This window comes from Camelina sativa, chromosome 4 (assembly GCF_030686135.1).
Source record: "Camelina sativa cultivar CO46 ecotype springtype chromosome 4, ASM3068613v1".
Lineage (NCBI taxonomy): Eukaryota > Viridiplantae > Streptophyta > Magnoliopsida > Brassicales > Brassicaceae > Camelina > Camelina sativa.
This window is the reverse complement of record NC_141883.1, coordinates 31,137,452-31,390,916: the sequence shown is the minus strand read 5'-3', so window position 1 is coordinate 31,390,916 and position 253,465 is coordinate 31,137,452. Positions and strand designations below refer to the sequence as shown.

Below are 253,465 nucleotides of genomic sequence, written 5' to 3'. Positions count from 1 at the left end.
TAAAAAAAATACTATAAATCAAAACACCATTAGTACAAAACGAAATTTAGTTAGTAGAAAAAACATATTTTGATCAGATTCATTATTGTTTTAGTTGATCACAAATCAGTACTGATTTTAACTGATTGACTATATAACTCATAGTTGATTTATCGTTAACTTTAAATAAATTTGTTAATTTTGGAATTGCTGTCAGATGGTTGAGAAAACTATTGCTTCAATAATAACTTGAAGACATGATTTCTGATCTTCAGTATCCTATGCATTTGATAAGCTCTCGAATATTTTACACCATTGATAAACTCATCTAAAAATTTAGAAAATATTCAATTTCAACCATAAACTTTGAAATTTTATATTTTAAGAAATCAACTATACATTTTTAAACAACCTATTTTCTCCAAGAATTCCCAACATATGGATTCTTTGAACTTTATTGGTTTTACATCATGTGACTGAGGTCATCAAATTGTGAGATATATTAATGATTAGATGTGTTATGTTAAATCCATTGAAATTTGGAAACTTACGTTTCTTATTTTTAATTTAATTTATTTATTTTTACTTTTTTGCCAAACCAAGTGGCATTTGGTTTATGCGGATAAACGAATTGCATCTATTTGATAAATCATAAAAGAATTTTATAAAGTCTATTTGTATAATTCTCATATTTTTGTCAACTTCGAACTTCAGACAGTTAATTAAATACAAAATCAGTTGGTAAAAATAAAATAAGTCAAATTAAAACTAAAATTCTAATTACATAAGAAAAAAAGTTGAGATGTTGCTAACAGAGAAGACATCATTATCATCGATTAAATATCTTTGATTAGTGGAAAACCAACCCACTTAAAATACTTTTGGCTACATATTCATAACAAATAGATGATTCATTCTAAACTTAATTTTTTTTAAAGCATGGCTGATTTAGTTTGATTGACATTCTACTTAATTTTACATTCTCTTCTTTTCTCAATTCCCAAAGTCGGCATCGACCTTAACCATATAAGATACAATGCAATTCAGAAGAAGCAATGGTTATTTTTTACTCCCTAACTAAAAAGGTTTGAAGATAAATAGTTGGTGTAGCTTTCCAACTAACTTACGTGGAACACGAAAAAGAACACTATTAGAGCACAAAGGACTCACTCGACAGAAGGCTCCTAGCTAACATAAACTTCATTTTCTCTATAACGAAAAGTCAGGTAGTCAGGCTACCAGATCCGAAATCTTAAAATTCGAAAAAAAAAACTTAAACTCAAATCAAACCTAAACCCAAACCCAAATTCAACTACAAGGAAATGTGAATGATCACAAGAACAGGATTTTTAATTTAGATGAACGCTTAGGCAGGCCAAGAATTAGGTAATTCATGAGCAGCAGTTTCTTGTAGTCATCAGCATGAGTTTCGACTTTCAACACTTGTAGACACTGCATTTCCCGCAAAAAGCACTTCACTTGTCTCACTTCTCTACCACTTCCTCTAAACCCATATAACTCCAACACCTTCACTGCTTCATTTCGATCAATGCAGACTCCCTCACTACTTACACAGCGCAGGCCCTGGAGCAATCATCACAAACATATATATACAGAATTAGAGGATTGTACGTACGTAGTACTTGACACACAAGGATCTATGTGGATTAATTATCTGCTTTTATAATAAGTTTAAATTTAGACACCTTGAGGATCAAAGTCTCTAGCTTTGGGGATTTATTGAGCATCCGCCGAAGCACTTCCCAACCTTGTTGTGTATTACTCTCAAAATGAAGCTTAACAAGGTTTGAGAAGAAAGGTAATGCCACACATCTTGAATACATATCCTGAAACGACCAAGACAACAAATAACAAACTAGTGGTCATGATCAGACCAGAAAATGATATTAATAAGACAAGGAAGAAGAGAGTTTATCAAACAAAGATAAGTTTACAGACCTTAACAGAAGCAGAAGCCAGGGAAAGGGTCTTAACGTTGCGCATCCAACTCATGATCGTACATAGATTCATGTAAGCTTCATATTGCCGTTTCAGTTCGACCTCTTGTTCAGTTAATATGGGATTGGAATCCAAGAAAACATCTAGTTTGGCTTCAACAAGGGAATCCACGAATTTGGCAGTAGAACAGGGAGTAGGAGCGGAACCAGAGAAGTCGAGGTAAATAAGACTCGGTGTGTTGAATCGCATGATGCGACAGTGCTCAATATTGTTGTTGTAGTTCAATGTGAGTCTCTTGAGGGTTTTGTGGGATATAGAGTATATTGTTCTATCATAAACTGGGGTACTGCAGTAATTTACGAATAACTCCTCTAGTATTGGACAACCAGGAAGCATACTATAACACAAGGTGTCGCAGGCATACCAAACTGCATGGAGAAATAGACTCTTTAGCACTGGAAGAAACACTTTTGGAAATCCTGTTCGATGTGGACCACGCTCTATTTCTATATATTGTTAGTTTAACCAGCGTCTTGATTGTAAAAACACTAGTAGGCCAGATTACTTGCGAACGAGTAAAACCTACTGGAAAACGCAGATCAAGATCCATGACATCTCCTCGTTCCAGGACACGGCGTAGCCATTGGTCGGTTTCGGTAGTAGCAGAACTACGTGGACATTTCAGTGAGAGTTTCTTTACGGAGTTGCAACGCGAAAGGGTTTTATACACAAAATCCCGAAAGCTCTCCTGAACATCTTCCCTCTCACTTTTACCCTCCTCGGGATAAACTAAATCTGAGTAGTCGAAATGTAAATGATGTTGAGATGCAAAGAGTTGAAACATCAATGGAAACAGATACCTCCACCTTCTGGAGATAAGAGATGTAGAAGCAGCTCGTTTTGTCGGAAGAAAGGACAAGATCTTAGCAAGTATCTCATCTGAAAACGAGTTGATGATTGCATCTCTAGAGCCAGATTTCACTTTTTTGGCGTCCATGAGATACAAGCCCTAGTAGTCAAAAATGATATGAGCTCAAATCAAACAGAAGAATATCAAAGTAATTAATTAGAAGATAACACAGTTAAGGTTTATAAAACTCTCCTAATTAACCCAATAGCCAGCTAAGAAGCTTCCATTAATTAACCTCAACAGCAAAACGATGTGGGTAATTTCAAAACGTTGTATCTCCTATCTTCTAGCGCAAGTAAACACTGTGTCCCCCCCCCCCCCAAGTAAGCCCTAAACCCCAACTAAGTTTGTGATTCGAAGATGATGAGTCGTACCTTTTTTTTTTTTTTTTTTACCTAAATCGTGTATTTCCCAAGTGTTTTTGGGTTTTGCAACGACGAATCTTAATTAATTAACGAGTTTGGCAAAGATTTAAAGTAGTAAATTGGGGGTTTTAAAGTGGACCAAGTGGGGTCGTGTTCTTTGCGGCTCTAGTGCTCATCTACTAATATATTGGTGATACAATACAAACCCATTAAACCAGACTGGGTCAACCGGTCAACTGTGACATTGATTGAACCAAAAAAAAAAAGATAATTAGAACGAGAGAAGAAATTAATTAATTTTGTGAGGAGTTAAAAAAAAAAAGAGAGAATGGGGCATTAACTGGCGAAATCGTCGTGTTTGATTTAGAACCAAAATTGAACCAAAACTTTTACTTTGTTAATCGGAACCATTCAGTTTCCAAAACAAAACGAAAAAAAAAGTCCCTACAGTAAAATCAATCTCCCGGGTGTCTAGGGTTTTTCGTTACTGTGTAGTTGGGGGGACTGGGGAAGGATCCGCCGAGGAGGAGGAGAGTGTGAGATTGTTTTTTATATTTCGATATGGATTCTGCGGAGGATGTTGCTATGGTGGTTGAAGAACCGAACGGTCGCGGCCGTAGGATTCGGAGAGCTTCTACGAAGATGGCGAATTACGTTGACCCTGTCACTGACGACGACGAAGACCAAGGACCCAAGAAGCGAAAGAGGGCTCCGAGAAAGACACAGCAGAAGGTAGACGACGACGACGACGACGACGAAGGTGGTGTGAAGGACTCGGAAAAAGACTTAATTGCTGAGGATTCTGGAAACCAGATTACTATTGGGGCGAGGAGGGCTCGGAAAAGGAGGACTAATAATAACAAGGACGACGGTGAGGCTTCAGCTAAGCCGAACAAGAAGAGATCGAAGAACAGAGCTAACAAAGACAACACGGTTAGTGATTGATTTCTCTTGTAAAAATATTAAAAAAGGTCTTTTTTTTTTTTTTTTTTCTTTCTCATCATCAATCGTTGGTTTAAAATTAGTACGCTTACCTAATCCCACTACTTTTTGGGTTGTATATATTTTAGGATAATGCTGAAAGTGCAGAGTCCAGTATGTGTCATCAATGTCAAAGGAATGATAAAGGGTACGTTGTGCGCTGTCAGAACTGCAAGACGAAACGTTTTTGTCTCCCGTGCTTGAAAACTTGGTATGTCACATATGTTGCTCTTCTTTTCATCATTACATTTTTTAGCAATTTATTTTTGGATTCCTGTTGAATCAGTGGTTATAAATTTCATCTACTTACAAACAGAATGCCCATTTCCTTTACTGTGGTCTTGTGTTGGATTATTCAGGTACCCCAACATACCACAAGATGATGTTGCCAGTAAATGCCCATTCTGCTGTGGTATTTGCTGTTGCAGACGATGTTTGCGTCTTGATAATAAGATACACGTAATTTTTTTTCTCCTATCTTGCTTGCTTGATGATTATTTTCTATGTTTTTGTTTAATTTATCTGAGCTCCTTTAGCATGAATGATTTACTTGAGAATGCCATGTAGGGCATAAATCCGAATCTCGAGGTCGGCAAAGACGCCAAAATTCAATGCTCTAAATATATTTTGCGATGGCTTCTCCCACATATGAAGGAATTAGTTGATGAACAACTTGCTGAGATGGAAATTGAGGCCAAGATATCAGGTACTTTCCATGCTTGTTGTGATTCTACTTGTTGAAAGTAATGATTACCTTCAAGGATTAAGAATATATCTTTATATTGTTTACTTTCAACACAGGACTGGAGTTTGAAGAGGTGAGGCCCCTAGACGCTGAATCTTTCCCTGATGAAAGACTATACTGGTATAGTTACCCTGATATTTTTGTTTCGATAAATTTGACAAAGTTCTTAAAGTCATGATGCTGTTGGGTAACTTGATTCTTTGTTGTTTTAACTCTTTTGGGCATATTATAGTGATATCTGCAAGACTTCGATCTTTGATCTCCATAGGAGTTGCTCGGCCTGTCCTTGTGATATCTGCCTTACATGTTGCCTTGAGATCCGCAATGGAAAGGCTGAGGCATGTCAGGAGGATGTGTCCTGGAATTATGTTAACCGAGGTTTAGAGTATGAACATGGAGACGAAGGCAAAGTTATTGATCAGCCGGATGATGATAAGCCAGATGATGATAAGCCGGTTTGCGAAGACCATATGAATAACCCATCTTTGTGGAAAGCAAATGAAGCTGGAATCATTACTTGTCATTGTGGTGCTGAGGGTTTAAAGTTGAAACGCCTACTTCCTGATGGTTGGGTATCTGATTTGTTAAAGAAAGTAGAAAAACTTGCTGATGCCAGCGGCGAGCTTTTGGATTTACCTGAAACTGTTTTGGAGCAATGCCCTTGTTTTAAGTCTAATGGTCATATTGACATGGACAATGGTGGTAAACTGTTAAAGGCTGCTTGTCGACAAGGTTCGGAAGACTATTATCTGTATTGTCCAAGTGTAAGAGATGTTCAACAAGATGACTTGAAGCATTTTCAACATCATTGGGTAAAAGGTGAGCCCGTAATTGTGAGGAATGTGCTTGAGGCTACATCTGGTTTTAGCTGGGAACCAATGGTAACGTATCGTGCCTGCCGTCAAATACGCAGCACCAATCATGAAACACTTCTAGATGTTCTTTCTACTGATTGTCTGGACTTCTGTGAGGTCAGTTTTTCCTCAATCAATGTGTTTGGCCCATATCTTTTCGTATATTAGTAATATGGCTCATTTGTTTCTCTTCAGATTAGTAACTTGTTCTTATAATGCTCATCTTTATCTAATGACTTTTTAACGGATGCAGGTAAAGACTAATCTTCGCGACTTCTTTACCGGATACATTAAAGGCCGATATGATCGAATGGGTTGGCCACAAGTTTGGAAACTGAAAGATTGGCCTCCATCTAAGGCCTTCGAAGAAAACTTGCCACGTCATGCGATGGAGTTCTTATGCAGTTTGCCTTTGAAGCAGTACACTCACCCAGATAATGGACCATTGAATCTGGCAGTCAAACTGCCTAAAAATTGCTTGAAGCCAGACATGGGGCCAAAGACATATATTGCTTATGGATTTGAGCAAGAGTTTGGCCGTGGAGATTCTGTTACTAAGCTCCATTGCGACATGTCTGATGCGGTTAGTAACCCTTACGTTTTTTTATTTTCTCGTGTTCATTTCCATTTCATTGTTATATATACTTGTGTCAATTCTTTTGGTAGTTTCCCTTTCATAATGATTTCAGAACCTAATAAAAAAACAGAATCAGATAACAGTAAAATCTTAAGTATATCAGTTCACTTAGTTTTTCTTAAAATTAAAATATAGGATTAGTTGTCTCTTTCTTCATTTAATCTTTTGAATTTTCTAGACCTCAAATTGAGCTGTCCTTATGGGCCCACAACCATTTTTTTTCTTCTAAAAAAAGTATTTTGGACTTTTTTTAATCAACCGGAATTTACTAGCGTAAATCCAAAATTCTGCTATACCGAAGATAAGAACGGCCTTTGCTAGAAGGTTGAAAAGACAGATTTATGTCAATAAACCAGAAGAAAATTTGCTTGTTGCATATTCTTCCTACTAAACGCTGTCGTTGTCGCTAATCCTTTCCTTTGAAGTAGAAAGACCAACATCAATCTTGTTGGGGTATGTGAGTAATTCAATCACTCGAATTCTAATTCCACTACCTTTTTTCCAAAGCAAAGAAATTCTCAATTTGATAGGGGATGCAATAAAAATGTTAAGAACCTTGAAGAGTACAATGCCACATTGTAACAATTTTGTCTTCCTACTGGTAAGCATGCAATCATCTGATATAAAAGGGATTGTTAAAGGTTATACTCATCAAAAGAGTATGGCCATGTTCTTTTATTAAACGCTGCGACAACGACAGCGACATAATGAAACGACTTGTCAAGAGAAGTAGCAGCTATGTTAAACAACACTCATTCTTAGGATTTTCAAAAGAAGAAGTTAATTTGTGGAATTTGAGCTAGCTTTCTTTGAAGATTGAAGTCTTGTTGTTATTGTTCTTAAACTTTGGGTGCAATTTTCTTTGATCTGCTCTGTAAGTTAATGGTTCTCGTTATCAGTTTAGTTTCCGAAGGCTTTTCTTTCATCCGTTGGCTTAGCCTCCCTCATTTGGGATTTAAGACTCCGGAGATATTCAGGTTTTGCCGCTAAAGTTTGTACTCCATGTATCCTTTCATGTTTATTATCAATAATATCAGATGACAAAAAAAATGTTAAACGACAATGTGGAGATGAAAATTACAGATTCAGATGAGTCGCCGACGACAACCGTTAAGTCGTAACAGCATCACATTAATCGCTGAAAATAGCGACTTTCAATCTTTATTAGCGTTCATTATCTGTCACACTTCTCCTCTATGATCAAACTGTTTTTCTTCTTTGTTGTCACTGTCTATATATGGATGATCCCATATATGGATGTTCCCAATACTTTTATTAAATGGCCAAATTCTTTTGTTGAACTCTATTTATGAAGAACATCAAATATTCATTTTCTCCAAAATGGATTTGGTAAAAGATCCTTTGTCACATTGGAGTTCAGTTGAAGTTGAGTACCGGTCTTGTTACTTGTGAAATGCTTGGTTGTCGAAATTATATTTTCAGATTCAATTTTGATATCCACAAAGATACATTGTAATATACAAAAACACATTGAAAATTGATTGTTGGACTAGAAAATTATAACTGATATAGATACCACTTGAATGAACTCTTAACTTGTTGATTCCTACCCCCCAATACTTCATATCCAATTCGGTCAAAAATTGATTTCAATAATAATTTCTCTCTCTCTTATCGATATACTTCATATCATATACTCTCTCTATCAAAATACATTTTGATAAATTACTATTAGTTAATAATTATGAAAATATGTTATTATAAATAATAATACATTTATTGCTAAATATTAAATATTTTTTTTAATCTATGTGAAAGTTTCAAAAAATCATTTATTCTAATACAAAAAGAGTACTGATTTATTTTAGTACTAGTATAAAAAGAAGCACGTTGTCATATATAAAGGTCAACTAACATTAGTTTAATAATAATAATTTTTCTCTCTCTCTCCTAGTCCTCTTAATCCTATTTGATATTCGGTGTGGGTTATTTTCAGGTGAATGTATTGACGCACATATCTGAAGTGGCCATTAAAGAGGATAACAAATCTGGAATTGAAGAACTGAAAAAGAAGCATGCTAAACAAGATGTCAAAGAGCTGTATAGCTCTGTAGCTAACAAGGAGGAAATGATAAAGATTCTTGTCAAGTCTAAACAAGAAGCCGTAAATGTTGAATCTGATGATGGAGCTCTCTGGGACATTTTCCGTAGAGAAGACATTCCTAAATTAGAAAGTTACCTTCTGAAACATTACCAGGAGTTTAGACATTTCTATTGCTGCCCTTTGTCCCAGGTACACTTCTATATTTTGCATACTTTCACCTCCTCCTTTCTTCAATAACATATAGTAGTATGTACTGTCTCTTTGTGTCCAGTCTCTTCACAGATGGTTTTTGTGTATATTTGTATGCTCATCCACCTTATTCTTTTCAGGTTTCTCATCCGATACACGACCAGACCATCTATCTAACACGATATCATATCAAGAAGCTGAAAGAAGAATATGGTATGCTGAATTTTTACTAATAACCAATCACATTTTCCATCTTACTTTCCACATTATCTTGACAGTTCTATAGTGATATATCTTTGGGGCTGTATTCTGTAGGTATTGAACCATGGACCTTTAATCAGAAGCTTGGCGATGCTGTCTTAATACCTGTCGGGTGCCCGCATCAAGTCAGAAATTTGAAGGTGAATTTTTTTATATATATTACTAGCTTAATTAGGATACAGTGGATTAATTTAAGCAACTGTGCTTTTTTGTTTTGTTTCGGAGCATAAGTAAGTAAGGTTCATCAATTGATCATTGTACTATTTCTCTTGTCTCTTGCAGTCCTGCACAAAGGTAGCGCTTGACTTTGTCTCACCTGAAAATATCAGCGAGTGTTTACGCTTGACAAAACAGTTTCGTCTACTTCCACCAAATCATTTTGCAAAAGAAGACAAGTTGGAGGTGTTTATTTTGTCTTAATTCCTGGTTGTTTTTGGAGCAAAGTTTCCAACTCCTCTGTAAATTTCATTGTTTTCGGTTTCCCGTGTTTTGCTTGAACAGGTTAAGAAGATGATAATCCATGCAGTCGATAAGTCTCTTAGGGACTTAAGTGGACAGGAGTGAGTTTTTTTTTACTTCTCTTCTCACTACCTCTCTCAATCATATCAGTCAAATTGGTTTCTTTTTGTTTAAGCTTGAGTCTTTTTTTTTGTTGTGTTGGTTCAGGTATCCAGAACCCGAAGAGAAGAAAACATGTAAGGGAGGGAAAAGTAAGGCAAAAGGGGGAGCCAAGGGAGGTGTTAAGGCTGCCAAAAAGTTACCTCGAAGTGAAAGGTGGGCGTATTTAGCTCTCGTCTCACTACTTTTAAGAAAACATTAGTAAACAGAGTTTCTCTGCTTTTGCGTTGGTTCAGGTCTTTGGAAGCTGAAGTGGAGAAAAAAGCTGAAGAGGAGAAAACAAAGGGGATAGTCGATAAGACTCTCGAAGACTTACCTCCAAGTGAAAAGTGAGTATTTTACTTCTCTTCTTACTCTTAAAAAAAAACCATCAGTAAACTGGGTTTCTTTTCTTGTCTAAGCTGAGTTTTTTGTGTGTGCGTTGGTTCAGGTCTTGGGAGGAAAAATCAAAGGGTATAGTGAATCCAATCGATAAGGCTCTAGAAGACTTGCCTCCAACTGAAAAGAAGTAAGCGTGTTTACTTGTCTTCTCACTACCTAAAAAGCATTAGTGAAACTGAGTGTTTACTTGTCGTCTAAAGCTGAAGTTTCTTTTCTTTTGTATCTGGTTCAGGTTTCAAGAAGCCGAAGGGGTGAAAAGAGCCAAGATAGTAAAGACATACGTGCGGAAGAGAAAGCGAAGAAGTGAAGAAATCAACGCAAAGACATTATTAGCAAATTTACAAGCGGAGAAGATGTAGGAGTAGTGGTAGTAGTCTTTTGTTGTAGCTTTAGCAGACTCACTAAGTTAAACAGAGCACCAATGGAGTGAGAAGATACTTGTCGTTAGTTACTTATATCTAACTTTTGGCATATTTTGTATTTTCTCCTTAATCTGCTCTGATTCTATGACGTAACCTTATTTTCTCAAGATAATTGCTGGAGTAATCATACTAAGAGGTCCCGTTGGAGTGCTCTAATACTCTTAATTGGGCTTTATTACACGCTGAAACAGAGTAGTGAAGTACAGTGATAACAATCGATGGACCGTAGATATGGTTTGATATTAATTTAGCGTCCGGTTCGTTTCAAACCAAACTGCCTGACATTAACTGGATCGAACGAAAGTTAATTTAATTGTGTTTTTAATATTTCAATTCATAAACCAAAAACTACTTGAAGACAAGTTTGTATTAACCACGAGAAAGAGTGTCAACTTCCACAAGATTCAAGCAAAAAGGGGTTTCTCAAAGAAACTGAAACTGTAAAAAAGAGTCAATTAACAACAATGCTCTCCAAACAGAAGTGAATTTATTTGCAAATCCCATTCTCAAGAGAGAAGAACCTCGTACAAATTAATAAAAGGGGGGAAGAAACAGAATGATAAACCATGAGGAGAGAGAGCACCACGGGATTTAGCTAGACATTGGGTGATTGTAAACGTATTCAATGGCGAGAGTGCAAGAATCGATCTTGTCAGCTTCTTTGTCCGGGATTTCCAGCTTGAATTCCTCTTCAATAGCCATCACTATCTCCACTGTGTCCAAACTATCTAACCCCAGATCGTTTTGGAAATGTACCTCAGGAGTCACCTGTAGTTTGATTGTTATCACCAAGTCATCAACGAAATGAACAACTCTTAAAGAGAACTGAAAGATTTGTATGTTTTCAAACAAAAAGGATTCATCAAATGCCAAATCCATTAGATCATGGCAACAACAACAACAAAAATCTGAAGCTGTAGCTTCTCACAATAAGCTAAACTTACTAGACCATTCAGAATCAGTTAACCTTAGATTAACAAACAAGACTCAAAGCAACATATTTTCAGATACCATTTGGTGTATATTCCCACTAGATCAATACCAATTCAACCAAAAGCTACAACATTGAAAAAGATTCAATCTTTCAGCAATGAGGAAAAAAAAGATAGGAACCACGATTCGATCCCATACATTGCAGGTCTAAGCCGAATCTTAACATTTAGCTGAAATTTGTGAAAGATCGAGCTGACCTTAGAGGGATCGACTTTGGGGAAGCTCTTGACAACATCAAGAACTCTATCAACGACAGCTTCTCTGCTGAGATGATCATCGTGCGAAGAAAAAGATCGGATCGAACCAAGGAACCCAATTTGAGACTGATTCAGTCCTAGGGTTTGAACCGGAACCCTCAGATGACGAAGAATTGCATTTCTCAGTGCCATTTTCGTCTCTTCTTCGAACCTCCAGATTTAGGGATTTGATGAGACACACAAAGGTGAAGAAAGGTTCAAGGTTGTTCAGGTCATAGAGAGAAGACACGTGTTTGTCACGTGCCCGCTTGCTACTATAAGGCCAGGCCAAAACCCTTACGTGGGCTTACATAAGAAGCCCATAATGTATTAAAATTCTATAATTTGCAATCCTCTAAGTTTCTTATATGTTGTAATTTATCTCAAATAGTTTTCTAATTTCACAGAAAGGACCCAATCTCGAATAAACCAGCAACTTGGTAATATCAAACTCACTAATACAGTTTATTTGCAATTCCATAGCGACGGGATCTCTCCGGTAAATATCGGGAACTAGTATTCTCAAGCGAGCGAGATCTCGACGTTTCTCAGATCCGTTCCGGCGAGTTAGATCTTTGCGGAATCATGGCTCCGGTCTCGGCGCTCGCCAAGTATAAGCTGGTGTTTTTGGGAGATCAATCCGTCGGCAAAACCAGTATCATCACTCGATTCATGTATGACAAATTCGACAATACTTACCAGGTAATATAATCTCCATTGCTCAAATCTAGTTGTGATCTCCACGATGCACGACGTTGGCTTGTGTTTTTGGGGGGATTTAAGTCGGGGACGTCCCAGGGTTTGATCGATTTTGAGATCCGTTCTTCGTGGACGGGAATCGTGTTTTCTTCAGTTCCTAGTTCTAAATCATTCTCTTGATCTGGCGTTTTGATTCTACTTAGTTGTGTGTGTGTGATCTGATTTGTAGACCGTGTTTAATCAATGAATATAACGTAACAATCACCTTGAATGATCATCGTTTTTTGTAATCGCTCGCTTTGTTCAGTGCCATAGTTCTAAATCGTTCTCTTGATCTCGCGTTAGATTCTATGTTGTTGTGTGTGATCTGATTTGTAGACCGTGTTTAATTAATGTATAGAACGTAACCATCAGCTTTAGTGATCATCGTTTGTGAATTTTGGCTTTTGTAATCGCTCACTTTGTTCAGTGTCATAGAAGATCCAAGTAACATATGATGATGCTTCCTTGATCTTTGTTATCATTATTTATTTAATCGAATTTGTTCTCAGTTACTGATTTGTATATATGATAATGACGTTTGAGCTCCTACTTGTAAGTGAACTGTGCTAGCTTATCATCGTTATACTCAATTTTCTTTTCCTCAGGCCACAATTGGTATTGATTTTCTATCGAAGACAATGTACCTTGAAGATCGAACGGTCAGACTTCAGCTTTGGTAAGATCTTGAGCCTCTTTTTGTTTTCGAACGCTGATGAATATAAATTGCAGATTGACCATGATTTGGTTATTAACATTGAGAGCCGTAAACATATGACAGGGATACAGCAGGGCAAGAGCGATTCAGGAGTCTTATTCCGAGCTATATCAGGGATTCGTCTGTTGCTGTTATTGTGTATGATGTTGCAAGTATGCGTCTCTTCACCCTTTCTCTGCTTTCTCTCAAACAACATGAATATTTTTCCCATATCTCACATGTTGTGGCTGTGATATTCAGTAACCTTATGAGTTCATGCATTTTGATTTCTTCTCTATCTTGATCCATCGTGCGTTGTGTAACTCGAGATTTATTTGGTTTTCCACTGACATATAGGCAGGCAATCCTTTCTAAACACTACTAAGTGGATCGATGAGGTTAGGACAGAGCGTGGTAGTGATGTGATAGTTGTACTTGTGGGAAACAAAACTGACCTTGTGGAAAAAAGGTAATAGTGATCCACTATCTCTTCTTTTACATGTTTATTTTCAAACTTTGCTATGCAAAATCACTATTCAATAGCAATTGGACTAAAAAAATGGTAGCCCTCTTTCCCGGTCTGTTTTTGTAAGTATGTTTCCGGTACAAATGAGTTTCTTTTTGGATTTAACCGCTTCTTATTTTCTAGTGGTATTGAGTATGTTCCAAACGACCCTACAAGATAATAAATGGAAAATCATTTGGTGCTCAACTGCATAGGGTTTCTTTATAGTCAACACGCTTTGACACTTGATGGTGCCTACTATTTGTCACTGCCAATGGGCCTTTTGTAATAAATTGTTTGTTTCTCAGGCAAGTGTCAATAGAGGAAGCAGAAGCCAAGGCTCGTGAACTTAATGTAATGTTTATCGAAACCAGTGCCAAAGCAGGCTTCAACATCAAGGTAATAATGATTTTCGCTTCACCTATTTCTGAGGGCTTCTTGAACAACAAAAGATTGTTGATTAACCGAGACTTTTATACCCACCTGCTGGTTGTAACATCCTTCTCATTCGTATGGTTCTCTTGTTAATACTCTTCTCTTAACAGTTACTGCAAATCCATAACGCTATCAGTCCGTACAAATTCTGTTTTAGTTCTAATGTTTTCAACCCTATTTCCATTGATAGGCGCTCTTCCGCAAGATAGCAGCAGCTTTGCCCGGAATGGAAACATTGTCTTCGACAAAGCAGGAAGATATGGTTGATGTCAATCTCAAGTCTTCCAATGCAAATGCATCTATGTCTCAGCAGCAATCAGGAGGATGCTCTTGTTAAAATTGGCAACAGCAACAACAAACCGATAGAGAACAATAAGACAAACAAAAAAAAAGTCCCTCCAGCCTTCGCATTATCCAATCCGTTATTGTAAAATTTTTGCCTGCTTATTTGACTTTTTTTTTGTAACTTTCATCAGGTTTTAAGAAAGACTTTGTTTTAGCTATGGTTTGTCCCTAACTCTGATCTTTTGTGGTCTTTTGGAGCTTCAAATGCTCTCTGCTTCAGTACTTTTGTTTAATATTGTCTCAGAACTATGATTTGTCAGTCTATGAATTTAATTACATAAAAACACTCTTCTCGTTTCTTCCTTCCATGTGAAGACAGTTGAAGAGAGAAGATGGATGCATACTAGAGTTGTTTTTATGTTTGACCCATATCATAAAGAAACAGGGAATTAATTTCGTACACATGTCGTTAGGTCAGATCACTTAAATGAGCTAATTAAATTCAAAGTCTCACTGTTCCCAGGTATTTTTCTCCAGTTCCACCATGATAACCTTGTTTAAAGAAAACCTAAAAGAATATAAACTTATTTTATCTTGGTGAAAAGCTCTGATGGGGATTAATGCAGTTGAAATATGTATATACTCAGCGAGTATCACATTCTCACGGTAGAATAGTGCTGCGGTTAAGATCAAACAGGAGTAGATATTAGCGTTAAATAACTATAAATTCGGCTAGTTATTGCAAAAACAACAACTAACATTCACAAGTTGACGGGATGTACTTCTCTAGTGATTAGGAAAAGCTTTAATTCTTTATAATGTCAATACTTAATTATGACGCATACATTTTGAAAGATAGATAGAAACTTGTAGTAGGAGTGGCTTTCTTTTCAACGCACCTGAAAAGTATTTTCATATGTTTGAACCGTCCAACTAAATAAGTTATTCGAAACTTTTGTTCGAGTTGTTTCTTTAATGACATTCATAATCAAGTAATCATCCATAAAATTCCTCATACATAGTACCAAAGGCAACTGATAGCTTAATATTAGTCCATTGTACCAACTAATAACTAGAAATGAATTATAAAGGCACTTTGTGTGCTTTATTTGAATTTTCCCACTCTCAGCAAACAACACATAATTCGCAATAATGACAATAATTAAAGAAGAGACCACTTAAAAAAAAAAAAAAAAAAAAAGAGAGAAAACAGAATGAGTAAGTTGAAATCAATGAAGATGGTATGTAGGTGAGAGGAGATGGTAGAGCCACGAAAGAAAGAAGACTACAAGTCTACAACTATTTCTCAACAAAGCCAAGCCAAGCCACCACACGTTCATTAAATGCCAACTTCCCTTTTATGACCGTTAATGCTCTCTGTCCTGTAAGATTAGACGACGAAATATGAAATTACAATTCAGCCCATCCATAGAATGATCGTATTTGCATTGCTCCTCAGTCCTCCTCACTCACGGCTAAGGACCCATCGAATTTAAAATTTGGACCCACTTCGTATATTGTGTATTAAAAACTCCATTTAGTCTTTACCCTTTTAAACCTTTGAAACTCCTCTTCTTTACTTACGAGTTACGACGGTACTACTTGGAAGATCTTACCAAAAGTCGTCGAAACTGATCGAAACTGAGACCTATGTTATTATTGGACCTATATGGCCGTTTTTTTTCCTAGCTTTCTCTATTAGGTTTTGATGTGTGTAGTGAGACTAGTAAATTGGGAATTTGTGAGATTGTTTGGTTTAATTTTTGACTTTGCCTTCCATGCCTAAAGAGAAGTGTTGTCAGAATTTTGTTTTTCTAGATTAAGGGAAACACAAGGGTATGTCACATTTATTACCCACAACAAAACATTGAAAATTTGCTTCTTCTTTTTTTTTTTGTTAGATTTGAAAACTTCAAAAGAATTGAAAATATATTACAATTCTGACATGAAACTAGTCATAGGTTTCTTCTTCTTTTATTATATGTCATTTTGATGTGTACACCCAAAAAAAATCATATTTAAAAAAAAAAAAACAGAGGCACATTAGACACTAACCAAGACGACATTGTTCTTCTAATCTCTCCTAATTAAAAATTTAAAAAGAAAAACGAATATATCTTCCTTTTAATAATATACACAATCAGAAAACATTATTATATATAACCAAAAATGGTAAATTTCACTCTTTTTATCTGCTGTTGTTGGTATAGTATAAAGTGCACCATATATAAGGATGAATCTTGTGAGGGTATTTAAGGTAATTTCACAAAAGAACGGTCAGATTTTAATCCCAACCAAACGAAAAAAAAGAAGAGAGAATCAACGGCGGTGATCAAGTCTTCCTAAATCAACAAGCTTCTTAGACCGGTTACCACAAAAAGACGCCGCCGTCGAAAGGTGAGGCTTCGCCGGTGAATTCATATCGCCGGAATAACCAAAATCCGGCAGAAATCTCCCTCTCCAGTTAGAAGAACAGTTAGATGGTTTAGCTCTCACTAAAGGACTCAAACAAAAAGCCATCCCTGAAACGCTTCTACCAAACCCAACCTTAGGTTTCCTCCCCGGAGTTCCCATCGCCGGCGTTCTTCTTAACCTCCCTGGTGATTCCTCAACTGAGTCTTCGTTCGTCGTTGATTCTCCCGCCGGCGACATTCCTCTGCAATATCTCTGTCTTGGTCGATTTTGATGATTATGATGATCGGATTCTGAAGCGATCAAATCCTCGATGTAGCAGGTCGTTGTGTTTGACTGTTGCTTCTTTGATCGAACTGAGAGAACTTTAGAGAGCCATGACCTTGACGACGATGTTGACGACTGAGAAAAAACGGTTGAGGCGTCGTCGCATGAATCGCGACGGGAATCGTAAACGTCAGATCTCGTCGTCGGTCTGAAGAAGCTTGAGAAACGAGATAAACCGCTTTTTTTGTTCTTCTTAAATGATGATGATGGTACGAAGACTTTTTCCGATGAGGTTGTTGAACCTCTTCCTCCTCCCAAAACTTGAGGCGTTGAGAAGAATCTGTTATTAGAAGAAGATACTACAGAGTCTACTCCGGTTCCAGCTCCGGCGTCTGATTTTCTCGGAGCAACGTAAGGAGAAACAGAACGAGGGAAAAGCAGAGGAGGAGGTGGAGGAGAGATACGAGAATGATGATGATGATCGTCGGTTTGAGAGGCGGCGGTTGAAACGGCGAGAGAGAAGAGACGTTCACGGAGACAAGAAGCACAAACGCCGATACTGCTACTGAAATCTACTGTATGTCTCTTACACCTCATCGGAGACCCAACCAAAAACAAAAAAAGCTTCGATTTTTATGAGAAGTACGTAGAAGAAGAAGAAGATCTGATGAAATAAAAAAAGATTAATTTGTCTTCTTCTGAGAGAGAGAGAAGAGAGAGAGAGTCTCTGAGATTTTCTCTCTTTTGGAGAGAGAGAGAAGAGAGAGAGAATATAATCGCCGGAGTAAATGAAAATTTTTCTGATTTCTTTCTTTTTTTAAGAAGAAGAAAATTTTCAGGTAATAAAGTCTCTTGACACGTTAACCATTGTTTTTTTGCTTAATGAAGATGATGATGATGATGATTATACATTTTTATACTTATGGTTAAAGATAAATTATACCACCCTCTTTTTTAATATAATTAACGTCACTATAGAGTAGTATTCTTTATGGGTGTGCTTTGTAAGTGGGAGGATGAACATTTCAATTGTTTTCATCATTTAGTTCCATATTGTCGTTGACATTGCTTTGTCAAAACAAACATCACTTCATCACCAAAACGGGTGTTATATTACTTTCATATCAATTGGGTTATGTGTAATCATTACTTTAAAATATACTATGTACAACTACCTTGTTAAACAAAACTAAACGTCCTCTTAATTTGACTCACTAAAAAAACTTAAACGTACTTACTTAAGACATCGTATGTCAACGTTATGTATATTACCAACAACAATTTCCATTCGGAAAACTACCAAATTAAAGGTCTTTGGTTGTTTCCTTTTTGTTTTTTTGATTTGCATAAACAACAACAACACGTTTTAATATTGGATATATATATATTCTTATAATCTTATTGTTAAGTGTATGTGTAATTATGTTATCAGTCTATATATATGTGCGTTAATACATATCTTGAAATAGTTAATGATAGTATCATTTTGTATATGAACATGATCCGGGAATTCAAAGATACGGTATGAATCCAATTCAAGATATATATGGAAAAGTAATCCCACTTTCTCTTACTACTAAATCATTTAAAATGACAATCATGAAAAATAATTTGTTAGTGGGAGAGATATTGGGAGGACGAACAAGTAAAAACAAAAGATATCAACTTCATCCCCCGATCAAATGTAAAAGGGAAACGAGGCATGTGACGGCAATGGGAGCTCGTGGATGGTGGAAGCCGACAAGTGTTTGGTGATTTACTAGAACGTCGTCGGTTTCCCTCTAATCCCCCACACACACACACGCTTGTTCGTCTGTTTCTTCTTGGGTTAGTAGCACGTGGCCTCCCCTACCCTATTATTGGGCTTTTATAACGGGCTCAACATCATGTTCACTATAAACTGTTTTAGTAACGAGTTACTCTGCAATGAATTCAACCTTTAAAACTTTATCAATGTTACTACGTGTAAGATGCAATGAGATCGTGAATAAGAAGCAAAATTGAAGAATAAGTAATGGTGAACCACCTAAAAATATATTTTAGCTAACCGTTCTTGACATTCAGGTTTATGGTTCTGCTGAATCAGACATTGACGCTCTCTGCATTGGTCCTTTCTTCTTGAGGGATATTGATGAGACAAGTTGGAAAAGCTTGTCTGGAGTTCGCGCAAATAAATGCATACAGCTTGGATTAGTGCCTTCCTTAGAGGTAACAGAGAGATTCTTGATTCCTCCAGCATTACTGCTATAGACCATGTCAACTTCTGTTTCATTTGACAAAGGTTAAAAGTCTTACTTTCTCAGTGTTCCATCTGACCAAGTAGTGGTTTTCTGTAGGGTTATATATATCCTGTTTGGCTATGCTTTTTAAGTCTTTGGATCTTCCCTGAGGTTTATGTGCATTGGCTTTTACCCGAGGAATGAGGTATTCCGAGTCCCTTTATAATGTTCTTGGTCTTATCTCACACACTTACTATGACAAATTTCAGGTTGGAAGAATTTGTGTTTGAGCCCTATCCATGTGCAAACACATACACGTGGTTCACCAAGATAAACCTTCAGCTGCTAACCAGTAAGATCTCAGTAATTGGGTTAAGTCACGTTTCCGTTGTCTTATGCTCAAGGTACGGCACTTCCATCTTTGGTTCAACTCTTCCAGTACGATATATCTTACAAACACTCTCTGCCTTGTTCTGTGGTCTGTCTCATAGTATTATGGCCTTTGCTTTATTCCACATGTTATTTGAAAATCTCTCATCTCATATAATCTTTAATGCAGATAGAGGAAGGCTATGGCATTTGCGATCCAAACCCAACAGAGTATGTCGAAACCTATGCAAAGCAGCCAAACATTGTGCTTTACTGGGGATGTTTCAGACATTGAATATGTGCAGACAAACTTTCTTAACAGTGGAAGCTTCCAGGGACCAGTTGGTAGAATCCATTTATCGGTTGTGAAAGCATCCCAGCTGCCTTTGGAATGGTGATTGTGCTAGCAACAACAGAAGCAAGAAGGTTACAAGGACTTGTTGGAGAATCAGAATCCCGGAAGATAAGCAGCATTGCAAGAATGTATCGGTTTACTCAAAGCATATGCCCGGTTATGTGGTTGGATATAAGAAGTACATGGATAACAAAGAGGCTGAGGGTAAAATGTTAGGTTGTGTTAGTAATGATGGTTTTGCCTTTCTGTTGGCCGATAAGTGTGTGCCTGTGAGATTGAGATGTTTGTTTGCAGGGAGAAACTACTGTAGTTTGATATTTTCACTTTCTAATTTGTAAATGTCTCCTGACCAAATCTAGTTGTTATATTTTCTCAGTTAGTTTCCTTTTGACATGAAAAGATTAGAAGTGAAACAAGAGACAAAAAGTCATTCTTCTTCACAGTTGCATACACCAAAAGAACACAGACAACCCCCAAAAAAACAAACAACTTTACCAGAAAAAAAAAAAAGAAGACACAGGATCAAAGAGTAGCAGCAAGAGCCTTGACTAGATTAGAATCTTTAGGGACAGTAAGCACATGATCAAGCGACTCAACGATCCCCCAAATTTCACAACTAGTGCGTTTATTGTCATCGAAATCATCATCATCATCACAAGGAAAATTCTGAGCCCAGAAAGCAGCTATCTTTCCACGGAAATTAGCCAATCTAATCTGCTGACAACTATGTCTGAAAAATCGTTGCGGCAAACCCATGAAGTTTCTCCAAGTGGCTGCCTGAGTGTCATACCATCTAAGAAATCCCAAGAAAGCAGAGTACAAAACATTATCAATCTCGCAATAAGCATTACGACACATAAAAGCACCCATCACCCGATCAGCCTGTTCCCATCTAGCTTCCTTGGAATTGTAAGCCATACATCTACTAGTCCAAGGCATCACGTGCAACTTCCCGTCAACAAATTCGGAACTGCTGGGCGAAAAAACGCCTTTATCCTCACTGTAATAATTGGCTGGTAGAGTATGCCAAGTTTGTGTGTTTTGTGTCCAACACCTTGAAGAAGGCTTTAAACAAGGCTTGTCCGGTGGATATAAAATATTCTTCTTCTTCGTACCTTCCTACTACATATATCATTCCATCACGGGCGCTAGCGGAAACTGAGCTTAGCTCCACGCCCAAGTTCGGAGCTTTGCTCCACGTGTGAGTCCTGCAATCCAGAATCGAGACGCTAGAGAGGGCTGGTGGAGCTTCGTATCTGCTACCGGCTATGTTGTAGATCTCAGAACCGACCGTGACGAGATTCCAAAATTGCCCAGGAGGAGAATCTGAAATTGGGACTCTAGACAAAAGGTAGCCACTTGACTTCTTCTCCTCCTCCTCATCATCATCATCGCTGGTTAGGGTTTGATCAGGTTTTCGGCTGAGGGTGAACCAGTGATAATCAGGATCGTCCTCTATGCACACATAGAGACAACACTCGGTGTGGCCGGAGAGAGATCAGGCCTTGTAAAGCTCCGGTGAAACTATGAGAGATCGAAATCTCTTGGATACGAGTGAGAGAGTCGGGTAGTATACTCTTGGCACGCGTGCGATGATGCTCACTATTAAGTCCTCCGTAAGCGACTCAAACGTAGTAATCGATCGTGATCTCTTTTATCCCGGCGGCGGCGACATCGTAGATCCTCTCTGTTTCTATTATGGTACACCGCGAGAGTTGCAGTATATATCACTCCCAAGTCACGTGATTATATATATTGGGTTCATTATTCATTTTATTAATGTCGTCAACTCGTACTATATTTATCCTACTAATATTGGTAAGTACAATTGGAAAAATGTCATTTAAACCATAAATTTTCAAATTTTGGCCATTTAAACCATGAACTTTGTTATACGCAATATAAAACAATTAACTTTTATTAACTAGTTTTTTTAAACATAAAGTTTCGTTGATCAAACCAAAAAAGACATGACGTGAAATCCGATAGTTGACCTACTAACAGACGTTACTATGTCGTTAATCACTCCGTTACTGACAAAACGACGTCGTTTTAATAGAAGTTTTCATTCGAAAGAATGTCATTTAAACCATGAAGTTTTAAATATAGGCCATTTAAACTATGAACTTGTAAATGTATGTCATTTAAACCATGAACTTTCAGATTTATGTCATTTAAACCATAATATATGAAAAATGTGATCAATACTTCAAACTCTAATCAATCCTTCAAACTCTAGTGTAGTGTCCTAATAAATAAAAAAGACTCAATACAAATACAAAAAGACACAAAATACATGACAAAGATCGAAAAAGAAGGATGAATTGATGTTCTTCTTTTTCTTTTTCAGAATCGCATCATGAGGCAGAGTCGAAGAAAGAAGAGAGAAACTAAACTAGGGTTAAATGGTTTAACCGATTAGGCTTATATACTTCTGCGGTTTCTAATAAACCAATCGGCCCGATTACCGAACTGAACCAAAATCCGATTATCCAAATCAATTGCGCCGAACGCTTATGCTTTCTTTTTTTGGTTTACTTCGATAACCAAAATTTTCAGGTTGTCTAGTTTTCACTGAACGCCCAGGGCAAATTCATGGTTTATATGACAGAAATTTGAAAGTTCATGGTTTAAATGACATATATTTACAAGTTCATGGTTTAAATGACTTTTATTTAAAAGTTCATGGTTTAAATGACATTTTTTCAAACTAAAACTTCCATCAAAACGACGTCATTTTGTTAGTAACGAAGTGATTAACGGCATAGTAACGTCTGTTAGTAGGTCAACTATCGGATTTCACGTCATGTCTTTTCTGACTTGGTCAACGAAACTTTATGTTTAAAAAAATTGATGTTTTAAATGGCCTACAACAAAATTCATGGTTTAAATGGTCAAAATTTGAAAGTTCATGGTTTAAATGACGTTTTTCCCGAAGTACAAATATAAAACTAACCTAAAAATGTGTAAAAAATTACATTCAATTGTCATTAAAAAAACTTAATTAAAATTAAATAATTAATTAAATAAATATTTCTAATTAAAAAAACGAAAAAAATGTGTTGGTTATATCTAACAGATAAGAATTTTTTAACAGATAAGAATTTTTAAACAATAATTCCAATAAACCAATAAGTAAATATTTCTAACAGATAAGAATTTTTTTACATGTTAGTTATATTTTTTACTTAATTCATTAAAGATTTCACAAAGTTTTAAATAATTTTATTCATTACATGCAAATGTTTTATTGACAGGTTTTCAATTAACATTTTTAAAATACAAAAATTATAATATAAGCAACAAATTTTTAATCACAAACCATTATAAATTACATAATAACAAAATAAATTATTATAAATTTTCACTAAAAAAAATTCAGCCCGCGGTTTTCCGCGGGATAATACCTAGTTTTTATTGATTTCAGACGAACATATTATTTAAAAATATATTACGTATACGAAGTGAAGTTGGGAAGTGGTACAATTGCAAACAATGCAGATTGAATAAAATACATAAGAGAGGGAGAGATATGTGTTTAGAGGTTGAAGATGGCAGCACCACTTGAAAGGCTTTGCTCCATATCTTCTTCCTTCCCAACTCCTTTCTCTACTCTCTTCGTGTAGTATTTCTCCTGTAAATGGAGTACCACAATTCCATTCTTTTTACTCCCAAAAACATGGCTCGATAACATTAGTATCCTAAAACCGTAAGGAAGCTTTTTATTTATTACTCGTATAGGACACTGCAGCTGTGATGGCTTTCATTCATGAGATCACCGAGTTTCTTTAACTTGTCTTCGTCACTGCACAGCAGTTTATGTTTCAAAGTATTAAGGTTCCGGTGAAGATTTAATCAGAAGTTTCATGGGGAAAAAAACGGTCTCGCCTTAAGCTTGAATAGACTGTGTCCTTAAAACCATGAACCCTCCGGGCTTTTGAATAAACGTGTGCAGCTCTCTGTTGATGATCGTAAGCATGCCATTATTGTTAAGACTCAGGGGAAAAAAAAAAAAACAATATTCCAGAGGTTTGTACATTTATACTTACCTGATACAATTTGAAATGTGTGGCAGCATTGAGTACAACTAAAGATGTTGGATCATTGTTATACTTGGTATGAAGGCTGTTTTCAAAGTGTTGGTAAGCTCAAAGAGCCTATAAGAGATCTGAAACATACCAACAAAACGCCAGCTCTACACTCTACAGTTGAGAACTTCCACAAGAAAAAGTGTAACATACCTGAGCCATATATGAAACTGGGAGATATATGTCTCCAATGTTATCTTCCCATGCCACCTGAAAGTTCATGAACAGTTTTTTTTTTTTTGGAAAAATCGTAACAAGAGGACGAATATCACTATTGACTGAGAGACTGTTCATGAGACAGATATAAACACTGTTGCCGCGGAAAGACTGAGTGATGTCTCGGAGACAGATATAAACACTGAAAGAAAAGCAAAACAAAGAATACATGTTAGGATTGGTTCTTGGATGAATCTGATGTATAGAGATTTGCAAGTAAAGTGGAATACGTTATAGGAATCCAAGAGGTGTAAGGATGATATCTGTTGCAAGTTAGCTTGTCCAGCTTGTATATGTACTCGTACCAAAAATATCCCACCTAAAAGTTTCATAATAAAAATGACAGATTAGCTGGAAGAAAACAGTACGTAAGGCTCCTTCACCTAGAAGAAAGTGAAATGATGACTTGTTAATTTGTTATACCGTTATTGCTATACGTGCCACAGTTGTTTTGATAGCCATCCTGAACTTCATCTCAGCTTCCTCCAGTATCCAACTTTCAACCTATAAGATACATAATCAAGGAAATGAAGGACGAAAAATGGCAAGTCTTTATCACTAAACTACCCATTTGTGAACAGACTTGATGTGAAATTCTAGTATTGGGAACTTACAGTTGGGTGGTAGTATGCATATAGCATCCCTATTATCCATATGTACCGATCAAGGCCGGGAGGACATAGCTACCTGTGCAAACCTTGGAAGGCTAAAGTCATAATAAGAAAAATTCCCAAATCCAGTCATCGATACGTAGCAAGCAATGAAGACACGGATTGCATTATAGTACTCTGCAGCAGCAAAAGTAGTGGTACATCAAAAAGAGGACCTAACCTACAACACCCAAAAAAAAAAGAAAACAATGATGAGGTAACAGCAAATGAAAAGGCAGATTAAAAAATGAACACTAGATACTTCTCTACAAATTTTCCCCGCAGATGCATTAACAGGCATGAGCCAAACTGAAGGGCAAGTCACTAACATAAAAGTTAAATGACAAACCTGCATCCAGCCTTTCCACTCCTCGGTTTGATGCCTTTTTTGAAGTACATGATGGCTTTTCCGGTGAATGCTGATTTATCATTCTGAATCGTGAAGGAAGTTAACGCTGAAACGAGGATGAGAGGGAAGTATAGGAACAGAAAGAGATCCCGGTTGTAACTCTGTGTCAAAAGATTAAAAAAAATGAAAGCTAGTCAGATTCGTAGAAGCACGGACAAGAATGAACCGACACAAGCAGAATAATCATCATGACATATCAAATTTATTATCTTTCTTTTTTTAGTCGCATCAAATTTGACAATCCTATGAGGGTCTATTCTTTCCAATGTAACATTTAAGACCAACCTTAATTATATAAGAAACAAGTGTATATAAGATGTTGCTGGACAATGTAAAGGCTCTGTAGTAACTAGCTAGATAAACCTTTTTTCAGAATCTACTAAGCAAAAAAAAAAAAAAAATCATCATCACCTTCTTTGCTGAATTCAAGATAATGGACCTTTCAAACAAACAAAGCTTTACTGTAGCAAATGGAACCCAGTACTCACATTGCTCTTAACGTCAGTCTGATCTCAACCAAGAAGGACAAACCTGCATAGAACCCGGCATAGACCCAAGTGACAAAATCAAAATACAAAAAAATCAAAAGCAAAAGTTCATTATCACTTCATAAAAACGTTGTATCGAGACCGTGTTTAGCAGCATAGTGGAGATACTCGGGAGTATAGCCAAAGGCACAAATCCAAAGCACCACCGGCATCTGCAATATTCCAAAACAAATCACTCTCTCAGTATAAAAAATTCACTACCAAACAAGTAGAATGAAACGTTTATAGATGGTGGAATATCTTTATATTGACATTTACTACCAAACAAGTAGAATGAAACGTTTATAAATGTCTTTATATTGACATTTTAATTATACTATTTTGGTTTGAATAACCATTTAAAATTAAAAAGTAGAATGAAACGTTTATAGATGGTGGAATATCTAATTATATTAAATGGTTTTCAGTCAATTTTCAAAGATTACTAATAAATAATAATAAATAAATGGATAATGACAAATAATAATAATAATTTGGTTTTGGTTAATCATATTGAAAACGCCCGCTCTCTGTTTTCTCGTGTCTCTCCCCATCTGCGTTCATCTCAAAGTCGTTGCATTCTCTTCTTCTTCTCCTCCGTCTGTGGATATCTGAATCTCTCTATCTAACCGAAGCATACGGCGGCGACAATGGAGAGTTTGATCGTGTTGGTTAATGAGATACAGAGAGCATGCACTGCACTCGGCGATTATGGCGGCGGTAATAACGCTCTCACTTCTCTCTGGGAAGCTCTTCCTACCGTCGCCGTCGTCGGTGGTCAGGTTTATTTCTCTCATCAGAGTACTCTCTCACTTAGGGTTCTTCTCTTAATTAAAGCTTCTTGCTTTTTAAGGTTTCTCTCTTCTTCTCATGCATGGGTGTAGAGTTCTGGGAAATCTTCAGTTCTAGAGAGCATTGTTGGGAGAGACTTTCTTCCTAGAGGATCCGGTTTGTGGATCCAAAACCAAAACTTTTCGATCCCTTTTTTTTAATCATCTGTGATTGTTAAATTTTGGATTTGTTGTAGGTATTGTTACGAGACGGCCTTTGGTCTTACAACTTCATAAGACTGATAATGGAACAGAGGAATATGCAGAATTTCTCCACCTTACTAATAAGAAATTCACCAATTTCGGTATGTACTTTGTTGTATAATATGAATGTGTGTGTCTTATAGTGAATCCATCATCATCATATTCGTGTCACAGCTTTGGTTAGAAAGGAGATTGAGGATGAGACTGATAGAATCACTGGAAAGAGCAAACAGATTTCTCCAGTTCCTATTCACCTTAGTATCTTTTCTCCCAATGGTCAGTTTCTTTATCGTTTTCTGCGTGATGCTCTTGTTTATTTCACTAACATCAGTTTTTTTTGGAACCAGTTGTGAATCTTACTCTCATTGATTTACCTGGTTTGACTAAAGTTGCGGTTGGTATGTGTTTGCTTTGGTTCTAGTTCCTTTACATCTCTCCTTTTGTTTATACTACTTGTTAACATTGTCAATTTTGTTTTCAGATGGACAGCCAGAAAGTATTGTTGAAGATATTGAATCAATGGTTCGCTCATATGTCGCAAAGGCGAGTAGTTGCTACTAGTTCTTACACTTTTCTTGGCTTGGTGCATGATGCTAACTAATAACATGTTCTTGTCCCTATTAATTTGATGGTTTAGATATGTTTTGTTCACAGCCCACCTGTCTTATACTAGCAATATCTCCTGCAAATCAAGACATAGCCACATCAGATGCGATGAAGCTAGCGAAAGAAGTGGATCCAACAGGTTTGTTTTTAATGAATTCTGGATTGGAGAAAAGAATCATTCTCTCTTTCGAACAATGATACTGTTTTCTGACTTTTTTGCACTCTCTTAGGTGAAAGAACGTTTGGAGTTCTGACAAAGTTAGACTTAATGGATAAGGGAACTAATGCATTGAATGTAAGTGTCTCCCATTGTTTCTGTTGTTTGAAAGTAGTAATTTAAGAATTGATCTGCCTGATGAAAATCTTGAGTTTTACATATATAGTGACTATTCTTTGCCTGGATAAGGTTATCGAAGGAAGATCATACAGGCTGCAATATCCTTGGGTTGGGATAGTGAACCGTTCACAAGAAGATATTAATAAGAATGTTGGTATGATGGTTGCGAGAAGGAAAGAGCGACAATACTTTGAAACCAGCCCTGACTATGGTCACTTGGCCACCAGAATGGGTTCAGAGTTTCTTGCAAAGCTCCTCTCTAAGGTTTTTACTCAGACCAAAGCCTTAATGAGTTTTGTTTTTTTGTCGTTCTGTTTAGTAATACGTACGTGGTCTTTTATTTTCCAGCTCTTAGAATCTGTTATAAGGTCCCGTATCCCAAGTATCCTGTCCTCAATAAACAAAAACATCGAGGAACTCGAAAGAGAGTTAGACCAATTGGGCAGGCCTGTCGCTATTGATGTTGGAGTGAGTACATACACTTTCATATGAAACTATATAAATTGTATATTTTTGTGGTAGGCTAAAAATGTGTTGGTCACAGGCTCAACTATACACTATCTTGGGAATGTGTCGAGCATTCGAAAAGATTTTCAAAGAGCATTTGGATGGCGGGTAAGAAAACACAAAATTATTTTCTGAACTTTCTCATAATGGTGGATATATATTGGATAAAACTCTTGCTTAACTGTGATTGATGGAAAAATCTTAGGCGTCCTGGAGGTGCACGGATCTATGGAATCTTTGACTACAACCTCCCGGGAGCCATAAAACAGCTTCCTCTTGATCGTCATCTTTCATTGCAAAGTGTTAAGAGAATTGTCTCAGAATCTGATGGCTATCAACCTCACTTGATTGCACCAGAATTGGGTTATCGTCGTCTCATTGAAGGATCCCTAGATCATTTTAGAGGTCCAGCTGAAGCTTCGGTGAATTCCGTAGGTTCTTTTTTCGCTTCACTTTTTATTTATTAATCAGCTTATATATAAGAAAACCGTAACGAATGTGATTGTAACAGGTTCACTTTATCTTAAAAGAACTTGTAAGGAAAGCGATCGCAGAAACTGAGGTGAGAGATTGGTTATTCTTGAAAGAAATATATAGTAAATGGAGAGAAATGGTTATTGATTCTTGTTGTGCAAGTAATGCAGGAGCTAAAAAGGTTCCCTTCACTACAAATTGAGCTAGTTGCTGCTGCAAACTCATCTTTAGAAAAGTTTCGTGAAGAAAGCATGAAGTCAGTTCTCAGATTAGTCGACATGGAGTCTTCATATCTAACTGTGGACTTCTTTCGTAAGCTTCATGTAGAAAACCAAGTTGCGTCTATTTCTTCACCAACCACAACAATAAACCAATACGGTGAAGGACATTTCAGAAAGATAGCTTCGAATGTCGCTGCTTACATCAAGATGGTTGCAAAGACTCTTGTAAAGACTATTCCTAAGGCTGTTGTTCATTGCCAAGTCAGACAGGCGAAACTCTCGTTGCTTAATTACTTCTACGCACAGATCAGTCAGAGCCCGGTTTGTCTCTTATTACTTCGGTTATGTTGCTAAGTTTGGTTTTTCCGGTTTGGTTTAAGGATTTGGGTCTGTTTTTTTTTTTGGCAGGGGAAACGATTGGGGCAGTTGCTAGACGAGAACCCGGCATTGATGGAAAGGAGAATGCAGTGTGCAAAGAGGCTCGAGCTATTCAAGAAGGCTAAAGATGAGATTGATGCAGCGGTTTGGGTTCGATGACGAAGATATTATATATATAAACCAAGTCTCTGCCCTGTGACAGTTTCGTGTGATTAATGGTTTTATTGGTTTAGATAAGATATATAAACCATCTAGTTCAAAAACAGACAATTACTAATTTAATCTGTGAGCTGTGGTTGGTTGAATAAAATTATAATCGTTGTTTCATATCTCCGGTTTTATTTTAGGTATATAGATATGTAATAACTCTCGTGGTTTCTGTTTGTTTAGTACTTTAAGACACACAAGCACAATCTCTTCACCGAAATATAAAAATCAAACAAAATATAAAAATAAGAAACTTTGAAATTAATCTGTCACTATAGATTTGTGATTTGATAGTCGAACGTTGGACGCCGAAAGTACAAAAAAATGGACGTTTAGAAACAATTAAGTTTATGTGTTCACTTAAACCAGCCCTGACTATAGTCACTTAAACCAGCCCTGACTATAGTCACTTAAACCAGCCCTGACTGTAGATATGTATTTCTGTAAAACCAAATCTCTGCCCTGTGACAGTTTCATGTGATTAATGGTTTTATTGGTTTAGATAATATATATAAACCATCTAAGTTCATAAACATGCAATTTAGTATATACCTGTGGTTGGTTAAATAAAATAACAATCGTTGTTTAATATATCCGGTTTTATTTTTAAAATTGGATTGTGGATATAATAACTCTGTGACCGTGGATATAAAATCTCGTTGTTTCTGTTTGATTAATACTTTAAGACACAAACACAATCTCTTCATAGATTTGTGATTTGACAGTCGAACGTTGGACGCCGAAAGTAACAAAATCTGAACGTTTAGAAACAATTAAGTTTTTTTACCGTTATGAATATGATTTTTTAATTAAAAAGGCGTAGATGAATTGCTCCTATAAATATACGTAACCTCCTTCTTTCATCTTTCAGACTTTCACCTTAGTTCAAAGTTCAAAATTATTTTCATTTCTGTTCTCCTTTATTTTCTTTCAAATGTCTAAAACTCTGTCTTTTTCGTTACTTAATCTATATAGAAGCATCATCGTCGTCGTGAAAGAAGGCTCAGAGACAAACATAGAAGCGTCATCATCGTAAAAGAAGGCTCAGAAGTCAGAAGCAAACATAGAAGTTGGCAAGTTGCCATCATCATCGATTCATCATTTGTAAAAGAGGGTTAGACTCTGTCTCTGTCCGATCATTTATATTATCTGTTAGACTATATAATAGTGTATTCGACTTATTTCATTTACCCTGTTTTAAAATCCAGCTCATAGTCGTATGGTGTTCAAAAAAAATTGTTGTTGTTGTCTTCACAAATGTTTGTCTGCATGTGTTGGAAAATAGTAAAAGAAGTAGTTTCGATATTATATAATGTCCTTTTTTTTCTTATGATAAATATATATAATGTCCTATGGTTTTTAGATAAAAATATTATATTTTACGTTTCTACCTAATAAAAACGCAGATGCTATGATAGTAGAACGATTGTGTTGGTTTTTAATTGAAAAAAAAAGAATATAGCCCATTTAGATTCTCTGTTTTGATAGAGTAATAGCATAGATCCTCTGTTTCTGCCTAATTAAAACATGGATGATGATGATGATGATATATATACTATTGTTACTTTGTTACTTTTGATTGAAAAAGAATAACCAAACTGTTGGGTTTGTTTTTGGATTATTTGCAAGGTTGGAGAAAAAGGAAGAAAATGGGATTATAATGGATGTTGATATATGATCCATTTTGCGAAAGACCTTGAAACGACAAAAGCTTGATTTGTTTTTTTGTAAGGTCTTTTCATCTTCCGGATGGGTATGGATTAGAATGAATTATGTATAGATGCATGTATAGGGCTGTTGTGTATGTATATAGGGTGTGCGTGTGTGACACATAGATGAGTTTATAGGGTTGTTGTGTTAGACGAATTTATTTTATAGGGTTGTGTGTTAGACGTATTTATTTATAGGGTTGTGTGTTAGATGTATCTGTAGGCTGTGCGTGTGTATGTCTTAGACACTTAGATGAATATATAGGGTTGTGTGTTAGATGTATGTGTAGGTTCTGCGTGTGTATGTCTTAGACACTTTGATGAATTTATAGGGTTGTTGTGTTTTAGATGTATGTTGTGTTTGTGTAGAGAGACTCTCTATAATAGAGTCGTTGTGTTAGATGTATGTATAGGGTGCAAATTAATATAGCAGTCCACTGCAAACGCAAAAAGTGAACGAAAACACAACACAAAAAAAACAAAACACGACCTCTTTCAAATAAAATAAAAAATACATTCAAAAACACACGCTTAGTCGAAACACAAAAAAGAATATAAAGAAAGCACGAAAAATCCAACTACAAAAATAAACTTTAGTCGAAGCCGAATGTAAAATGTCAAAACAAAAATATGCAAAGTTTTTTTCATAGATGATATCGAAAGCATGTAAATTTCTAAAAGATCATATAAGTCGAAGCACCAAATAAAAAAATAAAAAAAACATATGCAAGTAATGCAAAAATAAAAATAAAAAGGACACCTAACTAATTTTAACGCAAAACAAATGAGATGATAAAAAATACAACTTCTATTGCAAAAATACAAAAGGCTGCAAATGATATTTAATAAAAAAACAAAAAAAGGCTGAAAGTGGAACCGCAAACACACCGAAAACCAAAAGAAACGACAGCGCAAAAAAACGCTAATTCGATTCGTCCAAAAGAAAAAAATAACTATACCTATTGACTTTTTGGGCCTTAAGAGTTCTGACAAGCATAAGAGAAGAATCATAAGGCAAAAAATTCTTCCCTAGGAAAAAAAAGCTCCATCTTGTTGTATTTGATATTCGGAAAAAATTTCGTGATCTCTGCTCCGTGACATTTTGATATTTTACTAGTAATGGAAGAATTGGAGGAGCTGAGGCAGTGATAGTGAATTGACTTGTGGCAATGTGGTAGAATAAAAAAGACTTTGTGCAATGTGGTAGTTTAGTCATTAGTCATAAATTTATTTCAATATTTGAAGAAGTGAATTGACTGACCTTTGACTGACCTTCCCAATTTGGGTACGAACTAACTTGTTAATGAGCCTTAATTAATGGCCCAATATTAATTTACAAACAAATATGTATTTATTGTGCCTCAATTTATTGGCCAACTTAAAAGAACCACATATATATATACAAATCTTAAATTGTATATGAACAAATAAAACTAATTCAATAGATAAATGTATATGTGACAATACCAATTGATCATTTTAGTCTGATACAAGCTGCAAATAATACTGGAGGACGAAAAGAGTGTCACTACTAGGAAGTTCATTTCGCACATATGTCTGACATTGCTGGACAATCAAATTACGGAGCTCAATTTGTGTCAATATCATGAGGTTTTAAAAATGATGAGGACCATAAAGAATAGTTTATATTTATTATAGATTAATTAATATTGTAAATCTTTGTTTACATTATTTTATAAACATACAAAACGATGTATCTATATGATTTCACAAAATAATACATGTTAAAAACTTAAAGTACATGAAAATACACACAAATCGAGACAAATGTTGCATTAAAATAAAATAAAAGTAATAATATGACGTTGTACAAAGTGTAAACACCAGATCACAAATTCTCATGAATCTTAATAAATAAAGTTAATTCTCAAAAAGATAACTAACAATAAAAAATTATCTTTCAAGATAATTCTCCCGTTTTCATTAAAACTTAGAAACCAAATAACTGTTTTTATATCAAACCACTTAGGAAAATTACTTTGAAATAAATGGAAAAATTAAACATAATAAAAAATGTACTATCACTAAAGTCACTCAGCCATTGAAGCACCATGAAATTTAGTAAAACATTCTTATTTGTTAAAAACCATATTTGCTCATTTTTCAGATTTTTTTTAAAAATAATTATTGTGTATTTTTTGTTGATCCATTCCTAAAATAATAATTATTGACGTGGACCGTGGTGGGGTTCTATCATATTTTTCTATTTTATTCTCTTCGATAGACAGACAGTGCTTTAAAATCCTAGGGGTTTCTTGATTACTCTCACTCTCTTATCTCTGATTCATCGTCGCATAACCATCTTACCCCCGTCACATTTTTGATATCTGTAATGGCAGAAAGAATTGGAGGAGCTGATGCAGTGATAGATCTCAAACCTGGATCTTCAATTCCAATTTCGTATCACCCTTCTTTTGGGCCTCACGATGATCTACTCCTTCTCGAAGCTGATGACAATCTCGTCTCTGACATCTTCAATCAAAGGTACCATTTTTATTTATTGATTTCTTCGTTTTGATTCTTCGATTTATGTTATTATTAGGATTATAAAAAGGGTTTCTCGATTTAGGGTAACATTGAGGGGACTTCCTGATGAAGATGCTGTTCTTTGCACCAAATCCAAGACTTTTGCTATCAAATTTGTTGGTAATTCCAATTCCATGTTCCTTATTCCTCCTTCATCATCTGAGGATGATACTAACATCAACAACCGTCAGCTTGTATCGGTTCTCAAAATTGCTCCTGGTAATATGGAACTTGTTGAGGTTTCTCCTAGGCTTGACAAACTCAAGCAGCTTTTATTGGCTAATCCATTCGGTGCTGCTGAAGTAGACGCCATGATGGATGATGATAATAATGAGAAGAGGGGTGTAAAGTTATATACTTGGACCGATTTGGTTAACACGGTTCAAGCGAGTGATGAGGAGTTGAGTGTTGGGTTGCAGAGTCTTTCTGCTGTTGAGATTGATGGTTACTGGAGGGTTATTGATGAGAATTACCTAGACGTGATTCTGAGAATGCTGCTTCATAACTGTGTTCTGAATTACTGGTCTTTTGATGATCTCGATGAAGATGAAGTTGTGAGTGCGTTAGTAGCTGATGAGTTTCCTAGTAAGCTCGCGAGTCACTGCTTGCGCGTGTTTGGCTCTAGAGTTAATAGTAATGGAACTGGTAAGTGGAAGTTGGAACCGAGGCTTGTGTGTTTGCATTTTGCTAGGCTGGTACTGAGAGATGAAAAGATGAGACTAGAGAGTTTCATGGAAGAGTGGAAGAAGAAGATTCCGGATGGGATGGAAGGAAGGTTCGAGATGCTTGAAGGAGAGGTTTTAACAGAGACAATAGGGATCGAGACACGGGTTTACACATTCAGCGTACGCTCTCTGCCTTCAACTCCAGCTGAGAGATTCTCTATACTCTTTAAACATAGGTCAAAATGGGAATGGAAAGACTTGGAGCCTTACTTAAGGTAACTGAACAAATTTTCTGATGTAAAAGATTTCACTAGAAGTTTTTGTTGTTTTGTGAATTGATTTGGGTTGGTTATGTGTTATTTGCAGGGATCTTCATGTTCCTAGGCTTTCTATGGAAGGATTGCTTCTGAAATACACACGCAGAGCTCAGCCAAAAGCTGATGCACCACCTGTCTTTAGTGCAAGATGAAAATATAGTTTCTAAACCTTTTTGGCTTCTTTGCTATAGTTTGTGTTAGTTGATGTTAGAAGACAAGAAGTGTGGTAGAGTTTGTTAAGAGTTTTGTGAAATTAAAGGTCACGGAAGAGTTTTGTTCACACCGATCATCCAATTTATGTGGTTTAGTTTTTTTTTGGTCGGCACTAACCTATTTTGCATAAACGTTAAAAAACTATATTTATTGGCTGGGCCAAAATTGAAGAGATCGACTTGGGTCCTGGTTTATCTTTATTAGGCCTTCGTCCTATACTCATAATTATACGGTTCAACATCAATTAAATGAAAAACATGTTTTATTTGTTTTGTGCAGAGCAAGATACTTTGTTTGAATGTACAAGTAGAAAAGTAGAATACGTTCCATGTATTTTTAACTAATTTAGTTTTGACTAAACCCAAAAACTTTAAGGAAACACTATAGCCAAGCTCAAATTCGTTTTTTCTCTTTATATTAGCATTGTTTAATACTCCACTAATTTTAGTTAGCCTCCAGAATTCGAATGGACTGACCAAATACTTAAATGGACTTTTATGACGAAGTCAAATTCAGGTAATAAAAAGTGAGTTGCTTCGAAACTACAACAAAGTAGGAAGTATATATAGTAATACAAGTATAAAAGCATTAAGCATTACCTTTCTTTTATTTTAATAAACCCCAACGTGCTTAAACAAAGACCGTTGATCTCATCCCACGATACACCTTACCGTATATATACACACAAATAGAGAGCGTCGTTACTTGTGCCAAACTTATCTCCAAACAATTTCTTTTCTCGAGAAGAATTTAGAATGTTTACTGACTCTCTCGTAAGATTCTCAGAGTTCGTAGCCGACTCCATCATCATCGCGTTCCTCGTCGTCTTCTCTCTCCGTCTCTTCTTTAGATTCGCTAGTTTCCTCGCGAGCCGTTCTTGGCGACGTTACCGTACGTTCACGGTCCATCGTCGGAGATGGATAAGAAGAGCCGCGGCGGATGAAAAACATTCGTCGACGACGTATTGTACGATTTGTTTGGAAGACGCGGCGGAGGGAGAGAGGATGAGGAGGATAACGGCGTGCAGCCATTGTTTCCACGCTGATTGCATCGATCCGTGGCTGGAGAAGAAGTCCACGTGTCCTCTGTGTAGAGCTCAGATTCCTCCGGCGCCTCCCGGAAACCCTCTGCTCGCGCTTATTGTTCCTCCCGGCGTGTTTGAGATGTTTACCAAAGGAACCTTCCCGGACGCGACGTCATCGTCAATAATATTTGATTAGTTTATCAATGTTTTTTTAGAAATTAATTAATCTACTCATTCATTTATATTGTCCTTGTATTTTTTTTTAACTGTATAGTTCTTTTCACACCAAAATGATAACAGAGTATGTAACACCCTGAAATTTGGAATATTGAACCATATGAACAAGACAATACAAACCTCTAACATGTTATCTTGTGGAGAAAGTGACAGTATTATTAGTTAGTGTTTTTATAATACACTTCCTAAAGATGTTTGTTTTTCTTCACCACTTTAGAAATTTTCTTACCAACTATTATCTAATCCACCACCCAATACAGTTGCTTTTTTGTCTCCAACAAAGTGCTTCTAGTCTATCAAATAGTGGGTTTTGTCCGTCTTATCAGATAATTGTTTTTTTTTTACTTAGCCAACAAATAAAACAAAACACAAAGGAGTTATAGTTGTGTTTTTCTTGGTCAACTACTAAATTTTATTCCAACCCCTGAAGAGGCAAATATCGACATAAGAATTTAGAAGTAAGTTAAAACTGCCAACGAATCCGGCACTACGTGTGGTAGAAGAAGGGAATAACTAAAAAAAAAAAGAGAAAATAAATTTCTGATATCAGAGAAATATCCTGATCTGAACTCAATAGAGCAGATATAGTGATTATTGCACTTGTAATGAAGTCAGACTATTTAACTATATATATGTGAATGGGATCGATGCTTTTTGGTAGAGTATATTGTTAGCGCAAAAGCAAAGACATATTATTGGTCCGAGATTCTTGTTAGAAATATCATATTAAACGTTATGAAATCTCCAAAGTTTTCTCATCAAGCTGCGTCGTCCACTATGCAATGTGTGTCACCACAAGCTCAGATAATATACCGGTTAGATTACTTTGTTGGATTCCATATTCGGTTCGTGTTAACAATTATACGAAATATTGGTGGACGGACAAACCATGATGAGCTCATTTGATCCATCTGAGAAGGTTCACTCTTGGAACGTGAATCAAGTAACATTTCCATATATATTTTTGACTTTTCAGCCTATCTTTCTCGTGTTAAAGTATTTAGAACACATTTGGGATATTTTTTTTTTTTAGTATTTAAAATATTGGAAATGTACCTTCGCGCACTTAAACTTCTTATTCATCCAAGCCAATAATTAATTAAAGACCCAAGAGTATAAAGTTTTAATAACATGCATTATACGAGTTTAAATTCAGACGGTGACACAATGAAAACAACGATATTTAAGTAGTACCCCTGTGCAATTTTGGTTATTCATTATATTGAAACTTTTATATATGTTGCCTATTCCATGAAGATTTAGTACATCGATCGAGATCGCCAGAAGTGATACGTACCATTCCATTATTTAGAATCCAAAATTCCGCTCATGGCTCATGACATTTCCTGGTACCGTCATTGAATATTTAGATTATTGAGAAAAAAAACATTTGCCCTCATCAAATTTTTTTTTAAGTTCCTACCAATTTTTTTTTTGTTAAGTTGTGTTTGACCTGGTTTAAAATTCATACTCTATATAGTCAATGAATGGTATACAAAAAAAACAAAAATTAAACCAGGTCAAACACAACTTAACAAAAAAAAAAAAAATTAAACCAGGTCAAACACAACTTAACAAAAAATAAAAAAATTGGTAGGAACTTAAAAAAAAAATTGATGAGGGCAAATGTGATATATTTTGCATATATATACATATATTTAGTATAAATATGATATATTTGGATACGATCGAATATATGCAACAAAACGTTTGCAACCATGTCTAGTGTATCATCAGAATGTTTCATCAAAATCAAAGGCATTAGCATTGTGTTGTTATTATTATTATCGGTTACTCGTGGAGAAGTTTCAGCAAATTCAAATTATGCAGACGCTCTCACAAAGAGTCTTTTGTATTTCGAAGCTCAACGCTCTGGAAAATTGCCATCGAACCAAAGAGTTACTTGGAGAGGAGATTCTGCACTCAGAGACGGTGCTGATGCTCATGTAATTTTAAAACCCAATCTTTTTTTTCTTTTCTTTTCTCATTATCTTTTGTGTGATGAATAATATTTCTAGAAGTATTATTAAATATTTTCTAACTGTAAAAATAGATTAATCTCGCTGGAGGGTATTACGATGCCGGAGACAATGTGAAGTTTGGATTTCCTTTGGCGTTCACGACGACCATGCTAGCTTGGAGCAGTGTAGAGATGGAATCGCAGCTTAAAGCCCGCATGGAGCACCAAAACGCCCTCGCGGCTCTCAAGTGGGCCACCGACTATCTCATTAAAGCCCATCCTCAGCCTAATGTCCTGTACGGACAAGTGGGCGATGGTGCCTCGGACCACGCGTGTTGGATGAGACCCGAGGATATGACCACTCCACGTACTTCATACCGCATTGATGCTCAACATCCAGGTGCTGATCTGGCGGGCGAGACAGCAGCAGCGATGGCCGCAGCCTCATTGGCTTTTGCCTCGTCTAATTCAGTTTATGCCAAAACACTCATTTATCACGCAAAAGATCTGTTCAAATTCGCTAAAGCTTACCCCGGGGTCTACCATAGCTCTATTCCTAAGGCGGCTGGCTTTTACACAAGCAGCGGCTATCAAGACGAGTTGTTGTGGGCTGCGGCTTGGCTTCACCGGGCCACTGGAGAACAGACATACCTCGATTATTTATTACATGCTTCTAGTAGCGGCGGTGTGAGCTCCATATTTTCGTGGGACAATAAGTTCTTGGGAGCACAAGTCTTGGCAGCCAAGGTAGGTTACGAGAATCCCCTAAAATAGAACATGCCCTCATTACTTGCACGACAATTGATTAACTTTTTTTTTGTGTGCAAATGTTAGCTTGTTTTGGAAGGGAAAGTGAAGAACGTAGGGAAGATGGCTGAGTACAAGAGTATGGCGGAGCAATTTATCTGCAATTGCGCTCAAAAGGGTTCCAACAACGTTAAGAAGACTCGAGGAGGTTTGCTCTGGTTCTTGCCATGGGATAACCTCCAATACACAACCACCGCTTCTTTCGTCTTAGCCACTTATGCAAAATACCTTGACGCCGCACATACATCGGTCCGATGCCCCCGTGGCTTCCTTCAAGCTTCTGATCTTCGTAACCTCGCTCGGGCCCAGGTTAGGCAGGCATTCTTTTACTTCTTTTTCAAATTAAATCAAGTTTTCAGAATCCTCAAAACTTAATTTTAACAAAATATACAAAAAAAAAAAGGAGACAGTATGCACTTGTAGATGTTTGTAACGGCCACAGCCAACAAGAGAGAACAATGTCTTCGTAGATATTAGAATTTTTACGTGAGGATTAATTACAAGTTTCATACGTCAACATAAAAATAATATTTTACATGGTCCATGTAACAGGTTGACTACATACTTGGGTCAAACCCCAAGAAGATGAGCTACATGGTTGGATACGGCACCAATTATCCTAAAAGACCACACCATAGAGGAGCCTCCATAGTGTCAATCAAGATGGATCATAGACCGGTGACATGCAAAGGAGGGTATGGAACTTGGTTCAACAATCCCAAACCGAATCCTAATGTTTTGGTTGGAGCAATTGTAGGTGGACCGGACGAGAACGATGCTTATGGAGATAACCGGTCTGATCCTCAGCACGGTGAGCCTGATACAGTCACGGTTGCTCCTTTGGTTGGTGTTTTGGCTGCAATCGCATGACCTTAGTTATATCTCTATTTGTTTCTACCTAAAAATGTATGACTGTCTTTGAACTTCATTTTCCTAAGACGCTCTAGCAACTAACGTTTTAGGTCTAAGGGTAGAAAAACAAATTTTGATATGTTATAATAACTTGATGTATTGTCAAAAAAAAATAATAACTTGATGTAATGAAACTTTCGAAACTAGTGATTTCGGTTCAGTTAAGGTCTGGTTATAAGTGTTTAGTTTGGTTCTCATGGAAGTTGTTAAACTCTCTGTTGATCGCCTTCTAACAAAAATTGAAAAAGGAAAAAATTCAAAGATATTAAACTTTTATAATATTATAACAACTATATAGCTACCATCATTCAATTAATCAACAAATGTTTAAAACTGATGAAAAACCAATACATATGATGTACATCTTATACAAAATATATTGTACCTCTTATACCGAAAAGTACATTTTATGCATGGATAAGAATTTTTCATTTTAAACTTCAAATTCTTATCTTATTATATAAAGTTGAGTTTTGAAAGATAATCATTAACAAAATTTTGACATGTGTCAAGTTATTAATCTCAAATTTTGACGTATGTAAAAGTTAATATTTAATAGGAGAAATATAATTACAACAAAAATAAAATATTTTGTTTTAAAAAATATTAATAATGTGAAAATATAATTATAAAAAATTACAGGATTTTTAAGAAAATACAAAGTTTTTTAAAATAATTATAAGGAGATTATATATATATTTCATAAAATTTAAAATTATAATATAATTTACTTATTTTTAATTTTAAATTATTAATTCTACAAAAAAAATAAAAAAGGATTAAAGATAATATACAATTAATTATTAATTCTAAAGTTTGAGAATACTTACTTTTATATAAACATAGATCGTTTCATAATTAAATAATTTTAGTATCTTATGGTCTTATCTATATTTTTAGGTAGGATATTTGAGAAGATGTCTAATATGAAAAGTTTTAGGCTACAAATGTTTAGCTAACTATATTGTTCAATTTTGTAAAGATACGAATGTGAATGATCCTTAATTAGCCATGGATTCCATCTTACAGAGATTCTCTATAAATAGTTGAACACATATATACTGCATAGATATGACAAACAGAGAAACAAAGTAAAATCAATTGTTCTTTCAAATTGGTCTTCAGATCGTCTAATTTTTTTTTTCAAACGATGTCTCAATTGAAAAATGGATCTTCAAAATGCTTATGGACAAGTATTTGCATTGTGTTCTTTTTAATGTCGATGGCTCGTGGAGCTGTCTCTACAGATTATGGAGAAGCTCTCACAAAGAGCCTTTTGTATTTCGAAGCTCAACGCTCTGGAAAATTACCACCGAACCAAAGAGTTACTTGGAGAGGAAATTCTGCACTTAGAGACGGTTTTGATGTTCATGTAATTTAGAACCCAAATCCTAAGCTTTGTCCCAAATATTTTCATTTTTTTTTTGTAATGTATATTTGTTAGATTTAAGTGTGATATTTGTTAATTGTGAAAAACATAGGTTGATCTCACCGGAGGGTATTATGATGCCGGAGACAACATGAAGTTTGGATTTCCGTTGGCGTTCACGACAACAATGCTAGCTTGGAGCAGTATAGAGATGGCATCGCAGCTTAAGGTTCATCAGGAGTACGAAAACGTCCTTGCGGCTCTCAAATGGGCTACTGACTATCTCATCAAAGCCCATCCCGAGCCTAATGTTCTTTACGGACAAGTGGGTGATGGATACTCTGACCACGGGTGCTGGATGAGACCCGAGGATATGACCACTCCGCGTCCTTCATTTCGCATTGATGCTCAACATCCAGGCGCTGACCTAGCAGGTGAGACAGCTGCAGCAATGGCTGCCGCTTCTGTAGCCTTTGCACCATCTGATAAAGCCTATGCCAATATACTCATTGGTCATGCAAAAGATTTATTTGAATTCGCTAAGGCTCACCCTGGCGTTTACCAAAACTCCATTTCTAACGCGGGTGGCTTCTACGCGAGCAGTGGATACGAAGATGAGTTGTTGTGGGCTGCAGCTTGGCTCCACCGTGCTACCAACGACCAGACTTATCTCGATTATCTAACACAAGCATCTGGTAGCGGAGGTCCAAGGACTGTTTTCGCGTGGGACGATAAGTTTGTGGGTGCACAAGTCTTGGTCGCCAAGGTAAGTTATCACTATTATACTAAAGAAAACACATCAGTAACTTATGTAACAAGAAACAATCATAACACAAAGTTGTGCAAATGCAGCTTGCATTTGAAGGTAAAGTAGAGAGCAATGGAAAGATCGCAGAGTTCAAGAGTATGGCGGAGCAGTTTATCTGCAACTGTGCTCAAAAAGGTTCCAATAACGTTAAGAAAACCCCGGGTGGTTTGCTCTGGTTCTTGCCGTGGAACAACCTCCAATACACGGCTGCCGCTTCCTTCGTCCTCTCTGCCTATTCTAAATATCTTGAAGACGCAAAAGCCTCCATCCAATGTCCCAATGGCGCTCTTGAAGCTTCTGATCTTCTCAACCTCGCTCGTTCTCAGGTAGTTCAACCTAATATAGTACCAACCATAAGACATTTTCTTGAAATGATATCAAGACTTTTTCATATAATATTTACATATTTAATTGTCAATGAATGGAATGATGATGATTTATTCTTATATTATTTACTAATATTTTATGTCAATGAAAATATCATATAGGTAGATTACATACTTGGGTCGAACCCTAAGAATATGAGCTACATGGTTGGATTTGGGACCAATTATCCCCAAAGACCTCATCATAGAGCAGCCTCAATTATATCGATCACCAAGGACCAAACACCTGTGGCGTGCATTCAAGGGTTCGATGCATGGTTTCACAATCCTGCACCAAACCCTAACGTTTTAGTCGGAGCAGTCGTAGGAGGACCCAACGATAATGATGTTTACGGAGATGGTAGGACTGATTATCTGCAAGCTGAACCTGCACCGGTCACCGCTGGTCCACTTGTTGGTGTCTTGGCCGCCGTTGCTTGATCTTACCTCTCTCTGTATATCGCTTTTAGACCTCGTTTTTAGGCTTGCAAATAAAACATATTTGATATTTTAAGAAAATTATTAATCTTGAAATGTTAGCTATTTTCTAAATGATTGGATACAAAAAGACACAAAAAACTGTACTCTTAAAAGTTCGAAAAGCTGGTTCCATTACTCTCTTCTCTACAAAAGTGTTCTGTTCTTAACAATCACACTCACGTCTAACGTTTACAACACAAAAGAATTTGTACATAATCAGAAAATTCATACTACTGTGAGAGTCTATATAAGTCGATTCTTTACCGTTGCTGCATCATTCAATCAATCCCCAATGTCGAAAATGGCTCAATGGCTCCCTGAGAAATCCAAAATAAAGTTCGTTAGATCCAATTTTTTCTCTTAAAACAAAAACTGCTTTCGAAGAATTGTATTTGTTTACTTACGGAGCAATCATCGTGAACACGCCATATGGTCTCCCCCAAAAGGTTTGCTACTGAGAGAACTGTAAGCTGAGGAAAATAGTTTTGCTCTGACAATGGAATCGTGTTGGTTATGATCACCTCTTGAAACAGTCCGCTCGATAGTCTGCTGATTGCAGGAGGGCTGTTTCCGAATATAGAAAACAAATGAATATATAAGATTCTTTCTCTGTAAATACTTCCAGCACTTAGAAGATCTTTCATGGACTTACCTAAAAACAGCATGAGTGGTACAGGCGTATACTTCTCTTGCTCCTTCTTGGTGTAACAGAGCCGCACCTTTGCTTATGGTTCCTAATATGTTACAACATAAGTATCTAAAAATAACAGAGAGTGTTTACAGATTTATATGCAGTTAGATAAGGACTTGTAACTCACCTGCTGTGTCAATCATGTCGTCCACCATTATAGCTACTTTTCCTTTAACATCCCCAATTAAGTTCATCACCTACATAATGAAATGGATTGTTAAAAGTCAATCCCAGTCTTGGTTGAAATGTATTTGCAAATGGGTTGTTACCTCTGCAACATTGTGCCCATGACGTCTTTTATCAACTATTGCTAAAGGTGCATCAGATAACTTCTTGGCAAAAGCACGAGCCCTTGCGACACCACCAACATCAGGTGAAACTACCACCAAATCATCAGAGGATATGCCCTTACTTGCTAGGTAATCAAGTATCACAGGCTGTTCATGAATATTAAGTACAAAAAGAAGTTGCCATAAGAAAATCCATTGTCACATAAGGAACTCCATGCTTTGAGGAATCCATTAAGATAGAAACCTTACCTGGCCATAAACATGATCGACTGGAATGTCAAAGTAGCCCATAGACTGTCCTGAGTGAAGATCACAAGCAAGGACACGGTCTGCACCAGACTGTGTTATCAAATTTGCCACAAGCTTAGCTGCAATGGATTCACGTCCTTGAGTCTGCAAAAATTTGTAGAATGAAAGTCTGTTAGCCATCAACGAGAAACTAAATGGAGCCACAGGAATGAGATAATTGACGAACTCAAATCAGCTACATAAAGAGAACTAAGCTGACAACTGATTACTTCTGGAAACGAACCGGTAATGCGTGTAAACCAAGATGCAACATTATAAAAGAACATTATCATTCCAAGACAGAATTATAAAAAAGGGCATGCCTTTCTATCAGCTCGAGCATAACCAAAGTAAGGAATCACAGCGGTGATAGTTTTGGCAGATGCTCTCCGACAAGCATCAATCATAACAAGCAATTCCATAAGGTTTTCATTAGCAGGTGGGCATGTAGGCTGTACAAGGAACACATCGCATCCCCTTACACTCTCTTGTAGCTGAACATAGATCTCACCATCAGCAAAACGTTTAATCTTGATTTTCCCAAGATCAAGACCCAAATAGCAAGAAATCTCCTGTAAAATCAAATAAAAATCCAATGAACAAATACGATAATATCACACAAATCAGTTTCTTCGTAGCAATTGAACAAATCTCCAGTCAAAAGCTACTAGTCAGTTTCTTCCTAATCGTTCCAAACTTGCAATTTAAATCCGAAGAAGTATGAATTAAGAAAGAAACCTGAGCTAAGGCAGGATTAGCAGTGCCGGAAAAGATACGGAGGCGAGTGGTGTTCTTGTAAATCGAATCTTCCAAACGAGTCCTCGAAAAACTTGCGGGAACGGTGTCGCCTGTAAGCAGATGGAATCCGGAGGAGTTTCCGCCGTCGAACTTGTACGGATCCGCCGCGTTACACTTCTGTTATTCAACAACCAACATTAAACAATCGAAGAAGAAGAAGAAGAAGAAGAAGATTCATCAGATACAAGCGAAGACTGTAAAAAAGCTACTGATATTACCAGATAGAGTCGGAAGAGTGAGAGAAATCGAGAAGACTTACGAGAGGAAATCGAACGGAAGAAGAAGAAGGGGCACGAATCAGAGAAGAACGGCGGAGATGTAGCGCCGGAAAAGTAGGCGATGGTTGAACAAGAGACGCCATGTTCTCGAATTGGATCCGGAGAGTGAGAGAGATTTTAGGGCTTTAATAAGAAAAGCTCGTTGTCGTAACACAGTAAAAGAGTCTTTTCATCTTCTACTTACTTTACTTAGCCCGCGCGAGATACGAAAATTGACGACTAATTTACAAGAAGTTTACTCTTCTTCTTCTTTTACACGAACCTTTTTAACTAACCGTAACAATTTCTGTTAAAATTAAAAACAAAGACTATAACCGTCACGATTTCTATGTAACCAAACAAACATTCAGAATCTTGAAATCTCTCATTCATTGCTATAACCTTAGGAGAAATTTTTTGATCTCTCTTTAGAAAGATGTAAATACGAGAAAAAGTCTGGCCGATGATGTTACAACGTTTGTCTATAAAGCTCAAACGCAAGAAAAAACTCTGATGAAGTTCGGTTTATTTTCGGAAGAGATTCCGAGGAAAGTCTGAACACAATCATTTACAGTTTAGAGAGCTTCAGAGTCGTTAGTTTTTGTTTAGGATGTAACTCCGTATGGAAGCAATGCCGCAGCAACAACTCTTCCTTCTTCATTCAGAATGTTGTAAGTTGATGCAGCATTTCTCTGATTCGAAGTAAAATCGATATCAGTGCATAAGAAACTATGAGCTAAGCTTGGGACTAGAGAAAAGAAACTTACAGAATCAACTGTTTCTAGCTTCATGCCAATGGACTTTACGAACTGACGGACCTCGGGAGTTACCGGGTGAATGTCTCTTCCACAACCAATAATTAAGAGCTCTGGAGGGTTAAACACACAGACAGAAAACCATTGATGATTTAGTATAGACAGTGTATATCAAGACCTGAGATTGACGCTAATATGCAATAGTTGGTTCACCCAATGTTCATATCCAAGAGTCGTTAGTTCAACAACTAGATTTCACAAGTAATGAAACAAATTTGTTTTTCAAGACAGAGAGAAAGGCTGTAGTTGAATTTATGAATACCTGGAATGGGTCGAACTGTCTGGAAGATAGACAAGCTGCATCCATGTAAAATAGAAATGTACAAACGTTAAGCCACTCTGCTTAACGACAGCATCTATTCATAAACTTCATAGAGCACAAGACCAATGACAGCAAAGAACGCTAATCGAACATAATAAACCTAAAATTTGATCAAACACATAAAAAGACCATAAAGCTTTAAAATTACTCTGATGACAATGAACATTATATATAACCTTGAACCAATCTTTTGTTAAAAGCACAAAACTTTCACTCCAACACAGTCAAAATTAGTCGGCTATCGATAAGAGGTTGTGACATTAACATTGGTATGACTGATAATAACACTCAAGTTAAGTATCTACATAGCTCAAGAAGACCACTTCCCTTATTAGAGAGAAGAGGGGAAAGTTATACCTATCAGTAGTGATCTCAGAGAATTTACGAGGGCTCCATGACATTAACAAATTCCCAACACAGAGTAAGCTTCCTTCGTATTTGACCCCATTCACCGTGAAACTCGTTTCATTAAATCTGCAAATTACTTTAAGTTACTGAAGAGAATCCAATGAACCCTAACTATAACCATTCAATCCCAAAACCCAGAAACGGTGGGTAAAATCCAAAATCAACGATGAACAACAAGGAGTTCATTATTTTAATATTGGAAATATAAAACATGCGAATTTGAAATGATTACTCTTGGAAGCGAAGCTGGTCTTCGGGAACATTGTCAATCAGATTGATCTGATCGTAGAGAGAGAAAGCTCGTCGTAGAGATGGCAAAACAGGACTCGAATGCTTGGGAACTTCTTTTCTCATACTTTGAATCAGTTTCGGCAAAGTCGCCATTGTTTTCAACCTCATCGCCATCTTCGCCGCAGCTCAATGTTCAGACTTCTGAGAATCCCGATGGCTGATTTTTGCAGCCGTCGAGACCTTTAACCAACCCGGTTTACTCGTTTAACTCTACCAGCATCGGTTATCTGATATAATTGCAAATACCAAAACCTAACCAAATTCATTAATACTCGTTTATATTATCCTCCTAACACAAGTGACGACGATAAGAGAGACTCGTTTAACCAGGCAGAGAGTGTGTATATTGTTTCATATGAAACATAACTTTGGAAAAATACAATTATGTGGAGCACAAAAAAAAAAACATAAATTTGTATGCGCTCTCCACTTCCTTATTAACCACAAAGATTTTAACTCAAAAGCAAAAATCAGAATGTTCTTCACTTCTGTCTCCAAAATATTTCAAGAGCTTGCTCAATGGTTTTATCATGGAGAATAGAAGGAAGGAGCTGGGAGGAAAGGGAAAGGTGCAGCAGAAGCATAAGCCACTGGAGGTTGAGCCACACGTTTCTTTCGTTTGGGAGTTTTTACTTCATTTGCTAAACCGGCTTCTTCTTCTACGAGTTGTTGCTGATTATCATTAGAGACTCTGTGTAGAAGAAGACCAGACATGAAAACAGGAAGGAAGAGAAGACTCGCATGGAACATCTTCCTTGCTTTATGCATTGTCCTGTCTCGGTAGAATGAAAATGCTGTTGCAGCTATTGCTATAGTGAGAAGTGTTGATTCGAGGCAAAACCAACTTGAGGTTAATCCCCCTGTAACAAAAATTGAAGGAACACCAATAAATCAGAGACACAGTAACAGTGCAGCCTTTGAACTAAAGAAAGATGAATCCACACGACTCACAGTCATAGGCAATGAAACCGAGAGGGACCATGTAAAAGCAGTTCCTAAGAGCCACTGCTGCTATTCTCTTCCCTGACGGATCAAAGAGTGACAGCATCTTGTAACTGAAAACAAGGTAAATAAGACACAAAATCAAAACTTGGGTCTTGGTTGCAATATTTGCGAATGTTAATTTCTAAGCAGAAGAAACTCATTATCAAGCCACCAGAAAATAGACTTGCTGTGACACTTTACACTTTCTATTATCTAGCACTATCTAGGACACTGAGATCATTACACAGACTTGAACTCTTTCAAAGATCAACAGTACATGGGAGGAGACATCTAATCTTATATGAAACCATATGGCCTTACCCTCCAGCTGCATAATCATTGCGGCAGAGATGCGCAAGGGCCATAAAATGAGGGATCTGCCAAAAGTAAAGAGCAGCTGGAAGAATCATCGAATTGTATGAAATCTGACCAGAAGCTGCGGCCCACCTGAAAAATCAAAGATAACTAAACATAAATATGGCGAACTATGATTCCATTTTGAAGAAAAGCTATGAAAGCCTTACAAAACAGAAACTGCTTAAAGAAATTTGCTAAAACTCTGTCATAGAATCTTAAACTCAGGAAAAAGCAAACATGAACTAAGTGAAATAAAGAGGAAAAGGGAAAACAATTTACCCAAGCAATGGTGGTATGGCACCAACAACAGCCCCAACCCATGTATTGATAGGGTGAAGTTGCTTCAGCGGAGTATAAACAAATGCATAAAGGACAAGATTGGCAGATGCAAGTCCAGCAGCCAACATATTAGTCTGCAATAACCTTGTCGTGGAAGCAAAAGATTAGATTCATACTCTCTCTAACTTGGAGTTATTAAAACATAGAAACAAACATTCACCTTGCTAGCCAACAAACAAGCACCAGAAGCACCAGCAATAGTTGCCCATGCAACTGCGTGTGGAACACTAATACGTCCTGAAGGCAATGGCCGTAACATTGTTCTCTTCATCTTAGCATCATTGCTTATCTCAAAAATCTAAAAAAAAGGATAACAAGGAAGCAAGATCAACTACATGAACACAACAAGGATTCGAAATTTTCAAACTTTTTCAACGGCTTGAGTGCTGTAATTAACAGCTTTGTTCCAAGATTATAACCTGATTCAAGGAATTGGCAGATGCAGCAATCATCATGGTACCAGCACATGTGTAACAAAGCCCCGGGAAGCTAATTGCAGCATTTCCCGTACCAAGAATATAACCAGTGCCAGAAGTCGCAACCACGAGCATACTACGAACATCAATCAAACAAAATGAGGATTTTGAATCCAAAAAAATGGAAATTTCCAATTTTTACAAAATTCCCATGAGAAACGAGAAAGTAGAACACATACCTAAGTCGAGCTTTAGAAAGCTCCCAATAACAACGAGCGTAGTGATGCCCTAATCCAGCCACAGCCGCAACTCTAGACGAAATCTCACCGGTGGTAGCTGCGGCGGCGACAGTACCTGAGGCAAAAACTCGATTGGCATCGGATCTAACCCCAGTGATCCCTAACTTAGCAGTTGAATCTGACGGAAGCGTAGGCTCGGTGAAGCTATTAACGACACACAATTCGCGAGACCAAGGAATCAGTCTAGGGTTTGTTGGTAACGAAGAAGAAACAGAGATCCTCGACGAGATACGAAACACAACAGATCTTCGCCACATCTTACGAAACTAACACGTTAAGTCGTCTGAACCTTGCTTCTACGCGTTGAAGGAGATGGAGAGACACTTCTTCATCATATGAACAGATTTTGATTTTGGCTTCAGATAATCGAGTCACGGTGGCTCTTTCACTTTTACAGGAAAATGAAAATTAAATTTATTAGATATTTTGTTTTATGGTCAATTCGAATATTATTAGAGAGTTCAGGGGTACGTGTATAAATAAATCAACATTATGGGCCATAACAATTACTCGTTTTGCTGGGCTCAGGCCCATTTATAAGAATTCCATTAATGTTTGGCTTGTCATACACAAAGGGACAAAACACACATTACACTTTTTTTAGTCATCGAAACAAAAAATGAGGCCGCGCCGTCGAACATACACGGCAGCAACTCCGCCGTCTTTGGTCACAGTGAAGCCCATAGTTGAAACAGTTGCAGTTCCAGTGTCCGGTACAAAAAGAAGAAGAAGAAAGCTCCAATCGTGAGTGTTTTTCTTCTCTTTTTTTGTTCCAATCAATATTAGGGTTTATGTTTGTGTTCATATGCTAGCTGCAGCTTACGTGAACACACCTAGAGTTGGTAGCTTTCACTATACCAACACACTCTTAACATCAGTGACAATAGTCCACTCTAGTTTCTCTTTAGAACTTACCACAGATTCTTCTTTCTTCTAATCCTCAGATGCACTGCAAAAAAAGCTAAGGATGGATCGAAAAAGAAGAACAAGTGTGATATAGGAGGAGGATTGTGGGGGGATCTAATACCCTTAGATATCCTGCGGAAGATACTGTCCGGCCTTGGATTAAAAGCCAACATACAAGCTTCCGTTGTCTGCAAGGCATGGTGCGAAGCAGCTGTCTCTGTTCGCAAGTTTCAGCTTCTTCCTCCTCCTCTGCTTTTTAATTCACGATACTCAATGCATATTAAGGGGGTCGCTATCCCTGATCACCCATTACGGTTTCCAACATGTAAGCTCCAATTCCCAGGGACGTTGCATTGTTCTCATAACCCCGCTTTTTCAAAGGATGGTTGGGTGCTTTCGTTTCAAGGCCTGACACCACTTCTTCATAACCCGTTTACCCGTGAGACCTCCTTCTACTTACCCCGCACACGCCGCTTCCGTTGGTTAGCTTTCTCAGCCGCTCCTACATCAGCTAGCTGTATGGTGATCTCGTACACCCATATTAACGCAACTGTTGTGGTCGATACTTGGCGGCCTGGTGAAACCGTATGGACTACGCACTCGTTTGAGAACCAGTTACCCTTTCGCATTTGGGGGAAATGTGTCTTCCCCAATGGCATGTTCTACTGTCTCAGTGCCTGCGGCTATCTTGGGGTTTTCCACCCGTCGTCTCAAGAAGCCACATGGAATGTTCTTCCACTGAAGAAACCATGTCCCGCCTACTTTAACCCTTTTTTTCTGACGGAGCATCAAGGAGACATCTTTGTTATTCATACACACAACGACAACAGCAACCCAACCGTGTTTAAACTAAATTCTAAACGCAAGGAATGGCAAGAGAAGAGAGATCTTGGTGGCTTGACAATATTTACAAGTTTGCTTGCCTCTTTTGTAAGAGCTGGTAATTTGAGCGATATGGCACGTACTACTCCCTCGGTGATCCCAAAAGCTCTGATCCCCCCCCCCCTCCAACACACCGAGCGTCTCACCACCACCTTTGGGGGGAGCCACCTCCCAACAACAACGTTCATTTGTGATGCATTTCTTTATGTTTTCTAATTTATGCGTTACGGATAATATTTGCTACTTTCACAATGGTGCTACGTGTAATTGTTTGATTTGGAGGTTTTAAAAATGAATTATCAGAAATAATGTTTTTGACAGTGTTTTACAAAGACATTGTTTCCCCACAAGACAGAGCCTCACAATTTTTGCAGGAGATACCCACAGTACAATGTTAACCAAATCAAAACTGGCGGGAATCGATACAACTGAATCTTTAACGAAGAAGAAGAAGATGTTCATCATTGTTAATCAATGAGAGAGTTCAACAGCTGTCTGAATTTAGGAATCTTGTTTGCTTCCACGGCCATCACTAAACCCATCAGCTGGTAATTCTTCATCTGTAAGAATCGCCGGTAAAACCAAAAAAAATCACAAGACAGAAACAATTAAAATCAAAACTATGTGTATAAATAAGCCGGAGAGAAAACTTACTTCTTGAGAAGTAACGAGCTGTGAGCACATGGGGAAAGTGAAGGACCAAGAGCTAAGCTGCAAATGCAATTTTTTCAACACAATGTTTAGAGAATAACTAATTTTCCTTTACTACACACAACAAATCGAGTAAATTATATGTCACGAATAAGTAACCTCGAGGAAAAGTTCATCTTCAGGCTTAAGAAATATTGTTTCCTCAATGTCTTCTTCACCACGACGAGGTTTTCTCTGCTGAGGATTCTTCAGCTATATAACCAAGAATACATATCACATCACTAATACAAACAAGATAGCCTGATAAACCAAAGTCTTAAAAGAAACAAAAAATTACCTTGTAAATCTTGGTGACTAGAAGATATGACTTGAAGCGGAATGATCTACGAAGCTCTCCTGTAGGCTATATAAACAGGAACAACTTTAAAACTGTTAAAATTTGTATTGCTCATAAGGAGGAGTTACACCAAGAGTTAATATGAAAAAGATGGAAACCTCATCTTCAGTGGCCCAAGAGACTTCATCGAACAACCCATCATAAAGAGGAGGAAGAAGTTGTGGGGGAAGATTCATTACTCTTTGAGAAACCAATAAACCAACATCTTGTGCTTTTTTCTCCAAGAGCATTTCTAGATCCTTCGTTATATTCTTTTCAGAACAAACTTTACGGAGGAATTCTTTTACCTCTCTAAAGCACTTATTGTCCTGAACAAAATGCAAACAAAAACATTTCAGGACTAGAGAATTACTCCAACAAAGCCTAAAAACCAAATTAAACAAGCTTTATGTATAATACAGAGCACACGTTTGAAGTGAGTTTTTATTTGTGACTTGCCTTATATCTTGCCAAGTTAAGAGCAGTGACAACAGCAAATACTGACTCGTCCTCATCATCTGCAACTTTCACAACAGTTCCAACAGTTGTCTGTTCCAATATCAAATCAACAAAACTGCTCAAATCCCACTCCTTGTCATCGAGATAGTTCTGTAATAGGGTCTTCACCCCATGAAAGTCTGTAAGTTTAGGATCAAAGAACTCAAAGTCTGCTTGCACATCTCCCTTCAAAGATCAACAAACATTAATAAATTAAATAGCTTTTTTCATCTACAAAACCAACAGAAGAACAAATTAACCCCTCTTACCTGAGAGTCTTCTTCATCAGACGAGTCCGAACTTTGTTCATCTTTCTCTTTTCTAGTTAACTTAGGGACTTTTTCCTTTTCATCTACAAAGTTAGAATGATAGATAACATCACTACAAGTTTACAACGGTTGTGAATAGAAAAGTCTCAATTACATTAGTTTTACTCACCAAAAGAGATCTCTTCAGAACATTGACAGTCTTTAGGATGAGGCAAATCACGCCTAGCCATTGAAGCAAAAGCAAGTAACCGCATAAACGGCGAAAATGCTAAAGGCTGATGCTTTGCCAATCGTCTTCCTATTGGTCTTCGAGGCATCTATTTCAATTCAAAGCTAACAACAATTCAGACTAATTCAACCAGAACAACGATTAAAGGTTCTTAATTTGAGTTCCTCTAATCAAAAAAAAAAAAAAAAAAAAACAGAAAACGAAACCGGACCTCGAAAAGCTGATTCTCAACAGTGCGCAAAAGCCAAAGCCAGCCCTTCTGAGGTGCGAAGATTGTGATCAAACACGAACGACACAGAAACCAGAAGCTTAAACCTCTCTGTCTCTCAAAACCCGAACAAGACTGTTTGACTTCAATCTATGAGTTTAGAGAAGACAACCAAAACGACGTCGCTCTGTAACAAAAAGAAACCCTAATTAAAACGACATCGGTTTAATCATCATGCTAAACACAAAATAAAAAGCCCGTTAAGCGCTATTGTGCTATATCTTTCGACCCATTTAATATGTTACCAGTTTGTAGCTCTACTTGCAGTTTTGTGAAGATGTAAAGTGTAAACAAACCTATGGTTAGCTGAATTGATAAGCAGATATGATAAACTGTTGCTTTATTTATATAGTACAAGCAAGAACCGTATACAACTCTGTAATATATAATTACAGCGAAAATAAATCGAATCAAAGAATCATATCTTATATAACCTCTCACTATTCTACTTCCCACGTATACCGTAAAAAAACATGTAACAGTTATTTACTCCCAAAGATTTGAAAAAAAATGACCGAACTAAAAGAATATCACACGAACCACCACTATGAATCGTCTTCCTCACTAAAGTTCCGGTGATCGGGAAAAAATCGGCTGTCATCTGAATCTTCCGAGCCACCAACAATGTGACAATGACCAACCCCCCTGTAAGGCTTAAGCATTGGATTACCGTTGTTGTTGTTGTCTATCTGAGCACATACACTCTGGAACAGGATGTTTTGTAACATCTTTACCAGCTTTGCTCATTCTCAACTCCGGCTGTCCTAATGATTCTCGATGAAGATCTTTCACAATCCTGTTAAAATCCGATTCAGGAAGCGACGAGTTCATGAAATAAGGAAGCATCTGTCTCTTATTTGGAGTGATGTATTTCTTGTGGCCAGCGTAAGCTCGTTGCCCTTGTAACGCGTGTCCCATGTTTCCTCCATGAGACGGTATGAAAACATCACTGTTCTCGCAGACAATGTAGTCGATCGCAGCCATAACCGAAGCTTTCTTGGCGAATGGTTCAAGCTCCCCGGGTAACGCAAGATCATGCTTGTTGTAAAACTGAGGGAACTCTTTAGTTAATGGCTCCAACACCTCTTTCCCTCCTAGAGGCTCTCCTCCTGCCCAATAGATTCTCGCATCCTTTGGAGCTTCTAATGCTTTAAGCAGCCTGTGGAATCGCAATAACACTGTTAAATACAGAATTGTCCAAACCATAAGCAAAAAGATTTTGTGGATTTTGGTTAGTACTATACCTTGTGACTTCTAGAGCAGTTAAAGGGCATAGACCAGCGAGTTTTCTCTGGTGATAAGTCATGTTTGATCTACCGGTAAGAAGCTCAGGATGACGTTCTCTTTCGCTGTTGACTATTTCGTCGTACTCGGGAGTTAAACCAGGGAGACAACCAGTTCTAACCCAAACATCTTTCTCCATTCTTAAATGAAGTGAGAGATACTGTCCTTGGTTACGCATCCTTGAAGCTAGCTTGTTACCGAGTTCAAGAATCCTCGGGGAAAATCTCAGCGCTTGGAAAGCTACCTTGCAGCGTAGTTTCTGAAGATCAGAAGGAAGGTCCTTGGAGAGTCTTGAGTCGAGACCACGGAGAAGTAGAACTCGTTCTCTGTTAATCTGTAGAAACAGAGGAAAGAAACACTATTATTAGCTCAATCTATAGTCAAACAAACACATCCAATTAGAGATAGTTTTTGTAAGAAATTCTTACTCGCTTGAGGTAATGAGCACGGATCCATTGAGGAGAAGCATGAAGTGGAGTTCTCTTCTCTTCCACAGGTCTCGTCATTACATGAGTAGAAGGTAAAGACGAAACTATATGGACATCATCAGCTAACACATTCTTGAAATGCTCCAAGTCGAATATATCCGCAAATTCACTAAAATTGCAACAAACAAACAAGACAAACAATTCGATCAACAACTTCACATTATCATAACCTCTTGTTTCAGAAATAATGAGTTTTATACCTTTCGTCTCCCCAGATGACATTGACCTGCAAAACAGGAACAACAAGAGAAGCTCCAAGGATCCTAGCGATGACAACAGCATCAACAATCTGATTCCTTTGCTGATTCATCCCACCAGAGACAACAACAAGAAGATACTTCCACCTGTTCTTCAAAATCGAATTGCTATCTTTTCTATACTGACTTGTAAATCCCAAACAGGGCTTAAACCCTAACCCATCAGGTTGTTTCCAGAAATCACCTTCCTCCGTTAACAAAGTCCCGTTCTTTCCACCGTCTGATTGACTAATCTCACTCGAATTCGAATACCCAGAAGACGAATTCGATTTTGAAGCCAAACCCATATGAGATTCAGCTCGTTGCTCACCGTCGAAGCTTAATGGTTGATTAGTCGAACAAGGGTAACGTGAGAAAGGGAGAGAGATTGGGTCAACGTTGAATCCGAGTTTCAACATACCAAAGAGTGAGAAGAGAAAGAGAGTAAAGAACCAGATCCTAGGGTTTCTGTAAGAGAAGCTGAATCTGTTGGTGTTGCTGCTTCTTGATGATGATTTCTTGGGAGAAACAAGAAGGGATTGTAAAGAGGAAGAAGATAATGAGTTTATGATCTGAGAAGGGACTGAGATGTACGAAACATTCTTCTTATTGTTGTTGCTGTTACTATTTTTCGATAACGCCATTGAAGAGAAAAAAAAACAGAGTGTTTGAAGAAATCTTGTGATTTTGGGTTTTGAAAGAAAGAGAGGTTTAAAGTTGAGAAATTTGCAATGTTGATCGGATCACACAGCTACGCCGATGAATTAGGGAGAGACAAAAAAAAAGAAACGTGTGAGAGAGAAAGAGATGGGCGGCGGGAACGCGAAGTCTGATCAAAGTCTGCAACGCGTTCTTAAAGGAAGAGAGAGAGAGAAAGAAAGAAACAGAGAAGAAGATACCACATGGCAGTTTTTATTTTTAATTTTGTTTAACTGTTTACTTTATTAAAAAATTAATTAAATTGTTTTGACTGTGATTAGCAATATAGCAAATGTGTATGACGAAGATTAAAAAAAAAACCGTGATTAAAAGGATTTTAAATGCGTTTTTTTTTCTTTTTTTCTTTATGTGTTATATAATAAAGGGAAATAATAGAGTTATTGGAAGTTTTTGGTAGGTCCATCAAGTTTTTTAAATTCCTATGAATAATGAGCTATTCTGGACAAATTTAATAGTATGGTTTTAATGAGAATAATAAAATAAAGTGTATACAAAATGTGTTCTATATCTACGACTACGAGTTTTCAGGATAGTGACCAAATGGGAATGATAATAATACAATCATTTTTTTTGTTAACCAATTATAATCGTAGGACGAATAAGGTGACAAATCACATCATTGTTCTATATATGATATTTTTTTAGATGTTTGGTTAGTGGTTTTTAAAAAAAGTAATTTGTAAATATGTATGCATATAGTCGGTTTTTTAGATAATTATTTTTTTAAGTCATTTGTATACATGTTCGCAAAAAAGTAATATCAAATAAAAATGTAAAAATGTATATATAATCGAATTGAACAAAAAAAATATGGATTTCAAACTTGGCATTTTCTTTTTAATTTTATAAATGCTTATAACTGAATTTTCTAATTTATATTAGATTACTTGTTGAGTCATTTTAATTATGAGTTATATGATAACATGGGATAAGAAGAAAAAGGAGAACTCCTATCACTTTTTTTTTTTTTTCGAATTTTTGAAAAAAGATGTCTGAAAGAGACCAATTTAAATTGATGTCAAAGTATAAAAATAACAAGGAACCATAATTACGAATAGAAGAAACACAAAAATGAGTATTATCCTTTGCGTACACCAACAACGATGACAGTGTCTTGTTGTGATACGGCCAGCTGTTTATTTTGCATCATTCGAAGAACAAAAGTTATATAAAGCTCAGACGACAGCCTGTGTATATATACACTTCTCCTAATACACGACCTATACCTAATCAATTCATTAAAAAAATTATACTGTAAAAAGCAAATAAAAATATACAATTCTTTTGGCTCCTCGAATATATACCCTTAATGCAAAATGATTAGCTAGTAGTAGTAAATTATCTAAGTTTGGTAAACAAATCTACAAGTGAGTTTATCGATATACACGTAAGAATGAGATAAGAGTTTTTTACATCACAAAAATGGATTTATTGCGACATCTTACAAACAAAGTAAGCTAAATAAATGCTAGGGGCACATGTTGTTATTAAGGTAATTTTAATTTATAAGTTGTTTTCAAAAAAAAGGAAAATTGTTGGATTACTTTACAAGTCATATCCAACTCTTTATCAAAGTAGATGCCAGCTGGAATCCACTTGACACATCGGTATTCTCGTCCACGTCGGATCAACTAAACGTCTTAGCATCTGACACGTGTTCATCTGCGCCACTCGCACATCTCAAGACGACTAGTCGATGGGGTATGCATATAGTATGGAAAAATTAAAGTATGACTTTTTCACTGTCCAATATTCTTATTAACCAAAAAACATACAGATTGATGCGAATTATTTATGTTTTCCTGACTATATTCGTTAAAAAAGAAAAAAAAAACAATAATATACTTTAACTTAATCCTCCATTGTTCAAGAGCATATGTATATATTATCTTACGCCGAGGGGGCAATTTAAAATTATATCAGAAGCACTTCAACTAGTTTTTTTCAGCATCTCAAGGAATCGATACAAAATCCCCAACTATTTTTTGTATGTGATCGATAATAATATAGTTTTTGAGATAAAAATATAGTATATAATTCGGTAAAAAAAAATAATATATTATAGTTCGCGTAATTAATTCCTTTAAGCGATAGCAAATTTTATTTTAATTTTTTTTTCTTTTCAAAATGCGACTAAATTGATTGTTTTACCTCAGGTGCACTATATGGTATAATCGACAAATTTGTACGCTACTATACTTTTGAAAGTGGAACAAAACAAATACTCTAGTTAAACAGATGATTAAAAAACGTGGCTGTTGCGTTTGTACCGAATTACATCCTCAATTATTCTTTACACATCCTAAAGACTTAAAAAGTGTAAAAGTCTTTTCTCTCTACAAAGAAAACAAACGAGTCCAGAGTTTTTTTTTATTTTTAATATTCTATATATTAGCAACTTGTGAACATCATATGATGTAGAAGTTTGAAGAGTTCAAGGATACAATAGTATTATTATGTATTACGTGTGGACTTGAATATTCTGGTTTTGGTTACTGAAAACGAAATTTAATTAACTAGTAGTATTACTTATTAGATGGCTAATGGCTTATCAATTTATCATCATCGTTTGGCCTTGCTAGATCTGTCTGTCCTCAGTGTCTGACTATCCCATTTTATTATATCTATAAGTACTGCTTTTAATTAACCAATTAAGAGTATACGTACGTCAATATAAAGCCAATTATAACAATATACAATACACACTTTCAGACGCTGACCAAGTTAATAATAACAATTCTCATGCTTCTTCTATACAAAATATACAATAATGTAAAATCTTAAATGTAACCAATTAGACAAGCTAGTAATGTAGTCATGGAGAAAGAGGATGTAATTAATCTTTTTTTTTTTCTTTGGTCACAAAGGATGTAAGTAATCTTAGTATCTCATATTTGGGTGTGGTAATGTAGTGTCAACTGTGAAGTAATATAACGATATACGAACTATTGTTGATATTATTCGATTTATAAATAGAAAAATTTCTTTAAAAAGTACAGAAAGTACTGATAATATATTTGAAAATATATTTTTATTATTGAAATTATATATTAACTAAAAGTAAACATATTATGATTAAAAACTTATAGATCAATTTTCAGAAAAGACAAAATTTGTATGGTTAATGAGTATACTAGATTCCGAAACGAATATATATTTTGTATCAGTTCACATAATAATTATATATTAGTTAGGTCTTATATGAAACTTGGGATGCTCAAACTTGGTATATATAAGAACAATATATAAACAAGGGAATGAAAACAAAACAACCAATAATATGATCAATAATACAATTTTTTTGTTTAGTATTTGGGTGGTGATGTGAGAGATGAAGACGAATTCTTACTTCATGCTTCTTTCGTCCTTATCCAAATGACATTATTCGAAGTTGATGGAAAAAAAGAGAAAAAAAGAATAGGCGTATTCACAAAATATTATGATTATAAATTATTCGTCGGAATTGTAGGGAACCATCAGAATAGTGGAGTTTTAGAATGCCATCACGTTGCACCATTTCCTCGGCTCTGACTTGCAACAAAATGCGAATCTTACCGTAAGATTATAAAGCATTATATTCAATCGTTATGTTGACTGTTTAATCTCAAGTTCATGTGCTGCTGTGTTATTAGATCTGCCCTCACGTTCCTCTTTTACCGTTTTTAAATCCAATAAAAACCAATGCATTAGTGCATATAAGTGTTATTTCGAGTCCCATATACTGAATAGAATTTATTGATCGCGAATAATAAAATATTCTCGAAGTATTTATGGATGGAATTATTCTCAGTTAACGTTATACGTACAAGAATAATAATATCAAGAACTTGCTCAATAATTTTGAGAATTTTATCATCCATTTTTGACGGCAATGGATTTGGACCTACGTGCATCGAAATACACGATAACCGATATGACATATTATATGTAACTCAGCAGAAATTTACAATATGGAATAATTAATGTAACGTTACATAAACATGAATGCTTATAGTGTGCATGTACCAAAATGTTTTTTTCGATTCGAACCAAATTTTAAATATTTTGAGTATCAAACTAATGGTCTATATCATTTTTTTTTTTGGTTTTAATCTATATCATTTTTGAGCATTAGTTTGATGAGTTCGATGAGAAAGAAAAAAACCTACACTCATATCCTCTATAACACGAATTGAACCGAATCAAACGAAACTTAAATTTTTGTTATTACTTTTGAATTATACTTTTAATAAACGACTATTACCAGAATGCCATAACCTTAGAGTTATTTTTTTAGTAAGTATTAAACTCATCAAACTAATGCTCTATATCATTTTTGAGCCCAATGATGACTAATTGACTAGCTAGGCTAGTACAATGTCGTTGTCTCTAAAACATAATTGGTATACTGGTTACGTACAGAAAATTCCAGAGGTTTTAATTAGTTAAATAGTACAGAATATCGAAACCCTAATCATTCAGCAATAAGGACGATGCATGCTGTCTTAATCGTACTAGCGCTAATTCTTTCATTTCTACATTCAGTCGTCACTTTTAACAACTTTAATTACCTTAACAACTACTAATACTATGACTATCCATTCCATAGTTAGTATAAAATTTGTTCTGGATTTGGTGACAATAGTTGGTGTATTTTTCTCTTACAATTTAATTTTCACAAACGATTAAGTCATCTAATCCGTCTCCATACTGGTTTATATATTATTATAAATAAACATAATAATTCAGAATAATCTACTAAGTTTTTGGGTAAAAATGAATAAAAAGAAAGATTAACAAAGATGCAAAGAGATGTCGCTATTGGTTGGTACATCAACTTGGTTAAGAATTATTAGTTTCGTAAATAATTAATTGGTTTTAGATTTAATACTAATTAAATACTTGGAGGATTATTAATCTCCCTTGGCTTGATGCGTTGAGGCATTTACGATGGAACATATCGATGACAACTAGGAGTTGAACCACCATAACGACCTTTTATTTTTTTATGGTTAAACCTCTAATTGAGACTTTCTTATTAGAACAACCTATCTCCTCAGTTTTATATCGCCAAGATTATAATTAAGAAAGAGACAGTAGTTTCACAAGTTGTTTAATATATAATGATATATGTATACTTTGTTCAATATGCAGACGGCTTACTACGATCGATAATTTCTACGGCTACTTACAAGCAGTATTGTTATAGCAATATTATATATGTATCTCAAAACTCAAAAATATTGATGTTTTTACGAAGTAATCTTTGGGAGGATCAGTGACCTCAGGGACATTTTCTATTGTTAGAAAAAACGAAAAAAAAAAATCTATATATAATAGAACAGAAAATTTGAGATTTAACTATTATTCGTATATACTCGGTAAATGATATGAGACTAATTAGCATTCTTATAAGAAAAATGTAGGCAACTAAAAGTTTTTAAGTAAATTTCAATACAACTTATTAAAAAAAGGGATGAAAAAGATAACTCGTTCGTGTTCGTGTTAAGCTGTTATTTTTTTCTTACGTTACAAACAAAAAACTATAATGATGCAATAATGACTTTGATTTTCAAGTCTTGGTAATACTATATACACATTGCTTCCATTGGGTAAAATAATAACACAGTGCATTATTAGCTTCACTTATTGCAATCATAGTTGAGAATGGAGGTGTTTTTTTTGCGTATGAAACACTAATGTACTTGCGTGTTTACTATGTTCTGTGGATGTGTGGGAAATTTGCCTCGTGACAAGTTTAGATTCGCAGCTTTTGGAGATGACACATGCTTAGTTTTCTGAAGTATTAAACAAGCTATAAAAAATAAAATAAAAGTGGAAAGGTACTTGGAACTTGAAAATCAAGCAAACACGATCTATATAGGTAAACTAGAAAAGGGGAAATTATTTGTTTTGTGCGCTCTTGGTATCATTACTCTAATGAACTAAAATAATTATGATAAGGCCTTCCACTAAACCCAAGATCCAAAGTTTCAATTCGTTCGTAGAAAAGGATTAATTAAAATTTTAATAATGATATCATAACGAATAGACGTTGATGGTCCAAGTTTCAATAAACTATGTGAAAACATGATGGGACCATCCTCATGTGAGAAAAACTGAGCATTCTGTTCTCTTATCCCTATCGCAAGGTAAGGTGATCACTTTCTCATGTTTTGAAATTAATATAAATAACATAAGACATCTTTGGGTTATCGATGAGAAGATGATGGATTCGACTAGCCAAACACTTACGTAGTGCGTACTAATGTTCTAATTAATCCAACATAATTAATTGAATCGTATTGCAGTCTTGCAGATGACTCTCGCTCTGTTATTTTATGCATGCTTAAATTTACAACTACATTTTTCAATTTTTATCGGGTTAGACAAGAATTAAACTATTTATTATCAAATGATTATATAGACTTGGATATTATTGGAAAAAAAATTAATCACATTTGTATGATCTACTAAGGGAATGGATTAAGTATAGTTTGTCCGATTGAAGGTCGATAAAAAAAAAAAAAAAAAAAAAAAAGAAGAAGGTCGATAAGAGACAAGGTGCCTTGTTAAGTAGGCAAAAGTAATTAATGCGATAGACCAGTTTTATATAAGATGGACCAAAACAGATATAAGGTTTGGTCTTTTGGTCTCATTCACAATACGCCAATCATATGGGAACCAAAGACATTAACAAACGCCGATTTGGCCAAACTTAGTGGCCAACAACATCATCATCATCATCCATCGTTTTCCAAATATTTTCTCCAGTTTTTATCCTTGTTTAGAAAAAGCCAATTAAGCCCCTTGACTTTAAAACACACAAAAAGGTCAACGCCGAAAAGTCTGAATTCATGGTAAACAGCATCAAAGGAGATAAAAGGTAAAAGAAAGAAAAAACAAAGGGTGCCCCCAAATTTGATGGCTCACATGAAGAAGTCTCTCACATATGGGTTCATGGCCCATTTAAAGCCGACGACAATGTCTTATCCATCATTAATTACCAGACTAGGAACCTGGACTCTGTCGATTAGTTTTGTTATCATTATCTTAATTTCTAAGGTTTTTGTTAGTCGTATATTACATAGATCTTATCATACTACAAAAATAACTCATCTTAATCAAACTAAGTTTTGTTTCAATTCAGTTTGAATCGAATATCAATCCGGATGATACGTATTGTATATCTTATTTTACTTGATTTACTAGAAAGTATTTAGTCAAAATATCCTAAAGAGGTGAATGTTAGTAGCTTTTTCTTTGTTTGTTAAAGGAAATGTTAGTAGCTTAAGACTTAACAGACACCAAGAACGATTTGTGCAACATATGGAAAGGACGTTCGATGCAAATTTCAAATGTATCATCAACCGTTAGTCCCGTATTTAAAATAACACTATGAAAAATGTCTAAAATTTTCTTTGCTATTAAAAACATAAAGAACAGGAAGAAGATAAGAGAAGAGAGTGAGAAATAAAGATGGGAACAAGAAGAATGGAGGAGTAGTAGAGAGGGAATAAACCCTAGAATTATGGCATGTGGCCTTTGTCTTCCCTTTACTTCCCATGTGCTTTCTTTATTGCTTTGTATTTGTAGCAGTACGTACCTCTTTTATTTTGCTACAGTAGAGTTTAGAATAATTCCCACTGTATTTTATAATTCTGATCTAAATCAGTTGGTTAAAAGCTCAACCGTTGTTACTATTAAAACCATGTACTGTCATCGATCAACTGACATAGAAATTAGGCTATTTTCGAATCTATTTGATGATTTTTCTTTTAGTAGAAAAACTCTTTACAAATTCGATAATTTATCAAAATTTTATTTTATTTCGATTATTGAAACTTGAAACTGTATACTATTAAACAGGAGAAACACTCTTTCGATTCCCCAACAAAAAATAACTCAGCTATAAGCCTTCTTAACAATATATTTGATTATGAGTGAGAGTTCGTCCTAGCCGATATCCTCTCTAGCACAAAGCTTCCCCCGGCGGCGTCGAGACCGATCGGTGTCGCTGGGCTCTGGTTCTGTAACCCTCGTCCTCTCCTCCTTCCGCACATTTCTTTTAAGGTCCTTGTTCTCTTCATCGGAGGCCCTTTGAGATCTCAGATCTCGACTCCGGCAATGCGTAAGCTTCAGCTCTTTCCCCTCTTCCCTCCACCTCCGTCCATCCCTCTTGCAACCACCTCCACAAACCCTTGACCACCCCGGTAACCTTGTTTTCTATCCCTCGATCTGGCACATCCCGCAATCAACTGCAACATCTCTCCGCTCCTCGGATCTACATCCACTCTCCAAGTGTTTTACTTGGCTGCAAATGGACGGGATCTCTGTTTTGATGCCGAAGCCATGGAAGATCTTGATGGAGATTTCAACAACCCCGACATTCTCTATTTCCCCGAAGCTACCTCCCTAGCCCAGGTCTTCTCTCCACTCACATATTAGTTACCTGGTAGATAGTTTACCTCGGTTAAACTATGTCACAACCCTGAACTGGTACCTAATCCGACCCGATTTAGATAATGTTATATCAAGTTCAAACCTGTTAGCACCGGTGTTGTCTGTTTGGTCAAGTCGAGTAATTCTCGGTAACAGATCACTAGATCCTTCTAGGTTGTTTGATAATCTCTTGTGTCGAGACCAGTATGTATCCGGTATTGATCTGAACTCTACTCCTTCCCACCCTAAGCAATATTTGTTTAGTTTAATGGTCTCTTTAGTCCGAAGACTGCTGTTGAACCTTAAATCAACATTGTTGCTAGAATGGCATAGGAACCTTTTGAAAACCTTGTTAGTTGGATACAATAGGGATGTTCCCATTTATGGAGGCAGCTTGGTGAAGCTTGGCATTATGATCCCACCTCTATGGAGTGGGGATTACCGATGCTTCACCGTTGTCCTACCTATACCTCACCAAATCTTAAAGATCTCTAAACCGCATATTTGCTACTTTTTGAAGTCCCTGCACATAACCTTAAAGATTAGTGGCATTATGACCTTCACTCCAAGGAGTAGTGGTTACCACAACCCTTTAAAGGCCTACTCTTTTAACCTTGGACCAACAACTGCCTTTGTAGTAATCGGTCATCAGAGCCACAACATCCATGCTCGACCTTTTGGCAACGTAGCTTTGTCATTCTCATCTCCGCCAAGTCTTCGAAGATTCAAGACAGTGGCTTTATACTCCTTTAACTTGCTCATGGAGTCTGCATCGGTTTGCCTTGACCTTACAAGTTTCATATTGCTACTTAGCAAGTGGCTCATAGCTCTCAAGCTCTTCACATCGATTGCTATTATCTATCATTGTACTTTTACTGTTTTATGTCTGTTGTATCCCAAACAATCATTGTCATGTATGTTATTCTCTATCTAATCCAATGATAACACCTCTTTGATAAAAAAAAAACAATATATTTGATTAGCTTCAAATTCTGGAATCTTAATCCTTTTTAATCTCGCTTTTTTCATCATGTCTTCTTCTTTTTTCTTCAAAAAATCTTTGAACCACATTATTGACATTTTAGGATATCGCTTAAGCCCATCTTCGTAGTCTACACAAAACAATCCATATCGTAATTCAAACCCGCAATTATCCAACAATGACCATCCAAAATATCCATCTACTTGGACCCATCCTGGCTACGAGAACATTTCATTTTCGACTAGATTTGCGTTATTTTATTTTTGTGAAAAAAAAAAATTATGACAAAAATAAGTAACTGAGCTTAATATATATGGCTAGATCGATGAAGGCTGTTACTACGTTTCTTGTGATAATTTGTGCTCTTCATATCCATTAACTCCCAGTTAAGGGCTTCTTTTCATAATATTAAAATTTGATACTTTAGTTTTAGTTATAAATCCGAAAAATATAAATTTAAGTGTTAAATTCACGTATTGTGAAAACATATTGAACTTATAACACCTCTAACGGACCGAAGAAGTCTAAGGATGGGATGTCAAGTCCGGTTTGTTTCCATGAAATTGAAATTTTATACTTTAGTTTTATTTTGAAATAAAAATATTTTGCATAGAATCTTAGTTAATCAAAACTGTTTACATATTAGTTATAAATGTGAAAATCAAAACTTAAGTGTTACATTCACATTATGTGAAATCAGATTGAACTTAGAACACCTCTAACGAACGAAAGGAGACCTAAGGACGGGATGCAAAGTCTGGTTTGTTTTCACAAGATTGAAATTTAATATTTTAGTTATTTATTTTATAATTAAAAACATTATCAAATAAAAACGATTTTTTTAAAACACTAATTTTAATTTTTTTTTTTAATCTGAAATTGAAAACCATTTTCTTACCATTAAAAAAAAAAGAAAATCTATTGGCTTATAATAAAATTTGTAAAAGAAAAGCAGAGCATAGAATTCGTTACCATGTCTTTCTTGTAGATTGTTCCACGAAACCAAACAGTCTTGCGCTGCTGCACCCACAGACTTGGCGTATCAACTATCAAGAATAGGAACCTAGATACAGTAACAAGAAAACTAAAGGTTAAAATTAAGATACATAGTTAAAAGGAAAATAAAAATAGATCATGTCAATTCCGTAAAACTACAAGAGAGCCCGAAGATACTTTTTTCGTCAGCAGGCAAAGCAAGTTAGACTTAAATTATAAATCCAAAGTTGCGAGATCAAATAGGAATAATGACGAATCGTTGTTTCAGAAGGAACTAACCTGGCTCTCGTAATTACAACGGCGCGTATGATGCATGCATCCATCATCCATGGGTTGCGTCATCACCTCGGAATAAGAACGGTGTCGAGATCATTGATCGTGTGTTCAAAGCCGAGTAACAGTTCCCACGGTGTTGGTACGGATGGTCATCGATTTTGATGGTCTCGAGATCGGGTGAGTACTCTCTGTAAAACATTAGCACTGCTTGCTCAAGATGAAACAGAGACTACAAAGAAAAAGAAGAACAAGGTGTTTTTTTTTTTTAACTTTTGAAGAATTATGATTTCTCAAATACAAAGCGAGCGAGGTGAGGGTTTTGTTTATATAGAAAGGTTGCGAGCAGCAGTATAAAAAAGGGAAAAGGTTAGGTTTATTCAACAAAAAGGAAAATTTCTTTTTATTTTTATTATTAAGAAAAAAAATTACTCAAACATAAGAAAAAAAGGAAAGTTGATAACAACGGTCATAAAAAGTTGCCGTTACAACGATCATATTTCTTCTTAACTGCCTAACAATTTATTATTTTATTTGATGTGACTTACGTTTGCTGTAATTTGGCCCTCTGTTAATTTAGAGATTCAAATATTGATTACTATAGCATCAATCTGATGACGTGGAGTGTCGAATGAGAGTCATCTTTGCCGTCGATTTTTTTTACTTTGTTTAATGTAAGTGGTTACGTGTCCCAGTCTCGGATAAACACCGTTCGAGTTACATGTTTTGTTTTATTTTTAGGAATACATATAACAAAGTTGAATAAATTTAACATATTAAATATTATTACTCGCTACAAGTCCATTAAAGAAGAGGACGAGTTGGATAGGAGAAACCGATGGTACCAAAGAGCAGAAGTCTTGAGATATCGTTGAAGTCCATCTTGAAAATCAACGTAGACCAGTCCGTATCTATATTTGTAACCAAACTGCCACTCGAAATCATCCATTAATGACCATATATGATATCCTCTCACATCTGCACCTTGACTGTTTTAATATTTCCGAAAAAAAAAAGACATCAAACCACTACATTATTAAATTTTGTAATATTATGACAGATCTTTTTGGATCCTATTTGAAATATAGTTTGTATATGACGAATTAGAATACTAACCTGACTGCATCTAGAAGAGCAGAGAGATGGAGTTGGTGATATTTGATCTTTTCCTCGTCATTTAGAGCTTCGTTTAAGGACAATGACTTGTCGCTAGGCATTCCTAGTCAAGTACGTAAGCAGCCAAAGAAACAGTAAGTCGAATAATATCTCAGAATGATTAGGACCACAATAATAAATTACATAACTCAATACTAAAAAATTGCAATCAAATTGTTTTTACCAGTTGATCCGATCTAACAAATTTATTGATTAATTAAAAAAAAACTAAAAATCGTGAAAACCAAAAGAAAATAGTTGTTTTCTATTTTCTAAATAACATAATGTAACTATTATTAGATGTATATATAGCTATTAAGCAGTATATATATGTGCCAAGTGGAAATTATTTTTTTTTGGGTCAACAAGTGGAAATTATTAAACGGCTATAATGTTGCCTCATTGCTAGACCTTATACACGTTACCTATATGGCTATATGCCTATATATAACCCATTTACGTACCCAAAAAAGAAAAAGAAAATTTACCAACCATTCTCGGTGACGAGGATTACTGGGTTTTGATACTTTGACTTAACGTATAATAGAAGGTCTTGAAACCCTTTTGGGCATATAAAGAGCCAATCTACACTCGTCTGAAAATTTAAAATTTAAAAATCTATGATTAATTAACGTAATTTACTCTAAATAACTTACATCAGTCAAAGGAAAAAAACCTTAATTCAGTCTACGAGGAAGAAAAAAATCTTACCGGTTCACCCACCGGAACTCCGTTTCTCTCAGCTGTAATTTACAACAATACGTTTTAAACAAAGATTTTAAATTATTGGTGAAGATAAATTGGTAAGTAATTTGTTTTTTTTCTTTTGTTTTTTTTTGTTACTTGTTTGATTGACGCGACTGTCCGTTGTGTAACTGAGATTGGTGTTAGAGTAGACGATAACATCTTCAACGTATCTTGAAGTGTAATAGTTGATTCCAAAAAAGTCAAAGGATCCTCTCACCATTTCTGACTGCTGTTTTGTAAATTTTGGGAGTCGATTTCCCACCAACTCTCTCATTATCTTTGGATAATCTCCGTAAGTGATCGGATCAGCAAACCTATCACACCCACACATACATACATAGGTGTAAACCGACCCACGTTACACGTTATATTAAGAAAATATAACTGTATTTGGACTCATTTATATATAGAGAAAATTAAAGATGATAAAATCTGCATAAAAAGGCAAATAAATTACCATCCGAAGAGGAAGTCAAGAGCCCTGTTGGCAGCTTCTCTACAAGCAGGAGTGTTATATTTCGGAATCATCCAATATGTTTGAATGCTCATTCCAATGGTTCCTCCATGAAATCTCTGCTTCAGAACACAAGTGACGATATAAAGAATTAAAAAAAAAAAGATCTTTTTTTGAGATAGTCATGAATATGATTTAAGCCAATATATATTTTACTTATTCTTGCAAAAACACTAATACTAATTTATAGAACAAATTTGAAAAAAAAAAACTTACAAATACAAAACAAAAAGTTTTAAAACAAAGGAACCTGATACTTCTCTCTGTAGAGTTGGACTGCAGCAGCATGAGAAATGATCAAGTAATGAGCCACGAGGTAAGGTTCAGTGGCTGAGTTTCCAACCGTGCAGTTTTGGACAAAGCTAGAACAACGACCAGGAGCACTGTTACCGACACTATAACCTAACATTGCGAACATGTTAGGCTCGTTGATTGTAATCCACTCCTTCACTCTATCTCCAAACGCTTTAAAACATATATCAACGAATTCTAGGAAATCTTGCCTGTTCAATCCCGATTTTTATCAGATCCATATTTCATTCTACTTCAATTAATGTTTACTAATCGTGTAGTTTGCAGATTCTTACACAATTTGTGGGTTTAAGAATCCGCCATATTCATCTTCAAGTGCCTGAGGTGTGTCCCAATGAAATAGAGTAACGAGAGGCCTTATACCTGTTTTTACAAAATAATATTGAGATAAAAAAAAAAAAGAGATAATATGGTGCTATAGTTATGAATAAAAAATAGTAATTTTTATTGAAATTTTTAAATAATAATATGATTAATTATATACTCCATAAAATTGCAGTTTAGATATAATAAATGCAAGATGTTAAAAGAAGATATAATAAATGCATGCACTAACCATTTAAAATGAGTTCATCGATGAGATGATTGTAGAAATTAATTCCAGCCTGATTTACGCCTCCAGCAATCCTACCTCCTAAATTGGACCAAATTGGTTTCGTTATTTGTCATTGCGTACGTAGCTTTAATTAACCAAACATAAGAAATTGTTGAAAATGGTCGCCACCTAACGACTACACACAAAGACATCAAATTACTGATTAAAAGAAGATCATACGTGGTAGTATTCTTGACCAAGAAATCGAAAACCTAAATGAGTCCAGCCCTATTTCTTTCATAAGTGCCACGTCCTCCTGGCCAATAAACATAGAATGTCACGTACAATCAATAAACACATAAATATTACAATATTTTACTATAAGAAAAAGAACACTGTGGATTTATCAAAAACAAAACCTTATAAAAGTAATAAAATTCGTCCGCGACGTCGCCAGTGCTGCCATCCAAAATTTTTTCTGCAGTCACAAATCGTTTTAACTGTCTTACTAACACTTGATCAGTTTATCCTCAACGTGTATATGTATAAGCGTTAAATTAATTAGGAGTTCATGAGTTGTATCAAACGCATCGTTTGGGTTTGAAAAATAAATACAAACATAAATCTAAAAGATAATAATAGTGTTTATATATATGTAACTTTAAGTACAAGGCTAGCTAGTAAAAAACTAAGAACCTGGATATTGTTCAGTAAACGTATCCCATATGCTTGGTTCTTTTCCATCAACGTTGGTTGCTCCTTCACTCTGTACAAAATCTATATTAAATTGACTCTAAATACCGGTTTAAGAAAACCGGTTATATGAAAAGAAAGAAGAGGAAGTTTACCTGATAAGCACTTGAAGCTGCGCCAAACTGAAAATCTTGAGGAAAGCTACTTCGATGGAGAGAGGTTGGCGAACGAAGAAACGAAGCATCCAAAGCATAAAGTTCAGATATTGATATGATGATACTGATGATAAATACGGATTTGACGTCCATGGCGTTTTTTAGTTTTAGAATTTAATGTTTTCGGATAAAGAGAGAGAGAGAAATAATATGCAGAAGATCTAGAGGAAAGTTTTTATAATTGGATCAAAGATCTCTGTTGGGTTTAGTTATATTTATATAATTGTTTTTTTTTCTATCCCTTGAGAAACCCATGTGTTTTGGTGATTTATTTGGTTAATGGTTTAACTAGTTACAGACGCTAATTCACGTGTCGACAATTTGTGAATAATACAGATGTTGTAAACAATAATTTGAGTAGCGTTTTCACCTAATAACCAAGATTACTTAATTATTAGCTGTTGACGTAATAATGGCATGCTGACGCGCTACTCGCGCATGTTATTTTCATTTTCCCTTCAATACAATGCTACGGGAAAGGTATTCCGTTTCGGGTGATCGAGTCTTGTGATTTCTTGATAAATCAAAGTGATAATTTTGAAAAGGTTCAATGAACTTAGCGCCGTTGACCATTTGACATTTGTCAAAGTTCAATTTCTTGTTTCTCTTATTTTCCCAAATAACTAAGATCATCTACAGTACAGGCCACACCATTTCTTTATAGTTTCAAACTGATCTGTTGATATCGGAGCCCAACAAATAAACTAAGGATAATTTATTGAATGAGTCAAGATTTCTGCAATATATATAACGAAGGATTTTACAAAGCTGATTGTGTATATAAACTACTGAGCTGAGTAGGTCGAGCTCGTCCGTCCGAGTAGGATGTTGAGTTGCCGAACAGGTAATACGGAGAAGTTGTTTTGTGTGAGCTGAGATGGTGACATGTATTGCGTGTGTCAGCATGAATACCGGATTCTAAATCTCTACAGTGTCCCTTCGTATTTAGAGTAGATTAGCTGTTGCAAACCGGCGTGGATTCCCAACCCTTCTGATCTATTGATACTTACTGAGCCGGAATGCAGGCCGGACTCATTTCTTTTTTCTAGTTCCGATTCGATTTGGGCTGCGCCTTTCAAAATGGATTCCAACAGTGTCGGATGTTCTGATCTCTCGAGGAAATGTTTGAACCACTTGGCAGAATCTTTAGCGTAACGTTTTAGATCGTCTGAATAGTCAACATAATGAAGACCGAATCTCACGTCGTATCCATGTTCCCATTCGAAATTATCCAACAACGACCATACAAGGTAGCCTCTGACGTCACACCCATTCTCACTGTATTTGTGTTAATATATTGACATTAATTAATATCAACTATCATAAAAATATTATTTAGTAAAAATCGAATGTTATTTTATTATATCTAGTGACATTTTCTTACGTGATAGCTTTATGGAGTTCTTGAAGATGTCTCTCGTGGTATTCTATTCTCTGCGTGTCCTTTAATATTTGTTCTCGGGGAAGTTTTTCAACATCGTAGTCATCAAATCCTACAAAGTATTCATGGTTTAGTCAAATGTATCTAGTTAGGTGAATATTAGCTAGCTAGGAGATTATTTATCTCAAGTTCTTACCATTTTCAGTTATGTAAATCGTTGGATTATTATATTTATTTTAATATAGTTTAAAATCTTTCGTATGCCTTCAGGATATGAATAGATATTTTTTTATCCATCCTGAACTCGAAAAAAACAAAGAATATATGTCAACCAATTATATTGTAATTCGCATGGATTTAGTCTTTTAAAAAACCCGAACTAAATTAAATTAGTTTAAAGAGAGATTAAAGTTCTTTTACAAAAAAAAAAAAAAAAAAAAAAAAAAAAAAAAAAGAGAGAGATTAAAGTTCTTACAGATTGTGAAGAGATGTAATCGCCGCTACGATTTGTCACTAACCAAAAAAGACAAAAAGGTAATATCAGTTTTACTTGAAGCTTTATTTATTTATTTATTGATTAAAATTGAGGTTTATTACGCGATTAAAAATATAGCAATTAAAAAGACTAAGCTTTCTTTTCTCTTGACTTTCTTACTTTTGTACTCGAGGTGTTGATCCGTCGTAAACCGAAGTCGTGAAGCATTTTGGTACTGATGAGCGACAAATCGGGCTGTATAGTAGTTTATTCCAAATAAAAATCAAATGAGTTTTTGACCATATCAGATTGTTCTTTGGCAAAAGAAGGTAATCTGTTTCCAGCATTTTTCTTTATCGGATAATCTCCGAATACAAGAGTAGCCTATTTAATTCTAAATTAATTGGATAAACACTGCTAAATTAATTGAAGATATTAAACATTTTAACAAAAAAAAAATGTTATACGCACACAATAAATATTAACAATTTGATATGACTTCGACAAAAAATAGCTTGATATGACCAAGACGGTACATAGCATGTCGTATGATAATTTACGAAAAAAATATACATGTCACGTACATTTCTTTTTGCATTTATGCCTGTATTTACGTCTGGATATCAAGATTATATGTGTATTTATTATCTAACACATATTGAAATAGTCAAGATAAATAATAATAATAATAATAATAATAATAATAATAATAATAATAATAATAATAATAATAATGTTAATATTTAGACGTAAATATATATATAAATGAAACTTTACGTACAATGCTAGCTAGTAGAATACCTTAATAGAGGTAAAATCATGCATGTTGGAAAGATATGATCTGCACAGATATTCATTTGGATTTACTATATCAAATAATTATTTTACCATTTTATGAGACTAGGCGTAGTTCTATTTGACATCGTCTCAAGACTACTTATTTGACATTGTTTTCTAACGATAGTTTGGTTGTACTTCTTTTGTACATCATAGCTAATAATGAGCGAGTATTAGATCTTTTGTTTGCTCATATACGTTTTACTCTTTTGTAGATTGATACCACTTTGATTTGTAGATTGATACCACTTTGAAGTTCATCAAATATTTTGTAATGGTCCTGATATGTAAAAGTGGTTTTGGCATTGGAAAATCCATTGCATGATTTGATTTCTGCTATTGATGGCCTTTTCAGCATCTTCCCGGTTCCTTCTTTTGTTGATCCTCCTTCCTTCCTTAAGAAAGAAAAGCGCTTGCCAAGGCAACAATCAATTTTTTGATGTTACTGCTTTCTGTTAGGGGTTTTCTTGGCCGTCGCTTGGTTGACTGCCTTCCAATATTTCCTGGCTTATGCTATATATGCTGAGTCATTCCTGAGTTACAATGTGGAGAAGGTAATCATTTCTGAGGTGGGTTCCTTTTTTTTTTTTTTTTTTTGCTTTTACAATGTGACCTTGTTGGTTTTATAACAGTTGATGTTGTTTTTATTTCCGTAGGTTCTGTTTTTATTTTCGTAGGAACCTACTTTGGCTTCTGGTGTGAAGAAGTAACATCTATCATCAGACTCCAATCTGTTTCACTCATAAGACATCTATTAGGCTGGTTTTTATGACTTTTATCTCTGTTTTTGTAGTATGTATGACTCTTCTCTCTGTTTTTAGTATGTGTGACTCTTATCTCTCTTTTTTTTAGTATGTGTGTTTGTTCAAGCATATGAACTAAAAGCTTCTGTTGATCGTTAATAAGACCACTGATACCACGATTTGCGGGTCTACTCAACAAAACCTTTTTAAAAAAATCAAAAAGAATTATATGATCCCAACAAGAAACCTAACTGATGATTAAGATTTCCAAGAGCACATCGATCTCTCTCATCATCTTCTTCTTGTCTTCTTGATACCTTCGCCATGAGATAGAGAATCGAACCAACGGATGCCTCAAAACCTTCAGAATCATCGAAAGTCTTGTTATACCTTTCTCCACGTGACACATCCCACACTTCTTTCTCCTCTGTTTCTTCATTCTTTACCACTGGTTTGTTGAGAAACTGCTTGAACCAGTTAACCGAATTTTTGGGATACTGAGTGAGATCGTTGTCGTAGTCTACATAGTACAGACCAAATCTAGTGGAATATCCATGCTCCCATTCGAAATTGTCTAGTAAAGACCAGTAGACCACACGTAATATCCTCTCACGTCACATCCATCATATCTGTTATAACAGTAAAATATTTTAATTATTGTTTACGTTATAAAAAATCAGATTCAATTTTGTAAAAATGTTGAACAAAATTTACATTATAGCTTTGTAGAGTTGTTGGATATGGTCTTCATGGTAGCTCATCCTAAATGTATCATTGAGAATCTCCTCTCGTGATTTTGTACCGTTGTCATAGTCATTGATTCCTGTAAATGTAATATATCATATAAATATTAACAAAGAGATAATTTACTGTTTAATAGAAAAAGTATATATATAAAAAAAATTCTTACCGTTCTCTTTTATATAGACGATAGGGTTATTGTATTTATCTTTGATGTAGTTAAGAACTTTTGGTAAACCTTCTGAATGTGATTGGAGTATGCCTCGATCTTCCTGTGTGTCAAGATCAAAAACAAACCTTAGAACCATTGGAGTGGGAAAAAAACAGAACGTTGATTTTTCTTATTAAAATAGTCAAAGTTACGTACCCCTGGTCCGAATTGGTGATTAGTGTGATTTGTGACTGTTCAAAAATAGATATAAAACTAAGTTAGGAATTTTACCGAATCTCATACGAAGAAAATAGTCGTCGGGCATTAACATTAGCGTTCTTACCTGTCCATTTCAGCTGTTGATCGGTTACGAATCGAGGTCGTGCAGGGTCGATGTGTGGAAGATGAGCAATGTAACGCGCGCAGTATAGTAGTTTATTCCAATGAAATCTGATGAATTATATACAACATAAACGTAAATATATATATAAATGAAACTTTACGTACAAGGCTAGCTGTAGAAATACTAACCCGTATGTGTGTTTGACCTTCCGTGCATAACTGCATTTTTGGACAGGTTGATGGTGGATGTATTATCGTCTTGAATACCTCATTCGGTTTCTGCCTTATTGTTGGTTCTCAAGGTCCCTTCTGTGATACCTGTTACAAGAATTGTATAAGGAAACTGATGCCATGGAGCAGATGATGGGAGCCCACGTACAGTAACTGCAAAAAAAAAAAAAAAAAAGGCATTCAAGAATCAGAAGAAGTTAAGTGAAGTGCGACCAAATATTAGCAATACCAACTTCATCTAAGAGCAAGTAAAACAAACCTCAGAATTCAGAGTGTCTTCTTATAACTTCCATTAGGATCACTGACGATGTCTGTGTATGGTGGTTAGTACTAGTTAGTAAATCTGAAAATCCAAGTGAAAAGAAAGAAAGAAAGAAGAACAGAGTTAACTTACCTTAAGCAGTCTGCTTCATTCTTCATTCCCCATGTTTACACTGTTTAGCCGCTCTTGTGGCAGTCCGGTCCCATATCAGCTGAAACGAGAAAGAGAAAACAGCATCACAAAGATGAGAATGATTATTCAACGAGAATTGTCAAATAGCGCGAAAATGTATGTACCTGTGAGCAGATGACGAGATTCCTTGAGACAGCCAAAAAGCAGTGTGTAGTATCTATATCTGAAAGAAAGGTCATTCTATTAATTATAACCAAGATTCAGCAAAACAAAGGCCCAGGGTTAGTCACACTCAAGTGACATAGGATGCAGTTTTTTACCTTGCTTTCGGTTAGATGATACTAGTTCAGCAGCACTCCGCTATGAGCATCAACGATAGGCCATGGGTGGTTCTTAAACCTGTACTTGGTCAAACACCACCAAATCCAATAAAATCAGTTTTGATTCTTGAAAGCATCTCCGCGATCTGCAAATAGAGAAAAAGAAGAATAACCATTAAATGCTAATTCGTAATTCTAATAGAGTGAAAACCGTAGAATTGTTATACCTCTACTTGCTCGGTCAAATCAGAAGAAACGCCATGGAAACAAACAACGTCCCCCTCCGATCATCCTAAAATTAGACCAAACTCGTTACTAAACAAAACATAACAAAAGAGATTTAATGAAATTATAAAGAAAAAAAGTGGAGAAACAAATCTCACCGCAACACTGTCAGAAGATTAACAATATCATAGATACCATCGTCCTCACCTAGAAAAGGAAGAAGAAACAACAAAAACCATTCCAAAAAATAAAAAAGATATCAATTAGTTTCTCTATAGTGTGTGAAACGAAGAATAAACTTGAAAGTTAGACTCACAACTTATGGATGGGGAGAATTTGAAGTGGACAAGGAAGAAGAAGCACAAACGTCTCGAGTGACCTCAGCAAATCACACATCACCAGCTATCCCCGCATATGATCTCCTGAAAAAATGGATTCCATATCAAACAGACAAAAACAAGACTATGAAGTAGAAACCAAAAAGTTGCAGCAAAACCTTGGCATGAAACAGAAGATGCGAGGCCACGTACAGTAACTGCAAAAAGAAAAGCCATCCAAGGAATCAGAAGAAGTGAACACAAACCTGGGTCAACATCCTAATATATGTCTCTGTATACTGGTTAGTAAAACTCAAAAATCCAAGAGACAAGAAGAGAGTTAACTTACAATGAAATCAGATGAACCACCATGGAAAGAAACAGCTTGCGCCTCCTCCTCTGATCATCACTTGCACCATATCTTGCTAATTCATCAACGATCCTGTGAGAACAGAGGGTGATGTATGTTTTCTCAATGAAGAACAAAATCTAACATGAAATTGTACTTACAAGAAGAGGATGGGATTTTTTTACCATTGATGTTGTTGTTCGGATCATCATCAAACAAACCTTAAGAAGTTTCGAGTCTTCTTCTTCTTCATTCTTCAATCCATCACTGAGCTGCACATATACAGAATTAGAAGAAACCATATACATCGTTAATTTGCAAGTGTGAATTGAACAAACAACTAAAAAAAGAGAAAACCAGAAGACCAACCATAAATCCCCAAGTTCTGAAACATCATTCACTCATCAAACCCGATCTGCACATAGAGAATTAGAAGAAGAAGAAGAAGAAACCATCGTTAATCTTATAAGAGCCAAGGGTGAAAACCCTTTAAAAAACAAAAAAAAAAACCAATAAGGTTTTTAAACCTGTAGATGAGCTTACCTGGAGACTGACTTCCCTTCCATCGTTTAGATCTCCACCTGATATAGAGAAGCAGAAGACTTAATATTTGCAGCTTTGAAACTAAGAACGTGAAAACTCATGAAGATAAGGCTTAATCCTAATCTATATCCTTTGTAACACAGCTTGGTCGTTGCATTCATCAAAGACCTGCGCTGATCTGACGAAAAACGGGTTGGATTTAATAATTACCTGCATCCGGATAGATAGCATTTCAGATAGATCAAACGATAAGTGATATGCGCAATGAGACACAAACCAGTAAGTTATGAAGCAGCAAACTAATAACAAAGATCCTGAATTATAAATGTCTCCACCAAGATAACAGAGTTAGTGATGAGTAACATTTGCTTCAGGAAAGATAAATAAAACAATAGCAAATACTCCCCAATTTCCCTAAATTCTGAAGAACAAAAGAAAGATCACATACCTCGGAGGAGAAAAAACTACTGCGTCTTCGTGCCATGTTTCTACAAAGTCCCTAATCAAGCAATCCTGATAGAGCCGAGAAGAGGGAAGCCGAGAAGAGGGAAACGTTAACACATTGAACAGTTTCTGATCTAAAACAAATCACTTAAGTGATAACGATGCAGTTTTGTAACTTGCTTCGGTTAGATGATAAAAGTCAAGCAGCACTCCGCTATGAGCATCAAAGTTAGGCCACCGGTGGTTCTTGACCTGTAAAAACGATTACACGATTCATAAAACCAAAGAAAATCAGAAGTCTGGTAGTACCTGAATGATAATGTAAAAAGTACCTTTCCCGGGCTCAGTTAGAATATGACGCACCAACCACTTCATAAAGCTTGGGGACCTATCGAATTGAATAATTTGTGAGCCAGTAAAAAAAAGCTTTAAAGGGGTGAATTAGACTCACAATTTATGGATGGGGAATGACGAAAACTGTTAAAATCATCATACCGGGAATGGCACATGCCTCAACATTTTCATCTTGGAGTTCTCAAATCAAATCCGGGGACATCACAATTTGGGGTGTCTTCCTTTCCACTTCTGTGGGCCCTAAAACAACAGAAAATTGTTAGACTTCGACACAAAGCTTATAGTAGAGGAAGAAGATAGAACAACACTATTGCAAGGAAGGACTCACTTGGGTCTAGGGCATCTTTCATCCTCACATTTGTAGATCTTGGCATTTGCATATCCAAGCTTAATGGTAATGTTACGCTCCAGTTCATTCTTAAAACGGACAGTCTGCACAAGAGAAGGGAAATCACACAGATGATGTTTGTGACAAAAATATAGCTAGATTCAATTTAATAGTCGTGCTCATTGAACTGTGAAAATGGGAAAGCATAGTCATTTTCACCTGCACACCAGAGCAAACAAAGCATACTTCATGTCATCATAACTGGTGTCGTCGACGACACCATGGGTTCCTGATCATATAATTTAAAAATAGTCATATGAGAAAAGAACACTGCTCAATGCTAAAAAAGGAAGATATTGGTAAGAAAGTATGCATGAGAAAGTTTAAATTAACGTACCATCACAATCTCGACTGACCTCAGCAAAGCACAGATCACCAGCTTCCTATAGAATCTTCTTCATTCTTCTCAACGCAAACATCCTTGACCCTCAAAGCAGCACCACCTCTTGAATCACCATCTAGCTTTGTCAAAATGGCTCCTGTGATTCCTGTCTCCACATTGGATGGTGTAACCAGAGCTGTAGATGTACAGAAGTTCATCTTAGTATATGACTGATACAGGTCCCGTTCTGAAATTAATTCGTTTTCAGGATGTTTAGAATCTTCATGACAGATATAAAATACAAACAGCGTACCTGCCAGCTTCTTTTCCAGTCATGGCATCAACAACTGGTATCAATTCTATGGGATTTTAGAAATTTCTTCACGTCTTTTAATTCGTCCATCATGCCTTTATCTATCTGTCACAAAGAGTCAATTTCATTACTAAAGCTGCAATAGATTTAGTTAAGATACAATGACTTTCTACGATTAAAGTTTACCTGAAGCCTCCCTGCATTATCCATGATAACTACATAGACACAGCTCTTTTTAGCTTCGTCCTTAACAATAATGGGATCCATCATCTAGAGAAGCTGCAACAACAAAAACAAAAACAAAAAAGTCTCAGTCTCAATTATGGCTGGGGACTACTGAAGCGTACTGCGTGCTTGTGAGTAATGGAACGACTTGCCTGGGTAAAGCAAAAAATTCAGATGATAGTTGGAACACAAACACGCAGACACACATGTTAAACCAAAAAGAAACACACAGACCCATACCTTCAAAAAATAGTTTGTTGTTGTTACATTAAAAACGCTCTCCATCAACCGTTTGTAGACTGAATCTACTTCATCCTCTAAAAAATCTGGCTGGAACACACGGACACACATCTGTATCACCCAAAAGAAACAAACAAACCCATTATATTATTTAAAATCACCATTTACGAACAAAAGCTAGACACTTATTTCAAAAGCAAAAAATTCACACGCCAAATAAAGATAAGAGAAAGCTTCACCACTTCATAAAGCTTTGAGTGAAAAAGGTTACCAGCCAGAAAAAGTAAAAGTTGCATAACCACCACCTGTGATCCCCCAGGCTTCGGACGAGAAGCTGCCAAGACAATCCTAAATCACAAGATATAAGGAAGTTAAACCCAAACCAGGATTTTCAATCTATTGCTAACAAGCAACAACAACGAATGGTGAAGTGAGCAATGAATGAGACCAAGCTATACGAGAGAATGTAAAAAAAGAAAAGCAAAGCTCTGGCGGTTTAGAGAGGAGCCAATGACTTACCCGTCCCTCCATATTGATGGTCGTTAGAAGATCTTAGTACCAGAAACCACAAAAGGTCTTGCGCTTTAGCAAAGTCATCAGAGACAAATCCTTGAGGCTGATGCAAGAAAAGAAAAAACATGCATACCAAAAGTAAGCTAGAGACAAGAGATAAGAAACAAAATAACAAAGACATATATAATAAGCAAGTTTCAGCTCATGGCTGTAAACTTACCCGTCCCTTCATAATACTGCTGGGTGTGATCCATCCTATGACAAAGCTTCATGTTCATGAGTAATTCCAAAAGAAGACCTGCATCAAAGAGAGAAAGAGAGTCAGACCCCAATAAAAAAAAATCGTTAAAATCATAGAGAGTGAGTGACAAGGATGAATAAAACACGAGAAGATCTTAGTACCCTCCTCCTCAATCAAACCATCAGGGAGATCTCTTAGTACCCTCCTCCTCAATCGTCGATCGATCAATACTAAAGTTATCCTCCACAATCAATCAATCAATCTGGATTAACAATAATAGGAACTATGAGTAAATTAAAAGGAATTCGAGTGAAAAAAAAAAAAAAAAAAAAAACCTAGAATATAGAAATCAATGTAGAGATCAAACCCTAGAAGAAGTTGAGATTTCAGAATACGCTTCCAAAAAAGCACCTGCGAGAGACAGAAGGAGAAGAAGAAGAAGAAACGAGTTAGTAGAAAAAAAAAACAGAGGAAGAAACACAAAAACCAATCACCGATAGATCAAAGCCACTGCTGCAAATTTAGAAACCCAAACCCTAGAAAGAAAGAACGAAAGAAGAAAAATCAGAGACGCATTATTATTTTTATAAGAAGAGAAGAAGAAGAAGAATAACAGAGCTCCGATGCAATTGGATTGAGAGAGAGAGAGAGAGAAAACCCTAGAAAAAGAACTCACCCAGAGGCCGGGGGAGCGATGATTAGATAATAAACTTGCTTTCAAAACACACCTGCAAGAAGAGACGAAGAAACAAAACAAAATTAGAGATGCGACGCGTTAAGAAGAAGAATAACAGAGCGATGCAATTGGTTTGGATTGAGAGAGAGAGAGACAACGATTCGAGATGATCATCGGTATTTGAAAACCCAAAATTAGAGATTCGCCGAAGAATACACAAACGAAGAAGAAGAAGATGATGAACTGTACAATGTTGAGTCGAAGAAGAGACAACAAAAATATACAGTGAAGAAAGAGTGGATTGTGGCTTTATTTATATGATAAATAATATTATTATGACGGTCACGAATCGTGACTCACGATTTCATTCATTAAACTAGGGTTTCAACGGTCACGATTTCCTTTTCCTTTTTTTCCCAACTTTCTTCTTATTGGACTGGGCTGAGTTATTAATGGACCAAATTTAACCAAACAACATTGGACAATTCCTTCACTATATGGGCTGAGTAAGTATTAATGGGCTGGGCTTATTACTCCATCATTATTTATATTTTAGCTTCTAGTAGTATCTTTTATGTGAATGTTGTTTTGTAGAATATATATGATAACAGTCTTCTGACTATGAAGAACCCAATAAACGAGCAATGTGAAATATCACATAAAACAGTTTAGAGCCGTTTTCATACATCAACAAACATCACCCGCCAACTCACAACTTCACCTTTTTTTTTTTTTTTTTTTAAAACGGTGCAGATTCTTGAACTGAGAATTTTTTAACATGTTATTTGTGTTCCTAACAGTTTAAGTTGTTATGTAAACCAATGACCTTGAATTGTCGAGGCCATGATAGCTCATTATTTATAAATTGTAATCCAGGCGCGTAAAAATTGGCCAGCTCAGCTCAACTTATTCTCTTCTTTAGTTCCTTCTTAACTTTGGCGCACAGAGATACCCAATTCTTAACCGCTTGCAAACCAAGATTAAACCGGACTTGATTTAACCAAGATAGTATGATTTTTCAACCTTTTGTAGCAAGGAAACGAGTGAGCTTTGTTACTTTTTGGTGATGGGTGAGAATTGAGAATGCAGCATTGTTTAATAATGAGCAAAACTCGAGACTGTGGAGTTGGTTGCATCATCGTCCTTGGCTCGGGATTCTCTAGTACAAGAGATCGTTGCAACAGGACCCCCAGTGGAGGTCCAAAAAAACCAGATCGAGACGCGGACGATCCCGTTTGACGCGGACGCGGCGTAGGCCTTTCAGGTAGAGGAGTAGACTCCTCCACCTCAAGAAAATACTGAAAATACTCTTGGCTAACCACAAAATCACGCCTATCAGTCACTACCGTGTCCACAACCTCGTCCTCTTCATCCTCATGCTTTTTCTTGAAAGCATTAAAAGCAGTGAAAAACCCTTCAAGAACAGCTTCCATGCGAGCTGGCTGGAAACCCGTTTTCGGCCTCATGTCCCAACGCTTGATTACATTACCATACGCAAGAAGAAGCTCAGAGAAAAGCTTATACCTTCCTATATCATTTCCAGGATTGCTCTTCATAAAATCAAACTCTGGTTCACAAACTCTCTCCCGCAGAGCATCCAAAAACTCGTCCCCAAACCGCATCACAAACATGGCTGTGAACTTAATAATTCCAAGCTCCTTGCGCATCATGCCTCTTTCAGGGATTACAACTCTAAAAAAAATAGGGTTTGGTGGCACCATGAATATAAGACCATGAGAATGAGAATCATGTATATCGATATCACCCATCATGGCCATTGGAGATTCCATTGGTGGCAAGTATTTGTTCTCGAGGTCAACAAAATACTCATCACAAACTACAAAATCACGCCTATCAGTCTCAACCTTGTTCACTGTCTCGTCTTCCTCCCCATCATCATCTAGCTTTTTCTTGAAAGCAGTGAAACAAGTGTTGAAACCTTCAAGAAGAGCATCCAAACGAGCCGGACTCCAAGTCTTTATTAGAAAACCATACCCACAACAAAGACCAGAGAACAACTCGGACCTTTTATCTCCCTTAAGTAGAAACTTGAACTGAGAATTATCAGTCGAACGCAGAGCACGCTGGAACTCATCCCCATACCGCACCACAAAGTGGGCCACGAACTTCATAATACCAAGCTCCTTGAGCGTCATGCCTGGAGGGATTCCAACTGTAAACGCAATACCTTGGAAGGTAAGAGCCACAACCTCCGTTAAGCCCCTAAAACCGCCTCCGAGACCTTGGCGTGGTGGGAGGAGAGTAGGAGGAGGATGAGGAGGAGACTTGGTGTATTCAGCAATTTTCTGTTTGTACAGAGAGTGGTCAGGACCTGACGGAAACAGAAAGCTGACGTATGGACTATTTACGCCAACAAAGTGGTTCTTCAGCTTCTCCTCCATCTCCAATCCGCCTCTGGCGACAGCAAGTGAAAGTCTCTCCATCATAATACTTCTCAACTCAACATCATCTGGCGGTGGTGGTGGAGTTTGAGTCATTTTTTTCCTACAACCAGCCCGAAGAATAAAAACATATAGAAGCGTTACACGTTTATTTCACCTTTTTTTTTTTTAATATGGATTAGTAATTTATATAATAGGTTTACAAATATTGCCGAAACAAACTCTCTATCAGATCTACACAGAGAGCCTTTAGTTAAAAAGATTTATACGTGGAAATAAATACTCAGAGAAAGAAATCGATCGATCGATCGAGAGAGAAACACCGTACGTACCTCCTTAGCCGTGACTCCGAGAAGAAGCTGATCGGAGAAACAACGACGAAAATGGAGAAATAAGGCGAGGCTTATCCCTAAACTAGCCCTATCCCCAAAACTGGCTTTTAATTATAAATCGAAGAACCGTTCTAGGTTTTCTAATGGGGTTTTTTTTATTTGTGAAAGCAAATGTGCGACATAGCTAGATGACGAACATGCAGCATTCTCTGATCGACACATCGGTTTTTAATGACCGTTCAAAACAAGGAATTAATTTTGCCAAATTGTAAACGATTTCTATTTTAAATGATTTTATTTACTATTTTCCTTTCCTAAAGATTTTGTTTAGAATAAAAAGGAAAAAAAATACTTTCTCGCTTTTATTTTTTTTCTCAAGTTATTTACTTTCTCAAAACCCATTTCTCTTCCACTTCATTCTCCTGCATAATCTCCACGAACGCTTGGTGTGTGTATAAAATCTCAAGGATGGTCTTCTCAACATCGTACATCAATTGTTCTCAGAAATCAGGTCTTTTTCTTCTTCCCGAAGCCAATTAACCACATTCTATTTCTGTTTTTATCTTTAGTATAGCTGCAATAAGGATTCTTTATCAACAAACGAAGGTTTCATACATATGTATATTTGTCCTCCATCTATTTGAAATTATATACCTTTACTCTTGATATCCTTTTTTTTTTTTTTTTTACGTTACGTTTCTGTTCTAGATTCCTTTATGAAACACTACTACATGTCTTTGATCTTTAATTTGATTGATTATCTGAAATCGTGTAACTTTTAACAAGTTCTGTTTTTTCATGTATGCAAAGTTGCGTTCGTAGAACATGGCTTTTCTGCATGATGACAAATAGCCCATTTGGTCTGTTTCTCATCAAAATGATCTTTATATCATGTTCATTGATGATGGTTCTCATCCAATTACCAGTGGATGGATCAATCAAAATATTTGACCCTCAATTCAAGGCTTATCATCAAGGATCAATTTATCAATTCAAACCAAAGTAGAGTTCTCCCCTGGTTCTATTACCTTTTTCAGAATCCTCCTCCAAGCAATGTCAAAATGGCATCAACTTTTTAATCAAAACTTTCACTAAAAAAAAATAAAGCTCTTTATTTTCAAAGAAAAATAATGAATTATAAGAACAGAGCAAGAAAAAGAATTATGCATATAGTACCACATTAGTTGTTTAATTGTTTTTATTTCCATTCCATATACATAAATTGTCTTCCTACATTGGCAATTTTGATAACTCGTAAAAAATTTAATGATACCTAAGGGCTACTCAAGAAAAGGTAAAATCACAAATAATTATATGATCCCAACAAGAAACCTAACTGATGATTAAGATTTCCAAGAGCACATCGATCTCTCTCATCATCTTCTTCTTGTCTTCTTGATACGTTCGTCATGAGATAGAGAATCGAACCAACGGATGCCTCGAAACCTTCTGAATCATCGAAAGTCTTATTATACCTTTCCTCACGTGACAGTACATCCCATACTTCCTCCTCCTCTGTTTCTTCATTCCTTACCACCGGTTTGTTGAGAAACTGCTTGAACCAGTTAACCGAAGTTTTGGGATACCGGGTGAGATCGTTGTCGTAGTCTACATAGTACAGACCAAATCTAGTGGAATATCCATACTCCCATTCGAAATTGTCTAGTAAAGACCACACGTAATATCCTCTCACGTCACATCCATCATCTCTGTTATAACAGTAGAATATTTTAATTCTTGTTTACGTTATTAAAAAATCAGATCCGTTTTTGTAAAAATGTTGAAATATAACTTACGTTATAGCTTTGTGGAGCTGTTGTATATGGTCCTCATGGTAGCTCATCCTAGATGTATCATTGAGAATCTCCTCTCGTGATTTTGTACCGTCGTCATTGTCATTGATTCCTGTAAATTTAATTTATCAAATAAATATTTACAAAGAGGGATAATTTGCTCTTTGATAGGAAAAAATAATATATATATATATAGACAAAAATCTTACCGTTCTCTTTTATATAGACGATAGGGTTATCGTATTTATCTTTGATGTACTTAAGAACTTTTCGTAAACCTTCTGGATGTGATTGGAGTATGCCTCGTTCTTCCTGTGTGTCAAGATCAAAAACAAACCTTAGAACCTTTGGAGGGAAAAAAAAACAGAACTGTCATAAGTGTCATTAGTGTGATTTGTGACTGTTCAAAAATAGTCAAGAAGTTACGTACCCCTGGTCCCAATTGGTGATTACTGTGATTTGTAACTGTTCAAATATAGGCATAATAAAACTAAGTTAGGAATTTAATGAATCTCATACGAAGAAAATAGTCGTACGGATATTAACATTAGCATTCTTACCTGTCCATTTCAGCTGTTGATCGGTTACGAATCGAGGTCGTGCAGGGTCGATGTGTGGAAGGTGAGCAATGTAACGGGCTGTATAGTAGTTAATTCCAATGAAATCAGATGAATTTTTCAACATTTTAGACTGTTCCGGAGTGAAAGAAGGTAATCTGTTTCCGATGTGTTTCTTCATTAATTCTGGATAATCCCCATGAATAACTGGATCTAAATGCCTGATACACACGTTGGAAAAATGTTATGTAAATATCTTACGATTACAACAAATATAACATTACTTGTTTTTACACTTACTTATATAACAACTTACCAATCTAGTTCGATGGCAAGAGCTCGTTTAACGGCTTCGTTATCGGCAGGAGAACTAGAGTCATAAGGCTCAAACCACAAAGGTGATAACACTATCCCAATCTGACCATCTTGTGAAGTCTGTCAAACAAATTATTTTGATTAAATTTATAAGATCAAAAGCAAAGACACTAATCAAATTTAAAATATTTAATAATTAATTTATACTTTTTTTATAAATCCACCTTGTTACATTTTCGGAACTCTTGGACAGCTGCGGCATGAGCAAGAAGAAGGTGATGTGATGCAATGTAAGGCTCGGTAGCTGAATCGCCGGCTTGACACTTACTATTCACCCATTTAGAACATCGTCCAACCGCTTTGTTACCCGCATCGTAGCCCGCAACAGTTACGACATAAGGTTCATTTATAGTAGTCCACATTTTAACTGTGTCTCCAAATTCCTCAAAACATACTCTTGAAAAATTTCGAAAATCTTCTCTGTTTAGAATAATTAAAAATAATAGTTAATTAATATTGATTTCTTTTATGTCTATCTTCATGATATATAATAACCATAGAGTCATTAAAACAAAAATTTATAGAATAATTATAAGTTCACTTACACTATCTGAGGGCTTAAAAAGCCACCATACTCGTCCTCGAGTGCTTGAGGATGGTCCCAATGGTAGAGGGTAATTGATGGTTGAATGCCTGCGTATGTTTGTTCATTAGATCATACAACATATGTAAGATAATTTAACATGCATAATTATCTTTAGCTAATACAAAAATGTAACGCATAATATAGTTATTGTCATTTAGAGAGGTTTGGTATAAGTTTAACTAATTAGTCAACTTACCGTTAGCAACAAGCTCGTCGATGAGAGCCTTATAGAATTGTACACCTTCTTTGTTTACTCCATCTTTTACTTTTCCACCTTCAAAATAATACCAAAAGTTAAGCAGATTCACCAAATTTTTTACATATATTTCAGTTTTAACTAAATGTATATAACAATTTTTTAAAAAAATGTAAATTTACTTACTAGGTATTAATCTAGCCCATGAAATCGAAAATCTGAAAGCGTCCATATTTAAGTCTTTCATCAATTTGACATCATCCTGTGTGTATACAATTTCGGTATATATAATTAGGAAAATAACATAATAGGTCCAAAATATATTTATCGACCTTGACATTAAAAAATAATAAAACAAACAATATCGTTTGTGCACCCACGATTTTACCTTATAACGATGGTAAAAATCGACCGCTACATCTGCATTCTCCATACTGGTCCTTTCTGCATTTGGAACTATTAGTCATTTATATATAGATACAATTTTAGTACACATTTTAAGATATTTGTACGGAATATAAATTTAAAAGAGACCTGGAAAAGTGTGGCTGAGTAATCCCATATAGTTGGAGACTTCCCACCTTCACTTGTTGCACCTTTGTACTATATAATGGGCAACTTTAATTTTTACCTTTTTAGTAACAGACTAACAGTTACCCTTTTTTTTAATCCAATATTACAAAATACAAACTATATCATTTGAAGGGTGAAGAATAAAAAACCAACGACATCATCTTAACTGTATCAAATTGATATTCGGCTGACTTATATATGGCATGGAAAATTATAAACTCTTGGAATATGAACTTACTTCCACATCAACGGGAATTATATTACGTACGGATTAGATTCCGCATAATTTGTCAACGTCACACAACTTCCATAACGAATTGCATTTTATAATAATAATCCTTTTTTGTTCAAAAAAAAAAAATAATAATAATAATAATAATATTCCTTTTAAAAATCGAATATTACCGACTGAAATATTACCTGAAAAGCCGATGCAGCTGTTCCAAAAACAAAATTATCCGGAAAATCATGACGATCGAGTACTCTAGATGAAGTAATCTTCCTTGACAACCATGAGAGTATTATAAGGAGGATGAAAAAATGCACCTTCATATTATTCTTTTTTTTTTTTTTTGATTTGAATATATGTATTTTCCTCAACTGTTCAAAGCTGAGTTTTGTAGTTGTAACAAACGAAGAGTTTCTCTTCTCATACATATAGGGAGCTTCGTCTCGTGATGTTGTTGTTCTACGTGGAAAGGTATATTTATCCTTATAGTCATATAAGTATGCATCTCAAAAGTAACTACTTAAGATTAAACTATGATTTACCGTAGTAAGAAAATTATGGTAATTAAGAAGAGAATTCAATTTTGGTTTCCTCTTCTTGTACCCTCAAAATCGACCATATTCTTAGCTTATGTTCATCTTTATGTTTGAACGTAGTCAGGATTACAGCTTACATTCAGATCTATATGAATATGTGTGTTTTTCTATCCTATGCATGTATGTTTCTATTTAAAGTGGAGATTGAACGTGGTATGTATATTTGACTATGTTCATTGTCCTGTCTTTTAGCATGCGAAACTCACTGAGCCGCTTACATCTTTCACGTTCACAAAAGCTGGCGTTTCCTTTTACGGACTTTGATGATATCGTGGCTGCTGAGATGTAAAAAAATCATTATTTTATTTATTTCCAAAGGAATTGGAGTTTTAGTTATTGAAATTAAAAACAAGCTCTCGTTTCTTGGATTTCTTCTGAATTTAGCCTCTGAAAATTTTGTAATTCTTATGAAAGACCGCTAATTCCAAAAAAAAAAAACTTAAAAACTAATTCCATGTGAAAACATAAAAATATAAAAGAATATGATTATCTTGACCACAAGGTGGTGGGCTAGTGGTTCTGGCCTTGATGGAAGAGTTGCCCTGTTGGTCTAGGCCAGGGATTGATTCTCCCCAAACGCATAAGAGATTAGTCTCGGACCTCTCCCATAGGTATGGAGATTTACTTTCTGAATTAACAAAAAAAAAATATGATTATTTTTAACTTATTGGTGGATGAACACGTGTCTCGAATTTTACCCATATATATAAAATATGATATTGGTAATGTGAATATCAAAATTATTTTAAATAATTCCTGACAGTTTTTTACATTCAAAGCTACTATTTTTTATTTCTTGTTGAATTAATCTCTGAATATTAGCAATTGCACAATTGCACTCCACGTTGGCCCGTGCCATGAGAAGCTGTACACATGCAGGCAGTGTATGTTGCATAGAACATATAATGTAATTAGTTTGAATATGGTCGCAATCATGTCTTCATTCATAAGTTCGTACTATACGTCGCTATTGACCACAAGTGGGGAACCTTTAACCTATATAATGTAATTAGTTTTAAAAGTTAAAACATGTATCTACTTATAAAGTTGGACATTGTCAAATGGGTAAATTTTAACCCATTAGGCCCAGGCCCAGCTGATGATAATTTTTGATAATGATTCAAGTAATATAAAGTTAATCGAATGTCATCAAAGCACTGCATAATTTTTCTGACCCATTGATCAATTGATGCTGATATTGGGATACTCATAAAATTGTGGGCAAGTACTGTAAGTATTTGGATTCAGACTATATATGCGCATAGTCGCCTTTACTGACCTCTTGTTTGTTGTTGGCGTTTTGCTAAAGCACGCATGAGAGAATAGTCTAGTTTGAACTCTTATGCTTTTCTTTTAGTCAAGCGGCGCACACAAAGAATTACTTTTCTTCGAATAATAGCGGCCGCGGGGTCGTTATTTGTTACGGAAATAGGATTATAGTTGATACCTAGTGTGAGAAAATATGTATTTTTTTTTTTTTTTTGTCAAACACACGATACTTAATAGATTAATTAGTTACAATTACAAAGGCCTTTTAGGGCATATTTTGCCAGAGCATCGACTTGGAAATTATCGAGTCTAGAGATATGAGAGAAATTATACATATCGAAACGATCCGAGAGAGAGTGGGAATCATATTAAAGCCCGCAGAATTCCTTTGGAGAAGTCTTCTGATTGAGTGCTTGGACTAGCATCTGCGAGTCTGAAGCAAAGGAGATCTTGTTGAAGCCCGATTCAATGGCAACTCCCAAAGCCGTGAGAGTTGCTAGTGCTTCGGCCATCAGAGGTGATCGGATGTGGGTTGCCGTAGATTCACCTTGGAGGAGGATGTCACCGAATTGGTCTTTGAAGATCCATCCACAGCCCATGTTCCCATTGGCCTGCCAGGCTGCATCCGTGAAACAAGTAATTGGGTTCTCAAAAGGTTGTATCGATCGTTGTCCAGGGATCAGAGATCTGGGTTGAACTGGTGTCCGATTGGATTGAGTCTGTTGGGCTTCCTGCCATTCTTTTGCTCGTAAGATGGCTAGAGAGATAATTTCAGTAGTTTGGATTTGGGTCTTATCAAAGAGTAGGCGGTTTCGAGCTGTCCAGAGAGTCCAGATGATCCAGGGTGCAAGGGGACCAGTCGTTATTCCAGTGGGAGGGAGGCATATGATCTTTGTAGATTCCACAAGGCCTCTTTTGAAAGATAGGGTTAATTCAAGGTTAAATCGATCTTTAAACGGTACATGTTTCCAGACATTCACAGCAAAGGGACACTGGAAAAAGATACGCGCTTCAGTTTCTGGTCTCCCACAGTGTTGACAAGCGGAGGTAGAGGTGATCTGTCTGGTTTGTAGGTTATGACCTACATGGAGGGCGTTCTGTGAAGCTTTCTAGAGCAGTAGTTTTAATTTTGGTGAGCACTTGAGATTCCAGATCTCCTGCTTCCATTTAAATTGGTTTTCAGGGTTTTGTGGTATAGGTATTGGTATTGGATCTTGAACGTGTGTTTTCTGTTGTAGGGCTTCGTAATAGCCTGACTTGGCTGAATAGATTCCATCAGAGATCGGGAGCCACGCCCAAGAGTCTGATCCTCCTTGCTTACTTGGTTTAAGGTTGAGGATGTTCTCCTTATAAAAGGGGAGGATTATTTTTATCAGAGAAATATTCCATTTCTTAGATTGAGTGATAAGTAAATCTGCAACTCGCAAGTGTTGGTCCTCTTTTTGTGGGGGTCCGAGAGGAGAAAAAGGTTGGTCTAAGGAGAGCCAAGGGGTTCCCCATATCGGTGTTGCTTCACCTGTTCCAAGTAGCTTGCCCAGGTTTGTCTTTAATAACTCTCTTCCTATGCAAATACTCCTCCACCCGTGTGATGCATGATTTGGGACATGACTCTCTAAGAAAGATGTGGTTTTACAGTATTTACCTGTTAATAATTTTGCAAGGAGACAAGAAGGTTGAGTAAGAATCCGCCAGCTGATTTTTGCTAAAAAGGCATCATTATAGCACTGTAAGTCTCTGAAACCCAATCCACCGTCTTTGAAAGATTTAGTCATCTTGTCCCAAGCAATCCAACATATCTTCCTCTTGTCAGGTTTCTCATCCCACCAGAAGCGGGTTAGAGCGGATTGGATACGACTGCAGAGAGAATTTGGAAGCTTAAAGCAGAACATTGTATAGGAGGGCATAACTCCCAGGACTGACTTAAGCAGGGTCAGTTTTCCAGCGGAGGAGAGGAATTTGGAGGACCAGCTGAGAGCTTGTTGTTTTATCCTATCTACAATCATGGTGAATAGGTCATTTTTCTTCCTCCCGAATAACTTTGGTAGCCCGAGGTATTTTCCTTGTCCTCCAGTTTTGTTGATGCCAAGTTCCTGCGTAACCCTTTCTTTGATATCATTTTTGGTTTTGCTCGAGAACGTAATGGAAGATTTGTCTTGGTTTATCTTTTGTCCTGAGGCTGCTTTATATTTATGCAGGATCTCCTTTAGTTGTCTGACACTAGTTTTATCTGATTTACAGAAAAACATAGTGTCATCTACAAATAGGAGGTGGTTGACCCATGGGCTCCCTTTTGCTACCCGTATCCCAGGTAATTTACCATAAACTTGTGCTTTGTTACATAAGCTTGAAAGTACTTCACTACAGAGAATGAAGATGTAAGGAGATAGTGGATCGCCTTGTCTGATACCTCGACTTAGTTTAACCATTCCTCTGGCCTGTCCATTGAGGAGATAGGAATAGGATACTGAAGTGATACACTGCATGAGTATATTAGTCCAATGAGGGTGGAAGCCCATTCTGGAAAGTACTTCTTCAATAAAACTCCACTCTAACCTGTCGTAGGCTTTACTCATGTCAGTTTTGACTGCCATGTAAACTCGTTCTTGTGCCATGGATTGTTTCAGGTAATGAAGAGCTTCATGCGTGATGATGACATTATCCGTGATTGCTCGACCAGGGACAAAAGCGGACTGATTCTGAGATATGCAGGTTTGTAATATAGCTTGCAGTCGTTTTGAGATGATTTTCGCAATGGTTTTGTAGAAGATTGAGCAAAGTGCTATTGGACGATAGTCAGCCACTCTTTTCGGACTAGTAATCTTTGGAATCAGCCTAACATGAGTGTGGTTTGAGTGTGCCGGGAGGGATCCAGAGGTAAAGAAGTCTTGTATATCTGTTGTGACCTTTCCGCTTAAGGTGTCCCAATTTGTTTGATAAAAACTTGCTGAGAATCCATCGGGTCCCGGAGCTTTATCCGGATGGATGTCAAAACAAGCATTCTTGACTTCAGTTGGGGAAGGTATCTTCAGTAACTCTTCATTCATTGATTCTGTAATACATGGTGTTAAAGCATCCCTTACTGTTGTGGACCTGGTTCTTGCAGTCGAGGTAAATAACTCTTGATAGTAAGAGGAAATAGTGTCAACAATCTCCTGTTCTTCATAGATTGAATCTCCCTGCTCTGATTCAAGAACTGATATATTGTTGATCACCTTACGACTCTTTGTTGCAGCATGGAAGAACCCAGAGTTCTTGTCTCCTAAAGCTAGCCAGAGTTGGCGGCTGCGTTGTTTCCAAAACTCTTCCTCTTTTTGACAGGCAATTGTTAAATTTCTGTTTAAATCATCTAGTAGAGCTTGAGGGCTCGAGTCAGTTATCATTGCCTCTTCTAGTTGATCCCTGAGGTCATTTACAGTCTGCTGACTGTTTTCTTGTTGTTCTCTTGTCCAGGTTATAATTGCGGTTCTGCACAGTTGAAGGCGTTTGTCTACTACCGCATCAGGGCAGGCGTTCCATGCGTCACAGATAAGTTTTTTGACTTCTGGTATGTGCCTTAGTCTTCTATCATAACGAAAGAGACCTTTTCTTCTTTTGTGTACAAGATCGAAGGAAGATACCAGAGGGCGGTGATCAGAGCCTTCAAAACAAAGATATTCACTTCTTCCTGACGGGTAAGCAATAGTCCATTTGTTGTTTGCTATAGCCCTGTCCAGTCTGCACCTGACAATGTGTGAGTGTCTTTTCCCTCTCCAAGAGAAAAAGTTTCTTGTGTGTTGGAGATCGAACAGGTCGCAGGTAGACATAAGCGATCTTAAGTCAGAGAATGATCCTTCTGATCTGGGTGGGCCCCCTTTTTCTCATTGCACCCGATGATATCATTAAAATCTCCCGTTAGAAACCAGGGCTCAGATCGAGAGGATGTTTGCATTTTTATCTTTTCCCAGATTTCAACTCTCTTGGTTCTATCAGGTTCTCCGTACACGAAGGTAGCAAAGAAATATCTGCCTTTTGCTTTTATTCTGGTATCGATTAGGTTATTACAGGAATTTAATATTTCCACTTCTAAGCTTTGTTTCCAGAACAGGGCTAAACCACCTCCCCCTGGCGAGAGGGGGGGGGGGGGGACCAAGTGTTGGGAAGGATGATCGAGCCACTGTAGAGATTGTAGCACCATGTCATTCTGGTTTTTGGTCTCCATGAGGAAGATGAGATCAGGACATATACGTTTCTTTATGTCCTTCAGTCTCTGGACTGTTGTGGGGTTCCCAACCCACAACAGTTCCAGCTTACAAACCTTACGTAAGAGGGGTCGGCGGATTCTGAAAATCCACCTTCTTCTTCCTACTTGTCGGGAAAAGGGAGACTTTTGGTGAAGTTGAATGAGCTGGTTGGTGAGGAGTATCGATGTCATGGGTTTGGGCAGTTTCTTGTTGAGTTCCCGAGTTTTGTGTTTGGGGTTTATCTTTTGGAGCAGAGGGTCCTGAAGCTGTTCTGACTGGTTTTTTCTGACTTTGCTTTGAGGTACCAAGTTTTGATCCGCCTTTCACTTCATTTTGTTTCCTTGGGGAGCCACGAGTGAAGTTCCTTTTTTGGGTTTTTGCTCCCAATAATGCTTGGTTTCCTTTTGCAGGTTGTTTTTGGATAGGTGGTCTACCTCGTCCTCTCTTGCTTGGTTCACTTTGGTCTTGAGCATGGGAAGGGGAACTGGTCACTGCTACATCGATTGTAGTGTGTTTTGGTGAGAGATTATTAGGTTGAGGGTTCAACAGAGATGCATTAGCCAGGTTAGCTTCCATTATCGAATTGGTTGTGTTCTCCATTAGATTTTCAGTTTCACCTTGTAGTACCCTCATGCGCCTCACTGGACTCTCTGTTGGATCAGGACAGGCCATGTACTGGATTGTGACTTCTCTCAGTTCATTTAACACTTGTTCTTTAGAGGGGAGTTGGGATCGATCCACTTGGATTCCCAAAGGTGGTGGGGTTTGAGGATCAAGGCTTGAGATATTTCTTTCCAGTGGTGGTCTTCTTGCTCTAGAAGATACAAAGGGTTCACCTTCGGGTTCCACTGATGAGTTTGATTTTCTCTCCATTGTAGGTTTCTTGGTGGGGGAGGATGATGCCTTGAGTTCCTGTTGTGATATAGGTTAGAGGCGCCCGTTCTAGAGATCAAACGAGAGGGTGCTCTAGGTGAATATCTTCTAGCAAAGGTATCCCTCTGATCCCGTGGGACAGGTCTTGTTTCAGAACGCGAGTGGTTTGGGTGTTCCAGTTTGTCATAGGAGCGTTTCCTAGACTCGAATCTGTGCCATGTTTGGTAGCTTCTCTCTGAGTCTTGTGTTCTAATGTGTTGTTTTGGTGGTAGGAAGTTGTCCTGAGGTGTATAGTAATTCCTCGACACTGATGTACAAGTCTCACCTGAAATGGCTTGTTTTTGTTTCAGTGGTACTTCCTTTCTTTCCCCATTCAATCCCGGGCAGGGATACTTGTCATGAGAGAGCCGTAGACAGTAAGTACAGTAGTTTTTGAGGTTTTTGTACTCTAAGCAGATTAGGTCTTCACTGCTATCTGAAAACTCGATGATTGTTTCCTTTGTTATAGGTTCTAATCCGTTAATGAGGACTTTTAGTTGGATCGACGAGGTGGAGATATTCCAGTCCAGAATCTCGCCAAGCGCTTCGCCAATAGAGAGAACCATTTCTTTTTTCCAATATTGTTTTGGAAGGCCTTGAACTTCGAGCCAAAAGGGGATCTGTGAAGGGAACGATGGTGAGATAACCGGTTCCCATCGTTTGAGAATAACTATCCATTGATCGAAATGATAAGGTCTGTTATCCATGACTTGATTGAGGTCTTCTTCGAGTTCAAATTTGAACTGAAACACACCTTGACCTAAATCGGCTCCCTCTGCTTTTCCTTTCAGGTTCCAGCGATTAAGAAGGAAAGGGAAAATAGCCCACATAAGTTGGCCCGCGGGGTTAGTAAGTCTGCCTATTAGAGTGAGAGGGTTTTCCCGAATTAGGTCTGTTGTATCCAGCTCTAGTGCCTTTATCCGCTTTTGGGGAGGGGGTGAGTAGTTCATATCCACACATTTACCTTTCAAATGGTATGGGATACAGTTTGCCATGGAAACTCAGAGAGTTTTGATTCACAGGGTTTGAAAAACATAGTTGATTGAAAAGGTTGTAGCAGCGGGAAAGTGGTTTTATATCAGAAAGGTTCGAAAGCAGGGGGTTCTTCAGCAAGCAAAGGTGGAAATAAACGCAAGGAGGGAATTAAGGTAATACCAGATTAACAGAAACATTGAATTCTGGTAGGTGAAACTCGGAGATTTGCCATGGAGATGTGAAGAGCAGATGGTCGGAGTGGGGGAGACCGTTGGATAAAGCCAGGGTCCAAATCTTATTGGTGGATAAGGGTGGATGAGATCTGGACAAATGGCTTCATCACGTCCTCGGTTGTCGTGCCTTGGAGAGTTTTTTTCCCTTCGACCTCTTGCTAGTCTTAAGTTAATACTCCCATTTGAGAAAATATGTATCTAAACCTTGATATGATTAGAAATTAGTGAAAAGAGTTTAAGCTTAAACTTCACTCGTATATCCTGAAATGAAGTAAGCTACTTATTAACATTTCAGTTCAAGTTGATTCAAGTAAAGAATGCCAATTTGTCATCTAAGGGAATGGGAGACAAAAAAAAATGGATCGAAGATGCTATCATATTTATTGGGCATTCTATTTGAATGCGTATAAATAATAGAGAATATTCCACATCGACGCGAATAATTGTTAACACATTATAGCATTACTGTCAACTTCACACATGCTATCATGCATCAAAAAAGAAACCATCACAAATTCACAATCTTAAAAGAAATATCAAAATTTCCAAATAATCCAACTCATAATACCACAAATGCACATCGTTAATAACGAGATAATAAAAAGGAGGGTGAAACAGTACACCTCTTATCCATTTTGTTCTTTTAAAAATTTAAGGAAAAATGATCGCCATCTATTTGAAGTATACGCCAGCACATAGTCACACATACAAATAATATAAATGTTTTGTTAACTACGTGAACTAATGTCATCACATAAGAAAATACATAAACAAACATAGATTATGTGTACAACACCATAAACATTCGAGGTTGGCCGGAATCCGGCGTTGACCAGTGTTGACTGGCGTGATTATATGTTAACTTATACTTCAAGTAGCTGGCTAATACTGATCCAACTTCTTTTTTCTCAAATTGATATAAAGCTGAAATTGTAGATCTTACAAACTATGCCTATATCGTTTTCACATTTCTCACTTTTATAATTATTCAACGAATTTAGTATTAATTTTCCTTATAAATCGTACGTTACATCGAAAGATGGTATAACATCGAGTAATACATCAATCCGGTTCTATGTTAAAATAGCTAAACCATTATCATTATTTTCAAAGGTGGAAAAATTATAAATCTCTCAATTGTCGTTGTTATAAACGCCATCTTTATGTAATCATCAATTGTTTTTTTTTTCATTTAACAATTCTTTGAACCACTGAGCCGATTTTTTGGGATATCTCTTACTTCCATTGTTGAAATCCACGTAAACCAGCCCAAACCGGACTGTGTATCCCATTGCCCATTCGAAGTTGTCTAGCAACGACCATGCGAAAAATCCCTTCACGTTTGCTCCAACCCTAAATTTGCCAGTAAGAAAAAGCATTCACAACAGAATTACATAAATGTGTATGATTGATTATGTAGCGTGACAGCTGTAGGAGGATTCTTAACATATTAGATAATAAAAGGATGCTTACGAGATAGCGTCTTGGACCATTTGGAGATGTCTAGCGTAGTAATCAATCCTATCACCATCTTTAAGGAAGACTTTATCGGTACTGAATTCATCTCTCCCTACAAAGATTGGTACAACATTAGGATGAAACCAAAAGAAGATCTATCAAGAACTGAAGCTGTTGTTTGTGTGAGTTACCGTTTTCGGTTATGTACATGACAGGATCCTTAAACTTGTATTTTGCATAAAGGACGAGATCACGAATTCCCTTTGGATATATTAAAAGCCAATCTGATGCAGCCTATAAGATCATGTACATAGTTTTTAGATTGAGCAAATTCATAAATATTTAATAACCGTTGCAACGTTTTATGAGTCTAGCCAAAGTACCTTTGGACCGATGGGAACCCCTTCTCTTACACCTGATTCATAAATACAAGCCCACACTTCAGACTCGTAATTTAGTTTGTAGTGGTTAAGAAAAAGAAATGTGGATGACACGAAACCAAACCTGTGACACTAGCACAAGGATCAGAGAACATAGTAACATCTTGGGTGGAGCAGGGAACATCCTTTGCGTAAGTGGAAGAGTAATAATTGATGCCAATGAAATCATATGAGCCTTTCAGCATCTTAGATTGTTGTGCAGTGAATGTAGGTAAGCGACCACCTTTTACGTTGTTGACCATATCAACCGGGTATTTACCGGTCACAAGCGGCTCCATAAAGTAGTCAAATGTGAAGGCCATGGCTCGTGCCGCAGCCGATCTATCCTCCGGTGATTCTGTATATGGCAAGTTCCAAGCCGCGTTCAAAGCAATACCAACTTGACCTTTTTGAGACGCCTATCGAACAACAGAGCATATATAAAAGCCATCTTTTTTTAGTAACTTGATGGTTAAGAAACAGAGCATATATAGTTTATCTAACCTTGTATTTTTCTCTGTAGACTTGGACGGCGGCTCCGTGAGAAAGGATGAGGTTGTGACCAACAATATAAGGCTCGGTGGCTCCATTTCCACCGGTGCAATTAGGGTTTGTGAATTTGGAGCATCTTCCTGGAGCCATCACACCTGCAACATAACCTTGTTGCACCACCGTTAATGGCTCGTTCAGTGTCATCCAATGCTTCACTCTATCTCCAAAACTCTTGAAGCAAACATCCGCATAATCACGGAAATCATTCCTGTTTCATTACAAAACAAAAATTAAATTAAATTAACAATTCTGTTGGCCACTGTATGATCTGTATTGTTAATTGTAATGGCTAGTAAAACTTGATTATAGATAGATAGATAGATAGTCCACTAGGAGGACTTACACAATCTCGTCACCAAGGAATCCGCCATAAGCATCTTCAAGGGCTTGTGGTGTGTCCCAATGAAACATGGTTGCAAAAGGCTTAATTCCTGTATAACACAATCACAAACATTTACATTAGTGCTTTTGTTGCGTTTGTAACTATAGTTTCAACTTTCAAGGGTGAAAGAAAGATGATTCATTCAATGTGGACTACTACTAATTCATTGACTAATATGTAACGTTTCCAAATCCGTAAAAGTTTTAAAATCCTTTCTAAGACTAGAATTGAAATTTAAATATCATAGGAAACAGATAACGTTAATTAAGAGAGCCTCTGTTTTCAGATTGGAATTTGTCTTTTTTACCTTTGGACAAAAGCTCATTGATCAAGTTGTTGTAATAGTCAATACCAGCCTGGTTGATTCCACCTTTTAGATTCCCACCTAAACAAGAAAAAAATTAATTGGCACAGAGAAATAATCAAAATCTCATGTGTGAATGAATGATCTACAAAGAGAAGACGGAACTTACGAGGTAAGATCCTGGACCATGAGATTGAGAATCTGTATGCATTGAATCCAATTTGATGCAATAAAGCCACATCTTCCTGTTTTAAATATATGAATATAACATTATCAAATAATGTAACTGATTTTTTAAGCCAATGGAAATAAAGAACAACTGTTTAATTGTAACATATTTATTCCAAACAAAAAAAAAGGAAAATTACCTTGTAAAGATGGTAAGAGTTATCAGAAACAGACCCATTGCTACCATCTTTTATCTTCTCTGAAAAAATATTGAAATTAAACTTTAGATTGTTTAACTATAATCTCATTGAAGAATCAAAACAGAGTAATTGAGCTTCTTTTTTATTTATTTATTGTCCCATGAGATGAGATCATTCACATTTTGGTCTCGTCTTTTCAAATATCATCATCATCATATTAATATACATCTACACTAGACGCACGGATCTTGAATCTTAAATACTCATATATATAGATCCTAACAACAAGGTGATTAAAAAAAAAAATAACAAACCTGGGTATTTCTCAGAGAAAGTATCCCAGATACTTGGTCCTCTACCATCTTCATGAGCACCTCCTTCTACCTACGACGTGATAAAAAAAAAAAAAAAAAAAAAAACATAAATTCTCTAACCAGTGATCGGACTTTTCTTGTTTTTTTTCTTCTTCTAGATAATGAACGAGTGGTAGGAATTGTTTTTTCTTTATAAGGAAAACTAATAAGAAGAAAATATTAAAAAGGAACCTGGTAAGCAGAGGTTGCAGAACCAAAGATGAAATCTGCTGGGAAATCACTTTTTCTTAATCTAGGCGTTGAAGAGTTGTTGTTGCTGGCAAGAACTTCACTCGAGGCTAAGACAATGATCACTAGTAAAGAAAGATATTTTTTACCTCTCATTCTTAAATTTTTTTTTATTTTTGATTACTAGATCTTGTTTTTCTTTCAAGATGATGAGAATGAAGTGGAGGTTTATTATATAGGGGAAGAGAGAGAGAGTGAATGATAAGTATTATAATTAATTTTCTTAATTAGTAAACTGGAAACAAATTAAATGACCTTATCAATATCATGACTATCAAGTCTATCAAAATAGGAAAAGAATAGTAAAACGTGAGTGACTTTTTTTGTTTTTTTTGTTACAAAAAAATATCTAAATAAATTTTTAATCTAAAGATGTGTGATTCATAAAAAGAATTATAAGTGAGAAAGCAAAGCATCATTGCACGTCCTGTAGTGCAAAGAGACATATACGGGGGGATGTGCTAATTTCTCAAGGGAAACGTGAAGACGTGTTCGAATTGAAAAGTCTATATTGGCAACTTTTCCGTAAAAACAAATGCCTTTTGATTAAAAACAGCGACAAGTAGTTTTCTTGTAACGGCTATTTATTTCAAACTCTTTTTGATTAATTTAGGGACTCCTTTTGTTTTACTTTTCTAACGTTTGCTTTGTTTTACTTTTCTAACGTTTGCTTCAGACAAAATATATTTATTATTGGTTTTGTTTTTTTTTTGGTTGTTGTCAGTATTGGTTTTTGTTTTGTGAAGGGTTATTTTCACAGGTTGGTGTGGTCTGGACTCTGGGACGCGTTGGGATTTGTCGGACAATATAACATTTATACGTTAATTTATCAAACCTAACACTGTATTTATTTAATATATTGATAAAGACTGTCTCTCTGATTTCAAATTGTGATGAACCTCGGTCATTATTTGGTTTGGAAGGATCGTATATTTTTTCCACTTTAATCTTATAAAATAGTTTTATTTTTATTTTTAATCAAAAACGAAAAGTATAATAGCTGTCTTCGTTTCTGATTATAAAAAACTATCAGAATACTCATATTTTGACAACTTTTCGTTACAAAGTTTTTAAATTTAATAAGACAGTGAAATACAAATTTATTTATAAGCAAAAAGCTATTTTGATAAATACTGTAGTACTATTTTAAATGTAATCCAGATTATGTTTTATTTCATACAGTGATCACATTAAACTACAGCAAGTAGAGACGACTTTATCATTTTTGTTAGTCTTCTTTTAATGATTAGTTTTTAAAAAAGCGAACCCCTCAGATGGGCAAATCTTTAACCAATTCTATTCTAATCCGGACAGTGCCGTATAAAATGATCTAGGTTTAACCATGAAAGCAAAAACCGTAAGCAAAGCGTTTTGATGTTTGTTTTTTTTTTTTTGGGTGCAACTTAAACGTTTAGATGTTTATTAAAACAGAGTTTTCTAGTATTAGTTATCTTATGAAAACACAATACGTGGTGAGTGGCATGCACTGCCTTATATTAATTGATTCCAAGTTAACCTATATTATTGTGTTATACTTATACAGACCTTATCCATTACATTAAAGACGTTTATAAAAAGAGTGCAAATTTAAAATACAAGAATAGAAATTAACTCAAGTGGAAATAGAAAATGCTAACCACTAAAAAAATTTACTTTCGACTACACAATCATTTACTTCAATGAGAATTTCATTAATCCAAACGTACGTATTAGTTAAAAAAGCAAAAAACAGTTCAGCTAGGAAGTATCAAATTCAAGCTGGAATTTGTTTATTAAACCCGGTTAGCCCAATTCCGGTTACATGCATACATATTAAAGAATTAAAGAAAACAATCCGGTCATGATTAATTTAAAATATGGTACTTTGGTTAGTAAAAATATATAAAAAAGTGACGGCGAAACATTAGTTAAGAGGATCCCATCAAAATGAACTCTTATCGTATTTTCCATTCTTGGTCAGCTATTTCACCTATCCCAAAGTTTGAATACGAATCTTCTCATCCATCGTACTTGCTTGAAAACTCATCGAAGGAACAACATACTGTACATTATATTTATGATCACATGATATTTTATATAGAGTTTTCGTCGTGATTTTATCAGTTTTTTCGACATATGTTAATGATTAAAAAAACGAAGAAAAAAACAAACAAAAAAATTCATTAAAAACAATAGAGATTTTTTAATCATCATAACTTAATCAGATTAAATGTGTTATATTTGGGCCATAATATTAACATTTTGTCAGAAAAAGACTATTGGGCTTGGGCAAGACTTAAACAAAGAATCAGAATATTTGAGAATTTTTTTTTCTTAAAAAGTTCACTTAAAATAAAAAATCTCAGCGAAGAAACGACGGTGTTTTGATTCCCTCGTAATATTTTGATAAATTTAATAAGAATGAATCTAAAACTTTTTTTTTGTTGTTGGTTTTTTGGGTAATGTGTTCTTCTTATTTTGGCAAATCTGTGTAATCTAAGAAGAAGCTGAATCAATCAACTTCTTTTACTTGAGAGCTCTCTGATTTGTTGCCGAAGCAAACATCAATTGATCTTTTTTTTTTTTTTTTTTTTTTTCTTTCATCAACAACTCTACAAAAGTTCAAAATTGAGCTCAACCAAATCAAAATCGAGTCTCTTTTTTTCTTAGTCAAATTGAAATCAACCTCGAAATTGTGCTTTCTTCTTTGATTCTTCCGTCTTTCGCAATTTCATCTTTTCGAGATTAGTCTCTCTTGAATTGGGAGTTTTAACAGCTTCGTGATGGACTTCGAATCGTTTGATAGCAGTGGTTAGTTCCCAAGACTCTCTAGTAGCGATAAGCTCCTTGTTCTATCATCAGTTAATGAAATTAGGGTTTACACAACTTTTTGGGATTTCTCCGTCCCGGTGCTGTTATACATTGTGGTTTTTGGTGAATTGGTGTTAAGTTCTCGTTTTTTTTTTTTTTTTTTTTGGTGTTTCTTGAAGATGAAATTTAGGTTCTTGTTGTTACTAAGGAATGTGGAAAATTGCAGGTTTACTTATGTAGAAACCGAGATTGAATTTGACCTATACATATCCAGTTTTGATCTTAAGCTGAAACCTTTAGAGTGAGTTGTGTTATAATTGATTGTATGTGGTGATTACAAAAAGGGTTTGACTGGATAATGCAGGAACAGATGATGATCTGCCACCATCGCATAGGGTTCCACGAGGAGGAGGAGTAGGCGTAGGAGGAGGACGTGTGTCTGTTAATGGTAGACCATCGAATCTTCCTCCTTCTTACCCTAAAATGTATGACGCTGATATGGAAGCTCAGATTCACCAGTTTGAGAAAGAAGCATACATCTCTATTATTAGAGCCTTTAAAGCTCAAGGAGATGCTATTTCATGGGTATTTTTTTTTTGAATCTCGCTCTACTTTTGATTTCTCTAGTTGTGTTAGATTCTGCCTAGGTGAAATGACATCTTTTTTTTTTTTTTTTTTTTAATGAATGGATCTTGTTCAGGAAAAAGAAAGTGTAATAACTGAACTACGTAAAGAGTTGAGTATAGGGAATGAGGACCATAGAGAGCTTCTAGGTCGTGTTAACGCAGATGATACACTACAAAGGATAAGGTGAGAGCTACAAACTTGAGCATTCATCTAGTCGAAAAGGTTCCTTCTTTTCTTTTTCTTAATTCATAACATACTGTTTTTTCGGGATATTAGGGAATGGAGACAGTCTGGAGGAATCCAACAAAGTATGCGCAATGCTGCTCAACTGGTTCACGATACATTGCCAAGCCCTTCTGTTTCAGCTTCTATGAAGAAGCACAAACCAAACCAGCCTATTCCTTCTCAACCATTCTCCAGTCCGTCACCTTCTTTTCATCCTCAAGCTGATCCCACTCACCCGTTTGCTTCATCGGCAGCTAAACGAGGATCTGTTCCTATTGTCAAGGGCAAAAAACATAAATCAGTGAGTTGTTAAATGCTCAGAAAATTTTGGAATCTTTTTTATTCTGAAATTAGTTTCTTACAAGTTACTTCTGTTTCTAGGTTTTTCCTGGTTCTTCTTCCGCAAAACCTGTCTCATACCATCCTTCAGATCAACCTCCACGAGGACAAGTCATGAACAGATTACCATCTGTTCCTACTAGTTCAAGTGAACCCACAAACGGAACCGATCCTGAATCTTTTATAGGAAGAAGAGTTAAAACAAAGTGGCCTGATGACAATACATTTTACGATGCTGTCATCACCAAGTATAATCCAGTTGAGGTGTGTGGCTTCTTAAATTGGCATTCTGTTTTTTTTTTTAAATAAACTAAGAAATTTTATCATACATGTTTATATATTTACCTAATCTTGATTTTTAGGGTCGTCATGCTTTAGTTTATGACATTGGAAAACCTCATGAGACATGGGAATGGGTTAATCTCTCAGAGGTAATATTACTTTTGATTGGTAGTCTGCTGAAACTTATGAGGCAGATGTTCAATACTTTGATCAACAATTAATCTCTGTAAGTTTGTAAAGAAGATCTCTAATTCTTAACAGATATCTCCTGGGGATATAGAGTGGATAGGAGAGGATCCTGGGATTGGTAATCGATATGGTTACAATGGACAAGGTCATGGACTGAATAAAACTACTGGACCCAACAGTGTTCCACAACGAGGAAGCGGTTTGGCGAAGAACACTATCAGAAAGGATTTCAGAACATCACAAAATGGAACTGGGAAGAAGAAACATCACGATATACGGATCCGTCAAACAAATGTCCTAATCAGAGAGGTTAGTATTAATTGATTACTAGGCGAGTTTTACAGCGCGGTAATTATGATTATTTCTCAAATAATGATGGTTCTCATAGGTGGAGAGAGTTCTTCGTGCACACAATCCAGATCCTCAAGAAGTTGAAAGGGCTAAGAGAATTTTGGAGGTTCGATTGCTACAACAACAGAGATCCTTTCTTTCATAATTTTGTGTTTATGTTTAAACATACAAAAGTCTCAAATGGTTTACCTTTGATCTAGGAGCAAGAGCATGCACTTGTGGGCGCAATAGCAAAACTTGGAGATATTTCCGATGGTGAAAACGGCAAGTTTTTAGTTTGATACCAAGAACTTAGCATCTTCAAGCCCCTTTATCCTCTAGTGACATTCTTCCATTTGAGCAATAAGACTGAAATGCTTATATCTCAAAATCACATACATTCACTGAAATTCACCTTCCTATTCTTTTGTACAGAAGGTTCCTTTCGCCGATAGCTTATGTTTAAATCAAGCCATTTTGCCAAGGCACAGTGTCATGTAAGGTCCACTGATTGCCGGTGAAGAAGAGATCGAAGGTCAGAGTCTCAACTTATGTAACCCTTTTTTGGGTATCTGACTGTAATTTTTGCTGACACTAGGGATTAGTGCTACCCTAATCTTGGTTTTGTTGGATATATGTTCAATTGAATGGTTTCGGTATCTGTTCTTTGTAGCTCTAGCTTTTGTAAGGACTTAAATGGTGGAAATGAGCAACATATAACAGAAGAAGGAATGGATATTACTGATGCCAACAAGCCAAAAGACACTTTCCTAATCCATAACTATGAGAATATGATTTCTAATGTTAGAATTAAGATAATATACTCCAAAGCATACGCTATGGATATACAATACCTTGAGATCTTAAGAAAAGCCAACAAAGGGGCAAAAGGTGTTTTCTAATCTCACTTTCTGATTCTTTTCTTTGGCTGTTTATTGTCCTTTCCCGTGCTTCCAGTATCCCTACCCCGTTTTCCCGTGGCAGATGCGGTTGCAGTTGCTCCTGCCTCTTTTGTTTTCTTCTGTGGTCTCCCGGGGGCTCTTTTCACCGGAGTATTCTCTACCGCGGCCTTCTTTTTACCCACACTGCTACTTCTAAGTTCTCTTTGTTTAGTTTTACTATCTTTCTTACCACCTCCAATGCTCTTATTCTGGTCTTTACTTTCTTTCTGTGGGGAGTTCTTTAATCTCTTCAAGAAATCAGCCACACTCTTCTTCTTATCTAATGAAATCATCTTCTTCTCTGTTTTACCTGTCTCCTCCTTACTACTATTATTATGCGACGAGTTTGTTTTCGACTCCGTCTGTTTCTGTTTGTTCTTGCTTTTACCCTTCTTGGTAATGTTAGAGATAGCCGCAGCAGTAGCAGCAACCACTTTGTTGGCCCGTCTCGAGCTTCTTACACCAGTCCCAATGTTCTCTTTCTCCTCTGATAATGTCTCTTCTTTCGTCTCCTCTTTTTGGCTAAAGCTTGACGACGAAGGAGAAGCCTTAGTGGAAACAGAACTCCTCTTCTTACAAACAACAAGAAGAGCCGGAGATTTCTCTCTAGAGAGAGACGAGTCTGACGTTTCAGCATCAGCTTTGCCACTATCCATAGCCGATACTTCCCGCTTTATTAACGTAGGACCATATTCCCCGGTCTCTTTCCTCAATTCTTGAGAAACAACGGCTCTTAGTTCGTGAGCAGCCATTGATTCTGCGGAAGATAAAGGAAAGAAGACAATGGCGTTTGTAAAGAGAAGCTGTAGATCTCTGTAAAAAGTGAGGGTTGAAGAATCGTAATATCCTTGCTTCAACTTTCTCTGTATTGTCTCAATGTCCAAATGTTGCTTAACCATGCTCTTGTAATCCTTAGCTTCCTGCGTTTTTAATGGACTTCACAAACGTAAGTTACAAAATAACATAGGCCCAAATAAAAAGTTAGCGGTCGGTGAGACACGACGACAAAAGCCATGCTACACCAAGACTCTGCCACGTGGACTAGATTGAGTGACCAAAACGACAACGGTGAACCACGAAAGAAGTGGGTTCGTTATATTAAACAAAACTCTTTATTTTTTTTTCCCTCTTCACCTTCTCTCTCTCCATATTTAAAAACCTTCACTTTTAAATTGTCCAAAACTAAACGTAAAAAAGGTTTCAAGAAAATGTAAAGATTCCATATAATATACGGAATATCTCTTCAAAATATTCCTAAAATACAGATTATCTCATCAAAATAGGATTTGTAAGAAGATTTTACACAGAACGAATATTGTTAAATTATGATTATGCATGATTTCTATAATTAGGTACGAATTAGTTCGTTTTTTTTTCTCTCTTTTCCAATTAGTAAAAGAATTAATTAAAGATAATTTCCGAATTAATTTAAGATGATTAAATATATAAAAAATCGAAGAAAATAAGGAAAAAAATAAAGATAATGAGCATACCTGGCTCCGAAGCCTGCGTTCGAACAAAGATCCACGCGGATGGGACCGAATCAGATCAAGAAGACCTATCAACGGCTGTGATTTACTCTCACCCGATCTGATCTCGTCGGAACCACCGTGTTTCCTTCGTTTCCGTTTCCACTTTCCTTCCGACGTCCCCGACTCGCCTAACTCGTCTGAGTGACTCGCTTCCGATCCTCTACTAACCGATCTTTCCTCCTCCGCCGTGTCCTTACTAACCGGATCAGGATTATTATTATCACCATCCCGAGTCTGACTCGGTTCGTCTCCGCCAACTCTCTCGTCTTCCCCGACGGTTTCTGTAGAGTTCGACTCGTTCATCGAACCGTTATCCCGATCAGATTCCTCCGCCTTCTCACGGTGCTCAGTTTCAGAACCGACGTTCTCCGATCTCTCTGTTTTCATCTCTTCTTCCAGATCTGGTTTCTCTTCTTCTCTCTCCTCCTCTAAATTCTTAACCTTCAACTGAAGCGATCTAAGAAAAAAAAACCAAATTAAAAAAAAGTCAAAATCGGAAAAAAAAAAAAACTCAGATCCGTCGACGGAGAGACAGAGACAGAGAATCCTGTTTTTTTTGCGTACAGTATTGAAACATCGTATCGTTTAACTTCACGACGGAGCTCAGCTATACGAAGGTTCCGGAGTTGTTCGAGCCAAGATATATTATTATTACCGACTTTCTCATCTTTTCCGTCCTCTTCCTCCGCCGTTGCCGCCGCATCGGTTTGTTCTTTTTCGTGAAATCGACGTTTGAGATCCCGATACTTGTGTTTACAGTTATTAGCGGAAACGAGGTCGGAGAGGGAGCTCCGGGAACGAACCTCCGTAGCGACGGAGTCCCAATCACCAAATCCGTGTCGCTTAACGGCGCATGCTAATAACAGCTCTTCCCACGTGCCCCATGCTTGTTGTGTTTGGCGCTTCTTGTTAGTGTTCTTGTTATTCTCATCGTCTTCTTCGATGCAATCATCAGTGCAGGTATAGTCGTTGTTGTTAGTATCGTCGACGTTCATGCTTCTTCTTCCTTGCTCAACTTTTTTTTTTCCATATAAACTCTTCTTCTCTCTCACAAACATAAACGCTCGCAGTTTTAGGATTTTTTTTTTTTTTTTGCTTCCTCTTATTAATACTTTTATATTTAAATTTGTATTGTTGCTTTCTTGTCTAACTCGCTCGCTTTTTTTCACTCAGCTTATTTTAATACCTTTTTTCATTAGGGGTAATTTAATCCAAATAAATTCCAATTCCAAATTAAAAAAATATCAGAGTTTGAATTTGTTTCCTATATCCAAGCAATGAGATATGTACTTAATACTAGCATACGAGACTAGACTCACACCAATTCAATGAAAGGAAGTTTGAATTTCTTTTAAAAGAATTTTATACCAAAGTAAATTTTGTAAGATACTATTAGTTAGAAGAAATAAAACCTAAAAGTAGAGTAAGTAACCCTAGTTTTAACCGCTGCTTTTTAATCCTTTGACCCTCTCCCTTTTTCAAACAATTAGGGCAAACGAAGATTTAAATTGTAAATTTTAAACCCATGAACAGAAGCGGGGCCGGCCCAGTTAGGCTTCGTTCAACATCTTCAGAAAGAAGGTCTGTAGACATTTACGTGAATGCCCCTATTTGGTTACTATAAATAGAATTGCTTTCCGTCGTCTTTTTTTGTGAAAGTTAGGTCGGACTACGTTTACGAATCATGCTTGTGTTAGTACTTAGTAGAGTAATTATTCAATCTGGGATAAACCTAAAAAATGTATGATATAAAGATGTTGGATAAGTTCGTGTAGTTAACCTTGTTCTATTAGAGAGTAATGACTTCAAACCAAATCTAATTAACACCATGGGCCTCAACAATTAGGCCTAACGGACCCGATCGGTCCCATCAGGAACCAAACATACAATGCTTGTTACCCAAAAAAAATAAAAGAAAAAAGAACATCGTGTGTATTCAAGAATCACATGTGTTCTTAACCATTTACAGATTTACGATTCATTCCCCGGGTGCAAACAATTCCATTAAAGTAAATGTAGATAGATACACTCAAACCGTTATTTATAGCCAGATTCGTGGATAATGTCACCGATTAGGGTGAGACAGTTAGCATTTTGTCCAGTGTCCATCAGCAGTCCTTTCAAACACACGTGGTTGTCTCATTGGGAATGTTTTGCTCCACTCCGGATATTTTAGTAAATACTCCCAAACCCTGAAAACACACAACAACATAGGAGAATGTGAATCTACTATGTTCCGTTTGTTCTATTTTATATAGATAATGATCCAAACCAATTGAAGCTAGAATAATGACTTGAACCTTCTTGAGTTGTCTACGAAGTCTCGACCTTCAGCAGAAGGTGAGGTAGAACAATTAGTGAGGATTTCTTCATCAGAAAGCTGATTAATTTCCCAAACATATTCAATCAGACGCATTGTCCTGTATCACAAACGAAAACGCAATTCATGAAACTGCAATGGAGAGTATAGTAGATATAGTCTTTACTTAAGTTCTGGCGAGCAAGACAAATATAATGGTCGATGAGCTTATATGAAAAGCGCGGTACAACTAGTGTTTTGTTTTTACCAGCGGCATGGTGCAATAATGAATCTATCAGTTTTTGTGTCATATGTGTCAAGTAGCTTTCCCTTCCAGCTAGGATCTTCAAATGACGATGAAACTCGAATCCTACGAACAATCTCATCCGGACATCTAGATGTTCTGTCGAAACTGGCTGGGAAAATTGAACCGGTGGAGGTATTCACCTGATATAAAGGTTTCAAATAAACAGCTTAACGCTAGTTACCAATTTATATGAACACAATTCTTTGTCTACTTGAAAGACTTCCACTTCCTACTTCTATCTTAACCCCTAAGGAGCAAAGACAATGAAAACCAATTACAAAAGCGTAGTTTTTACATGTCACCTACGAAGTTTAGATAACCAACTGTCAATTTTCGATTCTTAATTTGTACAGAACCAATTAGTACATCTTATAATCAACATCCTAAGAAAACAATAAAAGCATATGGTGTAAACAGCAGAAAACAGACAAAAGTAGACTAACCAGACATCCATTGAAAATGGGGCACGTATTCCCTTGTGCATCCAACTTGGTATTGTGCCCAAGAATAAAGAGGGTTTGAATGTGAAAGTTTTCTCGTCTCTTCTGGAAAGTTTCTACTAATTTGCAACACAAAGGATAAGAGTAACCCTCTGGTTTGGCATAGTCACCACCATCAGCATTCTGCATATAACGTTCAATGCATTCAGCTTAATAACACTAATAGAGCTTAGTAGTAACTAGACTGAGAAATAAAGAAATTTCTAGTACACACTTTTATGTCGACATCTTCATAACCACCAATCAAATGTACCTGCATACAAAGGCGTGGACATAAATTACAAAAGCACTCAAAATAAAATACAGAATGATTACCATAAGCTCAAAGACACCTGGTATAAAATGTAAAGGAGAGAGATAATGTACATCTAACTCAGCATCTTTATCCTCTAAAACCAATGATAACATCTGGCTTAACCCCAAATCCACAATTTCTGGCGAATCCATGTGTGCAATAGACGTCCTGCAGTTTCGGATGAACCATAAAAATTAGATTTTTTTAAAAACTGATTGCGCCTTATCCGCTCAATAACATATATAGTAGGATCAGTCCTTTTACATTCCAGATTTTCTGTTGCGGATAACAAGCCCTACACAAGTTGTTGCTTCATCAGTGCCAACAAACTGATTCTCATCAATAAACAATTAGAAAAAAGCCATTAGAGAACCAAAGAACACTACTAGAATGCAGCAGCTAACTTGAAATGTAACAACAACTTACATCAACAAGCGCAGGATTCACAGTAGCAAATTCGCTTTGGAATACATAAACATATCTGTCTTTTGTTGAGCTCTCTGAATCTCTTTCACCGAAAGATACATTCCTTTCTTCAAGATTATTGAAAGATTCAGAAGCTGATATTATCGCAGGATGACTCATTACATCAAGAAGCAAGCTACTTCCCTGTTCACCAAATAATGTTTATGTAAGCAAATTTTTTATAAGAGTTTTGGCTGTGGAGTCAAACTTATCAGAGGATATGATAACAAAAGAAGATCAAATTTAGCAAAACCAATTCCAGGTTTAACGATCTAGAACCACATTACTAACTTCCTAGTTAAACCCCTAAAATAGAGAGATTCGTGAGTAAGAGACGACGAAGAAAAACTAAATTCACCTGCGATGAGGAAGACAAGGTCTCATCTTGAATTGGTATTCCATCAACATAGATCATTATCGCCGGTGAGAGAGTTCGACGACGGCGATGACAAAAGATTAAATCAATCGCCGATGACTTTTTACAAGTCGCGTAAATAAATATATACAAAAAAACGAAAGTTACTAACTACTTGCCGTTTTTTAGGTTCTGGAGTAAACAGCGTGACGTTTAATTCCCAGCTACGAGATTTTATAGTAAATTACGAATTTACCCTTAGATTCGTACCCCATGAGTTTAAGAAACATAAGCTACTTGGGAAATCTTGAATTCTTGAACTTGATGATATCAAACACTTCAAGAAATTAAGTTATTATATAAATTATTTTCCCAAAAAAACAAAGCTATGATATCGAGAAGTTTAAGAGGCTAGCAGAAATTACAAGGACACATAGAATGTGCATACATACATCAGACAGACATGGTGTGTCAAATGTGGTTTTTAGTAATGAAGGAAATTCAGCAACAGTCCAAAATCAGACGAGGGTGTCAAGATTCTGGCGAAGGTTTTATTACAGTTACCTCAGCCTCCTTCTAGACCTGGTCCGAGGTCCATTGTTTACATCTTCTGTTCTTCTCCTAGACGATGAAGCAGAAGTACCCGAAGTAACCACTTCAGTCGGATTTACAGCTTGGCTTCTCGTCGCAATGGAGGAGCTCGGAACAGCAAACCCTCTATGTGATGATGAAGCTGTAGAACCGAGCCTGAACGAAATCGTCTGAGAATCATTGTTACTTCGGTTTCTCTGATAAGAAGAGGCAGAGGCTCGTACCGCTGGTGAAGGTCTTCTACGGTTTCTTCTCAGACTAGTTGTGTCAACAAAACTATCAACATCAAAAGCATCATCATCAAAGGGGGTTATGTCCGAGGTATCAACTACAAGACCTGGGAAACCAGTAAATGGTGTCATTAACCTCAAAGGTCCTAAAGCCAGATGATGATGTTGTTGTAGCCCACCATTGTCTCTTCCATTGTTTATTATGTTTGTCAAACCAAACTCCTCGCCTTGAGCTAACGCTTGTAGTCCTATGGAGTCAATAGTTCTCCTAATATGTTCGATTGTTTCGTGATCGTGCCCATGGATGAAAGGAATCCCTCGGTTGATGATCTTTTGACGAACACTCTCAACTCTTTTAGCATTAGGCCTTGGAGGTAGAGTAATACCACAATCTTCAAACTTGGGTTTAGTACTAACACAATCATCTCCATTACCGTATATCGGAATCACCTCAGCGTCTGTTACTTCCCCATCGCAAACCGGACACTCCTTTATGTTTAAGTAAATCAGAGGCAGCTGATAGAAACAACCCCAACAGAACAAATGACCACAACAAGTCAAAATAGGAGATTCAGCTTTCTCTAAACATATGTTGCAGTCAAAGAACCCACCAGGAACAGAACTTGTCTTCTCCATGTTCAATGCCTTTGCTATCAAATAAGTCTTGTTTTCGCCGTTCTCCACAAGTCTCTCTCTAGAACGCTCATGTATAACTCCAGCAGTTGAATCTCTATGTTCGTTAGGCGAGACCAAAGCCGGTGTTGTTGTTGCTGTTGTTGTTGTAGTTTCTCGTCCCCTGATTCTTGAAACTATAGCTTCGAGCTCTCTAATGCGTTCTTCAATCCGTTCTTGAGCAGATTCAATCTCATTTAACCAAGGAGAAAGCTCCGTCATCAAACTAGCCGGAGACTCAGAATCAGAAGATGGTTCTTGATTCAAATCAAGATCCATTGTCTCTCCTTGAACACTACTGCTCATGATATAGCTCAAAAAAAAAGCACCAAAATTTACACAGATCAATCAAAACCCAGAAACGTCGGTATGCAAATGGGTTAAAATCAATCTCAACGTTTCCGATCCATAGCTGGTGATAGATCCCAAAATCAGCTTTTTCTTTTCAATCGATTGAATTGGAACTTCTCAGAATTCCGCAATCAAGCAACGCATGCATCTACATAAAAGCAAACAACACAATCAAAAGGAATCAACTTTGAACTAATCTTTTTCCCTATCGAAGAAATTTAAGAAAACAGAGATTTGACCGCACAATCGAAGAAAACAGAGATACATATGAGTTCTGAAGAGAAAGAAGAGACCTTTTGAGAAAGAGAGAGATCAAAAGAAGCGGCGGATGACGTTGATTTCGAGGGCGGTGGTGGCTCTCGTGATGATCGGTGGCGAGAGAGAGAGAGAGAGAGAGACAGATAAATAAAAAGGAAGAGAGGTAGAAGAAGAAGGGGAAGTAGGTCTTTAGGACAATTTAAACCAAACAAAAAAAGTTTTTAATCTCTTTTTACGACATATGGTTTGTCTTCCGAATGTTTAAGTTTTGTGTGGTTGCGTTAGTTAATACTTAATTGTAGTAGTAATGTTGTCAGTTTGATTTATGTTATTAGGTTAAGGTTTACAACGTTCCCTTATATTTTATTTAAATATATATCTTTGTTAAATAGTCATTTAAAAATGTATTTTCATTGGCATGAGCCTTGCAGCGGAACATTAGTATAATAGTACTGCTTATTTTAACTAAATATAGTAATTTGACCATATACATATTAAAAACAAAAAAGACCCCTGTATTATCACTAGTTTAGCAGTACCATCAATTTTCTTTTACATCTTTGACATTATTAATTTTGTAGTATCAATCAATATTTTTACATATTTGCCGGATCAACTTAGTAATATCACTAATTTAGTAGCATAGTAATGGATGTTATTAATTTGACAAGTCAAAAGATATGAAAAATAGATGATAAAAGTGTTAATACTATCATCAATTTTCGTATCTTTTAATTCACAAAACTTTTTTTTGTCTACAGTTTTAAGTTAATTAATTTCTTTTTTACTAAAAACAATATCAATTTTATATCTTTAATGATCATCAGTAACATTTAGCTGATTATACTAATAATGATGTGTGTATTTTTAAAAATGTTATATAGAAGAAATTTGTAAAGAAGGAAAATAAAGATAGTAATATTGTGATTATCATAAATAAAGAAAATACAAAACTTTCATTGAATTCTTGCATAGAATGCTGTCCTAATACATCATTGCTTCTTTTTACCATACTTTAATTGCGTTTAGGCATTACTTATTATATCAATTTTTTTATAAAACAAATTAGAATCCAACTTTAACATCTCACCAGGCCCTGCCAACGGTATTATATATATATATAAAGAATGTCTCCGACCATATGGATAAACCTAACATGAAGAAAGAGATGAAAGTATATATGAAACCATTTTCCAATTATTTGAACTGTTCAAATACATCACTAAACGCAATAACATTGAGTAGATAACTCAAATTATATTTCTCTAGAAACGTAATGATACTAATGAATAAAAATAGGTCAAAAGGTATAGAGATCTGCATGTTCGAAAACATTAATCAGGAGAAGAAATCAAGTCCGGAGAATAAAGTAGAAAGCAAAGAAGGGTCAAATCCAGCAAACACCGACGGGTCAACTGATGTGAAAACCAACGGATCAAAACCGGAAAACCAGAAGACGAAGATGAACCGGGTCCATCAACCGGTCCGCCACTGCCCATTCCCAATGGTCCGAGCAATTCATGAAGCTGAGAGACCTGGCTTGGATTTTGCGGTGTATTGGTTACAAGATTATTAATCATCTCATTAATCATCGATCTAATCATAGGACTCGTAGTTGTCGGCACCACCAAAGGATACGGTTTATTATTAATAACCGGACCAGGAACATTAACAAAAGGCGCCGTACTAATTAGCTGCGATTGCATCCGGTTTTGAACATGCTGGACCAAATTTGTAGTAGCAGCTAATTTTCTTCTAGCGCACAACAAATGAGCATCGAATCCACCACACTCTCTGCAGCTATAGAGCCACGAGTTAGACCCTAGACCACGGCAAATGCAACAGCGGAAGCTAGATGCCGTAACGGATCCTGGTCCTCCCGGTGGCACGGAAAACGTTAAAGAAAGTTGGTGGTGAGGGTGAGATTGGTGGGTGACTCGAGAAGGCATGTTGGCACAAACCGTGTGAAGATCGATTCCGCAGTCTCCGCAGTGGTATAAGCGAAGCCGTCACCCTCTTTTCCGCATGCATCGCAGCGGAATCGTCCTTCTTGGTATTTGGGAGAAGGGATCAGAGAGGAGATGGTTTTTGTCGAAAGGGTGTCTGATTTTTTTAGGTAATTCGGAACATTTTAGGTGGATGTGGTAACTGCAAGGCTTGCATGAGTACGATGGAAGATTTAAGAGTTTTAGCTTGCAAACCACGCAACAAAAAGAAGAAGAAGATTGGTCTTGAGGACTAATTAAGAGATGAGTTGAACAATAGATGTGGATGACTGAAATGTCGAATTGAGTCCTCTGGTTTTGGTCTTCCCATTGTTTTGGTCAGAAAGATTTAAAATGTTAATTTCAATGGCTTTGGATTTAATATATAGGAAGACTTATTTTGTGGTAGACATTTGTTACCGTATTGGATCCTACACTTTAAGAGTCGAGAACTCGCTTGGCGACGACTTTGAAAGTCAATGGTTATATCGTTTGATGAAGTCTTACCCACTTGGATTATATATAGGAAAGCTCAATAATTGTGGAATTCTAAATTTTCGTCACTATTTCCTAACAATATCCCAAATTGGAGATTTTAAATCAGATATCTGTATATTATTTGCAAGTCAAATGTCAACCGCCTTCTTTACATTATTAAAACTACAACTTGGTAAATAATCAAAACTAAACTGAGAATTATTTTAGCCGAAAATGGAAATCACAATTCACAAGTCATCTAAATATTTTGCTATTTATAGTTTATGAACCTTTCTTACATTTAGACAACCAAATCAAGGAACAATAATGTCTTCAAACAAACCGGTTAATCGCCCATCCGTGAGGCACCCCAGTCACAACCATCCGCTTCGCATCTTTAAAGCTCGAAGCAAAGATGAGGTTGTTTGCTCTGGATGCGAGCTCGAACTAACGGGACAAGCTTTCAAGTGTATGAAGTCAGACTGCGATTTCTTCTTGCACAAGTCATGTTTTGATCTACCTCGTGAAACCAATCACAAGTCTCACCCAGACCACTCTTTAACCCTGCTTCATTCCCCACCGTATGGTCAGTCTTACAAATGTGACGCATGCGGTGAGTACGGATCCGGATTCACTTACAACTGTTCAGAATGTCAATACGATGTTCATGTTGGTTGTGCGTTTATCCCTGAGACCGTGGAGCGTGAAGATCACGAACATCCACTCACTCTTCTCTACAACACGCCATGCAAAGGTCGTGAGGATGGTGCGATGTTCATATGTGATGTTTGTGAAGAAGATATGTCAGAGAATCTTTGGGTTTATTACTGCCAAGAATGTGATTATGGGAAGCATGTACATTCTTGCGCGGTTTATGAAGATCATGAGCCAAATAAAAAAGGAGGAGAAGGAAAAGGAGAAGGGAGCTCTGCGGTTTCAAGGATGAAGGAGTTAATGAAGGCCCAAGATGAAATGGCGGCGTTGCAGCTCGAGGCACGTATCAAGAACGATACTCATAATGCTATACTCGATTTATGGGATAGTCCAAAACGGAGATATTATTATTGATGATCAAGTCAACAAATGATAATAAATTTGATACAATGAAAAAGCTTGTGGTTTGTCTTTCCTTTTGCAAATTTCGTTTCCTCGTGTGACTATGTGAGTTATTGCAAAGTTTGTTATTTCATGTAATTTTATCTTTAATTGTTATACAAAAAAACCACCCACCAACATTTCACTTTATTAAAAAAAAATATATTGTAATACAAAATATATAGCAGAACAACAAGCTGATTGATTAAACACTTATTTAACCATTTACATATATGAATAAGAGTGATGATCTCGAAAACTATTTAGAGGCGAGAGGAGAATATGGATGACTGAAAGATTTTGGTTTGTGAGATGTCGATCCAACACTTTTCATTTCAGTCGACGACTTTTTTCGCAATTGTATCGTAAAATTTGGTTTAAAAAAAGCAAAAAAAATTGTATTGAAAAGTCAACGAGTATATTGTAGGTCAAATTCGGATTATTCTGTTTCGAAATGTTAGTAAGTCTTTTTTTTTCTTTTCCTATTTTCCTCCGATCTTATCTACGATATACCGAAAGATAATTAGCATTTATTTGGAGAGCTAATTATATCCTATTTTCTCTATATAATGTGTAGTAATTAGTTTGTTCAAAAAAAAAAATATGTAGTAATTACATGCCCAAGTTGTTAACGAAATCAGATGTGATTAAAAAAATTCTCTGTTTCTACAAGTTATCTTTGTCTTACAATAACTAAAATATAATTAGTCCAATTTTCCGTGATTTTATTTCTTCACTTTACATTTTCTCTAGTTCTTAAAGGTTATTCAGTCTTATTTGCTTCTTCTACTTTGATGGCTGGTGCATGGTAATGTGACTATGGAAAACATATACACATACATGTTACCGATGAATGGTGATGTGGATCCAACACTTTAGTCGACGACTCTTTCGGCGACGACCTTCGAAAGTTAACGATTTGTATTGTTTGATCAAGTCGTTACCCACTTGAATTATACACCGGGAGCTCAATTATATTGTTGACGAACGAACTCGAAGTGTTTGGTCACTACTTTCTAACAAAGGCCAATCTAATTATGATAATTTTGTGTCCAAACTTTGCCAACGTTTATGCCAACCATCTTTTACATACTAACCTACGTACAACTTGGTGAATAATCAAAACAAAACTGAGAACGTGAGAATCATATAGGCAAAAATGGGGATCACAGATCTTGCTATTTATATAGTTTATAAACACTTCTTCCATAAACAACCAATCCAGAAACAATGGCTTCAAGAAAACCGGCTAATCGCCCAGCCGTGAGGCACATGAGTCACAACCATCCGCTGCACGTCTTCAAAGCCCGAGACAAAGATGAGATCAGCTGCTCTGGATGCAACCTCGATCTAACTGGACAAGCTTTCAAGTGTACGAAGTCAGAGTGCGATTACTTTTTGCACAAGTCATGTTTCGACCTACCTCGTGAAACCAATCACAAGTCTCACCCTAAGCACTCTTTGACCCTCCTTCATTCCCCACCGAATGGTCAGTTTTATACGTGCCATGCGTGCGGTGAATATGGATCAGGATTCGTTTACAACTGTGCTGAGTGTCAATACGATGTTCATGTTGGATGTGTGTTTCTCGCTGAGACCGTGAAGGGTGAAGATCACGAACACCCACTCATACTTCTCTACAACACACCTTGCAAAGGTAACGATGACGGTGCAATGTTCATATGTGATGTTTGTGAAGTATATATGTCGGGAAATCTTTGGGTTTATTATTGCAAAGAATGTGATTACGGGACACATGTGCATGCTTGTGCGGTTTACGAAGATAATGAACCAAAGGAAAGAAGAGGAAAAGGAGAAGGAGAAGAAAGCTCCACGGCTGCCATAGTGGAGTCGTTCATGAAGGCTCAATATGAGATATTGAAGACGTTGCATCTCGAGGCATGTATTAACAAGTTTTCTAGCGTATAAAAGTTGAGTGAGGAATTCATCAATATCTTTCAAACTTTTTTTTTCTCTTTTATGTACTCTTTTTTTTTTTTTTTTTTTTTTGAGGTTCCGGACTAAGGTCTATAATCTATTTTGAACCGAGAATCAGAACCAATATTCACAATCGAGACCCTTTGGGTTGTTATGACTATGATCCATTTTGGACAGCTTGGATTGATTTGCTGAAAGTCTTTGTTTTTTTTTTGTGGTCGTCAATATTCCTACTGTGTGAAAGTGGACAGTGGATCCTACGCTTTCACTCGACGACTTCAAAAGTCAATGGTTGGAATGTTTGGATAAGTCGTTACCACTTGGATTTATACGAACCTGAATTATTGATGAACACTATTTTGTCACTACTTCCTAACGATTACCCAAATTCGAGATTCCAAATCACATAAAAATCTAACAAAAACTAAAGGTTCCGTGTTTAAATTTTGCAACTTTAATGTCGGCCGTCTTCTTCTATATATTAAACTACAACTTCGTGGGATAACAAAAACCCAAAACTCAAGAGTAGAAAATAAAACCACAAGTGAGACACAATGGCTTCAACAAAACCGGTTAATCGTCCAACGGTGAGGCACCCGAGTCACAACCATCCACTGCGTGTTTGTAAAGTCCGAGGCGAAGATGAGATCATCTGCTCCGGATGCGAGCTCGAGCTAACCGGACATGCTTTCAAGTGTACCAAGTCAGACTGCGATTACTTCTTGCACAAGTCATGTTTCGACCTACCCCGTGAAATCAACCACAAGTCTCACCCTGAACACTCTTTAACCCTTCTTCATTCCTCACCGTATGGTCAACCTTACACATGCGATGCTTGCGGTGAATACGGGTCTGGATTCACTTACAACTGCTCTGCATGTCAATACGATGTTCATGTCGGATGTGCGTTTATCCCTGAGACCGTGAAGCGCGAAGGTCACGAACATCCACTCACTCTTCTCTACAACACACCATGCAAAGGTCGTGAGGATGGTGCTATGTTCATATGTGAGGTTTGTGAAGAAAATATGTCGGAGAATCTTTGGGTTTATTACTGCAAAGAATGTGATTATGGCACACATGTGCATTCTTGCCCGGTTTATGAAGCTCACGAGCCAAAGAACAGAGGAGGAGAAGCAGAGGCGATTTCAGAAGCTTTAAGGATGCAGTCGTTGATGGTAGCTCGAGATGAGCTAGCGGCGATGCATATAAGAAATAAGATAAAAAATTCCGTGATCCAGTTTGGGGAGGAACCGAGATATAAATGGGTTTATGATTAAATAAACCATGTTGACATGATGCTCTTGACGAATCTTGTGGTTCGTTTTTTACGCGTGGGTTTGTTGTAAAATCTCTTTTCATGTAATTGTATCTTTAATAGTTGGGTATGCGAATAAAAGATAAGCTGATTGATGAACCATTCAGTTATATGAATGAGGGTGGTGATCTTTACACATTATTGAGAGATTAGAGGACCAAAGCTATTTTTAAAAATCAACGATTTGATCATATTATGACCATGCATGTCCATTCTACTGAAAAGTTTGATTACTTCATCAGTTTAAGCTTAACATATATGAGACGGATAGACATACATATAAAACTTACCCCTCTCCCAAAATTATAGACACTATGTTATATTAACCGGATATAATTAGACATTAGATATATATATACGAAGGTATTAGATCAAGTTAGTCACTGAATGATTTTTACCTGCAATTCCATCATTAGTCGTCATCAAGATAGATGATTTCATCAACATCCATAATTTTATCAACATCGACGATTTTTGCTGAAACTGAAGCCTCTGTTGTTTCTGCTGGTGCTCTACCACAGGCCCTGACTTTGATCTGTATACATCACACACTTAATGTTAGACCATTTCCATCTGAAGACACATAATAGTTATAAGGTGTTGTTAAAACTAGAGTAGAGGAGTACTAACTGAATCTGTACACGGTGTGAAACCACATGCCTGCTCTTTTTGGGCTTCCTGATTAAATTCTTCTATTTGTCTCTGCAAATCAGCACACTGCTCTTGCCAAAGAAGCTGAAAAGAAAATACCAAGAGACATTAGCTACATATACCCACAAATTTTTTACCATTAAGTACAAGGCAAGAGGAGAGCAAAAGTGTTGAACCTTCTCAGTCTCAGTATCAACAACTTTTTGCTTCAATGAAGATTTCTCCATTTCCAGCTTGTCCATCTTTTGGACGGATCAAAGGTTAAGCAAGAACAGCCAAAATGGAAGAAACTAAAGCTACTTAAATAGTGGTTTTAGTTGTAAGTAAGGAAAAAAGAATTGCACCTTATCCATGAGTTGCTTAACAACAAGAATAGCTTCTGGATCCCTGATTACAACGTTCTCATTGCAGTGCATATTTCCAAGGACTTCACATACTAAATGGTTGCTTTTTGCTTCACCCAACTTTGCCTTAAGAAACTCAATTTGTATCTCGTTGATGGTTCTCTATTGAACGGTGAGGACAAATTAGACATTAAAAAGATGAATGAACTACTGATATTGAGAAGGAGAAACTATTACCTCGTTTCATATTGCACGAGAAGATCCTCATACTCCCTTTGAACTCTGTTTAACTCGTTTTCAATCTGTGAAGCATAAATAAGATGCCAGCTTTACATCAAGAAAACACAAGATACATACAAAAGAGGAACACTAAAGCACATGGATTTGGAAATGCAGAATCTTCAAGGGTTCCAATAATACTATCTTTAGTTGCAATGTTATATAAACGATTCATTTTCTACCAGTTCAGAAAGGTACCTTAAGTTTGGATCTTAGCTCCTCTATCTCCTTACTTTGGCGCTTTAATAATGCAGTATCAGTCAATATCTGTATTGGAAAACAAGAATAGCTGGATTACAGACTTAATCAGAAATTATGTTACAAACATAGAGAGAATAGTCGAAAAATTACCTCATTAACATGTGCACAGTTAGTGACACGCAGTGCTCGGCTAGCGAATTGAAGACTGCTCTTGGTTTCATTTACATGAACCTAACATCAAAACAAAAACCAACAGTGTTAGTTTTACCAAACCAAACATACAGTAAAATGAACACTGCTCTTGGTTTCATCTGTCTAGCTTATCTTAATGTCATACCATAGATGATTAATAACTTACCAGTGCAAGTGTTACATTGCATATGATTGCTGTATTTGCATTTCCACCTAAAGCTGGCTGCAAGATCCTTGTAAGCTTGCTGTCTCTATATGGGATATGTCCACTAACCCAGTCATAGAAATTGAAATTACCAATAAGGTTATATGTACACTTAATGATCTTCCCTAACAATACTAGAACAAAAAAAGAAACCTTACCCTTGACGGTCAACTCCTTCACTCAACTTTTTAATAACGGTCCCGAGTGTCATCAAGCTTCGGTTTATATGTGTGCCTTCTTTCAGCCTAACACTCTCTGCACCAGTTTTTGCAGCCCGTTCTGAACCAGCTAGATCCACCACATTCTGCAAGTAAGAAGAAAGATGAAACAAATATATAATAATAGGGTTAACATGTGCATAAAAGGTTAATACAAAAAACTAGTTCCAGCAGATCATACCAGAACAGAAACACGGACTGCATCACAAACGTTTCCAATACCTTCACCTTGCATCCTCTGTCTACTTTCTATAATCTGTGAGATAAAAAAAGAAGTTTAAAGCTCAAACTTACATTTAACAGAACACTAAGGTTTGAGTATATATTTATCTTTACCATGCGGAATATAGTATGAGATCGACTACTGTAGTGATTCATATTAGTCTCCCCAATATGTCTATGAGCTGAAAATTTTATTCCAAAGACACAACCGAAGATTCATTCACTAAATATAATCATAGCAAAACCAAAATAGAGACAGAACAATGTAAAGAAAAGAGAATTTTACATTCTCCAAGTTCCATCAATTCAAGAACTTGTTGAGGGGAATCAACAAAATCTTCTCGTAATCCAGCTACAAACACTCCTTTCTAAAAGACATTAAGATCACCAAAAACAATCAGAACTGTTAGCTAATTTGTTAAAGAAGATACTCATTTTCTAACAAGACATATACAATAAGTAAAAAGTACCTCAAGATTCTCATGAATCTGAAGTTTCCGGTTGCAAGGATCCAACAAATCGTTTATGTTTTCATTATAGATCTCCAAGTACAACATACGCAGCAAAAAATCCCTGCTCGCATCCTGAAAAAAAAAACACCAAATTTTTTTGAAGTAAGTTCACATTTAACATAACATCGAAACATAAAATTAGTAAGAAGAAGTGTTTGAAATAGGAACCTGAGATATAATATCAAAAAAATCATGAACAGCAAGAGAGATGATTCCAGGTTCAATAGGTGAGCCTCTCATTGTATGTGTCTTACCACTATTTGTTTGTCCGTAAAATTAGCCAAAAAATTCTAAAGATTCTCAGCACCGAAACATCAAACAATTCACAGCAAATGAAAGAAACAAAAACAAAAATCGAACAGCTATCATACCGTTGAAACCACGAACAGAAGCAGACACAATCTCCTTAGTTCTAGCTTCATACACATCGATAGTTTTGCAATCTTCTCTAAAAATACTATCTGTTATTATTGAGAGAAAATGAGAAATTTCAAACAAGAAGAAGAAGAAGATGAAGAATGGGAAAAGGAGAAAGTGAGAACAGAGAGTACCAAATTTGAATGCGGGATGATTCGGGATGAAGATTGTATCGGAAGAGGTCTTCCAAGGACTCGTCTTTGCTTCCTCTTTGGAAATTGGCCTTGCTCTGACTGAAACATGGATTCTCTCCATCTCTCCGATTCCGATTTCCTTCTCCGGCCAAAGAAAAGACCTAACTACTGTGTAAAACTCATGTTCGAAATTCGAAATTAATAAAAATCCGTTCATTTTCCCACTCAATAAAAAAAAAAAAAAAAAATGACCGGATAAAACCGGTTGGTTATTAAACCTAATGAGACACGTACCGGTATTGGAAATTAAGTAACTGAGAGGAGACGTTGCTGATGCACTGTTGTTTGGTAAAAGCCCATTCGTTATTTTCCAAAGCCCATATCTTCTTCTTTTTCCTTGGGCCGAGACTGCAATTTGTCGAGGAAGAGAGAGATCTTGACGGAACTCAAATTCATCTTCACTCATCAGGCGACTCGTACCTAGTAATTAATATTACTCGCCGGTGAAAACGTTTCAATGACGAGAACTTTGATCTTGTAAAATTAGGGAAACCCGATATGACACTGTACAGAAAAAAAACACTGTGTATGAGAATCATCTGTTTAGTTTGTAGAACTTGCATTTTCCCTTTGTACTGTTCTGCTAGTAATAGTTACTGTTAATTATACGGATATAACATGCAAGTCAAAGTCTCTTATATTCAAATTACTAGAAGACAATAATATGCATTAACAACAGGACTCAGCGTAGTTAATTGACCTCACATCTTTCACTATGTCAACTCTATTGTATTCATTTCCAGCTTGATAGTTCTTCTAAAGTTCATAATATTTAACTACAATTAGCTATCTAATCAATTATAAATTATTAGTACAATAAAACTATATAGCGTGATGGAGGGGATCAAGAAAGAAGTTCCACCACTTGACTTTGAATTCCAAATGAGAACTAATCTTGTTTATAATCATATCATCATGTAAGCGCGTACTGACATTCTTGTCCCAATATAGTTAATATATAGTCTACAACTTGGCACATCACTAATCCAATTCTAAAGAAGACTCATCATCACAAGTCGTCTTACAATTTTTACTATAAATACTTTGGAATCCCCATAGCTTGATAAAAATCACAAAACCAATCGAAAAAACCTCCATCACACAGAAGAAGAAGATATAAGCTATAATGGCTGCAAGGAAACCGTCGGTGAGGCATCCAAGCCACAACCATCCATTGCGTGGTCACAAAGCCCAAGTTGAAGAAGAGATCATCTGCTCTGGCTGCGACTTAGACCTGGTAGGTGCAGCTTTTAAATGCACAAAGTCAGAATGCGATTACTTCTTGCATAAGTCATGTTTCGAGCTTCCACGAGAGACTCGTCACAAGGCTCACCCGAATCACCCTTTGACCCTGCTTTTTTCCCCACCGTACGAGTCAACTTATACGTGCGATGCCTGCGGTGAGTATGGATCCGGATTCACTTACAACTGCTCTACCTGCCAGTACGATGTTCATGTCGGGTGTGTGTCCATGCCTGAGTCTGTGGAGCGTGAAGGACACGCGCATCCGCTCACATTGCTCTACCGTTCTCCTTACCAGAACGGTTTGATATTTAATTGTGATGTTTGTCAAGAAACTGTACCGGATAACCTCTGGTCCTATTACTGCAAGGAATGTGATTACGGCACTCATTTACATTCTTGCGCGGTAGAGGAGGAAGAAGAAGAAGAAGAAGAAGAAGAAGAGCCAAAAAGAGGAAGCGCAAGAGGAAACACAAACAACGGTGGAAATAAAGGATCAGGAAGGGGGTCAGCGGCTTCGGAGTTAGCAGCAATGTTGGAAGCACAAAGGGAGATGGAGAGGATGCAGATAGAGTTACATATGGAGATGCAAAGAGCTAAGATAGCGAAGAAAGCGAGAAAGGCTTGTCTCAAATTGATCTAATTAAAAAAAGTTAAAAGGTTTATATTATAAATAAATAAAAACTTGTACTGATCATATGAAATACGTTTCTCTCGAGCTATCTCTTCAGGATTTGTTGATGCTTTTAAAACTCGTTTAAATTGTATCTTGTGGATTTGGACGTTCTTTTTTTTTTCATTGAATTCTTGCAAGCTTTCATGTTTGTTATTATATTTTCCTTTGAATAAAAAGCCTTTTTGACTTTATTTGCTCTAGTCAATACATACATGCATCATCACCGTCTCGAATTTTTAAGTATATATAGGATATTACAAGGGGGCTGAGTAGGATAGGTTGTGGATATATCATATTTGAGGGAAGTGGAAAACGATGATAAGCTTTGACATGCACAAACTAATAATAATGTCTACACATTCTCTCTGTTCGTATGATCGGAAAGAACTAATAAAAAAGGTTTCGTCTCATTATTAAAATTGTTTATTTAATTGAAAGGTTGGTCCTAATAGGCAAAGTCAAAGTCAAAGTCCACCTCAGAGATACAAAACAACAATTAAAAAACAAAACATAAACTATTTAACCAAAAAAAACAAAACACAACTATTGCCGTGAGATTCACGCGCGCCGCTCCTTTCATCCTTCTTCGTCTGTTTCAAAGTTACCCAACTGCCGCTATCAGATTACCCACGATCACACAAACCCATCATCCGAAGCAGTAATTCTGATCGTATAAATCAGGAAGAGGAAGATAGCAGAGAGCAGAGAGCAGAGAGCAGAGAGCAGAGAGCAGAGAGCAGAGAGCAGAGAGAGATATGGCGAATGAGGGTAAACCCGACGAGCAGCTTTTTCAGCTTCTCTCGGGTCTTCTTCAACAGGTTTCGATCTCGATTTCGTTATTCATCTGTCAAATTCGTTTCTTCCTTAGATTTTGATTTTGGGGTTTTCCTTTTTTTGTCCGACAAGCTTCTGTTCATTCGAATTTCAATTTCTCTGTCCAATTCGTTAAAATAAGGAAAAGGAAGAGCCTTTTTTTTAATCTCAATTTCTACCAATTGGTAAAATCAATTTACTCATGTTAATTTTGGTGCCTCCCTGATGATTTTCTTCTAAAGGTGGAATCATTGACAAACACAGAAGAGGTTGAGCTACGTTCTAAGATCGAAGCTCTTGGTTTGGAAGTCACCAAAGTCCCATCAAAGTCTGCCCAACACCTTAATGAGGTCTGTCTGTCTCCCTCTGTTCATTCACAATCCGATACACACTGTAACGTAAATCAGAGGTTTGGTTGTGTGTGTTTCAGGTGGATATAGCTAATGAGTTGGATAAGTTATCAGCCAAATTAGACGATGTTGATGAGATGATATCATCAGCTATTGCTTCTGATCCACAAGTTCAGACGCTTCTTAGCGGCACTGCTGATGTTTGGTTGCCTGTTATTACTGCCGGCACTGAGGAGAGGCTTAACTTCACTGCCTCTCTTGCTGCTCCTGATGATCAGCAGCTTAAGGACACAACTACTACCAACAAGACCAGCTCTTGATAAAAAACACTCAGTTTTCTCTTTTGCAGTCTTGTTTCTTTTATGTATATCAATCAAGACCAAGTTGTTTATTCCTGAGTGACTCATTGTTGATGTTGGATGTTAATGCAAATTCAATACAGACTGTTTTATTTTATTACTATCACTGAGTTTTTCCGAATTGCACCAAGCGATTGTTTCTTAAGCAGATGAAGCTTTCTTACAGTCAAGACTCAAGCCAGTCACCATATTACCACTCTTTGGCCTCTCTAGTGCAAGTCCCCAAGAGCTCGGTTCGATATAAGCATATAAGCTGTGTGAACCAAACACAATTGAGAATAGTGTGAGAATAGTGAGTAATGTTTCAAATGGTGTGTAGCAACAAAGGCGTGTTGTGTAAATATATATATATATACCTGAGACTGAGAGCAGATGCCTTGCTTACCTTGCTTCGGTTAGACCTTAGTGATTCAGCAAGACCCCACTGTGAGCATCAACATTTGGCCACGGGTTCTTCACCTATAACAAGCTTTGACACCTACAGAGTAGGAAGGATTTGTAAGCCACTCACTGGACGATAAAATCTCGAGAGCACGATAGAAAAGAGGGAAAACAAGAAAGTACCAGCTGGAAAAGAAGAAGGTCATCAGGTAAATGCTTCAAGGCAAACTCTCTTTGCCATACATATCTTGGATCAGTTTTGCGCACAACACCGTGTCCATATCCTGAAAACAACCTGCAAACAAATCAAGACTTGTCAATAGATATTTAGTAGACTGACCTCGTAACATTACAACTTTAATTAGGAGAAAGATTTAAATTAGTTATTGAATTCTCTTATGGCGATATTAGTTACTAGGAGCTATGAGACTGATAGACCAAACTTTGAGGTGGTATATATGAGGACTCATAACAAGATGATAATTCATTTTCGCACGCTCCATATCTGCATGGAACTTTCATCAGACTTGTTGGTTGGCTTCAAAAGTGGCATACATGCATGCACAAGACCACGAAGCAAAGAATGACAATATATAGTTTTTACCTTCCAAACATATTCTTTCAACTGCTCCTTCGATATGTTTTCTTCACATTCCTCGACAACTGATTTGATCCAAAGAAAAATTTCCTGTTGCATCAAGACACATAAGAGACTAAGAATCTGTCCCACAAACTTATAGAAGCACCATAAAACTATTCACACGCTACCTAGATAATATACACCAGTGAAAAATCATGAAGCTCTGACATAGATTGAAGACTTCACATGTTTCCATGATTACTATAGTAAAAGTAATACAGTATGAAAACAAAAATATCATGCTATGGCATATTTTTAAGTCTTAAAAACAACAATAAACTGAAGCTTCTTTTAGGAGAAATTAAAACAGACCTGTGGATAGTGATGTAAAGCCTCATGAGCGCTTTCATCTTTTCATCATCAAATCCCAACATGTGTGAAAAAATTTGCACCATAATCCAAAGATGTATCTGAGGGGATGGAATCACCATTCTTGTACATAATCCTGCAATGATTGAGTGGAAATGTAAATAGAAAGAATAAACAAGAGATGACAAATTATCCAATAAAGGGTACACTATCAGTACCGGAATCTCAGAAGCTACAAGAAACATGAAAAAGATTACAAAATATATATTCTTCACTAACCTCAACGATATACATACACAGCTACAACAGGAACAACGAGCAATCAGGTTGAGAGAATTCTCAAATGTTGGGTCCTAGAACCTGGACAAATAAAGATTTTTGTTATGATACAATCAGGTTGAGAGAATCCTCATTTGAAACACTATCAGTAACTAAACCAGAAACTTGAAATTCCATTCTAAAATGCCTTTTGGAACTCTTTTGGCACCTGGATATCAGGTAAAAAAAATTAGAATTCCGCTGAAAATTGTTTACTTATGGCAAAAAATAAAAAGAACCTTTTAACCTGATTGCAACATACCAACTTTGGCTGTCTGAAGGAACAAGGCTGACCACGACGTGTGACAGAGTTGTCCATGATGTCATCAAGCACAAGTAAATAAGCTTGAAGCTGCAATGCAAAAGATAAAACGAGCATTGAGATGAAAGACAAAGAGAGAGTCAGAGTAAAAAACGGAATTACCACATTCAATGCACCACCTGAGAGAGCACACAAAATGAAAGTCACATTATCGGTCAAGTCTTGGCTTGGCTTCAACAGCTTGTAGCTAACAAGCATGGGGAGACCATGATTGAGCTTCCCTGCAGAAAAAAATAAAAACTAAACAAAATGTCTGAGAGAGGCTCCTCTCACTGCGCGTACATTTTAGCCAAGCATCTGCAAAGAGAGGCACCAAATCAGCATAAATGAAATGATCAAAAGTCCAAAGATTCTGATTCAAATTAAGAATGAAAGTGAGACAGTCAACATTTGGGTATCAGAATGGTGTGACTTTCCTTTTCACATTTTTCAAATGATTGCCTTTGGCTTGAGATAATTGTGACTGAATTTGTGGCCAAAGTGTAATGGATACACCATCAGACAACTTTTCTCCAAGTACTCATATCTTAACTCATCATTCAGACCTGCAATTAAAACCATCAAGGGTATCAAGAAAAAATCAGTCAAGAGTTAAATTAAACACACAATAAATATTATTAGTTCAGAAAATAGATATTTTGGTGTTGCAAAAGATCCCCATCTCTCTTTTACTTTCAAAAAATATCTAGGTGATTTGATGTGATTCCAAGTTACACTGAGAGAGAGAGATAAATGAAGTATATAGTAATTCAGTAGTACCTTTTTGTTCACAGGGCTAAAAGGCTCCTTGGCTCAGTAAAGTGAGGCCTCCAATCATTATTCTATGCATACAAAAAAAGCATAATCAGATACTTTCCTTATTATATATATAATCAAGAGGGTGATTCAGCTCTTACCTCAAATATGTCAGCACCACAAGAGGTACAGGGCTCTGCATCTGTTTTACAAGGAGCAAGAGAAGTCAAAGAAGAAGCTGAGACGTTGGCAAGCATTTTTTATCCATTGCCTGGTGGCCCAAAGAGAAACATACCTGAAATAGTGAAATGATTTTTTTTTTACCAAGGATGGCACTGCATAAGATCAAGAAGAAACCAAACTTGCAAATTTTACCTCTCGCTGGTCTCCGGATACCAGTGAACAAATCTCTTTGTTTTGCCGGTAATATAACCATCTCCAGTAAAGCTTGTTTAGCTCCATCAAGTACAGCTGGAATAATTAAGCATAAGTCATTAGGTGAAGAAAACCTTATAACATCTCCATGAAATACAGAGGTAACCATAACAGAGATAAGGAGAAGGAAACCTGATCACATCTCCATTGAGCATAAGTGTTTTTTCCATATACTGCAACAAAAAAAAGAATCTGGAAAACAAAATAAGAACACACATGAGAACAAATCATATATACATCACCAACAATAGCAAATCTCTGAAAGTCATTAGGGGAAAAAAGAAGAAGATGTAACCTTACCTCTAAACAGATGATAGACGAGAAGATATCCACGATCTGCATCAAAGAGAGAGATATAAATTTCAGTTTTATGCGTACCACAAAATTAAACAAGTAAGTTAAAAAGGACAAATTTCAAGAACAATTACTCGTCTAGGAAAGAATTGTGGAGCATCTCTCATCTGAATGTGTGTGTACACAGCAAGAACATCTGGGAACACACAAGAAACAGAGTATCAAAAATAGCCAATATTAAGGTAAAGTTAAACTGAGCAGAAATCATAATGTAAAACCTGAAAGTTTAACTCCCACAATGTTTTCTATTTGAACCTCCCACATAGTCAGTAATCCAGGTGCCTCCTCGATCTGCATCAGAAGATAGACTGAGATGTTAAAATTCACTTATATATGGAAAAAAAGTAAAAGATGAATTAAGACTTAAGAGGAAGAACAAAACAAATGAAGACGTAGCATAGAGAAGAAGGAGTTCATCAAAGCCATCACTGATCGCTAAAAGCATCATCCAATACCTGAAATAACATAGCAAAGAAGTAAAAATCACATGAACATCATAAAAAGCCTTGAACGATTCAATTTAGAAACTTAGAAACCAAACCCGGAAGAGCAACATTGAATGAGAGTGACAAGGATCAGTCAAAGCCATCACACGATCTGCATCAAAAGAGAGCCTGAGATGTTAATTCACTTATATAGGGGAAAAAAAAGTAAAAGATGTAGTAAGACTTAAGAGGAAGAACAAAACTCATTAAGACATAGCACACAGAAGAAGCGTGTCCATTGAAAAAGCCATCATCATTGATTGATTAAAGCATCATCCAAAACCTGAAAATAAAAACAGAACAACAAGTTAAAAAACCAAACCCTAGAAAGGAAAAAAAAAAAAAAAAAAGCAACTGTATCGATTCAAAGAAAGACACCAGAGACTAGTTCATGCGTGTCCATCAAAGCCATCATAGATTGATTGATAAACGCATTATCCAAAACCTGAAAGATTAACAAAAAAACAGAGCAATTAGTTAGAAACCAAACCCTAGGAAAAAAGAAGCAAGTGAAACTAGCAGTTTAGAAGAATCTCAAAAACAAAAAACAAAATCAGTGAGAGCGAATCATAATAGGATCATCATCAACCTTTGCTTATGGTTCCTAATATGTTTAAACATTAGTATCTAAGCGTAACGGAGAGTGTTTACAGATTTATATGCAGAAGATACAGACTTAGAGTCAATCATGTCGTCCACCATTACACTCTCTTGCAGCAAAACGTTTAGTCTTGATTTCCCAAGCTCCAGATCAAAATAGCAAGAAATCTCCTGTATCATCATCATTAAAAAACTACATCCAATGAACAAACGACCATATCCATATCACAAATCATATTCATCCTAATCGTTTCAAACTACTAATTCTTGCAATTAAAATCTGAAGAAGTACAAAGTAAGAAAGAACCTGAGCTAAGGCAGTGCCGGAAAAGATACGGAGGCTGTGATGTGTTTTCGTAAATCGAGTCTTCCAAACGTGTCCTCGAAAACCTGCAAAAAAAGCAGCTACATGAAGAGAAGTAAGCTACCTGTAGGCTGTACAAGGAACACATTTCACCCAAATCAGCACCAAGTGAATATGTGCAATTAAAACCGTCACCAATCGATAAGTGATGTAATGACTAAAATAAGTAGGCCCTGAAATATGATATGTTCTTGACTAACCTTGAGAAGTGCTGCATACCAGGTCGGTAGAGCTCTGCATCTGAATTGCTGAGCAAGATTGTTGTCCCTGGTTACACAGATCAGATAACCAATCTATTAGCATCAAACACGAGACAAGCCCCTCAAAGTGTATACCCTGAAATAATGAAAAAAAAATACTTGTATCAAGTCAACACACTTAGAACGGGAGGAATGAGGACTTGATATATTCAAAATGTAGGATCTAACCAAGTAATTATAACTATAAAGAAAGATCAGTTATCAGTACCTCATATGGATGCAAGCAATGAGGTTTCTCATAGCAATCCAGTCATACCTCTCATCCCACCACCAATAACCTTGCTTGCATCCTGAAGAAAAAAGACACAAAAACCTCAAGTAAATCCACAATTACAGAACCAAACTGACAAGACAAGTGTTTGAAACTGTAACCTGGTGGACAATCGATAAGACAAGTGCTTTTCATACGCAAGTAGTGTCAAACAAAGCAGCAGACACAATCTCCTTCATACGCAAACCATTCACTTTCACAATGTTTCTTTCTTCTCTTCAAACCCTCACACGCATTAATCTCGATGGTCTGCATCAAAGAAACAGAGATATGTAATGTCACTTATATAGAAAGGAAAAAAAAATCATTTAAGAGGAAGAAGACTACCTGAAGTTGTAGCTCAGAGAAGACAAGGATCCATCAGAACCATCACCCACATAGCACAATAATCTCGGGGCCTCGTTGGTCTGCATCAGAGAGACAGATATATGTACTTTCACTTGTATAGAAAAAAAGAAAAAAAAAAATTGGTTAAGAGGAAGAAGACTACCTGAAGAGGTAGCGCAGAGAAGACAAGGATCCATCAGAACCATCACCCACAGAGCAAAGCATCCTCCACAATCTAAAATAACAGACCCAAGAGGCAAAAATTACATGAACATAATAACAAGATCAAACACAAACACTAGAAATATGTGTAGCATGAAAGATTCAGAGAAAAAAAACAAGGGGGAAGAGACATGGCGTTGAATGATCATATGAATGTGGAAACTGAACAAATCATACCTGACAATCGCAAATCTCAGAAAGTCATTAGAAGATGTAGCAATCAAAAGTAACGTACAAATACGAGGAGATAAGACTCAACAAGAGCAATCCCACAGTGCATGAACCACCACCACAATCTGCATCAAAGAGAGAAGATATTTTTGTTAGCTTATAATATAACCAGAGTAAAAAATCAGGAGGGAGAACAAATCAGCAACCAGAATCTACATACAACAACACAAGGACAAGTAAGTAAAATCAAACCGTAGGAAGAGCCGAGGAGCCTCCATGATTCACTTCCAACACACCACCTGCAAGACGAACAATAAACTTAATTACTTAGTGGGAACCAAAACCAAAATATATAATTAGGGATTATCAATTCAAACCTTACCGTTGCATCGAGGATCTGCATCAAAGGACAAAGCTTAAAAACAAACTCTCGTCTACGAAAGAATTTGTGGAGCATCTCTCATCTGAATGTGTTTGTACACAACAAGAACATCTGGGAACACACAAGCAACAGAGTATCAAAAATAGCCAATATTAAGGTAACCTGAAAGGTAACTGAGCAGAGATCATAGTGTTAAACCTGAAAGTTTAACTTAACTCCCACAATGTTTTCTATTTGAACCTCCCACACAGTCAGTAATCCAGGTGCCTCCTCGATCTGCATCAAAAGAGAGACTGAGATGTTCATTCACGCATATAGGGAAAAAAAAGTAAAAGATGTATTAAGACTTAAAGAGGAAGAACAAAACCCATGAAGACGTAGAGCACAGAGAAGAAGGAGTCCATCAAAGCCATCACTGATCGATAAAAGCATCATCCAATACCTGAATAACATAGCAAAGAAGTAAAAATCACATGAACATAATAAAAAAGCCTTGAACGATTCAATTTAGAAACTTAGAAACTAAACCCGGAAGAGCAAAATTGAATGAGAGTGACAAGGATCAGTCAAAGCCATCACACGATCTGCAACAAAAGAGAGACTGAGATGTTAAATTCACTTATATATAGAAAAAAGTAGAAGATGTATTAAGACTTAAGAGGCAGAACAAAACCAATGAAGACGTAGCACACAGAAGAAGGAGTCCATCAAAGCCGTCACTGATCTATCAAAGCATCGACCAATACCTGATATAATCCAAAACCTGAAAAGGAAAACAGAACAACAAGTTAAAAACCAAACCCTAGAAAAACCCGATGATCGATTAAAAGAACAGAACGACAAGTTAGAAACCAAACCCTAGAAAACCCAATGATCGATTAAAAAAAAACAACAACATCAGAAACTAGTTTAGAAGATAGTTACCAGTTACCACCACAAACGAAACGAAACGAACGAGTGAAGATGATGTTCTGAACTAGAGAGTCAGAACAAAACCCCTGAAGACGTGGCACAGAAAAAAAGCGTTTCCATCAAAGCCACCGTCATCCAAAACCTGAAAGAAAAAAAAAATAGAACAACAAGTTAGAAGAAACCAAACCCTAGAAAAAAAATAAAGCAAGTTTGAAAATCTGGTACATAATAGATTCAAATAAAAACAACAGAAACTAGTTTTAGAAGAATCCTGGTCCACCACCAACCAACGAAACGAGAGAGCTTGCGGAGCGGAGAGACTTTTACACTCACTACAGAGACGAACGAGAACGAGAACAAGAACGAAGAAGAAACAAAATAGTGATGTGAATGAGATAGCGCATTATATTTATAGACGGCCCAGATCTAATCTTATTCATGTTTCAACGACTAATATTAAGTCGGTAGTCAAACCAACTTTGACTCTTTTGTCCAGCTGGCAATATTTCCTTTTCTTTATAGACGGTCGAGATCTAAAGCATTTATGTTTTAACGGTTATCAGCGTTAAACCTACAAATTCCAGCTGGCAATTTCCTTTTCTTTTGTTTCTTAAATTCTTTATGAGACCGTTAGCTAGAGATATTCATGTTAACGCTATTTTTCCTATTTCATTTTCTATTTCGTTTTTTTTTTCTTTTTTTTGCTATGCGCTATTATTTGCTTCTTTTAAAATTCTTTTTTAAAAAACGTACAGTATTATAACAAATCCATCACCCTTAGATTAAGATAGTTCGTTGTAAATGAGAGCTTACCTTCTATAACAAATCGTTTAACGGACAGCTTTACATAAATGACCAAACTTTGAGCAAGTCCTTGTGCTTTAATGCTACAAAACTAATGCATATATGCATATATATGAAAAATCAAGTAATCAATCCCAGGTATAGATCGAATCATCATCATCAAAGTTTCCATCAATGGTAAAAACTTTGAGAAATATAAAATGTCGGTCTAGAGCTCGCTGGTTCGAGGGACGGGCGCTTGAGAGAAGACCATATAAAATGCTTTGGTCCCTGGCCTCAGGGGATGTACGGGCCTAGGCCCGGAACCTCTCAGTAATTCAAAAAAAAAAAAAAAAAAAAACTTGGATAAATATACTTACCTCCATCGATCCATAGAAGCTGTGAAGATTCCCTTGAGTTAATTCGGATCCTTTGCCATACACGAGACGTGAGAGACTCCATCACGCACGATGACCATGCATCCATTGCTCCTACACAACAAGTAAAAACATATACAGATTCGACAAAATTAATTGTTCCAAAACTATCAGTCTATCACCATTTTTTTATATTGACTTAATAGAAACACATTTACTAGGTGATGAGAGCTTACTATGTCTTCAAAAGTTCTACCTGATAGCTCCTTTAGAAGCTACATAATTCTCAGGCAACAGAAAGAATAAAATCATTGCAAGAAGCAGAGAATGGAAGATTATGAATGTTGTTTTGTTGGTGTGGTACGTGGCTCGTTTTATAGTATTCCACTTTTCTCCAGACACTGTTCTTCAAGGTAAAATACCTTTGAAACCTCAGGCTATATTCATGAACCTTTTTGGTCTTATATCTTTGCTTCTTCGTTGTAGATCGTGGTGGTGGGTTTCGTTTACATAGAGTTGAAACAGACAATGAAACAGCTCTTCTTAAAACTTAGGTTTTCCGTTTTCCGTTTCATAAACTTATGTCGCAATCCCCTTTATTGCAGTATTGTCTCTTTTATTTATATCAACGAACGGAGACTTGTTTTTTAATCATGAATCCATGATTGATATTGATGTTGGATGTTTATCCAAATTGAATACAACTCTTTATTTTATTATTATCACGAGTTTTTCCGAAACATCAAATTTGCAACAAGCAATTGTCTCTCAAAGCCAAAGTAAATAAATCAAATCTCGAACGAACAAATTTTCTACACCAACAATGGGTTCTTCTGTTGATAGAAGGTAAACAATTAAAAAAAACTTTTCAGTGTGGAACATAACGGCTTTTGCGTAAATATGAGAGTGTGCGAGACTCAGGACTCAGGTGGTGGCTTAAGCAGATGAAACTTTCTTACAGTGGGCCTCAAGCCAGTCCATGGTAACACTCTTGGGCCTCTCTAGTGCAAGTCCAAGAGCTCGATCCCATATAAGCTGTGAACCAAAACACAATTAGGCATATGAGTTATGTTGAGCTATGTTTCAGATGGTCTGTAGCAACAAAGGCGCACTGTGTAAATATACCTGTGAGCAGATGCCAAGACTCCTTGAGACACCAAAGAGCACGGTGTAGTACCTATAAAACGCACAACATTATGTAATTTTGAGCACTCTCCTAAGGCGCAATGATACTTTAAATGAGATATCTGCTGCTTGCTCAATTACCTTGCTTCGGTTAGACCATAGTGGTTCAGCAAGACCCCACTGTGAGCATCGACATTTGGCCACGGGTTCTTCACCTATAACAAGCCACCATAGGATTTGCAAGTAAATCTATATTCAAATTCGAAAATGATCGGCAAGGAAGTTCACAAGCCTTGTATAGTAAAGATCCTATTATCTCAGGCGTGTCATACTTTCCATTACATGAAACGACACCTCTATTAAACACGCGAAAAGATAGAGATACTACCTTTCCAAGCTCGGTGAGAACAGGAGGCACAACTTCATAAAGCTTTGACACCTACAGAGTAGGAAGGATTTGTAAGCCACTATACATTGATAGAATTTTGAGAGCACAACAGTAACGAGGGGAAAAAGAAAGTACCAGCTGGAAGAGAGGGTCATCAGGTAAATGCTTCAAGGCAAACTCTCTTTGGCATACATATCTTGGATCAGTTTTGCGCAGAACACCGTGTCCATATCCTGGAACAACCTGCAGACAAATCATGACGGGTCAACAGAGATATTTAGTACACTGTCCTCGTAACATTACAACGTTAACTAGGAGAAGGGAAAATAATTTAGTTATTGAAATCTCTTATGGCGGTATTAGTTACTAGAAGCTATGAGACTGACAGACCAAACTTTTAGGTTTTAATTCATTTTCGCATGATCCATCTGGATGAAACTTTCATCAGTCTTGTTGGTTGGCTTCAAGACCATAAAGCAAAGTATGCCAATATATAGAGGAATTTCGTGTTTTTACCTTGCCACTGTTTAATGTCTTCCAAACATATTCTTTCAACTGCTCTTTCGTTATGTTTTCTCCACATTCCTCGACAACTGATTTGATCCAAAGCAAAACTTCCTGTTGCAACAAGACGAATAAGAGACTAAAAATCTATTCCCACCAACTTATTGATGTACCATACAACCATCACACGCTACCTAGGTATTATACAACAGAGAAAACTCATGAAGCTCTCACGTAAATTGAAGAATTAACCTGTATTCAAGATATAGACAAGAGAGAATACCTGATTAGCCAAACCATGGAGTGGCCCAGCTAAACCATTTAATGCAGCTGCAAACGACAGATATGGATCTGAAAGTGCACTACCGACCTAAATGCACAAGTATTATTATCAGCAAAAGATGGATCATCAGAAATTTTAAGAAGGTGAATCCTTCACAGGAAACTTGGAGAGGCTGCAAGAAATGTATACCAGGTGACCAGTGTGCGCACTAACATTTCCTCCTTCATGATCACTATAGCAAAAATAAAACAATAGAAAAAAAAATTATCATGCTACGGCATATTTATAAGTCTTAAAGACCACAATAACACAAGACATTTAAGCTTGTTTTAGGAGAAATTAATACAAACCTGTGGATAGTGATGTAGAGCCTCATGAGCTCTTTCATCTTTTCATCATCAAATCCCAACATATGGGAAAAATTTGCACCATAATCCAAAGATTTATCAGAGGGGATGGAATCACCATTCTTGTACATCCTGCAATGATTGAGTGGAAATGTAAAATACAAAGAATTAACAACGGATGACAATATTTCCAATAAAGGGTACACTATCAGTCAGGAAAAATCAGAAGCTACAAGAAAAATGAAAAAATTACAAAAATTTATATTTTTCACTAACCTCCTATAAACATATGCAGCTACAACCGGAACACGAGCAATCAGGTTGAGGCAATCCTCATATGTTGGCTCCCAGAACCTAGACAGAAAGATCTTTGTTATGATGCCAGCTACTATAAAACGTTATCAATATCTAGAGCAGAAACTACAAAAGCATACTTTGACTTGTGAATTCCACTCTCATATGCCTTTTGGAACTCACTTTGCACCTGGATATCAGGTACAGAAAATTAGCATTCTGCTGAACATTGTTTACTTATGGCAAAAAAAGAGGCGTCAAACCATCTCATAACAAGAACAAACTAACAGCTATATGAGTAAAGAGAACCACACCTGAAGTGCCATAACACCGCTAGCAAATTGAGTCATTGGATGGGCTGTGGAAGGCAGGGCATCGATGGCATTGTACACATAATCTGCATAAATGGATACAAGTTAAGAATTGAGTGAAGAGTAAGAAGACAAAAAAAACATTTAGTTTCTATCAAGCAATTTCTTCAAAACAATTATGTCGAACAAGTTTGGATGAGCCAATAAACAGACTACTTTTTTGCAACCAGCCAGAGCCAGAAGGTAAATAGGCAAACCTGGCACAGCAGCACGGCTTGCCAAGTCTTTCGACAGTGCTTCAACTTGCTCTTTGCTAGGTACCTTTAAGAAATGGGGTAAAAAAGAATATCACAAGATGATATATTGAAGGAAGTACCCATGAACAACTTATAGAAATGTACAGTAGTCACACCTTTCCAGTTAAAAGAAGCCATAAAAGACCCTCTGGCAATGGTTCAGCTCCAGAAGGGGCAGCAGGTAATACTTTTTGGCACTCAGGAATTGACAAGCCCCTAAAGCGTATACCCTGAAAATAATGATAAGATAATTGCATCAACAGACTTAGAACAGAAAGGATGAGCACTTGATATCTAGGATATAGCTCAATGGTAATTATAACTGAAAACAAAGAGTTATCAGTACCTCATCCGCATCAAGCAATGAGGTTTCCCAAAGCAATCCAGTCATCCCTCTCATCCCACCAATAACCTTTATTACAAAGGGTATTATAATTAGCAAGGTGAAAATCATATAAACAAACCAAAAACGTTAAAACCATCATTGTTTCTACCATATCAACAGTGATGTTTCCCAGTTGGACCTTCCCATGCTCTGACTTCAGTTTCTTCAGACGGTCCTGAAATTGGGAAAATCTTATGAGGAAAGAGGGAATTAGAAAAGCCAAAACGAGATTCACTGCAAGTAGCATTTAAGAACAATCTCAACCATCAGAACTATATTTGACAAGTTCATCTTTTCATTTAACATAAAGGGGGTCTAATCTACACTAACCTGCTGTTCCGGAATTAACTCCTGTAGCTGCGACTTCAGGTCCTGCATTTGCCACCATTTATACAAAATGAACAAAAGACCCCACAAGCAGCAGGTACAATATTAAAACAGAAAAGTAAAGACCATTCTCTCAAACATTACTGGGACTATGAATAAATCAAACATACATATGAAGGTTGGTCAAGCATTTAAGATGAGCTTGAGACGCAAATAAAAGCTACATGATCACACACGAAAAACATACAAAACAAAGGTGAAAATTACCAGGTCGGTAGAGCTCTGCATCTGAAGCCATCTAACGGAATTGCTGAGCGAAGATTGTTGCCCCTGGTTACATAGATCCGATCACAAATCGATTAGCATCAAACACGAGAGATCAAACGGAACAAACACAAAAGCTACAAGCAAGATTTCAGATACTTACGACACGAGACCTTAGCCTAGATAAGGCCGATACGCTGCGGAAGAACACCATTCTCCAAAACTCAAAACCTGTGACAGACAGTATTCACCAAATTCTCAAAACAAAAGCCGATCCGTGGGAAGCTCAAACGATCAACACTTACCAAAATCAGAAACAAACAAAAAAAAAAGAGGCTAGGTTTATCGCCAAATCAAAAAAAAAAAAAAAAATCAACGAAACTCAAAAAGATTCGATCAGCGCAATTCACCGGAGATTTGAGATTCCAGAATAAGAAGAGAAGCGTAGACTAGATTCTCCGAAAATTATGGAAGAAGACCAAAAGGAAATGAGAAACGCTACGAAGAAGCGACGAAACTTACCAGAGAATCGGGAGGAGCTTGACGGAGATCGAGAAAAATAAAAAATATAACTAAACTGTGTCTGCTGCGTGTGATGTACACAAATTAAAACGGCGAAAGGTGAGCAAATGACATTTGTAAAATAGAGCTAGCCTGGGGGAGGTTTTAACAACTAAAATTTCCAATTTTGACCTTCCAGAACTTTGAGAAGGCAAACCAAACTAATAAACCGGGGTACAGAATCGTTGTAGAAAACCGGAATAATTAAGGTCAGTTCCGTGCACTTTTCGGCTTTTGAGGAAAAACCCAAATCGAATAATATTGGAATTAGATGCGATCATGCGACGGGTCATTTACATGATCTCATATACAATTTCAGTGAACCGGTGTGGTTGTTTTCGGTTAAGATGAATTTCCTTTGCTATTATATTGTTCATAAATTACTATTTTTATTTTTGTTCTTACTTATATGAGCTTTTCAAGCAGCCGGAACGTTTCCAAATCCTAGAAAGTCAAGTTTGAAATTGTCCTTTACAATGATTTCATCTGAAATTATGCAATCAAAAAAACTGTTTAGACTAGTTAAAAGGAAAAAAAATGCAATGCCTGAAAACTGAAAAGGTAGACTAATCAATAATTTTAACATGTGCATTAATTTTGTGCAGAACATTACAAAACAAGAATTAAAAGTGTTGACATTCGAGAACTTTGAGAAGGCAAACCAAACTAAACCGAAACACTGGATCCTTCCTAGCAGTAAACCGAAATAATACGCTAGCTAGGGGGCCAATTTTTTTGGCCGTGAATCAAATAGACTAATTAAACATTTTAGCACTTGTGTTTTGTGCACACTACGATTTTATTTCGGTTAGAGCTGAGATAAACAGAACGATCAGCTCAGGTATTTTCATATTTGATATTAGATCTTTGTCGCTAAGAGTTGACTTAAAAGTTAAAATTAAACAAATCACATTAAAAAAAAAACAAAAAAATTGATATAGATGTAATATATCATTTTCAATATCGTAAATAAATATCAGTAAGTTTAAATTATTTTTTCTTTAACCAAAAGCGACATTAATTAATATTGTCACAAAGAACACATGAATATTCTTGTTACTTTACATGTTAATTTAGTTAGTGTAGCTGTATACTTTAACCGTTGACATATGTAATACTATATATCTCTATAACAATCGAAAACTAGTCAATCTTTGTTCTAATTAATTAGCATACAAACTTTTTCCCCAAAAAAATACAGAGCACATACATATAAAAATGCACACCAGAGAATTAATACACACATCCGAAAATTAATAGCACATTAATGAAGTTACATAAACAACTAGGGTTTTTTAACCGACGACGATATATCTCTTTATTAGATTTAGATACAGTCACTTCTCCTAGAAGGGCTGCACGTAAGTTAAACACTTCACCTCAACTCGGCAAATTCAGTCCACCAAAGGTTAAGTTTCTCGTCGTATCCATCGAATTCAAAAATTTAAGATATCTATATACAACTTCTAGGCCTTTTCCCCCACAAATATGATCTTATTCGTCGTCGTTACGATAAAATCTCACCAAAACACGATTTAGCAGAATCAGCCTGAAAACCCTAGAAATTAAACTGTTATTAATTAGGACGAATTATGACCCTTCGTATCGAAGCTGTTGCTGTTGTTGTTGTTGTAGATAAAACCTTCGACTTGTGAAGTAGAAGAAGATCTCATGGGGAAAGAAGAGAAGTAATCTTCTCCGACATCTTGAATCAGACCTTCTAGGTCAAAGTAAGTGTTTGTGTTGGAAGTGCTCTGATCACCTGATCCCCACTCTTCTTTCACCTGTTGGTTTCCTCCGTTTGCTAATAAACCGGAGAACCCCGAAAGCCGGTTGACCTGCTGATGATCTCCGCAAGCCGGTTCATGGGACGCTGGAACTCTCAGTTTCGCTCTCTTTTTACCGGTTTTGGCCTCTCCGGGAGCTGGTTTTCCGGTTAGGCTCTGGACGAGTGAACGGAAGTTCTTGACGTCGGTCTTGATGACCTCCGGTGCGAATATATGGATTATGCGAATCTTGGGCTTGATCTTGGATATTACTTGTGAGTTTCTATTCATGGAAACCCTAGAACTTGAACCTTCATTGAAAGTTTGATATTGAGTAATCTCCATTGAATCTCTCACGATTCACAATAGAAACCCAAAAGAACAGAAATTAGAAACGATTGAGAAATGATTGGAGCTTTGAGATGTTTGAATAAAAGGATATTTCGTATACCGTGGAATAATTATACTGCGGCGGTTGGGTGATTATATATATAGATAGTTATATAAATTGTAAAATATCGGATTGTTGGTTAGTCAATAACATTAATTTAAAAAACAAACTTGAATATGAAAATGACAAAGAAGATGTAGGACGAAACAGCTATGGACCTGCCTCCATGACACACAACATCAACTTGATTTAAATAAAGTTTTATGTGTGTATATCATATTATTTTACATGAGAACATCTTAGTTCTAATTTGTACACTCGAATATATAATATGTTTATGATTTGTGATTAATCAATTGACCTGACCATAAATCTAAACTATATATAATATTATAAAATATCTTTAATTTAAACTAAGCATAGATAGCGTGAATCATTTATATATCGTTGATAGCAAATTTGTGTGTGTGTGTGTGTGTAAAAGTGTTAATTGTCGGCATGTCTGTTCTTTTCTGGTTTTGGGATTTGGCTTTCCTATAGTTTCTGTAGAAAACTATTAAAATACGTGTATACCTTTTACAATAAGTTTCATTTTTTGTCTTACCGATATGAATCTACGATATTGGGCGTCTCTCTTCATGTTCAAATGATTGACAGTCTCGTTATTCTTTTGGCTAATGACGTCGTGTGTGGAATTTAACTTTATCACAACTTATAACAATATTAGTAGATGGAAACTAAAATCTTGTGCAATTTTAATATCAGTTTCTTGAGTTTGTGGGGTCAAAATCTGACTCAGGGAACTGTCACTTGAAAACCGACTTAAATCAAATCCTACTTCTTTAGTTAATTGGTTGTTCAAAAAAAAAAAAAAAAACTTCTTTAGTTAATTTGCTTCGGTTTGATGATCCTTTCTATATCATATTTCTTATACCTTATTGAAGATCTATAATACCGAAGGTAATAAACGTGAAGAAAAGAAACCAGTAGATCATTAATTAGTTTTCATATCATCTTACAGTATTTAGTTCGAATATATAGGCTATATTAAAACCAAAATTTTCCCTCGAATAGCTTTGTAATGTCCACTCCTTAATTTCATCTCTATGTATTTAGAGACGAACATATAAATGACATCATTCATCTACAAACTAATGTTTGAGGTGTAGACACGTAGATTATGCCACGGTGTGCTTAAGAAAGCAAAAACAAAAATCTGTTTTCTCGTTTTGGTTCATTTTTTTAAATATTTATTAAGTAGTAATTTATTGTTTTGCACAGAGAAGCGGACGCACGAAAGAATTATTTTATACAAAAAATGACATACAAAGTTACAAACTTTACAATAAAAAAAATTCAAAAGGTGCAAACTCATAAAATAATAGTTGACTTTTGTTTTGCCAAAGAAGCAAACAAGAGCGACAGGGTGGATTTAACCTCCGTTGACTTTACGTAAGTGGTGTGGTTTATTATTATTTCAAAAACATGTTTAGATCATATGGAGAGTCGAATTAGTATAATTCGAATTCTATTTTTTTTATCTAGTTTTTACAACAAATTAAAGCATATTTGCTTATCACTTCTACAAAATCACATATACTGTTTTTTTTTTTTTTTGTTAAAAACAAAGTTACATACATGAAGGGATCGATCTCTTTAACTATACTCGATGTAACTTTTGGCCTAAGCGTGAAAATCTTAGTACCACTCTTTTTTGGTGAATTCTTATACAATACCACTAATTGCTGGCTTTGACCTTGATTAATTAATTCTTGTAAACGATAGCATATGATCATAAGGAGAGGTCATATATGTTTTCAATATTGGTAGTTATTCTTTTTATTATATTAATGTCAATCGATTTAAAGTCAAACTTATTTATAAAGGAAAACAATGTTTGATACTGGCGCGTTTGGTTTTTATAAATCTTAGAGATTCGATATATGTGCAGATAAATAGCTGTATGTTTTTATTTATTTTGGTGAATAACATAAATTTGGGGGCAAAAAAATCTATTCAGTCATTATTTAATGCCATTACGCGGACTGAGAGACTTGTTCTATACATTCGTACTACTTAAAAACAAATATATATGCAAAGCTCTAGAGAAACCATATGATCCATCAATTTAGATATCTAGAGAGAGTGGAGTTCATTAATTGTGTTTAGTGTTTACTATATACTCGCATTCAAAATTGTCTATTTATCTATTAGGAAGACCCAAATCCAAATATATAGTAGTTTTAGCTACTCGTGAATAATAGAATATATTTAATCCCAAAAACACTATAGAGATCCTATACCTTCAAAATCCAAATCACCGGACTACGTTGTGTTAATCTGTTTTCGATTTTTCTAAATAAATCGACATGGCTAAATAAGAGACACATTAAAAATAAACTAAATCTAATGTTATTAAACAAACTGAAAATGTATTTTTGATTTTAATTATGCGCTAATTATTGAACTGAAGCAGTGTCAAGGCTGCAAAGGACTCAAACCACATTCAAATGTGGTTTTAGCACCAAAGAGGAGTCACATGTGTGTTAAGCTCACATGCACCCAAAGATTCGTTTAGGAGATGTTTTTATCACTCTTGGGCACTCAACCATCACATGTTGACATTGAAGAAGAAGCAACTTGCAAGGAGAACACTCTATCATTCAGCGGACACAAGGAAGAAGCAATGTGGCCGTTGGAAGTACAAGCAAGTGTGAGACAACACAACTGTTGTAGTTCAATTTAAAGTGGATCTAAGCAACACAACTGTTGGCATTAGGTTAGAAATGGGAGACAACTACTGTTGTGTATAAATATGTATGCTTATGCATTGAATAAACTAAGCTCTCTATTTTGGGAGACTTCCCCTTATACAAAATCAGTCTCTTATACATTAAAATGGGTAGATTAGGTTGATACTCTTCTCATGGAGAGCCCAAGCCTTGGCAATGCTTGGTCTCTACCATTCCTTCAATCTAAATCTCTTCCATTCTCTTAACGGTTTCTATAAGGGTTATTTGGGTTCTTTTTGGTGTGAAAGTGTTGTTGCCTATGATGTTTATTCTCTAGGTATACACAGCTTGTTAGGCTTGTATTACTCTCTTTACACATGAACACACAAACTCTGTTTTTTGGTGTCTTGTGAGTTTATTGGAGTAGAGTGTTTCTTGGAGCTCACTCTCTCAAAATTCTAACACTAATTTCATATGAAATTACACGCTTATTTTCAAATCCATATATTTGAAAACCCTACAAAGTTAGCCGTCTAAACTTTTGTAATTGAGAGTGACTCCCGTATGTTCTTCTTCCAAGTCGTCCCCTAGGGTCAATACATCGAACCGTATAATCCAAATCACGGGACTACGTTGTGCTAATCTGCTTTCAATTTCTCTAAAATAAATGGACATGACTAAATAAGAGACATATTGAAAATAAACTAAAATGTAATGCAATTAAAAAAATTCATAATATGAAATTATATTTTGAAATCAATTACGCTCTCATTTTCAAATCCACACACACACACACACACACACATATATATATATATATATATATATATATATATAAGTCTATTATTATCAAAGAAAATCAATGTAAATGTGAAAATGTTTTAAATAATCTTTTATAACCCTATTTCCGTATCTTCCTCCAACTCGTCCTCTAGGGTCAATACATCAAACCACAAGGTTAGACCACTGTCGTCCTCAGTAGAATTAACCGTGAGCTCAAATCGACAGAGAGGACACGAGTTATGACTTGTGAGCCAAGGAACAATGCAATCTTCATGGTACAAATGGTTGCATGGCAATTTCCAGGCAGGTTCTCCGACGACAAAATCTTCCCTGCAAATGGTGCAAAGTAAAGAAGATTCGTCTGATGAGGACAGCATTGAAGATGAGATCAGAACGGTCGTAATTGGATCGAGAATTTGAGCCTCCTCGTCGTCTTCGTTATCATCATCATCATCATCATCATCATCATCATCATCAGGACTAACTCCAAAAGGGGTCGAAGAAGTAAAAGTAGAAACGAGATGACACTGAGGACAACGTGGAGAGGAAGGGGGAGATGATGAGAAAACCGAAAGGATGATGTCACATTCTTGACAGGTGTACTCCTGGAGCTCCAATCGGTTTTGGGTAGAGGAGGACGACATTGATGAGAGAAGTTGGGTGGTTGAGAGGGGATTCAGTAGAAAAAAATTGATATCTCTTTAGATTCTTATAATATAATGGGAATGTTAGTTAAATGGGAAAAATGGGTGCGTATCTCTAAGTTTTGGACTTTGGTATTTCCTTCCATTCAAAGATTCTTCTAAAATTTATGAGCGTCAATAAATTAGCTCTTATGGTATTTTTGGTCAAATTGCTTTGATTTTTTTCTACGAAAATCTATCAGACTTCCAATCATGTATGGTTTGATACTGGTACATATTCATGTATGCTCTAAGCGGTCAAGATTTAATAAAATCTTTAAAATTTAAATTTCCATATACATAAATTTACTAAAAGAAAAGAAACACGAATCGACACATCTATTGAACAAGTGCATGACTCTAGTTTGAAGTATAGTGGTTTTTTTTTTTACTAGTGTTGCCGCCATAAAAAAAAGCCGCCAGTTAAAAAAAAAAAAAAAGTGCACGACACAACAAAATAAACATTAGCATACACATAAAATTAGGTATAAAAAGTAGAGTGTCACATATATCACAAGGAGTCGCTTTGGCCGAGTGGTTAAGGCGCTCGCCTGCTAAGCGAGTGGGATTTTCCCGCGAGAGTTCGAATCTCTCAGGCGACGATTCTTTTCCTTTTTTTTTTTTAATTTTTTTGGCGAAATTTTCTTATACAAAAATGATTAATCTCATCTTCCAATTTCTTCAATCCCAAGTCTTCCGACTCAGTCAATCCAAATTTGCATCACAAACATTTCAAAAATTCAAAGTCTATTTTTATTATTCATAAACAATTCAAAATCTCACAAATTCAAAAGTCTATTTTTTATTATTATTATTCATACTCTCTCGCTTACATCAAAAACACAAGTGAACACAACCACAAAGACGAAAGACACCAGTACTTTCAAAAGATCACGAAGAAGCCTTCTTCTGAAGCTTGGAAGCTTCCAAATCCGCAGCTTTCTTCAAGATATTATCCTCATCATCATCCAACACCATCGTAATCGGACAAGACCCGAGCCCATCAGCGATCGCAAGCACGATCTTCTTCATCTCCGATCCAAACTCCTCTAGATCCACTGAACCGCTCTGGTCCGTATCAAATTTCTCGAAGATCGAGTCGTAGAGCTTCGTCAGCTCGTCCGGAGGAGTCACCACATCAACGCCGAAGTGCGATTCAAGCAGCCTCATCGATTCGAACGCCTTTCGCAGCTCCGATCTCGATAAAACGCCGTCTTTGTTCAGATCCAGAGCCGCGAACCTCTCGTTGACACTCTTCTTGAACTGCTCTTCGTCTTCCACAAATGACCGTACCGTTGATCCATCGAGCACTACTACTCCCATTTCTCTTCTTCTTCTTCTTCGATTTTTTTCCACTTTCTTTCCTCGATGATAATGATGACTCGGTGAAGAAGATAAGAAAGAATCTTAAGCATATAATATATTATTAGGCCCATAAAAACCTTTTGTTTATTTTTAATTGGGCCGTAGTATTAAATTAGTTTTTATTGGGTTATCTTAAGAGGTAAAGGCCCAATAGGCCTTAGGATACGGAGTGAGTTCTACGGTAAGGCAAGAGTGACCTGATTAATGACGCAATGGTCTCGTAGCTTTGTAGTTGTAGGTCAAGGTGTGTAGTAGGGTTCCAAAAGACTGCACCAGGTGTCAACGTATACAATTCAAAGTTTCAAACACTGAGACGACACTCCCACTCAGTGGGTTGTTGTAGGTGTTACCGTGTTAGTAGTGATGGTCCCTTTCTTTCCTCTTCTTAACTCGATTTCTTTATGCATGCATTCCCACAGCTTTTGTTTTGTAGCTTTTGCAATTATTTTATTTATTTATTCTAATACTATGATGGATGGGTAGTGATTGTGTATGAATACTTTATACCAAAAATGAATTATTTAGCTATCAAAACATCTCGTGAGCTACTTTTTAGGGAATAACTTTTTTGAAAAATAGCTTTATGACAACAAAGAATAGCTATCAAAACATTAGTGATGCGATTTTCAGTCTTGCATATAGATATTCAATAGTTTTTATTTCTTTGGAATTTTGCTATTTTATAATTGAATATGTAATTAAAAGAAAGAAAGAATGATAACTGATATAACACATACGTTTAATTCTTTGATTAATTCATTTGTTGTTATTGTTAACTAAATTTTATTTTACGTAGATTATCAGGTTTTAATTTGGGTTTTTATAATAAGGCGAAAACTAATGGGTACGTACGTAGCTATCAAACTGAAAATAGCTTTGTAGACATTGAAATTTGACAGAAGAGGGTTAAGAATTGACTTACCAAAATTAATTTAGTATGGACAAAAATATACTTCACAATTAAAAATTATGGGTCTTTAATTCACCATACACCGATTGAGCTTATGGAGAAAATAATGATGTTGACATTTGAGATCACATGTTCGTTCGCATGTATATACGACACAATTTTCCATCACCGATATATACTCCGATTAACTTCTGTCGTGACGACAACGCATACAACGCAATCATCGCGTAAATTACAAAATAAAATAAAACAAAATAGCTTGTAGAAAAACCCTTAAAAGCTCAAAAGTGCTATATAAATCGTAAGAGAGGTAGTAAAGGAATGGTAGTGGAAATCACAACAACAATAACACTGAAAAAACAAAAACATCATATAGTAACAAAAAAAAATGAAGTCATGGAGGATTAATCTAATGGCGACAGCAATAGCTTTGATAATGTTGGCTATGGTGGTGGCTGCTGGAGATGATAAGGCAAAAGATAAGGATGAATGTACTGAGCAGCTGGTGGGTATGGCCACGTGTCTTCCATACGTGCAAGGACAGGCAAAATCTCCGACGCCGGACTGTTGCTCCGGCCTCAAACAAGTTCTTAATTCCAACAAGAAGTGTCTTTGTGTCATCATCCAAGACAGGAACGATCCTGATTTGGGTCTTCAGGTCAATGTCTCGCTCGCTCTCGCTCTTCCTTCTGTTTGCCACGCCACTGCTGACATCACTAAGTGCCCTGGTTCGTACCTTTACCTCTCTAGAAATTTTGTGCTAACTAAATAATTTTTATTTTTGGATATATAGAAATTTTGTGCTAACTGAATCCGAGTGTTTATGATTATAGTGTAGAATCATTAATGTTTTGATGTTTTACATATTTGGGTGACTTTTGTAAACTATATATCATCATTGATATAAAACGTTAGAATTCTATCCATATAACATTTGGACTAAATTATATTAGCTGATTTGGTGGAATCCTACCAAAAAAAAAAAATCAACGAATCCACCATAATAGTTAGTTATTTAAAAGTCATTTATGTTACCATCTAATTAAGCCGAGCGTATAACATGACTCACGTTACATGAGTTAAAAAGTTGTGAAGTAATTAGTCATATGTTAATGTACATCGATATATATATATAGCACATTCAAGAATAAAAACAGAGTATGCGAATAGTATGTTTAGTAGACAAGTTTTTGAAAGGGATTATTATATATATTAAATAAGAAAACTCATATTTTTATGGGATGGGTTGGGTGTTTCAGCTTTGCTCCACTTGGACCCCAATTCTCCAGATGCACAAGTGTTCTACCAGCTAGCAAATAAAACCGTCTCAGCCTCTGCTCCCACTGGCTCGTCCCCTGGACCCACTAGCATGTCTCCAACCGCAGGATCCGATGATGGTAAAAATAGTGGTCGAGCGACCTCTGTGCCAGGCTCGAACCACGCTCATAGCTTCTATAAACAATGGCTAGGGCTCGAAGTTGTTGCCCATTTCTTCGTATTTTCTTACATTTTCATCCTCGTATAGATAACAATAACGAAAAGTGAAAAGTATGTAACGTTGATTTTGCGCAATTGGAGTGACGCTGGTTTTTACCGTAACTGTGTTTGATTGATGAATTTAGTTCTATTTCGTGATCGTGAGACCTCTTTCTTTCTATTTTTGTGTGGCACAAAATAAGACACGTACGAAATACAGTTTTTCTATGTCTCGTTTAATGCTTTTTATTAAATTTATTTGAAACACTATAATCTTTATTCTTCAAGAAATACAATCAATTATTTATCAAACCTAGTTAAGAGAACTAGGGTTGACGTTGGTTTTTAAATGACTCAAAAACATATTGATAAAGCCATAAAGGCAACGTAAAGGGATTTTGCTTCGTTGTTAAAACTTAAAATAGACGTTAGACTTACACACGACATCCAGATTTTAGCGTCAACTTCATTAGTTTTACAGTCCTTTAGGCCATCGTTAATGGGAGAATACCAAGGGTGTTCTAAGCCCAAAAAAATTATAAAAATAATGAATAGTGGCTTAGAACACTTTTTTTAGTTCTTAATGTAGAACTGATTTAACCCAGTTCTTATTTGACGTGGCTTCATGTGATTGGACGAGATTTTTTGGAAAAAAAGAAAATATTTCATTTATATAAGTATGCAATTTAAATGTTAATTTATAAGTTTTTATAATTGTAATATGTTTAAGAATATTATATTAATTTATAAGTATACAATTGCTTTTATATAAGTAAGCAATTTAAATGTTATTTTATAAGTTTTTATAATTTGTAAAATGTTTAAGAATATTATATTAATTTATAAGTATACAATTGCTTTTATATAAGTAAGCAATTTAAATGTTATTTTATAAGTTTTTATAATTTGTAAAATGTTTATGAATATTATATTAAGTTATAAGTATACAATTGCTTTTATATAAGTAAGCAATTTAAATGTTATTTTATAAGTTTTTATAATTTGTAAAATGTTTATGAATATTATATTAATTTATAAGTATACAATTGCTTTTATATAAGTAAGCAATTTAAATGTTATTTTATAAGTTTTTATAATTTGTAAAATGTTGAATATTATTTCACTATATCTTTATTCTAAGAACACCATAATTAGTTCTCCCATTTTTTTTACCTATGATCTTAACAACTGATCTAACATTATTTTCACTATATATTTAATCTAAGAATACAAAAAAAAGTTCTCTCATTAATGATGCTCTTATAATCCTTGACTCGAAGACTTGAGTATAAATATTAAGTCACTTGTAAACCGACAAATGAGTTAAAGAGATCTTGTTAAAAAATATTTCTTCTCGTAAAATATCTTGTAGACTTGTAGTGACTTGTGAAGAATTATACCTTTTTGACAGATTTGAACATTCTTTTAAGATCTTGAAAAATGAAATTAAACAAAAAAAAAAAGGAAAAAAGAGGTCGGCCAAACAAGACAAAGAGGGTTGAAACTTGACTTACCAAAGTCTTTACAAAGTTGATAAACTTTTGTCTTATTATAAAGTTACTACTATACACAGATTCCGCGTTATGGAGATAATGATTTTGATATTTGAGATCTATTGTTCTCACATTTTCTTTACAAAAAGAAAAAAAAATCAAATCAGAAATTTTTTTAAAAAAGAAAAAAAAAATGGAATTATGGAGGATTATTCTAGTGGTGATATCAATAGCTTTAACAATGACGACTACGGTGGTGGGAGGTGGAGAAGATAAGGCAAAAAATGAAGAACAGTGTAGGGAAGAGCGTTTAAGTATGGGCACGTGTCTTCCTTACATGAAAGGACAAGCAAAATCTCCGACGCCGGTTTGTTGCTCCGGCCTCAAACAGATTCTAGATTCGGAGAAAAACTGTATTTGTGTGATCATCCAAGACAGGAATGATCCTGCTTTGGGTCTTCAGATCAATATCTCTCTTTCGTACACTCTTCCTTCCGTTTGCCATGTCACTGCTGATGTCGCTAAATGCCCTGGTTCGTACCTTATTCACCTCTCTAAGACTTTTACCGTTTTACTTTACTGTGGACATTAGTTAGAAAGTTCTTGCTAATTAGTTAGAATCTAACTTTCTAAAATAATAAATATTTAACATTTACCATGTTGATTATCGTGTAAGAAACTGAACTCACATATGGGTCTTTTTGCATTTTCTTGTGATTAATTTATTAGCAAGACCGGTGGTAAGTTTTTAAGTACTCTCTAGTGATGAATTATCTTGAAAATTTGATTAATAGAAGCAAAATTAACGAATCTATAATTTGTGGTGGAATGGGAGTTTCAGCTTTCCTTCACTTGGACCCAAAATCTCCAGAAGCCCAAGTGTTCTATCTAATAGATCAAGTTTTACACAAAATCGGCCTAGCTTCTGACCCACCCAGCGTTCCTCCAACCGCAGGACCTGATAACAACAACAACAGTGGTCGGACGACCCATTTATTTGGTAAACGATGGCTAGTTGTTGCCCATTTCTTCGTAATATTTTGTATTTTCATCCTCGTTTAGATAATAACAATGAAACGTGAAAAGGATGTCACGTTGGTTTCGTGTAATTGCGGTGGCTTTGATTTTGTGCCGTTGCTGTTTTTGGTTTTGACTGATGAATGTAGTTTTCACTTTGTGACAACTCTTCTCAACTATTGTTTTTTTCTTTCTTTGTATGGCGCAAAATGAGACACGAGCTAGCTACAAATGACAACTCTTCTCTCTATCTTGTATGATTTTATCAATTTTTATTTTTGTAATATTTGTACTTGAGAAAAATTAAAACTCTGAATTTTTATTCATTGAGTATGAATGTATGATGGTTTTGTTTGAACTGAAGTGAACTGCATCCACACGCAATTTCATTAACCGATAAGCCTCTTAGCGACAAATGAATTCTTCTGAGTGCGAATCAGATCCACAAGAAAATAAAAAGAGGGAACCACAAGGATCAAATGGAACATGATCACTAAGTTGTGGAGATCCAAGTTGCCATAAACTTACTTTTTTTTGTTTTTTTTTGTTTTTGTTGTTGTCATATTGTAAAACAATCAGTTGGACTACTGATCGATCAAGGACTTCGGTTTAATGGGGTTACGGGAACTTACTCAACAAAAGTTGGTTAAAAACTTCGGCAAACCTGAATTTAGGCTATACCTAATTGTATGGTTAAAAAAAGTATAAAATACTATTGTAGAGACAAGTATTGGCATCAACACACAGTAATAGTGTTGGGAAGAAACTGTTGTTTGCAGTTTGGCAGAGACAAGTAGTAGCAGTGTAGCAGCAACACACAGTAATAGTGTTGTAAGAAACTGTTGCAAGTTGCAACCATGTATCATATAGTATATACTATATATAAATCATCCATAGTGTCCCCATACCAAATCTATAGAGCAATCACATGACCTCACGGTTTCCTAGATTATCTACTACGGTCAGTTTCGTCTCTCTTTCATGATCGTGATTCTCTTCTCTTCTCTTTTTTTTTTTTTTGTCAACAACATTTAATTTCCTTTTTTAGTAGTAATTCATTCATTATTCTTTAGTCAAAAATTAAATTTGAAGAAAAAATAATAATGACGTATTTACGCCGGAAAGTATTACTATAAATTTTTTTATTTTTCCTTTTATTTTTTTTCAAGTTTCTCGTTAAGCTCGCTCTCACACAACCGTTGTCTTTTTCCCTTTTTTTTGGTTCTTCCTTCTTATTCCCGTTTCCTTGGGAATTGGATAAATCTATTGAACAGATTCTTTAAGGGTCTCTGAATCAAAATTCGATTTTGGGATTGCAAGTTTCTTCCTTTTTTCATTCAACAGGTACAAAAAGTTTGTTCCTTTTTTTCTTTCTTTTTCTCGTTCTTGAAAATTCTCACCTTTCCTCAATTTCTTAAATCCGAAAGTTCGTGTTTTTCTTTAGATACAATTGACTATATTCGAGGTTTTGGGTTATTTTGAAAATCTTCGATGTGTCTTCTTCCATGCAGATTTCGAATTGTACGATTACAATTTTAAAAAAAAAATACAAAATTTTTGTCTCTTCTGAAAAACCAATTTGGTTGATGACGTCACCTGTGATTGTCGGAAGGAACGATGAGGAAGAGGATCCATCGACGAAACCACTTGGAAGGTTGTCTGTGTTCTACTATGGAGTTGGACATATGCTTAATGACATTACTGCTTCTTGCTGGTTCACTTACCTCCTCTTGTTTTTAACCCAAATCGGTCTCTCCCCAAGGTACATACAACAATATCTTCTCCTGATTTTTAGTACCTTCAATTTGTGGCATTAGTGAGATTGATTGAGCTTCTCTTCTTCTTGTAGGGATGCTGCAGTTGTCATGCTCTCTGGTCAAGTTGCAGATGGTTTTGCTACTGTCTTCGTTGGTGAATTGGTAAAGTTTTTTTTTTTTTTTTTTTTTTTTTTTTTTTTAATTTTGTAGTCTTGTTTAATTTAAGAGTAGTCTAAATTGATTGATCTTTGTGAAATGGAACAGTGTATTTTAGTATCTCACAAAATCTGTCTTTTTTCATATGACCAGATTGACAGATTTGGGCATTTCAAAATTTGGCATGCTGCAGGATCCTTACTAGTTGCTGTCTCATTTTCATCTGTTTTTGGCGGTTGTTTGCCTTGTACACTCCTCAACAGTAACTCTCTAACTGTTGAAACATTATCGTACAGTATGTTTGCAGCTATCTTCAATATAGGATGGGCTGCTACTCAGGTTTCTCACATGTAATAAAACAATCTTTCTTTTTTTTTTTCCGTTTGATCTTCTCTCTAGGCTAATCTCAAATTTACTCTGTGAGATCTGTTCATCATTATAACTTTTATGTTCTCTAGGGCTATGGTAAATTGCATTACACTGAACTCAACAAGCAGAGTAGCACTAACAAGCTCCCGTAACGCTTTTAGCATGGTTAACTCTTTCCCTTTAGTCTTATTTGAGCTCTTTAAAATGTCTTTTTAGGCTTATACTTAACATTTCCATTTAACTGTTATTTCAGGTTGCTAATTTAGGCTTATACGCGATTGCTTTAGTTGTATTTGGTGTTAGTGAGGCCGTGACAAAAGAAAGTACCGAATGTCAGGTTGATGCTTCTATCGACTTGTTTATGTTTAATGCCTTTAGATATGATTCTAAGTCTGCCTAAGTCTACAGTATCGTTGGATTGCTTACTCATCCATTACCGTTGGCTGCTGCTTTGTGGTCATATTTCTTATGGGGACAAAAGAACCAAGGTAATGCACACTTTTCTCTGAAATGCCTAGATCACTTTTTACCAAAGTTCATGCATTGATGGATGATATTTTTATTGAAAATGAGTTGGTGTTAATGTATTCTCAAAGGCTGCGGATTGATCTAAAAGAAAGTTGCCGAGCAAGAATACCGTGGTCTCATTGGTTCCGTAAAATTCTATACTATCAAGTTGCTATGGTTTATCTCCTCACTCGACTAGTATTGAATGTTTCTCAGGTTAGTTTCTGTTTCTTTCGCTTTGCTTCTTTTTGATACTATCAAATACTTACATTTCAGGATGTCTTTAATATTGGCAGGCATATCTTGCATTCTTTGTTATTGATGATTTGCAGATGGCTCAATCCGCTAAAGCGCTGGTAAAAGAAACAACCACTGCAGTAAGCTTTCATCTATTAGATGATCAAATTTTACTGACTAATGTTGAATTTTCAGATCCCCGCAATAATCTACATCTGCAGCTTCGTTGTATCGGTTATGCTTCAGGTGACAAAAAGTTCAAACGCATTTATCTTCTTCTTCTTCTTCTTCTCTCTAAACTTTTTCCTTTCTTAGTGTGTTATGTAACAACTATATTCCCATAATTGTAGGAGATTCCATGGAATGGTAAACGCCTCAAGGCATACTATTGTGCGGGTGGTATCATTTGGATATTCTGCGGTGTAGCAATCCTCTTATTGTCCAGAAGCATTAACTCTTACATGTATGCCATCTCTATCTTTATCGGCATCGCAAATGCATTAATGCTGGTAAGACAATTCTTTCTTAGATCTGACGTCTTCATGTGTTTACATGTAACTTAGAGATCTGTCTTTTGATAATCACATTTTTTTCCACAGGTGACAGCAATCAGTATGCAGAGTGTGCTGATTGGTTCGGAACTTGGTGGATGTGCATTCGTTTGTGGGTCATTAAGCTTCTTAGACAAAATGTCATGTGGGCTTGCTTTATATGTTCTTCAGTCACATCAAAGTAAGTTTTTTGTTTTTCTTTCTAAAATTATCTTAAATATCTAGCGATTGTTTATAAAAGTTTGATTTGGAAAATGGTGCAGGCACTTCACCAAAGGTCGATGTAAACATCAACCAACATTTTTACTTCTCGGTGACAAGATATGGGTTAGGACTTGTTCCAGCTGTATGCTCGCTTATTGGAGTTGTTGTAACATATTTTATGGAACTCGATAGCACAATTCTAAAGCCTCTGCGTCAACCACTACTACTAGAATGAACAGAAGGAAGATATGCAACGTTTTCTGGTATGGTAAACATAACTCAAACTTGGTTACTGTTTGACAGTATAATGTTTTCAATTTTTTGTTCATAAAGGATAAGTTTAGATCATACTGCAACAGGCAAAACATATGTACAAAATATACTTCAAAGTCATTAAAATTTAATACAAGTTGATTTTTGTTCCATGTTGTCTACTCGTTAGTTGCTTTCTTATTGTATCTTCCTTATGTGAGTCCCTGAAGATGAATAAAGAATGAGTCTTGTGAATACTCTTTGTTTTCATTAGACATTTAGAACATAGATAAATTGAGAAAAACATCAAGGTTGGTGAAGTTACTTCACTTGATCCATTACATAGATTCTCTATTTTACAGATTCTGAGAAAAAGGGATATTGATTCATAAGCAATTGATCATACTACACCATATTTTGGACATAGATCAATGTCTATCTTTCTTTGTGATGTAATGTTAAGCAGAGAACATAACAAGTAGAGAAACAGAGGCCAGAGAAAAATGGAGCACCTAAAGAAACAGAGCTAAAAAGATAACAGAGCACAGAAAACAGAGTAAAGTAAAGTAAAGAAAACAGAACACCCAAAAGAGAGCAATAAGATAGACAGAGCAAGTAAAGAAACAAAGCACGGAAAACAGAGGAATAGGAAGAAACTGAGCAAGTAAATGTAAATTAACTTTTCGGCTGAATGAATCATCTCTCATAAGAACGCACATAACATGTGCTTGTGCCATTACAACCACCATCGCTGAAGCTTGTGACCAATACAGCAATGGAGATGGTAGATATGATGAAAACATGGAAGCCAAGTTTTGTTGTGCCAATAAAGTTACAGAGTTGAGAGTTTAAAAGACAAAATTACCGCATCAGTGTTTCTTTATCTAATCTTAACTCTTAAGCGATGAGTCAAACTCAGGCAGCACAGACGCAATGCCTTTACTCAAACGACGCCGTTTAGCTCTTGACTCCGTATTCCGTCAAAGCCCTTTTAGGGCCCATATAGACAAAACGATGGCGTTTTACTCTGACTTCGTCGAGTTTAGGTCGCTTTTCACCTCCGACAAGCAGGAGGAGCTCCGGTGAGAAATGGAGTCCAAGAGCAAGAAAGCAGGAGCCACTCGTCTCTGCTGCTTATGCATCCTGAGACGTCCCGTTCTCAAACGTCCCAAAACCCTTCAACAGGTAACTCTACCCAAACTTCTCTTGTTTGGGTTTTAGCTAAGATTTTAAGAAGAAGCTTGGAACAAACTTCTATTATTCTATACTGTAAGATTTGGCTCTTTTATGAATTCCGCTGGTTTGGGTTATGATTCTTTATGTGAAATCGAATCAAAAATTATCGATCTGATTCGTTGGAATTAGATCAAAATCCAATCTTTAGTTTCCAAATCCAATTTTTATGTATGAGAAGTGATTGAGTATGTGTGTTTAAAGATATGCAGAGAGTGCTTCTATGAGGTTTTTGAGGAGGAGATTCATCAAGTCATTGTTCAGAATCGTTTATTCAAATCCGGTGAACGAGTTGCTATAGGTGCCTCTGGTGGAAAAGGTAAATTTCTTCTCTTTCAACCTTCAAACTTATGTTCATATTTTGCTTCAAGATAATGCTGTTACACATTTAGATTGTTCTGGAAGTTGATTTAGTTGATAGCTGCTTCATCAAATAATCAAAAAAAATCTGGGATTTGTTGTGCAGATTCGACAGTTCTGGCATATGTGTTATCAGAACTAAACAGACGCCACAATTACGGATTGGATCTCTTTCTCTTGTCCATAGATGAAGGGATTACGGGTTATCGTGATGATTCACTTGAGACCGTTAAACGGAACGAAGTCCAAGTAATCTTTTTGAATCCTATGTGTGTGATAGGTGATTGTTTTTTGACGTTTTTGTTTTCTCTTCATTTGATGGATTCTGTATTTCTTTCTTTCAGTATGGTTTGCCTCTTCAGATTGTTTCATACAAAGATCTCTATGGATGGACAATGGATGACATTGTAAAAATGATCGGTTTGAAGAACAATTGCACCTTTTGTGGTGTATTCCGTCGACAGGTAGGGGAACAATATTCTTTTTTCTTGTTCTACAGTTTTTCAATAACTCTGCATAACACAACAATTTTGTGTTTAATTGTTGCTTCTGGTTGATTCATCTAAAGGCACTTGATCGAGGAGCTGCGTTATTGAAAGTAGATAAGCTAGTCACTGGACATAATGCAGATGATATAGCTGAAACCGTTCTCTTGAACATATTGCGTGGGGATATTGCTAGGTAAATATTTTTTGATGATTTGGTTGAAAGGAAAAAGGAAAAATCTCTCTCGGTCCTGAATGAAACTATTTTTGTAATGTTGGCTATTGTAGATTAAGTCGCTGCACATCGATTACTACTGGTGAAGATGGTCCCATTCCAAGATGTAAACCTTTCAAGTATACATACGAAAAGGAGATTGTCATATATCCTTTACTATTACGTCCGTCTGTTTTGATTACTTCTGATGGGTTTATACTTTATATTACTGTAACTTGTCAACCAGAATATTTTGCGATATACCTTAACGTTGCTATACGTATGCTTATTTCAAGAAGCTGGACTACTTCTCTACTGAATGTAAGTGTGCATTTTAAAAGTTTTTGCAGAGTTTTTTTTCTCTGTTCTTAGATTTCATTTTCAGCCAAGATAACTCTTTCGTTTGTTGAGTTTGCAGGCATATACTCTCCTAATGCGTATCGTGGGTTTGTCCGTGAGTTTATCAAAGATTTGGAAAGACTAAGGTTCTTTCTCGACTTCTTCTTCCTGTCAGTATCTGCTACAATCATGAGTTAAGTAGGGATCACTAACTTATACAAAATGCAGGCCAAGGGCGATCCTGGACATCATAAAATCTGGAGAAGATTTTAGAATAGCAACAACCACAAAGATGCCCGAGCAAGGAACGTGTGAGAGATGTGGGTATATTTCTAGCCAGGTGAGACCTCTCTTTATCACATAAAGTGTCAGTTGTCATGCATCATTAGAACATAGAGTTAATATACAGTTGTTTGATTGTTTTGGGATTAAAAACATGATATGCAGAAATGGTGTAAAGCTTGTGTTTTGTTGGAAGGACTGAACCGTGGTTTACCTAAGATGGGTATTGGAAGACCGAGAGGCGTAAATGGTGATCATAAAAAGGATACAAAGAAGCCTGGACCTGCTGTGAAATCTATAGAGAGCAAACAATGTGGATCTCTGGATTTCCAAAATTTTGGTAACTAAAAACTAAGAAAATTTTGTTCCTTTCATAAACTTTTTGTACTTTTGGTTTTACTTTTTGGCTTTGTGTGTATCTGAAGTGTTTTATTATGATAAAAATCTGTTCACTAATATTTCCAATATTTTTTGGTTTAACTTAATTTTTATGTATATATTATATACACATAAACAGGGTTTAAGAACAATTTTATAAACAAACCAAGAAAGAATATTCTAAGGAAAAAACAAACATATTCATCATTTAACTTTCATCACCAGCCCAGTTTCCCTTAAGTTTAGGCCCAGTAGGCCCATCTTCACCATAAACTTCATCAGGAATCTTGCTGACGAATTTAACAAAGGCCTTTTTCAGAAACCCAGGCAATATCCTCTCAACGCTCTTAACCTGATCATCAACGTTATAATCAATCTTAGGTCCCCACTTCCTCAAATAATTAACCCACGGCGGCTCCACCACTCCTCCGCCGTCATACTCCGCCGCAATCACTTCATACCCTAATCCAGTATCAATCACTTTTTTACTCTTCGCCGTATCGTTCCTTATCCCAACCCCATCGTCTCCTTGCAACACCAATCCAGGTTTCGGATACATCGCGTGTCCGTGAAGCGATGCGTAAGCTACAGGTTTGTTACTTCCTCCTCCTTGGAACTCTAAATCGCAAGCTTCGATCCAAACTCCACCGCTGTGCTGCGATAGAAACACTCGCCATAGCTCTCCGGTGAAGTTACTGATCCGTAACGTCGCGTGTTCCCAATCCCCAATGTGTTCTCCGATCCTCCCCAACGGTAGGTTTACGAATTTGACTTTAGCTCGTGCAGGACCATTGAAAGGGTAAAAGATCCAGATCGATATGTCTGTGAATGTTGCTCCGAGCATTGGTTTGATGTGAAGATACACTTTTGTGCTTTGTAAGTCTCCTTTTTTAACTCTCTCTTTACCGTTTTTGTCTATAGGTAGGTCTAGCCAGTATGATCCATCGTTTGATCCGCCCTGTGGAAGATTTGAACCGTTTGATTCGATAGGGATTGGTTTTGATTCTTCGCCTCTCTTGTATAGCAATGCTCCGTTGTTGAAGTACCAGTTAACAGAGGAAGGTAGATAGTCTTCGTCTGGGTGGAAGTAGACCGTGGGAGAATAAGTTTGGAACAGTTCTTTAATTTGGGACTCATTAGGCATTGTAGAGAAGTCGAAATTTGTATTCTTTAAGCAAGTTAATGATGGAGGAGGGGGGGTTTGGGTTTGCCATGTAAATGTACCTACACAGACACCTGTAGCTTGTGTTCCTCTTGTGGTTGGTCTTAGATTTGAGATGTTGACTCCGTTTGTTCCCCATATCCATGTATCAGCTTCACATTGTTCGGTTAGATCTGATCGAACGCAGCGTAGTTTGTCTAGAGGTGGCTTTTGTGAGGTGTTTGTGACTATTAGACCAACGGCTTGGTATCCATCAGGTGGAACGGGCTGCCAGAAGTAACTAGGTCCGTCTTGTTTGATCTTGAGCGACTCGGTGTTTCCAACGAGGGTGTAATCTACTGGGGGTTTCAGTGTGTTGCTTGAGAAATCTCTAGCTGTGAGTACCCAACCAAAGAGTTTACGGTTGTTTGGTTGAGCATAGTGGCCGAGGATGGAGAAACCGGAAGGGATTGAAGATGGTTCAAAGAATGTGGCTCCGAGATTGTCTGGTCCTCCTTCATAAGTGGACCAAACTTTGTTGAATGTCGAAACTTGACTAACTTCCAGACCACCTCCCAAGTCGATGGTTCGTTTCGCAAAACCATCACCTGATGATGCTAGTAAAATCAAAATTATCAAAGTAATTGAGAGAGAGAGAGGGATCAATGAGAAGCGATACAAACCTTGAGTAAAAGTAGGCAATGGTGAGGGAAACTTGAAGGCAGTTTCGACGGGAAGTGCTTTGAGAATCTTATTTGATACATCTTCAAGAGAAGGATCCGAAATTGAAAGGCAATTTCCCATATTTCGGATAGCGGAACATACACAGGAAGGTTGATGTACAGATAACAGATATGTCACCAAAGGATACCTTTTTTGGTTGTTAGAAACAGAGGAAACTTGGAGTCATGGGTTTATATATATCAATGCAAGTCTAATGGTGTCAATTGCTTAGAAACAAAAAAGAGAGGATAAGTGTAAAGCATATTCTTTTTTTTGTGAATGATAAAAACGCAAACTTAAACGTAGAAGTCAAAGCTGATCGATCTAACGGAAGGTGTCGTGCAAGGTTTTATACTAAATCTATACATAAATTTATCATATCCGTCTACGTTCTATTTTCTGCAAGTTACAAATCGTGCAAGGTAGCACTTGAAAAGTGAATTAATGACAAGTGACAACGACTTTGTTACGTTTATCCAACAAAAGAAACGTGGTGCTTATTGATACGACTTTTTTTTTTTTTTACTTAAAACGCAAAACCAATTTGTTAGTCTTCAATAGTCTACACATCTTTAGAACGCTATCAAGTTCTGAAAAGGTTGTCACAAACATCTTCTCAAGAAAATACTAGTATAGATGATTTAATTAGCACATTATTGATCAGATCATGATTAGTATATGTAATAGGGGGAATCGAACTCGGGATAAGGGGGTCAATCTAGGGGAAATAAACCAACTGTGCTACTGATACTCAACTGATTTACATGCAAAAACAATCATTTTATTATTTTAGGGGAGTCAGTTGACCCTCCTTCCTTCTACATAGGGATCCGCCACTGAATGTACTTAACATTTTTTATTTTCTTTTTATATATCAAAGTTTTTACTTATCCAATTTCATCATCTTCATTATTTTCTACAGATTTTTTACCTTATTTGTGTATTGAGTTTCTATTAATTCCATTTATCATTTTCAATTTATCATTAATATTGTATATAAAATAGTCTTCAATATTTTGACAAAAAAATAGTCTTCAATAATAGTCTTCAATAGTATTTAATAAAAATGGCCTCTTTAAACGTATCTAATATCTATAGACTATGGTTAACAAAAACGGGTTGTGCCCAATTATCTCTAACCACCTCCACCTAATTAATGCCACCAATCAAAAACATAACAAATATATACCATAAATTAGTTCATGGTGCCATGGTGGTGTCGTTCATAATGTAAGTATTTTAGTTTTAGTGGAAATCTTTAATCATGTGGACCAAATTATATACACATTTCTCACCCAATTCCTAAAATCTTAACAAAAAACTTAGAAAACAAAAAAAAATCCAAAAACTATAGGTATTAGCTTAGAATTTTAAAATTTTGTATGTGTCTAGTTTTTTTAGACGAGTTTAATTATGTATCCTAAATCAAATAATATAAAATGCATATGTTAGAGCCAACAGATTTATTCTATAAAAGTTACCCTATAAAGTTTCTACCACCATTCTATGTGATTCTATGTGTACAGTGTGTACAATGTGTACAATGATTTTTTTTTGGCTGGCTCGCTGCTTGGCTTTGCGATTTATCCTATTTGTTTTGAGAGTTTTGAGTTGATTCTTATGTGTAGTATGATTCTAGTGTTATTATACTAAACATCATTCTTATTAAAGTCATGAGAGATTTTTGACCAAAAAAAAAAGAAAAGTCATGGGACAGCTGCCCATTGACGACGCTCATATGGAATAACCACGTCCCAGAAGAAAATTAGAATCTTAGGTTTGAATGGAAAGGAGTGGTTCCTAAGTTTGTTACGTCAAATTAAAAAATATTTTTTTTACCACCGTTTAAGTAGTATAAAATAGGAAAATTAATTGTAAAAATATTCTAAACTAGGTGAAAGAAATAGGGAAATTTTGTCATTTGATCATGTTTTGCGTTATCAATATTACTTTGCCATTATATAAACAAACCTTTGATAAATTGTGCAAGAAGTAAATGGATATTCCCACTAGAATGTTATTTATCATTTTTTATCTAACGCTACTAGAGATAATACTTACGTGGGCGATCAATTCTCTAGTTTTCCGTTAAATGTTTTTTTGTTTACGAATAAATGCATGTCAATACACATATATTCAGTAAAACTAACAAAGAAGACTGACACTGACCCATAGAAAATTGTCCGTATTGGTATCCATACTTAAGCGGAGTCAATTCCAGCAAGTCGTATTATTCCACATAATAGAAATTGGATAATTATTATTTATTATGTGCCCAATTAATCGGATAACATATTCTCTGTATTTTTCTTGATTTAAAATGTTATCTAATTAATTTAAGGATCGTGAAATATATATAGAAGAAATCTAATTAAGGCCTATGCATTACTGATGAAGCAAGGAAAAACATTTTGAGGAGTTACATTAGTATATTCAAAAGATTAGAAGTTTAGAATAATTCTCTTCTCAAAATCAAACGCATCGACGGGTACTTCATTTCTCTAGTAAAAATACAAATTAAAGATCTAGTTAACATAATCTCTCACCTTCGGCTAGAGCCAAATTAAAGATGAGTCATAGGCATTGAGGGTTATGTCCAGGTCCGCCATAAAAAATGTAAGTTCCCCACCTTCGGCTAGAGCCAACCTTGAGGTTATAGCATTCGGGCCGAGTAACGATTGCTTCGAGATTTTGGGGAAAGGGTGTGATGGGATTATTAGATTTATCGATGTACTCTATGCTATTGAAATAAGCCGCCTTCTTAAAACCTTCTTCTGCGAAATGGCCACTCCCCATTTGCGGTAGCGTGTGTTCCCGTCTGCCTTCAACATAATGCGCAATTTCACCTCCCCATGCGATCTTCCGTGCTGAATCTGCTAGCTTTGGAACTATGAAGCTCGGCCAGTATCCGACTAGATATGTCTCAAACTTAAGCCACCAAAGTCCGGTATCTTGATCCTAAAACAAATTGTAGTTTATTTAATATTAGAGATGACCCTCTTTGTCAAAAATGTTATACGTTGTGTTTGTTCAGCACTTCTAGATAAAATACCTTCTCGATAGTTAGATGAAAATCATATTGGTCACCATTGTAGGTCGAGATAGTGTTGAAAGCTGCACCAAGAGAAATATATCTGTTCACTTGAACAAAGCCTGGGCAGTCAAGGTTGTAGCAGCCGATCTCTCCGTATGAATCGCTCTATATATGTTTTGTATATTTTTTGTCGAATAATATTAGTAAACCTTCGTCAATGCATGACAATTAAGATTAATAAGAAAAAAGGAAATTAACTTGCCGTCCAATAGGTGAAAAATCTTGGATTATTGTCACCGTCCAAACCATGTAGGATCTATTATATATGAGTATACAGTTATTATCAATTAGTATTGAGTAAAAAAGTCATGAAATTTTGCAACAATGCGACATTATGTCTAATGGAGCCAATCCAACAATATTTTTTAAAAACACACACACACACAAGAGAAGTGTTAATTAAAAAAAAGAGGACAATATTTACCTGCCAACCAGACTCCAGAGTGTTTAAACCAGTGTCCCAATCTCCACTGGTGACCCATGTTTGAGCCAAACTAAGCTCGCCCGTATTTAAAACATTTGGTTTCCATATACTTATACGGCTTTTGCTGCCATGGAATTCACCATAATCGACGTACACACACGCATGCTACAATAATGTAATACAAAATAATAAAATATCAACCGGTATAAACATTTCATGAAATGAAAGATATTATGTTAGTTGCTTAAGGAGTTAAGGGTAGCTCTTACTAGTTTAACTGAAAAAAATAAGCGTCCAAAAAATTAATTATAAAACCAAGCATATATTAAAATTTTGTCTAGAGTCGGGAGTCGGGACTATGTACCTCATGAACTTCCGTCTGATCACCGTGGAGGTGATAAATAGTTGGAGAAATGGTTGCTGAGCTCTTTCTTCCATAAGTTTCAATGGAATCTGATCTTAACAGATCATCTCTTGTTTTTCTTCTGATGGGAATAGTGTTCTCAGGACATTCACCTTTCGTGCGCCACAATTGAAGTATAACGTCTGTCTTCTTATCTCCAGTCTTGTCCCTTAACGAGTCACTTTTTGGCCTCATCTTCCTCGAGGGAAACAAGAAGTGTTAGCAAAACCTAAAAGTAAATTAATATGAATTCTAGAGAGAAATAAATAATAAGAAACAGTATTACAAAACCTGAATGATGTGGTTTTGAAGTAAAGGATGATCAAAAGCAGGTTGGTGATAGATCCATACACAGTCAATAATATCTCCATCTGGACTCTGTCCAATGTAAAAAAAAAAAAAATTAAAACAAAACACATAAGATCATTTAGGCAAGAAAATATTATTGTGAATATATACATGGACAGATTTAACGGCAGGTTTGTTGAGTTGTTTCAATCGTTGCTCAATTTTCTTCTCATGGATATCGGAAAGTTTGCTCATTCCAGCCAAAGTTCCGACTACAAGTGCTATTGTCACCCAAAAATGGTGAAAACTCACCGTATGATTAAGCATTATTGTTAGTACGTACGTATACCTAAAACTTTTAAAATAATTGTTGGAAGATGATTTGGACATGGTATATCTATATATGTATATAAATGTATATCTGGGTCTTTATATATTTTTCTTTAAAGTAAAGAAAATATCTTTAGAACAATAAAAAAAGAACTTTACAGTTGTTTCTATATAGAAAATAAAAAAAGAAAGCTTTAAAAAAAAAAAAAGCTTTTGTTAGTAATCTTTTTTTTTTAAATTTAATTTTGGCAACCAATAGATATGTAAATTATATTTAAAATATTAAGTCTATTGATTACATATTGTGAAAGGAAAAAGAGAAGTCTTTTTTATCCTTTGAATCATTAAAACCTAAATTAATCACATAGTATATATAAGCTTTTACAGATACACATAATATCAAGGAAAATTAATTACGTACGATGACGTGGATTTTTGTTTACCTTAGATCATGACTATCACACGTTCTTATTCAACTACAGACAGACACGTACATATGTAAAATCTTCGATCGAAAGCTTTGAACACACACAGATCCAAATCAAGGGCAGTTGTCGTTACGACCAGGACCACCAAAAAAGAAATTAACCCCCCAGTCTGTCCCAGCATCTCCTGCCTTAATGTTGTAACATGCATCATGACCAGTTTTTGGATAAAGTCCTAGGGGTTCCTTCATAGTATTGGCTTCATCATATATCTTAAGATTCTTGAAATAGCTTGCTTTCTTGAACCCTTCTTCTGCAAAATGCCCGCTTCCCATCTCGGTGGTCGTGTGTTTCCCATCTGTCATCATATTAACAATTTCACCGCCCCATTGAACTACCGTGGCTCCATCGTTTAGAGAAGTGAACAAGTCGTCAGACCAGTACCCGACGAACTCTTCACCGATCTTTAGCCACCAGTTTTTGTCGTCATACTATAAAATCGGCAGTCCATTAATTTTTCGTTAAGATGAAGATATATAATAACTTAGGGAACGGAGCAACTCATGTTACCTTCTAATATACCCATATATAGTTATGCCGGGTGACCAATAAACTCATATGATGCTTTTATTCATAAATTAAAGAAAAAAAAACATGATATTTTTGATTTTTCTAAAAGCATCTGTAATCCAAGCTTTATGCTACCTCCTATTTTGTACGAAAGTACTGTTTTCGCCTTTTAAAACTATTATTAAAAAAATCAGTTTGCACTATTTTGGTGAATTTATTTGGCGAAATAGATATATTTTGTTGACCGAAGAAAATAAAAGCTAAAGATATATAATAAGATATATATATATATATATAGGAGATTTACTTATTTAGTAATTAAAAAATAAAGATATATATTCCTTTTGATTATGTTAATTAATACTTTATTTCTTATATCCTTACATAAAAAAAATAATTCGTTTCATACAAAATAATTTAATTTTTATTATTGAATAAAAATAATTTATAATGGTTCACAATTTTTTCATGCAATGGAGTAAATTATATATCTGAAGGATAATCATTCTTTTTTTTTGTTACAGTAGTGTTGTTAAGATTTGTACCTTCCTTATATTCATGGAGAGCTCTTGTTGTTCTCCGTCGTATTCTGACACGGGATTAAATATTGTTCCACCTACAACAAAACGAGTGCTCACCTGAACAAAACCGATCTTGGCACTCCAGATTGTAGCACGAAGGTCCTTGGTATCCATTGTTCTACAATTTCAAAATTTTAGCTAATAATTCAGACCAGGGAATAATATAAAATCTGGTTATATATAGTGTGGTAATATATAGTAATATTTTCCCCCCACAACGTGAAATTTCTCAAATGATTAGCTTGATATATATAGTTAAGGTTTTTTACACACAAAATTAAAATTTCATGGATTTGGGAACTTACCGTCCAGAAAACGAATAATCGAGTATTATAATCATGGTATATTTGTTCACAAACCTACAAATTATGGCAAACAAAGATAGGTGTCAATTAAGTTTTTTTTGCATGTGAGGAAACTAGTTTATTTAGAATGGAGGACTAGGACATGACCTGCCAACCAGCTTCAATGGTGTTAGCATTAGGGCCTTCTCCAGACACAAGCCAAGCCTGAGCAAGGCTGAACTCATTTGAAACTTGAACTTTTGGGTTCCAGATATTTACTGTAAATTCTGTCCCGAAAAACTTTCCCGTCTTTAATTCCATGATTGCATACTAAAACCGGCTCCAGAAAATGGGAAAAAATGTCAGTAACGCCACATGACAGTACTTAACACAAGGACAATTCAAATAAGATGATGTACCTCATGGCCTGCATTTGGACTTTTATATTCAGCAATGCGTCGTCTATGAGTTTTTCTCCTGAAACTCTTCAAAGATTGTGCTCGTAAAATATCTTCCTTCTTTGTTCTTCTTATAGGAACAGTGTTTTCCGGACAATCTCCACTCTTTTGCCACACCTGAATTATAGCCTTTTGTTTTTTCTTGGTGTTCTTAGATTCATCTTCCGTGATAGAACTTGGTCTCATCTACGTGCAAAAAATTTATCGTCTCAACATGATCATGCATATATTGAAGATGTATTGGTTTGTCTGAACTAGTGTCTGTGTGATTCAAGACGTGATACGGGATTGCTGTTGTTTTATGTGTGTGAGAAATTTCTAGAAGGTTTGAGAAGGCAACATTGAAGGACGGTTTAAGGATGAATTAAAGAGGAAAACTACTATTTCGTTGGTTGATTAAATTGGAGTTTTACAAGGAAAAGGAAAATATCAAAAAGGAAAAAGTCTATTTTTTATGAAATTCGAAAATCTTCTCATATGCTGATTAGGAAGTCTTGATGGGTATATAAGGAGGTGTTGGGCACGTCTTAGAGAAGCAAGAGAGCTGAGGCATAAAGATAAATCCTAGGGAGCTTTCTGTGTTTGTGTGCGGCTTAGTTTCGCGGTTTGGTGCTTGTGTTGTTCAAGCTTCTTTGTTCGTCGGTGTGACGTGTGTGTGAAGGTTGCTCAAGAGAGTTGAAGATCTGAAGTCTAGACTCAGGGGGAGTTTAGCCCAAGGTTAGGTTATCTTGTTTGAATCTAGGCTTGGTGTTAGTCTAGTTAAGGGTAGAGATTTATCCTTAAGATTTCATGTTATTGAACGGGGCAGTGAATTAAGAGGGTTGTGCTTGATTTACGCGTTTGCGAGTAAGTTGTATTTGCTTTCTTGTTCTAATGAAATCGAAATCTGGACGTGGTCCCGGGGAGTAGGAAAAACCGAACCTCGTTAACAAAGTTCTTGTGTTCTTTACTTTCTGTAGTTTATTATTGCCCCATCCGCATTTATATATATATATAAACAAAAGGAGGTATCGTAAATGAAGACAAACCTGTATGGTATGGTTTTTAAGTAGAGGATGATCCAAAGCTGGTTGACTAGTTATAGGAACACAATCTATTATATCTCCATCTTCACTCAGTAAGAAAGATTAGAGCACATCAATTTTTTTGCGTGCGAATATTCAAAGCATGGAGTTTATATATATGTATATAATTTACATTTGTATAAGATATACCTTAATGGATTTAAGAGCAGGTTTGTTGAGCCGTCTCAAAAGTCTTTGTACTTGAATTTCCTGGGGATCGGAGAACCCTTCTCCGTAAACACAAGGAGAGGTTATTACCGTTATCATCATCAGAGCTACCGCAAAAGCACCCACTCCCATCATGTTTAATTAAGTAAAATTCCTCTAATATATTAAGATACTACGTACGTACTCTTTTGAGTTTTTGTTTAATTTTTGTTTTTCTATCAGCTACTACTTACTCTTGGAATTTATAGGAGTAGATTGCTCATATATTCTATAAATTAAGAAATAAAATAACATTATTCACGGTGGTTATAATTACATCATGAATGAAGACTGACTTGTGACTTAAGCATCACCACAACCCCTCCTGACTTAAAAATCTATGAAAATTGACTCATGAATTAAGCATCATCACAACCCCTCCTGACTTCTAATCGAAATGAAAATTGGCTCATGACTTTCATCAGTCAAGGCTTAGCTTAGCTTCATCAGAGCAAGAAATTTCTCTTGTTATACCAAGGCTTATTAGCTTCATGTTGTCAATTCATTCCCTTTCATGTGAAGTGCATCTATCGTCATAATGAACGTAACCCGTATAAGATGTATGTATGGCTTCTATTTCCACAGATCCTTGTCGTTGATTAATTCTCAAAATATATATGGCTACTTCTCTTTCTAATATCAAGAATATTCGTTGTGAGGATAATTTGCCGAGCTATCTCATGTAATGCTCCAGTTAGGGTTTAAATTGGCATATACACTCACAGATTTCTAGTAACAATATACTATCTTTGTGATGTTAACAAAACTATACTCTGCAATGGTATCTTAGAAAAACAATTCCCTGTGTACAGTTTAGCAATTAATAGTAACTAGAAAGAAAGAAAAAAAGATTTCTAACATATATTTTTTTAAATTATTAACTCAAAAAGATGTCTCGTTGATATGTTGCTTTATGGGTTATACTAATGTTCCACTATTCATTTGATTCTGATTGTGACAAATTTATAGAGTTTGAACGAGTCTCTATTATGACAAAAAAAAATTGAGTCGTCTCTATTATGACCAGGTAACAGTACTGTTTTCTTTGTGAGGTCAATACTTAAAAATAATAATTTTCTCCCTACATTTTTTTTAGTAATACAGACCCCGAATTCGATTCCTACTGGCCAATATAATTATGGCATATTGTAGGATTTAAAAATATCGATTTTTAGAACGGTGTTCTAGACTTTTCAAACCGAACTTTGTTTTATTTATTATCCGAAGCTAATACATAAACTCTGAAATTAAATTATAATTAAAATGTTTCTTAATCTGTTCATATAATGTGTTAAGACTTAAGACTATATTAAAAAAAACTGTCAGAACGATATTTTTTGTGAAATGGAAGAATTATAGTATAAGTTACTGTAAATGTTTCTTAAGTTTTTTGTAACCTTTGCTATGAAAACGGATTTTTGATTTATGTATTGTAAATAGACTCGTACGTATTTTTAATTATATATAATACTTAAGTGGGCGATCAATTCTGTAGTTTTCCGTTAAATGTTTTTTTGTTTAGGAATAAACTAGGAAATATCCCGTGCTTAAAGTACGGGTCAACAATTTTTAAAAGTTATTGTTATATTTTCTTAAGAAAATTATTATGTTTGAAATAACTGCTCTGTAAATCTGTATATGTTTTTTTGAATACTAATTATTTTAGAATATTATACTATTTTATTTTTTATGTATATTACAGTTTTATATTGTTTGTTTGTTGTATTTGCATTATTATTTTGTGAAATATGAAATAGTAATTTTAATATTATAATTATGAACAAATAAAATTTATTGATTTATTAGCTATATAAATTTAGTTTTATCAACCTGCCAATGTGAAAATTGAAACACACATTTTATTTTCATACATCGAGTAATATATCTTTGTTTTTAAAAATTCAAATCACAACATATGCAGAAAAAAATCTGCATTTTATTAATCATAAGTATTATATGAAACTTTGAAAAAATTTGTAAATAAAATAAAATAAAGATGATAGGAGAATCATAATTTAAAATTTTAAAAAAATCTTCAAAATCTAGTTATTAAAAATAATTATATTAATTACTTGGATATAATATCTTAGTTTTAGAAATTCTGATTTGTTTATATCTTTTAAAAAATATTTTGTAATTTTCGTTTATAATTTATTAGAGAGAGAAAATATTTATTTTTTTAACTAATAATTATATAAAATCATTGGCATGAAAATGTAAAATTAAAGAATAAAATATACTCTACTTGAAAAAAATTTATCCTTATTTTTTTTTAAATCTTAGCAGTTAATTTTTTTTAATTTTTTTCAAGTACAAATTAGTTTTGATTTGAATATATTTCTTTTACTTTTCTAGATTTTTTATATTTGATCTGTCCACGTTTTTATTTTTTAATTAATTATACTTTTTAATTAATTAATTAATTTAAATAAGTTTTTCTAATGGCAATTGAATGTAATTTTTTACACATTTTAATGTTAGTTTCATATTTGTACTTCTCAATTAATATAGTAGGATGCATGTGAACACACATATATTCAGGAAAATTAACAAATTGAAGACTGACACACTGACCCATAGAAAATTGTCCACATATTAGAATTTGGATAATTATTGGACATTTATTATTTATTATGTGTCCAGTAATAATTGGATAAACACATTTTCTCTGTATTTTTCTTGATTTAAAATGTTATTTTAATTTAAGGATCGTGAAATATAGAAGAAATCTATGGCCTATGCATTACTGATGAAGCAAGGACAAACATTTTGAGGAGTTACATTAGTATATTCAAAAGATTAGAAGTTTAGAATAATTCTCTTCTCCAAGAACGTTCAAAACCTTGAATAAGGTTTAGAGAAATTAAGATCACGAAAGATTCAATAGTATCGTGTAGCGTCTATCTGCAGTAAGCAGTAAAGCTATTGAGATTTGGTGTTAGTCGTTCAGATAAGATGAAATATGAACATTAGATTTTTATTCAAACACGAACATGTACAAAAGCCTTATAGGCAGACAAAAGCTTTATATAAGGTGAAGGTTTGATCAAAACTTCCATATTCATATTTTAATATTTCTTTCTCGTTTCTTATTCAAACATGCATTCCTTATTTATATATTAAAGATATTGGAATGCTTAAGAGGGCTTTTTAACACACTCGTTATATCAAGGACAGTTACCGTTTCGACCAGGACCACCAAAGTAGAAATGACTCCCAAAGCTCGTTCCACCATTTCCTGGCTTAACATTGTAACAGTTACCATGAGAAGCCCAAGGCCTAAGTCCTTGTGGTTCCCTCAGAGTATTGGCTCCATCAACTGTCATAAGATTCCTGAAATAACTCGCTTTCTTAAACCCTTCATCAGCAAAATGTCCACTTCCCATATCAGTGTCAGTGTGTCTCCCACTGGTCATCCAGTTTACGATCTCACCACCCCATTGAACTTTCGTAGCTTCATTTCTTAGAGAATTGAACAACTTGTCAGGCCAGTACCCGACAAGTTCGTCACTGATCATTAGCCACCAATTGTCGCCGCTCTGAATAATCAGAAGTCAATTTGGGTTTAGAAACAGATCTAACTTGGGAGGCAACTCAAGTTACCTAGCTCTAGTATATCTCCTGTTGTTAAGCAGTGGCGGGGATCTAAATTCATGTTTTTTTATATATAGTTAAGACATATTAGGGAATAACGAAATAATTTAATGAAATAATAGTTTCAAAAATTAGGTGTAACTCTATAGAATAATAAAAGTTTAGAATAATATGTAACTGTCTTTTTTAGTTGTCTCTAGTTACGTTGGTATACCTTCCAAATAAGCATGGGGAGGCTGTATTGACCTCCGTCGTATTGTGACATGGGAGCTAAGGATCCGCCTACAGTGATACGATTGCTCCTCTGAACAAAACCTGAGCAGGCGTGGTTATAACACCCAGTCGACTCTGACCCTGGTTGATACCCATTCGCCTAAATTTGTGGATACTAAGGAATTTAGAAATTCATATTTTTACAAACAAAAATAATTATGAGTTTTGATTGGTTTTGTGAATTTCAAATACAAAGAAACTTGTCTATTCTATTCAAAATCCGAGAATCTTCAAATAATTAGCTTAGTTAAAATACTGAAGCTAAAAAGGAAACCATTAGAAGTGAATATGGGAACTTACCGTCCAGTAAACAAATAATCTAAGATTATTATCACGGTACATCCCTGGATAAACCTATATATAATTAAATTAGGACAAACAAAGTTTGAGTCAATTGCATATGATGATGAACAAGATGCAATTAGGGATGAAGGACCAAAAGCATTAGAAGACCTGCCAACCAGCTTCAATGGTGTTAATACCACTGTCAGATTCAGACGACAGCCAAGTCTGAGCCAAACTGAATTCTGAGGGAACTTCAACTTCTGGTCTCCACATATTAATTGCAAATTGTGTCCCGTAAAACCTTCCGTCCCCCGAATCCATGATAGCATACTAAACCGGCTCAAAGAAACTAGGAAAAGTGTTAATTAAGCATAGATTGCTTAAAAACGTTTTTACAAAATTAACAGTAAAAATTTCTAATGTAGAATATGCCATGTTACACGATACAATTTTTGTTTCTATCTATTTCAATTATATTCTGTATTTGATCAAAGTATGTACGATAGATATTATTTGTATTTTAGTTATGACAGTAAGTAAAGTTTTGAAGTATAAACTATTTATGGTTCCACCATGGCCAGAAGAGAGAGAGAGTAATTTACACGAGGACAATGCATAAAGCCACAAAGTACGTACCTCATGGCCTCCAGGGGTGCTTTGATGAGTCTTTTTCCCGAAACTCTCGATGGATTTTGCTCGTAAGATTTCTTCTTTCTTTGTTCTTCTTATAGCAACAGTGTTTTCCGGACACTCTCCATTCTTGTGCCACACCTGAGTTATAGCCTTTGCATCTTTCTTGGTGTAATTATGATCACCTTTTGGGATAAAACTCGGTCTCATCTACGTACAGAAACTTCCCGTTTCAACACGATCATGCATAAAAGAAAAAAAGAGACACCATATATAAATAAACGAACGCAAACCTGGATTGTGTGGTTTTTAAGCAAAGGATGATCCAAAGCTGGTTGACTATTAATTGGAACACAATCTATTATATCTCCATCGTCACTCTGTTAAAAAAAATATATTAAGGCCAAGAATTAGTCTAATTGTCCGCAAATTCCCAAAGCATAGAAATATAGACATGCATGTGGAATTGTATAAAACACCTTAATGGACTTAAGTGCAGGTTTGTTAAGTCGCTTCAAAAGCTTTTGTACTTGGCTTTTCTGGTGATCAGGGAGATCTTTTCCATAGACACAAGGAGATATTATCACCGCTATCACCATCAGAGATACTACGAATCCAGCCGTTCCTATCATGGTTGAATATAATCTTTAGCAAAACTTTTAGATAGTACTCGTTGAATATTATTTTTGTATCAACTACACTTTGGCATTTATAGGCGCATATTACTCATATATTCTATAAATTAGTGCTTAAAGACCTTATCATCTTGTCATAAATTTGTAAGTGGTTACAGTAGTAATAACACCATGTAATGGAAATTAGAGAAAATTGACCCAAGACTTAAACATCATCCAATATTGTGATGAAACGCATCATATCTTATATAAATTAAACAATTAGTGCGTAAACCTTATCATTATCGAGTCCCTATACCATGAAAATTTATCAGAACGTGTAATTTGGGGAAGAAAATTGATACGATCAGCTTTTTAAACACAAATTATTAGTGCGCTAAACTTCTTTAATTTGGATATCTTAGTACTAGGTGATTAATCAAGTGTTAGCAATAAAGACTTAAACGAAGAAACCAAATTATAATGGAATTAGCTCGTTGATCGGTGGTTCGAACAGTACAGTCTTTTACATTTTCATTTGGGAGCCAGAAAATCATGTTGTGTTATAGATTTGTCATCGCTAATTCACTCGACTAGTTCCGGAGTCAACACTCCTTTTTCAAGCAATTATTGAAAGTTCTTTGATTTCTTGCGAAATTTTCTATTAAAGTGACAATGAAATTTGAGGAGAAACAAAATTATAACCAGAGGATTCGAACAAACATAAATGTTCTTATTGATCATAAACTGAAGCCTTACACATAGATCAAGATCACTTAACTATAAATTATAGATAGGATGAAACATACATGCAAAGTCTCAAACGCTTTGAACACACAGAACAGATCAAGGGCAATTAACGTTCTGACCAGGACCACCATAGAAGAAATGAAGCCCAAAGGGAGTTCCACTATCTCCTGCTTTAACGGTGTAACATTTACCAGTATCACCAGAGTAAAGGCCTTGCGGTTCTCTCAGAGCATTTGTCCCATCAACTATCATAATATTTTTTATATAGCTCGCTTTCTTAAACCCTTCCTCTGCAAAATGCCCACTTCCCATATCGGTGGTTGTGTGTCTCTCACTGGTTGGCGCATAGATTTCGCCTCCCCATTCAACTTTTGTAGCTCCATCTCCTAGAGAATTGAATAACGAGCCAGGCCAGTACCCCATAACGTCGTTGTCATTTATCTTTAGCCACCAGTTTCCTGTTTTTTGGTCCTGATGATCGCAAATTTCCAGTTTTAGTCAATAAAATTGAGAAAAATACAAACAGATGTAAACTACACGATAAGACCGTTGGTATAACTTTAACTGGTCTTGTGTATTTTATTTTGGTAGAAAATTCCCCTTTTCCTCGTATATAATTTTGTATTTATCTTACGAGTGTGCCGTAATTAAGGTGACTTGTTAAGGTGAAAAATAAATCACGGCATTATTATTACCTTCCAGATAAGTAGGTTGAGATCTAATTGAGATCCGTCGTATTGTGACACGGTACTGTAGGATCCTCCTACAGCGTATTGTTGGTTCGTCTGAACAAAACCACTGCAGATCATATTGTAGCATCCTGTTTTTTGGTATCCATCGCTCTAACATAATATAAGCATGCATGAACTTTCATTAGTAAAAGGGAAAAATATGAAATCTCAAAATAAAACATATTTTGATTTTAGATTCGTATCATTGATCTGTTTTTTTTTTTTTTTTTTTTTTTTTTTTTTTTTTTTTTGAACGAATCATTAGATCTGATTATGATGGTAATATATGTGGTGTTAATTTAGCCTAGTTAGCCGGCAATTTTTTTTTTTTTTTTTTTTTTTTTGTGTTAATTGAAAAATGGGAACTTACCGTCCAGTACACAAATAACCTAGGATTATTATCACCGTACATTCCTGGATAAACCTATAAATTAAGGCAAACAAAAGTCGTGTTAATTATTTATGATATGTCCAGCAAATATATGAACAAGATGTCGTTACTATGGTAAGGATGGAAGACCAAACCTGCCAACCAGCTTCAATAGTGTTACGACTAGTGCCAATTCCAGATACGAGCCAAGTCTGAGACAAGCTGAACTCGTCGGGAGTTGCTACATCTGGTTTCCATATATTTATCGAGGCTTTTGTCCCGTAAGACTTTCCGTTTTTCACACCCATGTACGCGTACTAAACCGGGGAAAGATTGATTAGGATCGGGCCGATTGGTCATATAATATTAGTATGTAATAATTAACCGTTTCAATTAGTTTCTTATCCGGTTAAATTTGATTTGAATAAAAGATTCCAGATAACAAAAAAAATTGACGAAGTAAAAAAAATTACTATAAAGTATAAATCAATATTCGTCAGATCCAAAGTAAATAACATTTTACTAAAATTTAAATGAAAATATTCACTCTCTACTATGAATAACTTGTAGATATATATATATATATATATATATATATATATATATATATCTTGCATTTATTTAAAAAAAATATTTTTATTTGCCAAATTAGTTATTAAATCATTATATGTTTTAAGTGACGAAATAATTATCTAAAATGTTTTATACTAATAATTCTTTTTAAAAAAAACATATATTCAATCAAATATCCAATTTTCTACAGATATAAATATAAACATTGAATGTCTGGGTAGCTTTAAAATGGATATAAATCAATAAAATACATAGAAAAAATATATCAATTTAAACGGATCAGATATATATGTACTACAAAAAATTAAGCTATACGTACCCTTGAGTATAAGTTCAAGTGTAACTTAGCTTAGCTAGAAAGGAGTATTTGAAAAGGGGCAACACATAAATGTTGTACCTCATGGTGAAAATTTGGATTAGAGGATGTATCTTCAGGAATGTATTGATGACTCTTTTTCCCAAAACTTTCAAGAGATTCTGCTCGTAAGATATCTTCTTTTTTTGTTCTTCTTATGGGGACAGTGTTTTCTGGGCAGTACTCTCCATCTTTGTGCCATACTTGAGTAGGCTTTTTCTTCTTCTTGGTGTACGTAGAGCCACCTTCACCTTCCGGGATAAAACTTGGTTTTACCTACGTGAGAAAATTTCCTGTTTTATAACACGATCATGCATGTGTAAACAAAATAGAGATGGTAAATGATAGCAAACCTGAATGGTGTGATTTTTGAGCTAGGGATGATCAAAAGCTGGTTGGCTAGTGATTGGAACACAATCAATTATATCTCCATCTTCACTCTGTACGAAAGATTAAAGCAAAAATTAGTCTCAGTAGTTTTTTTTTTTTTTTTCTTGCTGAGAATATTCAAAGCATGGAGTAGATGCATATCAGGATATGGAATTTGTATAAGATACCTTAATGGATTTAAGAGCTGGCTTGTTAAGCTGCTTCAAAAATCTTCGTACTTTAATTTCCGGATGATGAAAGAACTCTTTTCCATCGGCGCAAGTAGCGATTGTCAGTGATGTTATTACCATCAGAGCTACCGCAAAACCGGCCATTCCCATCATGTTAACACAATACTTTTAGGTAGCACTCTTTGTATTTCTATAATTTTTATTCAAGTACTCTTTGAAATTTATAGGTGCAGATTAAGAGTTGACTCATTGACTTTATCAAATATTCTAAAAATTATGAAATTATAGAGCTAAAAGACTTTTATTATTTTGTGATAGATTTAGTGGTTACTGGTTACATTAATAACACCATGCATGAAAATCAATAAGATTGACTCATGACTTAAAAGGACATAAGTAATTTCCGATCTTGTGAAGAAACGCGTTATTGATTTTAAAGGACATAAGTAATTTCCGACCATGACAATTGAAAAGACCGTGTAATTCCTATAATATGCACTCTGACCTATTCAAAATTGGGAATCTAATTAACTACGTACCCTTTGATTAATATTACTTTTGCCTATCTCAAGAGAAATAACTCAGTTTTTGTACGTATGAGTTACGTAAAAATATTATGTGAAAACTTCTGAAAAATACATTCTTGACCAAATCATTTGAGATGGAAGACATTTTTTTCCTTCTAACAAAACAATTAATATTCTGAAAAATACATTCTTGACCAAATCATTTTGTGGGCAAGAAGAGAAATAAAGGAAACCTAAAGGTAACTTACGAAAACATCACAAAACGAAAAAAAAGGTGTTCTCATATTACAGAAAAATAAGGATAGATTTACAAAACCAAGCAAATAAACGAGGAGATTCAAACTTCATCGCCTAACCAATTACGTTTCAGCTTTGGACCAGTAGGTCCTTCCTCTCCAAAGACCTCATTAGGCAATCCTTTAATCGCACTCCTAAACACGTTCTTAAGACTCTCCCCAACCATAATCTTCTCCACTCCTCTAATCTCATCTTCATGACCATAATTAATTTTTGGTCCCCAATGTCTCATATAATTCAACCAAGCCGGCTCCTCCACTTCTCCTCCTCTCATATACTCCGCTGCAACAACGCTGAATCTAACCGCCGTATCAATAACTTTTTCACTCTTTCCGGTATCGTTCCTAATCCCCACATTGTCTTTGCCTTGCAACACAAGTCCCGGTTTTGAGTACATTGCGTGTCCTTTCAAAGAAGCATAAGCCACCGGTTTATTTCCTCCGCCTTGATACTCGATCTCCGGAGCATCGATCCACTTTCCTCCGCTGTGCTGCGACAGATACATCCGATGTAGCTTGCCGTTGAAGTTACTTATTCGGAGAGTGAAATGTTCCCAGTCTCCAATGTGTTCGCCGATTCTCCCCAACGGGATTGTAATGGCCTTCAGCTTGGCCCGTGATGGGCCGTTGAATGGATAAAACATCCACACGGCTACGTCTGTGAAGGTTCCACCGAAAACGGATTTTATATGAAGATACACTTCCATGCTCTGTAAATCACCACCTTGGACTCGTTTTCTTGCGTCGGGGGCAACAGGTAGGTCTAACCAATAGAGACCGTCGTTGGATTCACCTTGGGGAAGGTTTGAGCCGTTTGGTTCAACTGGAACTGGGTTTGATTCATCGCCTTTCTTGTAAAGCAAGGCACCGTTGCTGAAGAACCAGTTAACAGACGCTGGGAGGTACTTCTCATCTTCGTGGAAATAGATCCAAGGGGCGTAAGCTTGAAACAGACTATCGACCTGGGGCTTTCTTGGCATACAAGAAAAATCGAACTTGTTGTTTTTCAGACAGGGTAAAGTCGGGGTTGTAGAGCTTGCGAAGAACGTGCCAACACAGACTCCAGAGGCTTGTGTTCCTCTGTTAACAGGTTTAGAACTTGAAACCCTAAACCCATTAGTTTCCCATATCTGAGCGTCAGACTCGGATTGATCAGTCAGGTCGGAACGAACACAACGGATCTTTTCTAGGGGAGGTTTCTCATCCGAGGTTGTCACGATTAGGCCCACTGCATTGTAACCATCAGGAGGTACAGGCTGCCAAAAGTATCCTGTTTCAACCCCGTTGTTCTCTACCTTGGTAGATTTGCCGCTCCAAAGAAGAAGATAATCCACAGGCGGTCTTAAAGAGTCGCCCGAGAGATCTTTTCCGACAAGCGTCCATCCGAAAAGATTGCGGTTATTAGGTTGAGCGTAGAAGCCGAGAATCGAAAAGCCTTGAGGTACTGAAGACGGCTCAAAGAAAGTGGCTCCGAGATTATCTTGTCCTCCTTCGTATACGGTCCATACTTTTTTAAATGTTTCTACTTGGCAAACTTCAAGACCTCCCAAATCTATTCTGCCTTTCGCAAATCCTTCTCCTGTAAGATCAAAACAAAACTCCATAAACAGAGCAAAAGCAGAGCTAAAAACAGAGCTGGAAATACAGGACAAACAACTAGTAGAAATCAAAACATGAACCTGAAGGCCAAGATGGTAATGCAAAAGGGAGATTGAACGTGGAATCAATCGGCAAAGATGGTGATGTACTTTGAGAAGATGAGCTGTTACCCATTTTTGAGATTCACGAGTCCAAAATCGATGACAAATAATGTCTTTTTGATTGGTGTTGTGGTAAAGATAGACGTAAAGGGAAATGGGGACAGAATCAATACTGTTGGTCGAGTTAGATCAACCACATACAGATGATTTGGTCTTATCAACTCAGCACATGTTAGGTATTTATTGTGAAACGAAAAGTCATCGCAAATCACTATTAGGGTTGTTTGGCCTTTGATTCGATCGACGCTCATCATCATAGTTTGTTATAGAATTTGAGTAATGTTTTGCACGTTTAACCATTACGCATAACACTTCTCTTTTGTTTGTTGAGATAATTTTTTTTCTGGGATTTGTTTGTTATGAATAATATTACAGCGTCATGGCAAAACATTGTAATTATTATACACATAATAATAATTTAAAATTTTTAGATTAGTATCTTTTTTAGACACTCAATTAAATTAAATATAAAAGATGTTTAAGACACCTAATAAAAAAACTCTAATAATTTTTCCGTTCAAACGAATCCTAGTCAAAGAATAACGAGCATGGTTTAATTTACATTTATTAAACGTGCGATGTTCTACATTTTTTTTTTTTGAATTTTATCTCAAACAGCTGTGTTTTACTATTAACTTATCAATATGTGTTGTCTTTATTATTCTCGAATTATTTTTTAACAGACTGTTAAAATATTGTTTTTTTTTCTTTTGATAAAACGAACTGTGTTTGAAATCGAATTAATGATAGATAGAAACATCTCTGGTGACGTGGATAATTATTCTTCAATGACTATCACATGTTCTTATTCATAATAATGTACATACAAAGTATGTAAAAATCTACACACACATATCCAAATCATGGACACTTGACGTTTCGACCAGGACCACCGTAGAAGAAATGAGTCCCCCAAGAAGTTCCACCATTCCCTGCCTTAACATTGTAACAGTTGTGTTTATCAGCAAATAAGTAAAGTTCTTGTGGTTCTCTAAGAGTATTGGTTCCATCAACTATCATAAGATTCCTAAAATAGCTTGCTTTCTTAAAACCTTCGTCTGCAAAATGCCCACTTCCCATATCCGTGGTTGTGTGTCTCCCACCGGTCCTCGAGTTAATGATCTCACCTCCCCATTCAACTCTCGTAGCTTCTCTTCCTAGAGAATTGAACAACGACCCTGGCCAATACCCAATTACGTCTTTGTCATTGACCCTAAGCCACCAGTTTCCTGTTTTTCGGTCCTGATGATTGAAAATTATCCATTCGGGTTGGGTAGAGAGGTAACTTGAGGGACAAGGTATATCTTGCCATTGAACTTACGTTGAATATATGAATCTCATATTGTTGAGGTGATATATAATTATGTTATTACCTTCCATATTAGTATGGATAGGTCGTATTGAGCTCCACGGTAACGTGACATGGTGGTGATCGACCCACCGACGGTGTATCGATTACTTTTCTGAACAAAACCAGAGCAGAGGAGGTTGTAGCACCCTGTTTTTCGGTAACCATCGCGCTACACCCCGAAAGAAAATAAGAATTTCATAATAGTCAAAGTCTTAGATGCATAAATTTGTAGGCCAATGTTAAAAGAAAGAAGAAAAAAAACTAGGTATAGTTTATAGTTCTATTCAAGATCGAAAAACTAGTTAATCGTTTGAATTGTCAAAATAGTGTTTAATGTAGAAATAAGTATGCATAGAAGAGCTTACCGTCCAATAAACAAAGAATCTGGGATTATTGTCATCATATAGTTCTGGATAAACCTATAAATTAAGACAAACAAAGGTATAGTAGTTACGTGTTTTGCATAAGAACAAAAAAGATGTAGTCAAGAAGGAACCAAACAAACCTGCCAACCAGCTTCAATGGTGTTAAGACTAGAGCCATTTCCGGAAATAACCCAAGTCTGAGCCAAACTACACTTCTGTCCCATAAAATTTTCCATTCCTCACACCCATCAAAGCGTACTAAATCCATTCCAAAATATATGAAAATTGTAAGCCATAAGGCAGTAACAATAATACACATAACATGACATGTGTGTGTGCATGTAGTTATACCTGATGACCTAATGTTGGATCAAATTTTGTAGTTCTTGGGATGCTTTGATGAGACTTTCTCCCAAAACTGCTGATGGATTCCGGTCTTAAGAGATCTTCTTTCTTAGTTCTTCTGATTGGAACAGTGTTTTTGGGACACTCTCCCGTCTTGTGCCAAACCTGAGTTATAGTCTCGGCCTCTCTCTTGGTGTACGTAGAATCACTTACCGGGTAGAAACTCGGCCTCATCTACAAGTTTAAACTTTTCGTCGCAATGGTTTCCAAAAGTCATGTTGTAAAAGAATAGAGAGACGGGGAAAAGAGCCAAACCTGAATGTTATGGTTCTTAAGTAAAGGATGATCAAAAGCTGGTTGATTAGTGACAGGAACACAATCAATTACATCTCCATCTTCACTCTATAAATAAGATTTAATTAAAACGAAAAAGAATTGATGTTATAAAGTTTCTAACTGTTATGAAATTTGCATATAGAATTTGTATAAGATACCTTAATGGATTTAAGAGCCGGCTTGTTGAGCCGTTTCATATGTCTATGTAGTTTGATTTCCTGTTGATCGAAGAATTTTTTTCCATCAACGCAAATAGCTAATATCGTACCTGTCACCACCATCAGAAGTAGCACTACTATGAAACTGGTCATTCTCGTCATGGTTATATACGCAGTTCTTAGCAAAACTTTTGGACATTACTCATTGGATTCTATAGGAGTAGATTGCTTATGTTTCATAAATTAATATTTTTTCTCAACTCTAGCCATATTTTTTATTTTGGTATAAAGTCTAACCATATATTTTAATAATACCCCAAAACTTTCCCTGTGAATATTAAGGTTAGTGCTTGTATTATGTTTGCCAAATCGTTGACTGAAGTTTATATAAATGGTACTCCAGGTTTTTCACCAGTCACATTATTTGAATCCATAAAATTTAGGTCCGGTTAATCATTGATTTGGTTTAACCGGCCAGATAATTTTTGCGAACATATAAACTGACATTTGCTCAAACGAACTGAACCAGTTATGCATTGTTTTTTCAAATATTAAAATTTAGTAACCTAGTCTTGGACGTTATCTTTATAAATTATTTGTTAAAATCATTTGTTAGTCTGTCATCATGAACCATTCCGTGTGAGGTCACGAACTTGTAACTGCATTAGTTCATTATAAAATTTCGACATGAATTTATAATATGGTCGGGTCGGTAGATACTTTTCTTTTGATTACCATAGAATATTTTGTATTTGTTTAATTAATTATACTTCTCTTACTATGTTTAATTGATTATAAACTTTATAAGTTATAACTGAGAACTCGTCAACACGATCGAAGTCAACTCTCTTGTGGCTTGAGGCCCACATTTTTTCGTTGACTTTAAACAGACACCATGAGAATATCTGAATATAGATCGGTAATCCACATAGAAGAAATTATGAACTTAATTTGAAATTTAAGATTTTACTTTCTAAATTGTAAATTCTAACAGCTAAGAAATAAATACAAAAAATATACATTTCGTTTTCTTAGTTGAGTTTATAAAAATTCCACCTGTGAATCTGTGTACCTGAATATATGTGTGTATTATTTATATGCACATCAAATAAATTTTTAAAAATGAAAGGAATTGAAACTGTCCACTTTCCTAACTTCAAATTTTGTTCCTGCATGAATATTTTAATAGATCTATCTTATCTAGATAATATTATTTGACGACTCTTTATTCGTATGATAATGTTAACAAAGAGAAACATTAAAAGAGATCTGTTTAGTCTTAAGAATTTATTAACAGGGTTTGTCCAATAATTCCAATAGATACTGTTTATACATGACTGATGATTAATGAAGATCCAAAACCAGAAGTCCCATCTCCATGACTGATTACAGACAAAGCAATAACACAGGTCACACTGAAAACAGAGTACCACTCAGACTCAAAATACAAAATTAATTAAATGTGATCATTTCATTTCAGTATACGTACATACACATGGGACCATGTTCTTTAAATGAAATTTTATCTTCTCTTCACTCCATGGAAACAGAGGAAAACACTCTCAAACAAACCAAACTCTGTCGAAATTTAATACTATTACCATAAACCACTCTTCAAACCCTGAAATAAATAATATACTTAAGAATGTGTATATATATATATATATATTTATATATATGTTTTATACAATTGATTTTAGAATGATCTGCAATGTGAGCAAGTAGATCACATCTTTAAGGGCAATTAGGGTTTCGGCCCGGACCACCATAGTAGAAGTAACTTCCCCAAGAACCTCCATTGCCGTTTTTCACATTGTAACAGTTCTCTTGATCTGTAAAGACTTGAAGATTTTCAGGGTTTCTCAACTCATTTGATCCATCGACTACTTGAACGTTCTTGAAGTAACTCGCTTTGCCCCAACCTTCCTCTGCAAACCGTCCACTTCCCATCTGAGTAGTCGTGTGTTGTCCATCCTCGGACTGTGAGTTAACCACTTCACCTCCCCATTCGATCATCGATGCACTTTCTGATAAGTAAGAGAAGAGTGAAGCTGGCCAGTATCCGATTATGTACTTCTCTCCAAATTGTAACCACCAATGTCCTTCTTTTGGGTCCTGAGAAAAAAACCAAAACTAATATTTCTCAAACCAATCCTAAAACCAAAACTGATCCGTACTAGCATCTAGTTTCAGAGATGGTAATAATTTGAGTATTCTGTTGTTGGTTTTATTACCTTCCAGATAAGTATGGTAATGTCATACTGAGAGTTTCCAAAGTTTGACAAAGGAGATATTGATCCACCCATTGCTATTTCTCTGTTGATTTGAACAAACCCTGAGCAAAGAAGATTATAGCAGCCTGTGCCTTGGTATGCATCACTCTGTTTTCACAAGGGAGATTATGATTTTTTTAAAAACTAAGCCAAAACACACAAAAACAAAACGAAGTCTTATTGTTAGAAACTTACAGTCCAATAAGTGAAGAGTCTGGTGCGAGTATCACCATACAATTGTGGGCTGACCTGAAAACACAAATATTTGAATCAAGAACAGTTTCTTTTATTCAGGACATAATTACCAAAAGAACAAAAAAAAAATAATACCTGCCAGCCAGCTTCAATGCTATTGAGATCAGAGTTAAAGTTTCCACCCAAAACCCAAATCTGAGCCAAGCTAAACTCATTAGGCATTTCCACATCCGGTTCCCACACATTTATCTTTGCTTTAGCCCCATAGAACACCCCGTCTTCCACATACATTATCGCGTGCTAAAATCAACACCAAAAAATGGTTAATAATGGACAGAACAAGAAATAGCCAAAAACTAATTCAAAATGTGAAGAACATAAATATATTATTACCTGATGACCATTTTGTGTGAGGACATTAGGTGGCTCAAGAGATTTTTTAGGTTTAGGGATACTTTTCTGATTCTTCATACCGTAATTCTCGACGGCACTTGCTCTGTAAAGATCTTGTTCCGTTGTTCTTCTGATGGGAACAGTGTTCTCTGGACATTTACCATTCACATGCCAAAGCTGATGTATAGGGCGAGAGTGCTGATTCTTGGTTTTAGATGAAACTTTACTCTCACTAAATACACTAGCTGGGTTGAAACTTGGCCACATCTATAATAAACATCAAAAACAACAACAATGTCAGAACTATTCAGAACAAAAACCACACACACACAAAAAAAGAGAAGAAATGAGAAACCTGGAGAGTGTGATTAGTAAGCAGAGGATGAGAAAAAGCTGGTTGGTCAGTGATTGGGACACAGTCGATTATATCTCCATCTGGACTCTGTTTTTTTAAACCCCCCAAAAAAAAAATAGATTATCAGCTAAAAAGAATGAAACTTTCTGGAGTTTGTCAATCTCTCAGTAATTTTTTTTTTTTTTTTTTTACCTGAATCGATTTGAGAGCTGGTCTGTTGAGTCGTTTCAGGTGAGTACTGATTTTAAGATCAGAAAACCCATTTCCACCGGAGACAACTGAAGAAGAAGTCGCCACCGTCATTACAAGAACCAAGAAGAAACTAACCCTTGTCGAGTTAGCAGCCATGGTTAACAAAAGAAACACACAGCAAAGGTTTAAGCTTTCTTCTACTTTCTTTTACAGAAAGAGAGAATCTTTGTGGGAAGATGAGAAGGTTTCTTCTTCTTTGTTTGGTTTTATTTTCTTGAGAGGAGAGGAGGGGATTTTTTGGATTGAAGTGGATTGCGTTTAATTCTGGGCACTACATAACAACACTTTGGCATAAAACCTTCATCAAAAATAAAAAGGACCCATTTTTTAGTTTTTTCTTTTTCTTTTATTGATTTATATAAATAGAGACAAGTAAGAAAGAATTTTGGATTCTACTTGCATAAGATTAGTTGCTTTCTTTTTCTCTCTGTTGATATTTTCTTGTCAGAATCTTTTTCTGGAAATTTTCTTCGAAAAAATATTTTACTGTCAACCTTTATAGAAAAAGGGATATTTTACTGAACTGGAACATTCCTCTCTTTTTCATACATTTTATTGGGATTTCAAACTTTTTAAAATTTTATTTGGGGAATTTACTACAACTCTTTTTACTGGAATAGTGACAAAAAATGTTAAAATTAATTTATTATATGCCCCCATATTAATAAGATATATCAAAACTAAATATCATCATTACAAGGATTTAAATGCAAATCTCAATATTATTCTTTTTTCTTTCATTGCCTAATGATGCATATTTGAAAAATATTCCAACTAATCATTTCTCATCAGCATGTACAATTCCAATTATTTATGGTAGAGACTAGAGACTAAACAATTCCGTATTATCTTCATCATCTTTTTTTAATTACATAAGATATTTTCACAAATCACTTACGAACTACAAACCTTACAATAATAGAGTATACTCTCTCTCTCTCTCTCTCTCTCTCTCTCTCTTTTTTGTATTAACTTAAATTTTAAAACATGTATGACAACAAAAGGAACATAAACATATCGGAATATCGGAATATCGGATAGTACTATTAAATTACTAGGTCAACTATTGAAGCAAATGTTGCACACTATGATCATCACTAATTTTTAAACATGTTTTAATTTTAAATAAGGAGAGTAGATTAGAAAGGAAAGGCCGTGATTGGGTGGGAGTAAGACTGTGAGATAGAGCACCACAATGTGAAAAAACAGTAGTAAAGTCAAAAAAGTCAGAGAAGAGGCCACTCACTCACTCTAATTGTCGGTTTAATATTATTAGGCGACATCTTCTTCTTCCTCATCTCTCAAATTCGCCATCCCCAATCAATTCCACACCTTTCGTTTTCCATTCTGTTACATCTCCAACTTCATTTCCCACTTTGTATTTCTCTTTCTTTAAGTCGGGGACTCATGTCCTAATACCATTTATTTCATATTGGCCAAAAATACATGTTGTCTATTTTGGTAGTGAATTCGTACAAAATTGTCTATCTTTTTATTTATTTTTCACCATAATATTTTATATGATTTATATTCATTTTTCTTGCAATATTATGTTTTCTGGTACACCATTTTTTAAATAGTTTTTTTTTTCTTTCTAATATTAAGAATTTAAGTGCACCCCTACAAAGACAATAGATATTTTTATAGAAGGTCCAAATTGGTTGCATGTATTGTCCGTACTGATAACAATTTTTCATTTTATAAGAATAAATGCTAAATTTAAGAAGCTTACAAAACTATGTTAGGTGATGTTTAAATATTTTGGCTTCGTACTTTGTACAAGTCTTCTAAATTTTCCAAATGAAGAGTAATACGTACGATTCAATATATATTGTCAAATGGTTAAATAATCTATACTTTTTTCTTTACTTGTAGGTTCGCACTTTGGTCTTGCTTGCAAAGTCAAAGATAATAACAAAATTAAACTTCTACCAATAAAAAAACATTAATCCCAAAAATAAAACATTTGTATTGATTTTTATTTTTGACATTTGATTTATTCCGTAATACAACGACGTGATAAAGTGTAGAAATGACATCATTGTACATTTATGCCTACACGTGAAGCCTCCTTCCAAGCTTCTACCCCCCGAATTGCCGAATCTTTTGAAAATATGAGAGGTTCAAATCTCACACGTCAATATGTTTCCCATTATAAACCAAAATCTCCTCTCTCTCTTTTTTTTTTCTCCATCAACTTTTTATATTTTGCTTTTCATCTGCAACTCAAAATTTATAACACGGCAACGACCCTAGTTCAAATTTCAATTGGTCAAACTTGAACTGTTTAAATCTCTGGACATAATAAACTTTATACTCGAAAGAAAAGATGGACAAAAAACAAAGAAAATAAATAAATTATCAAAAAGACAAAAGAGAGTGGCTTCATCTCGTGGTTTCTTTAAAAACGCCAAAGGGGAATCTTGGAGTATTATGCTTAACTACATGTCACGGGTATTGATTGACTCATACACCTCATTTCAACGTCCCACTCACTTAATATTACACAATACACAATTCAAATCCCACGCTCGCTTCGGAGATAAAAGACTGGACCACCCCATCCACAATGGGCTATGCCAATGGGCCTTACCTAGTCAGTCGTCCTCACGTATCCAAAGATCAAAGAGCTTGATTTTCTCTGACAATAATAACCTGGAATCAGAAACACAATGTCAGAAGAAGTGTGATTCAACATTCTGACCAAAATTTGCTAACCAGTTTTAAGAGAAACAAACCTTGTTATGTGTTGCCTTGTGTTGTAACGATATTTGCATCATCAGCGGCGAAACGCATTGCCTTCAGCTGCAGTCCCACGCTGTGAATAATAGCTTCTTCGACGCACGCTTTCTTCGATAGTTGAGCTCCCGCCTTTCTCAATTCCATACACACTTTTATTCGCATCGTCCAAAAAGCTTTTGCCCGTGGATACTTTGTTCTTATCAGCTTCCACTGCATCAGTCTCATCAGCTTTCTTTATTCTTCTCCACCTTTGCTCCTCGTGTACCTCAGCATCCATTTGCATTTGCTTCAATCTAGCAGCTCTCTCTTCTTCTGATAGCTTAGAGCCACCTTTCCGGCGTCTATTCTGGTATTCATTCTCCTTAGAGGGACGCTCTCCATTGTCTAAATCCTCTATTTTCCTTTTCTTATCCTCTTGACCATAACTCTTAATGTTTTCCCTCTCCAAACTGCCTTTAGGGGAGTGATTCCTATATTTCTCACTGGCTCGAATTTCTGTATGACTTTCTCTTCCTTTTGCTTCGTCATCCAAACCTGACCTTCGTCTCTTGTCATGACTTTCTCTGCTTTTGGACTCATCATCCAAATCTGACCTTCGTCTCTCAATGTGCTTATCATGACTCTCTCTAATTTTGGACTCATCATCCAAATCTGACCTTCGTCTCTCATTGTGCTTATCATGACTTACTCTTCTTTTGGACTCATCATCCAGATCTGACCTTCGTCTCTCATAGTGATTATCCTTACTTTCTCGTCTTTTAAACTCATCATCCAATTCTGACCTTCTTCTCCCATAGTGCCTATCACGACTTCCTTTTCCTTTTGACTCATCCTCTGAATCTGACCTTGGTCTCTCATAGTGTTTGTCATGGGATTTCCCTGACGTTTTCTGATAGTGGGATTTTCTTTCATTATTCTCTTCATCAGAATCTTCCTCCGAATCAGAACTGTATCTGGATGAAGATTTCTTGTGATGCTTTCCACTTTTACGCTTATGCTTTTTCTTGTGCTCCTTTATGTCTCCATCTTTACCCTTTCCTTTTTCTTCTACCTGTAAAAGAGAAAACTTTCCAACAGGTCAGTAGCTGTAGAGAAAAGAAAGACGAAAACGTAAAAGAAATCCAATGAAAGCAATTTGAATTGCAAACACACAGAGACACTCAAGCAGGACACAAAACCATCCACGTACATAGGAAAAAAGAGGAACAAAATAAACTTACAGATTTGCGAATAAGAGCCATTTTCACAGGATTGTTCTTGATTTTGGCAAGGGCATCCTGCTCACGCTGCTTGATGAGAAGCAAAGGGTCAGAATGAAGTTTCCTCCAAGAATCATTAGCAGATTGCACCTTCTCCTCAAACAGCGCACCAGGAGCTGACGGATCAGGCTTCTCACTAGCACTATTACCAGCTTCAGCTTTGGCTAAAGGCTGCTCTTCTTTCTGAAACGAAACACCATGACCTGAACTGCTCCCTTTCCCTACAGCTAATCCTGATTCATACAGAAACTCCAATCTCTCTTGTCTCCTGCAACATAATTAAAATAAGTTCACAACTTTAGACAAACCCACAACTTCAAATCACCAAGATTCTAATCATAAAAGTATAAGACTTCAGAACGATCCACAACTTCAAATCACCGATTCAATCGCCAATCGTTAATTAAACTAATCAAATTACAAGAAAACGAATCATATAGATTCTACGCTAAAAACTCAAATCGCTAACCCTAATTCCCAAATTAGACACGACACAAATTAATTGCGATCGTGGGTAAGGAAAAAAAAGAGAAACTTACGGGACGAGACCGGCTTGTTCCTGGAGAGCGCGAAACTCATTACGCTCCCTCTCCTGCGAGAGCTGGAGACGAAGCTCCTCAAGCTTCTTCTCTTCGGCCTCTTGTTTCTGCTCAGCCTTCCATACGGTCTCGATGTTGCGGAGACTCCCCGTATGCCATCCCTTCTTGTTCAGAAATTTCATCCCCATGGCTACTCTCCTCTTTTTGTTTGTCCTCCTCTCGCTTCAAAATCCAAAATCTTGTCTTCTCGTTCAATCGCACACACTCGTCGAGGGTTGTAAATTTTATTTGCTCCGTCGCCGCCGTATATACTAAATACAGTAATGAGATGAAATCACAACCGTCTGTTTTTTACAAACCGTGGTGGTGATGTTATGTTTGGGCCTCATGTTAATGGGCCTCTTCTTAATGAAAATAACGATCGTACTAAACCGCATATCTAAGCTAATTGGACCCGGTTTAGCTTGGTTAAGTCCAATGGAAAATTCTCACTTTGCTTGTTGAAATTTGTCCCTGGAACTCCCAAATACTCAACGTCACATCTGTTTCTGCTAAATTCTGGTTTCTGGATAAAATAATGGAAAAGATTATTGACATTATAAGACAAGGGGCGTATTTACAAATTCAACTAACTACTGTTTCAAACTAAAAAAAAGCTTTGTTTGTTTCACTAAAGAGTATGCTTCGGAGAAAGCAATCAGAGATTGTGTGTTATGAAGATTGATTGTGATGCCATAACATTCTACGCTGATGTTTTTCTCACGTCGCTCGCTCCATCATTATCCTCTCACTTTTCTTTTCACCTGTAAAAGACGAAGAAACACAATCCAATAGGTCAGCAGCAGAATCCAAATCAACCACGATTAAAAATCGCAACAGCTCAAAGAGAGAGAGAGAGACACACAAGTGAAGTGAAGTAAAGAAAGAAGAAAAAGGTAACTTACAGATTTGCGAGCTGCCAGCTCTTGCTGCCTGATGAGAAGCAAAGGGTCGGAGTGGGATTTGCGCCAAGAATCATTGGCGAAGTGTGTCTTAGTCTTATAATCATCAAATAAGGCACCAGGAACCGACTGCTTCTGCTTCTTGTTCTTAGCAGTAGTAGTAGTAACACAACTAGCATCAGCTGTGGCTCGCTGATTTTGATTCTGAAACGAAACACCATGTCCTGAACTCCTGGCATTCTCTTTCACTGTTAATAATTCTGAATCATACATGAACTCCACTCTCTCTTGCCTCTTCCTACAGGAATAAACAACAAAACTTAAGGTTAAAAAACAAACACTCAACAACTCCCAACAGACACTTAAGATATACTAAGATTCGAACTTTATCGCCTAATCACGACTACAGACCGATTGGTATCAAATTCAGATAGTCTTTACATCATTCAAAGGTTAACAAAATCCAATCACTTAACACCAATGTAAAAGATATATATTTCGAAACATCAAACTTTAATCAATAACCCTAATTTGCTATATATACCAAAATAACCCTAATTTGAACTATATATATACCAATTGAAATCGAATTTGGAAACTAATTAAGGGTGGAGAATTAGAAAAACTTACGGAACGAGACCGGCCTGTTCCTTGATTTCGCCAAGCTCAGAACGCTCCTTCTCTTGTTGGATTTGGAGACGAAGCTCCTCTAACGTTTTCTGCTCGGCTTCGTGCTTCTGCTCAGCTTTCCATACTTTCTCAATGTTGCGGAGAGTTCCCGTATGCCATCCCTTCTTGTTCAGAAACTTCAACGCCATTGTTGTTTCCTTCTTAGACTTCCTCTGCTTCAAAAAACTCCTCATCCTAAAAGGGCTTTTATAATCTCACCGCCGCCTTCAACAAAAAGGATAAATCAGAGCCGTCCGTTTTCATTGACTTCATCGTTGGAAATTTGGGCCAGATCAACATTAATGGGCCTGTTTATGACCTATCGCGATAGAATCCCGGTTTACATTGGTTTAATTATAACTCGACTAAAAGTGTTTGATGAGATTTGTTGTCGAAAGTTTGAAACATCCAAATTTCAATTACTTAACTGCTCGAGACAAAACTAATGGATCATTGACAATCACGTATTATTACAAGACAACTGATGTATATATACACATTCAATTGTTATTTCAGGTATGTAAAGAAGACAGATTATGATGAGTTCGAAGCCAAACCGAAGAGATAGTAGTAACTATGCTAACTATGGCTCGCTTTTTTACTGTATAAGTAGTACCCTTCTGGGGGAAAAAATCATCAAACCGAAGTTGTTCACTCTTGCTGAACGCATTTCTTCTGGTGCTGGATAAGCTGACTTCTGAGATAGCATTCTTCAATCTGCAGAAGAAAACAAACACTTCAAGATTACATAAAGTAAAAAGGAAACAAAGGGCTATATCCCCAAAATGTATGTATGTGTATGTATACCTGTGATGAATGTGTTTTAAGCAGTGCAACTCTGCAATCTTCTACTGATGCTTTTTCTCTGCTGCTTACTCTTGCTAGTTCCGACATCAAAGTCTCCATCTCTTGTGTCTGCAAAATACATCAAAAGAAGTTGTCTCAGTTTCAACAGCTGCTTGTCTAGGAAAAATGTAAATAATTTTGTTTAATATGATGCACAATGATTGTATTTTGCTAACCTTAGGCAAAAGATTTCCAATGTTATGCACAATGCCTTCCATAGACTTTGAAGCGACAGCAAGTGCTTCTGCTAACTCTTTAGTCTCAACCTGGTTAATAAGAATGCAAATGTTTAGTACAGAAGATATAAAAATGAAACAGTGTTCTACCTAGTTGACGAGACCAAAACAATATATACCTTAGTTTTTGAATCCAGAGGTAAACGCAATGAAGCATTCACCAACGCTTCAGTTGTCTCTGATAGTGAAGTTGAGAATTCTTCTTCAAGGACAGCCCATTGCTCCAAATAGGGAGTCTGCATAGAGTTAAATATAGTTTAGTCACAAAGTATCACAAACTATACATATGTGCTCAAATGTTGAAATTTAAGATTTTACTTACTTGAGACTCTACAATCTCTGTAACAGCCTTAACTCTCCGTAAACGTTGGAGTTCTATGCGTTTCTTCTGTACAGAATCGGACAACTCTGACATTTTCAAACCAAGGGAATAAAACATTCTCTGCAAGAACAACACTTTACAGTTAAAGGTAGAGACTTATTGCTACTTCGTCCTAATTCATAAAATTACCATCACCTAAACCACATTCATTTTTAAGACGGATGCTAATGTTTCAAACTTTGATCTATACACCAAACACAACTCTGAGATTGTGCAATTCACTTCTAACACTGATGTTAATGTCAGAATTATACTGATCTATACACCAAACACAACTCTGGTATTGTGCAATTCACTTCTAACACTGATGTTAATGTCAGAATCATACTGATCTATACACCACAACTCTGGTATTGTGCAATTCACTTCTAACACTGATGTTAATGTCAAAATCATACTGATCTATCTACCGAATACAGATATGAGATTCAATTCAAAGATTTCTGCTTATGTTAATGTTTCAAACTTTACTGGATCTACATACCAAACACAACTCTGATACTGTGCAAAAGCAGAAACTGACCTCGGCTTGTGCTTTCTGAGCCTGTGTTTTGACCTCAGCATTTGCGTTGGCAAATCTCCATTGCAAGCAGCGGTTATGGAGCAGTTTCAGAGAATGTACATCAGCTTGTTGTCCTAAAAATTTCTTCTGCTTCTTTGTATCAGCTTGAATCTTCGAATTAGGAGCCACCGGAGGCAATGACAAACCAACCCCATTTTTAAGCGACAATGAAGCTCTTACCTCTCGAAACATGGAAGCATCGTCGGAACTCAGGGATCGAGAAAGAGGTGAGGCGTTGGGAGTGTTCAAAACCTTTGCCTGGTTCCTGATTGTTGGAAACAGATCTGAGCCGTTGGATCTGTTACTGTCTTCTTCACCGTCTGTAGACGAAGATAGGCTTGATCGGAGAAGCCTCGTCGCGGCGGAGGCGGTAAGCAAACGCTGTTGATTAATCCGCGATCTAGACGGAGGCGGCAACAACATCGCCGTCGCTGTTGGAGTGTCGAGACGGTGGCCGTTCTCTTTCAACGGCTTAGATCGAATCTGCTGCTTAGGGTTTTTACCCCCGTCGAGTTGTTGAATTGGAAACGGCGAGTCTAAGCTACGCGCCGTCTCGGTAGGACGATTCTCGTCGCCGTCTTGCATTTTCAACTGCCGTCTCATCCTCTGAGCCGAAGTCGACCTCTGGTGTTGGTGATGATGCAGATCTCCGGCGGCGGAAGAGGAGGAAGATGACGAAGACGACGAGGAAGAGGGAGACATGAACCTCGAGCTCACCTCCCTCACTCTCGGTCGCCTCGTCGACGGTGGAGGAACAGGCGTCGGAGCAGTAATCGCCGGTGTAGATGGATGTGCCATAGATCGGCTGATTTTCGCCTCCATTACAATCGGGTCGGGTTTTTTTCAAAAATCACCGGAGACTTTGGTTCCGATTAGAAACAGGAATTGTTCAAATCGGATTGGAAAATTTTCGAAACCCTAGACGAAGAGAAAAGGGGGAAGAACGAATTAGAGAAGAAGAGACAATTAGGAAACTAGCCGTTACATAATGCTTTCACAAGCGTAACGGTTCTCTTGTCCGTGAATGTATGTATTATCGATAGGTTTTTTTTTTTCTTTTTCAATTGCTTTCTTAATTAAAAAATTAATCAGATAAGATAAGCCAGATTAATGTTAGTGGGCCTATTAATATTGGGGCCCAATAAGGAGCGTTAAGTTTTAATGTGGAGGGTTGTTTATTTGTTAATGTGTACATATGAAAGTTTTGTTGGGGTAATTTGCAATTTTGTAAAACGTTTTATGTTTTTCTTTGACTTTGACTTCTTCTTCGTTTTCTGAATTTTTTTTCTTCGGCAACTCTCATTGAGCTTGCTTGGTACGATTTCTCATATACAATACTGTGTGTGCCTTGTTTAGAATTTGTTGAGATGACGATAGGAAACTAAGAAGTAGAAGCTATGGAGGATGAGAAGCATAATACTGAAGCCGAGTCCTCTAATGGAAAAGAGACTCAATTAGCTTCTGACTTAACCAAGAATCTTGATCTTGATGAAGATGAGAAAGAAGAATATGAAGTGAAAGGTAAAAACCATTTCGTGTTTCTGATTTATCTTGTGGTTCAATTCTGCAATCATGAGGGAACAAAAGATGGTTTAGTGTGTTCTTGATTATTATAAATTAGATGGGAATTTGGGATCTTATGTCATCAAAGATGCTAACTTTCGAGTAACTAGTCTACGTCAAGTTGGTTCTGAGTTTCTCAAGTCTCTTCCTTTTTAATGGTTGGTTAATACTTTTGTCTTTTCATTTTAGCTGAGACTTCAACGAAGAAGAAAAAGAAGAAAAGTAAAAGCAAGTGAGAACATTGTTTTGAGTACTATAGATTGTTCGGTGTTTTGCTTTGATGATCTTGCTCAAAAAAATCTGATGATGATTGTTTAATAGGAAGAAGAAGAATTCTCTTCAACAGACTGATCCACCTTCAATTCCTGTTCTTGAGCTCTACCCTTCTGGTGAGTTTCCTGAAGGTGAAATCCAACACTACAAGGATGAGTAAGTTCACATTACCTTGTCTAGACTAGATTCTATGTAACACTTTGTCTTTCTAGCTACTAAGTCTATAGTATTGTAATGCAGTCATTTGTGGAGGACAACATCTGAGGAGAAAAGAGAGATGGAGCGGCTGCAAAAACCGATATATAACTCTCTTCGCCAAGCAGCGGAAGTACATCGTCAAGTTAGGAAGTATGTGAGAAGCATATTGAAACCTGGAATGTTGATGATTGATCTCTGTGAGACTTTAGAGGACACTGTTCGTAAGTTGATATCAGAGAATGGTCTTCAAGCTGGTATTGCATTCCCTACAGGGTGTTCTCTGAATAAGTTAGTTCTACCTTTTTTCATTCTTTCTGCATTTCTTTGATCTTTGACTCGATCAACGCGGCTCAGATTTACTTGAACTTTCCAGTGTTGCTGCCCATTGGACACCAAACTCTGGAGATAAGACTGTCCTTCAGTATGATGATGTGATGAAGTTGGATTTTGGAACACATATCGATGGTATGATCTGAACAAAAAACATTTCTATCTATCTCTTTTGTCCCTCTATGTAAAATGTCCCACAAAAACAATGATTATGTTGTTTTGGCAGGACACATCGTGGATTCTGCTTTCACTGTTGCGTTCAATCCTATGTTTGATCCTCTTTTAGCAGCCTCGCGTGAAGCAACATATACTGGTATTAAGGTACTCATTCTGTCTCTATGACAACTTGTGGGATTCTTCTGTTCTCGGCTATGGTGAATGCAGCCATTCATTCTGTAGCGACTTCTACTTTGAAGTTTGCATCATTTTCTTATAACCACGTTGAGATTCTTCGTTTTGCATCTTTTTATTGTTCAATCCAACTTAGTAAGTCCTTTGTTGGTTCAGGAAGCAGGGGTAGATGTCCGGCTCTGTGATGTTGGTGCTGCAATTCAGGAGGTCATGGAGTCTTATGAGGTTGAAATCAATGGAAAAGTATACCAAGGTAACTGATTACTTCAATGGTAGTTTCTATATGGATTAGTATCAGAAAACTTTAACAATGTTGTGTCCTTTGTGGGCAGTCAAAAGTATCAGAAATCTGAATGGGCACAGCATTGGACGCTATCGGATACACGCTGAAAAATCTGTTCCTAATGTTAGAGGAGGCGAGCAGACGAAAATGGAAGAGGGTGAACTATATGCCATTGAAACTTTTGGATCAACCGGTAAGAACAATTCTCACATATCAAACTACAAGAAATGTAGATTTTGAGAATGCAGCAATAAAGTGGTTTGTCTCTCGTGTCATCTTTGCAGGGAAAGGATATGTGAGAGAAGACTTGGAGTGTAGCCATTACATGAAAAACTACGATGTGGGACATGTCCCTTTGAGGTTACCAAGAGCGAAACAACTCCTTGCTACCATAAACAAGAACTTCTCCACTCTAGCCTTCTGCAGACGCTATTTGGACCGTCTTGGTGAAACAAAATACTTGATGGCATTAAAAAATCTTTGTGATTCTGGCATAATTGAGGTAAACTCCTAAAGACTATGTATATCCTCTGATCCTTCTGTTCAAGAACTTTTTTTTTTGATGAAAGTTGGTTTCTTTGGGCTATTTGTAGCCATGTCCTCCAGTTTGTGATGTGAAAGGAAGCTATGTTTCTCAGTTTGAGCATACAATCTTGTTGCGGCCAACTTGCAAAGAGGTTATTTGCAAAGGAGACGATTATTGAAATAGCTTATTTTTGCAGAACTTGGTGGCATAGTTTGCTTCTGGCAAATGGTTTGTTTTCATTCTAATTGTTCTTGTTGAGTTAAGGATGAGAACCAAACTATGTAGCATCTACATCGAGAATTCAACTCTTTCTTGTATACGTCATTAGTATAATAAGTTTGCTTTCTTCCGTCACTTTTTTTAAAACACTTTTCAAGCCTTTTATTGTAAGTCTTTGTCTCTTGTGCTCTAAATTTATATGTTCTTTGAAATATGATTCTAATCATAAAAGCTTATCAAATCCTTCTCTGCAATCTTCATCAATTTATCTACATAGTTTCCTATTTGTTATTTTAACATTCATGTTTCTTTTTTTTTTTTTGAAAAATACATTAGTCTTCAAGTTTGTCAGTTTGAATGACTCAATTATACTGATAGTGATACTGACAAGTGATAAGTGATAAGTGATAAGTGATAACTCTCAGAAAGAATTAGTGGGAGTTAAGTGGGCCTAATGGGCCCAATAAAGAGCGTCAATTATAACGGACGGTCTCCGTTTGTGGTTTTGACCAATTGAATATTTTTGGTCTTTTTGAGGAGGGAGTTGTGGCGCCAAAAGTTTGAAAGGCAGATGATGACACGTGGACTCACCTCAATCTGACGGTAAGTTTTGAAGGCGGAACCTTAGGGGCAAAATCGTCTGAACATTTCCGCGTCGTCCTAGTAGTCATCATCATCTTTCAGGACTCGCCCCTCTCTCTCTGTTTCTCCAGAAGTTTCCAATTTATGTTTGCTCTCAGTATCCTCCGATCGTAGCTCAACTATTTTCCGGTGACCTACTTCCGATTCTTGCTCTCGCACTTCAACCCGGAGCTTTTGGTAAGCAATTTGTCACTGTTGATACTATTCGCTGGACTCAGATTTCTAGGTTATTTTCCTTGTTTCATTCCTGGCTGTGTATCAGATTATTCTAACTCTATCTATAGACCCGATACTCGATTTTGTTTACAATTTTGCAAAATCGAAAAGCATTTGTGTATTATTGTTGCTGGAGATTTTGGGATAGCTAGGGTTCACTAATTTTGTGCTTCATACTGTAGCTTTCTTATTCGTTTTCAAAATTTGATCCATGGCTGTTGCTAGAGTGCGTTTTTGCTTGCTAGCTTAATACGCTGCGTATTCATCATGACTGAGCCATCAAACTTTTTGTGGCAGACGAAACATCACAATGTCATATCCAAAACCGAATCCTGTGAAGGACACTCTAGGAGGTGCTGATGCCAAGAACTTACAAATTCAGTTACCCATGGACGATACTTTAGGTCAAACCATAGTTGGAAGGTTACTACAGCAGTGTTCAGAGACCCATAAGTTCTGGGAGACTCAACCTGTTGCGCAGCTTAAGGATATCCAGGACACTAGTTTGCCTGAAGGCCCAATAGAGCCCGCAACTTTGGTGTCTAAGGTCAAGCAAGAGCCGTATAACCTTCCTGGTCAATTCGAATGGACCACCTCCGATTTGAACTCTGATGATGTGTGTTCAGAGGTTTACAACTTTTTCAAAGAAAACTATTCTGAAGTAGCGTTCAAGGCTGATTACTCCACAGAGTTTCTAAGGTGGGCATTGTGTCCACCTGGTTATTACCAGAGCTGGCACATTGGAGTCCGCGTCAAGACCTCGAAGAAACTAGTTGCTTTCATCGGTGGCGTGCCAGTAAGAATCAGGGTGCGTGATGAGGTTATTAAAATGGCAAAGATCATTTTCTTGTGTGTTCACAAGAAGCTCAGGTCTAAGGGACTTGCTCCTGTCATGATCAAGGAGGTGACTAGAAGGGTTCACTTGCAGAATATATGGCAAGCTACTTATACCTCATATCTTGTACTTTCTAGACCACTTACCACCTGCCGATACTGGGGAAGATTATTGAACCCGAATAATCGATGTTGGGATAAAAAGTCTTAGTGGAAGAATGACTATGAGCATGGCCATCAAAGTTAACAAGCTACCAGATGCACCAATCACTCCTGGATTTAGGGAAATGGAACGACGTGATGTCCCAGCTGTTACAGAGTTGCTCAGGAACTACCTTTGCCAGTTTGGAGTTGCGGCTGACTTTGATGAAAACGATGTCAAGCACTGGCTCCTCCCCCGGGAAAATGTCATCTACAGTTACTTAGTTGTAAGCCCTGAAACTCATGATGTCACTGACTTCTGCAGCTTCTACAGTGTCCCTGCAACTATCAACAGCAACAAGAAATACACAACACTGGAATGTGCTTATTCTTACTACAATGTCGCGACAGTAACCTCGTTTCCCCAGCTGATGAAGGATGCACTAATCATCTTTAAGCAAAAAGGTTTTGATCTGTTATACGTGTCAGATGTGATGCACAATGAGAGTTTCTTCAAAGAGTTGAGGTTTACTCCAGGAAATGAACTGTTTCACTACTATCTCTATAACTACCGTTTGGGAAGTTCACTGAAGCCATCAGAACTTGGTCTAGTTCTCTAGTACTGTTAAAACTCCTACAACTCCTGATTGTGAGCAACCAATGATCATTAAACCAATGTGTAGCCTAAGATTCATATTCCTAGATATCTTTTGCAACTAATATGAACAAGAGGAAAGTTTAAGCCTAGATTCCTATTCCTAGATTCCTATTTCATCTTTTGCTGTCTATAAAGTCATAATAACATTACAGTGTTTTGGTTTTGTTTTTGGATCTTTTAAGGTAGTGAAACAGATGCTTATAATCAATAACATTATTGGCAAATCAATACTGTAGTGGTAAAAAGATGTAAGAACCAAAATCCCAATATTTTTGAGAAATTACAAAAGCAAATCAGGAAAGCAGTAGGAAACGATATACTGTAATTGTTTCTTCTAAGATTTTCTCAAAGATCAGCAAAGACGGCGAATATGTTACCATTGATGTAATCGTTCTCCACCAAGCTTACCAAATAGTAGCTGTTCTTCACCTGCATTTTGGATCAAATGTCCATTAGTCATTTTATAAATAAACCATTGTCAAGAGCAATAACTAATCCGATCAGAGCTTACCTCATCGAGCAAGTTTCTGGAAGGGTCGGCTTCAGGGTACAAGTTAGCCCAGCTTCTAGACCAAGTCTCAAATGCTTCATCCTTCCAGACTTTGAAGCTAGCGGGGTCGACAATGGTTGGTTGAATGATTTCCTTAGCCGGGAAAACTCCCCAAGTAACTGCATTCACATCAGACTGTGCGGTGTTGGATACCCAGTTTTCTCCTTTGTTCACGGCCATGAAAGTAATCGATGGCAAAGCTTTGCATTTCTCCACCACTGCATCTAATTTCTCCTTTGAGCAGAAGAACTCTAGATAAGCTTTTTGGTATACATATCCAACAGGACCTCCCCATCCTGTAAACCAAACACAAGCACAAGTATCCATGAATCTGGGATCAAAACTCTGAAACACTATTTGCTATGAGAACAGAACGGGACTGATTCCTCACCAACAGTTGGGGAATCAGATCTCTCGGCATTGACTGATGGCTGGCTATTGATGGTCAAGAAGCCTTTGGAGTTGATATTTACCAGTTGCTCGTTTATTATCTTTGTCTCTGGCTGGAGTCCATCTAATTCAGACCAGGGACTGCTTTTTAGGTTTCCAAGGCAGAGCTCCTTGAATTTCTGTTATGTGGCAGTTTTTTGCAAGATAATTGTAAGTGTCAGCCCTTTTTTTTACAGGAGAAAGTGGGGGAACAGCAGTTTATGTGTGGTAGTGAAAGAAATGTTCTACCTCCTGAATATCTTCAACACTTTTCAGTGGGACAGCCCATTCTTGTTGAAGCTTCTTGTCACGTGCTCGTGGACGTGAGAACTGTCAACAAAAGCATTTATTTCAGCAGAGAAGCTCAAAAGATGATGTTACATTCAACAATCTAGAGCAAATCAATAAAGACCAATCCTTTCGAAATCCATTTGCTATGAAATCCTGAAAGAGAGTTATGCAATTAAAGATGATGTAGTACCTGATGATCCGAGAGTGCACCATATGAAGCACTACGTGAGTCACCCCAACGACCTTGTGGGAAGTCTTCCCAGCCCTTGGTTCTGGAAATGTAGCTCTTTGGACGGTTTGCCCTTTAAAAGATAAGAAGAAAGCTCAAGTCTTATATTCTCTGGGGATTCAGATATGTGGCGAGGCATAATGAGAACAACAGAAACTAAGTGTGGTTACCAGAAAATGGGGCGCACATCTTCTTTAGTACGGAAAACATTTGCAGGGCGCCTCCATGGTAAAGAGCGAGAAATTTTGGACTCATCAATCATACCAAGATTCTGCAAAACCACCACGAAAGTTAGGAAACTCCAATAACTATATGATGCTTAAGGTAGTAGAAAATGAAGACCAACCATCAATATTGCCAGAGCTGACTTCTCCATGTTCAGAGTGTAGAGATGAAGAGACTTGATTCCATGAGCCAACATCTTTTTACACATCTCAGTTCCAAGGTGAATACCATAGGCTTTCACAGCTTCTTCATTATCCTTGATAGGCTCCAAGGCAGCCATGACCTCAACTGGTATCTACAATATGAAACGGAACATTAAAATCTACATTAATAATGTGACTGTCACCACCATCAACAAAAGCATATGTAAACTCAAGACAACACTGTTCTCCGAAACTAAGTAACCTTTAAATACACTTTCTTTAAATCCAAATATCTAAGCTTGCAAACAAACACCTTTATGAAAAAACACAACACCAATATCATCACCTTAAAAGGTTATCCATTTGCAGGAATTGGTGTTTATTGCTAAGAGATGAAGTCTTAAGTTTACTCTAAAAGTAAGAAACCCTTAGATCAGGAAAGGTTATATACCTTAGTCTTGCAGAAACCAGTCATACGCAAGAAGCCTCTGTAGTTATTAATAGGCATAATTCCAGGAACAATGGGACAATTTATCCCAATTTGGCGACAATCACTCACAAATTTCAGGAATATATCAGTATCATAGAAAAGCTGAGTAACAATCAAATCTGCTCCAGCATCAACCTGTTCCAAAAACGAACCCCAAATTCAAACACACAATCATACCAAAAAAAAAAAAAATTGATGAAAGCATTAAACCAACAACAAAAAAATAAACCTTTTTCTTGAGATACTCAAGATCACTCTGATAAGCTTCATTAGACGCAAGACCATTCTCACCAATAACATCAGGATGAGCCTCTGAAATTTTCAAACACACAAAAAAATGTTAAAATGGATTCCTTTTTTTTTCTAAGCAACAAACGAAGAAGACAAAATTCGAAATTTTTGTTAAAAAAGAGACAATTCAATACCAGGATAACCAGCAACAGTGATACCAAAGTAATCACCATACTTGGTCCGAATATGATTAACCAGATCCAAAGCACAGCCGAAACCACCTTCAACCTGAACAAATTTATCCTGACCATGAGGAGGATCACCTCTAAGGGCAAGCACATTCTGAATCCCATTAGATCTAATCGTCTCAAGGGCATGATCAATCTTCTCAACAGGCATGTTAGTGCAAGTTAGATGCATCATACTCTCAACGCAAACAACGTTCTGCATCCTCGAAGCGATGTCTAGCGTTAGATCTGCGGTAGATCCACCAGCTCCCCAAGTGATATCGCAGAACGTTGGACCATAAGCGACCATTCGATCCATCCGCTCAAAGAGATTGTCGACTCCATCTTCTGTCTTTGGTGGGAAGAACTCAAAGGAGAAAGCTGTTTTGCCTTCGTCGGCTAGTGATTGGATCTTGTCTATCACCTTCATCTTTCCGGTGGTAAGAGAGATTTTTAAAAAGACGAGTTTGTTTGTTTCATCAGAGGCTCTTCTTATAGTTTTATACTAATACTAAACAGAGAGATAGATCCCAAAAAGTTTGGTGGGTTTTTTTTTAGACTTTACCTCTTTACCCGTCCACTTCCTTAAATTTATTTCATTTTTTAGACAAAATTTTATAATTATTTTTCTATGTATATAACCAGTTTTAATGCATATTATATTTAAAAATGATTTTTATGTAACTCGACAATGTAACTATATTTTCCAAAAAGGTATTTAAACGAGATGAGTTACATAATTGTTTAAAGGAAATGTGATGACTGATGAGTAAAAGATTTACCAACCACAGTTAGAACTTGTCGCTATCATTCCCCAACCCTTGCAGTGATGTACTGTATATGCTTTTTTTGAGTTGGTGAACCAGAACCATACACCCACCCACATCACTCACCTACCACCAAAAATATATCATTGATCCAATTACTTGTTTCACATAAGAAAATCTTTCCGTTTATTTTTTTTACAGTGTACCATTAATCTTTGCAAAATTAACAAATGTAAAATGTTTTTGTAACTTTTCTACATTTTTTTTTATTATGTAAGCACACAAACTCATTTTACATTTAAAACAATTGCAATCTAAATAGCGAAAACAAAACTGGTCAGATTTTGCGAGTACTGGCTTTTGTCGGCGACACCGACACAAGATGCACGAACGAAGCTTATTTATCAGCACGTGCAAACAGAACAAACCGGTCTTTGGATAGAAAATTCAAAAAAAAAAACTAAACCGGATATGATAGCATTACCGGTTCTTACAAAACCTACTACCGGAAATAATATCTTATTCATACAACAACCAAAAAGTTCTTGCAAGACATCATATTAGATGCTCATGAGACAAAAGGGATGAGAAAGAAAGTAGAAATGTGGTTACAAGTAAATATATATTTTGTAAACATTAGATTATGGTACAACATACAGCCAATTTAGATGCAACAGCAATGTCACTGCTGATGATCCCGAACGACCGTTTCTTTGATTACTTCAGTTAAACCAAGATAGCTAGATCATATTGGTTTCTCAACTCTGCAGAAACATAGCAGCAAGGGTTATTTAATAATCTATGCATTTGTTAGTTCTAATGTTTCTTTCATTCGTAGAGTGAAATCAAATAAGAGTTTAAATTACCTCAAAACAATATTAGACAGTTACAATCTCCCAATCTTCCCTCGACATGTCTATAAACTCCGTAACACCATCCTCGAACATTACCTGAGGCAAGTTAAAAGATGTTAGCTGAGGTCTAAACTGAGAATGATTTTGCCAATTTCTCGAAGGTGAACAAAGGAATCGGCTAAGTGTAATACCGAGTGCTTTCTTGAATACACATCAAAATGTCTAACCAGGCCAAAACACCTGAAAATCTCAAAAAAGAAAAATGAACACATTGAAGAAGAATATAGAATCAGCCATAATACTAATCCAGGAGTCCAAAAGTACATAAAAATACCTATCACTCATGGGGCGAGATAACCTGATCACTTCACCAATGCAATTACGAGAACATATTTTCCCTTTACTAAGATTGTTCCATGATTTTCCTGAAAAAACGTGGTCCAAAATTGCTTTTCTTACACAACCAAAAGGCAATGAGCTCCACTCGCAAGTACATCAGAAAAAAATCTATACTTACCTGCATGTATATGTCCATTTTGATGCACCTAACCAAAAATGGGACAAAAGTAAGTCTCTAGACTTCATAACACACAGAATCTCACAAACTATGCAATGGCCAAGACAAGATCTATATTTTAAATAAATTTGAACATACATTGGGCTGAGCCTGAGTCTGGGCCACTTCATGTGCCACTAGATGAAAAGCTTCATCCGAGGCTACCTTAGGTTTGCTAGGTTTTACCCCAAGCTTCATTCTGCAACCTACGGCTCCACAATGACAGTCTTGATCTGCACCAAACTGAACAAACCTGCTCTATCTCTTAGTGTCACAACTCAATAGATACGAGAAAGCAGAAGCTATGAAACCAGATATATGTTATAAAGCAAACTTGAGTGGGAGGAAAATATCTCACTGATAATCATATGTCAAATGTTCTCCCTTCTTTACGCCACGCGTAGCAAAAATGCCGATTCTTGTCTCGCCGTCTATAATCCTAATTGCAAGCAAAAGATAACCATAGGATGACTTTGCTCTCAACTATACTGAACTAGAAAACAAGCACTAAGGATTGACAACTAATAACAACAAACCATTTCTGCATCTGCGTATTGGGGTTGCAACTATGATTGATATATCTAGATTTGTTCCCCTTGTGAGTAGCATCAATCACCATATCTCTGTTAATCTCACATAAGTAAAAGTTTGTCTCGCCACGGTGTTTCATCTTCCAAAGTCTCTCTTCACAAGTCTTATCATCTATAACTACATTGACCAAAAGATTTCCGGAAGCAAAAAAACAAACAAGTTTAATAACACTGGTAATATAATTCAACAGCGAGACAAAACCATCAAATAGTCAAACTACCTTCTCCAACATATTCAATGATAAACTCTCCAGGTTTGATTTCTTCTTCTGCAACAATCCCTGATCCGCATTTTTCTGTCTACAAGACACAACTCATATAACAAACCAAGTAACCCTAACAACAACAACTAAATCCGAGCAAAACCATTGATACAATTACCTGAATTAACTTCATCTTCTTGACAAGGCGTTGTTGGAATGGCTTATTGTTACACTCACTCCCACACTTGCAACTTGAGGAACAGGTTGAGAATAGCATCCTAACACAATCAGATAAAACAGAAAAATCCTAAACACATGAAATGCTGAAACAATAGATGAAGAAACGTAGAATTGGAAAACTGAGGCATACCCACAATGGCAGTTACTGCCACAGACAGTTGAAGAAGAAGAAGAACCAGGGGAAGAGGAGGAGCAAGAACAGAAGATTCCATCATCTTCAACTCTCTTTTTGACTTTCTTCGTCAAGTAAATATCTTTAACTAGCTTAAGGCATATAAACAAATTATATATGAAGTGAAAAATATGTAAAATTTTCTAAACATAGTTGATAAAGTAAAAAGGATACTGCGCCTGATGAAGATGTAAGGAGTAGGTTTCCCTTTGTTCAACCAATCTGGCAACTCAAATTCTTGAGAATCTCCAATCTGATTCAATAGCTTGTTGAACACTTTCCCTAAGTGATTCCTGTCCGAAATCTGAGATAATATATATATATATATATATATATATATATATTATTGGAAATTTCAGACATTATGAAGAAGTAAAATTTTAACGAAGCAGAGAGATAGTATTGGAAACAGACCTTTTTGGTAGCGGGCATGGTCACTGGATCGATGGGGGGAAGACTAAAGCTCTAATTTGAACTTTATGACCTATTGAGAGGTAAGACCAAATTTGTTGAAGTTAAGGCGAACGAAGTTTAGAACTAGCAAGTCTCCTTCTGCTGTTGTTTCTAAACTCAAGTTATCGAAACCCTAATTGCGTTTTAAGTATTATTGTTGAAGAAGAAGAAGAAGAAGATGAAGATGAAGTAACATTCAATGGCGGATCTGAGACAGTAAGAAAACAGAGATTGAAGAATGAGCGGCAGTTGCTTCTTTTTTTTTTTCTTTTTTTTTTGCTTTGATAATTACGCCCCAATAGTGACTCTCCTGAGGATAAAATCGTAGTTTACACTCGAGATACTATGTAGGCCTGGTTCATAATGGGCTTTTTTTGTATCTGATCCAAATTATTTCGACTAGCCCACCAACCTAATAACATTAAAATAATAATAATATTGTTGCTTTTATGTCGTGTGTATGTTAATAAATAGCCTTAGTCGTAATCACATTTATGGTTAGCAACATTGTATTAATTTTAGATACAATGAAAATTGTGATCCCAAAGAATCAGGAATTTGGAGAAAATAAATATTATCCGGTGCTAATGTGATCTGTGTATCATTTTATACCGCAAAACTATATATTAATTGGAACGTTATATCTAAAAGAGAATAGTAAATCGGAGAGTCGAATTTATCTTCCACGTGTAAACAAGTAATCATGATATAACCCTGATTAATGTGATTCAAGTTTTTAATTGATGTCATTAGTTAAAAAAAGCTATCAACATCGGAGGATTGATTTGAACAAGGTCTCGGAGAGAGAGAGAGAGAGAGAGAGAGAGAGATTCTCCATTGAGTTTGTGTCCCAAAAGCTCTTTGCTGTAAGGTATATCTTCGACGGGACGTTGAAGCGAGCAAGATACAACACGAAATCGATCTTCTTTCTTCTTCTACTCCCCCCCCCCCCTTTGCGTTTTAGCATCTCCGTCGTCTGGTGAAACCAATATCTCTCTCAGGTGATCCTTTTTAATTGGATGACTGTATTGATTAAGGTTTTTTTTTATTAATTAATCTGTAGAGGAGCTTTTGAGTTGATTGTTGTGTTGATCAATTGATCATTTTGGATTACCGTTGAGATCCGTGGGTTGAAATGAAAGGTCTTCAAAGCTCTTAAACTCTGCTTCTTGATTTTGTCTTTTGTAATCTTGCTGATAGTTTCTTCAATTTGGAGGATATGCATGTTGAATCCGAATGCTTTCAGTAAGTTTATCTAAAAAAATCGTGACTTTTATATCATGCCAGAAATGTAGTCTTTGTGCCTGATTTTGCTATATAACGCTTAGTAATTTAGTCTTTGAAGCTTATTATAACGAGGGCTGTTGTGCTGTGCCTTCATGATGCGTAGCTCTAGGTTTAACAGTGTGGTGCTACGCTGATCTAGAGTATTTAACTTTCACAAAACTGTAGTTTGTGATTGACCCTTTTGTAATTCAGACTTGTTAAACTTCTCTGGAACCTTAATGTCACACACACACAATTTTGTCTACTGTTTGCTGTTTGTTGTACATGTTTCTTCTTTAGTTAATCTTGGTTTCTTCTTACTTCAAGTATGTTCTATGTTAATTTGGTGACTGTTATGCTTATAATTTCAGAAATTAGGTTCTCAGGATTTAGGTTGATTTCTATGAGACGGACACGTTGCAATTGGTGCTTCATGTCTAGGTAATGAAGGCTTTATGTGATAGATTTGTTCCTCAACACTGTTCTTCTTCATCAAGCAAGAGTGATACGCATCATAAGTCCCCTCTAGTTTCAGATTCAGGACCTAGTGATATTAAGTCCAAGTTTACCTTTTGGTCAAACGTCTTTACGCCTTCTTCCTCAGTTTCTCAACCGTATAGGGATTCTTCTTCGACTTCTGGGCATAAACAAGATTGCACCACTCGTAATGGTTGGACAGCATTTGTAAAAAGAGCTTTTATGGCAACTGGCGCAATCAGGAGATTCCAAGAGCGTGTTTTAGGTCCTAATAGGACTGGTCTTCCCAGCACAACAAGTGACATATGGCTCTTGGGTGTCTGTTATAAGATATCCGAGGATGATGCCTCTGGGGATACCGATGCTGGCAGTGTATTGGCTGCATTTCATCAAGATTTTTCATCCAAAATTCTGATTACGTATCGTAAAGGTTTGTTAACTCTCAACTACAAAATTAAGCCAAAATTAAGTTTTTGCATAATATTCACCCATTTATTTTTTTGACAGGTTTTGAACCATTCAGAGACACAACATATACCAGCGATGTGAACTGGGGTTGCATGATTCGGAGCAGCCAAATGCTTTTTGCTCAGGTATGTGGAAGAGTATTGCTCTTGGCATTAAGCGGTGAAGTTTATAACATATTTTGACAAGCCAAATATTTGCAGGCATTGCTATTCCATAGGCTGGGGAGGTCTTGGACCTGGAATTCTGAGGTAAGCTCAATGTAACACTGAATATGCAACACTGTGAACTAAAACCTGGTTAAACAAATTGATTCTAGTCCATTCTTACATCAAAAAAGTGGAAACCTTAGGCTTGTTTAATTTGAAAATGCAGCTGCCTGAACAAGAATACTTAGAGACTTTGGAACCTTTTGGTGATTCCGAGACTTCAGCTTTCTCCATCCACAACCTTATTATAGCTGGAGAGTCATATGGTCTCGCTGCTGGGTCATGGATAGGACCATATGCCATTTGTCGATCGTGGGAATCATTAGCGTGCAAGAAGAGAAAACAGACTGATTCTAAAACCGAGACGCTTCCCATGGCTGTTCATATCGTTTCTGGCAGCGAAGATGGAGAGAGAGGTGGGGCTCCAATACTCTGTATAGAAGATGCCACCAAATCTTGTCGAGAATTCTCGAAAGGACAGCTTGAGTGGACACCGATTCTCCTTTTGGTTCCACTGGTTCTTGGGCTTGACAAAGTGAATCCCAGGTTGCAATTTTGAAGTTGATTGTTTTCTTTTATGGTCTGTGCTTGTATTTGTGTTTGGTCTTTGTGACACATTGCTAAATTCTGGTGTCAGGTACATTCCATCTCTAATTGCCACATTCGCTTTCCCTCAGAGCGTGGGCATTTTGGGTGGCAAACCAGGTGCGTCGACGTACATAATTGGCGTTCAAGAAGACAAAGGTTTCTACCTTGATCCACACGAAGTTCAACAGGTATAGTTGTGTGCCTAAATCGGATTAGTTGCCATAAGATCCTGATATTAATCACCTTTATGTAAATGGAATTTCGCATTATGGTTTCACTTACTGATACTTATCATTTAATGAATGGTTTTTAGGTGGTCACAGTGAGCAAAGAATCTCCAGATGTTGACACATCCTCCTATCATTGCAAGTGAGTTTTATCTAATCATCATAATATTTCAATCGATCTTTGCCTGGTTCAGTTTGTATCTTGGTTCTTAATATTATCTTGAATCTGCATCAGAGTTCTTCGTTATGTTCCGTTGGAATCACTAGACCCATCTCTAGCTCTCGGATTCTATTGCCGCGACAAAGGTACTGTGTTATTACCACATTCTCCGAAACCCCAAAGTTTAAAAAACCTGGTAGTATCCTAACCTTTGATAAATAAAACTTCCATAATCTTCAACAGATGATTTTAACGACTTATGTCTCCGAGCATCAAAACTAGCCGAGGAATCAAAGGGTGCTCCATTGTTCACTGTAACTCAAACCCACAGTTTGATAAACCAAAACAACTACGGGTTTTCAGAGGAGGACAACATCGAGGAAGAAGGACATGAAGATGACTGGCAATTGCTCTGATCATCATCATCATCATCATCATCAAAACATTTTAACAAAATCTCAAAGCGACAATTCTTTTTTCGTTGTTGGTGTTTTGTAAATTACATTAGAATCAAAACCACCAATGTTGTACTATAAAATCCTTTTTAAGATATTTCAAACATAGATTGAAGCATGTGAAAACGGAAGAGTAGAGAAAGCTGAAGGTATTATTTGTACATCACTCCATTCTCCTATCTTCTTCCCCTTCGTCATCTTCATCTTCATCATCACTTCACCTTCTTCACCCTCTTTTCTTCCACCAATCATGACCAAAGCTTCACTCCCTAATCTTCCGGCGAAAACTGAACTTCCCGTCTTCACCGGAAGCTGTATAGTCTCAAGATCCAGTTTCGAAACATTTCTCAAATCATCCCATTGTAACAACAACTCAGTGTCGTCAGTGAAGCACCATAGCCTTCTAAAGTCTCCGGCGGTGCGACCTCTCGGGCTAGTGTCCGGAAACCGCCAGATGTTTTCGATTTTGGACCACGAATTCGTAGCTGGATCGTAAATCTCTCCGTCGGATCGGAATCTTCCTTGAGATTCAGTTCCATAACCGCTCAATACGCAAAACCTTTGATCCGTTAATCCAATGGCGAATCCTTGACATTCGTCTCTTCCTTCCGTCATCGGAGGAATCGTAGACCACTCGTCTTTCTCAACGTCGTACACCTCCGCCGAGCGTAAAGCGTTTTTCTGATCGTCGTGACCTCCGGCGACGTATACTTTCGTCGATCCGACGGAAGCGCAGGCGAAGAACGACCTCGATTCGTTCATCGGCGCACCTCGTCTCCACCTCCTTCCGGCGAATTCGAGAACGTAAACGTCTCTCGTTGGCTGTAACGTCTCCGGATCCCAACCTCCGATGAGTAGAACCTTCCCGGCGTCCTGAAGCACGACGCACTCGCAGAAAAGCGGAACCTGCTCCTCATTTGGAAACGCGACGCGGTGCCACGTGGACATCGCGGTGTTGTAAACGCTTAACCCAAAACGCGGCGTGCAGAAAACGCGCGGCTGCGATTTATTATCCTCGTTCTTCACCACAACGGTTAATGTCTCCTCAACCGGTTTAGACGCTGGAATTGGCGGTGTGAGCGGTTGAACGAGGCAGAGAAGAAGCTCTGCTTTGCCGCATCTACGCCGCTCTTGGATGAAGGAAGAAGAGTCGGAGGAGGAGATCAAGGTTCGCCAAGAACGGCAAACGGATTTCATGGCGGGTTGGAATTGGTACGGAACTCTGATCAAACACTCAATAGCTAACTCGGACGGTAAACCGGGGATCAAATCGTGACATTTGTGGACATCTCCAGCTTTCTTTTTAGACACTTCCCTAATCATCATCGATTGAGCTCGAACCAAAAATAACAAAAAAAAAAAACAACAACAAAGAAAGCTTCTTAAAATATATAGAGGGTTTAAACTGAGCAAAGTGTGTGTTTTTTGTGGAGAAGAAGAAAAGTGAGATTTTGGTATTGAGTGAGTGTGAAGTTACACACGGAGGTGGCAGAGCCTTTAAATAGGGAGGAGCAAGATAAGTTTGCAGTTGTAACAACGCGACGGTTCGTTTAAATTTTTTGAACTTTTTTTACTTATTTAGCCGCGTAAAAGAATAAAGAGAAAAAAAAATTATGTAGCAAAACGCAAACGCACCTAAAGATTTATTTCTTAACTAATCAGAATCTTTCTTTCTCAAAAAAAATCATGACCAATTTCGATTTCACCCAACAGGCAACAATTGGGTTACTTTTGATGCGATTCCCATATGTAAAAACAAGTGGGAAACTACAACACATCAGGTTTACTTCATCCAGACAGACGTACGGTGTGTGCTCTTTTTGTTAAAATCAAACTTTTTTATAAAGATAAAGTAGAAAGCTTCTAGAAGCTTTTTTCATAAGGACAAAAACAAGATCTACTAAAAAAAAAAAAAGATCTACTAAAACCAGTGGATCGCGACTCATGTACTCCACATAAAAAAATCTTGTATATTACTATTTTTTGTTGTGGTTGTGAATATTATTTTTGTGTTTTCCTAGATCGCATCAACATATTTTGGTCAAGTTCGAGAAAGAAGAAATAGCTTCTGTTGAAATTTTAAGAGAAAAAGAAACATACACTATATAGGTTTAAGTGAAGGTTAGGTAAGTATATAGTATAATTTAATTAAGCATTTGGTTTACGCTTTCACCGCACACACTAAAGCTATAAAAAGTTCTTTGAATTGAACTAATATATTTTTATTTTTAATTAGCTTATCAACTGTATGTACTAATTTACTATTTTCCCTTTCTGTTTGACGTGACTTCCTTTAAAAAGAATTTGCTTTTGAGATCGAATCTAAATAACCTATTGTCTCCTGATAATTGATATAAATAAAGTTCATGAAGAAGAAGACCAGTTTAGCTTTGTTGTATGTACCATTATCCTTCCTTTTCTTTTTATTTTGCTTCTTTTTTAAGGGAAAAGAAAATGAGCAAAGCTTCTAGAAGCTTTAGACAAATAATAGTAAGGTGCTGTCTTGTGTCATAAGGAATGAGTCGTATTCACTGACGCATCCTCAACCGATGTGTAAACGTATCTATTGAAGTTCAAATTAAACTAAAAAGGTTAAATATTTTGGAATTTTAAAATAGAAATATTCATTTCAAATTGGCATTGTGCACGCACTATCAAACAAAATTATTTCACGAATAGGTGCACATATATAGATTCTTTTCTTCTTCTTTTTTCCGAAATTATTGTGCATAATTGTTGAAGTTTTAATATATATATATATATATATACATATCTATATATAATAACATCATGCATGTGTTTTTTAATTTGTGAGGGCAGTTAGCCAGTAGTTACATATATGAATGAATATTTATTGACCGATTACAAAGGGTTTTCTCCTTTATAGCCTTCTAGAAGTCCTCATACATTGGCTTTTGATTCTTCCGAAGAAAATATTATTAATACGCTGACCACGTAGATTTTTGCGTTGCACCGACGCAAAGGTATGTGATCTCGCGGAGTTGCAAATCTTTTGTTTATGTAAAAAGTGTTTAATTAAGCTCTCATGCTAAGTCACTCATCATGGATCATTTTTAGTAATTGATTTTTTAAGATGAAATTGCTCACAAATTATGACCGGATTTTAGTTTTATTGTTGACATCCAAAAATCTATTTACACAACCATACGCACGCTACACACACGTACATATACAGAGAGACTAGATATATCCACAAAGAATCTTTACCAAAATAAAAGAAGAGAATCTTACAAAGAAACAAAAGAATACCAATACCGGAGATGATACAAATTATTATGTTTTGGTTTTTTATCTCGAAAAGATTATGAATCTAATTTGTTTAGAACAATTAGAAAAAAATTAAGAATATAAACAATTTTTTTTTTGTCAAACTCATTTAAATTCATAAACCTTAAATGGTAGCTGGTTTAAACGAGTTCAAAGCTAATTTAAATGTTAATATACAAGTCTTGAACTACTAGGAACTGCGATCAAGTGGTCAAAAATTATTTCATGGCGTTTTGGCATCCCCCAGATTCAAGCAATGTTTTGTTATAAATTGGTTTAAATTGATATATTTTCGTCATAGGTCAGTTTAAATTTATAAAAACATGCTTAATTTGGATGTAAGCGATATGAACATAGCTAAAAAGAATAAAATTAAAGTAGTGGATGATGAATACGGAAAAAAGAACATAGTAATAATGCGGTCGTCGGACATGAATAGAGGCTGGTCCAGTGCCCTCTATCGCATTGTCTTTTCTTGTTATGTCAACTGTCCTTTCTCTTGTTATCACTCTCTCTACTCTACTTAATTATGTATTTTCTCTTTATCAGCTTTCGTAACTTTTTATTCATCACGAATTATTGTGTAATTAAAAAAAAAATTATTGTCTAGTGAACTCAAGGTAAAACCATTGGTAATTAATAACGTATATTTTCTTTGAATAGTAGATTGTTTTGTTTCGCTTATAACCCTACAAGTTAACTAGGGAGACTTTTTGTCTCGACAAAGACAAAACAACTAAAATGTCGTTAATTATGTTTTACTTTCCTTAAACGGATGATGGATGGTACTATAGAGAAAAGAATTCGAAATCATTAAATCAACACGAAACTAAAGAGGTCGTGTTCTTTCTTTTCAACGAAGGTTGATTGATTTACGACAACCATGAAGTGGTTTCTAATTATTCTGAAAGTGAAACCAAAAAGCTATATAAAATTAATAATAGAGTAAAATCAAAAAGAAGAATAATAGGGATAAGGGTTCTAGAAGAGCATTGATATTTTTCCCTTTTGGGGGGGAGTTGTCACCTTTATGGGGAAGGAGACGAGTGGGCCGAAACTGGCAAGCACTTATCGTCTAGACCTCTCTTGCTAGCTTTTGTCTTCTTTACGGTTACTAAAGTGTTTCACTTTCTTTTCTTCTAGAAGACCATATCATGTAATATAAGAGTAAATTTTTAATAGCACTAAGAACTACATTTTGCTTGCTTCTTCTAATTACAATACTAGAACGAGTTGGCAATTAGATGTAAAATTCATTTTACAGTCGCATTATTCTATGAGTTAAGCCAATGCAATAAAGTAGGCCTGACTTGCAAGTGTGATACTAAGGGTTTGGGTTGTGTAGTTAGCATATTTCTTCCATGAACGTTATAGTGGAACTAATGCAAAACAATGGGCAACAACTTCTATCCATGATTCTCTGCTCGAGCGGAATTTATTTAATCAACAAGTCCAGTCCCGTAAACTTAAAGCCAAAAATTCAATTTGCTGAGAAGAACACAAAGTAAAAAAGGCCACAGATAGCAAACGAAAATGAATACTATCTCCGATAAAATATAACTAGTCTCTGATAACTGGAACAAAACAAAAACTCAGATCCCAAAATCTATGGAATAGGTAAAAAGATAAAAGAAGGAAGCTGCTTTCATTAGTTCATTCTCCTGACAAGCTCGTTGATGAAATTCTCACGGTTTCCAGCATCACCACCTTCGACGTAGTGGTTTCTCTTCTTCTTGAGGCCACCGAGTGGTGCCTTCAATTGGAATGGCCAGAGGAAGTTGTTGGCTTCCTTGAAGTGAGGTCCAACAGTCATGATCTCATGGATCAGATCCTCCACACAGATGATACCATGCTTTCCTAAAGCTTGATCCACTATCGAGTTGTCGGTAAGTGCTATCCTCTGGTGGTTCAGCTTTCCATATCCCCTTTTGTAGATCAGTTCCTTAACACTCTTCAAGTTTGGGTATCTGCATCAGAGATATATCATTCGTTTAGAGCAGCATCTTCTCATGGTTGCCACATATATATAAAGAGAGTCAGATTACATACCCGTAAGTCACGTAAGGTTCAACTCGGCGCAACATGTTGACTGTTGCCTTGTTCACCTTAAGGAACACACCATTGAAGATCTGCACAAATGTATAACACATGTAAACTTCCTGATAAGGTAAGTGTTTATCTATCTACTCTCTCCTAAAAGAGATGATCAACCGAAAACTCTAACATGCTAGTTAAACATAAGACTGCTAGATCTATCAGACTAACAAAAGGTATGGGACTATATGAACATAACAATCTGTGAAACCTACCTGTCTCAAACGCAGGAGCTGCAGAATTTTCTTGGTTTTTGGGTCAATGGCATTGATACTGCAAAAAAGACAAACAACCATGTACATGAAACAACAGAATCTGTTGGCAGTATGTATGTGACTGTGAACATGATAATAAAACACATACCCACGGATACGAATGATAAAGAGCAACTTAGCCTCTGGGTCGACATAGAACCCTCCTTTCAACTTAGCCTCTCTCTTCAATCGGATCAACTCATTATCCTAAAACAAAGAATACAACATTAGAACAAACATCAACAGAACAGTCATCTTAATTACTTCCAAAACCAACAAAAGCATGTCTCTTTTACCTTCTCAGCGTACTCTTTGGCATACTGCTCAGCTCTCTTGAAGATAAGCTTACGGGTCTCAACACTCTTCTTCTTGGCAGCAACAGTTTCCTCCTTCTTGGCCAATGCCCATTCCTCTTGCCTCTTGATCTTCTTCAAGACAGACTCTGGAACCACTACCTTGGATTCAGCCATTTCTCCTACATAAAACAGAGCCAATTAAAAGCTATAAATCTAATCAACACAATAAATAAAAATGACACCTTTGAGCAATACAACTATTAAAGGGTAGAAATCGAAGCAAGGCAGGAACATCTATGAAAATGATTGAAAACCAACGGAAGAGAGGATCATGAACCTCAACGATATCATACAACAGGTTAGATTTCATCGACAAATCAAAGTTATATTTCTACAAACTACAATAGAACTGGGAAACGATTGGGTTTAACACGATCTCACAAACATCAGAACAAAGAAATGTATAATGAACCAAAGAAGACTTACAATTAGAAACGAAACGAAACGAAACGAGGAAGATCAAAGAAAGAAGCTTACTTGAGATGAAGAGGAAGTCTGAGGGAAAGAGAGAGAGATAGTGTGCGGCGCTGAAGGTGAAGAACAAAACAAACAAGTCGAAAAAATGGGTTTAGGGTTTTTACTTCGTAACCCTAATTTTTCAATTTTTTTAACGGGCCTTACTTACTTATATAGGAGGCCAATTTAGCTGAAGTGGGCTGGTTGAATTGGCCCGATGATTTAAAATAATAATTGGACAATTTGATACAGCCGACCGAATTATAAAATACATGTTGATGTTGCTATCGATTGACCGGTCAATTGGTTCATCGGTCGTTTGGTTAAAGTCGGTTAAATGTATGGTATGTGAAGTTTGATGAATCGATAGGGAGACGTTTTAATCTATTTGGCGTTTGATCTTCTATCTCTAATTTAAAGAATTGTCCTTAGGAAAATGCGGTTTAGACCTCTTTGACAAAGCCAAATTAAAAATTGGGGTTAGACCTCAGCTAACTCTTATAATTATTTATCATTATATGCAATACTCATCTCTATGATATTAACTGTTAGTATAGTCAGAAAAATTCAAACATAGAGGACATACACACACTGACACCTCATACATTACATTACACCGTATATACAATGTATCAATATATGATTGTATATGAATACAACAGCCTACACTTTATAAAAAAGAAAGAAAAAACCATAAAAATGAATATCACCTACCGAATGTGAACCTTTTTAAAATATAGTATAAAAGACACGTTCTAAGGAATAAGATGGTCCATTTTGAAATTCGAAATATAAAGACTTGGTCAACTAAGCTAATCAACTCTCATTATATAATGCACTACATGATGGATCAAGAAAATCAAGAATCACCGGAGCTATAATGGCCGGAGGAGGAACGACCTTAGAGTTCACGCCAACATGGGTGGTTGCTCTCGTCTGCTCCGTCATCGTCTCCATCTCTTTCGCCGTTGAGCGTCTCCTCCATCGTGCCGGAAAGGTTATATCTATACACGCATACATCTCTATATATGTGTTTGTTTCTATATATAAATATTTGTTGTCGACTAAATGATTACATGTGGAATATAGCAATTTCGGAAGAAGGATCAGAAACAGCTTTTTGGGGCATTACAAAAGATCAAAGAAGGTGACATCATGTTTTAGCCCAACATTTATATAATTTCCTAGATTATAATTAATTATTAGCTCATTTGTTCTGAAAAGTGCAACCTCAACCTCCGTTTATTTAATACGAAGTTTTTCATCATCGTTCTAACAAGATTCTTACAAAAATCTTGAATCGGCAACAGAGCTTATGTTACTAGGGTTCATATCGTTGCTACTATCAGTAAGCCAGTCTAAAATAGCAAAAATTTGCATATCAAAGGACCTAAGTGAAAAGTTCCTCCCTTGTGAAAAACCAAAGGATGATAAGTCCCTCAAAGACTCCTCCCATTTCCAGTTCAGCTTCACCGGCCGTCATCTCCTCGCCGGAGATTCAGCTGCCGGCGACTACTGCTCCCAAAAGGTATTTACCCTCTTTTACCGACCCTTTCTCATTTTATTTTGTTTTGGGGTCAAACCCAAGATTTATCTCTTTTTGTATTTTTATTTGTCTTACACGATTTCAGCATTTGTTACATTATCAACTGATTGGATTTGAAGACGTGCATAGAACTGACATAGATCGTCTATAATATAACAGATTTTTGTTTTAAAATTAAGGGGAAGGTGCCGTTAATGTCGTTATCAGCTCTCCACGAGCTTCATATATTCATCTTCGTATTAGCTGTTTCCCACATTATTTTCTGCCTCTTGACCATTCTTTTTGGTACCATGAAGGTATATATTTACTTAATTACGTACCTTACTTCAACAGTATTGATACTTTTGTCTATATATCTTCATTCACTAATGAATATCACACTGAACGTACAAATCCTAAACTCTAAAACCAAAGCTCACACTACAAGATGCAATTGCTTACTTATATCGTTTATATAGCCTAATTAAGATATTGTTAATACTGTCTAATGATTATAACATAATGTTATTGGCATAGATAATGCAATGGAAAAAATGGGAGGATCAAGTATCAGAGAAGGACCACAACACAGACCACGGTATAAAAGAAACTTGGAAAAATAAAGACATATTTTTACTTAGTAGAATGGTTTTTTTTCAGGGTCTTAAGAAATTTTCATTTTGAGCATAATTATAATAATTTTTAACATTAACCCTTTTTATACACATATATATCTTACACAGTGATCCAGAAGAAATTTACACACGTTCAGGAACACGAATTCATCAGGACACGATTTCTTGGGGTTGGAAAAGCTGATGCTTGCTTTGGATGGGTGGTGAGTTTTTTTTTTCTTTTCTTTTTTCTCCGAAGGTATCTTAATCCTCAAGACATGATCGCATGCAAAAGTTTTGAGTTTTTGAGTGTGTTCTTGCCCCATGCAGCAATCATTTATGAAACAGTTTCTTGCGTCAGTCAATAAATCGGATTACATCACGATGAGGCTAGGATTTGTCACGGTATGTATCTCGTATTTTGATTCGTCCTTAGAACTGAGTTTCTATCTACAAAAAAATCAAAACAACTTCTTCTTTTCTCTTCTTTCCTATTAGACTCATTGCAAGACCAACCCAAAATTCAATTTCCATAAGTATTTAATGCGTGCCCTTAATTCCGATTTCAAGAAAGTTGTCGGTATCAGGTAAAAGATTCCAAGATTTTATAAAAAAAACATACTTGACTCGAAAAGGTATTCTTGATTCTGTTCTAATGTATATATCAAACTCGCAGTTGGTACCTTTGGGTATTCGTGGTTTTATTCTTGCTTCTAAACATTGCTGGTGAGATGACTTCTTTTAACTTCGATCCAAACTAAGTTTTCCTTCTTTCTTTTTTCGGTGTAATGATCATCGACTCCATCCTTCTTGCAGCATGGCATGTTTACTTCTGGATAGCTTTTATTCCATTGATTGTAAGTCCCCGAAACCGTTCCACCATGTCTAATATTCTTCAAACCCATCTTGACCCTAAACTTGTTTTCCCCTCAGCTTTTGCTTGCCGTGGGGACGAAGTTGGAGCATATCATCACAGATTTGGCTCATGACGTTGCAGAGAAACACATTGCTGTGGAAGGAGATTTGGTTGTCCGACCATCAGATGATTTATTCTGGTTTCAAAGTCCCCGGCTAATTCTCTTCTTGATCCATTTCATTCTTTTCCAGAACTCCTTTGAATTAGCCTACTTCTTCTTTATCCTCGTAAGTGCTTTTGTACCATAAATCAGTCTAAACCATATATTCTAGAAGATATCAACATAGGATTTAAACGCTGGAAATTGTAACAACAGTTTCAATATGGTTGGGATTCTTGCATCATGGGACATGTCAAGTTCATAATTCCAAGACTCATCATCGGGTAATAGTAGCCATTATTGAAATATATCTCCTTAAAACTTTCTTGATCTTGAAATGTAGAATCTTTTGACTCTGTTTTTCAGGGCATTGGTTCAGCTTCTCTGCAGTTATAGTACCTTACCGCTCTATGCACTTGTCACTCAGGTATGAATTTTACATCTCCTTTGTGTTCTGATATCAACTAGACAAAGACACAAACTCAAAACCACACCTTCTTCTTTTGGTGAAAAGATGGGAAGTTCATACAAAGGTGCAATATTCAACGAGCAGACACAGCAACAACTTGTTGGATGGGCAAAAACGGCTAGAAAGGAAGTGAAGAAAGGTACAACTCACGCAGGTAGCAGTCCAAACCCTCTTGCAGCTACTCCTTCACCTCGGTCTGTTCAGTTGCAGTCGTTGCTAGGAAAAGGCTCTTCTCAACAAAATCAGCACCTTGGGAAAACATCAGAGATTGTTGAGAAAGATTAACAAAAGCTTCCACCAGACAAAAATACTTCGTGAGACTTTGTTTTATATAAAACTGATTTAACAGTGTTGTAAGAAATATATACAGCAAAGATGCTGAATCTCTTTTGTCAATTGATCAAACAAAAGAACGATGTGCTTTCTAAACAAGTCTTTGTTTTTGAAAAATCTTTAAGGTTCCTTCAGTATCATTTATAAAAAGATCCTTCTCTACAAATGTGACATCGACTCTTCTTTACAACCTCCAACTTGATGATCAAACATCTAAAAGAAATGCTATATAGCTAGGTTTTCAGAACAAAATAACATTTTATTTCATGGTTTTTAAACTATAGATTGCATGCGAACAAATTATATTTTCTTTAGTTAGATGGCCCAACTGAATTGATGTATACACACGAAGGCATCCAAAAGAAATAAGTAAAAGAGGATTCCACTAGCTTGAAAGAGCATTCTGATAAGTATGTCACTCCAAACAGGAACCACAAAATCCAACATTTTTGGTTTTAACATTTTGTTTATGAAAAAGGATAAAGGGAAACTGGTGATAACGATGAGATCTGTATCTAACAGACAACACAAAGAGGGGGGAAAGAGAACCGGTAATACATCATTTGGTGATAGTACAGAGAGAGACAGAGTTTGCAAATTTGTTTCCATCATTCCTCTGCAGCACTAGCTGCGTTAAGATCCACACTTAGATCCAATTCCTGCAACACAAAAACAAAAGATCACATCCCAATCGCAGAAGATGCCGTGGTTCATTAATATTTTTGTGATTCTGGAACATTACCTTTCCGGTGATCAATTTATACATGTTCAACACATCAACAACAGTCGTGTCAAAGTGTGTTGTAGCATCATAACTCTGTTAAGCACATGACCAAAAGGTTATTAGAAACCAGCCAACTTTAGGATGCTCACATAAAAAAGGAAGGGAATACTACACTAACCGTTGATATGAAGCAGTTGTCCAAAGTGGGTTCGTTGACAGGCTCATATCTATCATAGATGTCGAAGAACAGCTCATCAACAGGACCCAGAAGGTCGATTCCAGGCTTGAGCTCGGTTTGAGGGTTATCAGTTTCAGCGTCTGTCGACACAAATGCTATGAATTTTCCCTTGGGAGCAACGTTGTGTGAATACGAACAACAGAAGACATACCTGTCAGTTACAATAAAGATGTAATCATGAGCCGAGAAACAAACATACCAATAGACTCAATGTATGCATAAATGCAAGGTTTTATAGTGTGTGAAAATGTGCTGTAATCAAGAAAATATAGAGTTGAGCAGAGTCTCTTGCCAACATTCGTCTAAAGAGAAATCCATCTAAATTTCACCTCTCAGCTACAGTTTTGAATGAAGAAAGGAATCTCAGCAAGCTCAAGAGCATAATTCAGACAAAGCTTAGCTATCACAGAGAACAAATCTATGCAAACCGAAGTTTCTGTTCCTTCAAGTCATTCAAGCTCATTTACTTCTATAAGCGGAACCAAAGCATTGATAAGAGAACTCACATGTCTGATTTGCGGCCCAATTGTTTTTGGGGTAGGATGACTTGCACTGAATGAGAATCATTGGTGTTTGGAATAGGGTGGCTCATAATAGCAATTGCCCGAGCAACCCTTCCAATCTTCCTGACCTGTTTTAATTGGATTATGAAACATATCAATATTATGTTAACATACATAATCAGGAAAAGTGGAAGATATTAAAATGCCTAACAGGCACACATATCAACAAACCAGAAAACACAGATGGGAACTATATGCATCCAACCAAAAAAAAATTTAAGGAGAACTTCCTGCTCGAATGGAGAACATCAGACAAACCAAAATGACAGTGTAGCTTGTGGTCGCAGTCATTACCTTGTTGGGCAGGTAAGATGGATCGCAGACAACTTTCTTGCATTTGGCAGTCTCTCCCTCAGATGTAACACCAGTAACCTTACCCTCCTCATCGAACTCTACCTGTTATAGAAGCAACATCAGTTGCTGAACGACTGAAGCAAACAGCTGCAGAGATAAGGAAGCCAAAGACATACCTTACACTCAGGTTTGTTCAACATATATGTCCCACCATAGACAGCACTAAGCCGTGCAAATGCCTGAACCAAGGAAGAGAAGAAATAAAATCAACGAGATTCAAGAAAATCTCATCCAAATCATCAGAATAGGTGCACCAACCACATAAAGCATGTATATAAAGATAAAGAAAAACCTGAGGCAATTCTCCCAACCCATAGAGAGGATAGATATATGGTGAACCTCCTTGGAAACGTGCAAGGGATTCCGCATAGAGCTGATAAAACATTTCAAGCAACAGTGTCAAAAATGCTTAACTCAGAGATAAATGCAAGAATGCTAAAACAAGGGGAGCCATAGTTTAAAGTCCCACAAGAGCAATTCACCTTCATTCTCATAACAGTATCATAGGCAGGCTGGTGGAGATGATTGTCATTACAGTGAAGTGCCACTGCATGACCAATAAAGTCAATAGTATCTTCACCAAGACCGAATGTCCTGCCAAAATGTAATCTTAATAGTTAGCAGCAGAAAGTCTAAATCAAATATTGACAACACCATAATGATGAAACAAAAGAACATCAGCTTACGCAATCAACTCCTTCGTTGTAACTCTTCTCAAATCCATTCCATTATGTGTTTTTGGGTCCTTCTCGTCGTAATCCTGAACATAGCTGAAAAACTTTCCAGCTCGGCGTTTCTCAAAAATACCCATAAGAGGAGATTTGAGGGCCTCCATTGGAGTTGCTGGCACCTTTTGGACCTGCAGGATATAAACAGTTAAGTATCTAGAGAAAACAAATTACTTAAGCTGCAAAAATCTGCAGCTAGAATGTTCGGTGAAAAGCTTTTAACCAACAGAAAGAATGGGAGAAAGAAAGATGCACTCTTGAAATCTATTGGCAAAGAAAGAAAGAAGAGAATGAGTCACAAGATCAAATGAGAATGAGTCTTCACTGTACCTTGCCTTTGACAAAAACATAGCTTCCATCAACAGCTTTAAAGGACAAGTACTTCGTCACATCCGTATGAATAAGTACACGAACAAGCTTTCCATTTGCCATCATAAACTGGTCCGCAACATTGAGAGAGAAGAGATAAGTAAGTAATCCGAAATCATTAGTACTATAAAAGGCTAGCAAAGAGAGGATAAAGCTAGAAAGCAGCTAAAATATGATATATATACCTTAGGCATCATGTCAACATTGTAGTCTCTGCTAGAGCCTAAATGAGCAGGAGCCTTTTCTTCTCCCCTGAACTTATTCCACAGCTGTAAAAAAAAAAAAAAAGCAACATCAATAACGCTTTGCTAAAACGATAACTTATCACACACAAAAAAAGAAGTCTTAAGAGAGTATAGATTAGACCTGATTGAGATTAAGAGATGTTGACTCTCCACCGTAGTAGTCATTCCTGTCCATGTGAAGAACCTATTTGGAATACACAAATCATTAGATTACTTAAAAAAAAAAGTAAACTTGGCTTATCGATTGAAGATACAGGGAGTAAAGAAGGCATCTCTATCATTCACATGATGAAATTTAGTATTTTTCTGCAATCTCTCAATAAACACAAGTATCAAAATTGTAAAAATCGATTGGTTCAATGATCAAAACCCATGTTGAAAGCTCACAAAGCAATCGCGCTTAAAAATCGGGAAACCAGATAAGAGTCTCAGAAAGATCCGTTCATAATGAAACGAAACTTGGAATCATGGATATCTCCGGATCAAGCATACAGGGATTCAAAAAAGTTGCGACAAACAAAGACAAGAGAAAGAGGAGGAAAGAGAGAGAGAGAGAGAAAAGACCTTAATACCATCGACGGAGAGAAGACCACTAAGGATGCACTCCTTGAGACCAGTACCCAGAACAATGACTTCGTACTCTTCATCCATAGCTTAGCCGATCCCCCAAAGTCTCACACCGAAGAAAAGACTCTGACTTTTTTTTTTTTGCTAGTAATAAAGACGGAGAGAGAGAGAGAGAGAGACACACACACACAGAGAGACAGAGAGCGAGATCGGTGATTGCGCTGCGTTTATTTATCAATCTCCGTCGTACATAAATTTCCTTTATTTATTTATTTTTTGACGTGTAATAAAAATTTCCTTTTTACGGAGTAATTTTCTTTATTTTATTCAAAAGAAATTATTTTATTCGAGAATTTTTACAATGGACAAAAATCAAAATGTAAAAAGGACAACAAAAAAAAAAACTACTAATTTATTAGTTGTTTTTGTGTAAATAGACGTTTTCTGTTTATTTTACGATAAGTCAACACTAAAAGGTAAAAAATCAGGTCATAGAAGTAATAAACAGAAGAAGGAAAAAAAAAGAGAAGAAAAGGTCATGTAAAAAAAAGATAACGTGCGTTGTGTAAATCGCGCGTATGAAATATATTGACTTGAAGTTTTCGTTTTTCTCTGATGCTCGTGTATGTGTGTTGTTGGAATATATAAAAGCCAGCGGCGATCGTCTCTCTTGATCAGTTAAGAGACAAATTATACAATGTTGAAAAAGACATCGCTCTAATAGACTAATAATAGACTGTTGGAAGAAAACGATGATTCAAGTTTTGTTTCCGACAATTGGAGATCAGATCAACAGTTAAGTTCCAAAGTACTATTAAAGAAAGACAATTGATTTAGTCACGAGGTCCGGATGTCATTTATGTGGGCTGGAACTATATACAAGATGAGACTCGGAAGGAATAAAATTGGTGTTGATGGGGTCGTCAATAAATTCGTATGGTCAAGTTCCCTACTCGGAACATCATGATTTGCCATGATAGTTGTGACGATCTTTACTTTATATGCCTCTTTTGTACCGAGAGAGCATAGAGTATCGTGGTGAATCCCTCCCACCCGCCAACTTGATGGGTATCAAAGTTTTCATCTTTCTAACCTTCAACAGATCCTCCTCCTCAAACATGTATGAAAGGGAGATTGTACCTCTCACACCCATGTCATCAGCTTGGTGGAGATTCGAGAAAGACAAATTCAAGGGCACATAGTAGCCCCCCGGTTTTGTTATGTAATTCATCGTGAATATGGCCTACACAAAAAAAAAACAAAGCTCTTCTTTTTATTGAACAAGACTACTTTTTTGTTAGTTGTCCCAACTAATAGCTACCAATGTCTAAAACAATTCAGTTAATAAAAAAAAGACAAATTTGGTTAAGTGAAAACGAAGAGAGAAAATTAAATTCTCATATCATATCATATCAATCAATCTTTGAAAAAAACAAATAACGTTTTCTACATTAAAAAAAAAAAAAAAAACAAAAACAAATCTCTGATTTTATTTTGCAGCAGTCGTAACCTCTCAATGAAAAATCTCGTCCAGGTTCGCTCGCTCTCATCTCCCTTGTCATATGTATTTGCAATTTCGCATTTTTCTTCTTTTTTCATCCGATGCAATTCTCAGGCCCGCCGAATTCACAATTTCTCGGGTCGGCCATGGATTCTGATTGCTTGGAATCAGTGCCTGGTTTTGATTTTTTTTATATTATATAGTTTTCGATGCTTGTATTGACTAGTGGTACTACCTTTTTGCTTTAAATTCAGACTCTTTGGAGCAATCTGAGGAGTGGCTGCTGATTCCACCGCACAAGTCTGGATTTTTTTGGTATTGGTTAAATATTGTAAAGGTTTTTGCTTTCTCTCTTCTAGTGTGTGTTTTGGGTGGATGGAGAACCAAGTGATTCGTTCTGAGTTTGAGCCTGAGGAGATCGTTACGGTGGAAGGACGAGCTGAAGGGAGTGGTGTGGCTTTTGCATGAGCGTCACCTCTTATAGCTACAATAACTCAACCGAGCAATTGCTGTGCTTGTTGTAGTGCAAAGAAACTGCAATGCAGGGGTAATAGTAATAATAATGCTCATCTTAACAGACAGGATAGAAATGAATTGGGCAGACTTTTCCAAGGTGCTGTTAGCTCACAGGATTGGCAACTTTCCGAGAGGTTCATTCGTCTTGCTGATCCTCAGACTTTGAATGATTTCTTGTGCATTAGTCTAGATTCTATTTGGTTCTTGAGCACAGAGCACGAGTTAAAGGGGATCACGGGATTGATTTCGAAGATCATATGTCATGGTGCTCATGACTATACTCGAGCTACGCTTAGGACTTCGTTTCTTGCTTCTTGTGTTTCATCTTGCCACAGCCGGACTGCGAGTCTTGCTGATACTGTAACTCTTATGGCTCAAAGGTACACTCCTTTGATTCTCTCATTAGATGATGGTTCCGCTTTTCTCATACTACTAATAATGGCAACGGAGTTTTGAATTATTATTGGAGAATTGGGTTTCTGTTATAATTCCTTGCTTTTCATTCTGCTTCATTCGTTCACCAAGTTGTGTCCTAGTTGTTACAGTGATTGGTTCTGTCTGCAAGTGTTTAACTAGTTTGTTAATTTTGAGCTGATTGAAGGATTTGGATACTGCTTGTACAATTCTCGGATTAGATTCCATCAATGCCTTTGGTTTCCCTTGCCTCTGCCTTGTTTGTTTGAAAACATATATTGCCAATACTTATGACTTACTAGAGTGTTCCTATATTTTTGTTACATGGTGATGGGATTCAAAGTTGGTTAGAGCAATGAATTTTTTAACTATGTGCTATGAGTGTGGTGAATTAGAAAAGAACGAGATGTAGCTATAATAGGTCTCTAGAGATGCTAGTTTTGAAATCGATAGGTTATTGAAAAGTTTATCTAACTCAGATGTAGATAGTGATGGCAAAAGCTGAATGTGCTGCATGTCTTTGCTTCCTAATCTTCTTACTGAAGCCTTTAGTTGTCTTTAGATGTTTACAGGTTAAACCGTTAAATTCCTCCCATGAACACATGTTAATCTCCCCAGAACAATTCAGTTTTCCAAAATAACATTTTGTCTCAACATATTCTGCAATTAGTTTGGCTTGCTTTACATTGACTCACAATTCGTGAGACTTTCCATCCATTTATGTGCTCCTTCTTTTCTATCGTTATTGTTTCTGTTTGGGATCTGTGTTGTTTCTATTTCCACATAAAGCAATCGATGATGTATACATTGTTTGATTGCTACAACTCACAAATAGACATTTCTTGCTCTACTGCTAAACTTCCATGCTCATATTCAATCAATATCATTGTCATGATGATGTCCTTTCAGTCACAACACGAGTCTAGCAAATGTTTTTCATATATATCTGAATGGGCCCTTACTATATTATATATCCATTTTTTTCCCATCTCCGAATTTCCAGGTTGCACGAGCGTCTCCAAGAGTGTAACGGTGATGAGGTCCTCAAAGCAGAAGCTGGTGCCAAAGTTCAAAAGTTTACTGAATGGGCCCTCAAATGTATAGGTTTTCACTCCCGATGCCAGGGACCTAGAGATAAAGCTAACCAAGACTCAGCTGCTGAGATCCAACTCCAGCTTTCTGCTTTCAAGATGTTCTTAGATCTTGCTGGAAACCATCTATCAGGAAAGGATTTCACAGAAGCGTTTGATGCAGCTTGCTTCCCGCTTACTCTGTTCTCTACCTCGTTTAATCCTGGCTGGGCATCTGGAATCTCAGCTACTGTCATTCATGGATTGCTTGGTATGTTGGTGGAAGGAGGCGCAGATAACGTAAATCAGTGCTTCCTTGAAGCTTCTCGATTTGGTAGCACAGAACTTGTGCGCATCGTGTTGCAGGTAAATCTTATCCTTAATGATTGCTTGCAAGCTTTTTTGTGCAGTCTAACTGAACGTTTTCCTGATGCAGATTGCTCAAAGGAATAGCTTAGACGTGGATGTTGACTTAGCCCTGGGTTTTGCTTCGCATTATAGTAAAATCGAAACTATGAATTGCCTTGTGGAAGAAGGTCATGCAATTGCTTTCTTGGGTCCCTTGATGAGAGCAGCGGAGAGAGGTTGCATGCAAGTTGTACAATGGTTTGTGAAAAGAGGCTGTCGTGAGATGGAGCTATGCTTAGCTCTCACAGCCGCCACTTCAAGCAGCCAGGTCGAGGTTGCTTCTTATCTCCTTCCTCATGTACCAAGACCCGTCCTCACTGCTCTCAGCATTGAAATCCTCAAAGCAGCCGGTGAAAGAAGTGGTGGTTCCCTCCACGGAGTAGAGTTTCTCCTAAAATCAGATTTCCTCCGGGATCCAGTAGCCACATATTCAGTTGCAGACACCATTGCAAAGTCAGAAGACAAGTCTGTTCCTTCACATCTTAAATCGTTTCTCCAAGAACACTGGTCAGAGGCTGCATTCAACCAAGGATTGAGGGAAAGCCAGGAAAACTTCATGAATTTCATGAGGGTTTTGAAACTTGGAGAGTCTGCAATAAATCTAAAGGATCTCCCAGCACCATTGAGAGTAGCAATCGCCTACATGGCGCTGTACAGAGAGTGTGTGAAGGCGGGTGGGCGCCTGCTCTCACAGAAGCTAAGAGGACAGCTTGTGGAAGCCGCAAAACAGCTTCAAGGGTTGGATGTGGCCTCAGAAGAAGTAAAGAAAGGTCATCATCAGCTCATGGCAGTTTTGGAGCATCACCTTCCTCTATTTTTGGTCAAAGCTTCTTCACACTGAGCAGCAACGGATCCAGCATCTGAGCTATTCGGGTTAACACAAGTCGTTTTCTTACAATAGTTGAAAAAATAAGAAGTGAGAAACAACCGTACCCCTACGATTTTGGATTCTGATCCAGGTTGTGAGATGATAGAATCAAAACTTCCTATGGGAATGTCTTTGTCAAGTCCTCTCTATATCTGTCTTTTATGCATCCTAAACCATGGGAGAGAACGATAATGAAAGCCTTATATATATTATTATTTCATCTATAAATAAAAGCAATGCAGATTATATTACTTCATCTGTAATCAAAGTTACTACTTCTGTCTCATAGTCTTTTACTCTTTAAGTCTCTGCAATCAAAAGCCTTTCAATATTAAGTTATTATAAAAACAATGTCCCAATTTCATCTGGTTTTGTTTCAAAGGCATTTATTAGAAAAGTGGGAAATCATGAAACAATGGAAACAATTAAATTTCTCTTTATTTATATAGTTGTATATATAATTCTGCATCAACAAGAAACAAACTTTTACAAATGAAATAGTATTAATCTCTTACCCTGAAACCTTAAAGTAAATGACAATAAGACAAAACTTCCCCTGTTTTTTTTAAAGGATTTCTTCAATTAAAGAAACGTTTTACATAAAAGTGGAAGAAGAAGAAGAAGTTACTACTACATGTTTGGAGTTAGAAGAAGGCATGAAAGCAAGAACCATAAGCAAAACCATAATCCCAATAGGAACCAAAAGCAGCATAAACGGAGGAGGAGGCAATGGGGGAAGAATCAAGGGTAAGATCAAGAGAGATGCAGTGAGACCAACAAGCACAACCATTGATTCCAAACTGAAGTAACTAGCTGATATTAGCCTCCTCGGACTGTTCTGTGACGACAATGTCCGAAACAGTTCTTGCTTCCTCATGATCGGAGCTGGAGCTGATCCACGAAAACTGATGTTCTTCCGGTTATCTCTTCTCATGTCCATGTTGTCGTTGTTGTTGTTGTTGAGTGAACAGTGTTCTTGAATGTTTATGATGTCGTTTTGTAGACTTGAGATATCACGAATCATTTAAAGAAAGTTCCTTTCTTGGGGGTTGATCTGGGGAGATCAGATCGATGTATGAAGAAACAGAGTTGGACTCAAATGCATAAAGCACCAAGCTTTTCTTCTTGTTCTGTCAATGTAGCTAGGTTGAAGAACCCTAATGATGGAAATTACCCAGTAACTCTGTTTCTTGGCGTTTTTAGACTTCGAAAAAAGGACTAAACTTTTTGTTTCCCCCCTGTAGAGAAGATTGATTGGTGTGGTTTACGACGTTTTGATCAGTAAAAATCGTTATGAATGATTCAATCAAACGAATCAGACTAGAAAATTTGCAGAGGATTAAAATCAGAAAAACTGAAAGCAAGTACCTTTAAGACGTTAAGAGTCAAAACCTCCTTCAGCAGAGAACAAGAAGAAGAAGAAGAAGAGGAAGAAGATGAGATGGTAACGTTAGAAACCAAAATATATGGGTGATGAAGCTTTTATGAAAGCAAGAGGAAGAAGAATGAAGTTTCTTTTGTAAGAAGAAGAAAATGAATAGAGAGAGAGAGGAAGATACAGAGGAAGAAAATATAAAAATAAAATGGTAGTAAAAAGATAATTGAACGAAAAATATAAAGGGATTAGACTGTTTTGTGGAATCAGAGAAGAAACAGGAAAGAGAGGAAGGTTCACTGAATTTACAGATCTTTTTCTTCTTCTTTTTGCTATGTTTTAGAAAAGAAAAAAGGATTTAAAAATTATAATTATCACTTTTTTTTTGGGGGGTGGGATGACAAGTGTGTGAGAGAGGCAAGTTGCTGATTCTGGAAGGTCTGAAACAATTTCAAATCACCCTCCAGTGGGTTGGTTCTTCTCCCCTAGACACTTTCTCTCTCTCTCTCTCGAGATGACGTAGCCTGGAATTTTATTTGGGGTAAGCCTCTGTCCGAGGTCGAGGTTTTTAGTTTCTTTAACGAATATTATTCATTCAATTAGTGGTTTGGTTTTATTTAATTATAAGTTAAACCAATCTAAGCTTTTTTAACATCCCCTGTACATTAGAAGAGAAGCATTCTAATCAAAAAAGCTGACGTGTCAGCATGACAGAGCTTAGTGCATTTTTTAGCAAAATAACTTTAGTTTTTCTAATTAATTATAGTTTTGTGCCGTTGTATTTATTTTTAAAAAATTAAAAAAATATATCCTCCATAAACGAAAACCCTACACAAACCTATCTCACCTATAAATAACATTCTTCTTAACACTCACGATAGCAAACAGAAAAACTTAATATTCAATTTTCACATGCATTTTTTTGCCAAGCTTTACGTGAGTCATTTCTCATTATGGTTCGAACGTAATAGCAAATATCAGTCATCTACAAATATAATTTATAATAAACATCCTTCTTAGTTTATTTATAATATGGAGGAAAAACAGTGGCAGAAAAAAAAACAGGATTTTTTAGCAATTGGAAACCTTTACTCGGTAAGTATTTAAAGTTTTATGATGATCAACTCGACAATTTAATTTCTTTACACATCCAACACCTAACTAACAAGATCTATCTTACATATGAACATGTTTCAAAAACTGTACTTCATGAACCAAATGACCAGACACATAATATCAAGATTTGGTTTCAGTATTTAAGCAAAGGAGACGGTTTACCAAATCCCAGAAATAGAATTAAAATAACCCATGAAAACTACAAAATTAATTCATCGAAAAAATAAAGGATTTCATGTGTATTAATAACTAGGAATAAGCACCATTTTGATTGCCATAATTTCATTATTAATTGTATTACATTCGAATAATTTTAAATTTTTTTAATATTATTAGATTTCAGCAGTTAATCAAATACAAAATTTTAGTTGGATATAATATTGAAGATATTCTAATCTTTCTATTCATCACATAAATTTTTGCCTTACACCAATAATTATATAATTATACGGCTATTTTAAAAATGTTCTTAATTTTACACCAATAATTATATAATTGATGATTTTAAAAATTCACTCTATCACCTTATCTTGGGAACAAATGCATAATAATTTGTTCTAAAACGAAAATATATCTATTTTGATGATTTGGTAAATCAATAGTTATGCATTTCATAATTTCCTGTAAATTAACAATAATTCTTTAATTAAAAAATATTAAAAAAGAAAGACGATATATAATATAACTCATCGACTGTTCAATATTTAAGGATAATTTCCTTTAAAATATTTGAGAATAATCAATTAAACAGAAAACGAATATTCATTTCCTAATTAACACCTAAATCCCCTTGGAAAACTACATAACTAACAGGTCTATCAATTATATATTTCAAATAAGATTTTAATAACTTATTCTCCTAGATTATAGATGTAAATGACGTATGATTTGGTATTGTAATATTATCCTAAATAAGTGCAAATCCTCTAAATGAATTCACAGTCTTTCCAATAAATGAGCACATAATAAAATCAATTATACTCCAAACCGAAATAATATCTATTATACAAAAAATTATCTATTATTTTCCGTTAAATAAGGAATTACGTATTAACAGCCTCACTCAATTAGAAATAAATTTTCAAAAAAAAAATGAAATATATGCACTTCGAAGTTTAAAATGATTTAAAGATTCACATTGTCTTTTACATTCAGTCATTTAGATCTTCACTATTATATATTTTAAAACATATTTCTTTCTAAACATTTGATAGGATATTCATTTCATTTTGGTAATACAGTCAGTTGAGTTATCGTTTCATAAAACGTATGGGAAAATAATATAAACTATAATATTTTATTACAAAATACTATTGTTATATTATTTTACCGAATTCATCTTCTTATAAATTAAAAAAAACACACTACAAATGTATAAGATAATACTGACCTACTAAAAAAAGAATGAAAAAGTGTAGATTAAAATAAATTAAATTATATAAAATTAAATTTTAATAGGGATACTCCCGTCGAACGCACGTGTCCTATACCTATTGTTCCTTTATTGTGTGTGTAGTCAAAGTTGTTTTATTTGACAATTATATTTGAAAAGCAGTCGTGATTTTTTCCTTTTCTGAGTTATGTGTGTAGGCTTTTTTTAGTCTCCTAAGTATCTATTCATAAAATTTTAAAGTAATACGAAAAGAAAATTAAAATGTTTTAACCACTTGATGTTATAGAAAACGAAGTTAGTTGCCTTCTTCGTTGCATAGTTTGAAACTTTGAATGCGGTGAATTACCAATTTAAAGTTTTATTAAGGACTATATTTACAAATTATAGTATATATATAATATGTGAATTAAATTTTTTAAAAACTCTCACCTAATAATAATGTTTGTCTATGTGTTTATCGACCGATGATGACCCATATTGTTATTCCTCTCCTCGGCATTTTCATGTGGTGCCTCTATCATATCATTATCATCGTTCTTAGTGGGACAGTTGGTCCAATATTTATTTCTTTTTCGGTTTTATGCTTTTATTATTTAGTTATAGCAAATGCAAAATTTTATATTTATACAATTTGAGACTCTTTCTATTTTTAATATATAGTCTAATTAATTAATTAGGTAGACAGATTTCTTTTAGTAAGGTTTTAAGGGAAAAAAACTAAAAATAAGTGGTGTTGTTTTCAGAATGTTTCAACAAAACCGTGATGTATAGTGGTAATAACTCGTATTATCAAATACTAATAACATGATATTTGTTATAAGACAGTATATGCAAATGGGATATATTTTATATTTTCAGCAGAAAAAGAAAAAAAAAAAAGGATATAATTAAGCAATGTTATCAAATGGGATTTATATTTATACATATACTAGTTTTGGTTGCGTGTTTTAATTATGAACGAGGGAGGGACATGATACTTTCCCGCAAGCAGTTTTGTTTTGGCCGTTCGGGTATTAACCAATTGACAGCTTACCAGAATTGTGAATCCACTAGTACTCTCTTTATTCATATTTTTTTCAATCCAAAATAAAAACACTTATTACTTATCCAAATTCAATGAATCGATCGCATATATAATAACATCTAACTATTACGTCTTTTCTACTACAACATATTCAAACAGGAGGATTGTTTTCTTTTAGCCAACCACGCTCGTTGACATTACTCTTCTACCACTATAATGGCGCTCAAGACCTCAAGTAGACATATAATTTACACCAGAACTACTTAATTTTACTTTTCGCTATAAACAAAAGTAAAACTTTAGGCCAGTGAAAAAGATAGTGATGCAGACTTAACTAGACAACAAAAGAGTTCAACTAGCTATTTATTAGACTAGAGTAATATAAATGTAGCATAGTGATATATCTTCCCGATACATAAAGATATTCATATCATCTTGTGGATATGTACTTGATTTGATATCTTTGATTTTATGTATACATGATCTTATGGTTAGGATCGATATGCCGCTCGTGAATAACTAATTAGTATATGTACGTAACTACGTATGAACGTAAATATCTTGTTTATAAAATTTATAAAATACTTGTTATAACATATATATAAACTACATATCAAATTTGACTCATTCTAATAACAGTTTTAGTTTCTTTTTTTCTGTCAAATATTCATTATAAATTTATAGAAAAAAGGATGAAAATCATATCGAATTTCACTAATGTTTTTGTAGATTGTTAATTTTGTGGAAAAATACAAATGTACATTGACAATGGTTTGTACATTTGGAGTATATTCAAGATCACCATTATAAATGTCAGTCGAGAATATCTCGATACAGCATTATATTAGTGGGATGATGCTATTCAGATTTATACCAAAATTTCATTATTTAATATCTATGTAATGTAAGAGTTTTATACAGAGAGCGCAATCTCTTATCCAAATCAGAAAAAGATTTTTATTCGTAGCCAAAACCAAGAAAGATATATAAATTAGGTGAAATAAATGTTTTTTTTTGTTCTGTTTTACTATTATCCTAAAGATTCTAATAATTTAATTCATGGTGTACATATATTTTAATTTTAGGAAATTAGAAAGAGAAAAAAAAAAGATAATTGGTGGAAAGGGAAAGGTATATAGAAATGGCAACCCATGCATGATTGCCTTGAACATCGCAAACCCTCCCTTAGATTGCATGTCTAGTGGTATGTAATGTAGTGGACCTCTGCAACAATATTATTCAACAAAATATTTATATTTTATATATATTTGCATAATGCATAGACATAATAAGATGAATTATTATCTCAATTAATTTATTGACGAGTTTTATATGATATGCCCACAGTTTTCATCATATACTTGAGGTTTTTTAAAATGATTAAAGTCTATTTCTCAATTAAGACTCCCGCCCCCTTTTAATAATTTTAGTGGTATACGTATATTGAATAAAAAAATATAAAGTAGTATAACCAAAAATGTTTATAATTTGATATTAATATAAATAAGCAATGATTTTAAAAGGTAGTGCAATGTGGATGAAACGGCACATGTCATTGTCACGTGGCTAGTTCCTATCGATTCAATGCATATCTCTCGACCAACTTGACTTATTAATATTCCTCGTACAACTCTCCTCCAATCTAAAAAAGTCATCTTTCTTCGTCTACGTTATGCGCGAGTATTTTATACATTTCATTTTCATTTTCTCTTATATTTTATTTATAAATACTTCTCTATTTGCCAAAATTTCCCCAAAATTATTGTTTTTTAAATCTATAAGACACAGAGTATGTTATTATAGCAATTATTCTTAATTATTTTAAAATACACACATATGGCTCAAACAAATTAATTTCTTCAACAACAAAAAAATCTCTATATATACTGTCAAAAAAAGAAAAATACTTCTGATCATATTGTATTTATATTATTTTGCTAGAAATCAAAATTCTTTTCCTCTAATGTTCTAAGCCTAAGGTAATTAAGCTAGCGTTGTTTTCCTAATAACATCCATTTTATAATACTGTACTTCTGATTTAAAGTTTTACACGGTTTGTGATATCAATTAGGTACTACAACCGTGGGCGGTGGATCCTCATCACCTAATCAGTATAGTTATATATATATAAAATCATATGCTTTAGTTAATGGTTAGAAACTATAGTTGATAAATCAAACTCTAAAGTAGCTAGTGGCATATACAAAGTCTATAAAGTATTTATTATCTTCAGGATAAAGATAGGAATATATATGGGGACATATACTTTTGTCTATTCTGTTTCCAAGCTTCGTGCTGAAGTCTGAGCTAGCAAAGATATATGACCAGACTGAAAAGGGAATTAACAGGAAGAGAAACAAAAATACGCAAAATGCATGCATCTGCTGGTGAAGGTTATATGATTCATTGCACGGACAATTCTTTTTTTATATATATAGTTTCACCTCCCTTGTCATAAAAGATAAGAAAATTTTAAAAATTCTTGCGTCATTTCATTTTCGATATAATTCAACTTTTGCCGGTATTTGTTCTGAATCAGTTAGGTATTTTCATTTTTTTTTTTCCCTTTGGCTATGTATTTAGACAATAAAAAGCAAAAAAAAACTGTTCTTAGTAGATAAAATAAATAAAAGGGAATAACAGAAAAAAAAAGAATAAAGATGAAAATGATGAATTGTTTATGGAGGAGTAGGACCCAAGATTGTAAGCATGGTGGCTTGTGTGTTGTTTACTTGTTACAGACTTACAGTCTCATTTTCAATCTTAATTCAAATTCTGTGTGCTTCTCGTCTTTTTCAACTTTTGAGTACTAATACCATTCTTGGTTTTTTAAAATTTTCTCAAACCCCTTAAACATCAACTTTTTTAAATAGTTGGTTGGTTGGACCAAAGGTAGATGTCAAATTGGTTTCTTCACTTTTTTAATTGGTATAATACATAACAACCAAAAAAAAAAGCTAGGGTAAATCATATTCTTAAGAGAATAAAATCTGACATTTTAGACTAGCTAAAAATTCCATCTGAATTTATTTAAAATTATGCAACTGTTATGTAAATAAATTATTCAGGAATATATAAAAGTATGCATATTACCAACAAAATTATGTATTCTTTTTCATTTTAATTCCGACTAGTTTCCAACAGTAATTATAGATTAGTGAACGTCTCATTGCTGAAGAATAGAAATGTTCTTTGCTACAACATTCAAAGTTGAAAGTTTCATAAAACAAAAAGATAAAAAATTCCGATGTCGGGTATAATTAAAAGTTTTGGTGGTAATTAATATAGTCAAAGAAGACATTTGTTTTGAACGTGTGTTTTTTTTTAGTGTGTGGTGGGGATTGATTCAATGTATTGTTCCAAGTTCCAACCTGTTGACTTTTTTTTTTTGTTTCCTTTTCTGAATTTTACTTTTGATTTTAGACCCTTTCCTCGATCGAACCTTTTACTACAGTGTCTTACTAAAACATAAGTAAGCGTATAACAACAATCTCTCAAAATTGCATCAAATTGATTATGACAATTTCAAAAGGCAAAAAAGATAGTAACTCTTTTAAAACGTGATCGTGATAAAAAACGTTTGATTTCGATTTAAAAACGTTTGTGGTGTTCCCCTCTGTGTAAGAAAAATCATGGGTAAGAAACTATTACACTAAAAAAAAACGTTTGATTTCGATTTCTTTGATAAAGCAAACACGTTACCATAATTATTATTAGTTGATGAAAGATGCTTAACAACAACTCTCAAAAGAAAGAAGCATTTGAAGAAATTGTAACTTTTCTTCTTCACCCATATCACATTTTTGCTGCTGCAGCTGCCAAACGCTTCTTCTTCTTCTTGACACTAGCGGATTTGTACCCGCCTTTACACGGTTTCCCCCACGGACTTGTTGATGTCCTTCCTCGGCTTCCACTACTTTTGCTTTTTCCTTCACCTCCACCGTGCGGGTGATCACACGGGTTCATCGCCACTCCTCTGACGTGGGGCCTTATCCCCAACCACCTACTCTGTCCTGCTTTCCTCAGCTTCTTCGTTCCGTGAGACGGGTTTGACACTGTGCCAATCGTAGCACGGCACCTGGCGTTGATCCACTTGGTGTTCCCTGATGGAAGCTTTATCAAGCATTTCCCTGAAGCAGGCTCCTTTAAGATCTTGGCGTTGGTTCCTGCAGCTCGGACCATCTTGGCGCCTTGCCCTGGGTTCATCTCGATGTTGTGGATGATTGTTCCGATACGCATCATACCTAGTGGCATGGAACTTCCTACCATTGAGTTGATGTCCATGTGGAGCATCTCTTCTTTCATCTGCGCCACCAATGATTTGTTCTGTGCATCAGCAAAACCTGCAAAACACCAACACAGAGATATTGATTTTGACACAAACCTAGATTGAAACTCTGGATCTCCATATACCAATATATTATCATGTAGTTTAAGTAACTTTCAAGCTGTATATACCCAATAGAGCTTAATCTTAATCACGGAAACCACACAGACTCACTAGATAAACCAAAGTCCCATAAAGTAACTACATGCATCAATTTTATGTTCTGAATTAACCATTTTTAATGCACTCATCAACAAGCAAATCTGAGAAAAAGAATATGATACAAAATAGCACCAGAGTTGCAGAGATCCAAGCTTAAGCTCTAATTGGCAGCGATCCTTTGTTCTAATGATCATGAATTCTTCCAACACAACAAGAGTATCTTAACATGGAGTAGTCATAGTTTCAGGTAACTAAATTGTCCAAGAATACTTTTGAAGAAGAGATCTGATACAAGCTCATTCTTTTATCATATAACAAAGAGAAGCAATCATCTAAACCAGAAGTAACTTGTTGCATCCACAAGTTCATAACATTTGGAATCCCCAAATTTTTTTTTAACTTTAAACACTTAAGACAGAAGAGGCTAACAAGAATACTGCCTAAGGCAAAATCACTACAACTGTAAAACTCAATGTGCAACAAGGTTAAATCAAAGCTATTACACTCTTTCCAAAAAACTCATTTATGATCCCAAATTTGAGCATTCTCCGGAATTAAAAAAAAGAGTAAAGCAACCCTAACCTGTAGAGAAACTGCGAAATGCGGGACGAATAAAGCTGTTGAATAAAGAAGACGAAGCAGTAGTAGCTCGAGCTCTGCATAACGCCACAAGCGCCGACATGGAAGTGAGACTGCTCTAAAACAGTGAAAACCAAAAAAAAAGGTAGGGTTTTTATCGCAAAATACTCTATAGCTTCAACGGCCTATCGAATAAACACAAAACTAGGGCTTCTACGCGTGATTTACATAGAGGGTAGGATGACTTACTTTGAGATCGAGGACTAAACAACCTGAGAGATGCGGAATCGAAGAAGAGACGAGAGAGAGAGAGAGAGAGAGGCTCTGAACTGCATCGAAGACGAAGCGTAATAGATTAATCAAACCGGTTCAGGCCACTCGGTTCGAACCATCCATAAAATCGGGAAAGTATTGGATTGGTTTTGAATTTGGTCTAGACTAGACCGTTTTATGAATTGTTTTTTTTTTTTTTATTTTTTTTTATTAAAAGGTATTCAATTTTATAAATAAATGTCCAATAGGATATTTCCGGATTTAGACTTATTACAATTCTCATAAGGCCTTAACCACATACATCAAACCAAACCAAGCAAAACTGTAAATCAAAATTGATCTGGGTTTATTCACGAATCGGAATCAAAACGGTAACTCGTTTACTCTAATTCCCAATTGAAGAACTCAGTTGAAGCCGCCGTCCATAAAATTGCGGATGCTTATCGGAACAGGACTTCCAGTGAACCTGGACGACGCGAGTCAAACAGAGATGGTGATCTAAGATCTGTTGCCATCCCGCCACCGTAGAGCAGCTTTGAGGAGGAAGAAGAGAGCCGAGCTTCTATTGTCGAAGAGATACAAGCTCATATGTGAGAGATAAAAGGCGGTAGAGAGCAGATCTGAACCCTTCGATGGTGGCTTAGCTCCTCCTAGCCATAGACGACCTCCCCCATTGAACAACAGCCCTGAGAAACCTCTAGAATCTCCAGTCTTCAAATCTAACCACCTTCTTCTCTCGATCCTTGTCGTGAATCTCTCTCTTTTACTCCTCGTCGCATCAACGCCGATAAAGCTCTTACCGTTGGTGTGTCGAGGAAGCTTCTCCCTTCTACTGCTCTCTTGATTTTGATCACAAAGCTTCACCTTGTTGATGCAGCAGTTAACGGATGAAGCACCATGAGCCTCGGGGCTTTCTTCGTCGTCGGAATCGACGGAGAACCCCCAACGATGGTGCAAGAGTTTGTGATCAGAAGAAGAAAAAGTCTGGGAGAGAAAATCACCGCGAGTGAGATCCACGCGCCTGCGATTCTCTCTCGATGGTTTTACGATTTTAAATCTTTATTTCTTTATCCCGTTTTATGAATTGTTGTTATGGGATTTCAAGTTCTAGTAAATTATCTCAATTCTGATGTTCTCCTCTTCTCTAATTTCTTAGATCGGCTTTAATTTTGTTGGTGATATTGGGTTTAATTTAACTAAGGTTCATACATGATAAGACCAGCCCCGGCTTTAGGCATGTGCCAGAGGTGCTAGAGCACTGGATAAGACCATACATAGATTAAAAATGTAATTGACTAATCACCATGCAACACCAACATACCCAAGCGAACCAGACCACAATAAATCTCTCGCCTATAAAACCATATTATAACAAAGATCACATTTTTGATTGGTGCTTTAAAAACCCCAAAATTCAGAGGAATGAAGGCAAAAAATAATTCATCTGCGCCAAGGGTAATTTTGTCAATTTAGCTCCTGTATGAATATGTTACATGTATGAGTATGATTGTATATGGCTTAAAAGTAGTATTTCAGTATTAAGAGATCATAAATGTTCTGAAATTTAATGTGTTGAGGTTAAGTTTTGAGGTTCGAGTTTGGTTATATAAGTCCATTAGTTGAGAGGTTGATTAGCCGAAAGTGGATTTCAACTGTATGCAGTATTTCCAACTTCTTAGAATCCTTATGATTCAATCCTTTATTATTAGAACAAGATAATACAAGTTCATAATCTTTGTTTGTCGACAAAATCTTCGTTGTGCAGAATATTTAAAGTTGAAATCCCATTCGGACACCACAACTTCAACATAGTATTATGATTCATGACAAAGAAGATCACATTTTTTTATTGGAGCAGAAAAAAATCCAAAATTCAGAGGAATTATTATTAGATTACCAAAAGAAAGACCAAAAGCTTACTAAAGCCTTAAAATATCTTGACAGCATGTAGTTCTCATACATGTAACCAGCAGAGCTAGTTCAGGTGGTGCTCAAACAGAGACGCCATTTCAAGCTGAAGAAAGAGCAGAGAGAGAAAAATTTCAGGACTTTACCAAAGAGACAATAAATCAAATGACCACTTGCGCAATGGAATGATTAGAAAATTCTATCTTGTTCTAAGAATAAAGGAATGAATTATAATGATACTTACCGCTGTCAAAGCAGTTTCAGCTCCCTTATTGCCGGCTTTGCCACCAGATCGATTCAAAGCCTAGTTGACCACAGTAGCAACAAGTTCAGTGTTTATCCATACGATTAATAAACTATTTATCATCAACCCTTGCATAACAGAACTTAACCTGATCCATGTCCTCGCAAGTCAGTACACCAAATATGCATGGAACCCCTGCAAATTAGGAATTTGTAAGCTTTAATTACTAATAGAGTGAATAGTGCGTGAACAACCAGAACAAAATTTGATGAACTAGTTCATGATGCTGGAATTAAATCATCCAAAAATCCCAAGAAAGGCAAAAAATGAACTACCAGCGCTTTGAGGTTCGGAAGTATTACAAAAGCAATCTTTCACTGTTTTCAAAACAATGCTACATAAATATGGTCTAAAATGCATATACCGCAAATGATTATCAAGATAAACCTGAATTTATGCCAGCAGAAAGTACTCCGGATGCAGCAGAGTTGGCAACAGCATCATAATGTGTGGTATCTCCTCTTATCTAAACCACAACAAAGACACGAGTAGATCAAAAACCAACTTTAATAAGCATGTGTGAGAAACTATCTATATTGAAGAAGTCATATGAGGAAATAGAATTGAATAGTCTGAGAGTTGTTGTTGTATAGCAAGAATCATACCACAGCGCCAATGCATAAAACGGCATGAAATTTTCCTGATTTCCCAAGGTTCTGTGCAACAACTCCAATCTCAAAGCTGCCAGGAACCCAAATAACCTGAATAAAAAAGACTCTTCGTTAGCTTTGTGAAAGCTCAGATCTTTGTTTACTCTGATCTGCAACAAGCAAAAGACTTTTTACTTCGATGTCTTCTTCTCTGACTGAATACTTCTTGAAAGTCTCAATCGCTCCTTCCAAAAGCAACTTAGTCACAACTTCATTGAAACGAGCTACAACCTTGAATACAAAATTTGAATTGACAAAAAAAAAAGTCAACACAAGGCTCAAATTTTAAATTTTCACTCTAAATCACCAAATCAGAGCCAATTCACCAAATCTAAGCAGTACACCAAGTAAAAAAAAGGCGATTCTGAGAACTCACGATGGCAAATCTAAGACCTTCGCCTCTGATAAGAGACCCAGTAACATGTCGAACAGCAGCTGTCTGTATGAATGAAGAGCGTAGTTCCTTCTCTACAGCGAGCGGTGACGCAAACCCTAACACCAAATTCTAACATTTCATTCACGAACTTGAGATATTATAAGAGAAGTCAAAGTAAGCTTACCGGATGCTGATGAGGAGAATGAGAGGTTATTGGATTTGTTTGCAGAACCGCCACCGTGAATATAACAGGCGGAGGAAGATTGACGCGAACTGAGCTGACGGTGTGCCGTCGGTATTAGGCGGAGACACGGCGGCGAAGCTAAGGACTTCATCTCTCGTTCGTCGGTTTGTTTTTGAGATGGTTCGTTTTTTTCGTTAAGAGTGAGACTATGTGTGGGTTAACCTGAAGCTTCTCTTATCGGTTCCAAATGTCCGGTTAATATTTAAATTAAATCCGGTTTATTGGTTTAGAGATTTCCGGTTCGATGATAAAAAGATAAACTAAACTCTAAATTCCAATTTCTCGCCGGCCGGGAAATTTCAGACAAAAGTCGGAAGATTTTAACGATTTGTCTGTCGCAATAAAGAGCAAAACTTTCGTCTAATCTAATCCTGAATCAATAGGATATGAACGGGTACGTTTTTGAAGCTTACCAATCTCACTTCAAATTTTTTTGTTTTTGATCGGATTGATGGAGATGAGCTTACTCTTTTAAAGAAAATTTCAGGTTAATGGCGTCTTCAAGTGTGTTCCTTCATCGCCCAGTGGACTCGCGTCTCGCATTTGCTTCTAGAACGAATCACAATGCAGGAAAATGCGGTAACGGCCGTGTTAGTTTCATGGGAATTGGGACACGTCGTCTTCCGGTGGTTTTATCGATGACGGCGTCGGCAGATTCCGGTGACGAGGTCGTCAAGTCTGTTTTGCCTGGAAATGGCATATCCATCATGGTAATCTGATTAAGATTACTACCTACCATTTCAGTTTAAGATGTAGGAATGTCAAAAATATAGTCTTTTCTTCGATTACTAGAAATAGGGAATTGTTTGGGAGTTAAGCCATTCGTTATCTATGATACAACAGGTGAATGGATGCAGTGGCAAAATGGGGAAAGCTGTGATCAAAGCAGCAGACTCTGCTGGAGTAAATGTTGTTCCCATATCGTTTGGTTCTGCTGGTGAGGATGGTCAGACAGTTGAGGTATGTGGAAAGGAGATTACTGTGCATGGTCCTGCTGAAAGAGAAAAAGTTCTCTCTTCCGTGTTTGAGAAGCACCCGGAGCTAATTGTTGTTGACTACACAATTCCTTCTGCAGTAAATGGTATACTCCAGAATCTCTCATTTCTACCATCAAGAGACAATTGTATTCTTGATTTGTTGATATTAGTATTGAATTCTGGTTGGGGGGGGGGGGAACCATCCTTGTGATCCTTGATTGAGTTAGTTTAGAATTTGTGTAAGTGCAAAATCATCTGCTAGAAGTTTTGCTTTTCCTGTTGTGAGTTGATTTTCAAATTTGGAATTTTTGCAATGTGTAGATAATGCGGAGCTGTATAGCAAAGTTGGTGTTCCTTTCGTCATGGGAACAACTGGTGGAGATAGGGACAAATTGTATGAAACTGTTGAGAAAGCAAAGATTTATGCAGTGATTTCCCCACAGATGGGTAAACAGGTATGTCTACTTGGATGTTTCTGGAAGAAATGATTACTTATACATGTAAACTAAGACCTTTAGCTCATATTTGTCTGCTTTGTTGGTCTAAAGGTTGTAGCATTTCTTGCGGCCATGGAGATCATGGCCGAGCAGTTTCCGGGAGCCTTTTCTGGTTATTCACTGGATGTACTTTTCTTACTTCTTTTATAAATTCAAATTCATTTTTCATCCGTTAGTTTTGTATTACTTCTTGCTACGTCTAATCAACTGCCAATCTATGTAGGTCATGGAATCTCATCAAGCTAGCAAATTGGATGCATCTGGAACAGCAAAAGCTGTTATTTCTTGCTTCCAGGATTTGGGTGTGTCTTACGACATGGATCAGGTGCATTGGTCGTCCTTTGTTGTTTACATCTCTCGGCAATGACTTATTTTATCTTCAGGATATGAATTTTCTGTGTATACAACTTTATTTGGTAGATACAATTGATTCGGGATCCAAAACAACAAGTGGAGATGGTGGGTGTTCCCGAAGAGCATATCTCTGGCCACGCTTTCCATCTTTATCACTTGACATCACCCGATGAAAGGTAATGCAATACTAAGATATTGTTTATTCTTTTCTTTACATTCTATTGTAAAAGTGTGTCTGTTCCATAACCAGCTCCCATTTCTCTGTCTTTCGTTGCAGTGTCTCCTTTGAGTTCCAGCACAATGTCTGCGGCAGATCAATATATGCTGAGGGTACTGTTGATGCCGTGCTCTTCCTCGCCAAAAAGGTTCTAAAGCTTACTCCTATTGCTCACCATGATTCTGCGAGACTGAATCTCAGCTTTCTCTGAGTCTCACCTCATCTCTAATCTCTATAATGCTAACTGTTGATTCAACACTTATGTGGAATGTGCAGATTCGATTGAAAGCAGATCAGAGAATTTACAACATGATCGATGTTTTGAGAGAGGGAAACATGCGTTAAGCTTCCGAGTTTTGTTAGTGCATTGACCAAATGGTGGTTCTAGAAGAGCTAAAATTAGATTTACCAAATCAACAGCTGTGAAAATTAGATGTTTGGTTGGTTCCCACTTCTTCAGCCTTTAGCACACACAGGCTTTTGAAACTCCTTGGTATATTACATGAACTTGTCATTGTATTGTTCATGTTCAGACCTCTTTACCTTAAATGTTATTCTCCTTTCTTAATCATTGAAGTGAAAATCTTACAGATAAAAATTCTCCAAATGTTATGAACAACGATCTTGTATGATCATCATCACCAAAAAGTTGTAAATTTTGTGTTTTTTTTTTTTTTTTTACTATTTTGAATATTTATGGTAAAAAAAGAAGCGATAAAATTTTTCGTATTCTCTCACTTCCCACTCGTTAGGGCTTCTCTCATACACGCGCCTTTCGTATTCTCTCGAATAGCTAAACTCCTTGAGAGAGAGAAAGCGATAAAATTTTTCTGTTTCCCATTTGATTTTGATTGCAAAGTCGTAATCTTTCTTCGCCAGCAATCTTCTGGGTATTTCCAGAATGAGGTATCTTCTTCTCAGGAGGAACAAGTTCGTAACTTTGATCAAAAGAGAGTGTTTCATCTTTCCGATTATATCATCCCCTGAAACTAAAACCCAGATAAACCCAGATCCTAATATCCCTCAATTTCAAAACCCTTGTTCGATTTCCAGGATTGCTCACTATGCAACTCAATCTTCAAAGTTCCCGGAGTACGAGATGCCTACAGTCACATGGGGAGTTATACAAGGGAAGAAAGAGAAGCTCGTGAATCGTGTCAAAATCTGCGATTATCTCAAGGGTTTGGGGATAATCACCGATGAATTGGAGAGTATTGAGCTACCTTCCACCATTGAAGTTATGTGTGAGCGTGTTGAGTTCTTACAGAAGCTAGGGTTGACCATAGACGATATAAATGAGTATCCTTTGATGTTAGGCTGCAGTGTGCGTAAGAATTTGATTCCTGTCTTGGCTTACTTAGAGAAAATTGGAATCCCGAGATCGAAATTGGGAGAATTTGTTAAGAACTATCCTCAGGTTCTCCATGCAAGTGTGGTTGTTGAGCTTGCTCCTGTGGTTAAGTTTCTTAGAGGTCTCGATGTTGAGAAGCAAGATTTGGGGTATGTTCTGATGAAGTACCCTGAGCTTTTAGGGTTTAAACTCGAAGGCACTATGAGCACATCCGTTGCGTATTTGGTAAGCATTGGTGTGAGTCCTAGGGACATTGGTCCAATGGTGACTCAGTATCCTTATCTTTTGGGAATGAGAGTTGGAACCATGATCAAACCTCTTGTAGATTATCTAATTTCCATTGGTTTGCCGAAGAAAATTGTGGCTAGGATGTTAGAGAAACGTGCATATATAGTCGGATACAATCTTGAGGAGACTGTTAAACCAAATGTAGATTGTTTGATTAGTTTTGGAATCAAGAAAGAACTACTACCTTTGGTTATAGCTCAATATCCTCAAATTCTTGGGTTACCGGTAAAAGCCAAGATGTCTACACAACAGTACTTTTTCAGCTTGAAGCTCAAGATTGATCCTGAAGGCTTTGCTCGTGTGGTAGAGAAAATGCCACAGATTGTAAGCCTGAAGCAGAATGTGATAATGAAACCCGTTGAGTTTCTCTTGGGCAGGGCGTTTCCAGTTGAGGACATCGCGAAAATGGTTGTGAGATGTCCTCAGATCCTCTGTTCCCGAGTTGAACTCATGAAGAATAGCTACTACTTTTACAAGACTGAGATGGGGAGACCGATGAAAGAACTCGTGGAGTACCCTGAGTATTTTACTTATAGCTTGGAGTCAAGAATCAAACCGAGGTACCAGAAGCTACAGAGCAAAGGAATTAGGAGTTCATTGAACTGGTTCCTCAATTGCAGTGACCAAAGATTTGAGGAACGGTTACAAGGTAACTATATCGATCCAGATACTGAAGGTCCAACATTCGACATGGGTGGGAAATTAGATATGCCTGGTGGCGAGATTGTGTCTGATGAGGAAGAAGATGAGAGTGATGATGAGGAAGAAGATGAGAGTGATGATGATGAAGTTCTCTACAAACGCACTGTTACATTGTAGAATAATCTAAAGTTTTTTTAACTTTATCGAACTTTTGCATTTAGCTACACTTGTTTGAAGCATTGTGTTCATTTTGTTCTCTGTTCACTTGATTTTGTCGCACAATTTTAGATGTTGAAGGTTTCTCTTATACAAACCCAAAACAATGAAAAACAATCTATTCATCTAAAGACTAATGTATATCTACTCAGCAGCCTCTTAGTCTAATCAAATCATGAATTTGGTTGATTAAACTAAGTTATGTTTTTTGGTGTTATCTTAAGGAACAACTCTTGAGTTCTGACCCGTCAAGTCAACTACGGGGATATGGTCAAATATGGATTAGGTCAACTAGAACTTTGGAGAGTTGGAATTAACTTTATTTCGAGTTTGGTCCATACAAGTTTTCATTTTCTCGTTTATGACTTTACAAATATACATTTCAACAACAAACCCCAACTACAAACTTTTACGTATACATCAAAAGACCACAAAAATAACGATATCTACATGATTCGTTGTATGTAAAATCAAACATGTACAAGACGAAAGAAAATACAAATTTCCTTTTTTTTTTTTTGCTACGGAATATTCTTGACTTGATAAAGTTATTGACCTGAGATGCAAGAAAACAATCTATGGCTCTTGAACCTCACAAGCTGACCTTCCCGCGGCGGAGAAAAACCATTCTCCGGAGCTACGCCACCGTTTCTTTTTGTTTCCCGGCTTGATAACGATGAGAAATCTCCAATGGACCAGCGACGGCGGTGGTGACCGTCGACGTTTATTTCAATATCAGAGACGAATTCGTAAGACTCACGAGTCGTGGCGGAAGAGGAGAGACGTTCGTAACGACGACGAGTTAGGTTCTTCTTCATAGCCTTATAGGCCATTGGTATTAAACCATCCATTGATGATTCACTCTTGTTCTTGTTTTCTCTCTTTAATGTTCTTCTGAGATGAAGCTAGCAAAAAAAGTTTTTATGTTTATATTGACTTGGGTTTGGTGCTTAGTTACCTTCCAATATTCTTCTTTTATATGTACTTTCTTTATACAAGAAATCTCATCTTTTTATATATAGTATAGTATTGTTTCTTCTCCCATTTGATTTATATCTCAAATTATAATAATTATTTTATAATCTACCTATGTGGAATTCCACAGTTTACACAATAAATTATATAAACAAAATGATTATCTTTAGTTTGAACTTTGAAGAGTTATATGGTTACGGTGTATCTCTTGTTTTTGGAATTCATGATCATTAATTATTCTTTGGTCAAGCTTAAAACATTTACAGTATATATATATGTACGTAACTTAAGTGTTTAACACCTAGCGGTCTGGTCGTGAGATTAATGTATTTTAATTTATACTTGATTTTTATGATTCAAAATTTAGATACATATGAGATTATCGATGTAAGCGTTTAATTTCAAAAGTTTGTAGCAAGTTGCAACATCCATCCAGCCATCACAACTTTGTATACTTGAAATTTATTGTCAACGAGAAAGAGAAACAGATGATTACGAACAAACTTAAACGTGTAAATCATAAGCGTTTTAATGCATATATATTTACATAAAAAAGGGTTTGTGATTGAGATCGACCTCAAAAAAGTCCAACAGGGTCACTTCCTTTTTTTTTTTTTTAAATGATTTAGCTGTTGCCCACGTTACCCACCAATGATCTTTGACTTCTTGTTTGTGTATGGCAACAATCCAAAATCACTTGAGATTTTTGTGGGACTTTTTCTTTGTTTGTTTAGTTTAGTTTCGGTTTATCTCCACGATTTATTTATTTTCCTGAAGAGAAGACTGGTTCAAGATAAACCTCTTATACGCTCGTAATGAAA

At 36.1% G+C, this 253,465-nt stretch overlaps 63 protein-coding genes, 3 long non-coding RNA genes, 3 other non-coding genes and 8 pseudogenes across 188 annotated transcripts; 29 read left to right on the top strand and 48 right to left on the bottom strand.

Moving 5' to 3' along the window:
- Positions 1-1,311: 1,311 nt before the first annotated feature.
- On the bottom strand, positions 1,312-2,935 carry LOC109132566 (putative F-box/LRR-repeat protein At5g25860; annotated as a pseudogene).
- Positions 2,936-3,508: 573 nt separating this feature from the next.
- Positions 3,509-10,493, top strand: LOC104783015 (lysine-specific demethylase JMJ25-like). Its single transcript, XM_087512034.1, has 16 exons — positions 3,509-4,146; positions 4,284-4,405; positions 4,554-4,653; positions 4,762-4,900; positions 4,996-5,059; positions 5,172-5,910; positions 6,047-6,376; positions 8,388-8,684; positions 8,825-8,897; positions 9,000-9,085; positions 9,228-9,347; positions 9,447-9,505; positions 9,612-9,719; positions 9,800-9,892; positions 9,994-10,071; positions 10,177-10,493. Exons 1-16 carry the CDS (start codon positions 3,775-3,777, stop codon positions 10,301-10,303), a joined length of 2,907 nt encoding a protein of 968 aa, XP_087368160.1. The 5' UTR covers positions 3,509-3,774; the 3' UTR covers positions 10,304-10,493.
- Positions 10,494-10,715: 222 nt separating this feature from the next.
- Positions 10,716-11,845, bottom strand: LOC104783014 (acyl carrier protein 1, mitochondrial). The gene is made up of 2 exons (XM_010508088.3): positions 11,557-11,845; positions 10,716-11,134 (listed from the first exon to the last, which is right to left on the bottom strand). The coding sequence occupies exons 1-2, from the start codon at positions 11,746-11,748 to the stop codon at positions 10,958-10,960; spliced, it is 369 nt and encodes a 122-aa protein (XP_010506390.1). The 5' UTR covers positions 11,749-11,845; the 3' UTR covers positions 10,716-10,957.
- A 120-nt stretch (positions 11,846-11,965) lies between these two features.
- On the top strand, positions 11,966-14,599 carry LOC104783013 (ras-related protein RABH1b). The gene is made up of 6 exons (XM_010508087.3): positions 11,966-12,297; positions 12,942-13,012; positions 13,115-13,203; positions 13,388-13,499; positions 13,844-13,934; positions 14,161-14,599. The coding sequence occupies exons 1-6, from the start codon at positions 12,181-12,183 to the stop codon at positions 14,305-14,307; spliced, it is 627 nt and encodes a 208-aa protein (XP_010506389.1). The 5' UTR covers positions 11,966-12,180; the 3' UTR covers positions 14,308-14,599.
- A 1,750-nt stretch (positions 14,600-16,349) lies between these two features.
- LOC104783011 (uncharacterized) lies at positions 16,350-17,827 on the bottom strand. The gene has a single exon (XM_010508086.2). It carries the CDS (start codon positions 17,529-17,531, stop codon positions 16,575-16,577), a length of 957 nt encoding a protein of 318 aa, XP_010506388.1. The 5' UTR covers positions 17,532-17,827; the 3' UTR covers positions 16,350-16,574.
- A 2,572-nt stretch (positions 17,828-20,399) lies between these two features.
- Positions 20,400-23,861, bottom strand: LOC104784402 (F-box/kelch-repeat protein At3g06570-like). Its single transcript, XM_087509591.1, has 4 exons — positions 23,797-23,861; positions 23,611-23,682; positions 20,993-21,298; positions 20,400-20,847 (listed from the first exon to the last, which is right to left on the bottom strand). The coding sequence occupies exons 1-4, from the start codon at positions 23,859-23,861 to the stop codon at positions 20,400-20,402; spliced, it is 891 nt and encodes a 296-aa protein (XP_087365717.1).
- On the bottom strand, positions 23,289-26,003 carry LOC104783010 (protein REDUCED WALL ACETYLATION 2-like). Of its 15 annotated transcripts, none has more exons than XM_087511127.1 (10): positions 25,729-25,873; positions 25,181-25,341; positions 24,796-24,969; positions 24,605-24,685; positions 24,412-24,500; positions 24,119-24,323; positions 23,927-24,034; positions 23,766-23,836; positions 23,611-23,682; positions 23,289-23,511 (listed from the first exon to the last, which is right to left on the bottom strand). In XM_087511127.1, the coding sequence occupies exons 3-7, from the start codon at positions 24,820-24,822 to the stop codon at positions 24,026-24,028; spliced, it is 411 nt and encodes a 136-aa protein (XP_087367253.1). In that variant the 5' UTR covers positions 24,823-24,969; positions 25,181-25,341; positions 25,729-25,873; the 3' UTR covers positions 23,289-23,511; positions 23,611-23,682; positions 23,766-23,836; positions 23,927-24,025. The 15 variants fall into 15 exon arrangements, with proteins under 15 accessions (XP_087367253.1, XP_087367243.1, XP_087367254.1 ...); XM_087511117.1 differs by having other exon boundaries at positions 23,927-24,045; positions 25,729-25,857; XM_087511128.1 differs by having other exon boundaries at positions 24,796-25,012; positions 25,652-25,815.
- A 249-nt stretch (positions 26,004-26,252) lies between these two features.
- LOC104783009 (phragmoplastin DRP1D-like) lies at positions 26,253-29,651 on the top strand. 2 transcript variants are annotated; one of them, XM_087511111.1, is made up of 15 exons: positions 26,253-26,549; positions 26,652-26,715; positions 26,795-26,902; positions 26,976-27,077; positions 27,149-27,199; positions 27,283-27,344; positions 27,456-27,546; positions 27,638-27,702; positions 27,814-28,008; positions 28,093-28,212; positions 28,289-28,359; positions 28,457-28,682; positions 28,763-28,813; positions 28,896-29,267; positions 29,355-29,651. In XM_087511111.1, exons 1-15 carry the CDS (start codon positions 26,418-26,420, stop codon positions 29,481-29,483), a joined length of 1,839 nt encoding a protein of 612 aa, XP_087367237.1. In that variant the 5' UTR covers positions 26,253-26,417; the 3' UTR covers positions 29,484-29,651. The 2 variants fall into 2 exon arrangements, with proteins under 2 accessions (XP_087367237.1, XP_087367238.1); XM_087511112.1 differs by having other exon boundaries at positions 26,278-26,549; positions 26,621-26,715.
- Positions 29,652-30,400: 749 nt separating this feature from the next.
- LOC104783008 (uncharacterized) lies at positions 30,401-31,883 on the top strand. Its single transcript, XR_767109.2, has 2 exons — positions 30,401-30,645; positions 31,161-31,883. It is a non-coding gene; the product is annotated as an uncharacterized LOC104783008 (long non-coding RNA).
- Positions 31,884-33,448: 1,565 nt separating this feature from the next.
- On the top strand, positions 33,449-35,154 carry LOC104783007 (uncharacterized). 2 transcript variants are annotated; one of them, XR_015597722.1, is made up of 4 exons: positions 33,449-33,745; positions 33,831-34,727; positions 34,819-34,995; positions 35,041-35,154. XR_015597722.1 is itself a non-coding variant. In XM_010508084.3 (3 exons), exons 1-3 carry the CDS (start codon positions 33,594-33,596, stop codon positions 34,919-34,921), a joined length of 1,152 nt encoding a protein of 383 aa, XP_010506386.2. In that variant the 5' UTR covers positions 33,457-33,593; the 3' UTR covers positions 34,922-35,049. The 2 variants fall into 2 exon arrangements, 1 of the variants encoding a protein (XP_010506386.2); XM_010508084.3 differs by having other exon boundaries at positions 33,457-33,745; positions 34,819-35,049.
- A 418-nt stretch (positions 35,155-35,572) lies between these two features.
- LOC104783006 (uncharacterized) lies at positions 35,573-36,389 on the top strand. The gene has a single exon (XM_010508082.3). It carries the CDS (start codon positions 35,738-35,740, stop codon positions 36,200-36,202), a length of 465 nt encoding a protein of 154 aa, XP_010506384.2. The 5' UTR covers positions 35,573-35,737; the 3' UTR covers positions 36,203-36,389.
- A 1,517-nt stretch (positions 36,390-37,906) lies between these two features.
- Positions 37,907-40,087, top strand: LOC104783005 (endoglucanase 15-like). Its single transcript, XM_010508081.2, has 4 exons — positions 37,907-38,189; positions 38,297-38,950; positions 39,038-39,319; positions 39,563-40,087. The coding sequence occupies exons 1-4, from the start codon at positions 37,962-37,964 to the stop codon at positions 39,878-39,880; spliced, it is 1,482 nt and encodes a 493-aa protein (XP_010506383.2). The 5' UTR covers positions 37,907-37,961; the 3' UTR covers positions 39,881-40,087.
- An 865-nt stretch (positions 40,088-40,952) lies between these two features.
- LOC104783003 (endoglucanase 14-like) lies at positions 40,953-43,096 on the top strand. The gene is made up of 4 exons (XM_087512031.1): positions 40,953-41,294; positions 41,404-42,057; positions 42,144-42,425; positions 42,588-43,096. The coding sequence occupies exons 1-4, from the start codon at positions 41,073-41,075 to the stop codon at positions 42,903-42,905; spliced, it is 1,476 nt and encodes a 491-aa protein (XP_087368157.1). The 5' UTR covers positions 40,953-41,072; the 3' UTR covers positions 42,906-43,096.
- On the bottom strand, positions 43,057-45,726 carry LOC104783004 (ribose-phosphate pyrophosphokinase 5, chloroplastic). The gene is made up of 9 exons (XM_010508079.3): positions 45,271-45,726; positions 44,952-45,128; positions 44,537-44,785; positions 44,175-44,318; positions 43,905-44,072; positions 43,763-43,832; positions 43,597-43,678; positions 43,349-43,508; positions 43,057-43,261 (listed from the first exon to the last, which is right to left on the bottom strand). The coding sequence occupies exons 1-9, from the start codon at positions 45,370-45,372 to the stop codon at positions 43,223-43,225; spliced, it is 1,191 nt and encodes a 396-aa protein (XP_010506381.3). The 5' UTR covers positions 45,373-45,726; the 3' UTR covers positions 43,057-43,222.
- On the bottom strand, positions 45,642-47,413 carry LOC104783002 (uncharacterized). The gene is made up of 5 exons (XM_010508078.3): positions 47,046-47,413; positions 46,763-46,879; positions 46,346-46,380; positions 46,036-46,136; positions 45,642-45,960 (listed from the first exon to the last, which is right to left on the bottom strand). The coding sequence occupies exons 1-5, from the start codon at positions 47,216-47,218 to the stop codon at positions 45,874-45,876; spliced, it is 513 nt and encodes a 170-aa protein (XP_010506380.2). The 5' UTR covers positions 47,219-47,413; the 3' UTR covers positions 45,642-45,873.
- Positions 47,414-47,425: 12 nt separating this feature from the next.
- On the bottom strand, positions 47,426-49,950 carry LOC104783001 (protoheme IX farnesyltransferase, mitochondrial). Of its 2 annotated transcripts, none has more exons than XM_010508077.3 (7): positions 49,440-49,950; positions 49,204-49,336; positions 48,945-49,082; positions 48,725-48,858; positions 48,410-48,535; positions 48,056-48,159; positions 47,426-47,964 (listed from the first exon to the last, which is right to left on the bottom strand). In XM_010508077.3, the coding sequence occupies exons 1-7, from the start codon at positions 49,754-49,756 to the stop codon at positions 47,633-47,635; spliced, it is 1,284 nt and encodes a 427-aa protein (XP_010506379.2). In that variant the 5' UTR covers positions 49,757-49,950; the 3' UTR covers positions 47,426-47,632. The 2 variants fall into 2 exon arrangements, with proteins under 2 accessions (XP_010506379.2, XP_087368158.1); XM_087512032.1 differs by having other exon boundaries at positions 48,725-48,868; positions 49,440-49,947.
- Positions 49,951-50,096: 146 nt separating this feature from the next.
- Positions 50,097-51,593, top strand: LOC147946380 (F-box/kelch-repeat protein At3g18720-like). The gene is made up of 2 exons (XM_087512033.1): positions 50,097-50,243; positions 50,444-51,593. The coding sequence occupies exons 1-2, from the start codon at positions 50,119-50,121 to the stop codon at positions 51,501-51,503; spliced, it is 1,185 nt and encodes a 394-aa protein (XP_087368159.1). The 5' UTR covers positions 50,097-50,118; the 3' UTR covers positions 51,504-51,593.
- LOC104783000 (protein BCCIP homolog) lies at positions 51,563-53,712 on the bottom strand. The gene is made up of 9 exons (XM_010508075.3): positions 53,522-53,712; positions 53,251-53,398; positions 53,082-53,164; positions 52,774-52,998; positions 52,434-52,643; positions 52,276-52,341; positions 52,098-52,190; positions 51,942-51,998; positions 51,563-51,847 (listed from the first exon to the last, which is right to left on the bottom strand). Exons 2-9 carry the CDS (start codon positions 53,396-53,398, stop codon positions 51,755-51,757), a joined length of 975 nt encoding a protein of 324 aa, XP_010506377.2. The 5' UTR covers positions 53,522-53,712; the 3' UTR covers positions 51,563-51,754.
- Positions 53,713-53,903: 191 nt separating this feature from the next.
- LOC104782999 (O-fucosyltransferase 20) lies at positions 53,904-56,659 on the bottom strand. Its single transcript, XM_010508074.3, has 4 exons — positions 55,551-56,659; positions 55,291-55,459; positions 54,823-55,196; positions 53,904-54,737 (listed from the first exon to the last, which is right to left on the bottom strand). The coding sequence occupies exons 1-4, from the start codon at positions 56,228-56,230 to the stop codon at positions 54,245-54,247; spliced, it is 1,716 nt and encodes a 571-aa protein (XP_010506376.2). The 5' UTR covers positions 56,231-56,659; the 3' UTR covers positions 53,904-54,244.
- Positions 56,660-66,291: 9,632 nt separating this feature from the next.
- On the bottom strand, positions 66,292-67,279 carry LOC104782998 (uncharacterized). The gene is made up of 2 exons (XR_015597720.1): positions 66,985-67,279; positions 66,292-66,772 (listed from the first exon to the last, which is right to left on the bottom strand). It is a non-coding gene; the product is annotated as an uncharacterized LOC104782998 (long non-coding RNA).
- Positions 67,280-67,621: 342 nt separating this feature from the next.
- LOC104782996 (beta-glucosidase 17) lies at positions 67,622-71,374 on the bottom strand. 4 transcript variants are annotated; one of them, XR_015597714.1, is made up of 13 exons: positions 71,090-71,356; positions 70,938-71,007; positions 70,661-70,719; positions 70,482-70,557; positions 70,263-70,340; positions 69,982-70,069; positions 69,645-69,897; positions 69,338-69,456; positions 68,977-69,194; positions 68,845-68,876; positions 68,622-68,728; positions 68,095-68,197; positions 67,622-67,967 (listed from the first exon to the last, which is right to left on the bottom strand). XR_015597714.1 is itself a non-coding variant. In XM_010508072.3 (13 exons), exons 1-13 carry the CDS (start codon positions 71,240-71,242, stop codon positions 67,772-67,774), a joined length of 1,545 nt encoding a protein of 514 aa, XP_010506374.2. In that variant the 5' UTR covers positions 71,243-71,374; the 3' UTR covers positions 67,622-67,771. The 4 variants fall into 4 exon arrangements, 2 of the variants coding, with proteins under 2 accessions (XP_010506374.2, XP_087368108.1); XR_015597715.1 differs by having other exon boundaries at positions 69,338-69,453; XM_010508072.3 differs by having other exon boundaries at positions 68,626-68,728; positions 69,338-69,453; positions 71,090-71,374.
- Positions 71,375-74,219: 2,845 nt separating this feature from the next.
- Positions 74,220-74,764, top strand: LOC147946379 (uncharacterized). The gene is made up of 2 exons (XR_015597721.1): positions 74,220-74,411; positions 74,499-74,764. It is a non-coding gene; the product is annotated as an uncharacterized LOC147946379 (long non-coding RNA).
- Positions 74,765-76,019: 1,255 nt separating this feature from the next.
- Positions 76,020-82,260, bottom strand: LOC147946378 (uncharacterized). Of its 49 annotated transcripts, none has more exons than XR_015597717.1 (31): positions 82,070-82,212; positions 81,915-81,966; positions 81,733-81,774; positions 81,606-81,649; positions 81,400-81,500; positions 81,218-81,295; positions 81,004-81,100; positions 80,724-80,832; positions 80,485-80,595; positions 80,206-80,298; positions 80,020-80,124; positions 79,722-79,902; positions 79,544-79,613; positions 79,325-79,428; positions 79,138-79,236; positions 78,975-79,030; positions 78,823-78,894; positions 78,647-78,711; positions 78,199-78,236; positions 78,025-78,070; positions 77,841-77,927; positions 77,656-77,748; positions 77,486-77,524; positions 77,306-77,411; positions 77,148-77,196; positions 76,992-77,056; positions 76,765-76,910; positions 76,609-76,667; positions 76,445-76,523; positions 76,310-76,361; positions 76,020-76,203 (listed from the first exon to the last, which is right to left on the bottom strand). XR_015597717.1 is itself a non-coding variant. In XM_087512016.1 (31 exons), exons 6-10 carry the CDS (start codon positions 81,227-81,229, stop codon positions 80,290-80,292), a joined length of 306 nt encoding a protein of 101 aa, XP_087368142.1. In that variant the 5' UTR covers positions 81,230-81,295; positions 81,400-81,500; positions 81,606-81,649; positions 81,733-81,774; positions 81,915-81,966; positions 82,070-82,217; the 3' UTR covers positions 76,020-76,203; positions 76,310-76,361; positions 76,445-76,523; positions 76,609-76,667; positions 76,765-76,910; positions 76,992-77,056; positions 77,148-77,196; positions 77,306-77,411; positions 77,486-77,524; positions 77,656-77,748; positions 77,841-77,927; positions 78,025-78,070; positions 78,199-78,408; positions 78,647-78,711; positions 78,819-78,894; positions 78,975-79,030; positions 79,138-79,236; positions 79,325-79,428; positions 79,544-79,613; positions 79,722-79,902; positions 80,020-80,124; positions 80,206-80,289. The 49 variants fall into 49 exon arrangements, 46 of the variants coding, with proteins under 46 accessions (XP_087368142.1, XP_087368135.1, XP_087368133.1 ...); XR_015597719.1 differs by having other exon boundaries at positions 80,020-80,120; XM_087512016.1 differs by having other exon boundaries at positions 78,199-78,408; positions 78,819-78,894; positions 80,756-80,832; positions 82,070-82,217.
- Positions 82,261-82,548: 288 nt separating this feature from the next.
- On the bottom strand, positions 82,549-84,944 carry LOC104782993 (uncharacterized). Its single transcript, XM_010508069.3, has 2 exons — positions 84,649-84,944; positions 82,549-84,419 (listed from the first exon to the last, which is right to left on the bottom strand). Exon 2 carries the CDS (start codon positions 84,410-84,412, stop codon positions 82,895-82,897), a length of 1,518 nt encoding a protein of 505 aa, XP_010506371.2. The 5' UTR covers positions 84,413-84,419; positions 84,649-84,944; the 3' UTR covers positions 82,549-82,894.
- An 888-nt stretch (positions 84,945-85,832) lies between these two features.
- LOC104782995 (beta-glucosidase 28) lies at positions 85,833-89,420 on the bottom strand. Its single transcript, XM_087511981.1, is given in 14 exon segments — positions 85,833-86,357; positions 86,445-86,553; positions 86,651-86,753; positions 86,872-86,906; positions 87,002-87,219; positions 87,315-87,433; positions 87,538-87,793; positions 87,919-88,006; positions 88,156-88,233; positions 88,342-88,417; positions 88,544-88,599; positions 88,690-88,707; positions 88,710-88,758; positions 89,149-89,420. Coding segments are annotated over 14 exon segments (1,851 nt in total). The 5' UTR covers positions 89,386-89,420; the 3' UTR covers positions 85,833-85,948.
- A 1,770-nt stretch (positions 89,421-91,190) lies between these two features.
- LOC147946377 (uncharacterized) lies at positions 91,191-94,625 on the bottom strand. The gene is made up of 2 exons (XM_087509590.1): positions 92,043-94,625; positions 91,191-91,931 (listed from the first exon to the last, which is right to left on the bottom strand). The coding sequence occupies exons 1-2, from the start codon at positions 94,623-94,625 to the stop codon at positions 91,191-91,193; spliced, it is 3,324 nt and encodes a 1,107-aa protein (XP_087365716.1).
- Positions 94,626-94,633: 8 nt separating this feature from the next.
- LOC147946376 (uncharacterized) lies at positions 94,634-95,714 on the bottom strand (annotated as a pseudogene).
- A 2,424-nt stretch (positions 95,715-98,138) lies between these two features.
- LOC104782992 (beta-glucosidase 15) lies at positions 98,139-101,774 on the bottom strand. The gene is made up of 12 exons (XM_087511979.1): positions 101,191-101,774; positions 100,960-101,029; positions 100,646-100,704; positions 100,447-100,522; positions 100,281-100,358; positions 99,935-100,022; positions 99,544-99,799; positions 99,125-99,458; positions 99,004-99,035; positions 98,812-98,914; positions 98,636-98,732; positions 98,139-98,515 (listed from the first exon to the last, which is right to left on the bottom strand). The coding sequence occupies exons 1-12, from the start codon at positions 101,341-101,343 to the stop codon at positions 98,335-98,337; spliced, it is 1,527 nt and encodes a 508-aa protein (XP_087368105.1). The 5' UTR covers positions 101,344-101,774; the 3' UTR covers positions 98,139-98,334.
- A 1,830-nt stretch (positions 101,775-103,604) lies between these two features.
- LOC104782990 (protein EMSY-LIKE 4) lies at positions 103,605-106,936 on the top strand. 3 transcript variants are annotated; one of them, XR_015597712.1, is made up of 11 exons: positions 103,608-104,037; positions 104,402-104,622; positions 104,738-104,847; positions 104,941-105,190; positions 105,271-105,492; positions 105,591-105,659; positions 105,772-106,008; positions 106,088-106,156; positions 106,251-106,314; positions 106,465-106,564; positions 106,703-106,936. XR_015597712.1 is itself a non-coding variant. In XM_087511980.1 (10 exons), the coding sequence occupies exons 1-10, from the start codon at positions 104,010-104,012 to the stop codon at positions 106,482-106,484; spliced, it is 1,290 nt and encodes a 429-aa protein (XP_087368106.1). In that variant the 5' UTR covers positions 103,605-104,009; the 3' UTR covers positions 106,485-106,936. The 3 variants fall into 3 exon arrangements, 1 of the variants encoding a protein (XP_087368106.1); XR_015597713.1 differs by having other exon boundaries at positions 103,632-104,037; positions 106,709-106,936; XM_087511980.1 differs by having other exon boundaries at positions 103,605-104,037; positions 106,465-106,936.
- Positions 106,747-109,738, bottom strand: LOC104782991 (uncharacterized). The gene is made up of 3 exons (XM_010508067.3): positions 109,067-109,738; positions 108,464-108,959; positions 106,747-107,890 (listed from the first exon to the last, which is right to left on the bottom strand). The coding sequence occupies exons 1-3, from the start codon at positions 109,558-109,560 to the stop codon at positions 106,934-106,936; spliced, it is 1,947 nt and encodes a 648-aa protein (XP_010506369.1). The 5' UTR covers positions 109,561-109,738; the 3' UTR covers positions 106,747-106,933.
- Positions 109,739-110,302: 564 nt separating this feature from the next.
- Positions 110,303-112,903, bottom strand: LOC104782989 (protein N-terminal asparagine amidohydrolase). 2 transcript variants are annotated; one of them, XM_010508064.2, is made up of 9 exons: positions 112,727-112,903; positions 112,330-112,512; positions 112,168-112,232; positions 111,975-112,071; positions 111,823-111,861; positions 111,552-111,731; positions 111,070-111,248; positions 110,803-110,922; positions 110,303-110,694 (listed from the first exon to the last, which is right to left on the bottom strand). In XM_010508064.2, exons 1-9 carry the CDS (start codon positions 112,781-112,783, stop codon positions 110,589-110,591), a joined length of 1,026 nt encoding a protein of 341 aa, XP_010506366.2. In that variant the 5' UTR covers positions 112,784-112,903; the 3' UTR covers positions 110,303-110,588. The 2 variants fall into 2 exon arrangements, with proteins under 2 accessions (XP_010506366.2, XP_087368103.1); XM_087511977.1 differs by having other exon boundaries at positions 112,168-112,198; positions 112,727-112,841.
- Positions 112,904-113,061: 158 nt separating this feature from the next.
- On the bottom strand, positions 113,062-115,119 carry LOC104782988 (uncharacterized). 2 transcript variants are annotated; one of them, XM_087511976.1, is made up of 3 exons: positions 114,861-115,003; positions 113,681-114,715; positions 113,062-113,590 (listed from the first exon to the last, which is right to left on the bottom strand). In XM_087511976.1, exons 2-3 carry the CDS (start codon positions 114,520-114,522, stop codon positions 113,284-113,286), a joined length of 1,149 nt encoding a protein of 382 aa, XP_087368102.1. In that variant the 5' UTR covers positions 114,523-114,715; positions 114,861-115,003; the 3' UTR covers positions 113,062-113,283. The 2 variants fall into 2 exon arrangements, with proteins under 2 accessions (XP_087368102.1, XP_087368101.1); XM_087511975.1 differs by having other exon boundaries at positions 113,062-114,715; positions 114,861-115,119.
- A 929-nt stretch (positions 115,120-116,048) lies between these two features.
- LOC104784399 (uncharacterized) lies at positions 116,049-117,141 on the bottom strand. Its single transcript, XM_019244345.2, is given in 5 exon segments — positions 116,049-116,270; positions 116,273-116,822; positions 116,825-116,903; positions 116,905-117,065; positions 117,067-117,141. Coding segments are annotated over 5 exon segments (972 nt in total). The 3' UTR covers positions 116,049-116,163.
- A 455-nt stretch (positions 117,142-117,596) lies between these two features.
- LOC104782986 (protein VACUOLELESS GAMETOPHYTES pseudogene) lies at positions 117,597-118,592 on the top strand (annotated as a pseudogene). Its single transcript, XR_015597710.1, has one exon. The product of XR_015597710.1 is annotated as a protein VACUOLELESS GAMETOPHYTES pseudogene (transcript).
- An 889-nt stretch (positions 118,593-119,481) lies between these two features.
- Positions 119,482-120,311, top strand: LOC104782985 (protein VACUOLELESS GAMETOPHYTES pseudogene; annotated as a pseudogene).
- A 449-nt stretch (positions 120,312-120,760) lies between these two features.
- On the top strand, positions 120,761-121,740 carry LOC104782983 (protein VACUOLELESS GAMETOPHYTES). Its single transcript, XR_015597711.1, has one exon. It is a non-coding gene; the product is annotated as a protein VACUOLELESS GAMETOPHYTES (transcript).
- A 229-nt stretch (positions 121,741-121,969) lies between these two features.
- On the bottom strand, positions 121,970-125,134 carry LOC104782984 (kinesin-like protein KIN-7O). The gene is made up of 16 exons (XM_087511978.1): positions 125,014-125,134; positions 124,822-124,923; positions 124,631-124,737; positions 124,421-124,534; positions 124,237-124,318; positions 124,065-124,132; positions 123,910-123,984; positions 123,669-123,814; positions 123,472-123,574; positions 123,264-123,344; positions 123,111-123,179; positions 122,871-122,935; positions 122,634-122,793; positions 122,412-122,531; positions 122,269-122,373; positions 121,970-122,173 (listed from the first exon to the last, which is right to left on the bottom strand). The coding sequence occupies exons 1-16, from the start codon at positions 125,132-125,134 to the stop codon at positions 122,051-122,053; spliced, it is 1,641 nt and encodes a 546-aa protein (XP_087368104.1). The 3' UTR covers positions 121,970-122,050.
- Positions 125,135-126,041: 907 nt separating this feature from the next.
- LOC104782982 (protein VACUOLELESS GAMETOPHYTES) lies at positions 126,042-127,182 on the top strand. Its single transcript, XM_010508058.3, has one exon. It carries the CDS (start codon positions 126,200-126,202, stop codon positions 126,956-126,958), a length of 759 nt encoding a protein of 252 aa, XP_010506360.1. The 5' UTR covers positions 126,042-126,199; the 3' UTR covers positions 126,959-127,182.
- Positions 127,183-127,450: 268 nt separating this feature from the next.
- On the top strand, positions 127,451-128,616 carry LOC104782980 (uncharacterized). Its single transcript, XM_010508056.3, has 3 exons — positions 127,451-127,809; positions 128,047-128,154; positions 128,235-128,616. Exons 1-3 carry the CDS (start codon positions 127,747-127,749, stop codon positions 128,472-128,474), a joined length of 411 nt encoding a protein of 136 aa, XP_010506358.1. The 5' UTR covers positions 127,451-127,746; the 3' UTR covers positions 128,475-128,616.
- On the bottom strand, positions 128,489-136,429 carry LOC104782978 (uncharacterized). 22 transcript variants are annotated; one of them, XM_087511957.1, is made up of 37 exons: positions 136,289-136,429; positions 136,014-136,143; positions 135,763-135,852; positions 135,618-135,673; positions 135,457-135,531; positions 135,288-135,365; positions 135,090-135,200; positions 134,960-135,006; positions 134,714-134,832; positions 134,478-134,549; positions 134,315-134,394; positions 134,089-134,236; positions 133,925-134,006; positions 133,657-133,792; positions 133,400-133,482; positions 133,144-133,263; positions 132,871-132,937; positions 132,696-132,775; positions 132,549-132,604; positions 132,226-132,298; positions 132,082-132,143; positions 131,954-131,989; positions 131,786-131,845; positions 131,594-131,689; positions 131,380-131,420; positions 131,243-131,304; positions 130,896-131,028; positions 130,603-130,780; positions 130,424-130,513; positions 130,288-130,330; positions 130,123-130,203; positions 129,847-129,979; positions 129,499-129,582; positions 129,338-129,399; positions 129,078-129,189; positions 128,870-128,991; positions 128,489-128,766 (listed from the first exon to the last, which is right to left on the bottom strand). In XM_087511957.1, the coding sequence occupies exons 18-26, from the start codon at positions 132,697-132,699 to the stop codon at positions 131,259-131,261; spliced, it is 474 nt and encodes a 157-aa protein (XP_087368083.1). In that variant the 5' UTR covers positions 132,700-132,775; positions 132,871-132,937; positions 133,144-133,263; positions 133,400-133,482; positions 133,657-133,792; positions 133,925-134,006; positions 134,089-134,236; positions 134,315-134,394; positions 134,478-134,549; positions 134,714-134,832; positions 134,960-135,006; positions 135,090-135,200; positions 135,288-135,365; positions 135,457-135,531; positions 135,618-135,673; positions 135,763-135,852; positions 136,014-136,143; positions 136,289-136,429; the 3' UTR covers positions 128,489-128,766; positions 128,870-128,991; positions 129,078-129,189; positions 129,338-129,399; positions 129,499-129,582; positions 129,847-129,979; positions 130,123-130,203; positions 130,288-130,330; positions 130,424-130,513; positions 130,603-130,780; positions 130,896-131,028; positions 131,243-131,258. The 22 variants fall into 22 exon arrangements, with proteins under 22 accessions (XP_087368083.1, XP_087368087.1, XP_087368078.1 ...); XM_087511961.1 differs by lacking the exons at positions 129,338-129,399; positions 130,288-130,330 and having other exon boundaries at positions 131,380-131,513; XM_087511952.1 differs by lacking the exons at positions 129,338-129,399; positions 130,288-130,330.
- Positions 136,430-137,855: 1,426 nt separating this feature from the next.
- On the bottom strand, positions 137,856-142,375 carry LOC104782977 (citrate synthase 4, mitochondrial). 2 transcript variants are annotated; one of them, XM_087511950.1, is made up of 20 exons: positions 142,208-142,375; positions 141,849-141,916; positions 141,689-141,751; positions 141,425-141,466; positions 141,204-141,269; positions 141,056-141,121; positions 140,826-140,939; positions 140,671-140,734; positions 140,417-140,499; positions 140,243-140,292; positions 140,085-140,162; positions 139,812-139,940; positions 139,651-139,693; positions 139,462-139,548; positions 139,191-139,292; positions 138,810-138,917; positions 138,675-138,725; positions 138,428-138,501; positions 138,287-138,338; positions 137,856-138,196 (listed from the first exon to the last, which is right to left on the bottom strand). In XM_087511950.1, the coding sequence occupies exons 2-20, from the start codon at positions 141,897-141,899 to the stop codon at positions 138,098-138,100; spliced, it is 1,422 nt and encodes a 473-aa protein (XP_087368076.1). In that variant the 5' UTR covers positions 141,900-141,916; positions 142,208-142,375; the 3' UTR covers positions 137,856-138,097. The 2 variants fall into 2 exon arrangements, with proteins under 2 accessions (XP_087368076.1, XP_087368077.1); XM_087511951.1 differs by having other exon boundaries at positions 141,849-141,985; positions 142,096-142,219.
- Positions 142,376-143,391: 1,016 nt separating this feature from the next.
- LOC104782976 (VQ motif-containing protein 18) lies at positions 143,392-144,452 on the bottom strand. Its single transcript, XM_010508052.2, has one exon. It carries the CDS (start codon positions 144,355-144,357, stop codon positions 143,827-143,829), a length of 531 nt encoding a protein of 176 aa, XP_010506354.1. The 5' UTR covers positions 144,358-144,452; the 3' UTR covers positions 143,392-143,826.
- Positions 144,453-148,028: 3,576 nt separating this feature from the next.
- Positions 148,029-148,562, bottom strand: LOC104782975 (uncharacterized). Its single transcript, XM_010508051.2, has one exon. The coding sequence runs from the start codon at positions 148,560-148,562 to the stop codon at positions 148,029-148,031; it is 534 nt and encodes a 177-aa protein (XP_010506353.2).
- Positions 148,563-149,121: 559 nt separating this feature from the next.
- TRNAS-GCU (transfer RNA serine (anticodon GCU)) lies at positions 149,122-149,203 on the top strand. The gene has a single exon. It is a non-coding gene; the product is annotated as a tRNA-Ser (tRNA).
- A 135-nt stretch (positions 149,204-149,338) lies between these two features.
- On the bottom strand, positions 149,339-150,450 carry LOC104782974 (uncharacterized). The gene has a single exon (XM_010508050.2). It carries the CDS (start codon positions 149,922-149,924, stop codon positions 149,493-149,495), a length of 432 nt encoding a protein of 143 aa, XP_010506352.1. The 5' UTR covers positions 149,925-150,450; the 3' UTR covers positions 149,339-149,492.
- Positions 150,451-151,057: 607 nt separating this feature from the next.
- LOC104782973 (non-specific lipid transfer protein GPI-anchored 14) lies at positions 151,058-152,475 on the top strand. The gene is made up of 2 exons (XM_010508049.3): positions 151,058-151,604; positions 152,136-152,475. The coding sequence occupies exons 1-2, from the start codon at positions 151,265-151,267 to the stop codon at positions 152,399-152,401; spliced, it is 606 nt and encodes a 201-aa protein (XP_010506351.1). The 5' UTR covers positions 151,058-151,264; the 3' UTR covers positions 152,402-152,475.
- Positions 152,476-153,886: 1,411 nt separating this feature from the next.
- On the top strand, positions 153,887-155,056 carry LOC104782972 (non-specific lipid transfer protein GPI-anchored 14). Its single transcript, XM_010508047.3, has 2 exons — positions 153,887-154,378; positions 154,687-155,056. Exons 1-2 carry the CDS (start codon positions 154,039-154,041, stop codon positions 154,905-154,907), a joined length of 561 nt encoding a protein of 186 aa, XP_010506349.1. The 5' UTR covers positions 153,887-154,038; the 3' UTR covers positions 154,908-155,056.
- A 715-nt stretch (positions 155,057-155,771) lies between these two features.
- LOC104782971 (uncharacterized) lies at positions 155,772-159,756 on the top strand. Of its 7 annotated transcripts, XM_087511947.1 has the most exons (15): positions 155,774-155,823; positions 156,137-156,206; positions 156,374-156,624; positions 156,712-156,781; positions 156,929-157,125; positions 157,234-157,309; positions 157,398-157,481; positions 157,553-157,632; positions 157,741-157,867; positions 157,948-158,007; positions 158,084-158,134; positions 158,239-158,397; positions 158,488-158,620; positions 158,703-158,906; positions 159,362-159,756. In XM_087511947.1, the coding sequence occupies exons 3-14, from the start codon at positions 156,449-156,451 to the stop codon at positions 158,876-158,878; spliced, it is 1,389 nt and encodes a 462-aa protein (XP_087368073.1). In that variant the 5' UTR covers positions 155,774-155,823; positions 156,137-156,206; positions 156,374-156,448; the 3' UTR covers positions 158,879-158,906; positions 159,362-159,756. The 7 variants fall into 7 exon arrangements, with proteins under 7 accessions (XP_087368072.1, XP_087368073.1, XP_087368070.1 ...); XM_087511946.1 differs by lacking the exon at positions 159,362-159,756 and having other exon boundaries at positions 155,772-155,823; positions 158,703-159,066; XM_087511944.1 differs by lacking the exon at positions 156,137-156,206 and having other exon boundaries at positions 155,779-155,823.
- On the top strand, positions 159,751-162,266 carry LOC104782969 (cytoplasmic tRNA 2-thiolation protein 1-like). The gene is made up of 10 exons (XM_010508038.3): positions 159,751-160,080; positions 160,333-160,447; positions 160,595-160,737; positions 160,833-160,952; positions 161,057-161,169; positions 161,262-161,354; positions 161,468-161,508; positions 161,606-161,672; positions 161,755-161,866; positions 161,974-162,266. Exons 1-10 carry the CDS (start codon positions 159,985-159,987, stop codon positions 162,154-162,156), a joined length of 1,083 nt encoding a protein of 360 aa, XP_010506340.1. The 5' UTR covers positions 159,751-159,984; the 3' UTR covers positions 162,157-162,266.
- Positions 162,236-164,393, bottom strand: LOC104782970 (hypothetical protein At1g04090). The gene is made up of 2 exons (XM_010508040.3): positions 164,011-164,393; positions 162,236-163,935 (listed from the first exon to the last, which is right to left on the bottom strand). Exons 1-2 carry the CDS (start codon positions 164,129-164,131, stop codon positions 162,395-162,397), a joined length of 1,662 nt encoding a protein of 553 aa, XP_010506342.1. The 5' UTR covers positions 164,132-164,393; the 3' UTR covers positions 162,236-162,394.
- A 2,025-nt stretch (positions 164,394-166,418) lies between these two features.
- LOC104782968 (protein neprosin) lies at positions 166,419-168,659 on the bottom strand. Its single transcript, XM_010508037.3, has 7 exons — positions 168,431-168,659; positions 168,263-168,349; positions 167,933-168,166; positions 167,569-167,733; positions 167,347-167,400; positions 167,103-167,249; positions 166,419-167,008 (listed from the first exon to the last, which is right to left on the bottom strand). Exons 1-7 carry the CDS (start codon positions 168,647-168,649, stop codon positions 166,625-166,627), a joined length of 1,290 nt encoding a protein of 429 aa, XP_010506339.2. The 5' UTR covers positions 168,650-168,659; the 3' UTR covers positions 166,419-166,624.
- Positions 168,660-169,086: 427 nt separating this feature from the next.
- LOC104782967 (protein neprosin) lies at positions 169,087-172,360 on the bottom strand. Its single transcript, XR_015597709.1, has 7 exons — positions 172,123-172,360; positions 171,936-172,023; positions 170,869-171,093; positions 170,618-170,779; positions 170,471-170,524; positions 170,130-170,283; positions 169,087-169,505 (listed from the first exon to the last, which is right to left on the bottom strand). It is a non-coding gene; the product is annotated as a protein neprosin (transcript).
- Positions 172,361-175,139: 2,779 nt separating this feature from the next.
- LOC104782965 (protein neprosin-like) lies at positions 175,140-177,671 on the bottom strand. The gene is made up of 7 exons (XM_010508035.2): positions 177,440-177,671; positions 177,254-177,340; positions 176,967-177,170; positions 176,499-176,660; positions 176,346-176,399; positions 175,987-176,145; positions 175,140-175,717 (listed from the first exon to the last, which is right to left on the bottom strand). Exons 1-7 carry the CDS (start codon positions 177,590-177,592, stop codon positions 175,346-175,348), a joined length of 1,191 nt encoding a protein of 396 aa, XP_010506337.2. The 5' UTR covers positions 177,593-177,671; the 3' UTR covers positions 175,140-175,345.
- A 615-nt stretch (positions 177,672-178,286) lies between these two features.
- Positions 178,287-181,318, bottom strand: LOC104782964 (protein neprosin-like). Its single transcript, XM_087511943.1, has 7 exons — positions 180,911-181,318; positions 180,707-180,793; positions 180,396-180,629; positions 179,581-179,742; positions 179,426-179,479; positions 179,020-179,166; positions 178,287-178,795 (listed from the first exon to the last, which is right to left on the bottom strand). The coding sequence occupies exons 4-7, from the start codon at positions 179,731-179,733 to the stop codon at positions 178,421-178,423; spliced, it is 729 nt and encodes a 242-aa protein (XP_087368069.1). The 5' UTR covers positions 179,734-179,742; positions 180,396-180,629; positions 180,707-180,793; positions 180,911-181,318; the 3' UTR covers positions 178,287-178,420.
- A 386-nt stretch (positions 181,319-181,704) lies between these two features.
- LOC104782963 (hypothetical protein At1g04090-like) lies at positions 181,705-183,867 on the bottom strand. The gene is made up of 2 exons (XM_010508034.3): positions 183,416-183,867; positions 181,705-183,315 (listed from the first exon to the last, which is right to left on the bottom strand). Exons 1-2 carry the CDS (start codon positions 183,507-183,509, stop codon positions 181,778-181,780), a joined length of 1,632 nt encoding a protein of 543 aa, XP_010506336.2. The 5' UTR covers positions 183,510-183,867; the 3' UTR covers positions 181,705-181,777.
- Positions 183,868-184,257: 390 nt separating this feature from the next.
- LOC104782962 (protein neprosin-like) lies at positions 184,258-186,245 on the bottom strand (annotated as a pseudogene). The gene is made up of 7 exons (XR_015597708.1): positions 186,052-186,245; positions 185,873-185,959; positions 185,564-185,791; positions 185,353-185,470; positions 185,213-185,266; positions 184,870-185,016; positions 184,258-184,738 (listed from the first exon to the last, which is right to left on the bottom strand). The product of XR_015597708.1 is annotated as a protein neprosin-like (transcript).
- Positions 186,246-187,503: 1,258 nt separating this feature from the next.
- Positions 187,504-189,889, bottom strand: LOC104782961 (protein neprosin). The gene is made up of 7 exons (XM_010508033.3): positions 189,460-189,889; positions 189,268-189,354; positions 188,913-189,179; positions 188,655-188,819; positions 188,520-188,573; positions 188,286-188,432; positions 187,504-188,166 (listed from the first exon to the last, which is right to left on the bottom strand). The coding sequence occupies exons 1-7, from the start codon at positions 189,613-189,615 to the stop codon at positions 187,786-187,788; spliced, it is 1,257 nt and encodes a 418-aa protein (XP_010506335.1). The 5' UTR covers positions 189,616-189,889; the 3' UTR covers positions 187,504-187,785.
- A 1,962-nt stretch (positions 189,890-191,851) lies between these two features.
- Positions 191,852-194,446, bottom strand: LOC104782960 (uncharacterized). Its single transcript, XM_010508032.2, has 4 exons — positions 194,060-194,446; positions 193,482-193,788; positions 192,258-193,312; positions 191,852-192,174 (listed from the first exon to the last, which is right to left on the bottom strand). The coding sequence occupies exons 1-3, from the start codon at positions 194,245-194,247 to the stop codon at positions 192,299-192,301; spliced, it is 1,509 nt and encodes a 502-aa protein (XP_010506334.1). The 5' UTR covers positions 194,248-194,446; the 3' UTR covers positions 191,852-192,174; positions 192,258-192,298.
- Positions 194,447-194,604: 158 nt separating this feature from the next.
- LOC109132727 (uncharacterized) lies at positions 194,605-195,910 on the bottom strand. Its single transcript, XM_019245076.2, has 3 exons — positions 195,631-195,910; positions 195,004-195,298; positions 194,605-194,862 (listed from the first exon to the last, which is right to left on the bottom strand). The coding sequence occupies exons 1-3, from the start codon at positions 195,861-195,863 to the stop codon at positions 194,839-194,841; spliced, it is 552 nt and encodes a 183-aa protein (XP_019100621.1). The 5' UTR covers positions 195,864-195,910; the 3' UTR covers positions 194,605-194,838.
- Positions 195,911-196,102: 192 nt separating this feature from the next.
- LOC104782959 (protein ENDOSPERM DEFECTIVE 1-like) lies at positions 196,103-198,742 on the bottom strand. The gene is made up of 6 exons (XM_010508030.3): positions 197,657-198,742; positions 197,074-197,193; positions 196,871-196,987; positions 196,692-196,781; positions 196,477-196,584; positions 196,103-196,386 (listed from the first exon to the last, which is right to left on the bottom strand). The coding sequence occupies exons 1-6, from the start codon at positions 198,515-198,517 to the stop codon at positions 196,321-196,323; spliced, it is 1,362 nt and encodes a 453-aa protein (XP_010506332.2). The 5' UTR covers positions 198,518-198,742; the 3' UTR covers positions 196,103-196,320.
- Positions 198,743-198,884: 142 nt separating this feature from the next.
- On the top strand, positions 198,885-201,679 carry LOC104782958 (methionine aminopeptidase 2A). The gene is made up of 10 exons (XM_010508028.3): positions 198,885-199,216; positions 199,448-199,490; positions 199,580-199,687; positions 199,772-200,017; positions 200,103-200,194; positions 200,286-200,380; positions 200,567-200,663; positions 200,743-200,886; positions 200,978-201,195; positions 201,287-201,679. The coding sequence occupies exons 1-10, from the start codon at positions 199,093-199,095 to the stop codon at positions 201,395-201,397; spliced, it is 1,278 nt and encodes a 425-aa protein (XP_010506330.2). The 5' UTR covers positions 198,885-199,092; the 3' UTR covers positions 201,398-201,679.
- A 927-nt stretch (positions 201,680-202,606) lies between these two features.
- LOC104782956 (putative glycylpeptide N-tetradecanoyltransferase 2 pseudogene) lies at positions 202,607-204,093 on the top strand (annotated as a pseudogene). The gene has a single exon (XR_015597707.1). The product of XR_015597707.1 is annotated as a putative glycylpeptide N-tetradecanoyltransferase 2 pseudogene (transcript).
- Positions 203,349-204,093, top strand: LOC147946375 (glycylpeptide N-tetradecanoyltransferase 1 pseudogene; annotated as a pseudogene). Its single transcript, XR_015597706.1, has one exon. The product of XR_015597706.1 is annotated as a glycylpeptide N-tetradecanoyltransferase 1 pseudogene (transcript).
- Positions 204,094-204,112: 19 nt separating this feature from the next.
- LOC104782957 (methylenetetrahydrofolate reductase (NADH) 2) lies at positions 204,113-207,434 on the bottom strand. Its single transcript, XM_010508027.3, has 10 exons — positions 206,712-207,434; positions 206,516-206,598; positions 206,248-206,421; positions 205,775-205,948; positions 205,599-205,699; positions 205,390-205,501; positions 205,158-205,238; positions 204,871-205,048; positions 204,441-204,775; positions 204,113-204,358 (listed from the first exon to the last, which is right to left on the bottom strand). Exons 1-10 carry the CDS (start codon positions 207,172-207,174, stop codon positions 204,275-204,277), a joined length of 1,785 nt encoding a protein of 594 aa, XP_010506329.1. The 5' UTR covers positions 207,175-207,434; the 3' UTR covers positions 204,113-204,274.
- A 580-nt stretch (positions 207,435-208,014) lies between these two features.
- Positions 208,015-210,897, bottom strand: LOC104782955 (histone-lysine N-methyltransferase ASHH3). 2 transcript variants are annotated; one of them, XM_010508026.2, is made up of 13 exons: positions 210,541-210,897; positions 210,301-210,430; positions 210,085-210,208; positions 209,893-209,992; positions 209,733-209,811; positions 209,458-209,629; positions 209,280-209,360; positions 209,021-209,174; positions 208,883-208,910; positions 208,700-208,790; positions 208,557-208,605; positions 208,378-208,461; positions 208,015-208,275 (listed from the first exon to the last, which is right to left on the bottom strand). In XM_010508026.2, exons 1-12 carry the CDS (start codon positions 210,556-210,558, stop codon positions 208,390-208,392), a joined length of 1,098 nt encoding a protein of 365 aa, XP_010506328.2. In that variant the 5' UTR covers positions 210,559-210,897; the 3' UTR covers positions 208,015-208,275; positions 208,378-208,389. The 2 variants fall into 2 exon arrangements, with proteins under 2 accessions (XP_010506328.2, XP_087368067.1); XM_087511941.1 differs by having other exon boundaries at positions 209,733-209,807; positions 210,541-210,878.
- Positions 210,898-211,179: 282 nt separating this feature from the next.
- On the top strand, positions 211,180-214,552 carry LOC104782952 (cysteine protease ATG4a). 7 transcript variants are annotated; one of them, XM_010508023.3, is made up of 10 exons: positions 211,310-211,580; positions 212,232-212,286; positions 212,450-212,752; positions 212,830-212,915; positions 212,991-213,038; positions 213,163-213,542; positions 213,634-213,772; positions 213,898-213,953; positions 214,047-214,117; positions 214,215-214,552. In XM_010508023.3, exons 3-10 carry the CDS (start codon positions 212,545-212,547, stop codon positions 214,385-214,387), a joined length of 1,161 nt encoding a protein of 386 aa, XP_010506325.1. In that variant the 5' UTR covers positions 211,310-211,580; positions 212,232-212,286; positions 212,450-212,544; the 3' UTR covers positions 214,388-214,552. The 7 variants fall into 7 exon arrangements, with proteins under 7 accessions (XP_010506326.1, XP_010506319.2, XP_010506325.1 ...); XM_010508020.3 differs by having other exon boundaries at positions 211,318-211,580; positions 212,217-212,286; XM_010508021.3 differs by having other exon boundaries at positions 211,322-211,580; positions 212,224-212,286.
- On the bottom strand, positions 213,061-215,752 carry LOC104782954 (F-box/kelch-repeat protein At2g44130 pseudogene; annotated as a pseudogene). Its single transcript, XR_015597705.1, has one exon. The product of XR_015597705.1 is annotated as an F-box/kelch-repeat protein At2g44130 pseudogene (transcript).
- Positions 215,753-219,235: 3,483 nt separating this feature from the next.
- On the bottom strand, positions 219,236-221,030 carry LOC104782951 (large ribosomal subunit protein uL30x). Of its 2 annotated transcripts, none has more exons than XM_010508015.2 (6): positions 220,896-221,030; positions 220,359-220,537; positions 220,172-220,269; positions 220,024-220,081; positions 219,764-219,843; positions 219,236-219,681 (listed from the first exon to the last, which is right to left on the bottom strand). In XM_010508015.2, exons 2-6 carry the CDS (start codon positions 220,530-220,532, stop codon positions 219,363-219,365), a joined length of 729 nt encoding a protein of 242 aa, XP_010506317.1. In that variant the 5' UTR covers positions 220,533-220,537; positions 220,896-221,030; the 3' UTR covers positions 219,236-219,362. The 2 variants fall into 2 exon arrangements, with proteins under 2 accessions (XP_010506317.1, XP_010506318.1); XM_010508016.3 differs by having other exon boundaries at positions 220,845-221,018.
- A 618-nt stretch (positions 221,031-221,648) lies between these two features.
- On the top strand, positions 221,649-224,948 carry LOC104782950 (MLO-like protein 15). Of its 3 annotated transcripts, none has more exons than XM_010508014.2 (14): positions 221,649-221,871; positions 221,964-222,021; positions 222,185-222,402; positions 222,600-222,716; positions 222,937-222,997; positions 223,143-223,237; positions 223,344-223,418; positions 223,512-223,600; positions 223,690-223,739; positions 223,830-223,870; positions 223,947-224,156; positions 224,246-224,313; positions 224,396-224,456; positions 224,544-224,948. In XM_010508014.2, the coding sequence occupies exons 1-14, from the start codon at positions 221,755-221,757 to the stop codon at positions 224,781-224,783; spliced, it is 1,500 nt and encodes a 499-aa protein (XP_010506316.1). In that variant the 5' UTR covers positions 221,649-221,754; the 3' UTR covers positions 224,784-224,948. The 3 variants fall into 3 exon arrangements, 2 of the variants coding, with proteins under 2 accessions (XP_010506316.1, XP_087368065.1); XM_087511939.1 differs by having other exon boundaries at positions 221,736-221,871; positions 222,580-222,716; XR_015597704.1 differs by lacking the exon at positions 223,690-223,739 and having other exon boundaries at positions 221,673-221,871; positions 223,854-223,870.
- A 249-nt stretch (positions 224,949-225,197) lies between these two features.
- On the bottom strand, positions 225,198-229,265 carry LOC104782949 (guanosine nucleotide diphosphate dissociation inhibitor 1). The gene is made up of 13 exons (XM_087511940.1): positions 228,617-229,265; positions 228,174-228,236; positions 227,993-228,076; positions 227,769-227,876; positions 227,397-227,569; positions 227,193-227,304; positions 227,003-227,083; positions 226,827-226,889; positions 226,651-226,752; positions 226,300-226,424; positions 225,734-225,944; positions 225,574-225,648; positions 225,198-225,490 (listed from the first exon to the last, which is right to left on the bottom strand). Exons 1-13 carry the CDS (start codon positions 228,701-228,703, stop codon positions 225,440-225,442), a joined length of 1,335 nt encoding a protein of 444 aa, XP_087368066.1. The 5' UTR covers positions 228,704-229,265; the 3' UTR covers positions 225,198-225,439.
- A 693-nt stretch (positions 229,266-229,958) lies between these two features.
- On the top strand, positions 229,959-233,647 carry LOC104782948 (ankyrin repeat protein SKIP35-like). Of its 2 annotated transcripts, XM_087511938.1 has the most exons (5): positions 229,959-230,153; positions 230,375-230,770; positions 230,851-231,016; positions 232,054-232,486; positions 232,557-233,647. In XM_087511938.1, exons 2-5 carry the CDS (start codon positions 230,683-230,685, stop codon positions 233,367-233,369), a joined length of 1,500 nt encoding a protein of 499 aa, XP_087368064.1. In that variant the 5' UTR covers positions 229,959-230,153; positions 230,375-230,682; the 3' UTR covers positions 233,370-233,647. The 2 variants fall into 2 exon arrangements, with proteins under 2 accessions (XP_087368064.1, XP_087368063.1); XM_087511937.1 differs by having other exon boundaries at positions 230,025-230,153; positions 230,375-231,016.
- A 172-nt stretch (positions 233,648-233,819) lies between these two features.
- Positions 233,820-234,558, bottom strand: LOC104782947 (ARGOS-like protein). The gene has a single exon (XM_010508012.3). The coding sequence runs from the start codon at positions 234,418-234,420 to the stop codon at positions 233,992-233,994; it is 429 nt and encodes a 142-aa protein (XP_010506314.2). The 5' UTR covers positions 234,421-234,558; the 3' UTR covers positions 233,820-233,991.
- A 7,393-nt stretch (positions 234,559-241,951) lies between these two features.
- LOC109132726 (large ribosomal subunit protein uL2my, C-terminal part) lies at positions 241,952-243,829 on the bottom strand. 2 transcript variants are annotated; one of them, XM_019245074.2, is made up of 3 exons: positions 243,622-243,829; positions 243,376-243,490; positions 241,952-242,647 (listed from the first exon to the last, which is right to left on the bottom strand). In XM_019245074.2, exons 2-3 carry the CDS (start codon positions 243,473-243,475, stop codon positions 242,100-242,102), a joined length of 648 nt encoding a protein of 215 aa, XP_019100619.2. In that variant the 5' UTR covers positions 243,476-243,490; positions 243,622-243,829; the 3' UTR covers positions 241,952-242,099. The 2 variants fall into 2 exon arrangements, with proteins under 2 accessions (XP_019100619.2, XP_019100620.2); XM_019245075.2 differs by having other exon boundaries at positions 243,376-243,485; positions 243,622-243,761.
- A 1,503-nt stretch (positions 243,830-245,332) lies between these two features.
- On the bottom strand, positions 245,333-247,298 carry LOC104782946 (6,7-dimethyl-8-ribityllumazine synthase, chloroplastic-like). Of its 3 annotated transcripts, XR_015597703.1 has the most exons (9): positions 247,068-247,286; positions 246,884-246,999; positions 246,643-246,738; positions 246,463-246,558; positions 246,245-246,323; positions 245,946-245,992; positions 245,798-245,857; positions 245,568-245,659; positions 245,333-245,536 (listed from the first exon to the last, which is right to left on the bottom strand). XR_015597703.1 is itself a non-coding variant. In XM_010508009.3 (8 exons), exons 1-8 carry the CDS (start codon positions 247,216-247,218, stop codon positions 245,621-245,623), a joined length of 684 nt encoding a protein of 227 aa, XP_010506311.1. In that variant the 5' UTR covers positions 247,219-247,298; the 3' UTR covers positions 245,333-245,620. The 3 variants fall into 3 exon arrangements, 2 of the variants coding, with proteins under 2 accessions (XP_010506311.1, XP_010506312.1); XM_010508009.3 differs by having other exon boundaries at positions 245,333-245,659; positions 247,068-247,298; XM_010508010.3 differs by having other exon boundaries at positions 245,333-245,659; positions 246,884-246,975.
- Positions 247,299-247,397: 99 nt separating this feature from the next.
- On the top strand, positions 247,398-249,770 carry LOC104782944 (4-hydroxy-tetrahydrodipicolinate reductase 1, chloroplastic). The gene is made up of 9 exons (XM_010508008.3): positions 247,398-247,521; positions 247,615-247,837; positions 247,971-248,208; positions 248,426-248,559; positions 248,653-248,727; positions 248,825-248,926; positions 249,022-249,131; positions 249,233-249,320; positions 249,449-249,770. Exons 1-9 carry the CDS (start codon positions 247,514-247,516, stop codon positions 249,515-249,517), a joined length of 1,047 nt encoding a protein of 348 aa, XP_010506310.1. The 5' UTR covers positions 247,398-247,513; the 3' UTR covers positions 249,518-249,770.
- A 134-nt stretch (positions 249,771-249,904) lies between these two features.
- On the top strand, positions 249,905-251,800 carry LOC104782943 (transcription termination factor MTERF4, chloroplastic-like). The gene has a single exon (XM_010508007.3). The coding sequence runs from the start codon at positions 250,074-250,076 to the stop codon at positions 251,628-251,630; it is 1,557 nt and encodes a 518-aa protein (XP_010506309.2). The 5' UTR covers positions 249,905-250,073; the 3' UTR covers positions 251,631-251,800.
- Positions 251,801-251,967: 167 nt separating this feature from the next.
- Positions 251,968-252,710, bottom strand: LOC104782942 (uncharacterized). The gene has a single exon (XM_010508006.3). The coding sequence runs from the start codon at positions 252,518-252,520 to the stop codon at positions 252,218-252,220; it is 303 nt and encodes a 100-aa protein (XP_010506308.2). The 5' UTR covers positions 252,521-252,710; the 3' UTR covers positions 251,968-252,217.
- Between the last annotated feature and the right edge of the window lie 755 nt (positions 252,711-253,465).

Bases quoted from the DNA above. Each gene is read 5' to 3' on its own strand.
- LOC104782984 (XM_087511978.1), bottom strand. From the start codon at position 125,134: ATGGAGAGAATCCATGTTTCAGTCAGAGCAAGGCCAATTTCCAAAGAG. The intron at 124,738-124,821 runs TTCGATTTTTGT...TTTTTGGCTAAT, and splicing joins TTTCAACGGTATGATAGCTG to TTTACGGACAAACAAATAGT. The intron at 122,936-123,110 runs GTACCTTTCTGA...TATGCTTCACAG, and splicing joins AGCTAAGATCCAAACTTAAG to ATTGAAAACGAGTTAAACAG.
- LOC104783004 (XM_010508079.3), bottom strand. From the start codon at position 45,372: ATGGCGTCTCTTGTTCAACCATCGCCTACTTTTCCGGCGCTACATCTC. The intron at 45,129-45,270 runs GTAAGTCTTCTC...GTTGAATAACAG, and splicing joins CTTCCGTTCGATTTCCTCTC to AAGTGTAACGCGGCGGATCC. The intron at 43,833-43,904 runs GTAACAACCCAT...TTCATTATGTAG, and splicing joins ATGGGCACAATGTTGCAGAG to GTGATGAACTTAATTGGGGA.
- LOC104782955 (XM_010508026.2), bottom strand. The intron at 210,209-210,300 runs GTATCCTTTTTA...AGCTAGTTAAAG, and splicing joins TTACATCTTCATCAGGCGCA to ATATTTACTTGACGAAGAAA. The intron at 209,812-209,892 runs GTAATTGTATCA...TGTGTCTTGTAG, and splicing joins AGAAGATGAAGTTAATTCAG to ACAGAAAAATGCGGATCAGG.
- LOC104782988 (XM_087511975.1), bottom strand. From the start codon at position 114,522: ATGAGCAGTAGTGTTCAAGGAGAGACAATGGATCTTGATTTGAATCAA.
- LOC104782993 (XM_010508069.3), bottom strand. From the start codon at position 84,412: ATGACTCAAACTCCACCACCACCGCCAGATGATGTTGAGTTGAGAAGT.
- LOC104783013 (XM_010508087.3), top strand. From the start codon at position 12,181: ATGGCTCCGGTCTCGGCGCTCGCCAAGTATAAGCTGGTGTTTTTGGGA. The intron at 13,204-13,387 runs GTATGCGTCTCT...ACTGACATATAG, and splicing joins TATTGTGTATGATGTTGCAA to GCAGGCAATCCTTTCTAAAC. The intron at 13,935-14,160 runs GTAATAATGATT...TTCCATTGATAG, and splicing joins AAGCAGGCTTCAACATCAAG to GCGCTCTTCCGCAAGATAGC.
- LOC104784402 (XM_087509591.1), bottom strand. From the start codon at position 23,861: ATGGCATGCTTACGATCATCAACAGAGAGCTGCACACGTTTATTCAAA. The intron at 23,683-23,796 runs GTTTTAAGGACA...ACTGCTGTGCAG, and splicing joins AAAAGCCCGGAGGGTTCATG to TGACGAAGACAAGTTAAAGA. The intron at 20,848-20,992 runs GTACGAAGAAGA...TTCGCCCAGCAG, and splicing joins ATGATATATGTAGTAGGAAG to TTCCGAATTTGTTGACGGGA.
- LOC147946377 (XM_087509590.1), bottom strand. From the start codon at position 94,625: ATGTCTACCTGCGACCTGTTCGATCTCCAACACACAAGAAACTTTTTC. The intron at 91,932-92,042 runs GTTCAAGATCCA...CTACTGCTCTAG, and splicing joins CCCTACAACAGAAAACACAC to AAAGCTTCACAGAACGCCCT.
- LOC104783005 (XM_010508081.2), top strand. From the start codon at position 37,962: ATGTCTAGTGTATCATCAGAATGTTTCATCAAAATCAAAGGCATTAGC. The intron at 38,190-38,296 runs GTAATTTTAAAA...CTGTAAAAATAG, and splicing joins GAGACGGTGCTGATGCTCAT to ATTAATCTCGCTGGAGGGTA. The intron at 38,951-39,037 runs GTAGGTTACGAG...TGCAAATGTTAG, and splicing joins CACAAGTCTTGGCAGCCAAG to CTTGTTTTGGAAGGGAAAGT.
- LOC104783001 (XM_010508077.3), bottom strand. From the start codon at position 49,756: ATGTGGCGAAGATCTGTTGTGTTTCGTATCTCGTCGAGGATCTCTGTT. The intron at 49,337-49,439 runs GTATGTGTTCTA...TGATGTTCGTAG, and splicing joins CTTTCTAAAGCTCGACTTAG to TATGCTCGTGGTTGCGACTT. The intron at 47,965-48,055 runs GTGAGTCGTGTG...TTTTTGTTACAG, and splicing joins CGGTTTCATTGCCTATGACT to GGGGATTAACCTCAAGTTGG.
- LOC109132727 (XM_019245076.2), bottom strand. From the start codon at position 195,863: ATGAGGAGTTTTTTGAAGCAGAGGAAGTCTAAGAAGGAAACAACAATG. The intron at 195,299-195,630 runs GTAAGTTTTTCT...TTATTCCTGTAG, and splicing joins GAACAGGCCGGTCTCGTTCC to GAAGAGGCAAGAGAGAGTGG. The intron at 194,863-195,003 runs GTAAGTTACCTT...CGTCTTTTACAG, and splicing joins AGCTGGCAGCTCGCAAATCT to GTGAAAAGAAAAGTGAGAGG.
- LOC104782949 (XM_087511940.1), bottom strand. From the start codon at position 228,703: ATGGATGAAGAGTACGAAGTCATTGTTCTGGGTACTGGTCTCAAGGAG. The intron at 226,425-226,650 runs GTAATGACTGCG...CAATTAAAACAG, and splicing joins CATCTTACCTGCCCAACAAG to GTCAGGAAGATTGGAAGGGT. The intron at 225,945-226,299 runs GTGAGTTCTCTT...TGTAACTGACAG, and splicing joins TTGGGCCGCAAATCAGACAT to GTATGTCTTCTGTTGTTCGT.
- LOC104782972 (XM_010508047.3), top strand. From the start codon at position 154,039: ATGGAATTATGGAGGATTATTCTAGTGGTGATATCAATAGCTTTAACA. The intron at 154,379-154,686 runs GTTCGTACCTTA...TGGGAGTTTCAG, and splicing joins TGATGTCGCTAAATGCCCTG to CTTTCCTTCACTTGGACCCA.
- LOC104782952 (XM_010508017.3), top strand. From the start codon at position 212,290: ATGAAGGCTTTATGTGATAGATTTGTTCCTCAACACTGTTCTTCTTCA. The intron at 213,543-213,633 runs GTTGCAATTTTG...TTCTGGTGTCAG, and splicing joins CTTGACAAAGTGAATCCCAG to GTACATTCCATCTCTAATTG. The intron at 214,118-214,214 runs GTACTGTGTTAT...AATCTTCAACAG, and splicing joins ATTCTATTGCCGCGACAAAG to ATGATTTTAACGACTTATGT.
- LOC104782975 (XM_010508051.2), bottom strand. From the start codon at position 148,562: ATGTCGTCCTCCTCTACCCAAAACCGATTGGAGCTCCAGGAGTACACC.
- LOC104782992 (XM_087511979.1), bottom strand. From the start codon at position 101,343: ATGAGAGGTAAAAAATATCTTTCTTTACTAGTGATCATTGTCTTAGCC. The intron at 100,705-100,959 runs GTTTGTTATTTT...ATATTTTTTCAG, and splicing joins TTTCTCTGAGAAATACCCAG to AGAAGATAAAAGATGGTAGC. The intron at 99,036-99,124 runs GTTTGGTTTCGT...TTTATGAATCAG, and splicing joins TCCTTGTGCTAGTGTCACAG to GTGTAAGAGAAGGGGTTCCC.
- LOC104782944 (XM_010508008.3), top strand. The intron at 247,838-247,970 runs GTAATCTGATTA...ATGATACAACAG, and splicing joins GAAATGGCATATCCATCATG to GTGAATGGATGCAGTGGCAA. The intron at 248,209-248,425 runs GTATACTCCAGA...TGCAATGTGTAG, and splicing joins AATTCCTTCTGCAGTAAATG to ATAATGCGGAGCTGTATAGC.
- LOC104782982 (XM_010508058.3), top strand. From the start codon at position 126,200: ATGGCTGCAAGGAAACCGTCGGTGAGGCATCCAAGCCACAACCATCCA.
- LOC147946378 (XM_087511986.1), bottom strand. The intron at 80,833-81,003 runs GTAAGTCATTGG...CTTGTGATTTAG, and splicing joins CCATCAATATGGAGGGACGG to GATTGTCTTGGCAGCTTCTC. The intron at 80,596-80,755 runs GTAACCTTTTTC...TGGGTGATACAG, and splicing joins ACTTTTACTTTTTCTGGCTG to ATGTGTGTCCGTGTGTTCCA.
- LOC104782976 (XM_010508052.2), bottom strand. From the start codon at position 144,357: ATGGAGATTACTCAATATCAAACTTTCAATGAAGGTTCAAGTTCTAGG.
- LOC104783003 (XM_087512031.1), top strand. From the start codon at position 41,073: ATGTCTCAATTGAAAAATGGATCTTCAAAATGCTTATGGACAAGTATT. The intron at 41,295-41,403 runs GTAATTTAGAAC...TGAAAAACATAG, and splicing joins GAGACGGTTTTGATGTTCAT to GTTGATCTCACCGGAGGGTA. The intron at 42,058-42,143 runs GTAAGTTATCAC...GTGCAAATGCAG, and splicing joins CACAAGTCTTGGTCGCCAAG to CTTGCATTTGAAGGTAAAGT.
- LOC104782990 (XM_087511980.1), top strand. From the start codon at position 104,010: ATGGACTTCGAATCGTTTGATAGCAGTG. The intron at 105,493-105,590 runs GTGTGTGGCTTC...CTTGATTTTTAG, and splicing joins CCAAGTATAATCCAGTTGAG to GGTCGTCATGCTTTAGTTTA. The intron at 106,009-106,087 runs GTTAGTATTAAT...TGGTTCTCATAG, and splicing joins CAAATGTCCTAATCAGAGAG to GTGGAGAGAGTTCTTCGTGC.
- LOC104783015 (XM_087512034.1), top strand. From the start codon at position 3,775: ATGGATTCTGCGGAGGATGTTGCTATGGTGGTTGAAGAACCGAACGGT. The intron at 4,406-4,553 runs GTATGTCACATA...TGGATTATTCAG, and splicing joins CTCCCGTGCTTGAAAACTTG to GTACCCCAACATACCACAAG. The intron at 5,060-5,171 runs GTATAGTTACCC...GGCATATTATAG, and splicing joins CCTGATGAAAGACTATACTG to TGATATCTGCAAGACTTCGA.
- LOC104782971 (XM_087511944.1), top strand. From the start codon at position 155,791: ATGACCTCACGGTTTCCTAGATTATCTACTACG. The intron at 157,310-157,397 runs GTTAACTCTTTC...CTGTTATTTCAG, and splicing joins CCCGTAACGCTTTTAGCATG to GTTGCTAATTTAGGCTTATA. The intron at 158,135-158,238 runs GTGACAAAAAGT...CCATAATTGTAG, and splicing joins TTGTATCGGTTATGCTTCAG to GAGATTCCATGGAATGGTAA.
- LOC104782996 (XM_087511982.1), bottom strand. From the start codon at position 71,242: ATGGACGTCAAATCCGTATTTATCATCAGTATCATCATATCAATATCT. The intron at 70,558-70,660 runs GTTTTGTTTTTG...TTTATTGGCCAG, and splicing joins AATTTTATTACTTTTATAAG to GAGGACGTGGCACTTATGAA. The intron at 68,198-68,625 runs GTTGGTAAATTT...GTACTTGACTAG, and splicing joins AATCCTCGTCACCGAGAATG to GAATGCCTAGCGACAAGTCA.
- LOC104782950 (XM_010508014.2), top strand. From the start codon at position 221,755: ATGGCCGGAGGAGGAACGACCTTAGAGTTCACGCCAACATGGGTGGTT. The intron at 221,872-221,963 runs GTTATATCTATA...TGTGGAATATAG, and splicing joins TCCTCCATCGTGCCGGAAAG to CAATTTCGGAAGAAGGATCA. The intron at 224,457-224,543 runs GTATGAATTTTA...TTTGGTGAAAAG, and splicing joins TCTATGCACTTGTCACTCAG to ATGGGAAGTTCATACAAAGG.
- LOC104782999 (XM_010508074.3), bottom strand. From the start codon at position 56,230: ATGGCGTTATCGAAAAATAGTAACAGCAACAACAATAAGAAGAATGTT. The intron at 55,460-55,550 runs GTATAAAACTCA...TTGCAATTTTAG, and splicing joins GTCATCTGGGGAGACGAAAG to TGAATTTGCGGATATATTCG. The intron at 54,738-54,822 runs GTATAGTACTAA...GCGATTCCACAG, and splicing joins ACTGCTCTAGAAGTCACAAG to GCTGCTTAAAGCATTAGAAG.
- LOC104782968 (XM_010508037.3), bottom strand. From the start codon at position 168,649: ATGTCCAAATCATCTTCCAACAATTATTTTAAAAGTTTTAGGTATACG. The intron at 168,350-168,430 runs GTATATATTCAC...TACATTGGACAG, and splicing joins CTGCCGTTAAATCTGTCCAT to AGTCCAGATGGAGATATTAT. The intron at 167,009-167,102 runs GTATTTTATCTA...AATTTGTTTTAG, and splicing joins TTCATCTAACTATCGAGAAG to GATCAAGATACCGGACTTTG.
- LOC104782943 (XM_010508007.3), top strand. From the start codon at position 250,074: ATGAGGTATCTTCTTCTCAGGAGGAACAAGTTCGTAACTTTGATCAAA.
- LOC104782977 (XM_087511950.1), bottom strand. From the start codon at position 141,899: ATGGTGTTCTTCCGCAGCGTATCGGCCTTATCTAGGCTAAGGTCTCGT. The intron at 139,941-140,084 runs GTTAGTGAAAAA...CAATCATTGCAG, and splicing joins GCTGCATATGTTTATAGGAG to GATGTACAAGAATGGTGATT. The intron at 138,726-138,809 runs GTACTTTCTTTT...CCTACTCTGTAG, and splicing joins ATGACCCTCTCTTCCAGCTG to GTGTCAAAGCTTTATGAAGT.
- LOC104783009 (XM_087511111.1), top strand. From the start codon at position 26,418: ATGGAGAGTTTGATCGTGTTGGTTAATGAGATACAGAGAGCATGCACT. The intron at 26,716-26,794 runs GTTTGTGGATCC...GATTTGTTGTAG, and splicing joins CTTTCTTCCTAGAGGATCCG to GTATTGTTACGAGACGGCCT. The intron at 28,683-28,762 runs GTAGGTTCTTTT...TGATTGTAACAG, and splicing joins CTGAAGCTTCGGTGAATTCC to GTTCACTTTATCTTAAAAGA.
- LOC104783007 (XM_010508084.3), top strand. From the start codon at position 33,594: ATGGCAGAAAGAATTGGAGGAGCTGATGCAGTGATAGATCTCAAACCT. The intron at 33,746-33,830 runs GTACCATTTTTA...TTCTCGATTTAG, and splicing joins TCTGACATCTTCAATCAAAG to GGTAACATTGAGGGGACTTC. The intron at 34,728-34,818 runs GTAACTGAACAA...TGTTATTTGCAG, and splicing joins GACTTGGAGCCTTACTTAAG to GGATCTTCATGTTCCTAGGC.
- LOC104782951 (XM_010508015.2), bottom strand. From the start codon at position 220,532: ATGGCTGAATCCAAGGTAGTGGTTCCAGAGTCTGTCTTGAAGAAGATC. The intron at 220,270-220,358 runs GTAAAAGAGACA...TCTTTGTTTTAG, and splicing joins CCAAAGAGTACGCTGAGAAG to GATAATGAGTTGATCCGATT. The intron at 220,082-220,171 runs GTATGTGTTTTA...TCTTTTTTGCAG, and splicing joins TTTATCATTCGTATCCGTGG to TATCAATGCCATTGACCCAA.
- LOC104782963 (XM_010508034.3), bottom strand. From the start codon at position 183,509: ATGGGTAACAGCTCATCTTCTCAAAGTACATCACCATCTTTGCCGATT. The intron at 183,316-183,415 runs GTTCATGTTTTG...TTGATCTTACAG, and splicing joins ATTACCATCTTGGCCTTCAG to GAGAAGGATTTGCGAAAGGC.
- LOC104782957 (XM_010508027.3), bottom strand. From the start codon at position 207,174: ATGAAGGTGATAGACAAGATCCAATCACTAGCCGACGAAGGCAAAACA. The intron at 205,239-205,389 runs GTACTACATCAT...TTTTGTTGACAG, and splicing joins GTGCACTCTCGGATCATCAG to TTCTCACGTCCACGAGCACG. The intron at 204,776-204,870 runs GTGAGGAATCAG...TTTGGTTTACAG, and splicing joins ATCTGATTCCCCAACTGTTG to GATGGGGAGGTCCTGTTGGA.
- LOC104782974 (XM_010508050.2), bottom strand. From the start codon at position 149,924: ATGGGAGTAGTAGTGCTCGATGGATCAACGGTACGGTCATTTGTGGAA.
- LOC104782961 (XM_010508033.3), bottom strand. From the start codon at position 189,615: ATGGCTGCTAACTCGACAAGGGTTAGTTTCTTCTTGGTTCTTGTAATG. The intron at 189,355-189,459 runs GTAAAAAAAAAA...TTAAAAAAACAG, and splicing joins CAGCTCTCAAATCGATTCAG to AGTCCAGATGGAGATATAAT. The intron at 189,180-189,267 runs GTTTCTCATTTC...TGTTTATTATAG, and splicing joins TTACTAATCACACTCTCCAG to ATGTGGCCAAGTTTCAACCC.
- LOC104783010 (XM_087511114.1), bottom strand. From the start codon at position 24,822: ATGCTATATGCATACTACCACCCAACT. The intron at 24,686-24,795 runs GTAAGTTCCCAA...TGTATCTTATAG, and splicing joins ATGCATACTACCACCCAACT to GTTGAAAGTTGGATACTGGA. The intron at 24,046-24,118 runs GTATGTTACACT...GGTATGTTTCAG, and splicing joins CAGTTTCATATATGGCTCAG to ATCTCTTATAGGCTCTTTGA.
- LOC104782959 (XM_010508030.3), bottom strand. From the start codon at position 198,517: ATGGAGGCGAAAATCAGCCGATCTATGGCACATCCATCTACACCGGCG. The intron at 197,194-197,656 runs GTCAGTTTCTGC...TTGTTCTTGCAG, and splicing joins CTCAGAAAGCACAAGCCGAG to AGAATGTTTTATTCCCTTGG. The intron at 196,585-196,691 runs GTTAGCAAAATA...TGTATTTTGCAG, and splicing joins TTGGAAATCTTTTGCCTAAG to ACACAAGAGATGGAGACTTT.
- LOC104782969 (XM_010508038.3), top strand. From the start codon at position 159,985: ATGGAGTCCAAGAGCAAGAAAGCAGGAGCCACTCGTCTCTGCTGCTTA. The intron at 160,953-161,056 runs GTAGGGGAACAA...ATTCATCTAAAG, and splicing joins GTGGTGTATTCCGTCGACAG to GCACTTGATCGAGGAGCTGC. The intron at 161,509-161,605 runs GTAAGTGTGCAT...TTGAGTTTGCAG, and splicing joins GGACTACTTCTCTACTGAAT to GCATATACTCTCCTAATGCG.
- LOC104782991 (XM_010508067.3), bottom strand. From the start codon at position 109,560: ATGTTTGTGAGAGAGAAGAAGAGTTTATATGGAAAAAAAAAAGTTGAG. The intron at 108,960-109,066 runs GTACGCAAAAAA...TTTTTTTCTTAG, and splicing joins CGATACGATGTTTCAATACT to ATCGCTTCAGTTGAAGGTTA. The intron at 107,891-108,463 runs GTATGCTCATTA...TTAAAAACGCAG, and splicing joins AACGCAGGCTTCGGAGCCAG to GAAGCTAAGGATTACAAGAG.
- LOC104782965 (XM_010508035.2), bottom strand. From the start codon at position 177,592: ATGATAGGAACGGCTGGATTCGTAGTATCTCTGATGGTGATAGCGGTG. The intron at 177,341-177,439 runs GTGTTTTATACA...TTTTTTTAACAG, and splicing joins CTGCACTTAAGTCCATTAAG to AGTGACGATGGAGATATAAT. The intron at 176,661-176,966 runs GTACGTACTTTG...GAGCCGGTTTAG, and splicing joins GCACCCCTGGAGGCCATGAG to TATGCTATCATGGATTCGGG.
- LOC104782964 (XM_087511943.1), bottom strand. From the start codon at position 179,733: ATGGGTGTGAAAAACGGAAAGTCTTACGGGACAAAAGCCTCGATAAAT. The intron at 179,167-179,425 runs GTAAGTTCCCAT...ATATTATGTTAG, and splicing joins GGTTATTTGTGTACTGGACG to AGCGATGGATACCAAAAAAC. The intron at 178,796-179,019 runs GTAATAATAATG...TGCGATCATCAG, and splicing joins TCAACCTACTTATCTGGAAG to GACCAAAAAACAGGAAACTG.
- LOC109132726 (XM_019245074.2), bottom strand. From the start codon at position 243,475: ATGTCGGCGCTTGTGGCGTTATGCAGAGCTCGAGCTACTACTGCTTCG. The intron at 242,648-243,375 runs GTTAGGGTTGCT...GGTGTTTTGCAG, and splicing joins ATTTCGCAGTTTCTCTACAG to GTTTTGCTGATGCACAGAAC.
- LOC104782980 (XM_010508056.3), top strand. From the start codon at position 127,747: ATGGCGAATGAGGGTAAACCCGACGAGCAGCTTTTTCAGCTTCTCTCG. The intron at 127,810-128,046 runs GTTTCGATCTCG...TTTCTTCTAAAG, and splicing joins TCTCGGGTCTTCTTCAACAG to GTGGAATCATTGACAAACAC. The intron at 128,155-128,234 runs GTCTGTCTGTCT...TGTGTGTTTCAG, and splicing joins CTGCCCAACACCTTAATGAG to GTGGATATAGCTAATGAGTT.
- LOC104782973 (XM_010508049.3), top strand. From the start codon at position 151,265: ATGAAGTCATGGAGGATTAATCTAATGGCGACAGCAATAGCTTTGATA. The intron at 151,605-152,135 runs GTTCGTACCTTT...TGGGTGTTTCAG, and splicing joins TGACATCACTAAGTGCCCTG to CTTTGCTCCACTTGGACCCC.
- LOC104782946 (XM_010508009.3), bottom strand. From the start codon at position 247,218: ATGAAGTCCTTAGCTTCGCCGCCGTGTCTCCGCCTAATACCGACGGCA. The intron at 247,000-247,067 runs GTAAGCTTACTT...ATTTGGTGTTAG, and splicing joins ATTCTCCTCATCAGCATCCG to GGTTTGCGTCACCGCTCGCT. The intron at 245,993-246,244 runs GTTTATCTTGAT...CCTAATTTGCAG, and splicing joins TTCTGCTGGCATAAATTCAG to GGGTTCCATGCATATTTGGT.
- LOC147946380 (XM_087512033.1), top strand. From the start codon at position 50,119: ATGAGGCCGCGCCGTCGAACATACACGGCAGCAACTCCGCCGTCTTTG. The intron at 50,244-50,443 runs GTGAGTGTTTTT...TCTAATCCTCAG, and splicing joins AGAAGAAGAAAGCTCCAATC to ATGCACTGCAAAAAAAGCTA.
- LOC104782942 (XM_010508006.3), bottom strand. From the start codon at position 252,520: ATGGATGGTTTAATACCAATGGCCTATAAGGCTATGAAGAAGAACCTA.
- LOC104782948 (XM_087511938.1), top strand. From the start codon at position 230,683: ATGCTCATCTTAACAGACAGGATAGAAATGAATTGGGCAGACTTTTCC. The intron at 230,771-230,850 runs GTTCATTCGTCT...TCTTGAGCACAG, and splicing joins GATTGGCAACTTTCCGAGAG to AGCACGAGTTAAAGGGGATC. The intron at 231,017-232,053 runs GTACACTCCTTT...CCGAATTTCCAG, and splicing joins GTAACTCTTATGGCTCAAAG to GTTGCACGAGCGTCTCCAAG.
- LOC104782960 (XM_010508032.2), bottom strand. From the start codon at position 194,247: ATGGGGATGAAATTTCTGAACAAGAAGGGATGGCATACGGGGAGTCTC. The intron at 193,789-194,059 runs GTAAGTTTCTCT...ATTATGTTGCAG, and splicing joins GAACAAGCCGGTCTCGTCCC to GAGACAAGAGAGATTGGAGT. The intron at 193,313-193,481 runs GTAAGTTTATTT...TCTCTTTTACAG, and splicing joins TGGCTCTTATTCGCAAATCT to GTAGAAGAAAAAGGAAAGGG.
- LOC104783006 (XM_010508082.3), top strand. From the start codon at position 35,738: ATGTTTACTGACTCTCTCGTAAGATTCTCAGAGTTCGTAGCCGACTCC.
- LOC104782989 (XM_010508064.2), bottom strand. From the start codon at position 112,783: ATGATCTATGTTGATGGAATACCAATTCAAGATGAGACCTTGTCTTCC. The intron at 111,862-111,974 runs GTACATTATCTC...CTTTGTATGCAG, and splicing joins ATAAAGATGCTGAGTTAGAT to GTACATTTGATTGGTGGTTA. The intron at 110,695-110,802 runs GTTCAAGTCATT...GTGTGTTTTCAG, and splicing joins TTCGTAGACAACTCAAGAAG to GGTTTGGGAGTATTTACTAA.
- LOC104782978 (XM_087511957.1), bottom strand. The intron at 132,144-132,225 runs GTTTTACATTAT...GTGTGTTCCCAG, and splicing joins TGTGGGAGTTAAACTTTCAG to ATGTTCTTGCTGTGTACACA. The intron at 131,846-131,953 runs GTAAGGTTACAT...TTTGTTTTCCAG, and splicing joins CGTCTATCATCTGTTTAGAG to ATTCTTTTTTTTGTTGCAGT.
- LOC104782970 (XM_010508040.3), bottom strand. From the start codon at position 164,131: ATGGGAAATTGCCTTTCAATTTCGGATCCTTCTCTTGAAGATGTATCA. The intron at 163,936-164,010 runs GTTTGTATCGCT...TAGCATCATCAG, and splicing joins ATTGCCTACTTTTACTCAAG to GTGATGGTTTTGCGAAACGA.
- LOC104782947 (XM_010508012.3), bottom strand. From the start codon at position 234,420: ATGATTCGTGATATCTCAAGTCTACAAAACGACATCATAAACATTCAA.
- LOC104783000 (XM_010508075.3), bottom strand. From the start codon at position 53,398: ATGCCTCGAAGACCAATAGGAAGACGATTGGCAAAGCATCAGCCTTTA. The intron at 53,165-53,250 runs GTGAGTAAAACT...CTAACTTTGTAG, and splicing joins TTCTGAAGAGATCTCTTTTG to ATGAAAAGGAAAAAGTCCCT. The intron at 51,848-51,941 runs GTAAGTTTTCTC...CGATTCTTACAG, and splicing joins AGCTCGTTACTTCTCAAGAA to ATGAAGAATTACCAGCTGAT.
- LOC104783014 (XM_010508088.3), bottom strand. From the start codon at position 11,748: ATGGCACTGAGAAATGCAATTCTTCGTCATCTGAGGGTTCCGGTTCAA. The intron at 11,135-11,556 runs GTCAGCTCGATC...ATCAAACTACAG, and splicing joins CCAAAGTCGATCCCTCTAAG to GTGACTCCTGAGGTACATTT.
- LOC104782958 (XM_010508028.3), top strand. From the start codon at position 199,093: ATGGAGGATGAGAAGCATAATACTGAAGCCGAGTCCTCTAATGGAAAA. The intron at 199,217-199,447 runs GTAAAAACCATT...TTTTCATTTTAG, and splicing joins AGAAGAATATGAAGTGAAAG to CTGAGACTTCAACGAAGAAG. The intron at 200,195-200,285 runs GTATGATCTGAA...TTGTTTTGGCAG, and splicing joins TTTTGGAACACATATCGATG to GACACATCGTGGATTCTGCT.
- LOC104783002 (XM_010508078.3), bottom strand. From the start codon at position 47,218: ATGGCGATGAGGTTGAAAACAATGGCGACTTTGCCGAAACTGATTCAA. The intron at 46,381-46,762 runs GTATAACTTTCC...ACATGGATGCAG, and splicing joins TCTGAGATCACTACTGATAG to CTTGTCTATCTTCCAGACAG. The intron at 46,137-46,345 runs GTATTCATAAAT...TTAACCCTCCAG, and splicing joins GACAGTTCGACCCATTCCAG to AGCTCTTAATTATTGGTTGT.
- LOC104783011 (XM_010508086.2), bottom strand. From the start codon at position 17,531: ATGAGGTGTAAGAGACATACAGTAGATTTCAGTAGCAGTATCGGCGTT.